This window comes from Myodes glareolus, chromosome 21, assembly GCF_982192425.1.
Source record: "Myodes glareolus chromosome 21, mMyoGla1.1, whole genome shotgun sequence".
Taxonomy (NCBI): Eukaryota; Metazoa; Chordata; class Mammalia; order Rodentia; family Cricetidae; genus Myodes; species Myodes glareolus.
The window spans coordinates 52310869-52599226 of record NC_142046.1 but is presented as its reverse complement, the minus strand read 5'-3'; the positions used below and the strand labels follow the sequence as shown (position 1 = coordinate 52599226).

Here is a 288358-nt window from a genome sequence, read left to right as displayed (position 1 = left end):
ACAAGTCTTTCTAGTTTTACATACCACCCACCGGGACTATCACAGACAATACTTAAGTATATACACGGACCAGCTACATACTACTGTGCAGGTACATACTACATACCACCACTCAGTCACAGAGACTTAGGGGTTTAATTCATTGCATAATTAATTGCTTGCTCAATTGCTCTATGGAGGGTTGTGTTTTTCAAAGAAAGGCATCTTTTCCAATTTTTTCAAGGGCATGATAATGCTAGCCAGCCAACCATGTCACTGTAGTCAAAGACAACACAGGGCCTACACAAAGGAACGCCCCCCATCACAAAGGTGCCAGGTCACCTAGGAAGTAGCGGTCATGAGGCCAGTTCCCTCAAAAGGCCCATTTTACGCTGCTGAGCCAGGCGCGGCAGGGGCTGGATCACATTCCTCTCCTCCTTGGCTGGAGGCAGGAGCTGGTGTGTCGGTAGCCACACGGTATATAGAGGCCTACCCCACATGTTTTCCCTTCACTCACAAAGCTGCTTCCTTGGCAGCTCCAGGGAGGAAACCCCTGAGTAAACAGAGAGCGTAATGTTGGCCCCGAAGTCTCTCTTGGCTGCACCCCAGGGACGCGCTCCCGGATCAGGCCTACTTCCGGTCCTACCTAGTCCAGCCTCCAGTCAACCATGTTGTCTCCCCGAAGTATTTCTCTGCCCTTGAAGGAAAAGCCTGTCTCCGAACGGCAGAGCAGAGGAACTCTCTGAGGCAGATGTCTGCTGAAGGTCAGAGCGCCCTGCGCTCCCTGTCAGAGGCCCTCCCCAACCCAGAACAATGGCCGCAAGTCACTCAGAGCACGCCACAGACTTCCAGGTTGGCCCCCTTTCAGCATCTGCGCTATTCAGAAGCTCCATCTTGTGTGATGGGTGTGGAGGAAGCCAGAAGTAGCTGGCAGGAGAGGCCCCCGGGACAGAAATGCTATTACTCTCTTTTTATAGATGGGGAAGCAGAGGTTTGGAGGTCACATAGCTAAGAACTGGTGTTTAGCCATCACTCTCTGTTTCGGGTAAGTGAGGGCTGGGTCACAAACTGGGTCTCCCCCCTGGAAAGCAAAGTCTCCATCTGTTGCCAAGTTCAAGGACTTGTTTAAGAAATACCTGACTTCTCTTTAGGCGGGGATCAAAGAAAGTAGGTTTTGGCAATAGCAGACGCCATATCCTTTGACACTGCGGTCGCTGCCGTTTTTAGTCCACATACCTAAGACTTAGTAGGTGGTCTCTCCCACTTACAAGTTCAGTTTTAGGCAATTTATTCCATCTCTCACATGCCTCAATTTTCTCATCTGTGAGATGGAAAGATATGAGCCCCTCCATCTCAGGGCAGTCAGGATTAACTGAGTTAAAACATGTGAACGCCTATGCGGTGGTGAACACTATATATTATTATTACTGATTATTGATGGATTCACTCTCCGCATCCTTAGCTCTTACTCATGGCTTTATAAACTTTAGGGACACCTTTATTACAATGCTTTTGGCTTTGCCTCTGAGATGGGTAGGAACTGTGGCTCCGTATGGCTGTGTCTTTTAAAAAGACTTGCTTTTAAAAATTATTTCATGTGTACAAGTGTTTGCTTGCTTGCATACGTGTAAGTTCACCACACGCATTCAGTGACCACAGAGGCCAAAGAGGCTGCCAGACCCCTTGGAACTGGGGTTATAGACAGTTGTGAGCCATCGCGTGGGTCCTGGGAACCGAACCCAGGCCCTCTGCAAGATCAGCAAGCACTCTTTACTACTGAGTCATGGTTCCAACCCTTCATTGCTGAGTCTCCAGGGCTCTTGTCTAGGAGCACAGTGGATGAACAATCAATACATAATAAATGTGTATAAATGATGCTTAATTATAAGAATAGGGCTTTCATGTTCATCACAAAGGTTATCTGGTTTTTATAAGATTTAAGAATATATATCCCCTCCTGCTTGTGCATTCTTGGTCGCGATCAATGAGCATAATGATGCATGCCGATAGAGCTAGAAGGGCTGTGAGGTGCTAGACGCATGGCGATTCCCAAGAGGTAAACTCATGAATGTGACCCCAAACCGACGGTTCTCAACCTGAGGGTCACGACGCTCAGAAAACATGTATTTCCAACAGTCTTAGGAACTGAGACACTGCCCAACAGCAAAATTACAGCTATGAAGTAGCAACAGAAACAAATGTATGGTCAGGGGTTCCCGAGACCATCAGAAAGATGTGTTTTCCAGTGGTCGCGACCCACGGGTTGAGAACTGCTGCCCGAAAGGAAACCAGTGTCCGGGAATCCCCATTGTGTGGAATGCTGAAAATGGACATTTCGAAGACACGCCTTCAAAATCAGCAGAGCATACACGGCGTGCCAGGTACTCGGCCTGCAAGTAGGAGCCTAGACACACTGCCTATCTCGGAGAGCACTGTTCTCTCAGAATGGCAGAGATGGTTAATACATATACAATGTATAGAGAGGTCCTCAGAGGTCGAGCCTAGACACACTGCCTATCTCGGAGAACACTGTTCTCTCAGAATGGCAGAGATGGCTAATACGTATACAATGTATAGAGAGGTCCTCAGAGGTCAAGCCTAGACAATTCACGCTGCAGAAGAGGAGCCCCATTTGCAAGTACAAAGATTTGAAGATGATCAAGGAGACTGACCTGGATGCATTTTTAAGTTCTTTCTCGGGCAGCCATGTTTATGGGTGCCAACGATGACTACGCGTTTGGCTGAACAGTCTGAGGAGCCCTATTGGGTGGGCACTGCCACTTCTGGGGGATGGGCGGGGCACACTCTCCAGTGTCAGTCGGTAGTCTTCTGCTTAGACAAAGCCAGTGCTGTTCCTGAGCGCCACAGGCTCCCCAGCAGCCCACAAGCCCTCCCCACTGGCTCTATAAATAATAACTGGACGTCTTTAGTTCACCTTGAACGTGCTCAGCACCCCGGGGGAGGAGCGTTATTCTGGTGTGTTTGATGATTTCCTTCCTTCCACCCAGACCTGGACGCTCTCTGCTCAGCATAGATCTGCTTCTGGCTATGACAGATGAACTACTGTGTGCTTAGGTCACTGCTGAAACATAAAGAAGGTGCAGTGGCAAGTGGAACTATGGGTAATAATTTGTCTAGTGGAGATGAATAAGGGAACCTGGGTGTTAGACCGAGGCCTCTCTCTCATCTCTAAGGATAAGATTCTTCAGCTCTGGCACCTGCGGGTATACGTGGCTTTTCTGCGGGTATACGTGGCTTCTGTGATGTGTGCCTCCCGCCCAGGGTAAGCCGTGCAGCCTCTGCCATGAACTCCCCGGACAGGGCTAAGACTGGCCATTCTGCATCAGGTTCCTGTGTTCTCTTTCCCAGGCAGCTCTTTCCTTCTGCTTTGGAGGCCTGAGGGACTGTGCAGAGCGATCCGTTGTCCCCCTTCCCCTAGGTTCCCAGTACTGAGGGTCCTAGGAAGGACCTACAGGAAGAGGCTGGGCTTGAGAGAAGAGCAAGCCTTGGCAAACCCGAGGCTTAGAAAGCTAAATACAGAGCAAAGGCTGCTTTTGGAAACCGAACAACATCCAGAGGAAACTCCAACGACCTTGAGGCACTCAGGCCGCTGAAGCCAGCGAGGCAGAGGAAGGAAATACCAGGAGGCTGTAGATGATAAAAGTTTGCCTTGTGGAAGAGTCCCCCGTGTGTACAATAAAAGCAGTGAACACTTTTAGAATAATTATAATAATAGATGTGGTCTACAGCTCAGAACACTTCGCCAGCAAAAGCAGGAAGTGAGTTTCTGTAAATGGTAGAGAGGTGTCAGTGTCTTTCTCATTTTAACATATGCTAACTGCGAAGTTTTTCGAAAGTACAGTGAAAAAAGTCAGAATTGCCGATCATCTGGTTCATGCGAGAATAGACACACTTGACATTTTGGTCACCACCTCGTCCTGATCCCCCCGCCCCCGACTTCCTTTCTGCCTAGCACCTAAGGCCGATAGTCTCATTATGTGGCCCAGGCTAGCCCTGAACTGGAAGTCTTTCTGCTTCGACTTTCCAAGTTGATAAGTGCTCACTGCATCAACACGTCCGACTTTACCTAAGACTATTTAAAACCAACATTGCATGATATTGTTGACTATAATCACTCACGTGACTCACTTATCTCGCAAATATTCACGGGTGGCCTGCTATGTGTCGCGTACACAGCAAGGAACAAATCATACACATTCTCTGTCCTCGTCACAGGGCCGCGCTCCTCAAGGGGAGATAGGTGGCAAAGTTATGTGACAAGCCACAGTGACTTCTCCAGATGAAAAGAGGCCTTATAGGGGGAGCTGAAGCGTGACTGGGCTGTGGATGGGGCACAGGGCCCATTCCTTGGATGTGGCACCGCTGGAGATGGTTTGGCTGATTTGGGGAGAGTAGACTCTGAAGGAAGGGGAGGTGTGTCCACGGTGTCCAGGAACAGTTACCGCAGCCAAAGAGACAAATACACAGCGCGGAGGGCGAGAACGTGGGACAGGTGGGAGAACATTCGGGAGTCCAGAGTGGCTAGGGAGGGAGAGGTGGAGTGGCAGGGTGTGGGGTCAGAGCTGAGACGGAGGGGCTGTGGGCCACACTATAGCCTTCCTTCTTTTCTTTACTGCCATGGGCATTTTCCTCATGCTATAGTTCAAATATGAAAGGTGTCCCCAAAGGCCCATGAGCGAAAGCTTGGTCCATCGCCTGTGGGCTGTTAAGGGGCCATGGAGCCTTTAAGAGGTGATACCGGGGAGAGAAGCTGACCATCAGGGTGCGCCTTTAGGGATAAGAACGAGACTTCAGCCTGTTTCTGTCTCTCGCTTTCCCTCCTGTGTGTCACAAGGATGAAGGCTCCACTATGCTCCCTCCATGTGCTGCCTCTACCATCGGCCAAAAGGCAACGCCAACAGACCCATGAGGTGAAAGGCTGTGACTCCAAATAAGGCTTTTCTCCTTTTAAGTGGATTTCAAAAATGTCATTTTTGCTGAGCCCGGTGACTCCCAGCCACCAGTCTGGTGCAGAGAGTCGGAGGGGACGGACGCAGATGGGTGGTGAATTGTAGGCCACCAGCCTGGGCTATATGGTGACACGGGCTATAGATCGAGACCAAGGCTAGCCTAGGCAAGTTAGTGAGATCCTGTCTCAAAACAAAGAGTGGGGGGGGCTGGAGAGATGGCTCAGAGGTTAAGAGCATTGCCTGCTCTTCTAAAGGTCCTGAGTTCAATTCCCAGCAACCACATGGTGGCTCACAACCATCTATAATGAGGTCTGGTGCCCTCTTCTGGCCTGCAGACATACACACAGACAGAATATTGTATACATAATAAATAAATATTAAAAAAAAAACCAAAGAGTGGATAAAGGGGTGGGAGTGTGGCTTAGTGTTAGGGTGCTTACCCTGGCTTCGATCCCCCGTACTTAGGGGTAAAAAATCCCAAGTTTATTGCTACTCTAATAAGACTGGACTGTTAAAATGAAAATATGTCACCACACAATTGAGAAAATGTAACATGAGGGCCGGCTTGTTGGGGTTTCTGTCCAGTCCGGTACCCCACAGCTGGCAAATCCCAAATAAAATCACACACAGGACTCCATAAGATTATAAACTGATTGGCCCATTAGGTCAGGTTTCTTGTTAACTCTTATAGCTTATATTAACCCATTATTCTCATCTATGTTAGCCATATGGCTTGGTACCTTTTTCAGCTGTCAGCTCACATGTTGCTTCTTTGGTGATCTGGGCAGGAATGGCAGAGGGAGCTTCCTGCTTCCCAGAATATTCCTGTTCTCATCGCCCCGCCTCTACTTCCTGTCTGGTTGACCCACCTATACTTCCTGCCTGGCCAATCAACGTTTTAATAAAATACATGATTGACAGAATACAGATAATTCTCCCGCACCAAGAAAACCAAGTTCTTGTCTTCCATAACAGGTCACAAATAAGCATGCCAGTCAGGGCATCCGTGTCCCTAAGTCAATCAGAGGCCCAGATGCCCTCTAGGCTGTTGCTTCACAATCTCCTGGGACATGGCACAGTGAACTAGCCTCTGTGCCCGCATGGCCAGCAGTGTACAGGAAGAAAGGAAACTGACAGGACACCGTCAGCCTTCAGGTTAGGTCTGGGGATGAACACACTGTCCTTAGCCTGCCCGCTGGAAAGTGCTCAGCCCTCCTGCCTGTCACTCACCTGCAAGAGGAATGAGAAAATAGCCGCTCATCTGCCAGGAAGAAGGAGAAGCCAAATTTGGTGAGAAACTACCAAGACCAGCCATGGTGGGCTCACCAGGAAATATGGGAAGCAAAAGCCCAGCAACTTAAAAAGTAATGTGTTGGCAGGTGTGTGTGTGGGGGAGGGGGGAGGTATAGCGCTTCAGAGTCTGAGGCAGACAGAATATGAGGAAGGCCTAACCAGCAAAACTCTGCCTTCTGTAGTCGGTGGCTAGGAGTGTAGCTTGGTGCCAGGGTGTCTGACTAGATGCACAAGGGCCTGGGTTCAATCCGCTAAAAAAGGGAAGGTGTGTCTAGTCACACACCACACAGCTTCCGGCGTCTCTCGTCAGCCCTTCGTGCTGCTGTTGCTGTGAAGAGATCCGGCTACAACATGTTTGATAGGGCAAGCTGTCTCTTCTTGGAAAGCAGGCCGAAGACTCGCTTACCCAGTCAGACTAACTGGAGCGCACCCTGCTCTTTGCATCTGAAGACGACACACTTTGGCGCTACACTGTCATCCTGGCCGCTGAGGTTTAGTGCACTGACCTGACCTTATTCTGGAGGAAATGCTTCCTTTTTATGTCCCCAGACCCAGCTGTCTGTAGTGAAGCCAGGGTAGACACCCACATCTGCCCCCCATTATACAAAGTCAGCATGTGGTATGAATGGCAAGGTGCCTGTGAATATCTAGTCTCCTTTCCTAACTTGTTTACCCCAAATAGAAAAGGCTCTTGCTTCACAGCCCAGACTGATCTGGAACCTGTTTTCCTGTGCTTCATTTTTAATAATTTATTATTTTGTACGAATGGGTAGTTTGCCTGCATGCATGCATGCATGTCTGTGGACTTGTCGCAGTCCCCCTGCCTCTATCTCCTGAGTGCAGTTACTACAGACTGGCCCCACCAAAACCAGCTAGTCTCCTTCGTTAGAATAACATGGTGGCTCCCGTGGCTGCTCACGATAAAGACCGTGCATTTCCCATTGCCTCTTCCAGGTGGATGTGGCCGCATGTCTAGGCTCTGGCTAAGGAGCATCATCTAAGAAATATGGACCACTGATGCACACATGATGTCCTTTAGCAGGAAACCGTGTCCTTGCCTTGATCCCTCATCCACTCTTTCCATCTAGAACATGACTGGAGTAAGAACTACCTGGGAGGGGGCCCTAGGTCTCTGGTACTAAGAGCTAGGTCACATATGGGTTTGGACTTTAGGAGAAAGGAAATGCCCTTCTGCTTTGTGGGAACCAGGCCTTTTTAACAGCAGCTAAGCTCAGATCTGAATCTCTTAGGTCTCGCGAATTCTTTCTGGTCTCATCAAGTGGCTCTCTGGCAACTTGTCTTGACTGCTGTGGTCACAGTTGGGCCTCAGCAACGGCCATCAGTTGGCAGAAGAGTTCACTCTTTTTTCCCTTCCAACAGGTGTTCAACTCACCTGCTGTTTGCTTGGCAGGGGTGGAAGGCGGTGGGGGGTGGGGGAGGTGGGGGGGTGGCCTCAGACTTTTGGGACCTAACAAGCAAGGCTTTTCTTGAACTTATTTATTTATTTTAGGGAAGTCTGTTCTGTCTCTAGAGGCGGAGAGGCAGGCAGGTCTCTGAGTTCGAAGCCAGCCCGGTCTACAGAGTGAGTTCTAGGACAGGCAGAGCTATAGAGAAAAACCTTGCCTTAAAAAAGTAAAGAAAAGGCAATCCCCATGACATCCAAACACCCACACAAAGAGCCCCCCCACAACTTTTCTGGAGCCATGTGCCCAACTGTGGGATCAGGGGAGGGAAGGGACCCGAGATGAGACAGTCCTTGACTGGCAGCCCTTCCCCAGTGTGATGTCTATGTGAAGTCAACTTCCAGGGGAAGGCAGTGTGCTGCCAGGGGTGTCTGTGTGTGCCCCCCTTTTCTGGAACTTCAGTGGGAAGCTGGTGACCCTATCTTACACCCCGACAAAGGGCAAAGTTCCTTGCCGTCCTGTCCTCAAACTCATGGGTGAGCAGGAGCTTTGCCCTATGACACCCCTGCCCCGAGAGCCCTGTGGGGAGTTGTGTGTCCCTCTGCTTGTCAGGCAGAAGCCAGAGCTAGGCTGAAAGTCTGTGAACCTCAGTCGCGGCTACCACTCAGGATGCAGGTCAGCCCTGCAGAGCTGGCTGTTTTGGAGAGGCTCCCGGTATGGCCATGTGTCCCCCTTCAGGAAGCCCCTGAAATAACAGCCATGATGCCCCAGCTCCAGCTCAGAAGGCATCTGAGCTGCCCAGTCAACAAAAGTGCCATCTGCTGCCCAGCACAGTAGAGAGAAGTCACCCAAGCCTGTCTCTGGCTGTGGGGAGCAGATAGTTCTTTGTAGCGCCTGCCCTACGGGACAGTACACAAGCTGGAACTAGGCTGGAGACTTAAAAACACACACTTACAGACAGACAGAGACAGGGCCACGGGTCATCCTTGATACAAGAACGCCAACTTTATTGTGCTCCAGGGAAGCTTATATAGGGATCCTTAACTGATAGCCACGACCCAGCTCTCGGGATCTACCAGCTGCAGGCCTCACCAGAACCCACACCCCTGCCATCAGGGTCTCGTGCTCAGAGCAGCTGCAGGCACAGGAAAACACGCTGTTTTGCTCAATTCACTCCAGCAGGCAAAGAAAGTCAAGGGGCCAGGGGTCTGCAGCCCCCAGCAGTACTTTGCCCTGGTTTTACCAGAACTATGATCCCAATAGCCTCAGCAGCCAGGCCCGGCCCTCTGCCTCTCCTGTCACACGGCCTCTTCTCTTGTAAGTCCTCTGTTTAGAGAGTCATGGTGCAGGTTCTTTTTTACCACACAGCGTTTGGCCCCCAGCTCCATTTCATCTAAATCACAAATGGCTGTGGAAGATAGAGAGGCCAAGACCCCGGCATGAGGTTCTAGGGCTGTCCGTTCCCCCAGCAGCCATCTCTTGTCCTGGCAGACCCAATCCCTCCCACTCGGAACTGTGAGTTTGATGATCGCGAGAGCAGCGAGAGGCTCGGTACTCCTGGCCGTCCAGATGTGTTCTGGTGAGAGTCCTGCCAGCCCATCCGTGGTTAGCTAGCTCTGACTTTTCCTCTGTGTCCTGGAAGGCATTTTTTCCCCCATTGCTCTGATTTTTGAAATAGTAACGAACACTTTCCTTGTCGTCTCAGAAACGCGTGCTGTTGTCATGGCGGACAAACGCCAGGGTTAGCGACCCTTACGTAAAAGATGCTGCGCATGTGTGAAAGAATCAGTTTTAATTTCATCTCTGGGTTTATGGTGAGGATTCATTACTTAATCATGGGAAAGATCATGGGAGGAGTTATCAAATCGCTGGGAGAAAAACAACTTTGAGCGTATTGGTTTAGACAGGCACTGCTTGAGGAGACGGAGAGTGTGAGAGTCGGTGGGGATGAAGGACACCAAGGAAACAAAGCCTCTTAAATCAACCGGATCGGATCGATGCACAAATGGACTCGCGGGGACCATGGCAGCATGCACGGGACCCGCATGCACGGGACCAGCATGGGTCTCAGCCAGATGGGTTCCCAGCATAGGGAGGAGAAGCGAACACAAGCCCTCCCTCCCCCCCTTCCTAACCCGGAAGCTCTCTCTAAATGGCAATTGCTCAAAAACTAAAACTGTTTTCTCCAACAGGGTCTCACTAAGCATACAAATCACTCTTAAAGGCAGGTCCCATGCCCGGCAGTCGATTGTCAACACAAACTCAGTGTCATTTTTGGAGGGTTTTTTATTTTTTTTAATCTTACAGGTCTTTTGTGTGTGTGTGCGTGTGTGTATGTATGTGTGTGTATAATTATGGTTTCCTGTTTTGTGTTTTTGAGATTTCTGTGTGAATGTGTGTATATCGCTTTGTCTATATATGTTTCTTGTGCTTTTTCTTTGACTTTCATCTGTTTGTTCTGTTCTATTACAACTTGTTTTTATTTTATTATTATTCTTTTAGATGCCTGTTTGGTTTTTTTAAAGTTGTTTTTGTTTGTTTGTTTTTGTTTTTCAAGACAGGGTTTCTCTGTAGCTTTGGAGCCTGTCCTGGAACTCACTCTGTAGACCAGGCTGGCCTCGAACTCAACAGAGATTAACCTGTCTCTGCCTCCCAAGTGCTGGGATTAAAGGCGCGCACCGCCACCGCCTGGCACCTGTTTGTTTTCTAATGAGAGAGAGGAAGAAAGGATTCAGGTCAGAGGGGAAGGACCTAAGAGGAGTTGGGAAAGGGAAACTATAATCAGAACATATTGTATGAAAAAAATATATTTTCAATAAAAGGAAAATAAAGGGGAAACTGCTCTTCCGGTGGTTGTCCTGTCTCTCGGCTCTCCCAGAGCAGAATGTCAGACAGGAGCTGGAGAGCAGAGGGAGATCAATGAACAAGAAACAATTCAGGGTCCTGCTTCTCTTCTTGTCATTGACCCTGACTTGCTGACCTGCACAGAGCCGCCCAGGGCAGCAGGCAGGGAAGAAGCAGCAATGGGACTCGCAGCAGGCAGCCCCTCACGCTCGTTCTTCAGGTCCTCAACCGCATGTTCAGGGGTTGCTGGCCCCTTCTGTGTGATGCCACACAGGGCCACTGCTTCCTCCCGTGCATTCTCCCCATCGTAGAACAACCCTGTGAAACGATAGGGCATTTCCACCATCCGGAGCTGGAAAGGTGGCGTGGACCCCGGTGGTCAGATTCTGTGCCTTCTATAGCCCAAAGCTGATGAATCTAAAACCTCTTGGTGCCTCTCTGTGGTCGTGAAGAACTGGAGCAGGAGGGCGCATCTGTTTTTATCTATTTTTATGTTATTTTATGTGCATTGGTGTTTCACCTGCATGTATGTCTGTGGGAGGGGTCGGGTCAGCTGGAACTGGAGTGACAGACAGTTGTGAGCTGCCATGCAGGTATTGCGAATTGAACCCGGGTCCTCTGGAAGAGCAGCCAGTGCTCTTAACTGCCGAGTCATCTCTCCAGCCCAGGAGTATCTTTTAAATGCCAAATGAAATTCTTTGCTCCGTTCCACAGTGTAAGTCTGGCATCATGGAAATCAATAGCCCTGCTATCCTTCCAGATGTGTGAACTACTAGAGGATCCGACAATAAGGAGACTGTAAGCACAGCCTCTCTGTTCCTGAGCCTTTACCTATCTAAAGTGGCTTTTAAACCTGGACTGCATCCTCAGGCTGAAATCATTGTTTAGACGATGGTGCTTTTGGCAGCCTCTTAGCAAAGCTAGCCAATTACACGAACCCGAAATGCCAAGCCTATCTGGCTTGCAAAGGCCACTTGGAGACTTAAGTGCACCGAGTTGGGTCGTTTTTCCAGGGAATCCTTAAAAGGGAAGCTGGGCATGAGGATTCTTATCTGTTCTTGCCTGGCTCCCTCTGCTAATGTATCAGTCAGTGAACTGATTGACAGGCAGTTGACGTCTGCGTGAGGCACCAGAGAAGTGAGGACGCCAAGGCTGCCACAAACTAAAATTATTCATCTCCGTATCTGGTTGTCACTTGTGTTCTTTCCCTAGATTCAGTTTCTTCTTCTTTTCCCTCTTCTCTTCCTCTTCCCCTTCCTCCTGTCTCTCCTCCTCCTCCTCTTTGAGACAGAGTCTCACTATGTAGCCCTGGCTGTCCTAGAACTCACTTTGTAGACCACGCTGGCCTCAAACTCACAGACATCTGCCTGCCTCTGTCTCCTAAGTGCTGGGATTCCATTCTTCTAAAGCGAGCCGTGTAAGTCATCATAAGTAGACACAGGGGCCGCTTGCTTGGGTTCACAATTGCCCATGGGAAAGCCTACAGCTCCGGAGGCCAGCATCAGAGCTTTGCAAGCCGGTGATGTGCCTGAGGACCTTGTTAATGCTGCAGATTCTGATTCTCAAGACCCTTCTAGTAACTTCCAGTAACTTCTGGTGACTGCCAAGATCTATTGACATGCTCTGCGTGTCACCTAGCTTTTACACCTCACTTAAAAAGCAGGAAGAAGTGACTAGTTGCCAGGTGATGCACAAAACCGACCTGTCCAGGATGCAAAACAGTGGTGTCTTTGTAATGTAACTGTGAGGGCCTGGCTATGGGTAGACCCCAATTCACAGAAGTGTCTGTGTCAGTGTATGGGTATCTGGATGTGAGTGCAGGAGCCAACGGAAGCAGGAGGCCACAGATCCCCTACAACTGCAGTTACAGGGGATTGTGTTCTGCCTGTTACAGATGCTTGGAATTGAACTTGGGTCCTCTGACTGAGCGATGCATACGCCTAATCAATGAGCTATCTCTCAAGCCCCTTCTAAGAGTCCTTTTGTGACATTAGGCAAGCTATTTTTACACCTTTGAATGTTCATCCATCACACGGAGGTTATAAATGTCATTGTCATGCCCCATAGACATTATTAAACCCTGAGGGAGGCATGGAGATCTGGTACCTTCTCTGAAGACTTGCTACTGTCGGTGTCAACAGTCACCACCACCATCACTGCCTGGCTCGACTCCCCAAAATCTGTGAGCCCGGGAAAGTCCGGTGGCTACCTCATAGGTTTGCTATGAGAATTTACTGAGCTACCACATGGTGACGTCTCAGCAAATGTTAGTCTTCCTCTCTTTGGAGCCCGTGGTAAATCTTCCTCAACGAAGACAAGCTTGGTTATGAACTTGTCTCTGATTGAGGCAACGTCTGTGTGTGTCCTTCAGGGATCCATGTGTTATACTTCTGTCTCTGTGGTGAGGAATGAGGAGGAAGGGGGCTGGGGAGCAACTCAGCCGTGGAGCACTTGCCTAGCGTGGGTGAGGCCCTGGGTTTGAGCCCCAGGAGAAGATGGTAACAGTCTGCAGTATTTAGAGATGAGGGCCTCTGGGACGCGGTTAGGAGTAAAGGGAGTAGAGGAGATGTCTCCACGATTGAATCCTGGCAACTTTACACGGAGAGTGAAAGATGGTGGCCCACGCCTTTAATCCCAGAGGCAGGTGGATCTCATAGTTCGAGGATAGCCTGGTCTACAGAGTAAGTTCTAGGACAGCCAAGGCTACACAGAGAAACCCTGTCTCAAAAAACCAATCCAAACCAAAGAGAAGAGTGAAAAGGGCAAGAAAGTAGTTGTATATTCTCTGTGTCTCTCCTCTCTCTTCTCTCTTCTCTCTTCTCTCTCTCTCTCTCTCTCTCTCTCTCTCTCTCTCTCTCTCTCTCTCTCCTTCCCATCTCTTCAGACATAATGCCCCATACCACCGTCAGTACCCTTCAACAAGCAGGTCTTCACCATATGGAGGCTGTCCGCCTTGAACTTCCATAACAGGAGTGCAAACAAACCTCTTATTGTTAGAACTTACTCTGCCTGTGGTACCATGCCATTAGCAGCCAAGGGCTGATGAATACACTCGCGCCGGGAATCTATTTTAATTCACGTTATTAAATGAAACCTCCTCTCGTGACTTTTGCAGACTGGATGACAGATCAGCCTTGTGTGCATGAGGCTTGGAAAGATGCTGGCTTTGCCAGGCCATGCAGGCAGCGTGCCCTGAGCGCAGGATGTGTACCGCGGGCACACTTCCAACCCAGCAGCCGGCTGCCAGGAACGGCAACTCAACACATATGAAAGCGGACAAGAAGCTCTGTCTCCCAAAACCAGGATTCAAAAATGATGATCCTGTCTCATCCTAGGCCTGTGTTGGCTAGACTCCCCGACCATTAAAAGTGCTCCATTCCAGCTGCTTCAAGAGAAAGGAGTGGTGGTTTATTTTGCAGCCTGCCGTGCCAGCACAGCATGGAGCAAGCATTCAAATGCTGGGTTTCCTCTTTCCACAAAAGACTCCGGGCAAAACAAAGCCGGGATGAGCTGGGTCACGGGCCTCTGGGCCCTCTCGGTCACTTACGTGCAACAAAGGCAAACCAGACCCTGGCTGACCACAGTTCTGTGGACCTGGGGGGTGGGGGGTGGGAGTACGTTGCCATGGTGATGGTTCAGCACCAGTCCAGGAGCTGGTGCAAGAGAGACCCCAGGTGCAAGGTGCGCTTCCGGAGGGGAAAGTGGGAAACTTAGAGGGAATTCACGCCGGTTCGTAGGATTTCCATGTTTTGTCTAAAGGAGATATTTCTAGCTCATCTTATGTTGGAAAATTGTGTTCAGGGCTCTGAACTCTGAACACAGTAGGTTTTACCACATCCTGAATGTCAGAGACCATTTAAAACCAGAGAAGGAAGGAAGAGGAGTTGAGACTCGCGCTGTTGTCCAATCGGAGTCCGATAGAAAGCATTCGATAATGGTCTATTTTTAGAGACATACGGGATGCTCATTAGAAGAGGTCAGGGATCAGCCCCGGCTCTGTGACAGGCTTTGTAGAAGACACTCACAGTGCAGAGAAATCATTTGATCTCTTGGTGTTTCAGATTAGATCACCAATTAACATGAGTAAGAACCGTGGAATTTTAGGTTGGGGAGAAAAGCAGCAGGAAGGGCTAGTTAGTTCATGCATTCATTTGCAATCCTGAATATTTAAATCTCATTTTATTTTTATTTATTTGGCTTCTGAGGCAGAGTCTCTCTACAGAGAACCCTGGCTGTCCTAAAACTCACTCTGTAGACCAGGCTGGACTTGAATTCACAGAGATCCACCTGCCTCTGCCTCCCAAGTGCCAGGATTAAATAAAAGTGTATGCCACCACAGCAGGCATCAAATCTTATTTTAAAAACAGACCACATTCAGGGACAATGGAGCAATGTGCTTACTTATATTTAATTCACTAGGAGTTCTTATTTCTGAACCAACACTGTGCTTGAATGGAAACGCAGGTTTTGCCAAAAGAAAGCTCATATCAGACAGCTCTCTGTCCTTAAGCCCAGACTCATCTCTGTGCTCTGTGAGCCACGTGCCTCCCTCTCCCCACAGAAACAGCAGAAGTCATTAATTAGCAAAGTAGGAAAGGCCTAGCATAACATCAGGCTGGGCCTGCAAGCCAGCCCCAAACAGTCCCTTGGATACTAAAGACTGTGGGGAGAGGGAGGGTCGGAGAGCTCCATCAGGGAGCATGCTCACTCCTCTCGAAGGGTTTCTGGGTTTATAGAACCACAGCATACAATTTCAGGAGTTAAAGGACACAGGTTTGTGCCCTATGATGGTCACTATCCACTGTCAACTTGATAGGCTCTGGTGTCACCTAGAAGACACACTTCCGGGTGTGTCTGTGAGGCTTCTAGACCGGGCGAAGTGGGAAGACCTACCCTAAATGTGGGTGGCACCCATTCCACCCTGGTGGAGGGTCCTGGACTGCATCAAAAGGAGGAGGGGGAGATAAACACCAGCACCCACCATTGCTTCCCAACTGCAAGAAGGATGTGACCGGCTGCCCCTTGCTCCTATTGCCATGCCTCGCCTGTTCGGGCGGTTCCTCTGAACCACGAGCCAAATAAATCCTCCCTTCCTTTGGTTGTCTTAGTCAGGCATTCTGCTAAGCCATGTGAAAAGCAACTAACCCGGATCAGCAAGCTGGGCTGTCTGGGCACAGCTCCTGTCTAGATTACCTATTGAGATCGGTGCTCCAAACCACTTTGAGAAGCTGATAGTACAGAAACATGACCATAGAGAACAAACTGTAGCCAAGGCAGCTTGACCGAGGAGAGAATACAGCCTGTGAGATTTTGTGGTCACCAAGCAGTAAAGCCCAAGCCTAGGTCCACCACTTGGTAACCCCGTCCCTTCAAACCTCGGCACATGACCAGTCCACCATGACCTTCCCTCTAAAACTTTCTATTCAAATATTAAGAGCACAATTATAGCCACAATAACCTTATAAAGAAACCTTTTCCTCTGATATTTTGCTCAGGCATTAGTTACCCAATAGCATTATAAAATTTAGACATGAAAACATTCTGAATATATAGTTCTTGGTTTATAAAAATAGGAAACTGAGATACAGAGAGGTTAGGTAACGTGCCTGGGGATCACACAGCTTAAACTGCTTGTTGTGTTAGTTAGCATCAATTCAGTCAGCTAAACCTGGTGGTACAGGCCAACAATTCCAGATATTTGTGGGGTTGAGGCAGGAGGATCACAAGGCCCTTCTTCTAAGCTACCAAAGTGAGTTCAGGTCCAGCCTGATGACTTAGTGAGGTCTCACATCAAAGTAAAAATTAAAAAGAGGGCTGGAGACCCACCTGAAGGGTAGATCATGTGTCTAGCATGTGTAACATCCTAGGTTCAATTCCCAGGCCTGGGAGGAAAAGGGAGTCAGTTCAGTCATTCCACACTTTACAAAAAACAATGAGAAAACACCCTATCTACAGGATGTGACTCTAAGCAAATCTAATCTTTAAGGAGCCAATTAATTGACTTTAATTTGATTCTCCTGGTTCCCAGGTTACTCAAAGTTAAAACTCACAGCATATATTCCAAGATGCAAGAAATGATGAAAGTGGCCTGTCACCTGAGCTGTCACCAAAGGCACTTTGATCAAATGAAACATTAATGATGGCCAAGGTGTCTTTTCTTCTCTGAGAAGCCCATAAGCAGAGCAGCTCTGTTGGGAGACATTCGATCACACTGTGAACCCTGAGTTAGCATTTGCGTTCATTAAATAAAGTTGACCTTGGGTCAGAGACTGAGTTAGCCACTAGTTGATAGAAAGTAATCAAAGAGCATCCGAAGGCATCCGGGAGAGATAGAGAGAGAACCGGAAGTAGTAGGGAGGGATTTTGAATGGCACAGTTTTTTGTTTGTTTGTTTGTTTGTTTGTTTGTTTGTTTGTTTTATTTTGGCAGAGGGAAGGACTGGATTTTGGAGTGGACGCTAGCAAGGACAGAAGGTGAGCTAGTTGCTACTCAACCTCTCTGAGCTAGCAGGTTTTCACCCCAGCCTTTGAGTCTTGAGCTTTATTTATAAATAGAATGATAAAAATTTAGTTAATGCTACCCTTAGTGGCAGTGACAGAGGTGGTGCCTGTGGGAACAGAATTCCTGCCAGGCTGTGACGGAGCGGCCAAGCCACTGCCAGAGAAGCTGACTGGTAATTGCGGAGCCGCAATCACTGCCTGGAATAGCAGTAGATTAGGGTGCAGCCTCTGTACCGAAGTTAAAACAACATAGCTCCACATTAGAGAGTTTGGGAGTCCTCGGTGTCAACTGGAGCTCGACAACCAGAAAACAGGGAGGGCAGAGTGAGCCACTCTGGTGGGCTGACTCCCTCCTAAGCTCTTCTACTGAGGCCCTGCACTATTGACCAGTGCCTGCTCCCACCCATGGTCACAACAGACCTTCCCTCATTTGCTAGCCTCCATGCCAATCATCTCTGGAGCACCCTGACAGACACACTCACAGCTGCGGTTTGCCAATGTCTTAGGCATTTCTCAACCCAGACAAGTTGACAGTTGCATCTGATGGCTGATAAACCTTCAGAGTCGCCGTCGCCATTCGGGCTTTCTAATGACGTTGAGCAGGAAGTGGCAGAGCACTTGGCGCGGGAGGATCAGTATTCAAGAAACTTTGGTTCTAGAATTTTTTTTTATAAGTAGTGTGTGTGTGTGTGTGTGTGTGTGTGTGTGTGTGTGTACCGTGTTGCGATGTTTCCTATCAAGGGTGACAATGGAATTAAAAACCCGCAATAACAAAGCTTTTCCCTGCTCAGTCTGGATCCTTGGTGTCTGGCATAGAAGATCCTTGGGAAATGTCAGATGAACGACATTTTTTTGGTTTTGGTTTTGTTGTTGTTGTTTGTTTGTTTGTTTGTTTGTTTTTTAATTGAGGTTTGTGCTATATCTCACAGTTGCCTCTAGCAAAGATTCACATGCCAAACTCTTGGACAAACTTCAGACTATTTGGGCAAGGGCTATTTCTCCACAGCCAAAATGAGCATGCCTGCTTTTGGCTAGGGATTGTCAGGGCATACCGTGTGCTCATTTCTTCTACTCTTCCAAGCAAGTGTCAAAGTCAGCACTGTGCCTCCCATTGCCAGCTGAAACAATGATAGTTAAGAAAAAAAGAAAGAGAGAAAGAAAAAAAAAGAAAAAAAAAAGTAGTTTGTTGGAGTCCTAGAAGTTCAAGGGACACAGGTTTGGGAACAAAACTGATCCAACCCCACACCCTTGGGCCTTCCTCTCCAATGACAGTGAAGCGCTGGCTGCTATCACAGCCCTCTGGAGAGGAAGATGAAGGCACAGCAAGGGTTCCACTCATTTACGGGTGAGAACTCTTTACTTTTAATTAATACAAATATTTGTACACATTTATGGGGCATATTATGCTAATTTGATACATGTATGCCACGCATCTGATCAAATCAGGGTAATTGGCATCTCCACCTCATCACACATCAATCATTCCTATGTGCTGGGAAGCTTCGGGTGTTTCCGGTTCTCTTGAGATATATAATAAATGGAGGTGCGCCCAGCGATTGCCTGCACATGGACACCCTGGCCTCTACCAGATCCAGAGACACGGTGGCCCATCTCTTCCACAACAGTTGCCTTCCAATCCCAGCAGATCCAGTCTGCGGCTCTGGTGGCCCCAGACAGGAGACTCCGCGCACTGGGCTCACACAGAGCACCCTGCAGCCTAGGGTCTCCCTCAGGGGTACACAGGTACAGTCACTCAAGACTGTGACTTCCAACAGCCTCACTGGCTTCTCTGCTTTAGGCTTCACAAGCACGACCTGAGGGGTAAGAACTTGGCTTCAGTTGGTAGTCACCGAAGCCTCACGAGTTGCCAGACCCCTGTCCACCACATCCTTAGGAGCCAGGGGAAGTTCCTGGCCTTCTGGCCCAGGGTAATGAGTTCCTGAGATGCAGAAATTATTCTATTAAACTGGTTTTGCATTGCGTGCTCTTACAGGAGAGAGAGAAATTGAACTCTGAGTCTGTTATCCTGCTACAAATGACCCCCTCTTTCTCAGGTGGGAGGGGACAGTGATACCTGAGTAACTGCCGGGTTTGTCAAATGAACTCTGTGTATCTACACCCCGGGGACCTTGTCCCCTCCTTCCCTTATGGTCAACTCTTCAGTGATTTGTTCTTCTATTTCTTTAGTATGTCTGAAAGGGAAAGACACTGGAAGAGGCTGGCTTGGATTCTCAGTTCTGTCTTTTACCATTTGTTTTTCAGTGCTCAGCTGAAAGGACACTACATTCTATTTAGAAAAAGGGAAGAGGACCCAAGTGTGTTGGTGCTTGCCTGTAATCCCAGCATTTAGGAGGCCAAGGCAGAAGGATCATCAGAAGTTCTGAGTCAGTCTGGGCTACACAGCAAGGCCCAAGCTAGGACCTGTCCCCTCCCTCACGCTTCTTTTTTTCTTAGTATTTTCTTTAGAGAATTTGTTTGTTCATGACAGAGCCTTGCTATATAGCCATTGCTGGCCTGGAATGCTGTGTAACCCAGGATGGTCATGAACTCATGACAATTCTCCTGCCTCAGCCCTTTGAGCTCTAGGGTTGGTTACAGGCATGTACCACCATGTCCCCTCTCCTACACCCCTAAAAGTCCAATTTAAATAGAAAGACTGTGCCTGACTCCAGAGAAGCAGGCGCTGCTTAAATCCCTGTGTGACTTATGTAGCTGGACATCAGTACATACTCTGGACCGGTACTGAGAAACTCATCTCTCCTGGGATTTCCCTATGCCAATGACATTCATCCTTTAAATGCAGCCTGGGCTTGTGGAACTCTCCTGGTAGATTCACACAGAGCAAGGGGTACCAAAAGGAGGCTGACCACCCTGTCACCCCAAAATATGGGTGGTATTGAAAATCCACCCACATCAAATCGTCACCAGCATCCTGTGCCTTTACTGAACTCGCCTCCCCAATGCACACCACCACAAGGGCCTTTTAAATACTTTCTCTCATGTCCATGTTATCTGGGGTGCACACCCAAGCACCCTGGTTCCTGTCTGGTGAACCACAGAGAGACCAAAGGAATAACAGCTAATGTAATGGGTGGAAGTCAATTCCAGAAACACACTGTTGGGGACACATCCGAAGGTATCAGCCTTCTAAACAGGAAATCATAATACTCAAACCAATGCAGCACCCAAATTACTTTAGGGGAAATGATAGTTACCAAATCAGATTACAGACACACCAAGTCCCCTGTCAGTTACTGAAACAGGCTTCCTTTTTCATTACACATCATTTCGGTCAATTCCCTGCTTATTCTAGGATGCATCTTCACTATTCACAATCTCTATAATCTGTTCACAAACAGCCCCACCATACTTAAACCTCCACTGAAATACAGCCTGACCCACGGTGGGGGACAAAGGGAGCTATACATTTTGCTAGCAGGATCCACACAGACCCAAGTGAAACATGTAAGGGCTTCCAAGATCACAACAAATCTAAATTGGGGCCAGAGGAAGGAAATGCCTAGGCCTCCGAGGTTGATGGGAAATCAGTTTTGCAGTGTTGGATTCAAGCACCCAGGGGCCCAATGTTTATATACAGGAAGAGCCTTAAAAGTGGACAGTCCGAGGCCATTAACAAGCAACAAGATATGGAATCTTTATGCTTTTGCAAAAAGTGACATGTCAGCTATCTAGAAAATGCAGACGAGAGGGAGGGAAAGGAAGGAAACAGGGCAGGAAGGACGATGAAATAGGATGACCTTCCCTGGGCTCCGCCACTGGTCGGGAGCCCAGGTTGCTCAGTCCCTTCAGGGAGTTGATGGGGAGCAGGGGGCTTATTCTGGAAAGTCCTCCAATGCTCCCCAGAACTCAGCACTCCCAATATAATGTCGTTCACTTCTTGGTGGTGTTGCGCTTTGCTTGCTTTCTTTCCTGCCTCCTGGCTTGCCTTGCTTGTGATTAGGAAGCACGTACATTATCATCGACCACTGACCAGGCAACAGCACATCTTCTGTCCCTGGGCATTCCCTGCTCACCCATCAATCACTTTCTAGTGACCTTGAACTAAGATCCCTGAATTCAAAAACAGCAATGTAAGAATCGTATAGGCCAGCTAATGGCATAGCGGTTTATAGAGAGCTGAGTTTTCAATAGGAAGCTTGAAGGGCAGGGTCCCTGCCACTGAAGGAGCTCCAGATTGTAGGCTTTTACCTACAATTACTGAGCCTCTGGTATTATGTGTGGCGCTTGCCATGACTTCTGTCAACTCTAAGTTGCTGTCAGTTGTAACCCGTTCATTATTTTATTTGTCATAAAAACAAACATATTACTAGCCAATTAAAAGTGCCCACCACAGTACATTGCCTATAAAACTGAGAGAGCTTCAAGGTGCTTTGGTTGCATGGGCCATTCTGGGGTTCCAGGAGGGGCCCCTCCAGTGAAGTCACATGACTATCTGTTTGCGCAACTTGCAGAAACTATTTTAGCTCTCTCTACTGGATCGCTGTCTATTCCCACTCTGACTTCCCCTCTGGTGTACTTCTGCTTGTGTTCGATGGCACTGGACAGACCATGGGCAAAACTGGGGATCCTATTAAGGGGAAGTTGACTGGGGAACACATTTAGTCTATCTTGCGGATACGTTCATGTGGTCACGGTCATGTCTGCATTGAAACCACTTCTTGTCATTCTGGTCTAAAAATGGATTCTTGTTTTTCTACTCCCTCCATCACACGGACTCCCCTGCAGCCAGACCCTCAAGTGTGGGGCTGGAAGTGGCGTCCAAGAATAGAAATGTGTCCCATTGAGCTCACGGGAAGAAGAGGACAGGAGTAAGGGAAAAGGAACAAGGCTTGAGTCAGAACGTCTGTGGGAAAATCCTCCAAACCTCACAGCTCACGGACAAAAGAAACTTCATAAAGATCTCTCCAAACTTAGCAACCGTCCTAGCAATATCCATGACACTGCCAAAAATAAGGGATGAAGTTGGAAACCACTTTTGTGAATTATCAATAGGGAAATACGACTTTCCATCAACCATAGAGACAGCTGGGTGGTCTAATTATTCTCTTGATAGAAAAACGATGTAATAAATTTATTGTTGTAGAGACAGTTTTGACCAAAACAAATCAGTACAGAACATTACAGCAGTGGGTCACGTGGTTAATTTTTAAACTATCATGAGGTACTTAGGAGGGGGAGTATCTATGTTGTGATTTCTGTGTCCCTTTAAAAAGTGGCAAGTGGCAACTTGGTTGATTCTTCATCTAAATAATTACATTGTCACCTAATGTTTTCTTTTGTTTTGTTTTGGGGGCGGGAGTTCGAGACAGGGCTTCTCTGTAGCTTTGGAGCCTATCCTGAAACTCACTCTGTAGACCAGGCTGACCTCAGATTCACAGAGATCTGCCTGTCTCTGCTTCCTCAGTGCTGAGATTAAAGACATGTGCCACCACCACCCGGCTGTTGCCTAATTTTTAATACATAGCTTATACTCTCGTTTTAATTTGGGGGGTAAAAATTTCATACATGTGAGTGCTGTATTTATATTATTCCTACTTTTTTTTTAACCAAATAATATAAACTTTAGGCCCCATAACCGAGATGCAGCCCGGGTTGCAACCCCAAATTTCAGAGAACATTTTAGCATATGGGGAGGCAGTGTGTGTGTTGGATTGAAAAAATATATAGTACATGTTATTTCATTTAATTCCACAACACAGCACAACACTGTGAAGTCAGAATGATCATTTCACAGATGAAGAAAACTGGACTCAAGAAGTTGAGAAGGTTCCCCAGACTCAGGCTCCCAGGACTAATACTATCATGGTTGCATTGACAGTGGGCAGATATTGATGCCATAGAGGCGCTTGAACGGGCTTGCTCTTTGGGGAGCTCTGGGTTCTTCTGACCTTGCTGGTAATAAAACGCAGAGCCGGGACTGGAAGCAGAGCTGCCCGCCTCAGCCCTGGAGTCTCACAGTAACTTCCAGAAGAGAACCTGTCGCCTGCCAGCACCTTCCGGCTAACCCTTCCAGAAACTATCCCATTTTCACCCTCAAGTGAAATATTGAGATTTCACATCTGTGTTCCATTCCACAGGCTCAAGAGTTTAAGGATCTGCCCCCTAGCTCTGCTGCTGGCTCCTGCCCCACCACTCCCCCTGTCCAAGAGGACTTTGCCACTGGATGTTATTTGAGGTTAAGTATCTTTAAGTCCTCTTTCTCTCCTCTTTCTCTACCTGGAAGGGGAAACTCAGTAAGAATGCTCCCTTGGGTCATTAAGAACCAATGGAGGAGAATGTGTCATTGAAAAGTGCTAATACCAAAGGCCTTCTGGGAGGAAGACAAAGTGTTGGTCCTGGCAGAATTTGTTTTGCTTTGGAGGCAGGGCACAAAAGCAGAGGATTTTGGGTGTTAAGTTGGGAGAGTAGACCTCGTTAGTATAATGGTGAGTATCCCCACCTGTCACATGGGAGACAGGGGTTTGATTCCGCAACAGGGAGCCAAGATGTTAGGAATAATTCCTAACACAAGCTCTCTGCCCATGCAAAATCCCAATCAAGCCAAATCAAATGCATTCCTCTTTTGGGAGTTCACTTAAATATTCTGTGGAAGTGGTCCTGACTCCTCCCCCACACACACACACACATAGGGAGGGGTCAGGACCTGGCCTGCTGGGATTTGGAGTCCAGACCAGTAAGTACAACTCTCAGGCCTGGGAGCTGGGATAGATGTGAGGGGCTGGGTCTACACTCCCAATTTAACACTGGTATCTAGAGGGTATTGGTACTGTGATTATTTTCAATTCTATTCTACCCGGTATATTGTAGTTATCAAAAACCAGCTGACTGGGGCCAGGGAGATAGCTCATCAGTAGTAAATGTACCTCCGCCAAACTTCATGATCTGAGTTCAATCCCAGAGAGCCGTAAGATGGAAAGAACAAACCAAATCCCACAAATTTTCCTCTGATCCCCCACACACACATTTCTGCCCCCAGTGTCTTAGTCACTTAGTTCTAGTGTTGTGAAGAGACACCATGACCGCAGCAACTCTGAAAAAAGAAAGCATTTAACAGGGCTTGCTTACAGTTTCAGAAGTGTGATCCATCATCATCACGGCAGGGAGCATGGCAGCGTGCCAACAAACATGGTGATGGAGAAGGAGCTGGGAGTTCTACCTTCAGATTGGCAGGAAGCAGGAAGAGAGCCACTGGACCTGACTTGGGCTTTTGAAACCTCAAAGCCTGCCACCAGTGATACACCTCCTCCAACAAGGCCACACCTCCTAATTCTTTTCAAGTAGTTCCTCTCCTTGATGACTAAGCATTCAACTATATAAGCCTGTGGGGCCATTTTTTAAAAAATAATTTATTTATTCTCATTTTATGTATATTGGTGTTTTGCCTGCATGTATGCTGTGTGAGGATGTCAGATCTTGGAATTACAGTTATTAGCTACCATGTGGGTGCTGGGAATTGAACCTGGGTCCTCTGGAAGAACAGTCAGTGCTCTTAACCACTGAGCCATGTCTAGCCCCACCATTCTTATTCGAACCACCATAATGAATAAATAAATTCTAACTGATTAATTATTGATGCAAAATTCCTCTTGACTTTGAAGCCTGCCCAAGCAAATCCATACATCTGGGGACCGGGTACAAACAGGCCGCGTCCTCTGCCATAGTTGAGACTGTCCATCAGAGGGAACATTACCACCAGCCATCAGCCTGAGCGTCTTGTCTTCACTCGCTATGATTTATAGGGAGAGCGCCAGGACTTAAGGCAAGAGTCCTTGAATCTCCTTAGAACTGCACACTGATTTTGTTGCGAAGGTAAGACTGGGCGCAAACCCAGAGACAGACAGAGCAATGGGAGCTGTGAGCTCCAGAGTTAAGAGCCACTGTTACAGAATAGAAACTGAAACAAAATATCTCAGAGAGATCTTGTTACCAACTCAGCCAGAGATCAGTCGCTGCGCTATCTGCATGTATAGGATTGGAAGGCTCTGCACATTTTACTGGCGCGCATGGTGATTTTAACTCTCTAGATAAACAGGAAATTGTGACCTGCCAGTGTGGTGGTGCACTCCTTTAGTCCCAGTTCTCGGGAGGCCGAGGCAGGCGAAGCTCTATGAGTTTGAGGCCAGCCTAGTCTACAGAGTGAGTTGCAGGACAGCCCTATCCCTAAAGCAAAACAAAAAAATTACTATGGAGCAAAAGTCCTATTTGGGGCTCAAAAGTCTGACTACTAAATGGAGAATGGGGAGCTGCACAGAAACCACCCTACCCTACTTTCATGTTGAGCTTCTATTCCACAGCCATTTTTAAGATAAATATTACTCGTTCACTCTATGTTTAGAAGTGCATTATTTATTACTTGAACTAAAACAGCAATTGGTTTCTGTTAATACCAGTAAGCTTTGCCAAAACAACTGGCTTCCTGAATCAACAATGACAGAAAGAAAAAGGGGGGGGGGAATCACAGTATCATTAGGAGTTACTTAAAAAAAAAACCAAATAAAAATAAAAGCAGCTTCTCTGACCTTCATCTTGATTCATTTCTGACATACCACAACACTTGCCTCTCTGGTTTCTGTCCCTTTAAGTCCTTCCAGGCCTTGGCCCATCACCACACAAGCAGACATAAACTTAACGCTGGAGTCACACCTTTCTAGCTTGTGATTTTGCACGAAAGATGCCCGCTTAGCTGGAGAGAGCTGGAGTCTAGACCTGCACAGCCTTCGAGGATGCTTGCCCAGCCTTGGCTGTGTGTACATTCGAACTCACTCCTGAACCCCCGTCAGCTGCCCCTTAAATCATTAGCTCTTCTTATTGGGGGAGGCAACAATTTTGTCATCGTCTTTAGAGTTTGGTTATGGGTTATTTGTCAGGGATCAGCCTTGACAAAAACACTCCTTGCCAGGATAGGGGCATGGGGATTTAGAAATATTAGTAAAGAATAAGAAGACGTGTGTGAAAATAATAAAACCAAAAGGCATAGGATAGTCCAAGAGGGGGTTCCAGTGAGTACCGAAATCTCCCACATTTCATTTCCAATTGCTTAAAATACTTCAACCCCAAGAGGTAGGAGTAAGATTTAAAAAAAAAAAAAGGCATTAACATGATACAAGGAAATGAACAGACCAGTTGAAGGTCGCAGGCTTTGTCCGTAGTTAAACATTCTGTTGCTAGAACAAAACAAATCATGCTCACACCCTAGACCAAAACATTTTGTAGGCAAACCACTCCCTGGGTGGAACCCAAAGTTATCTCCCTAAAGGAACTGGGACCTTAGCCGGATCCTTAGACTTTTGTTTGAGGTAGAAACAGATCTACTTCTCTATTCCTGAAACACAAAGTCTGGATATTAACCACACCTGTTGCCAATAACCTTGCGAGAGCAAACTCTGCTCTGAATCTAGGTGGAAGCTTTGTTTAAGGTAGAAACACAATAACCTTGAAGGCACAGAGGTAAAAGTTCCAGCTGACCTTTAGTCAAGGTAGAAATAGACTCACATTTTGGGGCCTCCACAGTTGTTTTTTTTTTTTTTTTTTGCTTTTGTTCTGTTTTATTGTTGTTTTTGTTCATTTTTGTCAAGATAATGGTTAAACCTCCCTTCTCTCTAACACTGCTGGCCACAGGAGAGCTGGTGTGAAAGTGGCTGCACCCCAAGGCCCTGACATCCTATGCTTGGGGAGCTGCACACCTCAGAGGTGCTTCCTTCTTCGTGGTAGGAGCCGAGCAAGCTGGAAACCAGCCTTTTCCTGCTCCTCTGGCAGCCAGATCTTACGGTTAGGGCCCAGTCTGCTGGTCAATGCTCCAACACATGGCTTCATTAGGCAGAGAGATCAGATTCCTATAAAATGGTCTTGGCAACTCTCAGGAGCATGTGCATGTGAACTGATCCATGGGGTCCGCATCTGGAGGCAGTGACAGGACATTTGCACAATTCGCAACTTTAAAAAAACTTATCTGGATTAATCTCGTGTGTGATAATACACATAAATAATTTCATGTCTGGGCATATATAATATAGCAATACATCATATAATCTATAAATACATAATAATAATGGGTAGGGCAGCTCAATTTTGCTCCTGTATGAATGTGCAGTGGCTAAAGTTTGGAGACAAGGGCTCTAGGTGACAACTCTACAAGCAGGACTCTGGCATACCCCCCACCCCCCCTACCCCCCCACCCCCCATCCCCCCCCACCCCCAATCCCCCCCCTACCCCCCCCACCCCCCGGCAGATACCCAAGAGGTATGTGTTTGACTGAAATGTCCTCCCCACAGCAACACAGCCAGCTGTGAGAGAAAGGTTCAGGTATCTGCCTAGAAGCTCAGGAGCCGGCTTCTTTGTTGCCCCTCAAATTGTAAATCTGAGACAAGATCTTCTCATCCATTCTGGAGATGGTCTGTTCCCAAGGGAATGTTTAGTTGAGCACTTGGGGGAGGGGAAGCCCTGGGCGCAACCTGTAAGGTCACTCCTCCCCGCCAAGAACAATGATGATCCAACCCAGGGCCTCCCACAGTCTAAGAGAGCCCTTAACCACTGAGCGGCAACCCCGGCCCCTGGTATAAGTCGCCTGGATTTTATTGTCACAGCTCTCTGTGGGAGTAGTGGCCATCAAGAATCTGCAAAGTCACTTAGGAAAATTCTGTCCACTGGGGCCTGCCTTTCTTTCTCTCTCTCTCTCTCTCTCTCTCTCTCTCTCTCTCTCTCTCTCTCTCTCTCTCTCTCTCTCCCCTCCCACACAATCTAACTCCAGCTCCTCTTTTCCCAGCGTTAAAAAGACCTCTGAAGGCTTTGAGGTGGGGGCGGGGCAGGTTTGAGCGGGAGAGAAAGGGAAGCTCACAGCAGGATGCTTAGCCAAAAGTGAAAGGGGCTGACCGAGCTGGTGGCCTTCCCGACTTCTCTGGCAACAAGGTGAAGGGGAGCCTCCTCCGGCTTTTGTGACTTTAAAACAGTCCCCCGCCATGTAGATGTGGATTCACCTGTCGGGTCTGAATGTGTCTTTGGGGACACAGCTCTTACCCCATAACTGCTTGCTTGTTTCTTTCTTTCCTTTGTTTTTCTGTCGTTTTTAGAATTCTGCATCAACCAAACTGCAAACTGCCTTTTTTTTCTTTCTTTCTTTTTAAAAACCTGAGAATTGTAAGGTTGGGTGGGTGTAGGGTCAGCACAAAAGAGCCTGTGAAAACACCAGAATCAACCACCAAAGAACACCCGGAGCTGCTAGCATTCCCGGGGTGGGGAGGCTACAACTGCTGTATTTGAATCACAGGTGTGACCTTTGGCAGGACTGGCCCACGGGGTCAGCCAGACCTGAGAGTGGGTCTGAGGTTAACTGTGACCTACAGAACAGGTTCCTACAGTCAGACTGGCCACCTCCTCTGTGGGGATCTGACCAATAAGACAGAAGCAGCAGCAGCCCATGTCTGTGCACTGGGGAGCATGTATAGAGACTGACAGCACCCCTTCACACGCACGCACGCGCGTACACGCACGCACCCACGAGAGGTGCTGCTGGCAGAAGGCTATTCCTGCCCAGGACTCTCTTGCTCCCGGAAAACAAGAGAATTACGGCTTCCAAGTCTCCACAAGGAGACAGAACTGAGGACCTCCTCCACTGGACAACCTGCCAGGCTCCTGGGAAATGCGGTTTTTTCTTTCATCTTGCTTTATTTCATTTTATTTTTAAATGAACATTTAAAGTTAACATTCCAAAGTAATGGGTTTCACTATGACATTTTCATTCGTACATGTGTCCTTATTCTTGGTTCCATGTTCCTTCCTGATTAAAGATGTGCGATATCATGGACACCTTCAACACACTGTTTTGTACGCTGTTTAATTCACAGAAACTGTACGTATTTGTCAAGCACGATGACATAAGTTCGTATTTTGAAGTACTTAGCATTTTCTTTGTGTGTGTTGGTAGGAACATTTAGAATTTGCTGTCTTGGTAGTTGTGCACATGTGAGGGCAGTATATGTGTTAGAGCGCGTGAGCATGTGTGCGCATGCGTTGGGGGCGGGGCTAGGCCAAGGCAGGGTTCTCCTCAATCACTTGCTACCCCCCTCATCCCCACCCCCACCCCCCACCCCGCCCCAGACACATCAGTTAACGGAGCTCAGGATTCAGCAAGACTGGTTAGCCAGAAAAGTCCAGGGATCCCCGTTTCTGCCTCATAAGCGTTCAAGGAGGTCTTTTCTTGACTTCTGGAATGTCATGAAGATCCTGGCAACCCCAGCCTACCCTGGTAGGCCCTCGGGTGCCTCTGACTTACCCCGCAGCCTCTTCTAATGACTTGTTCCACCAAAAGATAGAACTTTTCAAAAAAAAACGGGAGTTTCTGGAAAAACACTGGAGCCCCTCGACTCCTTTGGTCCCCTTGATTTTGCGCTTCTTTTCCCTGTAGTTTTGCACCATCTGTCCTGACATACAGGGACCGGCTCAGTAGCCCACCTGTAGCTGGTGTAGAGACGATACGAGGGAGGGGTTGATTCACACCTATTTTAATCCTGCCTACCGTTTATTGAACTCTCCAGTCTCTCTTTTCTTTTTAAAAACCAATTTTATTTTTTTTATTGGTTTTTGAATTGTCATACAAAATAATGGATTTCATTGCGGCATTTACAAATGTATGGATATCATTGCTCTGTCTCCTCATTAAGGCAATTGCACCCCAAAAGTTCCCAGCATGCTTCTTGGAGGCTTTTTTCATTTAAGGGAAGAAAACACTTAAAGAAGGCAAATCAGAATTCCAAACCTCAAGTTCCAACAAGGAGTGGCCAGTCTGACCACTGTTGCCCATGTACGAACTTGTCTAATTTTTTTCACTCCTGAGACATAATTTGGGTGACTAATATCCCCTGGGATAGGCCAAACACTTGATCCCTCCCTACCACACCCATATCCTCCCTTGAGTCTCAAAAACATGGTTGATTGTTGTGCTGTGCCTGAACCTTCAAAGCAAGATGCTGCCCTCTTCCTCCTCTGGCTGGTGCTGACAGAGGCCTTGGGGAGATGCTTGGTAGAGGCAGCCAGGGTTCATGCCGAAAGACAAAAGCACAACCCCGCTGGCAGCTACCTCGGCCATGGACAGAGAGCTGCCAGGCTTTTGAGAGGAATCAGAAGAAAAACAGAGAAAGAGAGTGTGAATAATTGAGAAGAGATGATAAGAGAACTCGTTGGGAAGACATTCTATATGGCCATCTGGATTTACACAAGGGGAAACATGGAGGACAACCTGGAGGTCCCTCCCATCTGTGGCGCCCCTATTCCTGAACTCATCCCCACCCCCTGACTGGCAGCAGCCGGCCTTTCTCGTTGAGGTCTGCAAAGTGCGGAGTATGGAAAGCCTGGGGCAGGCTTGGGAAGGGGGGAGGGACTTTGGCTATTATTGGTCTTCGGATTTCTCGGCTTAAACAATGCCTGGTGTCACCCAGGGACCAGCGAGGTGACATCACCCTTCCTGCACTCAGGGCTTCTTCTTCTTTCCCTGCCCCACAGGAAGACTCAAGATCTTAATTACGGAGAAGGCGAAGAATTTTGCATCTCTCTGGAAAACCAGTCAGGCTTTTTTCCCCCTTGCTCCTTTTAAATCCTGGGATTTTCCATCATTAACCATCAAATGAATTCTTAAATAGTTTCCTGCTAATGCCTGTCTAGGTGATTACACACACATACACACAGTCAGGCTGAAGCAAGCAATGGGCTGAGCCGTATTGATGACAGCAATCCTGAATTATTTGTTCAAAGAGAAGGCATGTCCTGGGGGTTTGCAGGCAACAAGCAGATCAGAAGTCCAGGGAAGCAGCTCTTGGTGGAGTCTCGCTGCCCATCCCTAAGCTGCCCTGTGGGTGTGGCTTCACCAGTCCCTCTTGCTTGAGACTGGCTCACTCAAGTGGGTTGGAGCTCTGGGGCTTTATTGCTCAGGAGGGCTGCTAGGACGGTGGGTGTCATAAGAAGACAGATCATCATTGTCACAAACTTTAGAGACTCCATTTTCTGATCAAAAAGTCATTCTGCTTGTTAGTTTTCAAAATACTATTGTCAGGGACTTATGTAGCAATTCATTTAGCATGCTAAACTGTGTATGGAAAGAACCCGAGAGTGAGATTGTTGCAGTTTTTAAAAATTCCTTGCAGGAGGCTCCCTTCGTCCTAGGTTTGCGGCTCATTTCGTGAATTTTTACTGGGATCACTCATAGATTAAATGTTATCCCACCATAAAATGCAGTGATGCTCGATCCAGCCAATGTCACAGATGAATCTCAGAGGTTTTGGTGCTAGGGCATTCAAGATGCCTCAGTGGGTAAAGGGTCCAATGCACAAGCCTGACAACCCAAGTTCAACCCCCAGAATTGACCTTATATAAAGGTGAAAGGAGAGAACAGACTGCACAGAGCTGTCCTCTGACACACACACACACACACACACACACACACACACACACAAGCATGTACGCGTACCCCAAATGCACATTAATTAATATATTTTTATTTTATAAAAGTTCGTGCTAAGTGAAAGAAGTCACAAAAGGCCACACGTTGGGAGATTTCATGAAACATCCAAATTGGCAGATCTGTAGAGACAGCAGCAGATTCTTCGTGAATAAGAAACTCAGTAGAGAATGAGTGACGGCCAATGGGGACACTTTGCAATTAAATAGTAGTGATAGTTGGACATCATCGAGAATAGGTTAAACACCCCCAAATGACAGACGGTATATTATATGAAATTTTTAAATGCTAGACTTTAAGTAGGGGGTTGTCTTAACCTTCATCGTCAGCAGAAGGCTTCATTCCCGAGTTCAGCCTCAAATTACAAAATTGGAACTTGTTAAAAGCTTCCCAGAGTTAATCAACCGCCAATTTTCCCCAATCAACCCAATAAAGGAAACATCTGATTAGCTGGGCCAGCGGCAGCGGCTCCCTGTATATTGACCTTGGTCGGTGGTAATCACTGAAAGTCTTCTGCAAGCCCAAGGAGGCTTCTGACGGGGCCAAGACAGCAGCAGGGCAGAGATGAATGAGTCCAGTGCAGGGAACAGAAAGACTCTGACGCCTCGGAGTTTGCCCTTGCGGAACCACAGAGGACAAAGTGCCTTTCGGGGAGCCTCTCCTTTGCTAGAGTTTTCGGGGTTATTTTTTGTTTTTAATGTTTTTCAGGACAGAAACACAAAACGTATTCTTAGTGTCTCTTAGGTAAAGGGAAATGAGCAAAGGAACTTGGATATTTTCTACTTTAAAAAACAAACAAGCAAAAAACTCGCTGGGTGGTCACAGCCAGTGCCTTTGATCCCAGCACTTGGGAGTTAGAGGCGGGTGGATCTCTGTAAGTTCGAGACCAACCTGGTCTACAGAGTGAGTTCCAGGACAGCCAGGGCTACACAGAGAAATGTTGTCTTGAAAAGCAAAACAAAACAAAATTTAGGGGCTGGAGGGGTGGCTCAGTGTTTAAGAGTACTGGCAGTTCTACTAGAGGACCCAGCACACACGCAGTAGCTCAGAACCTGTCACTCCAGTTCAGAAAACCACCGCTACATACAAAATAAAAACATTTTAATTAAAGAAACATTAATTTTCTAATTCTTTAATCTTTTGTTTGTTTGTTGTTGCTTGCAAGACAGGGTCTCTGTCCTGGAACTCACTGTGTAGACCCGGCTGACATCACAGTGATCCACCTGTCTCTGCCTTCCAAGTACCGGGATTAAAGGCACACACCACTACACCTGGCTCTGATCAGGTAATTTTAAGGTTTTTATGACGCATAAGATATACTGCTATATGTATGCTTGCATACCCTTGTAGATAATACATACATTTGAAGAGTCCCAGTAGGCCACTTGAATCGCTTAACTGGGTTATAGAACCATCAGTAGAGTTCACACTGAAGTATCTCTCACTCGGACACTTCAGAAATATCAGTGGGAAAAAAAAAAACCTATGAAAGGATTGCTCCAGATTTTGGGAAGCTAAGCAGGCCTAAGAAAAGCCCCAGCCCCAGTGTGTGAAACTTGGCTGGAGGCTGGATCTGAAATGAGTGTTTAATGAAGCTGTATCATTAAGCTAAGGGGTGGTAGTGATGTCTTGTAATTATTCCAGTGCTCAGAAGGCTGAGGCAGGATGGTCATGAGCTCAAAGCCCTCTGAGGCGTCATTATGAGATACTATCTCATAATAAATGAAGGAATAGCCAGGAATGGTGATTGATGTCTTTCACCCCTGAACTCGGAAGTTCTGAGGCTAGCCTTGTTTACATAGCGACGTCTAGGCCAGGCGAAGGTAGGTAAAGAGACCTTGTCTCTAGCAAATAAACTAATGGAATTACTAGGAGGATTGAGAAATTGCAATATAGACTATTGGAAACTAGTATTGTATCTGTGAAAGATGTTAAAACTCCCAGATGTGCCGGGCAGTGGTGGTGCATGCCTTTAATCCTAGCACTCGGGAGGCAGAGGCAGGCAGATCTCTGAGTTCGAGGTCAACCTGGTCTACATAGTAAGTTCTAGGGCAGTCAAGGCTACACAAAAAGAAGCCCTGTCTCAAAAAATTCAAAATAGATAAATAAGCAAAACAAAATCCTCCCAGATGTGATCTTTGTAAGACAGGACTGGAGAATGACCGTTTTTAAGAGACATAGATCGAAGAGGCAGAATCTTAACAGGTCTACAGTTAATTTCCCTGCATGCATGTACATGTATGTGGATCAGGAGGCAACACACGTGTAGGCTTTTCATTTGTTCCCTCTTAACTGTCCATAGAAAGACAAGCAGAGAGAGAGAGGTCTGGCCTTTGCTGTTTACAGATCCGGCATGCACTTTATCGCTGCAGTAATAGAAGAAATACTTGGGTAGAACTTTGTTTCTGAGTCACTAAACATGTTCTTGTAGCTTCCTTCATCCTTAATTTAATTATAAAACCCACATTCCCAACTGACTGGGAGTGCAATTTCCAGAGCTCTCCCGGCTGCCAGCACTGTCTGTTTGCCCAAGGGAACTGCCAGCTGCCTCTTCACTCTGCCAGCTGATCTGGGCCCAGGCAAAAGCATCTGACCTGGAGAGATCGCTTTTTCCAACCCAGTCACATTTTGTGAGCCTTACCCGATCCCCGTCCTCCCACCCTGAGCACTCTTTGTCGTTTTCCACATGCACACTCTTGGTCTACACATAACCTCTGATGATCCAGGGCTTTTTGAGTAGCGATAAATCCTGACCCCTGCATTAGTTAGTCTCATTATAACACACTTCTCTGGTCTGTGGGACAACCTGCCAGAAACTTGGGTTCTTAAATAGGCAAATGGACTTTGGATCTCAGGTTCTTGACTTTTGTGTTGAATTCTATTGACCAATAACTTAAACTGTGTATGTGTGAATGTGTGCATGCATATGTATGTGTGTGTGTGTTTGCCTGCGCGTGTGTGCGTGCCTGCACACATACCCATGTATTTGTGCATGTGGTGGCCAATATTAGTGCCTTGTTGTTTTGAGACAGGCTATTTCACTGAACCCAGGACTCGATGATTAGGCTAGAATTGCTGTCCAATGAGCTCCAAGAATCTTCCAGTCTCCGGATCCTCAGAACCAGAGTTATAAAGGTGTCTCCACACCCATTGGTCCTGGGGATCCAAACTGGGGTCCTCACCATTGAGTAGCGGGTGCTCACTCAGCCATCTCCCCAGCCCCCCGCTTAACCTCTTTAAGTCTCAGTACCTTCACTGCCATAACGGGGTGACATACGCACCCCACAGAGCTATGTGAGAGTTAATTAATAAGACTGTGCATCTGCAGTGCCCATCACACAGCACACCACAACCCACCAATTGCAGAAAGGCTCTTTAAACATTGTGCTCTCAGAGATTCTGACTGTAGATTATAAAAATCAAACATTATTTCTAGACGTCACCTTAATGGTAGAAAACGGATTATTTAATGAAGAATTTAACTTTTCCTGAACAAGTCTCTGTGAGGAAAAAAAAATCATTGAAAAATGATACCTTTAAAGGGCAAACTTGTTCCACAGTGACACTTCCAAGGTTTATTATTCCCAGTATTTAACTACTTATCTTTTCAATTTTCACACAAAGCTAATCATTAATATTATCGTATTCTAGAAGTAATTATTTTAAAAGCTTTTGCTGTAATAACTGAAGCCTCTCTGGCTATTTCTGGTATCGAAGAAGGGGAAAGTGTTTGTTTTTTTAGGACTGACATAAAAGAGATTGATTTTTTTGATGCCAAGAAATCACTTAGCATTCATGTGACTTCAACTTCATGGCATCTTGGAATATGTTTATCCTTCATCAAAATTCTTCTCGAGGCAAAATGCCAGCTCTCTTTTCTCCTACCTTCCCTCGGCAGGCGGAGAGAGGCTGGAGACAAGGTCATGATCTTAAGCTTTTCAGCCACGAGGTTGACATTCAAGGTGTCAGCTGCTTGTCAGCTGCTGTCCACCCACGATGAGTGACCCCTTCCCACCCAATTCTACTTAACACCTGCTGTCTAAAGGATAAGAAGAGAGATAAGATAGCTTTCTGGGAGAGAAACTGAGGCATAGAAGGGAAATGAAAATTTCCAGACTTGGGTCCCAGAGTCCACCCCTCATCACGTGACATGTAGCCAGTAACAGATACACATGGTTTCTAAATAGCCTCTTTCCCATTTCTGACTTCAGGAGAGATCACCTCCACGTTCAGCAGAAATGAAGACGAAGAGCTTTTGAACACATACATAATCAACCTGAATCTGGTAGAGAACAAATCTTCCTATGAATTACTGCGGAAGGCTGAGCGTGTAACTTAGTAGGGGAGAATTCGCCCAGCATTCATGAGGCCCTGCGATGGATCTCCAGTCCAGAAGAAAAAAAAGTCATTGTCGGTTTAACCGTGTGACGTGACAGACACCATTTTAAACATGAAGATGTGAATACACTTTTATAAGAATCTTATATTATCGTGCCCATTTACAGATGGGGGAATAAGGCAGAGAAGGTTAAGAAGCTTGCCAGGAGTGGTGGGCGTGGACAAACACATTTCACTCACGGTCATAGACACCTGGAGTCAGAGAGGCCAGGAGGCTTTCTAAGTTTGCTCTTTTTACTTAACATTTAATATTTTCTCATGAAAATATTTCAGGAATAGTTTTTCACTTTAGAAAACTCAGAGAACCCAGTTCTAACCAACCAACCAACCAACCACACATATGAGCTCACTTTTCCTTGAAAGGCCTTAGAACTCTTTTTGTGAATGCTATCCCATAACCACCAGGAAATACTCAAGCAATCTTTCATTGCCCACCCACCAGACATCAGCTTGGGCTGTTGTATATGGCATTCCATTGGATATTTACAAAATCACCACGAGGCAGAAACTAAAATTTGAATTTCAATTTTACACATGTTTTGGGGGCAGTATGTAGGTCATAGAATGGAATAATTCTGTGGTACAGTAGCACTGTCCTCTTATATGTCTGTTGATCTCCTTTTCTTAAGAATATGGTGAAGTTGGATTCTCAAGTGGTTGTTATTGGACCAGTACTCTCAGGGATCATTAGCCCCAGTTTGTCCGGACAGATGTGTAATATAAAAGTTCTCAGTGATGTACAGTCTATTGCATAGCAGTTTTCTCTGGGTTGGAAATTCTACAGAGACAGAGGAGGAGGCTCCCAAGACTCATGAGGCCCCTTTCTGAGCTTATATAAGCAATATGAAATTGTCAGGGGAGAGAGGTGGTACAGCTGCTTGCAAGTTGCATAGGGGATTGCAATGATACAGCTGTCACCCATGCTGGGGTGGGCTTTACGGGGATATACCTGCACAAGTCACCCTTGCTCCTCTAAGTGACCCTAATAAACTCATTGGTTCACTAAACAGGACTTGCATGGGGTCATTTTTTGGTCCATCATTGTAGATGTTTACAATAAAGTAGTCCCACACTAGCTCAGAATGGAGTATAATAAAGGGGTCTTTATTTAGGGATAGACTCACAGATCAGCAATCATCTGCATGAGCAGGAAACAGAAACTGAATCCAGCAGGCAAGAGAAGACACACAAGCTTTATGTCTGCATTTATAGTACAAGAGACCATCCTGCAGCTGTTCAACCCTAAAGAAACACACAGAGGTGATGTGGGATTCCCCACTGAATGCTATGAAATATTTTGTTGCCACTGGTTAATAAAGAAACTGCTTTTGGCCAATGGCTTAACAGTGTAAAGCCAGGCAGAAAATCTGAGCAGAGATGTAGAGAGAGAGTAGGCAGAGTCGGGGAGTCACCATGCAGCCACAGCAGGAGACGGCCACTCCAGGAACCTTTGGTATGGGAGAATTATCTGTATTCTGTCAATCATGTATTTTAATAAAACGCTGATTGGCCAGGAAGGAAGTATAGGCGGGAAACCCAGACAGGAAGTGGAGGTGATGCAATGAGAACAGGAGAATTCTGGGAAGCAGGAAGCTCTCTCTGCCATTCCTGCCCAGATCACCGAAGAAGCAACATGTGAGCTGACAGCTGAAAAAGGTACCAAGCCATATGGCTAACATAGATCAGAATAATGGGTTAATATAAAGTACAAGAGTTAACAAGAAGCCTGAGCTAACGGGCCAATCAGTTTTATAATCTTATGGAGTCCTCTGTATGATTTTCTTTGGGATATGCCAGTTGTGGGGTACTGGATGGGACAGATACCCCAATAAACAGGCCCTACATGTCACAAACCTTGCTAATAAACCACGAACTTTGTGGTAAAATATAAAATAATAGAAATGGATTAATTTAAGATGTAAGAGCTAACTAGAAATATGCTTAAACTGTTGGCCAAACGATATTGTAATTAATATAGTTTCTGTATGATTATTTCAGGTCTGGGTGGCCAGGAAATGAACAAGCAGCCTCCACCTACATTAATTATAAACTGGTTGGCCTATTAGCTCATGCTTCTTATTAACTAACTCTTATTAACCAATTCTTATATCTTAAATCAATCCATAATTCTTATCTGCATTAGCCACGTGGCTTTTTTCAACGAGGCATTATCATCTTGCTTCCTCTGTGTCTGGGTGAGGACTGCAGACTGAGCCTTTCCTCTTCCCAGAATTCTCCTATCCTGGTTTCCCCACCTATACTTCCTACTGGCCAATCAGTGTTTTATTAAACCAATACAAGTGACAAATCTTTACAGGGTACAAGGCCATTGTCCAATATTACATCATTGCCTTTTCTGTTTGGGAAATAGATGCACCAGGAAAAATTGTACAAGCCAGAGTTGAAGTCCAACACTGTGGTGTTTAAGATGCCAAGTAGGAATCATTTCAGATGCTTACTCCCAAATAACAGACGGTGGTGTGAGGAATCTGGGAAAGACCCTGATCCCCTGGGTTCAGAGGCAGAGTGCTGGGAATAGGGATCATAGGTCTGTGTCTGTCTTGGGTACCGGGAGTTGGAGTTTGAAGTATTGGACAAAAAGGAGCAGTCAGTGTGCTGTGTACTAACCCATGCCAGCCCAGCTCCTTCATTTTACAGATGAAGAAACTGAGGTCACAAAGCTTATGGATCTTACCATAGTAACAAAACAAAACCAGCAAGGAGCCAAGGCCAAGTTCTCACCTCTTAGTCAAGTTGTTGACACAGCTGAGCGACTTCCACCTTGACTTCTGATGCTCAGGAGGATGGAAGGGTAGTTAAGCAAACTGTGCTTGCACCAAAGTCTCCATGTGACTGAATCCATTGCCCCCCCACGTTGGAGCAAAGAAGGACCTGAAACAGGTGTCACCCACAGTGGCCAAGGGGGCACCATGATTCCCTACTTACCATAACCCCCCTGTAGCTGCCAGTAAGGGTGTCCTTAAGAGGCTCAGAGAAGGCATCACAGGGCTGGGTCAGGAACTCTAGCCACAGCTGCAGCGCACTGCTAAGCCCCGGGAGAGGCTGTCCAAGAATGCACTGGTCATGAGCTGGCTGTTGTCCTTCATATGCCCCCAGGTACATCTTTCTGGCATCACATCACTGCCTGTTTTACAAGCCTGCAGAGGTGACTCACATGTCCTCGTGTGTGTGTGTGTATGTGTGTGTGTGTGTGTGTGTGCATGTGCGTGCACGCATGTGTGTGATTCACAGATCTGTCATAAGGCTCCGTGAGTCATTCACTTCCTGACCAGCCTCAGGATGCACAAAAGCACAGGAAAAGAGGGCCTGGGTGAGCTTTGTGTTTTCAGGAAACAGGTTGTTTTTAATATAACCACATAGACACAGCATCTGAGCTAAAAGTCACAAACTTAGTGTCTCCTCATTGAGACAATGCTCTGTTCCTAATGACTTCTACTTTTAATAATGGCGGAAAAAACACATAGCATCAGAGTTAGCATTTTAACCATATTTAGGTGTGCAGCTCAGTGGCGTTAAGAATGTGACACTCTTGTGTAAATGTCACCACAGTCTGTCTCCAGGACTCTTGCATCTCCCCAAATTGAAACACTGGTCCAGCACCACACTACGTCGCTCCCGCCCCAACATCTTTCCTTCCCTTCTTCACCAACTCCTGTCCTGCCCTCTCTCCTCACTGGCAACCTCTTCCCTTGGTCTCTGTGAAGCTGTTGTTGTTGTACTTCACTAACCGTTTAGGTTTTCACAGGGTTTCTTTAAACACACATGCACCACACACACACACAGAGTTTGAATTCCTGTTTATTTCTTTCAGAGTTCCCAATATAAATGGAAATGACTGTGCTTTCTCCTCCTATCTAGTAGATGGAGAAACAGAGGTGCCTAAGGATTGTTCCAACTGAGTAACTTTGCTTAAGAAAGCTAAATCTAATACTAAAAAAAGTCACCCATGTGCTCCAATCCAGGGCTCCCCACATGCAGGGGGATGCCTTGAAAGCAAGACACAGTAGCTCTGAGTCTCCCAGTCAAAGACTTCTGGAGCCAAAGGAAGAAGAGCAGGGTGAGCCAGGACACCTATGTCTCCCTGCTCCACACCATGCACAGACCAGCTCCAGCTCTCGGGATGTGGGAGGTTATTTGTCCAATCACTGTTCCCCGAGGAAAACCTCACAGACATACTCTCTATGCCTAGCTACCCACCCCGAGGCCAGCATGGAAGATCCTACCCCCCACCTGTGTGCCCAGTACACACCCAGCAAACTTAAGAAGAGGTTCACTACTAAGAAGTCCTGTTGGGAGTTAGACTAAGCTAATGCTCTCACCCTTTGGTCCACGAAAGTCCTATCCCATTGCCACTGCGACTGTCAAACATCATTAATATCAAGATTCCTAAATACTTTAAAGGAGAAGTTTTCTTGGTACTGTGAGCACCATGATAGTTCTCATATTTTGAGGTCTGACTGGGAAACAACCATGACAAACATTGAAAAGAACAGAGAAACATATACAGCTATTAACACCTTCCCATTCTTCCCCACCTGCTATTATTATTATTTTTCTTAAAAAAATCCTGTTTCTAGGATCTAAAAACCCATGGAAATCACAGGAAAACAAAATCCAGGGAGGGACAGTTTGGGACAGTGACATGTTTGTGGACTGCAGTAAAACACTGCAATCATGCAATCAGGAAGCACAGTGGCCACTTCGAAGTGTGTGACCGAGCCCCATGCACACCTTCCCTAAGCACTTCCCCCCCCCAACACACACACCATGAGCCTTGAATGGCTGATGCCTCATCCTTCTTAGGACAAAGGCCAGATTCTGACAAAGCTTGCCAGTCTGCCCATCCCTGGTGCTGCCCCAGGATAGCTGTGAATCCTCTGTACTGGCTGACAGTAGCATGGTTTCATTCAGCTCTGTGGTTACAACTCTCTCCTTCTATTGGTAGGAGCTTTGCAGTTTCTGACCCTTATCCATAGGACACAGCTCCTGCTCAGCCCTTCACCCAAGTCAACCCCTGGAATTCTTCAACTTTGCTGTATCCCTATCATCCCTTCCATTTTCCTCATATAACAAGTAAGACAAACACCTCTCCTCTGTGAACCTCAGAGAACTTTTCAGAACAGATATCTTGTCCAGCTTTCCGATGTATACCCTGTATTGCAAAGGTTAGAAAGTTAAAAACCTCCAATTCCTAGACTCCCTTGCAGCTATGTTTTCAGAAGGTGTAGGGATTCCACCAGTCATGTGTCTGCTTGCAAGTGCTATGTAGAAAGCTGAGAAGGGAGAGGACCAGGTAGGAGATACATATTCTATGTGTGCAGTCATAGTCCTATGGGCCTGGGGTCAGCAGTACTGATAACTGTCTTAAAGCTAACCCTTCTGGCTGTAGCTTCCCGACTATGACGGAGGTGGACAATGTCTCAGCAAGCCATCTTGGGGGATACAGTTGTGGAAGTCATCCTGGGATTCACCCTGTTGTCTGTCCCTCTAGCCTTTGCAGCTGTAAGTATCTACTCCCTATGTTAATTCCTTTTCTGCCTGAACTTCTCAGTTTATCAGCACTGAACTCTGTCTGATAGATATGAGAAATTGCTTCTTGAACTCTAAACTGCTGTAGAAATGTGGCTTATACTCATTAATGCTCCTGAATTACCTCCTTATTTAATCCGACAATTCAGAGTCAGTGAAACATGCGTGTTTCTGAGTGTCAGTTTGCAATTCAGTTCCCTTTTGGTACCCTTGCTCCCCTCTCCCTACCCAAAGGGAACAGCCTGGGGTTTACCATGTGTGGCACTGGCAGAGGATTTGCTGAAGCTGAAACTCTTAACTGATCTCCCGGAAGGGAAGAGACATTCCTTTGTAGGTGGAAATCTCAAGTCAGTCTAAGTGATCAAGCACGCCTCTCTCGCTTTGACAAATGCATCCTGTGTGCTCGATGCTGGCTCATTCTTTAGTCATTCCTAACTCTGTAGGGACAGGAAGAAAGGAAGCAGGCATCACACTTCTCATGGCCCAGGGCCGCCCGTTCCTGCCCTGGGGACGATGGCCCCAGCTGAGGCTACTGGGGCGAGCCCCACAGGATGACAGCATGGAGGTCTTGCTTCTTCAGCACATTTTTCCCCAGTAGTCTAAAGAATCTGGCTCAGCTACAGAGGGCTCAGCTGCAATGACCTGGGTGTGGCATTCCTGGGCTTGAATGGAAAGCCTAAAGCTCAGAGGGAGTGTGGGTGAGACCAAACTAACAGCACCTACAGCAGCCGCCTCGGATTGTTTCCCAGCCCACTTGACCACTCCTTAGATGCTTGTTGCCGGCCAAGATGAAAGAGTCTGTACAAAAGGAAGTATGGGAAGGAAGGGTGAGCAACGCTAACCACACAGAGCCCGGAGTGAAGTGCCAAGAATAAAGAAAGATGAAAGCAAACTGAAGCCAAGCCTAGGGAGCATAGTCTTGCAACCTCAGGGACTGGGGAAGCAGAAGCAAGACTGTGAGTTCTGTGCCTGCCTGGGCTACAGAGTGAGTTCCAGGCTAGCCTGGGCTAGAAAGAGAATTCCAGGCTAGACTGGACAACCCAACATGATCCTGTCTTGAACATTTTTAAAGGAAGAGAATGGTTAAAGGTTCAGCTCAGTGGCAGAGTACTTGCCCGGTGTATGTGTGTGTGTGTGTGTGTGTGTGTGTGTGTATGTGGGGGGGGGGGGTGCTGAGGAGTAGGGGTGGAGTCTTAGGATCCCTGTACTATAAGGAAGAAAAGAATCCACAGCCAGGTTAAGCTGGGTCCTATGTTGGCCGATGTAAGACTGAACTTGTATCTTTCCTGCATGGGACGTGTCCCTTTTTCTCCATATACATGATGTGATGGCTTTGGACCAGGGCATCCCTCCACAGACAGAGATCAGCCCTGCTGACTTAGGAATCATGGATGAATGCAGGAGCCAGCACACCCCATTTTAAACAAAGCCACCCCAGCCAAACTGTCTACCGCAAATGATCTTATTTGATGAAAGTTATACACTGAGCTTTAAAGATGAAACCAGGGTCGGGTGGTGGTGGTCTGTTCCTTTAATCCCAGCACTCCAGAGTCAGGGGCAGGCAGATTTCTGAGTTGGAGGCCAACCTGATCTACAAGAGAGAGTTCCAGGACAGCCAGGGTTTCCCAGAAAAACCCTGTCTCTCAGGGGAAATGGGTCTGGAGAAATTGCTAAGTGGTAAAAAGCACCTGCTGTTCTTACACAGGACCCAGGTTCTGGTCCCAGCACCTACAAAATGGCTCACAACCATCTGTAACTCCAGTTCTAGGGGATTTGATGCCCTCTTCTGGCCTCTGTGGGCATGGACCATGTACTTGATGCTTTTACATACAAGCTGTTGCAAAGGTTTCTGTCCCGCCAGGTCCCACAGCCATTTAGTCCCAAAGAAACACACAGAAGTCTACATTAATTATAAACTGATCGGTCTAGTAGCTCAGGCTTCTTATTAACTCTTATAACTTACATTAACTCATAATTCTTGTCTGTGTTAGCCACGAGGCTTGGTACCTTTTATCAGTGCGGCATTCTCATCTTGCTTCCTCCATGTCTGGGTGATGAATGCAGACTGAGCCTTTCCTCTTCCCAGAATTCTCCAATTCTGGTTGCCCTGCCTCTACTTCCTGCCTGGCTATTGGCCAATCAGCGTTTTATTAAATCAGTACAAGGGACAAATCTTTACAGAGTACAAGACCATTGTCTCACAGCAACAAGCAGGTAAAACATTCATATGCATAAAATAGATATAAATAAATGTTTTCTTTTAAAAAAATTAAACAAAAACAAAACAAACAAACAAAAAACCCTGGAAAATCACTGAAGGCTTCAGTCTTTCCGAGTCCCAGTCTGCTGTTTCTTCACCCACTGACTATGTGGGATCACAGTGAGGTTTCTATGGGGCAAGGGTAAAAAACTTGTACCTGGGTCTGCTGCAGAGTATTAGGACTTAGAAGTCTCCTAGAAAAAAACCTCCCTCCACCCCCATATACACTCAGGAGAAAGAGTCAGGGAAGAAGAACTTGGGCCCTTGATGGCATCCTGAAACAAAGTGCACTCTCTGGGACTTAGCAATGCCTTCTAGGTAGAAGGGGGAAGGCAAATAATAGGGGAAGAGCAATTGAGCCTGAAATGCTGTGAGCCAATGGAGCAGAACCTCTCTGCCTTAAACCCATGAGACAGAGAAAGGCCTAGAGGTGAAAACCAGCAGCTCCTGAGCTCAATACAAAGCCTGCTGTATTTAGGAGGTCAGCTCCTAAAAACTCCAGAGCTAGAGTCAAGAGACCGTATCCAGATCACACACAGGCCACCTTGAGGAGTCTTCAAACAGTGAAGGCGACCTCATGGGAACAAAAGGATCTGCCTCAGCAAGTGAGGCCAGAGTCCGAGAGATAGACACCAGTGGCTCACTTCCCACGAGAAGCCCCCCCAAGGACTGTGTCCTGGCAAACACAGGCTGCAAACACAAACCACGGACAATGTTCGAACTATGGGGCTACTGCTTTGGTGGCTTGCATAGAGGCAGGAGACGGACTCTTTCCACTGGGGTGACTGGGGTGGGGGGCATCCCCAAGACATCGTTTCTGCCTGGGCCTTGTAGGGTGAGTAGAACCAGAAAGGTTCCAGGCAGAGAAAATGGTGCAAGCTGGAAGCAGAGGCAGAAAAGCGGAAAGTGAATTAGAAGCCTGGCCAGCAAGATAAGGCTGCATAGCAGAGAGGACGGTCCTAGGCAATTGCTTCTCCAAAGCACTCTCAGTCACACATCACAGTGCATAGCCCGGGTCACCTTAACCTCTCCTCTTCCATTCCTTGTAAAACAAAATGAAAAGGTGACAGTGTCCACTTGCTTCTGACCTCCCTTTTTTATGTTCGTGGGAACAGAAAATGCCCTTGAAGCAGAAGTGTAAGAAGCCGGTTTTCTAGAGCAACACTAGTTGTTTGGGATCAGTGGGGTCACAGAAGGACCCTTCCGACACCGCAGACGGCTGCATCTTTTCAGGTATCCCTGGAGCACTGAAGCTCACCGTGGTCACCTAAGGTTCATGACACTCAAGCATCAACACTCCTGTCTTCGGGAAGCTAGAAACCCTTTACAGTCAGGACCCATTGCAAATGACAGCGTCCTGGACGGACTAGTCAAAAGGGATCTCAGCTCTCTGTATCCTCACACAATGGAGTCAGGAGGCTGAGAAGAACTCAGCGAGATGTCAAGCCAGCCGAGGGTCAAGTGCCAAGTGCCCTCAGTCTGTGCTCTGGGCTGCCATCCTCACGGTGCGTGGGGGAAGCCTTGTCCCTCTTCCGTGCTCACCTGTACCAACAAATGTCTTCATGAAACCAAGTCTTAGTTGGACATATAATACAGTCTCGGTAAACTGAGCAGAAGCAAACTGGACACAATCTGTTCACATAAGGGGGATGGCATCTCTAGGTATGCTACATGGTTTGGGATGCAAACCTGTGAACTTGGCACTATCTCCCACTGGTGCACACTAAGCCTTTCTGGGTGATAAGTGGACGGACACCCTTTCTCTGTGTCTTTCTTCTGTGTCTGGCTAATTACTTCTGTTTTGAAATTTATTTTTAAGTTTGTGTGCGCACACATGTGTGTCTCTGTGTGTGTGTGTGTGTGTGTGTGTCTGTGTGTGTCTGTGTGTAGGTCAAATCCCCAGGAACTGGAACTACAGGCAGATGTGCGGCACCAGACATCGGTGCTGGGAACTGAACTCATGTCCTCTGCAAGAATATCGAGTATGGTTAATATGGCTCTTAACCACTGAGCCGTCTCTCCAGACTCCCTAATTCATTCTTATGAGAGCCACAGCCCCATACCAATGATCTCATGTCACCTCTTCAAAGACCTAGTTTTTAAATACAGTCATATTCTGAAGAACCTCATGTTAGGACTTCAATATATTCAAGGGCACACAATTCAGTCCACAAAACCGCAAGCAGGAGTCTAACCAACAACGACACCATCACAGACTGGGATATCAGATCACTGATAAAAGTAAAGCAGAAATATAAATCCTATTCTAGAAACGCTGGGAGAATCTCCAAAATAAGTACGTTATGATAATGAAGAATTCTACATTAAACAATGAAATATTGAGGTAAGGATGGAATAATACCATTTCATTTGGCTTACCTGGGCACTAGTCAGTATATGGACCAACCTGGGTTTTCCATGGGGTAGGGCAAGAAAGGTCGTCTCAGGAAAAAAGTGATCGAAAGATACTAGGGCCTAGAAGCGGGAAAGTAGATGAATTTCCACTATAATTGCTCATACTACATCATAGATATTTGATCTTTATTGTGGAATATTAAAAATTAAATGGAAGGTTTAAAAAGGTACATGAGAGCTTTCAGGTTTGTTGTGTGGAGCAGGTCAATAAAGAGTTGGCTTTGTTCTCCAGCATCGCCCCCACCGCCTAGCTGCTTCTTCACAAATACCTCTTTACAGAGACTGTCTCCATGGCAGCTGGCCCGTGCTGCCAGACGCCTTTGTAACTCCCATTCAGGCTCTCTCTCTCTCTCTCTCTCTCTCTCTCTCTCTCTCTCTCTCTCACACACACACACACACACACACACACACACACACACACACACACACAGAATCTGATACAACTGAAGAAGTGGAATTTTCCAGACTCTTCGGGAACTTTGAGGAGCTGTGCCTTGAGTTCCTCCTCAAGGCACTGTGTCAGGTTATTCCCCACTGCCAAGATGAAGGCAGAGGGGAGTCGGAGGAAAAGAGAATCCATCACTCCAAACGGAATGGAAATGAAGGCGCTGCAAAGCAAATAGCCGAAAATCTCACGAGTGTCATTCACGGTTCGAAAAGACTGTTTTTAGACAACATAATAATCCACTACAACATTTATTCTGTCTGCAAGATTATTACAGCGCAATTTTACCTTTCCATCTTCGGTGGCATGGAGCGATTTCTTCAGTAGTCAGCCTTTGTCTTGCCCAAGTTTGGGGTTACGATTAATCTAAACGCTGATGTGGGGGAAGGAGGGGGATGAGGCCCTAGCAGACAACAGAAGTGAGAAAGGCCTCGTGTCTTTGGTTCTCCCTCTCTCTCTCTCTCTCTCTCTCTCTCTCTCTCTCTCTCTCTCTCTCTCTCTCTCTCTCTCTCTCGGTGTTGCTCCCAGCATGCACCTGTGCAGCTGATTATACCCAGCTCCAGACCTTGCCCACTGCCCCTTCTCTGTCCCCTTATATTAGTGGTCTTCAACCTTCTTAATGCTGTGACCCTTTCATACAGTTCCTCATGTTGTGGTGAACCCCAACCATTAAATGGCTTTCATTGCTACTTCATAACTGTAATTCTTCTCCTGTTATGAGTTGTAATGTAAATATCTGTGTTTTCCCATGGTCTTTTGAGTCCCCTGTGAAAGGAGGAGTCAAGACCGACAAGTTGAGACTCTCTGTCTTAGGGTCCGTTGTTTGCATAAAGCTCCCTTTGACCACAGAAGCAGCACTGTCCCCTCACGAGGTAAACGTCCCTTTGTCTTTTTCACTGGCTACCAGCTAAACTTACTGTGGTATTTGGAGGTCAAATTTCCGAGGAATGGCAGGTGAAATGTTTTAGACCGGCTATGAGTCTTTGGCCACCAGTTTTTGGGAGACCCTTTTCGGCCAACTATGAGTGCACTTGGTGTCTTTATGCAAACTAGAAAAGGGAGCACCCTTTGGACATTTGGCTTGGAGAGCTACCTCCGAGCAAACCGGAGGAAAGTGCCGTGTGCTGAGACGCGGAGCCCAATAAACAGAGCTGGGTTGTGTGAACAGCCGCTGCCTCAGCCTGGGCCCGGTGCAGATGAACTGATCAGTCTTCTCGTGCAGTTCCTGTCTTCGTCCACCCAGGGCTACACAGCTGGATTCCAAACCTACTCTAAGGAAGCCTCACTTCACATCTCGGCTTCCTAGGGATGCGTCCGTTTTTTGAAAGCAGCTGGGTTTTCGCATATTTTTTTTGCACTAGATTTTGATCTGGCAAGCCTTCCTTATGATCCAAACCTTTTCCCTTAAGAGCCGAGAAACAAAAGCATCAGACCTGTCCCCAGACACTTATGCAATGCCAGGTCCCCGTCCCGAGTCAGAGTGCAGAAAAGCCTCTGAATCCTCTGTCTGAAGCAGAAGTTCCAGGAGGCCACAGCTTCACGTCACCTCTCCACTGTGCCCACATCTCCACATCACTTACTGTCACACAGCCTCTCCCGGTCACAGGCTGTGCTGTCCACATGCCCTCCCAGCCCAGCTTCACACAGCTTCCTTCTTGCCTTTGTTCTGTGATCTTTGGAGCCTTTGAAAAATTGATTTGTATCATTTTTTTTTTTTAGCATCATTGAAGAACCGACTACCTTTGATATCTGAGTCATCTAGCCCAAAGGTTAGATTCATCCTTCCTGCCAGCCGTGTGTGTGTGTGTGTGTGTGTGTGTGCATGTGTATGTGTGAGTGAGTGTGTGCGTGTTCACCATTCTGCCTAAGTCCATGCAAACTCTCCACCACCCAAAAATCATGGTGAAAGAGTTACAGGTTTCATCTTGCCGTCAATAGCAAACACTTGGTGCAAATGAGGCCCTCAAATACCCGGAGTGGATCAGAATGAAAGAGAGGAAGCGCAGGGGAACTTTAAAGAAGGTAAAATACTGAAGCAAGTTGGTAAGCTTTGAAATTAGACGAAGGAAAAAAAGAAAAGATTTTTCCTTAGTAGCGTTTAAAATAGCATACGAGACCTTCGGCCCCAGTTAATTTTATCATATTGTCATCCTTACATCCGGCACATGAGAAGACGCTCACCTTCCTTGTTATCAAGCTTGCTTTCGGTTTTTTCTGGATTCCCACATTATCTTCATTTGTTTGAATCACTGGCACGGGTTCATTGATTTAGTCATCGGTCCTGGCTAATCTCCTGCCATTTCAAAGCCTCTGATCTGAGCTGATTTCTAGTCAGGAGCCCGGGAGGAACCAGTACTGTTACATAACTCTGAACGGTGGAGAAGGCCACTGACTTCCCCCCACATTCCTGCGGTCACAGCACTTCCTTCGCGGTCTCTGTCTCACGTGAAGCACGAAGTCCGGTGCACACAGCGAGAAGGTGGATCATTTGCACGAGGGGCGCCCTGGTTGCTGACAGTATAGGCTGCCAGAGAGGAGAGGAGAGGCCCAGGCTGCAGAAGAGCAAGGGAGAGCTGTGTAGAGGATGGGGTGTAGGCACACCTAGAGGAAGGTACTGGAGGGGCAGGGAGAAAGGAGAAAGAATCCCTGCTCTCTCTGGTACTTTTTACCTTCCTTTCAGCCCACCTCCCCTCAGAAGTGCCTTTTTCCTTCTCGTTAGGATATCTTTTTTTTATTTATTTATTGTGTATACAATATTCTGTCTGCCTGCAGGCCAGAAGAGGGCACCACACCTCATTACAGATGGTTGTGAGCCACCACGTGGTTGCCGGGAATCGAACTCAGGACCTTTGGAAGAGCAGGCAATGCTCTTAACCACTGAGCCATCTCTCCAGCCCGGATATCTTTATTTCTATTACTTAATGAAAAAATAAATAAAATGAGATAAGAGAGAAACAGCAGGATTTGGCTAAATGGAAATCAACAACAAGGAATGTGAAGTTTAAATCTTGGGTTCCTCTGTGTGTAGTCCTGGCCACCATGGAACTCAATTTGTAGACTAAGCTGGCCTTGAACTCACAGAGATCCACCTGCCTCTGCCTCCCAAGTGCACGCAGGGTGTGTGTGTGTTGGGGGGGATTAAAGGCATGCCCCACCACCACCCAACACTTAAATCTTGAATCTTAAGTGTAGCATTTTTTGCTCCTCTCATGTGATGAACCTGTCACCTGAGTTCTGAGCAAAGACTGTGAACGGAAGAAGAGTTTTCCCAAAGAAGCGTGACGGTGAAACCCTTCCTTCCCTCATGGGCTGTTCTGCTCTCTCCCTTCTCACCTTCTCATCCTCCTGATGAATGAAACACACTCTGAGGCTGAAGAGTTTTGGGGCCATTTTTCATGGCAATTGACTTTCCTTGAGACGAAAACAATATCTATACTTTTTAAAAAAATATGATTATTTTTATTTTTCAAGACAAGGTTTCTCTGTGTAACAGTTCTGGCTGTCCTGGAATTTGCTTGTAAACTAGGCTGGCCTCCAACTCAGAGATCCACCTGCCTTTGCCTCCCAAGTTCTGGGGTTAAAGGCATGTGCTACCACCGCCCAGCTCTATACCATGTTTTAAACAATGTGTATGTATAGCTGTGCTCCACGTGCCTGCCTGGTGAGGCTAGATCATCGGATCCCTTGGTTATGAGCCACCATGAGGGTGCTGGGAGTTCTGGACCCTCTGGAAGAGCAGGCTGTACTCCAAACTACTGAGTCATCTCTCTAGCCCCTAGATGTGGGACTCAAACTTCATAATTGTAGTTTTGCTTCTGTTATAAATTATAATGGAAATATCTGTGTTTTTCTGATGGTCTTAGGTGACTCAGTGAAAGGGTCATTCATCCCCCAAAGGGGTCGTGGCCCACAGTTTGAGAAAGGCTTAGCTAGACTCTATATCAGACCCCAAACATTTTCATTCCTGTGGCTTTATGTTCTGAGATGAAGTCATGCAAACCTTCCAATTTTATTCTCCTACTCAATATTGTCTAGATTATTCTAAATTCTCTGGGTGCCAATATCAATTTTAGAACCAACTTGTCAGTTTCTACTAAAACTTTGTCTTGAGGAGAAATATCACCTTTAAATTTTTTTGTATTTTATTTTATATGTATGACTATATATATATATATATATATATATATATATATATCAGGTACACACACACACACACACACACACACACACACACCACTTACATGTCTGGTGTTCCCAAAGTTCAGGGGAGAAAGGTGTTAGACCCCTGGAACTGAAGTGACAGATGTGAGTTGCGTACCATGTGGGGCATCTGCAATATCATCAAGTGCTCTTAATTACTGGCCCTTCTATCTCTGAGAAACATTGTCTTAATGAAATCAAGCTTCTCCAGCCCGTGAGCACAGAGTGCATTTAAGTCCTAAAGTTTACCTCAACAGCATTTTGTAGTTTTCAATGTTTGGGTCAAACATGTAATTTACTAAATTTAACTCTATATATCTATCTTAGGGTTTTTATTGCTCTGAAGAAACACCAAGGCAACTTTTTTTTTAAGATTTATTTATTATGTATATAGTTTTCTGCCTGTATGTATGCCTGCAGGCCATAAGAGGGCACCAGATCTCATTAAAGATGGCTGTGAGCCACCATGTTGTTGCTGGGAATTGAACTGAGGACCTCTGGAAGGACAGTCAGTGCTCTCAATCTCTGTGTGGTATCTCCAGTCAGACAATGGCAACATTTATAAGGAAAACATTTAACTGGGGTGGCTTGTTTATAGTTTCAGAGATTCGGTCCATTGTCGTCATGGCTGGGGGCATGGCGGCATGCAGGCAGATGTGGTGCTGGAGTAGTAGCTGAGCGTCCTATATCTTACAGGGAACAGGAAGCTGACTGAGACACAGGACGGTATCCTGAGCTTAGGAAACCTCAATAACCGCCTCTACTAGACACTCTTCCTCCAGGAAGGCCACACCCACTCCAACAAATCCACTTCCTAATAGTGCCACTCTCTATGAGATTATGGGGGCCAATTACTTTCAAACTAACCACAGTAGCTCATATGTTTTTATATAAAAATGGTGTTTTTAAGAATTCTATTTGTGCTGGGCAGTGGTGGTACACACCTTTAACCCCAGTACTCAGGAGGCAGAGACAGGCAGATCTTGGTGAGTTTGAGGCCAGCCTGATTTACAAGAGGACAGTCAGGGCTGTTACATAGAGAAACCCTGTCTCAAAAAATAAAAAAATTCTATTAGTATATATTAGCTATATGTCACACATATATATTTTGATCATATTCACCCCCTCTCATTACCTTCTCCTTTTACCCTTGATTCCTGTTAATTCCTGACACTTCCCAATTAGTCATTCTGCTAGGTGAATGTATGTACATATATGTGTACATGTATATGTATGTGTGTGTGCTTGTGTGTGTGTACGTGTGTGTGTATGATCCCAGTGCATTTAATTAGGGTTGCTTACATGGTTGTGGTGAAGAAGGTATTTGCTGGCACACAAGCAACTTACCAATGCCTACGACACTAAAGAAAATGTCTCCCCCTCCTCCAGCAAGTAAGCACTGGTGTTGTTTTGGGTGTGTAGACTGGAGGCTATTAGTTCATTCCTGGATGCTCAGCCCTGAAATATTCACACAGAAACCATATTATTTGCAATACTATTTTGCCAATAGCTTAAACATATCTCTGGCTAATTCTTATATCTTAAATTAACCCATTTCTATTCACCTGTGTATTGCCATGTAGTTGTGGCTTACTGGCAAAGTTCCAGCGCATCTGTCTCTGGCGGAACATGGCTTCTCCCTGACTCCTCCTTCTTTCTCCCAGCACTCAGTTTAGTTTTCCCTGCCTAGCTCTATTGTGCCCTATCTCAGGCCAAAGCAGCTATTTATTCATTAATCAATAAAAGTAACACATAGAGAGAAGGACTTCCCACATCATGGGGGAGGGAGGTATGCTTGGGGATTTGTTTGTTTGCTTGTTTGTTTGTTTGAGACAGGGTTTCCCTGTGTAGCCCTGGCTGTCTTGGAACTTGCTTTGTAGATAAGGCTGACCTTGAACTCAGAGATTCTCCTGACTTTGCCTCCCTAGTGCTGATATTAAAGGTGTGTGCTACCACCACCAGGCACAAACAGTGTTTTAAAGTTATACTTCTGAAGACCATCATATAGAAATAGAATTGATTAATTGATTATTACATGTTGACCTTGATTCCTACAGCCCTGCTAAGCAGGATGCAAAATATCAGTCCCTTTGAGAATACTGTAGCAGTTTCTAATGAGCTAAACTCACAGCTACCCTATGGCTCAGCGGGTTCACTTTTAAGAAATAGAAACACGTCCCCATAAAGACTGGTATGCAGATGTTCATACTGATTGTACCAGTCAGAACTGGAAACAACCCAAAGATGAATCAACAGATAAATAGATAAACAAATTGAAATGTATCCATGCAATCACCACTTAGCCACTGTGGCATTTTGAATGAGAATGGCCTCCATAGGCACATATATTTGAATGCTTGGTCTCCAATTGTTAGAAATGTTTGGGAAGGAGTAGGCAGCGTGGTTTTGTTGGAGGAGGTGGGTCGCTGGGGATGGGCTTTGAGATTTCTAAAGCTCATACCATTCCCAGTTGACTTTACCCCTCCTGTGGGTAAAGATATGAACTTCAGCTACTTCTCCAGTACCACGCCTGCCTGCTGTCATGCTCCCCACCACGATGGTCATAGACTCTAACCCTCTGGAACGGGGAGCCCCCAAATTAAATGCTTTCTTTTACCAGTTGCCTTGGTCATGGTGCTAGAAAAATAACTAAGCCATCCATAAGAGAACTGCCTACCCATAGAATGCAATGACAAGGACCTATCTCAGAGACATGATTCTGAGGATGAGAGTCAGACCTGAGACATGAGAGGATGCTATAGGATTCTGTTCATACAGAGTTCTAGGGGTGTCAGTTTTAATATATCACAGCAGAAAGCTGGTCATTGCTCGCCTGGAGCGACAGAGAAGGAGGCCAGAGTAAAGGTCACAGAGAAGATGAATACCCTGTGTCTTGCTGACCGTGACGATGGTCACAGAGCGATTCACCTAGGCCAAAACCCACTGACCTATGCACCAAAATGAGTAAATTCATTGTGTGTATACTTTACCCCAATAAACCTGAAGCCTTCTCAGGCTACCTTTTAGGAACTCAGAGGTATGTATGCCTAAGAAGCTACTGAACTTCAAGAGAGAGAAAGGAAGAAATTGTCCATGTCTTCACTATATCTTAGTCTGTAGACACAACACTAGATAAAGAACTTGTTCCTAACAATATAGTGGCTAAGGGGGAAGGGGGGGTGATATTTGGCATTTTGTTTGTTTTGTTTTGCTTTGTTTGAGACAGGGTTTTTTCATGTGACTCTGGCTGTCCCGGAACTCACTTTGTAGACCAGGCTGGCCTGGAGCTCACAGAGATCCATCTGCCTGCCTCTGCCTCTTGAGTGCTGAGACTCCATGCCCAGTGCTACTCAGTATTTTAAATGTTTTAAAAATATATATTTATTTTATTTAAAATTGTCTATGTGCAGTGAGAGTTTGTGTCCCAGGGGCTGGAGTTAGACACAGTTGTAAACCAGCTAATATGAGTGCTGGGAACAGAACTTGGGTCCTGTTTATCCCTGGGCCATCACTCCGGTCCCTCCTCTTATCTTAGTTAAACTTAAATTACTCCATGTGATCAGGCAAACTGCACTGAACAGTACAGTAAGGGTGGGATAAATACAGCCCCACGTTTTCATGGGCCTATTACCTAATCTTAGGCCTGATAGAAAGGGGCAAAAATAAAACGCAAATAACCCACAATGGTGTCGCTGTACTACTAAGTAGTGTAAGGAAGACAACATGACATGGGATGTGAGCCAGCAAACTCAAGAGCCAAGTCCCCACTGGGTCACTTGGCTCCTCTTCCGTTAGGATGTGGCCTGAATGTATTCCCGGCAGGCTTCATGCTGTTGTGATGGGGCTTGCACGGGAGAGTTCAGGGGAGAATCCCAATCTGTATTTGCAAAGCATTGTGCGTACCGGAGGTGCCGTAATAAACTGGGCTAGGGATAGGACTCGCATATCTCAGTTCCATTTTGGCTTTGACGTGCTAATCCTACAATCCTCGCGGGAGTGTGAGCCACCTGCGCCTCATAAACCTTTTGATTTACATACACACATGTGACCTTTCCCATCCTGGGGCCACTTTAGCTGTATTGACCCGCTGACTTTCAAGGAAGGGCGCTTAGCAACTGCATAGGAAATGATGCTCGCCCCTGCGATGTTGGTGGCCTGCGAGGATAAAAGCGGCCGAGGGGAATGAAAGCAGATCCGCCGTGAACAACCGAAATGGATCCAGAAACAGGACCCGGAGTCCTCACTTGCACCCTGCCTGGTTCCCAAGTAGCTCCGCTCTCTCCAGTCACCTCTCGCTCCTCCCTCCGCTGCCGTCTTTTGTCTTTGAAAGCCGGGGGAGACCGACAATAGATTATTAACTGTGCATGCAGGTGTTATTGAAGAGACCAATTTGTGAACAATGGCCCTTCCCACGTTGTCCAAACAGAAAGATTGTTCCGCAGCTGTTATTTGCAGAACCTGTCAGCGTTCTGATCGCTGCTACGGCGGCGCCAGCTGTCCTAGAGTGCGGCTCTCCCTGCGCCGCCCACTCCTGACAGCGCTGCAGGGCTCTCGGCGCGGCGCGCAGCTGCCCACCGCTGGCCGCACTCCATGTGTGAGTGCCTTGCGCCCACCACCGGACCCGGCTCCCCGCCTTCCTCGCAACAGCTCCAACACTCTCCTGGGAGCATCCTTCTGGTTCCCATAGCTCTGAGACGACGACGTGAAAATAGAACCCAGAGAGAGGCTTGGGAAGCCAGTGCCTTGCGAGTTTGATGGACAGACATTCGTGCAGACAGACGTTGTATAAGATGTGTGGCCCGGATGCCAGGTTCGGATCTTCTCTGTGGGATCTTACTACAGTCATCTTGAACTCACGGATTCTGCAATCTAGGGATGTTCCTGATTTTCGCCTGCGAATGCTCACATAGCCTAAGGCAGAATGCAACCCTTTCAAAGCATCTCTAAATGAAGCATCTGCTAGAGCGTCACTGCCACAAAGTTTTACACAGGAAGAGGACACTTTTCATCTACTTCCAACACCTATGTATGAGCTTGTTTCATCTGAGAGAACTCTGACTTCTTCAAGTGTGTCTCACCCCTTCACACACACACACACACACACACACACACACACACACACACACACCATTATACCATCAGCAGCTCTCTCTACTCTCTAGTCCGCAGGCCCTTCCCCGCCCCCCAAGCTTTCCTACCCAGGTCTTACCAACCGCTTCCAAGAGGCAGGACTCCCTCTCCTTCAAGCAAGAGGCGCTGTTTTATTCCTGGTACAAAGACCTTCAGTTCCAGGGGTGTCCTGCCGGCGCCAGAATGTCTGCTGCCTGCCAATTTCTCAAAAAATCCACTGGCCTTGGGCACTTGCCTTTTCTCATTTTGGGATGACTCCCCTACGGAGGCTGTGAGTTTCCCAAGGAGCAGAAAAAAGTTCTGCCCTGAGTTTCCAACAATGGCCCGAAAACCATCAGCAGTTGGCGCTTGCCCCACGCAGCAGCTGAACCCGGTCTTAGTTGCTTTTCCTAAATAAATGTCATACAAACAGCCATAAGCTTTCCCCAATTCCCCCAAACAGGTAACCACGGTCTTTCTCCAGCCTGTCTTTGGATTTGTGTGCCAAGTTCAATTCTACAGGTATGAGCAGACAGCATTTTGTAGACTACAGTATGGTCCACCTTTTACTAGAGTCTCAGTTAAGAGCGTAAATTTTTTCACACACGAATTTCTAAGACTTCTGCCTCACTCAGGTATGGAGATAAAAGGTAAACTCTCAAGACCTCGTCACACACACACACACACACACACACACACACAGGGTTTCTCTGGGTAACAGCTCTGGCTGTCCTGGAACTAGTCTGTAGACCAGGCTAACCTTGGACTCAGAGATCTGACTGCCTCTGCCTCCAGAATGCTGGGATTAAATATGTGCCCCACCACTGTCTGGCTCAAGAATTCTGCAGGCAATGGTGGCACATTCTAAAATGATAATCAGAGCCTTTCTGAGGTAACCTCGGCTCTCATTCCCTAATTTGCAATGAAAGAAAATGTGTATATTAAAAGCGCTCTACAATTCCTTGTCTCTACCTTTTAACTAAGAAAAGAAATGATAACCATTCTAATTCTAAACAAAAATTAACCCTCGACTTAGCAACCCCCAGTTGATTTTGATTTGGGAAGATTTATTAACAGTCTGAAGGAAAAGCAGATAGTGTGAGCAAAGTTCTCAACTTCCTAGAGAGTACTCTGAGAATTCTAGAGGTTTTAGTTTCTCAGGATTCTTGAGAATGTGTCCACCACCCCCGCATCCCCGCAAAGCCAGGACAACGATATAGATCCACACAGGACCGCACTTCCTGAACACAAGCATTATTTCATCAGATGCAAGTTGATTGACTCCAGTGTTCGGTCGCTCAAATGTGGCAAGCCCATGCATGCATTAAGTTGGGTAAGTGGCTGCCGGCCCTGCCCAGGCACCATCTCTAGCAGAGCTAGATGCCATAGGCAGCAGGCATGAGAGTGTCCCTGAATGTTAACGAGCTGGGTGGAGCGGGCAAGGCACTTACCTCCGTGCCACATTAGGCTGGGGAACAAACTCAACACCGCACAAATATTTACCTTCGGGGACCTTACAGACCTCTGGGAGAAGGAAAATAAATCTGTACACGTGTTTACTCATAATGATTCCCAACAGTCCCATCCAAATACAAGCCTAGCATTTCATTAAACAGACATCTTCAATGACTGCTGAGCTGTGTAAATACATTATAAATAAAGCCACAGATCCGCTGTGCTGGCAGACTGGAGGTGTAGGGTTTGGATACATGATCCCTGTCTCCCAAAGGGATCCCTTCTCTGAAGGCACAGAAAGCAAGGAGTCTGCCAAAGGAAGGATTGTATTTCTCCTCCTAATGAATTTAGAGAGAAACCTCTAATCTGAAAGCACATACGCTCACTTGTACAGTTTGGAGAAGGTGAAAGATGTGAGAATGATTTGGTTTAGCGCTTTCCACACTGATTTACCCAAGAAAAGCACTGGGATTAGTAAACCCAAGGACAGCCATGAGCTGAATGGAAAATGACTCGCAAAAGATCTGTTTCCTCATCAGACTGCAGCAGCAAAACCACTGTGGGTCTTCTTATCGAAAAAGAAGAAGAAGAAAAAGAAGAAGAAGAAGAAGAAGAAGAAGAAGAAGAAGAAGAAGAAGAAGAAGAAGAAGAAGAAGAAGAAGAAGAAGAAGAAGAAGAAGACGAGGAGGAGGAGGAGGAGGAGGAAGAAGAAGAAGAAGAAGAAGAAGAAGAAGAAGAAGAAGAAGAGGAGGAGGAGGAGGAGGAAGAGGAGGAGGAAGAGGAGGAGGAAGAGGAGGAGGAAGAGAAGGAGGAAGAAGAGGAGGAGGAGGAAGAGGAGGAGGAGGAGGAGGAAGAGGAGGAGGAGGAAGAAGAAGAAGTGTGTGACCTCACATGGACCTCAGAACATCCTTGGTGCCCTGCACGGTCCCAGGCAATGCTAATGCCGTAATGCCGAGACCAGGCTTGCCTCAGAAAAGTCTCCAGTTGCACAAATACTCCTTCCACACAATGCTTTGGCACAAGGAAATGGCTCTCCGGACTAGAGATTCTGTGTCATTAGTCTCCCTTCCCTTCTCCTCCCAACTCACCAAAGGCAGCTGGGCAGGGCAATGACTCAGGAGGGCAGGCAGCAGGGAGAGGTCAGCCATGCCTTAAAAAGTACAAATATCCTTTTAAGTATATTGAACTCTTAAACTTACAAGTAACCAAGGGATAGAAGCAAGTCAAAAAGGGTTGCAGACATGAACTTGGTGCAAGATGGGAGAAGAGAGGCCCAAACGCTAGTGAATGGGGAAAGAAAAATTTCTAATTCCCCCGAAATGGCTTAGTTAACTGGGAGGGAAGCCAGTCTGATCAGGCCTGCACACTGCTCTGGAGCCTTCTACCCCTGCCTCCATAAAGCCCAAGTCCCACAAGCATCTGCTGGAGGAGGGCAGGGGCATCATACAGTCTAACAAGATCCCTACCACAGTGGAAGCAGTAAGGAACTCAGATCTGAGCTGAGAACCAGGACCGGGATACACAAGGGGCTGGCAGAGGGAGGGCAGTGGCAAAACCCAATGTCTCCCAGGCTGGGGGAATTCCTTCTGTGCAAGGTTGGGTCCTTTGTGTACGGTACCTAATTTAGCCATATTGAGAGAAGACAATGTCCCATGGGAAACACCACCTAGTACTGCCGGGGAGACCTGAGCCTGCAGATGGCAGTGGTGACTGTCCTGTGTTTAAGGCCCTTCTCCTTCCACCATTTTGAGAGTCCAGGACAATGGCTTCTTTACTGATAGCCCTCAGAAAGCAAAGAGCTCACAGTGGTTCTCATTCTCACCCCCACCTGTCCCTCCTTGTCACTGCTGCTGCTCACACCCAGCCATGTTGGTGTGATTGTCCCAGGACGGCTGTGAAAACAGACCAGGAGGAAGGGGAAAAAGCCATTGAGAGTCTCACCATTCAATCCTACAGTACACCCCAGCCTGAAGGTCCCCAGCAACAGCACTCCCAATAGCACGATTTACAGCTAGCTTATTAACCGAACCCCACCGCTTCTGGCTTGGATCTGGGCCCCGATACAAAGGAATGAGTAAAAGCTTTTTTTCCCCACAGCGGTATCTGGCCTCGTTGGCAGGTGGCAGAGGGTGATGTATAGGAGAGCTGGCATCTCCTCCTCCTCCTCCTCCCTAGGAAGGAATTCAGCACACAACATCCCTGTCAGCCAACCCACCAGCCATCTGACTCTGGGGGCAGTGGCAAGGCTGACTCCAGCTACCTAAAAGAGGAATAAGCCCCATGTGGCTGAGGACTCTGACCCAGCTCTGCCCTCTCCTGGGGTTCCAGTTCCCACCTAAGGCAGCCTCTGCGGCTATGCTCCAAGCCCTCAAGTTGTCCTTCCTCCTTCATCCTTATGTGCAATCAATTACTGTAAAATGCTATTGGAATGGTCTCCTACTGTCTTCTCTAAAACCCATCAGTTCCATTAAAGCTGCCCTACCATCCACCCCTCCTTCCTTATTGTGATCCATACATCAGCATATTCTGCTGGATGCAGAGCCATCACTAGGCTAATAGAGCCCTTCTTTTTTTTTCCCTAAATGATGAGACTTCTACAACAGTTTGTACATTTCTTGTTTCTTCTATGTGCGTCCTCACAGAAGCAGAATCCGAGGGTGTCTCCAGGGAGAGGTTGGTGACACCAGGCCCCTCCAGCACTTTTCATCATCTGGCCCACGGATGGTCCCTAATATTATGAAGCAGAGGTCTGGCCCTGCAACCTGATCAGGAGGACAGAGACCTGTCTGGAGCTGGTTCTGCAGAACAAGCACCCTGCCCTTTCTGAGATGCGCTGTTCATCATGCAGGGGTTTCAAGAAGGAGTGTATGGAACTAGAGGACCAAGGTCTCATCCTACTAGAGTTGGAGCCACTGGTCAGGGTGCTAAGAAAGCCAGGAGCCATCTAGAATGAACCTCAAGGGCCAACCAGCCTGCTCTCTAATGTCAAAAAGGAAGCGTTCCACACTCCCATTTGCTTTAGCTGAAGGCAAGAGGGAAAGGACACACGCAGTCATGGGGGTAGCACGGAGTAAACAATACTGGTCTGCTGATAGGCAGACAGTAAGCAATATCCTTAATACGGTGTTGCGCCAAATAAACGTGCTCTCTAAAAGCCTCGAATAGCTTCTCTCATTGCCTTCACACAACCCTGAGAAGTGTCACTGATAACCCCATTTTAAAGACAAAGAAACAGAGTCCCCTTTCTGTGGTCCCATAACCAGTAAGTGCTGACTACAAGCTTTGAAGCCAGGTCTCTCTGACTGTAAAGTCTCCCTGGCCACAATTAGCATCCTATGAGCATCCTGGCACTTGCAACCTACTTCTAACTCAGGTCACCAAAGCCCCGTGGAACAAGGGCTGTCAGACTGAGCCAAAACAAAACAACACCCCCAACAAAATCTGAATTTCAGATAAATTGTGAACAACTTTTGAAATGCGTCTCATGCAATATCTACAAACAATTATGCTAAAGTATTATCTGTTTATATGGAATTTGGACTTAACCAAAGTCTCCTGTTTTACCTGGGACCATTGTTGCGCCATTCCCTTAAAAACCAGGCAGTCTCATAGAGGTTAAATAGTACCACAGGAATGATGATTGGATTTTCTCAAGCCATCTGGTTTCTGAGTTAAGACCCAGAGGATCTGTGCTGGTTGGTTCTTGTTGTTGTTGTTTTTATCGACTGGACACAACATTTAGGAAAAGGGAACCTCAACTGAGAAAACATCTCATCAGCATGCCCGAAAAGCAAGTCTGTGGGTTGTTTTTTTTTTAATGTGGGAGGGCCCAGTTCACTGTGGGTGGTGCCACCCCCGTGCAGGTGGTCCTGAATTGTATTTTAAAAAGCAGGTTGAACAAGCCACGGGGAACTAGCCAGTTAGCAGCGCCACTCCATGGCTTCTGCTTCTGTTCCTGCCTCCAGGTTCTTGCCTTGGTTTCCCTCCAAAGGACCTGTGACTCCGGATATGTAAACCAAATAAACCCGTTCCTCCCATGCTGCTTCTGGTCATAATCGTTTTTACAGCAACAGAAAGCAAACTAAGACAGGATCTTCCGTGGGAAATTGTAGGCAGGCTGGAGCTGAACAGCCACACCCCTAGAAATGCCCTAAAAACAGCTGCTGCGTCCCTGTCACGCCGATCTGATCTCGGTGGCCACAGATATAATAGCTCTTCCCTCGGCTCCCTTCACAGTGCGTCCCCCGATGTCACGTCCTCCTCTGCCAGAGGCAGGAAACTCCTTCCTGCTCCCACCCTGCCGTCTACTTTAAACAAAGGAACCAAGAATCGCCCTCCTCTGGGAGAGCAGAAGGCGAAAATGGCAGTTAGGTAGCCCGCCACCCCTCCCCGCAAATTATACTGGATGCCAGAACAAGTTCACACTGGCAAACGCTGGCCCTGGCCGATGCGTTCATTTTTCAAGTGTGAGCACGTTCTGAAACCTAGACGCCATTTCAAAACGAGAACGTGAGAGAGCAGTAGCTGGGCTTATCTGACACTAAGTTCGCTCCCTTCCTGCTCCGCAGAGAAGCCAGTGTCACAGCTTCTTACCTTTCCTGAGAGTCAGTTTCACTGCTCAGAGTAATGCAGTAACCCTAGCCAGAAAGTTCCTCGGGCAATTCTGAGACCACACTCTATGACCTCTCCTACCTGGCTCCTATCTCTAAGTTATCCATGTAACATAACACCTGCATGCCCGCTCGCATAGCAAAACCGGCTTTCCTAAGACCCTAGCAGTCTGCCCCCAGTTTACCCTGGACCAGCCAAAAGACCCAGGCTACCCCACACACGTAAGGCCGCCCCCCTCTTCCAGTTTCATAACCGCCTGGTTTGGCCAGTCTGAGTTCTAGGGATCAGAGACCAGTTTGGAGCCTTGGCTAACCCTCGGGGCAGTTACTGCAGAGCTTGTCCACACCCAGAACTGGTGACTCTCATGGAGAAAGCCTGTCTTCCCCCCGCCCCCCCCTCCCAAAAAACCAGCCAAATACAGAATGTCCAGGAAGACTTTTCAAGTATATTTAATAGTATGCTAATTTATGTTTTCATATTTGAATAACAGAAACAATAGGCACTAAATGCCTATTGTTTTTCCATTACAGAAGAGGAGCTCCATTCTTGGACACCACAGGAGCCGGTCTTCCCATTTCATGCTCACGGTAATAGCTAATGATTAAGAGCCACTTGATACTAGGCACTGTGCTAACCTGCTTACATAAAGTGTTCTGTTCACTCCTCGGGCATCCCACAGGTCAGACTGGGAGACAGAGGAATGCCAGCTAGAGAGTAGGTCTAGAGCCCAGCAGTGGTGGTACAGGCCTTTAAACTCAGCACTCAGGAGGCAGAGGCAGAGGCCTCCTGTGAGTTGGAGGCCAACCTGGTCTACAAAGGGAGTTCTAGGCCAGCCAATGCCATACAGTGAAACAAAACAAAACAAAAAAACAAGAAGAGTTGCTGACTCCAAGATCAAACCCGAAATCACATTTGTCTATGCACTGGCACACCCATGGTCTAGGTTTCACATCACTTTAGATTACTGCTGGTTTTCTGTCCTCCCACAGAAAGCTGAGACCATGTTGATAATCAGAAAAAGAAGGATCAAGTCAAAGCTATTACCTTGCCATCCCCAGCAGTCTGTAGATGGTATGGCTGTGCACATGCTGAAAGGCCATCACAAATAAAATTACATCTTGCTATGTCCCCTTCTTATTATGTCCTCTGCCAATGGAGGGAACATTCCATTGAAGTCCAGGGAAAACCGTGTTTGACAAAATAACAAGAAAACTGGCAGACACTGGAAGAACCAGCGTGTGACACACTAAATGAGTGCTTGGACAAACTGTGAGCCAGGCAAAGGCCATTCTGCTAGGGGGAGGAGCGTGTGAAGAATTTTTACCCCTCCCTAGCATCCCCCACAATTCTCTGGACTGACCGTGTTCTCAAGACGTCATGTGTTGAAATGTAATTCCCACCATGCAGGGTAAAATTTACAGGTAGAATCCTGATCCAACAATGGTGGCTAGGGGTCTTTGGAAGGTATTTAGGATTAATAAGGTCACTGAAGACGAACTTCCAGGAGAGAACCCTGGCAATTTCATCAGAAGTGCGACCAGAAAAGTCACATAAATACGACAGACTCTGTGTGATACCATCCGCTGACTTAGGAGGGATCTGCCAGCAATGTGGCCATCACTAGGTTCAATCCCTTGATCTTGGACCTTAGAACCAGGAACCAAAAGTACGCTTCCTCTTTCTCTGCTGTATCCAGTGTGTGGGGTTGTGTGACCGACAACAGAAAAATGGGGTGATTCCGCAGGTGAAAGTCAATAGATCTTTGAGTTACTAGACAGATTTAACTGAGTAATTCTACAAAAAGACCCCTCTTCCCAGCATGGTGTTAGACCCCAAGATGAGGTAGTGTCAGCTAGATCATTAGAACAATACAGACTATTGGAAAATTCTGCATTCCATACCTTTCTTCATCCTCTCTACCTCTTTCTCTCTCTCTCTTCCTTCCTTTCTTCTTTTCATGTGTATACATGTGTGATGTGTATGTTTATGATTTACACGTGTGCTCATGTGTATGTGTGTGTGTGTGTGCTCATGGGTGCACAGGCATCTGTGTGTGCATCAGGCTGGAGATTGATGTCAGGGGTCTTCCTTGCTCTCTTTCCACCTCTCTGTTTCTGAGGCAGGGTCTCTCAATCAAACCCAGAGCTCGCCAATACAACTAGTCTTCCTAGCTGGCCTGTCCCGAGGATCCCTTGTCTCTGCCTTCTGAAGCTGGAATTGCAGGAGAGTTGTCATGCCTGTGCGACATTTACATGAGTTCTAAGGGTCCAACCTCCAGTCCTCTGCTTGGTTGCACGGCAAGCATTTTACCTGCTGAGTCATCTCCCCAGCCCCCAAGACAGTACTTTGAAAAGACAATCACCTGGGTATCAGTTTTCTTGCTGCATTGTAAGCCTATCCATTCACGGTTCTGAAGTCTAGGCACACAGCTGGCCTTTCCCGCTTGATTCCTTGGTCTTTGGTACAGTTCCCTTCCTTGCATCTGTGGGAACTAAGGTCTCCAACCCTCTGTCTATCAACTGGCACTACCTAGAAACCATTCGCATCCCTCGTGTCATGCCTCCACCTTCAAGCCACAAATGGCACGGCAGATCCTCCTTTTGTTTCAAACCTCTGCCTTTAGAACCAGCCATGGGAGATTCTGCTTTGAGAGGGCTCACCTGATTAGCTCAAGACATCAAGATTCTCCCTGTACCCTATCACTGGGGGTCATTTTAGAACGCTGCCTGCCATTGTAGGCCATGGCCCCAGGGACCGCTGAACTCTAAAGGAAAACAAGGACATGGAAGTATGGTCCCAGAAATCATCTTCTACTGAGAAAACAATAAAACTAAAGAACTGTGACCTGGAGCTGGGGAGGTGACTTCATGGGTAAAGGGTTCACCGTGCATGAGGACCGGAGTTCACAGAGAAGCCAGGTTCGGTAGTGCGCATCTGCGCATCTATAACTCCAGTACTGGGTTGGGGGGTAAGGGGGACAGGAATGAGACAACAGCCGATTTCAGTTGCTCACTAACCAGCCAGTCTAGCCAAAATAATGAGTTCAGGTTCAATAAGAGGTCCTTTGAAAGTAAGATAGAAAAACGACTGAAGAAGACAATGCTTCTCTGGTCTCTGAGATGTCTCTGAAGACACATCAACCTCTGATCTCTGTGTGCATCTGTATGGGCAAGCTTACACACCCACACCTGTGCACATAGGCACACTATACACACGAGAGAGAGAGAGAGAGAGAGAGAGAGAGAGAGAGAGAGAGAAATATTGGAGGATAAAGAGGTTTGAGTGTGTAAGATCAGACCAAGAGAGGCTTGGCCACAAAAGCTAGGAAAGAGGTTTGGGAAAGTAACAATACTATTATAGCAGGTAACTTCTTTCTTTAAAGTCCTTTGGTTTTTTGAGAGACGACTCAGCAGTTAAGAGCACTAATTGATGTTCTAATGGACCCAGGTAATTGGGCAGCTCACAACCATCTGTAACTCCAGCCCTAACCTTCCTGCTGGCCTCCAAGAACACTCCATACATGTGGTGCACACACACGCACTCAGGCACACACATGTACACATAAAGTGAGTAGATCTCTTTTTAAAGGGCCCTTACTGTAGGCAGAGAAGACTTGAATGGAGAAGAAATAACAAAGACAAGACTAAAGACACGGAGAAAGGCTGGGCAGGGATCAAAGGAGCAGAGAAAATGGTTAACTATGGGGGAGAAGATGGGACTGCTGATTCTCAGTTATGAATGGGAAGCAGTGATGAGAAAGAATCCAGATGTGGAGGCGGGAAGAGAACAGTTGGGCTTGGTGGCCCTCAAACAAGGAAGGCTGAAGAAATGAGATCTTACACACTTAGTGCCAGTAATTCTTCTCATGGTAGCTTTCCCCTGCAGGAACAGAAAGCCCCCGGAAATAAGAGCAGAGTTGAAGGAAGGAGCAGAAGAGGAAGAATGAAGGTTTGCTGAGCCATTCTCATCAGAAGCGGGCCAGTCACAAATGGCAACGGCACAGAAGTGCTTCTACGGGCACAGGAAAGATGTGCAAGACAGACAACAGAACCTGGGTCCTGAAAGGGGCGCCCCACCAGAACCTGAGGGCACACTCATCCTGTTCACCTAATTTGTCTTCTTATTTGCTGTCACCAGCCAGACGTTGACAGGCAGGGAGTCAAGTCATTGGCCCTGTAGTTACCACTATGTTAGCTCAAGAAAATGCAACCTTTTCCACAAATATTTTGAAAAAAAATTACTGATTTACTTATTTAGGTTTTACGAGACAGGGTTTCTCTGTGTAGCTCTGACTGCCTTGGAGCTCACTCTGGAGACCAGGCTGGTCTCAAACTCACAGAGATCCACCTGCCTCTGCCTCCCTAGTGCTGGGATTAAAGGTGCGTGCTACCACTGCCTGGCTAAATCTTAACATTTTTATTTATTTGTTTTAATTTTATTGATTTTTATTGAGCTACGTTTTTCTCTGCTCCCCTCCCTGCCTCTCCCCTCCCTTCAACCATTTCCCAAGGTCCCCATGCTCCCAATTTACTCAGGAGATTTTTGTCTTTTTCTACTACCCACATAGATTAGATCTATGTATGTCTCTCTTAGACTCCTCATTGTTGTCTAGGTTCTCTGGGATTGTGATTTGCAGGCTGTTTTTGGTTTTTTTGTTTGTTTTTTGTTTTATGTTTAAAGACCACTTATGAGTGAGTACATGTGATAATTGTCTTTATGGGTTAAATCTTAACATTTTTAAAGATATTCTTTTTTTTGTTTGATGAGTATGACTATTTTATCTATATGTGCACTTTGCGCTTGCCTGGCGTCCATAGAAAATAAAAGAGGTCACTGGATCTTCTGGAGCTGGAGTTATAGGGGGTTGTGAGCTGCCATGTTGGTGCCAAGAACTGTACCCCAGTCCTTTGCAAGAGCAGCAAATGCTTTTAACTGCTAAACCATCTCTCCAGTCTCCAGTGTGTGTGTAATATATACTATATGTTTATATATAATAATGTAATTTTGAAAAGAAACTTAGAACTTACAAAAGAAAGATTTCCTGTTGTTGTTTTTCTGTGTACCAGAGACATCTGAAGAGTGCCTAGAGAAATTTTAGCTAATAAACTTGGCTTTCCTCAAGTGGACAGCTCTTACAGAAGAACAAATGTTTGACCCAGTTCTGGTCCATAATGATGACTATTTTACAAGTGTGTGTGTGTAGTATTATTTGAGACTATATAACCCTGGGTTGTCTCACATTCAGAGATCCACTTGCCTCTTTCTCTGGAGACCTGGATTTAAAGGTGTGCACCATCATGTCTGGTATTTTCCAGTGCTATAAGGGGAATATACACCATTACCATATTTAACATAATCTTTGACCTTGAATCTTCTGTTCTATCCGACAAGCTAGATTTTATTACAACTTGGGAACGCAACTCGGATTGCTAAGGGTTTTGTTGCTGTTGTTTTTATAGATTAGAGGCACTTTTGTTTAATTGATATGAGTCAGCTATGTACCATCATTTAGTGGAAATTGATAGGTAAAGATGATATTTATACAAATCCATGGAGAATTGTGTAATGTGCCAGTTTAAGAAAGTTATTATAGCTAGGTGATGGTGGCATGCCTTTAATTGCAGGTGGATCTCTCTGAGTTCAAGGCCAGCCTGATCTACAAAATGAGTTCCAGGGCAACCGGGACGGTTACACAGAGAAACCCATTCACACACATACAAAAAAAATAACAACAGAAAAGAAGAAAGCTACTATAAATGTTATAATGTTTCACTGAAGATATTCTAATAAAGCAATAGGACTTGATATATTATGTGTATGTATTTTGGATAAAGTTTGTTATATCAGTTAAACCATATAAAAAGATGATTCATTCAGAGACAGGCAGATCTCTGTGAGTTTGAGGTCACCCTGGTCTATAGAGCAAGCTCCAGGACAGGCTCCAAAGCTACAGAGAGAAACCCTGTCTCAATAAAAAAAAAAAAAAAGATGATTCATAATTTAAAACAAGTGCCAAGACTTAGCAAATGGACCAGATCAAACATTAATAGATTATTTTGATTGATTCTATTTTCTAAAGTTATATTAAGTAAAATCCAGGCCAACACTGGATGAAATCCTTTCCAAAGTAAGGCACAATGAAAGCCTGGTTGGCAAGCCTCCAACATACCCTAGAGAAATATATTTTGAGCCAGGAATATTGAGGAAATGGATTGTTCACCAATAGCTGTAGATCTTCCATAGATTAGAGAACTGAGCGTGTTCAAGGTCATGAGGGCACTCAGAACAAAATCAAGACATAAGTCCTTGTCCTTTTGGGCTTACAGTTATTCTTGCCTTTCTGAGCAAAAGACAAATGGATACAAAGAAGAAAAACCAATCGTTCTTATTTACACAGTTGCTTTGGAGCAAATACTGCTCCATCTCACCTCCCCAAGTCCGGCTAGGTCATTATGAAGAAAATGGCAGTGCTTTGGCTCAGAAAGAGTCAGGGTGGAGGGGCACACGACGACATTGTCGTCAGTGTAGGGACAGGATCACCACCCATCCCACTTGCTCAAGACTGAGGGATTTCCTGGGACAGGAAATTTTGAGCACAAAAGCTGTGAGCTATTAGTAAGTTCTTTGAGCCTCAGGTTTCTTATCTACTAAATGGGTTGTCAATGACGCTACCTTCTATATGATACAAGGCCCATGAATCACTAGCTAGTAACTTCAAAAGCATTAATTAGCTACTGTGTTACTATTCGTCTTTGCCACATCCAATATTGTTTTCTGACTCAGTATATCAACTTTAAATCTAACAACATGAACATTTTGAGGCTTATGATATAATTCCAGACTTCTCTATGTGCATCAGAGTGTACACTCTGAGGGCCGTGCAAGCCCCAAAGCACCTAATAATAAATAGTATCTTTATCCAGTCAAGTGGGTACAGTGGTGGTGCAGACCTTTAATCCCAGCACTCGGGAGGCAGAGACAGGTGGATCCCTGTGAGTTCGAGGTCAGCCTGGTCTGTAGAGCGAGTTCCAGGAATTCCAATGCTATTTAGAGAAACCCTGTCTCAAAAAACAAACAAACCAAAAATGTGCCTTTGACCATTTCCCCAAAATCTTTAGCTGCATTCACCGTTTCTCGCCTTAAACATGCCTTACATTTTAAAATTGCCTTAAATATTGTAGTTTTGCTACATAAACGCACAGGATTATCTGTCATATTTGAAAATTAAACATGTTTTCCCAAACATTGTATCTATTAAAAAGGCCAGATGTGGTGGTGCTGGGCATCCCAGCACTGAGGAAACAAGCCTGGCATATCCAGTTCCAGGCTGTATAGGACTATATAGTGAGACTCTGTCTCATTTTAAAAAATAATAAATAAATAAAAGGTGTCATTTATTTGTAATTTGTATGCTAGCTGCCTGTTTCCTTCCAAAAGACAACTGTAGAGTAAAAATAGCACAAGACAGTTAAAAATAATCAAGAAAAAAATTGTATGTTTTTTGTTTTGTTAGGGTTTTTATTGCTGTGAAGAGACACCAACTCTTATAAAGGAAAACGGTTAATTGAGAGAACTTGCTTACAGGTTCAGAGGGTCAGTCCTTTATCATCATGGCAGGGAGCATGGTGGCAGGGAGGCCGATATGATATGGTAGCTGAGGGTCCTACATCTCACAGGCAACAGGAAGTTTATTGAAAGCCATACTGAAGGAAGCTTGAGCAAAAGAGACCTCAAAGCCTGCCGCCCCCACACACACACACTTCCTCCAACAAGGCCACGCCTCCTAATAGTGCCACTCCCTTTGGGGGTCATTTTCTTTCAAAACACCACAGTGGGTTTGCTGGTTTCTTGAGACAGGATCTCTCTATATAATCCCGACTGTCCTGGCCAATATGTAGACCAGGCAGACCTCAAACTCAAAGAGATCTACCTGCTCTCTGTCTCCCAAGTGACTTGGGAGCACTGTCTCCCAAGTGCTGGGATTAAAGGCAAGCACCATCACACCTTAAAAGAAAAAAATTCTTATTATTTGAGGGGAACAATGTGAGATGACCATTCGTGTCGGCTCTGAACTTCCTAACAACCATAGTAAAAATCAGAAACAGACTTTCTCACTCTAAAATAAAAGGAAAGCAAGAAGTGTATCTAGAAATCCATGTCTTCCTGTTACTGCGTTCTGAGACTATCGCATAGGGCCTCGTGTCAAAGGCAGAAAGTTTACGTTACAGTGTCCTGCAGCCTGAACTTCTGGGAGATGACACCATTTAATGTAACCCTTTCTACAGACCCTTGAGGAAAAGCAAGGACAGAGGAGCAGGTCCTGTTTCAGTAAGAAACAGAATTTTAGGTTTAGTTTTCTTCTCCCCAACTCTCCTGCTCCCCCACCCCTGCTTCCTGGGCTTGCATTCATTCATGAAGTCCTACCTCTGTTCACTCAGTACTGGCACCGCATCCAGCAAAAACGATCTTTTGATTCTAACAAAAGCCAGACCTGTTGGGGTCTGACGACCTTAACTTTGGTATTCCTCCACTGTGAGTTCAGTTACACTGGCCATCTTGGTGGAATTCACTGGATCTTTCTGGGTTTCATTTCCAGACACTCGGTAAGATTTGCACCCTCTATCAGATGTGGTGTGCATGTCCGCCATCCCAGGGCTCCAAAGACTGAAATAAGGGGCTCTTGAATGTGAGGCCAGGCTGAAAGACAGTGATACCCTATCCTCAAAATAAGAAAAAAGAAAGAATAAATATTTGAAAACGTGTGACATTCTATGATCAATGAAATGTTAACATTAGCAATATTGGTGAAATACAAAGTTATCCAGAGAATATGTAAGTTTGGACATCTTTCGCTCTAACACTGTGTGGTTACCAAGCATGTTTGGCATATTGCTTACTTCTGACACATAATTATATGCAGCCAAATTAAAAATAGGTAAAATTGTCTTTGAAAAGGTTTTTTGAAAAAGCCTTTGGTGCATCAAAGGGCATTCCTGGACGGAGCTGCTCACTCAGCTGCTACACTGCACTCGCCCAGGTATTAGGACCTGAATTTAATTACCAGAACCCACTTTTTAAACAAAAAAAGGACTGGAGAGATGACTCAGCAGTTAAAAGCATTTGGCTGCCCTTCCAGAGCCTGAGTTCAATTCCCAGCATCCATATGGTGGCTCACAACCATCTATAGTGGGATCTGAACCCCTCTTCTGCTGTGCGGGAAGACAGAGCAATCATATACATTAAACATATGAAGAAATGTTTTTAAAAATTAAAAAGCAAAACAAAACAGAACAAAAACCACTAGGCAGGCTGTTGAGATGGCTCAGCAGTTAAAAGAACTGGGTTCAGTTTTCATAGGATGGCTCAAAACCGTATGTAATTCTAGTTCCCCAGGGATCTGATGCCCTCTTCTGGCTTCCATAGACACCAGACATTCAAGCAGGGCACCGACATACATGTGGGCAAAATACTCACTTGCATAAAATAATAAATACATAAACATACATGTGTTTATATTATGTACTTACGTATATCATGCACACACATAAGTAAATCTTTAAAAATTAAGGAGACCAGGCATAGCCATAGTTGCAGTCCCAGGATTGGGGAGGCAGAGACAGGCTAATCTCGAGAACATCATGTTAGCCAGGCAATCTACCTTTCTTGGTAAGTTCCAGGCCAACGAGAAATCCTATCTTATAAAACAGCATCATGCCAGCTGTGGTAGCATTTAATCCCACTGGGGAGCACTCAGGAGGCAGAGGCAGGCGGATCTCTGTTTGAGGCCAGCCTGGTCTACCACAGAGACCTTGTCTCAAAACAAAAACAAAAACAAAAACAAACAAACACAAAAGAAAGAAAACCGAGGTGGGCAGCATTTGAAAAATAATAGCTGAGGTTCACGTCTGGCCTCTATATACACCGCAACACACACACACACACACACACACACACACACACACACACATGACATTACCATCAAAATAAAAAGGCAAGCCACAGAATGGGAGAAATATTTTTAGTCACATATATGAAAGGGCTCTCCTGACCAAAATGCGTAAGTTGCTACAGCCAATCAGAAGAGGACACATAACATAATTTAAAAATAAGTAAGAGGCCTAGAGGCACAGCCCAGCGTTAGGGCCACGCCAGGCACCCCACAGCTTGGATCTAACTCCCAATGCTGTGGGTCTTTGGGAACAATGGACCTTCTCTTAACCCAGATTGTATGACTCAGGCTTTTAGGGTGCTGGACATTCAACAGACACCAAAAGCCAGCCGGAGACTGTGGCTCTGAGTTCATTGTCTCGCAGTGATGATTCAGCACATAGAAATGTATGGGCATAAGCAAAACAGAGCAAGCTTTACTAAGTAGAATTTGGGGTGGGGGAAGGTGAGAGAAACTACTCATTGTGGGGAGGGCACCAATGAAACGCTGTTCCATTAGGGCCTTCTTAGACCCGTGGTAGAAATCGAACAAAGACGAGGTAATTTCTGTGGAGACTGATTCATTGTCTGAATGAATCTGGGGCTGAGCCAATTAGCCGGTGGCATGCTCTGAGCATGGTCTCCTGGCCCACTGGAAAACAACCTCGCTGCTCATCCAATCGGCAGTGCTGAAAGCTCCCGACTGTCCATCTCTTAGCTCTCTTTCTTAGCTGCTGACCTTGAAGGGCTGCTAGCTGTTAGCCCCTGCCTGCAGGTGTTGCTGATCTCCAACCTTGTCTGGCTGTTAGCTTGTTGGCTGTCAACCCAACCATGCTTTCTGGTCTCTTTAAGCTCCAGCTGGTAGATTTCACTATGGGCCCTTTCTGTTACTACCCACAGAAAGCCAACATCTGCCTCACCAATGTCCCGAAAGAAAGAAAGAAGGAAGGAAGGAAGGAAGGAAGGAAGGAAGGAAGGAAGGAAGGAAGGAAGACAAATAAGAATTTAAATGAGTATTTCTCCAAAGAAGAGACAGAGACAATAAACACATGGAAAGATGCCCACGTCCTCAGCCGGCAGAGAAGGGCAATTCTAACCTGCACCACACCTACTGAGTCAGCGACAATAAAAAAAGACAGGCAGATGGCACTAGGGGATTAAAGGGACTAAAGGAATCGGAACCCTTCACTGCTGGTAGGAATGTGAAATGGCCCCGCCACACAGAAGACACTTTGCCAATTCTCAAAAAATGTTAAACACAGAGTTATCTTGCAACTTAGCAACTTTATTCATAACTACATGCTCCAGAAAATTAAAAACTCAGATCCATGAGTGTTTATGAGTTGCATTATTTACAATACCCCCAAAGTGGAAACAACTCAAATGTCTATCCATGAACACATAGATGAATACAAGGCAATATGTTGGTACAACGGAATGTGACGCAGCAACAAAGAGAAAAGGAGTTCTTCTATATACTATATCATGAATGAGTCTTTAAAATATTGTGGGGTTAGTGAAGATCTTTTCCCATACTCAAGCATATTCATATTCATAAGCATATTCAAAACCACAAAAAAGACAAGTTATCAACATTAAATTGACAAGGGAGATGATGCTGTTTCCTAACATCGTACCATGCTTGAGCAGACTCTGACAGCTGTGACATAGTCTCTCCTCTCCCGCTTGCAAATAGTATCTCGTCCCTGGCACTTCAACTGCATCTCATAAATCTATGACCAAGACATCTTGCTCCATGTTAACACAGAGCAAACCCCTGAACTGCAGGCAGAGAAACACGTCATAAAGGTTATCCAAAAGATATTTATAATGGGTTTTCTTCCCCTGACAAAATAAGGCAGTTCGTATTTTATTCTCTAGCAAAATTTCATGTCTCTCAATACCTTACAGATTTCCTTTGCCCTAGATGTACACCAGGCCATATCCAACATCCACAACATCCACAAGCAATGAAAGGACACATTACTACTGAGTCTAGTTTGATGAATTACAGAATTTAGGAGGAAGAGTGACTCAAAGGCCCAGCGTGCATGGGAACTGAGGAACGCTGCACCTCTCCCTGCCCAACCTGCAGGCGCCTCCACGGAAGAGGATCTCCTCCTATGATTTACATAACCTTGGAGAGAGGCCTTCCAAACCTTAAAAGAGTTTCTTGAGCCTTCTAAGCTTCCATAGTTTCCTGAGGAGTGGCCCCTTCCAGGAGGGAATGCCTCAACGAGAAGAAAGAGCTCCAACGCTAAGAACGCATTTGCTGACCCACCAGGTTCTGGGTGTCCCAGTAGGAGAAACATTGCTACAGTTTGTACCACCTGCATCCAACTCAGGAAGGCGGGCTTGTTAAAACACAAAGTTCTGGGGCCCCCACTTCAGAGTTTTTAATTCAGTAGGTTCAAGATAAGGCAAGAATTTGCCTTTGTAGTAATTCCCTAGCTTCTACAGACTTCCGCTGCTACAGTGGGGACCACTGCTTGAGAGTCACTGCCCTCTAGCTTTCAAATGTGCACTCTCTCTCCTCTCTCTCTTCCTCTCTCTCTCTCTCTCTCTCCCTTTTCTCTCCTTTCTCTCTCCCCCCTCCTCCCTCTCTCTCTCTTTCTCTCTCTCTCTCCCCTCTCTCTCCTTTCTCTCTCCCCCCTCCTCCCTCTCTCTCTCTTTCCTCTCTCTCCCCTCTCTCTCCTTTCTCTCTCCCCCTCCTCTCTCTCTCTCTCTCTCTCTCTCTCTCTCTCTCTCTCTCTCTCTCTCTCTCTCCTCTCCCTCCCATGTACAAACTCTAATGCGCCTTTCTTAGATTCTTATGCAGAGCGTGCCCAGAGGTGGTGGTACGGGGAAATTCTCATTAATAAACCTCCCTGGTCCATTCACCTCTAGTCAAAGGTTTCTATAGCAACCCACGTTCCAGCACAAGGCTCGGGCCACATTTTCACCGACTGCAGCTAGATGAGTGGAAAATAAGTAACCCCTTGTGATCAACCAAGAAAATGAGAACTAATCAAAGACCAGCAGCAGGCCTGACTAGAATTAATTCCCTGCGATTTAGGTCCACGGAACACCAGGCCCCCAACCAGAGATGGCTTGAGGTTCAAAGCAACATTTTCATGACACCGTTTTCATGGTCGCTGCTCCATGCAGGAGGGTATTTTTCCTTCCTTCTTTTTAATTGCCTCATACTCTTTCTGAGGCCACATAGGGTGTGGCAAGACTATGACCTCTGAGACCATATTTTGAATAGTAATTCTGTCACTTGCTAGTTGCCATGGCCTTGGGTAGTGATTTAATCTACGGAGACGTCGATCTTCTCATTGGTTTGCTAAAAACAGCAGCTCCAGCCTGAATCCTGAAAGCTAACCAATCCGCAGAAACGACTTTTAAGTGTTTGCCATAGAAAGACCAGGAACTGTTCCCACAAACAGAGAACTGAAGTAGAAGCCCTTGCCACCCTTCTGGTGGAGGACAAAGGCAAGTGACCAGGGTCACCTGAAGACCCTGGGTCTCTGTAGTCCAGTGTGGTAGATACTCTGCAAAGAACCTCCTGGAAGAGGGTGTGATCTCTGATTTCCCCACCACCTGTCCACACACGCCCCACACTCATACATACACACACACACACACACATACACACATACATATTTATATACACACATATACATACACACATACATATACATGTAGATACAGATACATGAACACACATATATATACATACATACACATGTCCACATATACATGCATACACATGAACATGCATTCACACACACATATGTGCACACCCCTCCAACTGGACCAATTTCTTCCACTGTACCCCCTTGAGTCAGGCCCTATGGATTGGCTCCCCTGTGCACAGCTTAGGGACGACATACATCTGAGGATGAGAACCCCAGAGCTGCTAGGACACGCTACCATGAGAGTTCTGGTCTGTCGCAGAAGGTATATTTTATACTGATGCTCCCTCGCCTTTCCCTCAGAGCCCTCGACAGCTCATTCCTCACCGCCTCTCTCTCTGTCCTCCCCTCTCGTCTTGCTGTTCTTTCCTCCCATTTCCTCGCCCACACTCAGCAGCAGACAGCAAGTTGGCTGGCCTCCCAATCAACAAGACAAGGCGCTCCATGAAATCCTGGGGAAGGGGTTGTACCATTGCGCTGCCAGATCCAGGAATGCCTCCTTTACCCTACAGCCGAGTGCCTGTCTCCACACGCTGGGTCACACAGGAAGGGCCAAGTCAGTGTGGCACTGACCCAACAATTCAACAGGATGTACCGGCTCCTAATACCACACTCTCCCTGTGTCCTGACCCATTAGTTGGCCTGGTTAGAGCTATGTAGTTTCTCCCAGAGTCCCTCCTTCCAGCACTCGGGGACGAGGGAAAGGATAGAAGGTGACTTTGGAGTCCTGTCCCTCCATGGTCATCCTGTGGCACCTGTACTGTTTGCATTGGCCCAAGGCTAGTTCCTGGACACCTCTGCCCACCTGTGTTTCATTCAGCCACAGCAAACAGCTCAAAATTCTGACAACCTGGTCCAAAATGATTTTCTGCTCACTACTGAGAACTTTCAGGAGCAAAAGACCCCACGTTTTATCATTAAAAGTAGTTCAGGGAATATTGTCTAACTCAATCCTGCTTACAAATAAGTTATTTGTAAATTCAAACAAACCAGAATTGCATAAGGACAATAAGGGCAGAAAAATTATTTTATCACACACGGTCTGTGTGAAATATTGTACCAATTTGTACTGCAGGGCATATAAAAGAATCTTTTCTGTCAGGATGTCTTTAACAAATGGAACCCAGATGTGAACTTGAGTCCATGCCTGGTCGGCATAAGCTGGTCTTATGCAGCCGCACTAACACACAGTTGGCTAAATACTCTATTGATTGCTTTAGCATTTCAGGTTTGATGTAACCAGGGCAGAGCTTTAGATGGGATGTGTGTGTGTGTGTGTGTGTGTGTGTGTGTGTGTGTGTGTGTATCTGTGTATGTATGTGTATGTGTGTGTGTGTATATATATATATATCTGTATGTATGTGTGTATGTATCTGTGTGTATGTATGTATGTTTGTATGTGTATGTGTATGTGTGTGAATGTGTGTGTATATCTGTGTGTGTACGTGTATGTATATCTGTGTGTATGTGTATATCTCTGTATGTATGTGTGTATATGTGTGTATCTGTGTATGTGTATGTGTGTGTAGCTGCGTGTGTGTGTGTGTGTGTGTGTGTGTGTGTGTAGGCCACAGGACAGTCTTGAGTGTCATTTATTCCTCAGTACAGACACTTTTTTTTTTAAGATAAGGTCTCTGGTCCTGAACTTGCCAAGTAGGCTGGATTGCCAGGCAGTTACAGGGACCCGTGTGCCTCTACTTCCCCGGCCCTGGGATTACAAGCCTGCATGCTTGCTGGCAAGGACTCTACCAGCTGGGTCATCTCGACAACCTCAGTGTTAGACCCTCTCTCCAGCCTTGCTCTGACAGTGCTCATCTCTGTGTGGCTCAGCATCTCCGGGAAACTGGCTGGAAATGCATGTTCTCAGGTTCGGTTCCACACTCCGCACTGAAGTGGAGGCCGAGGGAGAGAGAGCTGAACCATGTGGGACTAACAAGACTTTCACATGTTTCTGCTGCATCCCACACCTTGTGACCCACAGCCTGTGATGTCAACCTGAGTACACCCTTCCTTCTGTGTTTTAACAAGCCCTGCGGGTGATTATAGTGTGTGTGTGTAGTGTGAGAGTCACCGGGCTGTGGAGAGCCACTCTGATTCACACGAACTAGATTAGTAGCTCTTCCCACCCTAAAGGTCTGAATTTTGGGTTTAGATCTCAGACCTCCTCACCATCTGGAATCTTCCAGCCTCGGGTACCCATTTATTAAGTACTCTCCGTTCCGGAAGGCTTTCGCCTTTTGGTGAGGATGATTTACAATAAGGACGACAATGGGAATTGCAACACAGCTAGCATCGTCCTTCCGGAACGTACCGGTTCCCCTCTACCAAACTGTCATTTTCCATTTGAGGGAAAGGAAGGTTATGTACCTGTTCCAAGCACGCCACCCTCTGCTAGTAAATGTGTCTTTTCTGTAATTGCCTGAGCGTGTACAAACGCCCTTCTGTGCCCACTAAGAAATAGCAGGGCCCGACATGGGAATGAAACCCTATTTCCTTGTTCCTTTTTTTTTTCTACCCTATAAAAGCCCTTCATCCCTTCCAAGAAGAGAGGAGTCTTGGCAAAGAGGGAGGTTTTTTCCTCCAGGGTGACAAAAAGCACTTTCTCTCCTCTCTTTTGTTGTACTGTTAGATTTGAAACCCTTTGCCCTGAGAACAATACACTGCAGTTACTTTATTCTCCAGCTCTCCCCTGGACTTTCTCCCACCCTTCGGATAATGGGCCGCCATTTTAACACCAGAGAACAGGTAGCCCCGGTGACTGTGAGTCAGCCAGGCCCATAAGCGCCAGGCTCTTAGCCGGCCGCTCTGAGAGGCTCAATTTAAAGGAAGCCGTGTGGCACTCCAGTTAAGGCCCGGCGAGCAGGAAATGGACTCCCACATCAATAGAATGCTAACCACCCTAGCGGGCATGCAACCCTGTAGGTAATTTGGAAAATTTAGGAAGTCGGTGAAGATGAATAAATAAGAGGCCAGCCAATTTCCTTTTCTCGTTTTTATGAAGACGGTGACTGCAGGCCACAATCTTCCTCCCGTCGCTAATGATGAAACCAGGGGTGAGGGGCTTTTAAATTTGTGGGAGTGCTAAATAATCCATAACTGAATGCACGTGGGGGCGTGAGGAACGAACATCCTCCCGTGGGACGGAATGAGGGCAGGCAGATTGCGCATAGCGTCCTCTCCAAATAGTCAGAAGTCTTAATGGGGGGGGGGGAGGCTCCCCTCACTCTAACCAGAGACATTGTATATCTTTAAACATTGCTTCCTGCGACCTAAAGCCAGCCATAACTCCCTAACCTCAAGTGAAATGAAGGTTTGCTAGCTATCCTGATAGTTGGATTGTTCTAGACAGCCAATCTGGGCAAATCATGTCCCAAAGTTAATGTTTCCCCCTCTAAATATCTGATGTCTGTCTACATGCAGCCTTTGGATTAACCAAGTAACTGTCCAATCAGCAACTTGATGAACAGAGCCGCTGCACCTTGGGGTGGGGGTGGGGCTCTCCCCTCCCGGCTCCGTCTGTTACTGCTTAACTCCCCACCTCTCTGTCAGGACTACGAAGAAGCAGAAGATAGACCTCTGAGCCCCTGGCTTAGGAAATCTCTTTGGGATGTTGCAAGCTTGGCTTTCTTTTTCACCGACTCTCATCTTGAGTGACTTCACACACCCCACCCGAAACCCCCACCTTTAAGAGGATACAAGTAGGGTAATAACTAAACTCTGTTGTTTCCAACGGGCCAGGTTTGATCCTCTGTTCTACACCACTGCCACCCGGCCACTGGAAGTCACACAACTGTCCTCAAGTGATTTGCCCAAGTCATAGTCAAAGATTACCTAGAACTGACGTCGCCTGCGTCCCGTGCTCTGAGCCTAAGCTGAACTATTTTACAAGAATCAAATAATTGGCCTAGTGTGGCGGCCATGTCTATAAAGCCAGTACTTGGGAGGCTGAAGCAAGGGAACCGTTGCATTATATACTGAGTGTTGAGATGGAAGCCCCACCCCAGCCACCAGCATCCTCAGATCCAAAGAATCTGGAATGTTCAGGTGGAAATTTCATCTCAAGCCCCCTCCCTTGGAGTTGCCTCAGTCTAGACTCTGCCCCTGAGAAAGCCCACCAACTGAGGACTCCTCCCCAGAGATGCTCAAGACCACTCCCACAGGGGATTTACACTGCCCCCCCAAAGAACAAACCTGTGATTTTCCGGTCTTCCTTTCCTGTCTCCTCTCTGGGGGCTAGAAAGTCATCCGGGAGTGTTTGTATTCATTAAACCTGGGCTTTTTCTAATTCGATTTGATTTGGTCTGATTTGGATTATTGCATCGGCAGAAAGGCTTATGGAGATGAAGAAACTTTTCGAGTTCTAGGCCAGGATGAGACCCTGTCTAAGCAAAGAAACAAAAAGAATGGAATGCCAAAGAAAAGAACCCAGAAATTCCTCTGTAGCAAGATAAGGAAAGAGACTGGTGTCTAGGGTAGGCAGCTGTCTTTTTAAGCTTAATGTCTCTAGTTATTCCATAGCTAGACATGGTGGCGGAATCTTAGCAGTTGGGAAGCAGAGCCAGGAATGGCCTGAGTTTTAAATGGATTGCATAGCAAGACTTTCTTTAGAAAAACCCCAAGGGTTAGTGGTACAGCTCAAAAATTGGGGCACTTGCCTAGCATGTGGCAAGTCTTTGAGGTTCAATCCCCAAGACCAAAATACAATAAATAAACTCCCTAAGAAAGACATTCACTCTGCCCTCCTGTCTCCTGTCATCCATGACAGAATGAGCCTTTCTGTCTTCCCCAGATGACGGGAAAGGATGACGGCGTCTGCAGAACTTCGCAGAGTCCAAGACGATGCTTACCCCTCTGAACGTGTGGGACCAGACCTGGGGAAACACTTCTTGCTGAAACAAAGGAAAGCAGGATCCTTCAGGGCAACAGGAAGGTGAGGGGTGTAAGAGGAGCCATAGGAAGTGGTAAGCAGGCCCCGCCCTCCTTCCATAGTTAGACTTGAGAATTGGAAGTAATGGCTACTCCGGGATTCTGGGATTCTAACAGGTCATTGAGAATGGATTTAGTTTCAGGAAACAGAGGCCGGACTGAGGGAGGTGGTTATGGGGGTAGGGAAGGGCGGAACTCTGATAAAGGAAGTTAGCGGTTTGATTTAGCAAGGCGAGTGTGCACTCAGGAGTCTGCGACTCTGAGACCATGATTGGATCTCCAAAGGCCCTTGGAAGAAAATGTCCAAGACTTATGGTCTCACCTAAGAAAACTCAAAATGCCATTTTAGCAACAGTTGTAAAGTCACTCAAACAACATAGGTTGTTTCCTTTCAATTTGTTTTTTCAAGACAGGTTTTCTCTGCATAGCCCTGGCTATCCTGGGACTCACTCCATAGATCAGGCTGACCTTGAACTCAGAGATCTACCTTCCTCTGCCTCCTGAGTGCCGGGATTAAAGGCTGTGTTACCAGGTCCCTACTAAATCCCATTTCTTGATTGAGAGGGCAACAGACGTGTACGGGAAAGGCAGAACCTGTGGAGCACATGAAATGACCAAGTCCTACAAAGGTCCAGCTCACTCCCACTGCCGTGTGCTCCCACAGCCAAATTCTTGGTCTCTGAGACTCCGCAGAGCTTTCTGTTCCTGCCTCATCCATCACTCTTTGTGACCGCTTATTGCATAAATCAACCTCTGTGGTTTTATTTAGAGCATTTTATATTCTGTGAAGGCTCTTCCCAGCTTTCCTGTGGAGCCTGGCCCAAATCCTTGCTGGTTTCAAGCTCCTCCACAGATCTTCCATTCCAGCTGGGCCTTTCTCATGGTGTTCATCTCACTGGGTCCCTAATGTACCATCCAAGAGCGTGGTGCTAGGAAAAAGAACAAAGAGGGCCAAGCCTTTGCTCCTTCTGTAATGGTCTGCTCTGTCCCTTTAAGAGACAAGCCACGCCCACTCCCTCCCTTGTCTGCTGAAGCAAACTGATTTTCAGTTACTAACCTGAGTCCCTTCTTTCTTCCATCTCCCTCTCAAAGAGGCAGCTTCTGTCTCTCTCTTCTCCCCACTTCTCCCCTTCCCACCTTTCTCTCTCTCTCTCTCTCTCTCTCTCTCTCTCTCTCTCTCTCTCTCTTTCTCTCTCTCTCCTCTTCTCCCCTTTCCCCTCCATGGCCCACTAAATAAATATCCAACCTCACTCTGCAAGGCGTCCCTATCCATCTGTCTCCTACTGACCCTGGCTGTGGCTTCTCGTGGAACTTGCTGCTCTTGGTCTCTCACCTGCCACTTGGCTCCCTGCCCAGGACTGGCTACCTTTGTGGCCTGCCATGGTCTCCAGACATGCTGCCCACTTCTGCCCCTCAGGGACCTGCAACGTTTCTACCACTGAGCCCCTCGGGAAACCACAGCATTTTATTTGTACCATTACAGGACACCTTGGCACACCTTGCCAACAGGACAAAACATCTGGCCAGTGTCCCATGTTCCCCATCCTCCATGAGCATCTTTGGGAAGAGGGTCAGCGGTAGCCTCTTCCTTCTTTTGGCTGTTTAACAATCTTATTATTTTTCCTTTGAAAGTTGCCATCCCAGAAGACAAAATCTGTTCCCTCCTTAATTCTGCTTTCACAATGTGAGTTTCATAAATGGATTGCCCTGCTCTCTCAACCTTGGCTCTGAGCATTGGCCCTCGAGTCAAAAATCAAACATTCGCCCATAGAACCATCATCTGCACGGAGTTTGGCTTTGACTTTCAGATGTGAATGCATGCCTAGTGAGGATCAGGCTGTTTTCCTTACCACGGCGTGGAGAAATAGACAGCTGACCTCTCCCCTGACTGGAGATGTACCCCTCCTTCTGTGATGGTCAACCTTTCTCACTTGACTGAAATTCAGAAATGGACCTGGGTGTGTGGATTCTGGAGACACACTTCTGGCATGTTTGTAAGGGAGTTCTTGAGAGGTTGAGATGAGGGGACACCCACCCTGGATGAGAGCTGCAACATCTTCTCCAGTCTGAGCAACGAGGGAAAAGGTGGTGGTGGGTGGGGCACCAGCTTTCATCTCTCTGCTCCCTGACTATAGACACATTGTGACCAGTCACCTCCCTCCTGCTATACCCCTTTCCTGCCATTATGGACCTCTCTCTCTCTGTCCTTCCCTCATCTTCTCCCTCTCTCTTCCCTCCCTATCTCTGCCTTTCCTCTCTCTCTCTTTCTCTCTCCTCCCTCCCTCCCTCTCTCTCTTCTCCCTCTCTCTCTGTCTCTCCTGTAGTGAGGGGCTGCGGGCAGGCCTGCTTTTCATCCCGCACGGCTAGCTTAGCCCCGGAAATAACAACACACAAATTGTATTCATTTAAACACTGCCTGGCCCATTATCTCTAGAGAGTTAGTTACTGGCTAACTCTCACATCTTGATTAACCCATTTCTAATAATCTTTGTAGCACCACGAGGTGGTGGCTTACCAGAAAGGATTCAGCATGTCTGACCTGGTGGCTGGCTCTATGGCGTCTGCCTCATAGCCCTCTTCCCAGCATTCTGTTCTGTTTACTCCGCCTACCTAATTTTCTGTCCTATCAAGGGGCCAAGGCAGTCTCTTTATTGACCAATGAAAATAACACAATAGACAGATAACCCTCCTCCATCACTTTCCTCTCTCTCTCCTCCCTCCCCCTTTCTCTCCTCTCTCCTCTCTCTCTCTCTATCTCTTTCTCTCCCTCCCTCTTGGCTTTTTGAGATTGGGTTTCGCTGTGTAGCCCTGGCTGTCCTGGAACTAGCTATGTAAACCAGGCTGGCCTCGAACTCACAGAGATCTGCCAGTCTCTGCCTCCCAAATGCTGGGATTAAAGGCATGCGCTGCCACCTCCAGCTATACTCTACTCTCAAACCATAAACCAGAACACACCTTTCTCCGTTACATTGCTTTTATCAAGATGATTGTCACACCAGAAAAGTAATTCACAAACTGTCTAACACAAAGCCTTCCTGGAGAGCCAAGGATCAGTGGCCAAACCCTTCATGAGCGTCACTAAGGAAAATACTATAGCTCATCTGTGTTACTTTTCCCATGTTCCCGGTGAAGACAACAGATGGTAGCTCCTCCCACTCCCTGCAGATCATGGCAAGGCAGAGTACATGGAGACAGTGTCCTCAATGTCTGTGTGAGTTGCCCTGAGAAAGAAAATAGATTGCAAAGTAGGGTCATCCTTTAAGGGGGTCCTTTAAAGGGTCCATGTGGCTATATCTCGAGGCCATTCCGAGTGTGAGTACTGTAAAAGATACCTCCCACTCGTCCGTGAATTTACCCCCATAGAAGTCACTGGAAGCAGCAATATACTGAGGTAAATCCTGTAGAACTCCAGTTGGGAAGCAGACGAAGGATGGAAGTAGATACGGACATCAGGCTGTGTCCGATCCTTCCACAAAGGTCCGATGGGAGATGAGGAGGAGGTAGAAACACTTGTCTGAGAAAAGACACTGGCGCTCACTCACTCCCGGGGCATGTTTCTAAGGTCACACATGCCCCCTCATCCATCAGCCTCCACGCCCTAACGCACTGTTTACACACTGGGAAGCTCAAGGGGACGGATAGTGTGATGACCCAAGCAGCTGCCGGCAGAGTGCATGGCTATTAAGCGGCTGTCTGGACTTCTCCCCCCTTGAGTTACTATGAAGCAGATGGCGAGAGCTCATGAAACCACCCACCAACAGGGTCTTCTCAGCCTTTTTTTTTTTTTTTCCAAAACCACTATACATGCCAAATGGGTGTGTTGATTGGCAAGTGATTTCCAGGCTATTATATAACAACTGGCTGACTCTTGAACCCAGTTTAAACAGACCCCCTTGGAAATCGTTAGAAAAAGACTTCCAAGAAGTGAAGGCAGGAGTGAACCTTCCAGAAATAGCACCAGCCAGGCGCAGGGAACTCGGTGATTTCCTTCCTGACAGTGAGGAACTTCCTTCCCCTGAGCAATCTCTTAGGCATCATCAGAAGCCAGAGTGAAGGAGAGGTTGGCAACAAGCTAGAGATGAAAGCTCCAAGGAAGTGGGAGTTAGCTGCAGGGTTGGCCAGGCTTCCACACCCACTCCCCAATTTATGCCGGTTCTGGGCACCAGAACTCCAATCCTCACACTTGGGTGGCAAAAGCTTTAACCCCTGAGCCATGCCCCTGGACCCTCTCCTTTTTGATGCCCCCCATTACCCGAAACATATAAACAGATGTGATGGTAAAGCGTCAGTCTGTGTAACTGAGCACACGATCAGAAGAATCGTAGCTCGCAGGTAATTACATTTTCCCAATTTTGATAACTATCATTATTCTATCATTATAGAATACTTAAGTAGAATTCTGTGCTAAGCACTTCTCAGAATGCTTTCTGTGTAAATAAATGCAACCAGCTGTGACTACCGTGTGAAGGTGACATCATTCCTAAGCCTATTTTATGGAGAAGACATAGGCAAGAAAGTGAATACCCCGGCCAAGGTCAGAGCATCACACTGACAGCCAAGGACAAGGGAAACACAAAGACTTTTCTTGGAAGAAACATGGCTACTGCACAAGAGAAGGCAGGGGCTTGGTCCCTATGAGGACCAGCACTAAGCACTCAGCTAGAGCTGCAGAGAGAAGTCTAAAGCAACCAAGCCTGGGGAGCAGAACTTGAGCTGGAAAGAGAGACCTTTAGTGTATTGCAGGAGACTCGAAGCCTCCAGGTTCATTTAAAGCGCAAATGTCTGGGTGGAAGAGATGGCTTGGTGGTTAGTGAAAAGGCTATTCTTACCAAGGACCCAAGTTTGATTGCCAACTCCTGTGATAGTTCATAACCATTCACGTCTCCAGTTTCGGGGAGTTGGGGGTAGGGGAAGAGAAGTCTGGAGGTTAGAGAGAAAGCTCAGTGGTTAAGAGTACTGATTGTTTTTCCAGAGGACCCAGGTTCTGTTCCCAGCTCTCTCATGGCAGCTCACAGCCTCTATACCCAGGTCCAGAGATCTGATGCCCTCTTCTGGCCATTGCAGGCACTGCATGCTTGTGGTGTCTATACTCAGACAAAATTTGTACACAGTAATTAAAAATAAATAAAACGTATTTTTTTTTGGTTTGGTTGGTGTTTGAGGCTGGGTTTCTCTGTGTAGCCCTGGCTGTCCTGAAACTCACTCTATAGACCAGGCTGGTCTTGAACTCAGAGGTCCGTCTGGGATTAAAGCAGCATGCCACTACTACCTGGCTAAGAGATGATGTTTATTGGTTTTAAATACTTCCTTTGGGAGTGTGTGGGATCTGGCTCCAAGTATTCATTGTGACCAGTGGACATTTATGTTAAGCTAATTAATCAATTTTCTAATTTACTTTTGGCACAGCTATTGATCCATTTCAGTCTTTGAAATAAAGAACATCTTCCAGACTGCTGGCCCACTGGATGCACCCATAAATAAGACGGGGTCCTGGTCACTGCCCCTGTCTTTTCCTGGCCAGGAGGACAGATCTAAAGTGAGCCATCATCATTCCGCTGCTGGTTTTGGGAGCAGGCTGTTTTATGACCTTGAACCAGAGGCCTTTCCTCTGCAGGGAACACCAGCTGCTCTCATTTGCATGCTGAGCGCCTCCCCAAAGGCTCCCCATGCTAAAGGCTTGACCACCGGGGTGGTGCTATTGGCGGGTGTGAAGTATTTGGGAGGTGAGGCCTAGTGGGAATTCCTTAGGTCACTGGAGCAAGCTCTTAAAGGAGATCTTAGAATCCTTGTCCCCCACCACCACTTCATTTGAGGGCACATGAATGCTCTCTCTCTCCCCTCTCTCCTTTCTCTCTCCTCTGTCTTTCCTCTCTCCTCTCTCTCCCCCTCTCCTTTCTCTCTCTCTCCTCTCTCTCTCCCCTCTCTCATCTCTCTCCTCTCTTTCCTTTCTCTCTCCTCTCTCTCACCTCTCTCTCTCCCTTTCTCTCTCTCTCTCTCTCTCTCTCTCTCTCTCTCTCACAGTCATCCACGAGGTAGACAGTTCTCTACCACACATTCTTCCACAATATGTTGCTTCCTAAAGCAACAGGACAAACTGATCTTGGACCACAACTTCCAAAACCGTGAGCCCAAGCCATTTCCTGCTTATAACTTGCTAAGCTCGCGTATTTGGTTACAGTCCCAGAAGGCTCGCATACCAGCCAACCTGGGAACTAAGTTCATCAGCTTCAATGTGTAGATATAAGAAAACCAGCGCCGTGGCAGCAGGTTCGTTCGTTTGTCCTTCATTCCAAAACTACCTGTGAGCCGAGCATTCATCAAGAGCCATGCTGAGCGCCTATTGCCCAAGGAAAAGTGGGGCTCCTAGCTTTAGGGAGCCTGTGGTGATTTAACTGTTTTTAGGACAATGCCGCAGGCCAAACCAGAGTCAAAATCTGAAGGACAGTATCAAGCATTTGTGTTTTATTGGTTTTATTTGTTCTATTTGCAGCATGTTTTATTGCTCCCCTGATTCTATCATGTCCTAGGAAAACACTTCTCTGAGAAAATGATATTTTTCATAAAAGCAATATAATATCACAAACCTGAAAGCAGATCATAGGGGAAAAAAAATCAGTAAACCAAGCCTCTAAACTGACTGAATTTTAGCATCAAGATTAACTTACTATTGTCAGCGACGATACTAGAGTAATGAAAACTATAGGTAGCAGGGTTTCATTTGAGGGAACGCAATCCGTTTTCCATGACCCAAAAATTGACCGTCACATTTTGGAATCAGTGGAGAAATGACAGTGGGAAATTAGGAGGGAAGGCGAAGTCACTCTTGTTAAAGAGCGACACCTACTGGTAGGATAGCGCACTGCAGCTCAGTTCTACTAGACATTTACGAACCCAGAAATCACAACGTACAAGCATGGCTGGAAGGAGTTTTGTTCCTTAGTCTCCTAAACCCTCTTCCAACGTGAGTGACCCGCTCCCAAATAAGAGATTCCAGCTTCTAACACAAAAACAAAAGCTGACAAGCTCTCCACTCCCTAAACAATGAGTTCAACCCATTAAACAGGACCGCCAATGATTCTGAATCTCAAGAGACTGGGAGCGTGGAGAGGTACAACCATGGCAGGACCTGGCAATGGTGTCCCGGCTAAGCCGCAAGAGTCCTGATCTGATTTTTTCTACTATATCCCCCTTCCCGCCTCCTTCTATGCCACTCCCCCACATACACACTTCCTGCTTCTAGCGTATGCCCCTCCAGGAGTGCTGCAAATTCTTCCAACTACCCACAATTCTTCCAATAAACGACTTCTCCATTTAAGGTAACAGAGTAAATTTCTGTTGGGTAGAACCAGCAACTCTAGCTGGAACACAGTCAAACATTTGTGTAGCTGGCTGGCATTGGGTTACACCACCACCCGTGCCGGCTGGTCCTCCCCCAGCAATACTTCACGTGGTGAAAACTTGCCTGAAGGAAGAAGAAGAAGAAGAAAAAAAAAAAAACCTAACCTGTCCGAGTCACACAACTCGCTTGGCAGAGGCAGGCTACAAACTCTGCCAGTCTGGTGCTGTAATTGAGTCTACTAAAAAATTCACTGTTCATAAAGTTTGTTTTTAAAGCTGGGACATGTGAACGCTTGAGGAGCCCACAGTCTCTGGGCACGCACTGCTGGTGCCAGCAGAGAGAACGGGCCAGCAATGGTGGAAGGACACGGAGGGCAGAAGGACACTGCAGTGCCCAGGCGACACTGGAGGCCGTTTTACAGGGAGGCTAGAGAAACTTGCGTGGTTTTCACCAGCAAGGGTCTGTTCTCGGAGTCCTAAACTGCGTTTTGTGTGTGAACGTAGAATTGGGTTGGGATCATCCCCTGCGGGGAGAAAGTCGGGATCCACCCCTGGATGAAGCCGGGCGTGGATCAGATTAGAGACTCAAGATGCAGGTTTGAAGCTCAAGCAGACGCAGGCCTACAGAACGTGGGCTTGATTTAGTCGCTTGGTTGCTTGTTTGTTCATTTAGTTATTTGGGATTTTAAGACTGACCTCTGCTTATTTTATGTGTGTGGGTGTTTTGCCTGCACATATGTCTGCACACCACATGCCCTGGATCCTCTAGAACTGGAGTCAGACAGTTGTGAGCTGCCATGCCGGTTCTAGAAATGAAACTCTAGTGTTCTGCAAGAGTAGCCAGGGCTCTCAGTCCCCCCCTTTCCCCCTCCCCCGGCCCTTATTTGTCTTTTGATACAAGGTCTTGGGTTGCTTTCGTCATTAGCCGGTCTTCTCATCTTTAGGAGAATATCAGGTATACTTACATGAGCTAAGATGGCTACCTCATTAGAGGCTCTGACCCTATAGGGCCACCATCTCATGTGTGGTCTATGCAGGCTGTGACTGTGTTTCCAACACAAGATGCATCAGCCATTTTTGTCTTTGTGTCTTCTTTGAGGGTGAGGAGGGGCCGGGCCTGGACAGATTTTCTTTTCTTTTCTCTTCTATTATTAATTTTATGTATTAATGGGGTTTCAATAGAGGAATGGGATATGTATTGATCAAATCAAGGTAACTAATGTTTCCTCTCCTTATCCTTACTTTGCATATGGTGCCTTCAAGCTGCTCTCCCTCTGTTGTTTATAAAATAATAGATAATCCTGTAGAACTCTAAGAGCACGCACGGAATCGTGAGGACTGGCGCCCGAGGGAAGTGGGGCATGGGAGACTAATGGGCGCCCAAACACAGTTAAATTAATCATTGCGTTCCAAAGTTTCCGGTAAAATGAATGGAACCAGAGGACATTAATAAGACTAAATCAGACGCAGAGAAGAAGGGTTTTCCAACTGAGATGAGCAAGGTTGAGAGCCAACAAGCCCCTCCCCCTGGCTGCACATTCCAGTCGCCTGGGGGCACTTAAGGAAAACATTAATGTTAAGGTGCCACCTCAGAATGCCTGACTCAGGGGTCTGCAGTGGTCCTCAGGCAGGACTTTTAGAGTTTTAGTGAGATAGAGTTTGCACACCATAGAATTCACCGTTGTAAGGTGAGTAGTGAGGACACACGGTTGTGCCACCGGCTTGACAATCCAGACAAGCGTTACTCCTCTCTCCATAATCAACAAGGACCAAGGTACAGTTTTCTCCTTTTTTAAAAGAATTATTTTAAAACATTTTAATTGTGGGACAGGGGTGTGTACACATGAGTGCAGGTGCCCGAAGAGGCAGAGGCGTCTGAAGTCCAGGAAGCTGAGCTGTGCACTGGAATCGAATGCTTGTCCTTTGCAAAAGCACTCATTGTCTTAATCTCCGAGCCACTGCTTCAGGCCCATCCTTTTCCCGTTTCGACTCCGAGCCCCACACAGCCCGGCGGTCCACTTCTAAGCGCTGCAGATTCCACGTGCCGGTGTTTTCTAGAAAGACGCCCTGGGAGAAAGATTCTGGTTGTGCAGACGTGGCTAGGAATGACCATGGACACCAGACCTGGGCTTCTAAATCTTTGCCTCACAAAATTTGGTCATTTTCTGTGAGACTGTTTCCCGGTAGAACCACCTCTAATTTTATATCAAACATTCTTGGGGAAATACAATGAGTTTTATGGCAAATAGCCTGGAGCCAACGTTACTGAACCATAAAATGAAAGATACCTATACACACATCCACATCCCTCGTAAATTTGATGTGTACATTTCTCCACAGGCTTCAGGAACACAGGGCTCTTTTGTTCTGTGGTAAAAATTAAAAGCCTGAGGTGCGACCTTCAAAGTCAATTTCATTGCCTTAAAAAAATTAACAAAAGAACATTTACCTCAAATCGAAAAGCGTGACGATTACAGAACTATTGTCTTTAAGTGTTCGAAATCCCCTGAGGGGGCGGTTCTGAGAAGCACAGAGTATTTTATTAGTGTGTCACATGAACATGAGAACACACCGGCACAGAAAAACAATCACTTACAAGGGACCACGGAGAACTGGTATTCTTTTGCCGCCTGGGGCACGCAGGGCAAGCAAGTACTTGTGAAAAGGCGAGCCCAGGGAACAGGAATGGACTTGAAAGATTCACAGAAACATCAGCCCCAGAGGTCTACAGACATGCGGGCCAACCACAGCCAGAGGCTGCCAGTGACTCAGAGATTTCTCAACACGACCATCCTCCTGCCGCCTCCATTGGCCAGGGCGCCAGCCGCAGACAGCAGCTGCCATCCGCACAGCCCAGGACTTGGGAAATGTTATGGGGTGCAGTGAGAACGTGACCCCACCCAGACCGCTCCCTAAAATTGCAAAGCTGTAAAACAGTGCCCGCAGCCAAGGAGGTGCCATCCAGAGTTAAGTCACAGAAATTCTCCGGCAACAAGGCTGTCAGCACTCAGGACACATGGTTCGGAGGCAAAGTAGCCTTTGACTGTGGACTGGGAGTGGGGAGCTTGGATTTTAATCAAGTCCAAATCTACACCCTGAGTTGGAATCCTCAGCATTTAATGTTAAGGGTGAGCATTAAGCTATCCGCCCCCCCCCCCCCAACACACCACCTCTAATTATCAACTGGCAGTTTTTCGAAATTCTTCATCCACAGGAAAACTTCAAATGAGTTTGAGGGGAAAAATAATCATCTAAGAAGATTGGATACATGCCACGGCCTGCCTTTCTCTCTCCTCCAAATCATGGGAGAAGGGAGGATTGAGAGAATCTCCGAGAAATGAGAAACAACAATATTCTAGAGCAGAGAGAATACTTTCAGCCCTAGAAATGACAGGAAATGTTAGGTAAATAACTTAGAATGGTGAAGACAGAGAAAGGCAACCTCCAGAGACAACGACCCACTCCTGAAGGGCACAGAATGGATATAATCAGATCAAAGAACCCAAGATGGACAGGAGAGACCAAGTGATGGCGAGATGACTCCAAGGAGGATAGGGGTACCTGTACAGAGTAGAAGGTTCTAGGCCACCTGCCATCAGAGATGGTTGAGACAAGAGTATAACACACAGGAAAGTGCTCCTACACCCATACACCACACACACACACACACACACGCACATGCACGTGCACACACACACACATACACATACATGCACGCATACACACACGCATGCACACACACACCTTAGGAACATAAAAGCAGTTCAGACAACAATCCCCAGAGATATCCACACCCTGAATTGGGTTCAAAGAAACAAGACAACTTCCGCTGCTTGGCCACACCCAGAAGAAATGGAGGCACCTTGTCCAGAAGAGAGGTCCTGGCTCCCATTGCCCAGTCCCATGCCTTCCCCCACATCGGCACTAGAGAGAACTCACTCTCAGCCATACTCTCTGGGCCTCTCAGACCAGAAGAGAACACACGACCACAGACCACCAAACATTTAGAGAGAACAACAAGACAGAGACCCCAAATCCTACGAAGACAAGAGCGACCCTCAAAAGTCCTGAGGCACTCGTTTGGCAGGTTTGCTTGCAGAATGGACATAACAGAAGAAAGACTCGAAGGTGACAGAGAAAGATTCTTCCGGAGAGAAGAGCAGAAAAGAGAGATTAAATGCAAGACAAGGACATACATTGACAAGGAAGAATCTGAAAGAATTCCTAAAAGAAATAGAAAATTTTGCTTTGATTTTTTAGGGGGGTGGGGTGGGGCAGGGTCTCGCGTAGCCCAGGCTAGCCTTGATTTCTCCAAGTCACTGTATGGGCGAGGACAACCTTGGACTCCAGATCCTCCTGACTTTGCCCGCCAAGTTCTACAACTACAGGCAAGCACAACCATGGCTAGCTTTAGGTCAAATATTTTAAAGGAGTGGGAAAAAAAATCTATGGTGTGTTAAGAACTAAAGAGAATGTATTCAAATGCTGCCTCACCAAATGATGCTGATCAGTGCAGACAGGGGAAGTATAAAGCATCAAATCCAAGCCTGGAGACAACGATGCTCCGGCTACAGTGGGAAACTCAGAGCTGGAGCTCAACACTCAAATGAGCGCAGGCCGAAGAATTGGCCAAGAGCCGGAGAGATGGCTCCTCGGCTAAGAATGGGAACTGATTCTGAGCTGGGCAGTAGTAGCGCATGCCTTTAATCCTAGCACTTGAGAGGCAGAGGCAGGCAGGTCTCTGTGAGTTCAAGACCAGCCTGGTCTACAGAACGAGTTCCAGGACAGGCTCCAAAGATACACAAAGAAATTTTGCCTTGAAAAACTAAAGAGAAAGAGAGAAAGGGAGAGAGAGCGCACAGATAATAAGGCAGTCAACAAACTGACCTTACCTTCAGCTAATTAAATGTTTTGTTTCATTTTTTGAGACAGGGTTGTACTATGTAGCTCTGACTTGCCTGTAACTCACTATGTAGCCCAGGCTGGCCTAGAACTTGTGTTCTGCTTGCCTCGGCATCCCAAACCCTGGGACCACAGATGTGTGCCACCATGCCCATCTGAGTGCCCTTCGTGCCACTGTACAACACGTTCAAAATGGCTAAACCAGTGAACTTTCTGATATTTATATTTTACTGCAACGTAAAACTGTTCATTTTGACTGACGCTGAAGTTTGGAGGTAGAGCACTTGCCTAGCCTGTGGGAGTCCCCGGGTGTAGTTCTCAGGATTGTGGGGAGCTGGGAGAGAGAGAGGAAAGAGAGAGAGGACGGCCTGATCCCCCACTAATAATTCTGACTTTTAGGCTTTATACCAAGAAAACAGAAAAAGAAGACCCCAGATTTAGTCATCAGCATAAAACTTATCTACCCAAGGTGGAAAGTCCAAAGTAAGCAAGGAGCTTCCCATAGACTAAATACTAGACAACATCCAAATGCTTATAAGAACTCTTATTCATGTGTAATATGCTCCTGGTGTCAACCTGAGCTAGGAAAACAAAAATCAAGATACAAACTAATATTAAAATAAAGGAGGTATAGAAATAAATTATTTCCAATAGGAAATGTCCCCAAATGTGTAAAGCCTTTTAAAATTGTGGCTTCTCTTTTCTTTAAAAATTCTGTTTTTCTGATTTTCCCTAATGAGTACGCATTTTATTCAAAGGGGAAATTTGGAACTGCTTGCAACATCTGAAAAGACAAAATGAAGGGGGAAAGCCCCATACCTCACAATGGGCTTCAGAAAGGACGTAAAGAAAAGAAAGTCATTCATGCCTTTCCTGAGGAAGAGGGCTAGTATGTCCTAAAATTAGTCACCAGGTGGGTATTATAGAAGAAATCCAGATCATTCCCAGCCAAGAAATAGAAAGAGATTTGACAGGGCCTTCTAGATGCTAAAAACAATACTGAGTGTTGAGATCATGAAAACCACACAAGGAGGCTAAGGTATCTCCTGAAGACCATAACAAAGGACAGCTTTCGAGGCATCGTTCAGCAAGCAGAAGAGAGTGATGCTGCAGCCAGGGACCCCAAGGAATCGATGCCTGTCTACTGAGAGCCTCATGAGTGGTGCGGAGAACTACTGCAAAGCGAGTCTTCCTCGAGGGCACTGCCTTGCGCTCCTCCTTCCCAGGCTGCGCTCAGCAACCACCCAGGGAGGTAGTGAGTGCCACTCTCCGGGTAAATTGCAAGTTGTCCCTTTGTTGAAGAAAGAGGCTCAGGAGGGTTTCTAGCGTCTAAATTATATCCTGGTAAGATGAGGATTGGACCCACCCCTGGCGTGGCAAGATGCTATTTCCTGGGTCTGTTTAAAGGCCTCGTTCTTCTTTTCCCTCTGACTTTAGAGTTTACGAGACATCTTAGATGTCCATGGACCCATCCCTACGCAGCAATCACTCCTACCATCTGCGGCTTTTAAGGAGCACGTCAGGGAGGGAAAGTTCTTGTTTTAAAATGTAAACAGTTTTACAATGTTAAAGTCACCAACTGAGGGTGTTTCTATGCCCCCTAGTCCCAGCACCAATGTGGTGGAGGCAGGAAAATCAGGAGATCAAGGTCGTTCTCTACTGCACAATAAATTCAAGGATAGCCTGGGCTCCATGAGACTTTATGTCCTAATAATAATAATAACAACAGCAGCAACTTTTCTTACATTTAAAAACATCATCAGAATCCAAAAGCCAACGAATGGAATAAACTTGGTGATCTAAAAATGATGCTAGCGACTTAAAACTGTGAACTTAAATCCAAGTCCCACAGGTGACACCAAACAACACGGTTTCATTGTCCCCACAAACATGGGGCAGCTGTGTGCTTCGAGCCAAGCATAGTCCCAATTGCTAAGAAAGGGCAGCTTCTCAGACTTGCTTAAGAGAAGCAGAGCTATCCAGTGAGGAAGAGGCAATCCTTGTCGCCAGCACTTCCAAGCATAGCCAGGAGTTCTGTAAACCACATGGGGCAGCCGGTACACTCCAAGCATGACCAGGCGCATGGCCAGGCGCTGCGCTCTGTAAGCCACACTGGGCAGCCAGTATACTCGTCAGAGGTGAAAGGCTCCTTTCCACCGGATGCCCAGAGATTCCGTCCCCGTGGCTGCATGAAAGCAGGGCGTAGAAAGACAGGATTTCTGTAGGCAGCTATAAAAGACCAGCAATGAAAGCAGAGACAGAAATAGAAGTCAAAGCAAGAGAAATGAGACTCCTTCCAGATTAAATTGCATTGCCTGGGTCATCTGTACTCTAGACTAGTCTAGCCTGGCGTCAAGGGCAGTTCTAAAGGAAGCCTTTCCTGTGGCTTAGAAGACGACGGTGCAGGCAAGGGATGAGGGAGGACCACTCAGAAGCAGAGGTGGAGGAAAGAATTGAGGCTGGGACTGGAGAGATGGCTCAGCGGTTGAGAGCACTGGTCATTCTTTCAGAGGTCCTGAGTTCAACAACCAGTAGCCACATGGTGACTCACAACCATCTCTGGTGGGATCTGATGCCCTCTTCTGGCATGAAGCTGTCCATGCAGATAGAGCACTCATATACATAAAATAAATAAAGTTAAAAAAAAAAAAAAGAACTGAGCCTGACTCCTCAGCTTCTTTGTTTTGGCCACATCCTAGCTAGGTTGTCACTACTATAATTCAGTCTGCCTGTTTGAACAGTCTTGAGACTAGGTGACAGGAAAGAGACAGACATTTAGGACGAATGACTCTAAGGTGGGCATTTTCAAACTAAACATACATGAAATACCCATTCTCTGATTGCAGCGGTCAAGACATCCACGGTTGTCACAAGCAAATGAAGGACAACGGGGAGCGTGCCTGGGGGGCCTGGGGACGGAAGCTGCCAGTCATCCTGGGAGGCTAGTGTGGCTTCCCCGTGTAGCTACAGCTAGTAGGGAGGCTAGCCCAGCCTCAGAATGTTCTCAGCCATTTGCCAAACCCCCGACAATGAGCCACCTCCACGGTTAACCACAGTAAGGACCGTGGGGAAGTGATGGGACCAGATTCTGGCTCTGACTCAGCCTTGAGGGAATTTCTCTCCCTCTAGGAAATCCCTAATGACACAGTGGCTCCTGCGAGTCCTCCACCGACGGTCAGTGCTTGGCGCTCCTCCCAGCCACTGGTCTCTGGCCACGCCAGGAGGCGTGTGCCGAAGAAAGGACAAGAGGAATAGCACCTTGGGAAAAGACACAAGATCCTCTAAAAATGGGCTCCAGTAAATTTGTTCACACCCATTTAACAGATCAGTGTGCAGGATGAAGCTGCACGGCCGAGGGAAGCCCTTCGATATGGTACCAGTGGGAAAAAAGCAAATTACAGAACAGATAACATGATCTTACAAGCCTAAAGAAAATATACATGCCTGCTTGCGAATCCACAGACATTTCTGGAGTGTGATAAAAGAAGATATCCATTTCTGAAGATAGGAGGGATAGAGGGGATTTTATTTTTACCCCATTCCCTTCAAATTCTTCTACCTTACATGATGCTCGAGGCCAATGAAAACAATGATATAGAATCTCTATGCTAAGCAAATGAGTTAGCCAGCCCCAAGCTCAATCTCTATAGGCTAACACATTTCCTCATTAATGAATAAAGTCCTGCTATGGTACTGCTTTTTAAAAAAAAACAAAAACATTATTTCTTTTTTATGCTTATGTCTCTATGTAGGTGTGTACAGGTGCCCGTAGAGGCCAAAGGTGGAATTCTCCTGGAGCTGGAATCACAGGCTCTTGTGAGCTTTCTGACATGGTGCTGGGACCGAACCAGGATCCTCTTTTTTGTTTAGTTTTGGTTTTTTGTTTGTTTTTTGAGGCAGGGTTTCTCTGTATAGCCCTGTCTGTCCTGGAACTCACTCTGTAGACTAGGTCTTGAACTCATGAAGATCTTCCTGCCTCTGCCTCCCAAGTGCTGGCATTAAAGGCGTTTGCCACTACCGCCCTGCAAACTAGGATCCTCTTAGCAGCTGTCTCTCCAGACCCATCTGTGGTGTTCCTTTTCTGTTCCATGGAGCTCAGACTTTATAGTGAAGAAAAAAAAAAAGTCAAAATCCCACACAGCGGTGTGTGTGTCAAAATCCCACACAGCGGTGACTCAAGCCTGTAGTCCCGGCACTTAAGGGGTGGAGGCAGGAGGGATCAGATACTCAAGTTTAGCCTTGGCTGCATATAAATTGGAAGCCAATCTGGGAACATGAGACAATGTCTCAAAAACAAAAGCAAAACAAAATTAATGGTGAACATATGTGCAAATCCGATTTATGGAGTGAGACGTAATCATGGCTAAATGCTAAACTGAAGAAGCACAGCTGGCCTTAATTCACAGAGATCCTTCCTGCCTCTGCCTCCCGAGTGCCGAGATTAAAGGCGTCGCCACCATCGCCGGTCTTATTCAAACCACCACAGAAGATTTTCAGAGTGGGATTCCATCTCCAGTCAGAGGCTTCTCGGTGAAGCTCCTGAGCTCGCAAGGGAGGGGAGCCTGGGAAGTCTCCCAGAGCTGCGGCCCTTCTCAGAGCTGCACCTGTGCTCCGCCAGGGGTCGCTGCTGATCCACACGCTTGATGAGGCCTGCGAGACCTTCGAGCTGTAACGTTTCCGCATCGTCATGGCTAGATGTTTTGAGAGAGGGTTCCAATTTGGTTCGTGTAAATCCTCCACAGCAATCCCATCCAAGCTGGCTTATTTTCTGTCAGGAGTCTCCAGTTTGTGCTCTTCGCTGTCCGTCCACTCAGACTGGGACAAGAACCCAGTTGGAGACAGAAGCCAGACCCCACCCAACACTTTCAAAAGCATCCCATTCTCCCAGCCCCGAGTGTCAGCTGAGGGGTAAGCAATGACCTAGGTTCTACCAACCAGAACCTTCCCTAAGATTTGGCATCGAAGCCCTGAGAGGAAAGCAGTTTCCTTCTCTAGGCTTTTGATCTGCGTAGACAGTGACAGGGACACAGACAGGCAGAGGTGAACAGGGTTGGCACATGGGTGGGGGGATTGAGGATGGGGTATGGAGGATGGGGACAGAATTGAGAACCTTGTCAGAGTTCCTGGACTCCACCAAGCTTAAAACCAAAAGCACCTTCATGACCATTCCCGTTTGTGTGATCAATAAATCCAATGACCTAGTACACTTCATGACACTATAACAGTCTCCGAGGCTGAGTATTTTATGAAGAGAAAAAGGTTTATTCATCTCACAGTTTTGCAAGTTAATGATTTTGAAAGTCCATGATTGACAGTCTCATCTGGCCAGCCTCTGGTGAGGGTCTTCTAGCCCTGGGCAGATGGCATCACAGGGCCAGAGAAAGATCACAGCCAGAGAGAAATCACATGGCAAGAGAAGAAGCAAGAGGGGCCAGGCTCACCCTCTGGTCGTGATAGCTCTTGTATGAACCAACTCACTCCTTAAGACCAGCATTGATGGTGGCCGGGACCTCATCTTTCACCACTGACCAAACCTCAGACGGCTGCCACTGCCTCTCAGTGGTATAATGTTGGGGACCAAACGTCAGCATGATGACATTTTAATACGATATAATGATAATGTTTATGCAGAGACAAACCGCATCCAGCCACGAACAGCTGGGCTTTTTTGATGTGTCTGTCCCTTGTAACTTTAGAGCTCTTAGCTAATTATTGTCACCATTGTCTCATCGAAGGCTTAACCCCCACTCCGGGATGAGGAATTTCAGGCACATTTAATATCCAAGTAAAGTTTTATATTCTTATTCTGACTGTCACTGCTAAATAGGAAGTCCTATTCATTCTTCAGGAAAAGGAGGTTCAAGGAATTCATTATATGGGAATACAATTCATCTGCAGCCAAGTCTAGAGGAAAATAATTTCCTAGACCTCTTCTGTCAAAAAATATTTATTTTTTTCTACATCAAAGGCAAGCAGGGTTATCTGCAAATCTGCAAAGTGGAGGGAAGAGAGAGATGAGCTCTGTCCCAATGGTGCCTTCACGCCAGGGGCCAGCCCAATTCTTCACATTGCTGACTAGCTGGCTTCAACATACTACCTCTGCTTATTTTTAACCCAAAAATATTATTAACAACTGATTTTTTTTTTGGTTTTTTGAGACATGATTTCTCTGTAGCTTTGGAGCCTGTCCTGGAAGTAGCTCTTGTAGACCAGGCTGGCCTGGAACTCACAGAGATCCTCCTGCCTCTGCCTCCCAATTAAAGGTGCTGGGATTAAAGGTGTGCCCCATCGCCATCTGACCTAGGTTGTAGAATCTGACAATAAAATCAAATATCCACAACTAGAGACTGAAGTTGTCCTTTCAATCAGTGACGGACTTGGGAGGACACGGGAAGAGCAGGTCAAAGGTTCCAAAGTACAAAGCATCTCCAGGAATGAGCTGCTTCTGCCGCACAGAAAAAGCCATTGTGAGGTGGCAATCGTGATGGTCATCTGCAGTAACCATAGTAACCATCTTACTATCTATCCTACAACTTCAAGTTGTAAGCCTCAAATATAGGCAATAAAACTTACTCAAGTTTAAAAGGGAAATTTTTAAAAATCAATTATATATACAGTGTTCTGCCTGCACGCATGCCTGCAGGATAGAAGAAGGCACCAGATCTCATTACAGATGGTTGTGAGCCACCATGTGGTTGCTGGGAATTGAACTCAGGACCTCTGAAAGAGCAACCAGTGCTCTTAACCTCTGAGCCATGTCTCCAGCCCTTCAAAGGAAATTTTAATAAAATTTATTTCAAATGAAAATGTAGAGTCTTTTGAGAAATTCTAAAGAGTCTAGTTGTGGGATGAATGTGTAGTCCCAGCTTCCAGGGGGAGAGAGAGAGAGAGAGAGAGAGAGAGAGAGAGAACACAGGGGTGGGGATGAGGAGTTTAACACAGAAGCTCGACTCTCTTAGTGAGGTATGAGTGTGGAGGGGCGGAGCCCAGGGTAAATGGCTTCAACTCCTAGAACAGGGAAATGAAGGCAAGGGATAAACTGCGGAAGCCTCCAGAACAACTGATAGAGGGAGAGAGGGAAGCTGTGCTGAGCTGTGAGCAGGGCATTCCTCTGCAGCCAGGCCAGAATCCTACAAATGTAGGCACAGCTAGCAAAGGCCCTCAGTGGTGGTAGGGGTGCGGTGCTAGAGAAAGAATTGCAACTCGGATAAGGAACACCACCAAAACCCCAAGATGAGCCCTGGACCACGTCACGCAGACGGGCATCTTAGAGTCTGGAAGGCCCTAAGACCTCAGGGCCTCGGGTCCTCACTTGTCTGTGAGGGATTGCATAGACAGCCTTTTGGGGTCCTTTTGGACACAAGGACTGTAGTTTATATTAGTTTCTCACTCAGAGACTCAGGTTCTATGGATGAGGAGGAGAAAGAGGTGTGGGATTCAGTTTCAGTCTGATGGGAAGTACTAAAATACAGAAGCTAGAACCACTTCTTCCTTCATGTGTGATGGGGTGGGAGAGAGTTCCGAAGTCAAGATGGGGCGGAGCCTGCACCAAGGTGCGCGGACTTAGTCAGCCTGCAAACGTGTAAAGTAAATAAACCTCTTTTCTTTATAAGAGTAGCCTGCCTTCATTATACTAATGGGAAATGAATTAACACAGAGTTATTGGAAACCCCTCAAAGGCCAAAAGTCCCCCAGAAACAAGCAAAGGACATCAACCATCAAATTCAAAACTCCTCAATGAGGATTTTAAAAGATGCAAATATAAACATGAGAGCCATAATTTTAGTCTATGCCTTGGCCAATATTTAAAAGCTTAGTGAAACCTAACATTAGTATTCTAGGATGGGGCGGGAAGTAGTCTGGAGGGTAGTTGGGAAAGACCTACAGCGTTTTAAATGCATGTATTCTTTAAGGCAACAATGAAACCTCGAGGAATGTCTCCTATAGCGGCAGATGCACACAGTCACAGACACACGCAGATGTTCACAGTGGAATTGTTCATAATAGCAAAAGACCGGGGGCAGACTCAATATCCTTCAATCAGGGATTGATTGAATAATTATAGGTTCCTGGTATAAAAGAACACCAGGCAGCCACTCCTAAAGGATGCTGTGTCTCCACACGTGCATGCGAAGCCATCTCCAAGATCCCTGATGGGGTGAGAGAGCGGTGAGGATGATGCAGTTTGGTAGTGTGAAAGGCGGCTGAAAGAAGGCTACAAGCTTTTGTTCTGGAAGAAATCCAGGGGAGGTCTGGTTAAGCGGGGAAGCAAGCCGCTCGTTTTTCTGCCTCATGCACTCAATTTTCCATTTTATTTTTTGTCATTCTAGTGTATGCCTGCGCGGGGTGGGGGTGGGGGAGCATGGGGGGCGGGTGTGGGTGCGTTCCCACGGAGGTCAGAGGTCAGAGGATAACTCTGGAACGGCTCTCTCCTTTCACTATATGGGTCCAGGGGATCAGCTAACGCTGTCAAGGCTGGTGGCACTGTGTCCTTACCCACAGTGCCAGCAGCCAGTCTTCAATTTGTCATTTTAAAAACCAGCTAAGTGGATTGGAGAGTTTTCTTAGTCATTCAATGAACACTTGCTGTTTTTACAGAGAACATAGTTTCGTGTCCCAGGATCTAAAAGATGGCTCACAACCAACTTCAACACCAGTTCTACAGGATCCAGGGTCCTCTTCTGCCTCCAGGGGCATCACGCACACCCATGGTGCAGACAGGCAGGCAGGCAAAACACTCATAAGATGAAAGAGAAAAAAAAAACTATCAAATCTTTAAAACAAAATTTTTAATAAACATTAATTAGGATTGCAGAAGTCTGTGGTACTTTTAGATCCCACACCCCAATCAAGCAATGAGCACGCGTGGGAAATCACGTGATGGGGACTCTCCAGGAAGGAAATGTATTTAACAGAATAAAATTGACCCTGTAGGGATCAAGAGCCGGACAGAACAACGGCCTGGAGCCGCACTCGTGCCCACTCTGGAGGCCAGCCTGTCCCAGCACCGTGTGTTTCCTGAGCCCACACAGAATCCTCGGGTTCGGCTCCCTGCGGAACCACCTGTGACCACGAGGTCTCCCAGACAGTGAAGCGAGTGAGCTCTGCGCACCGGTCCGTGCAGCGGCTGGGACTTTGCTGGAGCGGCCCCGCTCTCCATCCAGCTCGGGTCAGGCTCTTTCCCGTGGCCACAGTGCGACCCAGCGGGCCGCGGGGAAACTGCGACCGCCACCGGGGACACCCAGAGCCAGCCCGTGGAGAGCCCCTGTGTTTGCCAAATTAACGTTGCCAGACCTGATTAATTTTCTTGCTCTCTCCTGTCTGATGATGTGGGTGAAAACGAAAGTTCTGGAACGGTCTGGTGACTTAGAGGGTTCGAATTTACAGCTCCACACTTTGGAAAGTTTGTGAGCCCAAGGAAGGAACTGTGCCTTTTCGCTCAAGGCAAATCTATTTATAATCATGGAAGCAGACTCAGCCTAAAGCTGCCTGCTTCTGTATTTCAGAATACAGACAAAAGCGTCCCCGGGTTGGGGAAACAGAAAACAGAAGTCACGGGTCAACCTCAACACTCACTCTCAGATCTAACATCATTTGATTGTTGACTGAGGACCGAATGGCTAATGCTGTGTCTGATGCTCTGCCCTTGTCCAATGCGCCGGTGCTGCGCAATGGATTCCCCCACCTCGGCTTAGTTTCGCGCCCACTAAGAATCTATAACCTGATCGCAGAGTGAGAACACGTTTGACACGGAAAACGCCCTCAGAAGTAAGATCCAGGTTTTAGGTGTTGGTGGCCAACTTGGAAAATATCAGCAGCGCATTAAATAAATATGTAGGGGAGAAACGTCCGTGCCTACTGTTAAACCCGTTTGGTTATAGGTAACGTTTAAGCGTGTGAAATGAGGTGATCATTTGAAATACTACTGCTTTTCTTCGCTTGCTTTTGTGTAAGCCCATGCTGGTCTTGAACTTGTGGTATAACCCAGACTGGCCTGAAACTCACACCTTCTGAGTGCTAGAAGTACGTGTGCCACCATGCCGGTATTTTTCCCCCTCTTTCACTGTTTAAGGATTTATTTATTCGGATGTGTATGTGTCTGCAGGAATTTGTGTCTACCATACACATTCAGGAGTCTGCAGAAGAAAGTCTCAGAACTAACTCTGTAGACCAGGGTGACCTTGTACTGAGAGATACATCTGCCCATCTGCCTCTGCTCTCGAGTGCTGGAATTAAAGGTGTGCCACAACCATATGGCTCCCTTATTTTTTTAATTATGTATGTGCCTATGTAAATCATGTGCACTGAATGTTTGTGCCCTTGGAGGTTAGCAGGCATCTGATTACACGCCCTGAACTGCTGAGCCAGCTCTCTAGTCCCTCTGAGAAGCATTTCTTATGGCTTACCACTTTTGTTTCCATAGTTTTTTCTAATCTATGAATAATGCTATAATTTAATCCTAACCATAATTACATAAATTTAAAGTTTAAAAAATTTACTTCTTTAATTGCCCCATAGTTCAAATCTGACAGTCACTAGTTGTATTGACCAGCTCCGGCTGTTCTGACTAATTCATTTACGGCAACTAGCCTTGCCTGCGCTTCACGGCTGCATCCTGCTTCAACCAGTGGGGGCCTGGCTCCAGAGAGCACAGTGGTCCTGGTTTCTGGCTAGAAACTTAGGCCAGGGCACCCTAGAACTTCCAGGGTCGCTGACCTGGGCAGTGATTGTCCAGACACGTACTTTAGACTGAGCTTTCCGATGCAATCTCAAGGCCTCAGCACAAGACTGGCCCAAGGATGACATGGTCCCAGCCAAATCTGCCTCCTCCACATGTCCCGTCACATGTGAAACAGCGCCATCTCTGTGGCAGCCAGGAGGCTGCTGGCAGAGCCAGGATACTGTGGCCTCATGTCGTCTCTGCCCCTGTCAGCCAAAGTAAATGCCCTTTTTTCAGAGGCAGAGGATATGCACATGTGTCTGAGTGTTAAAAATCTCATGTGTAGTCAATGGTCCAGAAGACAGTGTTTTAGCATTCCATCCTCTACAAAATAAGTCTCAAAGATTTAGGGTAGATGGTGATCTATCCTGTCGCTCACACTCCCAGGAATAATTGCTAATCTTTGTGTTAGCTTTATCCCTTTCTTTTTAACTAGGTCTATCGGGTAAGCTCTAGAAGCAACCAAAAGTAGCTTCCATGGAAGGGGTTCTTATACAGTGTTCAAACGTAAGCAATTGAGAAAACGCCCTGAAATATGAAATCTTTGAAGTCTTGAGTAAAAGGAGGTACATCTTTTAATTTTATTTTATTATTTCCTTTTTTGAGGCAGAGCGTCACAGCATAGCCCAGGCTGGCCTTCACCTCACCAAGTAGCTCAGGTTGACCTCCAGCTTGAGATCTCCCATCCCCACCAGCTGAGTGCTGCACCCAGACTCTCTTCCTGAAGGGTAACCCACAATAGTGGTTCTCAACCTGTGAATTGTGACCCCATTAGGGTCAAAAGACCCTTTCACGGGGTCATCTAAGGCCATCAGAAAACACAGATGTTTGCTTTACAATTCATAATAGTAGCAAAGCTACACTTGGGGTCACCACCACATGAGGAACTGTATTTAAGGGTCACAGCATTATGAAGGTTGAGAATCACTGAGCGAGAGTTTATCTCAGTGTTTGGACATCATGTGATTGCTCTGTGGGTAGTTTCTGTTGCTGAAGGAGTGTTGGGGCTGAGGAGATAACTTATAGAGGAAACTGCTTGCCTTGCAAGTACAAAGGCCTGAATTCAATGCCCCAAACCCATCAAAACCAAGTACCTGCAGTGTACGCTTCTAATCCCAGCACTGGGGAGACAGACAAGCGGATAATTGGGGTTCCCTGGCAAGAGAGTTTTGTGGGCATGTGCATGTTTCCTATGGCTACCATGTCAAGGTGCCACAAACTGGGTGGCTTAAGGCCACATACATGTATTCCTCCATGTTCTAGATGCTCTGGGGAGAGCCCCCCTGATACCCAGTTCCTGGTTGTGACCAGTATTCCTTGGCTTCCTCGGGCTGGAGCCAGGCACTGTGATCTCCACTCCACCCCTCATATTGTCTGTCACTTCTGCCTTGGCTTCTCTATTCTACAGACACTCGTCATGAGATATGGTCCCCACCAATCCAAGGTGATCTCATCTCAAATCCCTATTCACGGTTGCTGGGTCTGTTTTCAAATAAGGTCACATTGGAAGGGTCCAGAATCATGCTGCTATATACAACTGCTATGCTGAACCCATCTTCCAACCCACAACAGCAAGTGGAGGAAATGCTGAGCTAGATAAACTAGTTTCTTTGCTGTGGGATTTGAGACTTTTGATCTATAGGCTATGTCTTATAGATCTCTAAGCATGAGCTGTCCTGTACAGCAATTCTCAAATCCATCCAGCTACAGATTCCCCCTTACGGGAGTGATGTTCTGCAAAACACATTTTCTGAAATTGCCTTGTTTATGCCTTGCTTTTAGACCCAGCCTCCAGAATTTTGAGCTAATCAATTTCTATCATTTTTAAACTAACCACCCAGCTTGCAATGTTTTGTTGTAGCAGCCATAGGCAACTAATATAATGTCCCTCAAAGACACTCACTTTAAAAAATGCTTGGGGGCTGTGTCTTGTAGAAGGCTCACCTGTGGTTCCAAGTGTAAGGGATCTGATGCCCTCTTATGGCCTTAAAGGCACCTGCACTCATGTATGCTTCCCCACCAACACATATACACAAATTCAAAAATGAAATATTTTGAATCTTCAGTGACCCCAATTAAACTCGCTGAGTGTCCTGTGATAGATGGCGAGGACTGAGTCCCACAGGTTGTCCTCTGGTGTCCACATGTGATTTATGGCACACACACACACACACACACACACACACACACACACACACACTAATGCACACCGCCATCCACATGTGATTTATGGCACACACACACAAATTCATACTGCCATCCACATGTGATTTATCACACATACATACACACACACACTAATGCACACCGCCATCCACATGTGATTTATCACACACACATACACACACACACACAAATGCACACCGCCATCCACATGTGATTTATGGCACATACACACTAATCCACACCGCCAAATCACCCTTTCACAATTACACACATGCACAAAAAATAAATGTCATAAAAAATTTAAAAATATAAATTCAGTAGGTCATTTTAGAAAACATTAAATAGGAGGGGGCAAAAAATGTTTAAAGACCAGTCAGGAAATGTCAGAAAGTTACAGGGTCCAGCTATCCAAACCCGGAACAATGGGAGAGAAGTATATTAGTTACAATGTAATAATGATAGCAATGGGTTATAGCACTATAATTGTAGGTAAAACAGAACAGAACGTCTCCATGATAACACTCAAAGAGAAGTAAATAAACTTCTTTTTGACAAAGCCTGACCATGCGACCCAGGCTGACCTGAAACCCAGGCTGGCCTCTAACTCTTGGCCTTCCTTCCCCAGCCTTTCAAGTGCTGAGATTATAGGCATTGCCACTGTAACCAGCAAAGAGCCACTTGTAGATACTGACTAGTGAATACAGGGGGATGTGCTAGAGAAATGGCTCAGGAGCTATGGGCATCTGTTGTTCCTGCAAGGTTCCCAAGTTTGAATCACAGCATATACTGGTCTACTTCCTATAACTCCAGCCCCAGGGAATCCATCTCCCTTTTCTGTCTTCTCCAGTCTACACACAGCTACACACATACATGCACACACAATTCAAATTTTAAGACTTTTATGAGAAAATTCTGTAGAGTTTGTAAACCAGAATTATTGCTGTGTTGGGCACAACCATACTACTGTGATTCTACAGAATGAGGTCGTTCATTTTTCTTAAGAAATGCTGGCAGCCTGGTGGTGGTTGCACACAACTTTAATCCCAGAATTTGGGAGGCAGAGGCAGGTGAGTCTCTGAGTTCAAGGCCAGCCATCCAGGTCTACAGAGGGAGTTCCAGGACAGCTGGGGCTACACAGAGAAACCCTCGATAAAGAGCCACAGCCTCGATAAATAACTGCAGTTTCCAATATTAACACTGGTAAGCTGGGCAAAGGACGCTACTGTGATTTGGATCTTAACTGCACCCCCAAAATCTAAACACTGCTGGAGGGTGAAGGAGCCTTTAGGAAGCTGGGCCTTCGCAGGAAGTCTTCAGAATGCTGTTGGTGTGCCCTTGGAGGGAAAGTGGGACCCTCGTCCTTCCTCTTCCTTTGCTTTCTGAGTCCCGAGTACTGAGTAAGTAAGAGCTTTGTCTCCTCCACGGTCTCCCACCACAACATGCTGTCCCTACCGCAGGCCCAGAAGCAGCAGAATCGATCAACCATGACTGAAAACCTCCCACACTGTGAGCCCAGGGATTTGTGGCAGCTATGAAAAGTTCCCTAACACAGAGCTCGATTATTTCATCCAAGGCAAGCTTCAGACTTTTCAACTACAACATTAATAGGTGAAGACTTGACTCTGGCTCAACACTCCTCCACACATGCTCCTGGATGGCAAGCATCCCCCTGCTTTTCAGGTCAGCTTTCTCTCCCACGTGTCTTCACCGTGGCCCTATTGAAACCCTTGAACTTGCTCCTACATCTGTTCTCATCTTCACTACCCAAAGTGGACAGGACTGCAGTTCTCCCTGTGGCCACTGCTGGGAGCATTTTCTGCTGTGATGTGACGCCCACGTAGTTGTCATCATGCCATGAATGTGTGCAGCCAGAGAGATCTGATGCAGTTCTTTTGTAACCTAAAGATGGGTCAATCTCCCACTCTCTAGAGGAAAAGATGGTGCACCGTGACTGGTGACTTGATATGCCAAAAGATGATGGTGACCAGCTTCCTCTGCTAGTATTTCCAGTGGGTTGGGCTGTGGCTTTGGAACTCTATTGCTGATGGCAGGCAAGGTATGCTGGGAAAATCAAGCATAGTTGTGCATGCCTGCGATCCCAGTACATCAAGGCACCAGTAAATCCATTTTGGAAAAATTAAGACTAGGAAATTGGGGTTCCTTTTAGGGAGTCACTCCACCACCTCAGGGCTTCATTCTCCTCATTTGTTAAAGGAAACGATTGGAGGTTTTTGTTTGTTTGAAGTTTGCTTTATGCGATAATCATTTTCATTTGAGCCTCAGTTGCCCTGGACATGTCAAAGTAGCCAAAAGTAAGAGGAAGCCCTTCCCAGTCCCCGGATTCTCAGACGCCTGAACAGTGAGGTAGACCCCTCAGCTCTTCCTCCCACAGCAAAGCAGAGCAGCCCACCATCACATCTGGCCCAGGCTCACCTTCCTTCTGGGAGAAAAAAAAATGTGTTTGTTGGTAATTTGGAAGCAAAATTAACTCCATGTGTCCTTGGCAGGCTGCGCAAAGACGGCATCAAAGCAGGATGCTGTGTGGAATTTGCTAACCCACTTCCTGCGTCCTCTCGAGCAGCTCCGTTGACTGCAGGACCCCTTGGGAGATTCTGGCAGGGCAAAAAGGAAGGGGCAGACGTGGTGGAGGAAATCAACACATCTATCCAGGGTGTGGCCAGGATGGAAAAGAAGATAAAAGGGTATAAGAGGTGCCGAGCAAATGGAGAAGAAAGAGCAAGCTGAGAGATAATGGTCCCAGGGCCGGGGTGGAGCCCAGGGAAGGAGTGTGTGCCTAGAACATAGCACACTAGAGACGGATGCATTTCTGAGGTTCAGCCCCCTTAGCTGTCAACATCTTCTGTCCTGTTCACTTCTATAATGCATAACAGTGCAAAAATATTTAAATTGCATCCTTTCCTGGTCAGGCAGCGAAGCAATGCAGAGCTATACATAACTGTGAGGAGGGACGCAGGCCAAAGCAACCCCACCCACCTTGCCTACCTTTTCACAACCCGTGCACGCACACTTCAAACAAGGGGAAGGGTAAAGCTACAAAACGCCAACTTAAAGAAAAGAACCTGTCACCCAGGCAATTTCAGCCTTCACAATGGAGACCTAAGGTGAGACCTAAGGGCCCTGTTTGCACATTTAGAAGTAAACCAGGGTGATACTCATGGCTTATCCCACGCATTGATTGCAGTTAGTATGTTAGCAGAAAAGGCGGGTGGTGTGATACACGTCTTTATTTTCCACCACTGCCGCTCCAGATCTTAGCGTTGTGGGGTACTCACCAGAGAAAACGGCTCGGACATGGGTTTAAGCCGATAGGAAGTCTTCATTAGCTGTCCAGTGACTACATGGGACATTCAGGATCCCAGTGGAGCCTTTTTCAGGACGAGCTTTTTCACCAAAGCCATGCCCTGGGTTGACGTGCTTCAGCTAACAAGAGCAGTTAGCCAGGAGCAGAACTACAGAAGCCAAAAAGCAAGAGCAGTACATTGACAGTCTTTCCCAGAACTAGGGACGTGGGTGGATTAGGGCTTTTCGTTTTGGGAGGTGGTGCTGGCTACGTGCTGGGTTTTACAGCCTGAATGTGCTTCCACCATGGAGTCAGATGTGCTGAAGTCTGGGGGCCTACTAAGTCTGGAGCCCTGTTACATTAGCTTATAGTGCACATACAGTAGGTGCTTAGGAAAGGAAGATAGCTGATTTTTTAAAAGACACAGATTGGCTATTCATTCATTCATTCATTCATTCATTCACGTCTTTCGTTAAAATTCTCAGCATATATGGTAAGTCTTGCTATGTAACCCTGGTTGGTCTGCTACTGACTCCATAGCCTAGGCTGGCCTCAAACTCAAGTCACAGCTTCCCAAATGCTGGGATTTCAGAAATATACTACCATGCCCAGCTCCAGGGTATCTTATAAACTCTCTCTCTCTCTCTCTCTCTCTCTCTCTCTCCATATGTGTGTATGTATATGAGTACACACACACACACACACACAAATATATATATATATATATATATATATATATATGTACACTTTTATGTATTAAACACCCTACGACTGGCTGTGGGAAAGCTTTTGATTTGAATGCATCTATTTTGCCTGTAGCAAACACACTACCTTCTTTTTATCCTCAATAACTAGAGTTCCATTTATTGGATTTTCTTAGTAAGCTCAGCCTAAGATAGTGTCATCTGAAAATAATAAAATTTTGTCTTCCCCGTCCCAGTGTTCCAAGTCATATTCTTTTCATCCTTAGCGGTGCTGAGACGACATCAAATGTTATGCTGTGGTGGGCGTTCCACCTCTTCACGGTCCTGAAGAGAAGGCCTCCAGTGCTTCCTCATCCTGATTCTCCAAACCAGAGCCCAGCAGGCCCTCGTGGGCTCATTTTCCTTCAGTTTGCTTTTATTACAGACCACTTAAAATAATCTTAATATAATAATGAGAGTCTTAATAGCATTGGGGTGGTTAACTCTCAATGGAGTTTCCTTTCTGTCCCTAAACCACAATGTGGGATCACTCCGCCACCGCTGCTAAGCGCGCGCGCACACACACACACACACACACACACACTGGGTAGGGGACAGGCACTGCCTTCAGCCGTGAAAGCAAAGGCACCCTGGGCACATTCTCACTGGCAAGTCTCATCAGTGCTGGATGGGTAAATGCTTACTAACTGTGTTTGTCCTAACCTGCATAAGAAGTGGACAGGGTGTGGGAATTAATAGGAATTAATAGGAGTTGTTGATGGCTATCCGTGCGCTAGAGACTGGGCAATTGGGGCCCTTCTCCTTAGCCTACTCATTCAGCTCCACCTGAGCAAAATTTCCTCCGCTCAAAGCAAGCCGTCTGCCTTCTCACAGCCTGCGGCCAACCCTCCTTCCTCAGCTTCAAACAATCCACACTTTCAGAACCAAGCTCTCCCACTGGCTGCCTCCACACTAAAGATACAAACACGGAGGACAGCGTCACACATCAAACATCGGGACACCGGGCTCTGATGTGCCGCTGAGCAACAGAGATCTGCTCTAGACAGTCACATTCTCCTTAACTCTTCCCCAACCCCGGCTAGGCTTGGCTGCTGTGAGAGAAGCCAGAGAAGAGGAAATGACGGCTCTCAATTTCTGGGATTCAAGGCATATGTCACCGTGCCTGGCCTTGTTTTATTCTTTAAGTAGCACAGCCACTCTATAGAGGGAGAAGAACAAGAAATTAGCATGAATTACTTAGCAGAATAAGACAATCGTTGTGTTAGATACGGCGGCACATGCTTTTAATCCCAGCACTCAGGAGGCAGAGGCAGGCAGAGTTCTGGGAGTTCGAGGCCAGCCTGGTCTACATATGCATAATGAGTTTCAGGGCAGCCAGAGCTATGTTGTGAGACCCTATTCCAAAAAGAAAGACAGTAGTCATGCATTGCACTTATTGAGATGTAACTGCATTTCACTGAGATCATTACTAACAATGCTAGACAGATAAACATAACTTACCCTGGCTCCCTGGCCTTCGAGGGGCCACTAGGTCAAGATTCCTGTGTCACACAACTCAGCTCCAACTAGTTACAGGGCTCTGGACACCTAGTGTCTTGCTTATTTTTCTATTGCTATGAAGAGACACCAAGGCCAAGGCAACTTAGAAAAAAACAGTCTATTAGGGCTCACAATTTCAGAGGGTTAGAGTTGATGACCATCATGGCAGTGGGGAGGGAGGCAGACATGGCACTGGAACAATAGCTAAGTGCTTCTTACATCCGGATCCACAAGCATGATGCAGTGATGGGGGAGGAGGAGGTAGGGGTGGTGGTGGCTGAGCCTGGCGTGAGCTTTCGAAACCTCAAAGTTCACCCCCAATGACACACCTCCTCCAACAAGGCCACACTTCCTGGTCCTCTCCAAATCATTCAACCAGCCAGGGACCAAGCATTCAAACACATGAGTCTATGGGAACCATTCCCATTTAAATCACCACACTAGGCTGTTCTCTTTCTCTTGGTTCCTAGTCAGTCCACCAGGCCTAAGACACACGTATGTTGAAGAAAACAAACATTAATACTGAAGAATCTCCAGTAAGAAACATTGAGAAATCCACACTCATGTCCCCTGCAGTAAGTAACTCTGATTCAAGGACAGAACTTCAGGGTCTTAAATTCATATGTGGTGTGGGGGAAAGAACCTTCCCTAATTATTTACTAACAGTGTCTCCAAAGAGAAGCAAAACTGGCCTACAAATAAGGAAAGTGGCTGGGGAGAGGGCTCAGCAGGCAAGACCGTTTGCTGCACAAACACAAAGACCCGAAATCAAATCCCAGAACCCACATAAAAAGCTGGGCATATCTGGACAGGCCTGTCGCCCAGCCCTGGGGTCCGGGGAAGTAGAATCAGGAGGACTGCTGGGCGTTGCTGACAGCCACCCCAGTTCTAAGTTTAGTGAGGGACTCAGTTTCAAGGGAACAAGACAGGACACCCTACATCTTCCCGTGGCACGCGTACATGAACGCACAAACACCCCAAACACATGCACACATAAAACATGAATTTCCAAAAGGAAAATGAAAGATGCCGTAAGAGTCACTTCACATCTGCGTCGTTAAGATCTTACTTTCCAGCAGCCAGTGCACAGAAGAAGCGGGAAAAGGGATTACATAAGAAGTGTGGTCTAGAAAAGAGAATCTAACTTGGGGCCATGGAATTCTTTGTGGGCTTCAGGGTGTCCACGCACTGGCTCATTCAAGCTTTGTGTGGCTGTAAATTTCTTTTAAGAAAGAAGATTCCAGGGAGTGGGAGGGAAATGGGAGGAGGGGAGGAGGTGGAAATTTTTAATAAGTAAATAAATTTAAAAGAAAAAGAAAGAAGATTCCATACCTATTAATGAAATACTTCCTCAAAAGGAAAATAGAAAAACATTAGAACTCAAAAAGTTTTGGGTGAAATAAATGCCTGTGATCTATCAGTAGTTCCCCAAGCCAAACTGTCCTTCCATTCTGAAGACATTCTCTGCACTCACTTCCCAGAGGAGCTGGGACAGCAAGTGGTACTTGGTAGCAGCTCACCTGCCTCCCTTCCTGTGCACAGCCAGCATTGCTGGCACTTTCTAAAGTCGAGGACGGTCCAGTATGATCCCATCGCACCCTAATAAAACCAAACCAAAACACTCAATAAGCTGAAAGGGGTAGCACACGAAGAATAAACACCCAGTGCACAGGCCAGCCCCAGCATCCTGGGAAACGTTGCTGTGCAGGCTGGAATCAATCGGGGTGGGAGGTGGGCAGAGGGGTTTCCAAAGATTAGGGAGGAAGAGACCATTGCATGGGCAGGACGTGTGAGTGTAACAAGCACAGATCAGAGGCAGAGCAACAGATTAAAGGGACAGAGATGCTGGGAAGGAACAGATGGACCGATCGGTCCAGGGTCAGGGAGGAAAGGAAAGGCAAAATGAAGGCCGTATCTTTGAGCATCACTGGGAGATGAGGCTTGAACTTTTGTGTAAGAGATATCAGAGGATCGAGCAGATTCCAAAGGGAAAGAGGCCGTGTGACTATGCTCTAAAGAGCACAAGGAAAAATGAAATGAATAGGAAAGAGAAGAAAAGATGAGACTACAGAAAAGAGAAACCAGCCAGCATTCGTTTGAAAGATGCACAGCTGGTGAATGGACCAATCAGTAAGGGATGTGGGAGACTAGACGCAGGTGTAGGTAAACTTGGGAGACTTGGGTCCAAGAAAACAGAGATCCTCTCTACTCTACAGCTATGGCCTGTGTCTTCCTTAGGGGCTCTCCTGCTGTGATAAAGCACCATGACCAACAGCAATTTGGGGAGAAAAGGGTTTATTTCTCTTATATTTCCTAGCATTGCACATCATCAAAGGAAGTCAGGGAAGGAACTCAAACAGGGCAGGAAGCTGGAGGCAGGAGCTGATGCAGAGGCCATGGCGAAGTGCTGCTTACCAAGCTGCTGGCTTGTTCCTTACGGCTTGCTCAGTTTGCTTTCTTATAGAACCCAGGACCACCAGCTCAGGCACACCTTTAATTCCAGCACTCAGGAGGCAGAGAGGTGGATCTCTGTGAGTTCAAGGCCCTCCTGGTCTACAGAGTGAGTTCCAGGATAGCCAGGGCTACAAGGAGAAACTGTCTCAGAAAAATTAAAAAAAAAAATACATGTAAGTATATGTTGAATAACTGTGCTCAATACCTTGTCTGTGTCTCAGACTCTACATGTTCGTTCAACTTAGTGTGAAAGCATGGGCAGGCAATGGAAGCTGATGAATTTCCGTGTGTTAATTCAAGACTCCAATCCTTTGAACAATGTGTTTTGCTTTGTTTTATCTTGTTTTGTCCTGTTTTGACATGGGGTCTCCTGTATTCCAAACTGGTCTCCAATTCCCTGTGTAGCTGAAGATGACCTTGAACTCCTGACGCTCTGGCCTCCACACTCTGAGTGCTGGGATTACAGGCCCGTAGCGCTGTGCTTGCTCTGGATAACCGTTCTCACCGGGCTCCACGGCAGTGACTTTTGAACTCTGAAGGTCCCCACGGATGCTCTCAGAATGCAGGGAATGGCACTGCGGTGCAGCTAATTTCATTCTCCCCCATTTTGCCAAGCCTTCTCCCAATTAAGCCAGTATTTCCAGGCCATAAAGAGCAATTTGAAGGGACGGCTACAGCCTCAGCATACTAGCGAGCCCGGGCTCCGGGAGCCTAGTCTAAAAGTTCCTTGAAGCAAATTTCAATATGCAAATTTATGCTTTAAAATTAAGCTTCATTAGAATGCACTTACCGGTTTAAGTGGAGGCTGATTTCGTAACCACATTTGGAATTTAGATTCTTACGACTTTCAAACAAATGCTATGTAAACATGAAAATTAAGTAATCAGATGATTCTTTGCCCTCCTACCACACTCTTCCCTTAGAACAATCAACAGACTTCAAAATACAAACCCTAAAGTCACCACAAGAGGAAAAGGAGCCCCTCACGTTTTTTTTATAGAAAGTAACCTTGGCCCTCTAGAAGTTCAAGGTCCACGCAAATCTCAGAGGCCCGCGAACCTGCTTCTCTGAACTCTGGAAGGAGCACAAAGAACCTTGGCAGCTGCCCCCCCCCATCCCAGGTACTTGTCCTGTATCCCCCCCCCTCCCCTACGCCCCACTCCCAGGGCCTCCTCTCTTTCTACTCCCTCAGGCCTAGTTTCAAATGGGCCTAGGGTCTTCTCAACACCCACCTCTACGGCTAGAAGTCCATGACAGAGAGACGGAAAGAGAACAGGAGCCCTACTAGAAATTTCTACTGTGCGAGCCTAGGCCGGAAAAGGTCCCTACAAATGACAGAAAGCTCTGGTGATCAGAATGTACCTGGATGGATGGGAACCACAGAACTGCCTCAGGGAATACTCTGCCCGGAACCATGTATTTTTGAACTGCCCGCATTTCCGTGTGTAGAATTAATGATGGGAAATTTAGCGCATGTCAATCACCTTCAGTAAATTCACTCTTTCAGTGAGCTTGATAAATTTATCTTTCTATTCTGGTGTAATGTGCTCCAATTTTAGAAAGCGGTCTAGTAGTATCCAAGGGTAGAATTCAGAAGCAGGAACACTTACTCTCACCCAGTAACATAGGCGCTTACCCCTCCCAAACCTGAGCAAAGTGGGTGTGGGGGTGGAGTGGTGGAGTCATGTGATAAAGCCTCTGCTGGACAGTTTTCAGCAAGAAAGAATTTCCTGTAGAGGAAGACATCAAACCAAAGAACTTGTAAACTGCCTTGTAGCAAGTTTTCTCATCGGGACTTCCGGCCCAAAAATAATTACATAAAAACATATTATTAATTATGAAACTTGGCCTTTAGCTTAGCTTGTTTTCAACTAGCTCTTCTAACTGAATTAACCCTTCTGTTTTGTTTTGTTTTGTTTTGTTTTGTTTTGTTTTGTTATGTTTTTCGAGACAGGGTTTCTCTGTAGTTTTGGAGCCTGTCCTGGAACTAGCTCTTGTAGACCAGAGCTGACCTCAAACTCAGAGCTATCCTCCTGCCTCTGCCTCCCGAGTGCTAGGATTAAAGGAATGTGCCACATATTTTTAAATCTAGGTTCTGCCGTGTGGCTCGGTTCCCTCTCCTCAGAACAGCTTGTCCGACTTGAGTCGGCTGTCCTAATCTGAGAGCCTAGATTCCTCCTCCTCTTCCTCTCTCTTTTCCCGGAAATCCCGCCCATCCTCTCCTACTTAGCTATTGGTCATTTAGCTCTTTATTACACCAATCACAGCAATACATCCTCAGACAGTATACAAATAACCCACAACACTTGAACTCTATCCCTCTCAATTATTCAGTTAGGGCTTTTGGGTCAAGGTCCTTGTTGATCTCGGTCCATCACTTTAAGATTGTATGACCTCGGAAGGATCATAACCTTTCTGGCTTTATTGTCTTTCTGTTGTTGTTGTTATGTTTGTTTTGTATCCTATATATTTATGTGTTGTTTTTTCATCCTAACCACACTTTCCCCTCCCTCCTCTCCTCCCAGTTCCTCCCCCGTCACTTTCCCTTCCCCACCCACACTGTTCCTCCTCTTCTATTTCTCTTCAGACAAGGGCAGGCCTCCCATGGATATCAACCAGCCCTGGCATATCAAGTGGCAGCGAGGCTAGGCACTATCTCTCCTATTAAGACTGGATGAGGTAACCTGGTAGGAAGAATGGGTCCCAAAAGTGGGCAACAGAGTCAGAGACACCCCGGCTCCCTCTGTTAGGAATCCCACAAGAAGAAAAAGCCACACAACTGTAACATGTGTGCAGAGGGCCTAGGTCAGTCCCATGCAGGCTCTCTGGCTGAAGGTTTAATTTCTGGGGGCCCCCAAGAACCCAGGTTAGTTGTTTCTGTGGGCTTTGTGGTGGTGTCCTTGGCCCCTCTGGCACCTACAATCCTTTCTCACCCTCTTCCACAGGATTCCCCGAAATCCTCCTATTGTCTGGCTGTGGGTCTCTGCATCTGTTTCCATGAGTTGCTGGGTGAAGCACCTCTGATGACAATTAGGCTAGACATGGATCTAGGAGTACAGCAGATTACCATTAGGACTCATTTCATATTTGATTTCTCTCCTAGGTCTCTGGGCTGTCCTGCCTCTGGATCCTGGCCCTCCAGCGACAGGGGTGGGGTCCCTCTCATGGCGTGGGTCTCAAGATGGACCCATCATTGGTTGGCAACTCCCACAATTTCGGTGCCACCTTCAATCCAGCACATCTTGTAAGCAGGAAAAATTGTAAGTCAAAGGTTATGTGGCTGAGTTGGATCCCAATCCCGCCACTGGAGTCTGTGTACAGGAGATGACTGCTTCAGGCTCCCAATGCATGGAGTCTTAGCCTAGGGTCTGCTCACAGATCCCTGGGAGTTTCCACCGCACTTGGTTTCTCTCTTCCGGGAGATGCTCCTGATTCCAATTGTCTCGCCCAGCACTTTCTTCCTCCATCCTCCCCCAACCTGATCCCTCCTGTGGTCATTGCTGCCCCCCACCCCCTACCCCTATCCACCAGCTAGCGACATCTGTTCTATTTACCCTGGCTTGATTATCTTAATTAGCTCACTGAATGAGTGATTTTGCTAACACTTCCTCCTGTAAATGTCTAAGCTATTGCCCATCTTCTCAACCTACCTGTCTTAGATTCACCTGTGAGTGTAGGTTTCATGCAAATTTTTCCTTCTCTCTCTCCTCTGAGTGTGATTATATGTGAGTTTAAATTTATTATTATTATTTTTTTTTACTTATTAGTATGGGAGAGACTTGTACGTGTGTACGTGGAGATCAGAGGCCAACTTTGTGGAGTCAGTTTTCTCCTTCCATCTTTAAGTGAATTCCTGGGATCAAACTCAGGTCAGACTTGCAAGGCAAGTGCCTTTTACCCGCCAAGCCATCTCACTACCCCCCACTATTTAAATGTTTTAATAACAGTCTTAGAGATCCTAATGCAGAGCCAACCTGTGGCAAACAGCAATCGAGGGCTTTTATCCGTTACAATTAAAGAGCTCCCTAGACCTGTTAGCACATTTGTGTCTTTCAAAAGAAACTGCCTCTAACAGCCTGAGTTTTTTTTTTTCCCCTTGAAACAGATCCCGCTGCACACCCATGTTCGAGCTGGTGACTTTCAAATGTCTCTGCTGATAACTGCAACAAAACACACTTAATTAGCAACCAAGAACAAGCATGTGTTTATATGTCTGTACATACATTTTTTTGTTTATAAAATAAGGTCTTCCACCCAGCAATACCACTTTTGGGAATATATCCAAAGGATGTTCAACCATGCCACAAGAACATGTGCTCAACTATGTTCATAGCAGCTTTGTTTGTCATAGCCAGAACCTGGAAACAACCTAAATGCCCCTCGACCAAAGAATATATAAGGAAAATGTGGTACATTTACACAGTGGAGTACTACACAGCAGAAAAAAAAATGACAGCTTGAATTTTGCAGGCAAATGGATGGAGCTAGAAAACATCATTTTGAGTGAGGTAACCCAGATTGTTAAGACAATTGTTATCTGTATTCACTCATAAGTGGTTTTTAAACATAAAACAAAGAAAGCCAGCCTACAAATCACAATCCCACAGAACCTAGAAAACAATAAGGACCCTAAGAGAGACATATATGGATCTAATCTACATGAGAAAAAGACAAAATCTCCTGAGTAAATTGGGAGCATGGGGACCTTGGGAGAGGGTTGAAGGGGAGGGGAGGGGCAGGGAGGAGAGCAGAGAAAAATGTAGAGTTTTTCAATTTAAAAAAATCAATTTAAAAAAACAATAAAGTACATATTTTTAAACTATTCTAGTAATCATAAATTTAATAATTATTAGTCCTGGCAGTATATTTCTTTGGGAAAAATGAAATTAAACTATATGAATGATTAAAAAAATAAGGTCTTTCTTGTGCACATTGCTATTTTCATTCCTTTAAATTTTTTATTTTTTTTTTAAAACCATTTACTTAGTTTGGATTGAGCAATGGTGGCCATAACCTTAATCCCAGCATTTAGGGGCAGAGGCAGGTGGAGTTCAAGACCAGTTTGATCTACATAGTGAGTTCCAGGACTGTCAGAACTACACAGAGAAACCCTGTCTCAAAAAAACAAGTAATAAAAATGTTCACTTCTTTAATATTATGCGTATGAGTGTTTTGCCTGAGTCTATATCTGTGTACCACTTGCATACCTGGTGCCCTCAGAGGCCAGAAGAGAGTTCTCTAGAACTGGGGTTATAGATGGTTGTGAGCCACCATGTGGGTGCAGGGGAATTAAACCCTGGTTAAGTTCTGCAAGTGCATCTAGTACTCTCAACCACTGAACCATCTCTCCAATCTCTTCATTTCCTTTTTGTTTTTATGGTGAGCATATCCTTTGACTTAATTTCACAGCCCAATAATTATTTTATATAAATAAGATAATAAGTTGTAATCAATAACAATAAACATTAAGATGACCCAGATGTTAGATTAGCAGACAAGAGTTTTAAAGCAAATACTGTAACTCTGTCCAAAGATGTTTGCGTATCATTGTGGCCATCATAAATAAACCGAAAAATCTAAACAAAGACACATGGTATGGTAATTCATATCTGCAATCCCAGAACTTGGGATGTAAGAGAAGGAAAATCAGGAGTTCAAGGCCAGGCTTGACTACAGAGTGAGTTAGAGATTAGCCCTAGTAACATAAGGACCTGTTGAAAAAAAAAAAAAATCCTTCAACAGTAAAAATTCAAGCGATCTAAGTTGAATATGAGCAAAAGACATAAAGAGATATTTCACCAAAATAAAATAAAATAATAAGCAGAGAGGTCAAAAGGCCTAAGCAGAGAGATGCATACATGAGGAGACTCAGTCAGGACAGCACTACTCCTGTGGAAAGCACACATTAGGGCCACAGCGACTTTTCACCTCCTAGCCATCAGAACGGCTTAAAAAAAAAAAAAATCAGTGAGACCACTGCATTCAGAGAAGCCAAGCAGGGAATACCCTGCCAGTGAGAATACAAAATAGTGCAGAACACTAGGAAGGAGCCCGGAAATGCACCAGCATGCTGGGGCCGCCACAACCAGCTTCCACTGAGTAAGTTGCAAAATAACCTGAAGTCCTGGAGCCTAGAAGTCTCAGATCCAGGGGAGCAGGGAGCAGGGCTGGCTTCTTCCTGGGCCTCTGGTTGATGGAGAACTGTCACCTCCCTCTGGTCTTTCATCTCTGAGTGTTACAGTCCTAATTTCTGGTTTCCAAAGACAGTCATGTTTTTTGAGGAAAGAGTGGTTAGGGTTTTGACGTATCAAACTGAGAGGAGGGACACAATCAAAGTCTTCAACAGGATTTACTTTAAGAATAAAATACAAATAACCAGGTACAGTGGTGTGCGTTTTTTATTAACAACATAATTTCTATTGGATCTTTGTGTATTTCATATCATGCACCCAGTCCGACTCACTTCCCAGTCCTTCCATGTGGCCTCCCCCACAAAAGTAAATAAAAAATAATAAAAATAAGATAAAAATAAATAAATAAAAATTAGAAAAGAAAAGTGAACGGGAAAAAAAAAATGACCATTCCAGGCCTCCATCTTTCCCGATCTCCTTTACATACTCGTGGTCGTGGCACTGGAAGCTGTAGTGTGTCCCACAGTGACACTTTTTCTCAGACTGCTTTACTTGGGAATAGGCATTGCCTTGAGTCATTAGGCTAGTTCACATATTCTGACTTCTGCTGCAACATCAATACCGGACCCTCATAGAGACTCTCGATATCCTGCTGTTGTCCCGAAGATCCGGCAGCTGTGTACCCACAGGCCCCGCCCCTTCACATTCTCTAGAAGCTCCTAGAAGGGGAAGATGTTGGGGTTGGCCAACGCAAAGCCCTGCAGCTGGGCCTGGGTGGTAGTTGAGTTGGACAGCTTGCAAGCTTTCCGCACGCAGGACACCAGAGCCAGATCTTGTAGGCACAGCAGAACTGGCCCAGGATGAGCCACGGAGCCTGTGGCAGCCCAGGGCCTGCACAGGCCTAAGCCAGATGGGGACCCAGTGCTGAGAGGGGAAATAGACACAGTCTCCATCCCTCGCCTGGGAACTATCTCAGCTGATCACCACTTGCAAAGGAGTAATTAGTCTTCAACAGTCTCTCGCTGGGCAGATAAACCATACTTAGAGGCAGGCTTCCAGCCCAGGAGTAGAGGGGCAGCTCAAAACAAACTCTAGATATTTTTGGACATTTTTTTTTTCTGTCTCATCATGCTTTGTCTGGGTTGCTTTTGTTTTGTTTTTGATTTTGTTTTTCTTAGTTTTCTGTGTGTGCAGATATGTGTGTCTCAGCACCTGTGGATGCTTCTTGGGCTTTTTCTTTGGCTCTGATTTCCCATTTGTTTTTATTTCATTTTTAGACACCTATTTATTTTCTAATGAGACAGAAAAAGAGGATATGGATTCAGGGAGGTGGTGAGGTGGGGAGGATCTGGGATGTGTTGAGGGAGAGGAAACTGTAATCAAAATATATTACATGAAAAAATATCTATTTTCAAAAAAGAAACAAAAAACAAAACACACATACCATAGACTTACTGAGCAATAAAAACTATCAACTATTCATACACACAACAACTTGGCTGAACTTCCAGAGACTTAAGCTAAGTATAAAAAGGAAATCTCCTAGCTGGGTATGGTGGCACAGACCTTTAATCCCAGCAATCCCAGCACTTGAGAGACAGAGGCAGTCTCTGTGAATTCAAGGCCAGTCTGGTCTACTGGCCAGTTCCAGGACTGCCAGGGCTGTTACACAGAGAAACCTTGTCTCAAGAAACAGACAAAACAAGCAAACAAACAAACAAACAAAAGGAAATCCCTAAAGGTTTCACATCCTGCAATTTTTTCTATACCTTTATCAAAGAGATAAATTATGGCAGTAGAGAAGAGATGAATGGCTGCCAGGGGTTAAGGAGAAGGTGAAGGCGGGATTCATGGAGTCGGCCTTGGAGAGACAGACATACTGCACAGACAGACATACTGCACAGAGATGATCTATGTCGTTCTCAGGGTCTTGATCGTTGATGCTGTCATTTCACATGTATCCTGGACACCTTGTACCCCACAAAGGGCACAAAAGTTCGCCCTTTACCAACTCTGATATCTGACTAGAAGCCTACTGTTATGTCGAAATAAAAGGTCCAGCTACAAATCCCGCCCCCCCAGGAGCTGGAGAGAGAGCTCAGCAGTTCCTAGCATCCAAAAGGCAGCGCACAGCCACCTGTTCTCCCGTTCCAGGAACTGCAATCCACTCCTTTGTCCTCTTTGGGTACCGCACACACGTGATACACACACATACATGCAGGCAAAACACCCGCACACATGAAATAAAAATAAATAAATTCTTAAAAAGTTTTTCTCCTTTAAAGAGCTAGTTAAGAACAGGCCTAAGCTAAGGCCAAGCTTTCATACTTAATAATAAGTCTCCGTTTTTATTTAGGAACTGGCGGTCCGGAGATAGGCTGACTACAAACACCTCCTCTCGTCGCCTGCCCAGTTAATTCGCATATGGGCTCTCAGTCTCTTAGATGCTGTTTTCCCTTTGATCCCTCACTCCGTGAGGTTATCGTATACACGATGAGTGCCATCCGAATCAACAGAATCTAGGCAGTTTGGAGTCCAGGTCATGTTCATCTCCATCTTGCTATCCCAAGACTTTAGCAAAAAACACAAACAAGGGCTGGAGAGATGGCTCAGAGGTTAAGAGCACTGACTGCTCTTCCAGAGGTCCTGAGTTCAAGTTTCAGCAACCACATGGTGGCTCACAACCATCTATAATGAGATCTGGTGCCCTCTTCTGGCCTGCAGGCAGACATGGAGGCTGAACATTGTGTACATAATAAATAAATGTTTAAAAAAAATTGCAAAAGCTTTTTAAAAAAAGACACACAAACAAATCAAACAACAACAAAAAACCTTGTTTAAATGTATCAGAAGTCCCTGCAGCCTCTCTCTGGATTATAACTAAAATGACAAGAGTCTAGACCGTGTCCTCGTGGAGTGACGTGTGCAATGGAAGCCTCAGTAGAAGTCGGGGAGCAGCATAAAGCTGTTGAGGTGCAAGAATTGAGACAACAACATGCTCTAGTACACACCTGCAAGTCCCTGTTTCCCAACGGGGAGGAGGCAGGAAGGTCAGGAGCTCAAAGCCATCCTTGGCTACACATAAAGTTCAAGGCCAGCCTCCCTACATGAGACTCTGTCTGAAAAGTAAAACATCAGGATTGCCAAGCTAAACTGACAAACTGTGCTCAGTTCCAAATGGAAACAAACACATCTGTTCTGACCTTACACAGGTGACCACACAGGCAGGAGGCACACAGAGGGCTGGGAAAGCAAACAAGACTTGAAATGTCCCCGGACCCTCTCAGAACCCTGAGGTTTGTGTATTATCTGCCTCCCCTACACACACACACACACACACACACACATACACTTTTGCTTTGTTCTTTGAGACAGGGTCTCCTATGGGCCTAGGATTACCTTGAACTCCTAAAATTTTGGTCTCAATCTCCTAAATGCTGGGGTCACAGACATGTGCCAACAAGCCTAGCGATTCTCCTTTTTAGGGGCAAGTTTCTTGGGTTTTGTGATACCGAACATAGGACTCAGGACCTCACTCCTGCTAGGCACGCGCTCTGTTACTGACCTATGTCGCCAGTCCTCCTATTGTTTTTATCCTTTTTTATTTTTATTTATCCATTGTTTTAATGACATTTTAAAAAATTATGTGTATATGTGTGTGGGAGCTCTCATGTAGGTCAAAGGTCAATTTGTGGGATTGGTTCTGTCCTTCCACTATGTGGATTCTGGGGAACCCAACTCAGTTTGTTTGTTTGTTTGTTTGTTGTGAGAGTTTTTTGTTGTTTCGTTTGGTTTTTGTTTTTTTCATTTGTTTTTGGATTTTTGTTTGTTTGGTTGGTTGTTTGTGTGTGTGTGTGTGTGTTTGTAGGGTTTTTTGGGGAGGGTTAAGGCAGGATTTCTCTGTGTAACAGCCCTAACTGTCCTAAAACTAGCTCTTATAGACCAGGCTGGCCTCAAATTCAAAGAGATCTGCCTACCTCTGCCTCCTGAGTGCTAAATGCTGGGATTAAAAGCACATGTCACCACCGACCAGCCCAATCCAGGTTTCTTTTGTTTTTTTTTTTCAGCAAGTACCTTTACCTGCTGAACCATCTCGCACATGCCTCTTCTGTGTTCTGAGACCAGTTCCTGCCAAGTTGCACAGGCTGATCTTTAGAGATATGTGCATCTGTTTGATTTATGTGTACGTGTCTGTGCCTGTATGAGTTTATGTGCACCATATGCATGCAGGAGCCCATGGATACCAGAAGGAGGTGCTGGATCTCCTGGAACTAAAGGGAATAATGAACCCAAACCCAGGTTCTCTGTAAGAGCAGTAATTGCTCTTAGTGCTGAGCTTTCTCCTCAGCTCCCTCTTTAAAAAGATTTAGTGAGGCATAGTGATACAAACCTTTAACCTCAGCACTTGGGAAGCAGAGGCAGGCGGATCTCTGTGAGTTCGAGGCCAGCCTGATCTACAGAGCTAGTGACAGGACAGGCTCCAAAGCTACACAGAGAAATCCTGTCTCGAAAAACCAAAGCAAAACAAAACAAGACAAAAACTAATTAATTAAGAGTTATTTATTTGGAGCCCAGGCTGATTTTGAACCGGCTCTATAGCTAGAGAAGTCTTGACCTTGAGACTGTCCTGCGGCAACCTCTGAACTAGTAAGGATCACGGGTGTGCACCACGAAGCCCAGGCTCTGGTCTGCTTTGCTCTCTTGGAAGTCGTGGTGTCAGCACTTCTTGCTTTCCCAAGCCTTTGCCTTAGTACTGCCCAGTAGCCTAGGGACTGCAATCCAGAAAGACTATAGCAACTTATGGACTTGTCACACCCCAACAGCTCCCGAGCAGAATGTGCCCAAAGGAAGAACGACACTATCTGAGAGAGGAGGGCCCTGTGAGGCAGGGTGGCAAAGCCTCTACCCTCTGTTACCTTTAAAAGAAGTGCATATGACTTGGGTTCAGACCTGCCGGAACCCCACTAACGATCATTTTTGAGGATATTTTCAAACCTGGCAATAACCAGCTTGCTAGCCTCATTTCTCTCAGGGACAGATATTTCAAAGAAGCGAGAGGTTTGAATCCTGGGCCTGGCTCCTGGCTCTAACGCTGGCTGTCACAGATCCTACTCCCATGGTTTGCTGAAGAAGTTATTTCACCTTGACTGCAAGGTCATCGTCTTACAGAGACTGGGTGGTCAAGAGCTTTCTGCTTAGGTTAGGACTTGGACTTGGTTCCATCCTCATCACTGGGGTGTTGTGGGATATTTTGACCACACTCAGACACTCCCGAGACTTGCAATAAAGTTCACTTCAAATCAGAGAGAAGAGCTAGCTACTAGCTGACCAAAATTAGCCATAGAGGTTTTGGAGGACTGAGAACTTATAGAGAGACACAGGAAGTAGTAGGGTGGGGCTTAGAAAGATTCTTGGCCCTTCTGGACAGAGGAAGAAGAGTGAGAGGAGGTCGTTGGTCACTTCTCCTGATCGTTCAGGTTCTTACCCCATACCTAATAAGGTAAGGAATAGTTAGATAAATGCTTCACTAGGGAAAGATGTAATTCACAGTCTGTGGAGTGTGAGTTTTGATCAGACAAACTCCCATACAAGTACGTGTTTACACAAGAAAATTCTCCCAGATATTTCCACCAGGGCCAAGTCATCTGCAGAACTGAAGGAGAAAGAGAGTTGGAAAGAGACTCAACTCAGCCTGAGACAGTAGAGATTTCTTTGGAATCCAGCGGCATGCGTGGTTACGTGTGAATTCAGGGGAGACTAGGCAGGGGTGGCCAGCAGAACTCACACAATCAGAGGCAGCAGGTGGCCTGCTCTAGAGCTCACAGCACTTGTTCCCAGATTTCGTGTTTAGCGGATTAAACACCAAACTGAAGCACAGAGAAATAACATTAAGTTTCCTCAAGATCATATAGGTAACGAGTGTCTAAGTTAAGATCTGAGCCCAGAGCTCATGCTTAATAACCACTGTATATATTAACTCGAAAAGTATCAAAAGAAGAGAAAAAATAGTTTTCTTTCTCTTGGGGTACTAAAGGAGAAGGGAGGGCAGGAGAGACTTCACACAGAATTTCAAACTTCTGCCTCTCAGTGCTAAAGTTCTTTTTTTTTAAATATTTATTTATTATGTATACAATATTCTGTCTGTGTGTATGTCTGCAGGCCAGAAGAGGGCACCAAACCTCATTACAGATGGTTGTGAGCCACCATGTGGTTGCCGGGAATTGAACTCAGGACCTTTGGAAGAGCAGGCAATGATCTTAACCACTGAGCCATCTCTCCAGCCCCAGTGCTAAAGTTCTTGTGTTCAGCATTCACTAGTCCCAGTGTGAAAACAAAATAACAGACTTAAACTTTCCGAACCAGAGGTGAGAACAGTCGTAAAGGGTGAGGGGAGTCGGAGAGACAGTGAGGGGCTTGATGCCGAGCTGACCACCTGATCTAGACCCCTGGGACCCTCCCCGCCCCGTGGAGGAAGAAAATCTACTTCCTCATTTGCCCTCTGACCTCCACACCTGTGTGGGCAGCCCCCCTCTCGTGAAGACAAAATAAGTGGAAAGTTAAAGCGGGGAGGGAGCCAGAGAGATAGCTCGGCGATTAAGAGTACTTGCTCTTCTGGGGGACCCAGACTTAGCTCCCAGCACCCACACTACAGCTTCCAGCTACTCCCTGTCCTGGGTGGTTGTGTGTCAACTCAAGCTGGAGTCCTGACAGCAGAAGGAGCTGCAGCTGAGGAAACGCGACCATGAGATCCAGCTGTAAGACATCTTTCTAGTGATCGATGGGAGAGGAGAAAGCGCATGGTGGGTGGTGCTATTCCCAGACTGGTGGTCCAGCTCCAGGTTGAGCAAGCCATGGGAAGCAAGCCAGTCAGCAGCCTCTCTCCAGGGCCCCTGCCTCAGCTCCCGCCCCCAGGTTCCTGCCCTGTTTGAATGCCTGTCCTGACTTCCTTCAATAATAAACAGCAATATGGAAGTGTAAGTCAAATAAACCCTTTCCTCCCCAACTTGATTTTTGGTCATGGTGTTTCACCACAGCAATAGTGACCCTAACTAAGACAATCACCCTGTCTTTCTCAAATAATCTCAGCTAAGGCAAATGGGATTGCTTTGAACCCACAAGTTCCACACCAGTTGAGGCAACACAGTGAGTGTCTCCAAATGAAATAATTGAGCAGAGCTATGCAAAGTCAGTTGCCTGCACCCTTCTCCGTCTTCAAAGAGGGGGGCAGAAGCAGCTCAAGGGGGACATCTCCAGGCTTGGCACCTGAACTGACTGGCAAAAGTCCAGAGCTCCAGGCAGTCCTGCGCTCCTGCATCCCCAGAACTGACCACCAAACTGACCCCTAGAACATAACACTGAACCAAGTCCTGGGTTCCGGTCCACTACCTCTGCCCTCCCTTCTCTCATGTCTACCAGAAGGCCTCTTTATTCCTAGATGAGAAAAATAGGGCAAGGCCCTTGCTCCATGGCCACTGCAAAAGAAACCCCAAGGGGCCTAGACCCGAGAAGGTCTCAGAGGGTTTACAGGTAAAGCTGGCGGTGGACCGGGAACTTGCAGGGGTGTACTGCCGACAATCCCAGCAGTCAGGAACTGGGGCGCACCCACAAAGTCTCCTCGGTAGTGCAAGCCAATAAAGTCCCTTTTTCCAGATCCTATGGGTCAGCACCTCTCCTTGCATTAAAGTTCAGCAATGGAGTGGAATGGGTAAAAGATGAGATTGCAGAGACAGAAATCCGGGGACCCAATGATGCTCGCTCCTACCAAGTTTCTTCTAAGTTCTCCCAGCTGGCTGGTGCCGTTACTGCTGCTGCTGTTGGTGTGTGTGTGTGTGTGTGTGTGTGTGTGTGTGTGTGTGTGTTAGAGAAACCAAAATGAGAAGGTCAGGATTGGAAGGTTCTCAGAAGACAAATCCCTGCCCTTTTCCCCCACAACCTTGAGTTCTAAGACAAAACTCAAAAGAATTAGAAATTGAAGGTCTCTAGAGCTACTTCTGTTGGGATGGTAATACACCACACACACACACACACACACACACATGCACACGCACCTATGCATGCACACATGCACCACACACACACACACATGCACACGCACCTATGCATGCACACATGCACCACACACACACCACACACACACATGCACACGCACATACGCATGTACACATGTAACACACACACACACCCTGCCCCAAAGCATCACCTCTGGAGCCAGCAGCACAGAAAGCTTCACCCTGAGTCCCTGACCAGAGAATGGGGAGTCAGGCTGGCCATGGACTGTGAAGATCAATCCGGAGGCACCTCTGGGGCCATTCTTTCCTTGATCGCACCTCTCTGCTCAGTGCAGGACACCCGGTACACACGCGGAGGCTGGAGGCGAAAGCCCTGGGTCAAGAGAAGTTGAGGGAATCTGGGCCAGCAGGGAGGCACGGACTGAGAGCCCTGAGTGAACCTGACCTCTCTGGCTTGGAGTCTCAGGAGAGCCTGCGTGTTTGAGGCTTACCCAAAATGCGGATTCGTGCTGTAGCGAAGGGGAAGACAGGCAGCTGCTGCGACAAAATACACAGTTTCCTTGGATCCAAGAGCCTCAGTGTTCACGGCTACAAATGGAATGGGTGGATCAAGCCAGTCGCCTACAGCTTTCGGAACAGGCTCCAAAATGAGATGTGTTGAAACACAGGACGTCTGAATTGAGACACCTACCTGCCCTCTACGAGGTCCAGGCATAATAGAAGAACTCTGAGACTAAGAGTAGCAACTGACCGGAAAGAGGGCTCACCATGGCAGAGGAGCAAACCAGCCTCATTCAGATAGCTCCAAATTCATCCTCCTAAGTCCTATGTCTACAGAGCTGAGCGCCTCTCCTCAGAACTGAGGACCAAAGTGTAAAACAGCAATGTCAATCGATACCTTAGGGTCCTTGACTTCAGATCAAAGTAGCAAAACCTACTAGGCATTTTGATAAAACAATTAGATACTTTGGGGAAACCTAGATTTGGGGGGTGGGGCTCGCACGTGCACATCCAACTCACAGCACTCAGAGGTGGAGACAGGGTGGTTATGAATTTGAAGTCAGGTTAGTCTACATAGCAAGTTTCAGGCTAGCCTGCACAACATCCTGAGATTTTTGTCTCAAGAAAACAAAACGAGTTAATGAAACAAGACCTAAATTTGTGTCTCCCTTATCAGGAAAGTTCAAGCCTGAGGGTTTTTATTTTTTTTCTAGAAATACAGCTCCTGGCTCAGCTTCCACACATTATGTCCACTCAGGCTCACTCATCTTGTTCCCGAGATAAAAGGGGGCTCCCATTTATTCCAGAACCTGACTTATTGGAGGGTGGAGAAGAAATAAAACGCAGAAAACGTGCCACCACCAGATAGCCTGCAGGACATCCTTGGGGTGGCAACAAGGGGCAGAGAAAGGACGACTACATTTTAATTTTTATTTTTCAATGAATTGTTTTCCTGTATTATGGCAACAGCAACTGTTGTGACAGAGGACTGGGATTTGAAATAAAGTCACTAAAAGGCAATCTGGATTAAAAACCATGAGGTACCATTGGCGCACACAAAAGCAACAGGGAGCAGTTTAAAGTCAATGCCAGTCGGTCTGGTGCAGGCGAACCCCACTGGGGAACTGGGAACTGAACGGAACGTTTCTAATAAACTCGTTTTCCCCCATCTCCAGGCCTTCCTTAACCAAGTGACTAAGAACTAAATCCAGGCAGACTGGAAGGCGCATTACCTGCCTTATTATTCCGCTGTGTGAATGCTGGAGTTTTAATTACACACTTGCTTTTTCTGGGGAAGACCAAAGATCGTATTTTTTAAAGTATCAACTTGTTTTCCATTAGGCCGCTGTTGTAACAAGTTCTTTCAGCGACATGTTATGTCTTTAGGAAGGGATGCTTCAGATGGCGCGCACTAGCACAATTTTGTGGCTTTTAATTACTATTTTGTTCTTTTGGGGGGTTTCAGAGGCTGGCGCCTGGGCGTGATTAGACTGTCTACCAGGCCTGTAGCAACCTCGTACACTGCCCACCAGGTGGCGCCACAAAGCAGGCGCTATCGCAAAATCTTCGGACTAGGGAGTCCACTAACGAGAGTGTTCATCACTTTCCCACTGAAAACCCCAATAACCAGAAAGAGAGAGAGAACAGAGACAGAGAGAGACACACAGAGAGAGTCAGACAAAGAGACGGAGAAAGACAGAGAGAGGGAGAGGGAGAGGGAGAAGGAAAGGTAGAGGCAGAGAAAGAGAGAGAGAGAGAGAGAGAGAGAGAGAGAGAGAGAGAGAGAGATCACTTTGACTTAATCAAAAACAAAACCAAATCCCCAGAGAAGAAAAAGAGGAGTAAGGCCCTAAAACACACAAAAAAAAAAAAAAAAAAATGTAAAATTGAGTTCGGCACACGAAATAAAACTTTTTATGTTTACTGTTTTTACATCAAAAAAGCATGCTAAGTGTGATAGTGAATCTTGATAAATCTCTAACATTGCTTCAGTATTTTTTTCATTCCGTTTTCGTAAAAGCACCGATTCAAATGACTTTGGAGGCTGTCTACTCTGGCCTACCTTTCTCAAAGAAGAAACCTCAGGCTCGCTCGCCCAGCCAGTTGCTCAGCCGCGCATCATTACTTGAGGCCTTTATGTGAACAAGGAAAAGTGATTTCAAATACATTATTAGTAATAATACCTTTGGGCTTATAGAGCTCTTCTCTCAAGCAACGAGGAAAAACATTAAATATTATCCAATTAATTGTCTAATATCTCTGTGGGTTGGTTGGGAAGCGTGTATTATTATACGCGGTTTATGGATAATTTAAATCAATTGACCGTCAGGTGCCGAGTGGCTGATGAGAATAAGTGCCAGACACTTCGAGGAAACGTGTCCAGAGGAATAGGAGACAAAGCTGGCTCGGCCCTCCGCCTGCCTTTATTTGATTAACGTGACCACGGACAAGACGTAAATCGTTAGACTTGGCTCTTGCAAGCAGAGTAGCGTGGGACCACACTTCTTCCTCTGTGACCAGACGCTTTCTGTCCTGCTGCGGGACTCTAGCTCTCTAGCCAGCTCTAGGTCCGGTGCTCACTTTCTAGAGTGGTCTTAGCATTCACCCACCGCCGCCGCCTTGCCCGCCACGTGACACGGGTCCCCTGGCTGCCGGGTCGCGGACTCCCGGCGCCCCGCGTCCCATTCCTTCTGATTGGCTGTTGCTAGGTGACGTCGCCTGTAGTCACGTGACAAGTGTTAAATGCCCACCCTGCAGGAGCCCGCCCGGCAGACAATCGTAAAGCTGCTCGGGGGTCGCTCACCTGCTCCCGCCTCTTGGAGCCCCTACCGGGCCTGACCACTCCTGCCCCCTCCATTGCCCGCCCCCTGCCCGTGCCGGGCCTGGAGCCGAGAGGTCCGAGAGGCCGGGGAAGGATGCGGCCAGCAGCTGCAGTCCCGAGCCACGCACGGTGATCGCCTCCTCCAGGGGAGGAGGCGCCTAGACCGTTGCCTCATTTCTTGTTTTCCTCTCCCTCCCCCCCCCCCGTAATTACGTTGGCTGCTGGAAGGGACCTGGAGAGACAGAGGAGGCGTCTCGCATCCCCCTCTCGCCCGCCACCCGTGCTCTTTCCTGTCCCGGGTCAGGATGACTGGAGTCTTTGACAGTCTGGTGGCTGATATGCACTCGACCCAGATCACCGCCTCCAGCACGTACCACCAGCACCAGCAGCCCCCGAGCGGTGCCGGCGCGGGCCCCGGCGGCAGCAGCAACAGCAGCAGCAGCAACGGCAGCCTGCACAAGCCCCAGGAGTCACCAACCCTCCCGGTGTCCACAGCTACCGACAGTAGCTACTACACCAACCAGCAGCACCCGGCGGGCGGCGGCGGCGGGGGGGCCTCGCCCTACGCGCACATGGGCTCCTACCAGTACCACGCCAGCGGCCTCAACAACGTCCCCTACTCCGCCAAAAGCAGCTACGACCTGGGCTACACCGCCGCGTACACCTCCTATGCACCCTACGGAACCAGTTCGTCCCCGGTCAACAACGAGCCTGGTACGCATAACGCTGGCATCTAGGGTGCCAAAGTCGGCCTGGCCACAGGGAGGGACCGGGTAAGCATGGAGGAGGACAGTCCGGAGATCTAGCCTTGCACCCTGTCCGCCACCTCCTCCTCCTCCTGGCCTTAATTCTACCCAAACTCGAACAGCCCGCGAGTCACTGTTTCTGTCCCTCGGCGCTCCGCAGGCCAGAGCCGGTGGGCTGTCGGGTTGAGTGGTGTTCGGTGCATGCTTCTGGGGCGGCGCGATTCCTTGTCGCCTGCCTCCGGTCCTCTCCCGCACAGGTCTCCCCGGTCTCTGTAAGGTTCCGTGGCCGGGCCAGTCTGCGCGCGCTGCAGTTGCAAAGGCCGCCTCCAGGCTCCCGCCAAGTTCGCACAGGCCTGGCTACGAACTTTAGGACCCCGGGGTTGGACGGTGGGTGCTCACGATCTCTTTTCGTTGCAGACAAGGAAGACCTTGAGCCTGAAATCCGGATAGTGAACGGGAAGCCAAAGAAAGTCCGGAAACCACGCACCATCTACTCCAGTTTCCAGCTGGCGGCCCTTCAGCGGCGCTTCCAGAAGACCCAGTATCTGGCACTGCCAGAGAGAGCCGAGCTGGCGGCATCTCTGGGCCTCACCCAGACTCAGGTGGGCGAGGTGGGCGAGGTGGGCGAGGTGGGCGCTGACCTGGTTTAGTTGGGAAGCAGGCGCGTTCGGGATGACTTTTCAAAAGTATATTTTCGTGTGTGCGTTCTAGCAACATAAACTTCTAGGCCCAAAGCTAAAAATAAAAATACAAAAACTCAAAAGGGGCCGCCTCGTGGGAGGAAAGAAAAGGACCCGGGTGGACGGAAATCCAATACTATGTCGTCTTTTCACTCGCCACTGACAACGCGGGTGACATAAATGACCCCCTGACACCGCAGTACGTAGATCTCTGGTCACGTAGAGCTCAGACATCAGCTTTTTGAGATTTCCTAAAGCAGCCTGGAGCAGCAGGGCCCAGAGGCCCGGCAAGTACCCAAGTTGCTCAATGGCCGCCCCTAACCGGCCGCCCGCCCCTAATCTGCCAAACCTCCCGCCCAGGTTCCTGCACTAAAACCTCAGGTGCTTTTCCTTTTTTCTACAAAGGTCAAAATCTGGTTCCAGAACCGCCGATCCAAGTTCAAGAAGATGTGGAAAAGCGGTGAGATCCCCACGGAGCAGCACCCAGGAGCCAGCGCTTCTCCACCTTGTGCCTCGCCACCGGTCACGGCGCCAGCCTCCTGGGACTTCGGCGCGCCGCAGAGAATGGGGGGCGGCGGCCCGGGCAGCGGTGGCAGTGGCCCGGGCAGCTCTGGCTCCAGCCCGAGCAGCGCCGCCTCAGCGTTTCTGGGCAACTACCCGTGGTATCACCAGGCTTCGGGCTCCGCTTCACACCTGCAGGCCACCGCGCCACTTCTGCATCCCTCGCAGACTCCGCAGGCGCATCACCATCACCACCACCATCACCACGCAGGCGGGGGTGCCCCGGTGAGCGCCGGGACGATTTTCTAACCCGGAGGAAACGGCGCCAGAGACTTGAGAACTGAGACAAACGGTGTTCTTCAGCACGCGCCCCATAGCTAGAGGCTCGATCCTACCAGTCCGCGACCGCCACCCAGCCTATACTGGAAGTGGCGGCGACTGCGGGTGGCCCGTCACGGGTCCACGTCTCGCAATGCCACGGAGCAGCCAGAAACAAGGAGGTCTTCGGGGATCCTCTAGTGTCAAGCTCGGCGGCCCTGGCCGCAATTCCGACATGAGCCCCGGCCGCTTTTAGGCCCACTTCGGGCTTGTCGCCCCTTCCCAGCCCTCATAGCGTGATCCTCAGGGTCCTTAGTCTCTCTGGGCCCTGAGATGGGTCAGGCACAGGGACGCCTAGCCCGCCCTCGAGGCTTCCCGGCTCTCTGAGGTTCCTTTCTCCTCGCCTGCCCCAGGGCTCAGCTCCAGTCAGCTTCGGTTATTGACCTCCCAGGTCCTGCCCTCCCCCCCCCCCCACGTACCCAATGACCCCCAGAATACCACCGGTTTTATTTTCTCTCTCTCTCCCTTGCTGGGGGCGGCAGAGGGTGGTTCTCAGCCCTCACAACCCAGATCCCTTCCCGTTTTCCCCAGTAACACTCCCACAGCTCCCCATCCATCACCAGTGGACTTTTTTTATTTTTATTTTTTTAAAAGTTTAGGTGCCTTTGCGGATGACCTCATTTTGAAGTTTAAAAAAAACTGATTTTTTTAATATGTGGACACTGCAAAAAATGTGTTTAAATTATCTTTTTTAAGATGAATTAAGGACTATTAGCCTAGACTTGGACACAGAGTTTGTAAATAAGGTGTCTGTGCAGAATTTCCCACATTTATTTGTATAAAATTCCTCATCTTTTCGGACTTTTTTGTAAACCCCCCAGTTGTGAAAACTGCAACTTAGCAGCGACCTCAGCAACCCCTTCGTTTTATTTTTTTCCCTTTGAAAATTTTTCTCAGTTAAATTAAGCTACTGATTTGAATTTGTTTTTATCTTGTCCTAAAGTCTTTGTTCTTGAAATGCAAGGTATTTGGGGGTTATTTATTACAAAGCAACATACTCTTAATGTTGATTTTACAATATGAAGAGATTATTTAAATAAATTATTGTTTTCATTGGAGTGTGTGCTTTTTCCTTGGTGCCAGGGTTCCCTCGGCTCGGACCTTAAACGATTACCCGGCCCAGAGTCGGATGAACAGAACTTCACGTTTGCGTCTTTCCAAGGCTTCGTTGGCCATGAGATGCGCACAAGTCCGAGACCGGCGTTTGGGCCTTGGTGAAGGGTTCAGCTCCTCCCCCGCCCGAGTCCGCGCGCGGTTCTCCAGCCTACGGCGGCGCCGTGACTCACTCAGCGCCGGGCCGCTCTTGCCTCCGCCCGCCTGGTCCCTCTGGCGCCGGCGCCACCGCCCAGCGCCTGGGCGGTCTGCGCCGCCACCGCGTCCTCGGTGCTGGCCAGGCGGTGCACCCGAGCCGCCGCGGGCGACCGTCTGTTCGGGACCTAAGCTCTGCAACAGTCTGGAATCAGACTCCTGCAATGGTCCCTCCCTCCATTTGCCCCCGAGGCCCTTTGGGAGCTGGCTGATCCCAGAACTCAGTGAGTCACCCTCGTGAAGCACGGTTGGCTGCTTTGGAATGCTGGGCAACCCCTGCGTGCAGTGCTGCGCTGGTACACACATACTCGTGCCTCAAACACACGCAGGCACTCGCTCTTGTTACACGTGCTGACACAAATTCACAAACACGCAAAAGCATCCGCAGCGGCAGAGCGGGTGCACACTGTTGTGGAGTGGCAGTCTTGCACCTCACACTCTTGAAGAGCAAAGTTCCGCCCAACACTCAACTCGGTCGCCCAGGACCAGCTCCAAGCTTCGGAAACGACCCTGCTTTCTGGCACTCCCTGCCAGACTCGAGGGTAGATGTGTAATGCGGGTCTAAGCTAAAAGCCTGTTTCCCTGAAAGCGCTGGAATCTGCAGTTCTCCCTTGGCGTCAACCACTGACTATGTGACCTTGGGCAACCCTCTTGGCCTCTCTGTGTTGCAGTTTGCAGATTTCTAAGATAAGAGAAATAATAACAGCTACGGCTCAGAATAGTGAGCAACTTAATGAACCCTTAATGAGGCAATGATGTAACAACGCCTGGCATGTGATAAGCACTAGATAAATTTTTGGGTATTTTGTAGTTAGTATTACTGTTTTTCTTTTTATCACAATGCTTCAAATCGGAGGGGCTTTATTTAGGAAGTTCGGTATTACTAAAGAGACCTTTTCTATTTCGTCTTGAGCGGAAGCCTTGAGCCTCTGATCCCTTTCTACAGGGAGCTTGAACTTCTGCCATTCCCTGCAAGGGATCAGCTTCTACAGGGAGGAAGTAGGGCACAGACCAGAGAATCCTGTTTGCAATATTCAGGCCTCCTCTCCTCCAGTTTATGTGGGTCATCCACGTATCTTCAACTCATCTTTAGTGGAGGAGGAGGGGAGGCGGTCGTGAAATGGAGGTGACTTCCCGGACTCAGTGGCACCATCCTGAAACGAATATTGTCAAATTGGTTTGGGGCCTGCTCAGAGTGACCCGGGATGGGCACTGGAAATGAGGGGGCTCAACAATTAAGAACGGTCTAGGGTTTTGAGCTTTCCTATCTAACTACTGCCTATCAAAACCCCATTTCTTAACCACCCCGTTTTCCCCCACTTCCAAATTCTACTTTGTGGGGTGTGTGTGTGTGTCCCCATCCATACGCGCGCCAATAACTGGTACCAGTCTTTCTTTTGGGGTTATGCCCTCCCCTCCTTGGCGCGCACTCCCCTCCCTGGCTCCTGAAACTAGCCGGGAAAGACGGGGCAGTAAATTGGCTGGTGTCGAGGATCTGCAGCAGACAAGATGATTAAGAGGCCTACGCCGGAGCGCCCCGGGCAGGGAATGTCAGCCCAAGTTGGAATCACGCAACAGGCCTTGGCATGAGCCGAGCCTGGGAGCCGGGAGGGCGGGCGGCCCCTCTCCGGGGTGGGCCGAGGCCCCACAGACTCGCCGGAGTCACCGAACCTGGCATTCGGCGGCGGCGGGGTCGTACAGGGCCAAGAAGTGCCTTTCGACCGGCGGCAGGCAAAGGAGGGTGCAGGGACCACGGGGAAGGGGGCGTTCCCGCGAACAAGAAGGGCCAAAGAGGTCGCAAGGATGCACCCGCGTTCTAGAAGTGAGGGGGCGGGGAGGCGGAGGGGTGAGCTGGGCGGGGGGGGGGGGGGGGGAGAACAAAGCCCGGCTCCAGGAGGTGGGGGCCGGCTCCAGCCCCGCCGGGGGCGACGCGCTGGCAAGCCTTTCTCACAATCTCGGGGCCCGACTGGAGACGCCAAGCCCTGTGATCAGCCCGCCGAAGCGGCAGACACCCCCCCCCCCCCGGTACGGCGCGCTCGCGCTTACTTGCGCTCCCCCAAAGCCGGAATGAAAAATGGAAATGGGAAGCAGCGATTTCGGCTCTCTGCACTGGGAAACCAGCCGCGCTTGGAACACACATAAATCTTAATTGTAATCCCCTTCCATTTACTCGCGTAAAATATCAGACCAGACACAGGATATGACAAGAGATGGGAAGCCGGGTCGGGGTGGGACCTAAAGGGTGCCGGCTCTTTCCCGCGCCACACTCCCGAGGGGCTCCCCTCATTCCCATACTAGGGCAACAGTGACGGCAATGAATTCTACTGAACCAGTTGCGGGCGACCAGGAGATCACCAGCACTTCTGCTCCACTTTTAGGCCCTCGCTCCTTGAGCGTCCTGCTGTTGGGCCGGGGCCGGTCAAATAGTTTTTGCATAGAAACCCTCTAGTTTGGCTTGAATTCCCAGCTCCGAGGTTGGGGAATGGCCGGAAGGAGAGCGTAAGCATCCCAGGCCTCATCAGCCAGGTTGCAATGTGGGACCGTTTAGAAGGCTTCCCCGTCGGCCTGCTTTCAGGATCACTTGTGAAAATTGTGAATATCCGTGCCTAGTAAGGATTTCCGAGACTGGTGAGGCAAGTTTGGGGGAAGTATCAGGTTTACTGGGGGCGGAGAGAGCGGGAGAAGGTTGAAGGTTTGTTTACAAACAGTTCTCAGGCCCAAGAGGCAGAAAGAAAGGGAGTATAGAAAACGAAGAGCTAAAGCGAAGCAGCGTTTGCTCTTCCTGCCTGAGAACCTTCTTCCCAGCTCCTAGGACCGCAAAGAAACCGCCTTTCCTTTTCTAAAAGCAGGACAGCACGTACACAACCCCAGAGCAACTGCTCAGCTCCCGACCCACCGGCTCTTGCTCAAGTCTCCAGCCCGCCCCTTTGCCTCCGGGGAAACAGCGACCGCCAGTGGCTTTAGCCTATTTAGGGTCAGATTTTTGAGAATCAAACTACCGATCTTTTCCTGAGATGAACACCGACACTCCCTTTTTATTCCACGTTGGAGTCGGAGTCTCCGAAGCAGTTGAGTGTGGCTCTCGACTCGGGACCATCTACAGTAAGACCCTAGCTATGGGACTAGACTCTCCCCAGACTAGCAGTCTCTCGGTGCAGCGACACCCAAATCAGCCCTAAGAAGACCTCCTCACGGCAAGTCTTCCGTCCCCTCCTGGGATCTGCCTGGAGAGCAATCTCCAGCCTACATCACACAAACACACCCCAGTGCAGACGGATTGTAGAGGCCCACACCCCTCCGAAGCCCCCTCCTCCGCCCCCCGCGCTCCAGGAGTTCCCCTAGCGGGGACGGGTTTGGCAGTGATTGCCACATTACAAGACGTTACATTCCGCCCTGGGGCCTCCGGTTAAGAGACAATGTGTTTCAGAAGATTGGGGCGGGAGGAAGCAGCCAGGTCTTAGGAGCAGCCACTTGGCGCCTCCACGTGAGAATGGAGAGTCTCCAGACAGATTCTTCTCTGGGGTCGCTCTAGCCTACGACTTCTCACTCGTCCTCCCTGGCCAAAGCACAAACACTGCAGTGTTATAGCATTTCTAGTACCCTCCAGAGTCTTGGGGTCCCGATGTCACTGGTTAGGTCATGTCTTAAATCGGGCCCTCGCTCTAAGAAACAAGAAAGGTGCAGGGAATGTCCCCAAGTGGGACCAGAGCTGTGGCAGAAGGCTTACAACTTCACGCAAGGAGAGGCGAGAGGTGGAAGGGGCTCGAAGGGTGAACCTAAGCGATCTACTTGGGCCAGCACAGACCAAGCCGCCGGTCTTTTCACACTCCACCCTCCTCCGGATTTAGACCCCACAGTCTCGGACACCGTAAAGGTGAAACCATTGCTCCCCCAAACATTGGGGGGGGGATGCAGCCTGCTCAGAACCCCAGCAAAGCTAAAGTTGGCTACTTTTGCCGGGCGTCTAGTTGTTCCACCTCCTGGGGGACACTCCCCCGCCCAGCCTCCTCCCTCTGCAGGCCTGGCCTCGGCTTCTTAAAGTCGCAGGGTGTCTCAGTGCCCTAGAGAAGCACCGCCCAAGTGGGGAGTAAGTGTCTTGGGGGGTTGAGGGGGAGTGCTGCAGGGTGCAATCTCGGGGCCGTGAAGACAAAACAAAAGCCCAGGTGGTCGAAGGGCGGACTTGGAGGACCCCTAGCGCACACCTTTCTTGCCCCTCCCTCTGTAAAGCTCCCCAAACCGCAGCTCTGGGGACGTAGGCACTGGGAGGTCACCGGCCTGTTTCAGAAGGCGACCTCTCCGGGCGCTACTCCCTAAGTAAGCGCGTACACATCCCCCACCCCGTGCCCCCCGGGCGCAGGCCGTCCCACCCCAGAGCCAGCCGAGCTGCTCTGTGGAGGAGGTGAAAGAATCCGGAAAAGGGGCCCATTGGAAAAGGGAAGGGGGGGGGAGAAGAAAGAAGAAGTGAAATGGAAGTGTTGGCCCCAGGGGTGGGGTGGGGTATTGGTCCAGTGACTTTCACAGTGGCTGCGGGGGGGAGGGGGGGGGGAATCGGCCTGAGACCTCCCGGGAGTCCCTGCTGCAGAGAACACGCTACGAGGAAAAGGATTCGCTTCTCCACACATTCTCAGGGGGTAGAACAGTGAAAATTTGTCTTGGGTGGTCAATTTCCTCATTTGCCCCTATTAAAACAAAAAGCCCAAGAAATTCAATTAAAGCCACCCTGGCCAAGGCGCTATTTGAGGCTTGAATGTCTCCCCTAAAGCTGCAGCAATCATGTGGCATTAGACACTTCCGGAATCCTATAGCCAACCTGAAAAATCCCAGACCCCCTTTTCCCCTAATTTTTGCTCTGATCTGTAATTTTATCCACATTTGCACTAGTTTGAGCATTCTGGCTCTCCCATCTGAAAGCCTGCAATTACTATATAATTCTTCGCAATTTCAGATGTCCTAATATGGACTGTAATTTTTGCGCAAGACAATTTCCTGCTATTTCAAGCATCAACATTGTCAAAGTTGTATGTACATAATAAATGGGAATATCAATGCATAGTTTTTAGCATAACATCTTGACTCCTCGATAATTATATCCGTTCGGAGCCTACGCAGAATTAGCCTGAATTGCATGGTAACTGCCGCTGCTTTAAAATTTTTAAAAATTACTCATAATTTTCCCAAAGATTACCAAGATCTCGAGTGCACAATGTCATCAGCGTAATGAAGAGTAAACATTTATGCTAATAATCTGCAATTTTTTTCATCAGCTATAAAGACAGAGGCTATATAGCCGAAATTTTCAGTTCTATTCTGCAAGCTCAGAGATGCAAAAAGCCTGCGGCGCTCGGAGGAGCCTGGTCCTGGGGACCTCTTTCCCCCACTCATACTCTCGGGATAGGAAGATGGGACTGGGGAATTCTTTTTGGTTTTCTGGATTTGTTTTACTCTGGTTTTGGTCGGTTTTTGCATTTTCCTATTTTTCCTAGTTTTTTCCTTTTTTTTTTTTTTTGTTTTTTGCCTTTTCTTTCCTGTCATTCTCTCAGCCAAAAGCCGCCTTCGACCCTTTTGATTTGATGTAGCAAAGAGTGTGTGTCCAGATTATCTGAAATTGACACTGAAGAAGGTAAGGGTGGAAACCGGTTTCAGAGGGATGGAAGGCTTCGCGGTGCTGCCGCGGGGCTCCCGCTCCGGGAGTAGGAGGGTGGGGGGAGTGATTATGTATGCACCAGCTAATTCTTCCATCAAAACTTCTTGTCAGCGATGTCAGGAGTATTTTTTCCCCCTTTTTATAAAAACACTTGATGTTTCAGGAAGTGTTAATCCCTGAAGATGGGGTGGGAGTGAGGGAGGGGGTAGGGAAACGATGGGTGGGGGTGCTAATGTTTCTTGAGCCTAGAGAAGCACCCTCTGGAGCCTTTTGCTTTTCCACTTTGGAATTGGGGTTTGCTGTGAAGTTGGGGGCGGGAGGAAGGTTTCTATGGGCAGGAGAGAAAGAGGTCGACGCTGTACTGCATTAGATGGAGGCTCAGATGGCCATGGGAGCTAGGTACCAGAAAAGTTTGCTTTAGTCTTTGATTTTAAGGGTCTTTAACCCAGGTGAGAGGACGGCACAGCAGATAGCTCTGCAAACGGACTGTCAGAAGATGTAGGGAGAAGGAGGTGAATACTAGGTTGCAGATTTATGGGGGTAGGGTCACTGACTGTTACTTTCTGACCAATTTTTCTTGATCTAATAATATCCAGTACTCAGACCTTTCTCCTTTCTCGGAGAAAGAAGATGACAATTCCTTCAAGGGGAGAGGTTCAGTTAGTTTCTTCATCTACAAACAAATTCACATGTTGGGGTATAGAAGTGGAAGGGATTCTGAGGACTTTTTTTTTTTTTTCTTTTTCTGGTGCTTATATGTAGTATAGAATCAGAACCATCTAACCTGAACCAGGTGCAGATCCCTGGAAAAAAAAGAAATAAAAACACAGCCTAGTGATCAGTGAGAGCAAGCTATGGACTATAAAATGTTTTCCAGTTTTGTCTTTTTAAAAATATTGCCGAAATGGAGGCTCTGGGTTCTGCCACCAATAGACTCACCACTCATTGGGCCACTCAGACCACTCCAAACTATTGAACCACGGCCAGTGAGAGGGTTGGGACTGTGCTTCTGCCCCACCCCCACTCCTACCCCCTTTTAGAGCTAGTATGTGTGAGAGAAGATATTAAAGAGGTATCTGTTGTTTAGCAATTTTGCTAAGTCTGTCTTCATTACTTTGCCGCTGTGCATTTGCTAATTTGGAGGCCTGGCCATTGACAAGCTTGCTCCATACACCTGCAAGCAATTTGCCGGCTCCGGTACCGGAGAATTGCAGAGATGGCAGCTCGCACCTATTTGATTTTTTTTTTTCCTTTTCTCAATGCACAGCAAATTTGGCTTTCAGTGCGTTATCTCTTTTGTTAATGCAAAAAGATTCCCTGGGCGAAAAAATTGCTCATAATTACCAGAGAGATGGGGAAACTGCATTAGAATAAATAAACCTGAAATTACTGTAATTATGTTGTGTTTGATGGGCCCGGCTTGTAATCAAGAAGAGAATACAGTGAAATGATGCTGACCCTCTTGGGTTTGCAGCTGTACGCGCACTTTGGGGTCTTTTTTTGCAGAAAAGAGTCATTTTGATAATCATTAAGCTGTGTGTAACCTATTTCAGAAGTGTTTTAAAATGAGGTTCACATTTTTTGAACAAGGGAAAAAAAATCCCAAAATTGCATTTTGCCATTACAGACTCATGCATAAGGAAAGGTTGTGTTTTCTATGTGACAATTGTTAAGACATAATATTCGAAATCAGTGTTTAATCATTATAATGAGGTATTGTTTAAATATAACCACCTTTAGATTATTCATAGTTTAATTAATATACTCATTATGAAAATCTTTGAATCAGATATTTGATGAACTACTTGTCAGTAACAAGGCAGCATTAATTAGGCCTATATTGAGATTAACATTTTTAAAAAGTACAACCGCTTATAATTATAATAGAGCCCTAACTAAACACCGCCTTCCTTGAGCTAAAACTAATAATTTCTCTATTTGAACTGTTAGCAAGAGATTATTAAATTAGTATAAGCTAATATCTCAAAGTATTAAAATCGGCTTGACCAAACAGATTTTGTCTGTGGCTTGAGCATTTGGGCTGTCCTCTGGTGGACTGAGATGAGTGGGAAGAATCTCACACCTAGAGAAGCCACCTTTCCCGGGGAAACTGAATCCAGGCCTGGCTAGCTCAAGCTTCAGCACGCACTCCTAGCCTTGCCTGAGAAGTTGTTTCCCTCAGTTTCAATCCGGTTCTATCTAGTACCGTCTTGATCTGATCCCACTCCTGAGCGCCACTTGGTTCGACACCGCAGGGGGGGGGGGGAAGTCCCAATTTTAGTTCCCGAGTGGGCATCGAAGTCCCCAGCTTCACCCAGCCCAACCTCCTGGTCCTCTCCCATTAGACGCTCCCCCCCTCCAGCCCCGCCACTTCCTCCTCCCCTTCCCAAAGGGCGTCGGAAGAGCTCCGCGCATCTGATCTTTCACCAGCACCAATTGAAAAATGGGTGCTTGTCACAACACAGATCATTGCCTTCCAGGCTCTGCTCCCCACCGCGCGCCGGAAAGGGCCCCCCAAAGGCGGAGGGCCAGCCCCCTCGGGTAGCAGGCTGGTGCTAGGGAAGCAGGAATCGCGCAGAACCAGCCATCCGGGCCTACTGGGGCTGGGGCTGGGCTGGGGCTGGGCTGGGGCTCAGGCCCTCAGACAAGCAAGGGTTTTAGTCTGGTTCTACCCTCTGGGAGTCACTGCTCTTTTGAAGCAAACTTAACCCTAGCGCTCCACCATAGGGAGCTGTTCTCAGAACGGACCCAGGCTGAGGTGGGAACGATGTGAGCGACTATGGTCAGCTCTTGGTCTCAAAAATCACCTAAACCCACTGTGCTCTGGCATTTCCAGTTCCTGAGTACGGAGAGAGAAGTCCCCAGGCATTAAACAAGAATGGGTCTTTTTTTGCCCTGGAAGGTTTTGGGTGACTCCCTGAGACTATGTCCTGTCCCCAGGGACCTCAGTGATTGATTGGGGCGGTGGCTTGGAAGACAAACGCTTCCTGCCCCTGCCAAGACGCTATCCTGTGCCTGCAGTCAAGCGAAATCTGGCAGGTCAGTTCCCGGAGGAGGCTGGGGCAAAGCAGGGTGCCTCTTTCCAGGGTTCTTGAGAAGTGACCGCTCACCAGGAGAGGACTCCTGTCTCCTAAGTCTGCTGCACGTGGGTTCTGTTTTTTTTTCTCTCTTGGCAGTCTTTCGGTTCCTGAGCCCACCTCTGGGGCTCAGTCCTAAAACACCTGCTCCTGAGCCGAATTCACCAACCCTCTCTAGGCATGTCATTTCTTCTACCTAGGCAAGGATCCCAGGTGGTTCTGCTAGGGGAGAGGTAAGGGACTAGGCCTTTGAGCACCCCTTATAGACCTTAGGATGATATTTTGATGGCATAGTAAGGGTCCCCAATTTGTCCCTAGTAAGTAGATACACCTATGGCAATGTACTAAAGACGAGAAGGTGGGGGGCACCTTCTTTCCCTCCACACAGCACAGGACACAATGACTCTTTCATGAAATCATAATTTTACTGTCTCAAAGAAACTTTATAACTTATTTACAAAGTTCCCCACCCCCCAAGATACAAAGCAATAAGTTAACATTCTCAATATAAAACTAAACTTTGACATAGAGAACACAAAACACGGTTGGGTTCCATTGGTCACATTTTCCAAATTTCACAAGTAAAATGTCAAGATTCTCATTTCACAAAGCATCGGGTTTACAGCCACACACATCAGAACGGAAAGAAGCTAAGCTTGTGCAACATGTTTACAGAACAACAATAATAATTAATAATAATAACAATAATAATAATAATATGTACAGCAATTAGCTCCTGCACCAGAGACTGTGCATTCAGGGTGATGACTTGGGTTCTGTGGTCGAGCCACTGGGGGTTGTTGGTTAAAGTTGCTCCTGTCTTACTTCAAAGAAACCTGGAATTGGGGGTGCTTTTGCAAGACTGATTTTTCTCCAAGGACCATTGGTCCTCTCTTTTGCTGCCCAGAGTATGGTTTGCTTCCTGGCCGGGTGTTCTGGTCCGAGGGAGCCTGACAAAATCCTGATGGTTTCACTTATCTTTCTTTTGTTACTTCGTTCTTTCTTTTGTTACTTCGTTCTTTCTTTTGTTACTTCCTTCTTTCTTTTGTTGTTTATTTTAATAATTTGGGGCATGTAAAATGTAAATCATTCTGCTTCCATCACTCCATTCCAGCAAAGTACAAACGTTCCTGTGCACCCCAGAAACCACTATCCCCCTCCTTGCCCCCCTTTCCGGTGTATTTAAGGTAAATAGTGTTGGGACAGCGCCCACTCCATGCTCCAGAGAACCTGGAGTTGGCCAACACTCAGTGTCAGATAAAGTTTGTTTTTCAATAAATTAACCCCCCTCCCTCTGATTTTCCCCCATTTCCCAAACAAGCTACACAGGTGTTCAAGCAGGGCCCGGAAGAAGACCTAAAAGGAAAAAGCGGTTCAGGATTCGATGATAGGCTGCCGGCAGACCGGTGTGGCTCAGACCTGGTGACTTTTTGGAGAGGCCGCAGAATGAGGACAGCAGACACACGAGGACCTTGACTCAGCGCACAGACAGTGCAAAAAGGAGACAAAGACAGACAGAACCGAAAAAAGAGCATTTCCCCCACCACCACCACCACTCCTACATATATATATATATTTTTTTTTTCCTGATAGTCTCACAAAGCTGAGAGTCTGGTCGGGTCCAGCGTGTTGTCTTGTTGCTCCTTCTCCAGTGGCCATGCCTGCTTTGAGGCCACTCCGCTGTCACCGCGTGGCCCAAACCAGGTTCGGGCCAAGAGTTGGAAATTCACTGGGCCAGACCTTTAGGGGCTCCGAGAAGGCGACAAACCCTCTGCCTTCGCAGTTCCTTTTTCTTTCCTTTTTTCCCTTCCTCACCTCGGGGTCCTTCTCCTCCTGGCCCAGGGCACGCGAAAGAGTGGAGGGACCTGGAGGCGGGAGGGGCCGGGCCAAGGGAGATGGGAAGGAGGCGGGTGTGTGCGAACTGATAATCTCACATGAGTTGAGGCTGCTGCATAGCTTCTTGGTGCGCTGAAGGATACCATGATGTGTAGCTGGGGACGTAGGAGCCTGCGCTGCTGCCGGAGCCCTTCCCAGAGGAGGAGTTCGGATTCCAGCCGGGTGGCACGGGTGGGGAGCCGGCAGACAAGGCCCTGCCATTCGCCAGCGCGCTGCCCTCCAGAGCTGCCCCGCCTTGCTTCATCAGCTTCTTGAACTTGGAGCGTTTGTTCTGGAACCATATCTTGACCTGCAAATTGGGCAACAACGTGACTGGTCTGTGACCACTGAGCCTATCCAGGCCTGGGGACGAGGGAAGTGACTGGTCAAGAGAATAGCCGCCCTCCTGGCTCTGCCGAGGCTGGCAGCTCCAGGCTAGAGGGGCAGAGACCACCGCCAGTCCCCGAAATCCCCCTGAGAGCCAGTCTCAATCCTGCCGCCGAGGTTGCCGATAGTCCCCGCCGCTGCTGAAAGCCCTTAGAGCAGCTCTCAAATACCGGGGTGGGGGTGGGCTAAGACGGCAGGGGAGTCCCAGGCCTTAGCTTGCTAGTCAGTGACAACGGGGCTGCTGTTTATGGAAGACCTCTTGCATGCAAAACAATGCAATATCAATAAAGAAAATTAAAGCCTAGGTAGGAATGGAGGACATCTATTTACAATTAGACCAACCTTTCTTTTGCACAGAACTTCCTGCCTTTGAATAAGTTTAAGAACTGGTGGAGGAAGCCACAGCCAGTTTGTTCAACTTTTCTTTAGACTCGGTCCAACTTTTTTTCCCTTTTAAGCGTATTTGCTTTCCCCAACTCCAATCCAAATCTAGAGACAGACTTTGGAAACCGTGTCCACTCCGACTTGAATGCTTAGGAACCTGCCCCACAGTCTTAGAGTAAAGCAGGAAGAAAAAAAAATCTCAAATGCATATATATTTTTTTCTCTCTCCGCAGGATCTAGGACTTGGGAAAGGGCAGGGGAAAGGATCCTCCTCTGCCCTGTGAGAAGGAGGAGGTGCAGGGAGATTTAGGCTTAGGCCCAGGATCCAAGTGATTAGCCACACACTTTAAAGGCAAAGGAGGATTAAATCCCCCTTCTATTGTTCCAGTTGTTCCGGCACGTGTGACCTCAGAATCTCCAAACAAAACCAGTGGAGAAATCTTTTCTGCTCCCTGATCAGAAGTCCAGAGACCGAAGAGCAGGCGGCCTGCAGGTCAGAGTAGGGTCCGAGCTAGGGCAGACAACATGTGGAAGGAAGGGGAGCCGCTGAAAGTCAGAGGTGGACACACCATACACACACACACACACACACACACACACACACACACACACACACACACACACTCACTCATGCACGTACAGTGACACCTCCAACCAGAGGCCCAGGGAACAAGAAATTCGAAGCCTGCGGCTCAAACCAGCGCGGGAAGCGTGTTTGGCGGAGAGGCAGCGGCCAGGTACCTGAGTCTGTGTGAGTCCCAAGGAGGCCGCGAGCTCCGCCCTCTCAGGGAGAGCTAGGTACTGAGTTTGTTGGAACCTCCGGTTCAAAGCCTGCAACTGCAAACTGGAATAAATTGTCCTGGGTTTACGGATCTTTTTCCCTTTGCCATTAAAGCGCACTTCACCGCCTTCCACTACGGTGCTCTTCTCGGAGTCCGCCCCTGGAGGGACAACAGAAGCAGATACCCTTGTTAATTCTGAACTGCTTTTAATTCGGAGGGACGAGAGTGAGTGTCTATGGACGGGTTGGTAGAGGCAGGGTCCGGAAAAGAACAGAAACCCTGAAAGACTGCAAAGGGTTCCTCAAGGTCCGAGTGCAGGTTCCTGGCTGCTGCAGACAAAATTGGGCCGTTCCCAAGAGCGCAGCTATTGCCTTTGCAGGGAAAGTTTGCTATTTTTGCAGGCGGTAGTTGAGGTTTAATTACCCTTAATTGCATACATTGTTTATAGCGCTACGCAATAAATAATTACCGAGACTAATACGTGCACATGTGGGTTTCTGTTTTCCAGCAGGGCATTGTGTGCTCGGCGCGTCGAGCGGCCCAGAGGGCCAGCCAGTGCCAGGAGAAGCGCTCGGATTTATCCTTTGCTGGACAGTTGTAAATTGAATTGACTTATAATTTTTTTTTCTTTTCAGTGACAAGGATCCATAGATTGATATCCGAAACCTCTACTACTTCCGCGCCTTCCCCACCCCCACCCACCTCTCTCTACCCCACTCTCCTCTCTTGTCTTCTCTCTTTCCTCCTCTTCTTTCCCTCTCTCCTAGTCTTCCCTTCTCTCCTCTCCTTGTCCCTGGCAAGCGCACGTACCTGGGTCCTCCAGGCGGCTCTGGGCGAGGCTGGCGCTGCCGGGGTAGGACTGCACGGAACTGATGTAGGGGCTGGACGCGTGGCTGCTGACCGAGTTGACGTAGGGGTAGCCCAGCGGTCGGGAGAAGGACGAGGCCGAACTGTAGGCACTGTCGGGTTGCGAATGGCCCGCCGAGTGTAAACAGTGCATGGAGTAGTGCCCGTGGGACATGGGAGAAGGAGACATTTGCTGGTTGGGCGGCCCAAACTCCATAAACACCGCCTTGCCCGACACGGGGCTGTTGAGACTTTCTGGCATGGTGGTCATGGTCATCTCTTCTCGCGGGGTCTGGGTGTGGGTCTTTCTCTCCTCTGCTTCCCTTTTGGGGGTCTCTATGTTTCTCAGGACAGGAAGGAACCCAATTTAAGCGGAACAGGGGTTTTCACTTTCCATTCATAAGAAAATGGAGTTTGTCTCTTTGAAAAGTCTAAGCATGATGCTGCCGAGCTCCCCAAACTCGGTTCAAAGCTTTGACTCAACCAAGGTCATAAATATTCATGAGCTGGTGGAGCTGATTGGTCGGCTCTCTTGCATAATCACCGGGGATTGGTCCGAAAAGCTCGGGCTCGGCTGGACTAGAGCGGGCGACGCGGCCCGGCCTGGGGAGAGTCTGGTCCACACGTCCCGGCCGGGGCTCGTCTGCAACAGAGCGCGCGGAGCGTGAAGCACAATGGGCTGCGGCGCCCGCGCTGGGACCTTGGAGGCCCGCGACTCCAGCCTCCCGCCTCCCTCGCGCGTTTCCCGCCCCAGAAACCAACCAGCGGCTCCCTGCCGTCGCCCTCCCCCTTGCTGTCCCCACCCTTCTCCCGCCCCCAATTCCTGGGACCCCGGACCACTTCTTCTCGCGGTCACCCAGTCCGGTGCCGAGCGCTGCTCCCGTCTGGCCGCGGTCTCTCTGGTTCGCGAGGTTGTGCACTAGGAGACAATCCAGGCAGCCAGCAGCCAGCGGTTCTCCCGAGCGTCCTGTGCCTAGCTCAACGCGCTCCAGGCCGCGCCTCCTAGGCCGGGGTCCTCTCGGCCACATCCCGGGGATCGGGGTTTGGGGGCCCTCCGGCCCAACTCACTCACTCGGCCGCCGCCCCGCCGCTGCCACCGCTCCCAGGGGCTTGCTCGCATCTCTCCAGGCCCGACTGGCCACTCCGGTTCCAGGTTGCACCGGTCTGATCAAAGAAAGCAGTGCGCGTGGAGAGCCAGGAACCCGCGCTTCTCCTCCCAGGAAAGGCGGCCGCACCGCCTCTCCCTCCCCCCGTTTCCCTCCCAACCTTCCTGTCTCCCCCCCCTCCCCTCTCCACTCCCCCTGAGCCGTGCGCCCGGGGCTCACTCGCCCCAAGGGCGCGGCGCAGCGTGAAGTCTGGGGACCTGTGGGCGCCTGGCGGCTGGAGCGTCGAACGCCCGCCAGGTGGTCATTTTCCAACCTCCTGGGGTCTGGCCCAGGACTACTTGGGGTTTGGGAGTCCTAGGGGGACGCCGAAACCCTCAGCAAATCCAGATCTGTGGTAGGCTCGAATATTTATGTATAGACATACCCCTCTTTATCGCCCAGTCTCTCTCCCTCACCTCCAGTGGCCAAAGCTGGCGCCTCCAGACCGGGGGTGCGTCGAGGGGCGCTGGTGCAGGCAAAAGCTGCCAAGGCGCTGTCTACCTCCGTATTGAAAAGTGCACAAAAGACCCTCTCGCCCCCACCCACCACTACTACCACACAGTCACCCCGCACGGCGCTGTGTGGCGCAAACTACGCTGGTTGCTAGGGACTGTTGGTTCCCAATCCCGCCAGTCCCACGATGAATCCCAAATTACTTTGTTAGGTAATTAGAAAGTGTTGATAATTATTTCTTTCATAATTTAGCGGTGTGACGGGGGACGGGGAAACGATCTTGTGAAAGTTCACACGTGCACACGTATTAGTTACTGATTCATTTGATTAAATGGTAGTCTCAAGTGCTCAGATCCGCAGCTGAAGGCGCCCCATTAGCATAACACTGATGTTTAATTTTCATACGCATAATTAGCCATATATTTAACACTAATAGCAACATGCAGCCTTTCAGCGTTAAACAGCCCGGGATTTGATCTGGCCTGAGCTGAACCTTCGCCACAGCACCTTCCCCTATCTGGAGTGCGCAGTGATCACAGGACAGACCTCTGTAATCAAGCACATTTTGGCAGAGGGGAACACCAATAAAAATGAACATTCAAAACAAATTACATCGGTGATGTTACAGATATGAGTACAGGGGGTTCTCTCTCTCTCTCTCTCCCCCTCTCCCTCCCTCCCTCCCTCTCTTACTCTATCTCGCTAACTTCTTCAGCAGCGGTCCTGTCTTCGGGAATTCCTCTTTGGTTTAAGGGTATGAAGCTGAGGGCAGAAATATTTCTTGCAGCATGGTGGTTAAAGCAAGAGAAAAACACGAGAGAGAGAGACAGAGAGACAGAGAGACAGAGAGAGAGAGAGAGAGAGAGAGAGAGAGAGAGAGAGAGAGAATGTTAACCGTCCAAATTCTGTAAACCAATAAAGGGTTCATCAACGCCTAAAAGATTTTTTTTCCTTAATTACCGAACCCACGGTGAGGCTTTATAGCAACAACCAACTAATGACTCCACCACAGCTCCCGAGCCACTCGGCTCGCCCTGATTTTCCTGTCGTATTCGTGATTTTAATTGCTCCTTCTTAGCGCCTGTTTTGGGGTGTGAACTGCGGTCCTGGGCGCCTAATGCAGCCGCTTGGATGCCGTCTGAACCCGAGGTCTCTTCGCCTTGCGGGCCTTGCCCACGTAAGTGATCGCTGCGGTGTGTGCCGGGGTTGAGGTTGGGACTGGGGAAAACTGGACTACTGTCTCTTGGAATTTAGTGCAGGGATCCGACGGGCTGCCTAGGGCCAGTTTATCCCAGAGACTCGCTGGGTTGGGGAACCGGCGAGGACCGCAGGACTACTCCAAGATGCTCTGTATTTCTACTTAGCGGAGCAGGAGACCAGGGTGGCTTCTGGGGACCGACTAGGTTTCAGAGACTGGTATCATTTAGAGCTGAATTGTGAGGACGCACACTCCAGAATTACTTCCTAATCCGAGGAAGCAAGCAAGTCTAGGGAGAAGCTGAGCCAGGCCTCCGGAAGAGTGCACCCGCCTCACCTAGCTTCACCAAGGGAGATCCTATCTCTACTTTGTGAGCCCAGAATGCATTCCTCCAACTATCCCAACTCTAAGGCAACACCTGTTCTAAAAGGCCTTTTCCTGCTCAAGCATGAAAGGAAGTTAGAACCTCACATAGGGTCTGAAGGTTCCAGACAGGAAGCAGAACTCAATGGAATCACCTAGGGACCCAGTAGCCACTTTACTCCTGGCTGGAATCCCTGTGGTTTAGGGTTAGGTGCCGGGTCAGTTCAGCTGGCTAACTAATGTGGAAGTGGACAAGATGCCGCTCTTTTTTTTTTTAAACCCACCTCCTAATCTTAACTTCAAAGCCTGTTTACGCAAAATTCCTTTAACTCAAGTTTGTCTCCTACAGAGCTGCAGAGTTTAGCCGGGTAGGCTAGATTACCAAATCAGTTTATATACCGTCCCCATAAATACCTTCACCTGCAATAATTGCCCCAGTAGTTGGTAAAATCCTGTGGTCCTAATAAAACTATCCTTAGGGGGACCCGGGAGTAAACTGATCTGCAGATAAAGACACTAGATGCTAATCTGATTGCTCTAGGGAAGGAGTGAAGTCATTCTCTGGCAAATAGCTCCTAAGGCCAGCTGGGCCCTGGTCTTCTCTAGGGAACGTGAATTGTCCATGGCCACAGCTCCAGTCTCTGCCTGGCTAATTCCAGAACACCTCAAAAGTTTGTCAGTTGATCTTACAAATCCTCATTCCTTCATACTCTCACACAGATTAGATTTAGAATCCCCCCCCCCCCAAAACAACTGTAATCTCAAACAACTGATCTGGAGGGTTGGGGATCATGGAGAGACTCCCAAATTTGGAGAGGAGCTGGGATTTACCACTTTTCCAAGGGCTGGTCCTCAGTATCCCATCTCCTTGTCCATGGCTCTGGGTGTCTGAAAGACAAGCTAACTCCCTATGGATGCCTCTGATGCCATCTATCCTGGCAAACATAAGACTTGTCCGTGGCTCTCTGCCACCCATAGGAACACACACTAGAGTTTGCAGGGTCGCTGATGGTCTGGGCCTCTCTAACATGCCCGGAGGGGACTGGCTTCCTGTAAAGCTCAGCCTGACCCACCCTGGAGCGAGGTGTGAACAGATCCCAGGACAAAAAGGGAAAGCAGAGTGCTCTGGGCAGGAATGGACTTCCGCTCCGGAAGCAGCAGGTAGGTGCTGCAGGCACATAGATTCATAGTTAACGCTGATAGCTCCAGATCAGGCCAGCTAGGACCTTGTCTGAAATGTGTCTGGTGTCTCCACTCTCAGGGAGGCCTCAGGGATACCAGATTTGTATAGCCCAGGGAGCAGGGGAGTGCCTGTCCCAGGCCGGCAGCTGGGGGTGTGGGGGGAGGACAGTTTAAGGACTAGTTGGGCTCAAAACTCAAGAAGGGTATGGGGTTGCAGCTCAACTTTTTAGCAAAACAAATGATCTAGTGTGGGGGTGGTCTCAGGCTGGGAGGGGATCAAGCATGGCTGGTTGCTGATGAAGAGGCATCTGCAAGGCCTTGTCTGGACTCCTAACATCTTCAGAAAGGCTACACTATGGTCCACAGCCTAGAAAACATTTGCAGGCAATGCTTCCTGGCTTCTCTAGGCCAAACCTTGGTGAAGAGGAAACTGGGCAGGGGTGGAAGCAGGTGCTGCCTCCGGAAGTGCCCCCAGGCCTAGCCAATTTAAGAGCCACAAGGGGAAAAGCAGACTAAGACATTTTTTCAGATAACAGGTTGGTTTTTTTTGTTGTTGCTGTTTGTTTGTTTGTTTTTTTCTGTGTGCGTGTTAAAAGTTTGGCGATTCCAAAACTAACCACCTGCCCCTCCCCTTTGTAACTGTCCCTTGTAGAGAGTGAACACGATGGGGTTAAGAGGTTTTTTTGTTTTTTAAAACTTGGATAGAATGGGCGAAATCAGAATTAGAATCAGGGACAGGGCAAGCCACCTGCCCGGGAAGGTGGTTCTCCAGAGGCCTTTGCAGGCAGCAGACCTAGCCTCAAAGTCCTGTCCACACTGTACTTTTCTCTGAGACACTGCAGACTCCTATGTGGCCTGTGGCTGGCTCCTCAAGAAGACAGGCACCGGGCCTCAGTGGCCTTGCTGGTAGAGTCTTAGGCTTCCTGGGGTAGTTTGGTCAGGATCTCCACGCCTCTTGCTGTGATGAGGACTGTGTGCTCGAACTGCGCGGACCTGAAACACAGGGGGCGGCAGTCAGGATACAGTGTGCACTAGCAGCTCTGGGTGCCGCTGAGCAACCTCCCTAGCCCAGCAGTTCAAACGTAATGGGGCAAACACCTTTGGTTGTCTAGTGAGACCACGGTCCACTCATCCTCCATGACTTTAAATTCTGGGGACCCCTCAGTGATGATTGGCTCTGTAAAAGAGAAAACATTTAGCATAGTAGATATTGTTTCCGGTCTGTGATGAGAGAGAGAGAGAAAGAGAGAGAGAGAGAGAGAGAGAGAGAGAGAGAGAGAGAGGGAGGGAGGATAAGGATGCTCTCCCTCCCCGAGTGTTTCACCCATAGCCCTTGTTGTCATCTTGCTAGGGCTGATAATTGAGCTGCTTACATAGAATACTACAAACTAAACAGTAGGAAGAGGAAACGCAACAGCATTTTTTTTAAAAAAAAAAATGTATGAAGTTGCCTGGTTCATAGTTTTTTTAGAGAAAGAAGGGCATTTTAATCAAGCCTTAATTAGGACCCTGTGGATAATAACCACCCAAACACCAGTCCCTCTTATAAATACCAGTCAGATTTTTTAAAAATATTTGAATTTTAAAAACACGCTCAAAATGTTCATTAATCAGCAAATAACAATTTTCTTATTTCACCCTAATTGCTTCTCCATTAAGTCCTACAGTCAGAGCTAGGAGGCCTTGGTGGCCCTAGGTGATTGGAATTTGGTGGTGACACCAATCACGCCATCAGCCAGGAATGGGCCGCCACAGAGCACATGCCACTTGCTGACAGAGAGCAAGGGACTTAATTGTCTCTAGTTACTGGGTGTTAATGAAAAAACAAAACAAAACAAAAAAACAAACAGCACATTATGCCGGTAACAGAATTAGAGGTTGGATGGCTGCAGTCTCCTAAATGTGTCGGTAAGTATCTGATTTAGGAAGACGGGGCTAGAGGATATTATTTAATCACATTTACTATGCATCCAAATTATTTCATTATGCTGATTAGCTTCATTAGTCCTTAGCAGGACTTCAAGTCTAGGCAAAGGCCAGTTTTCTGTCAAGGGGCCCCAGCTCTCCGAAGAGGAGACCAGCATTTACCTATGGTGAAAGCCATGCCCTCCTCCATGGGCAGGTCATTGTCATTTGCTGCAAAACAAACACAGGGAGGTATGAGATAAGGAACCAAGGAGAGAAAGAGACATGGAGGGGGTTTGCTTTTGGAAAGGGTAGAGGGTTCTAGATCCCTGGTTGAGCCCACGGGGTTAAACACAGGGCTTGCAGGAGGTGGGGGAGTCTCACTCTGTGTTCTCAGACTCCGCCCACTCTTCAGCAGTTTGGCAAGGCCTGGTGCGGGCAGCTAGGGTGTTCAGATACCAGTACAATTCCTTCTCTACTTCACTCACGTCTGTTGTTCCCCACACCACCTGATGCTATGTCCCCTGGTCTCCCCAAGGTCAAAATAAGTCTTGGGGGAAAGACGCCAAAGGCCAACACCTGGCACGTAGGATGGAGCAGGAGGAGAGGGCTCCATCCTCAAACATCTGCGTGCATTGGCATGGGTGGGTAATGGGAAGACAGGTTTTTTCCACGTTGATGGGGATCTCTTCTGAGCTGCCTCAAGTGGGGCTCTTTGGCTCAGAGGGGCACTATTCTGCTGGATCTCCATGAATCCTAGGGTGGTTTCCAGTTATTTCTCCCAGGGACTTGTCCTATCTCAAGTACACAAGGCCATGCTCAGGACTAACTTTCTCTTAGCCCTTGTTCAAATGTGCACCCCCTCGGGGACTCTCCTCCAGACAGCTGATTAACCCAAGTCGTCCCCCCCACCCTCCCTTGACTGCTGCCTTCTCTCTGTAGGGTGCACACCCAGATGGGGAAAAACTGGATTCTGAGGAAGGAAACACCGGGGTGGGCATAATCCAGAAAACACGAAGGAGTACATGCTGCTAAATGCATCAGCTGTCAACGCTGTGTAGGATGTAACGAAGTTTAACCACAACAGTCAGCGGTTAGGGAAGTGGGGGGGGGGGGAGAAGAAAAACAGAAAACAGTCACGTGAGCATGCTGCTGGGATGCAGTGCAGTGGGGTTTTGTTTGCAGTAACTTTTTCTAGACAAACATCCCTCAGGCCTGCCAGTCATGCATCCTTCAGGAGAGGGCCAAAGCCAAAATGAACTTCATTTGGGAAATGTGCTGACCTGTGACCCTCCAGCACACTAACTTCCTGGTTAAAATGAAGTAGATAACCTCACACTCCCAAGACGGTGGCGGGGGTAGGGGGTAGTGACAATGTGGATTCAAAGCAAAAAGAACTTGGAATAAAACTGATGCCACTCAATAAATAGCTTCCAAAATAACTCTTACCATGATGCCAAATTTCTGGATGTCCATGAAAGTATGATCCTATCCCATGTCCCACAAAATGTGGACAGACTTGCAGCCCATGCTGATGAGTTATGCGGCTTTAAAATAACCCAAAGACATCTGATTCAGTCAAATGTTTTAATGCATATTAAGATGAAAAATAAAATCACTTAAAATAGTCTCTGAGAAAGAAAAAAAATCAGTTCTGTAGATGGCGGGGGGAGAGGGGAAGCAGGGAAGAGGAACAGGAGGAGAGGAGGGAGGGGGAACTGCAGTCGGGGATGTAAAATACATGAGAAAATTTAATTGATAAAAAATCAGTTCTATTTCTAGTCTGATGATAGCATGAATGTCTCCTTTATTCTGGAATAATTTTAGTGTCAACAGCTCCTTTTGGACATAGAAAGAAGGTATACATATGAGAAAGAAGGCATACATATGAGAAAGAAGGTATACATATGAGAAAGAAGGCATACATATGAGAAAGAAGGTATACATATGAGAAAGAAGGCATACATATGAGAAAGAAGGTATACATATGAGAAAGAAGGCATACATATGAGAAAGAAGGTATACATATGAGAAAGAAGGCATACATATGAGAGCCGTTTGAGTTATCCACATCAGTACTTTTAATAAAGGTTATTTTTAGGCAAGAAGTAAACATGCATGCAGACAAATGTAGCCTGATCACACACATAAGGAAGGTACACACCCATACCCACATAAGGAAGGTGTACACACACACACATAAGGAAGGTACACACACACACATAAGGAAGTTATACACACACACATAAGGAAGGTGTACACACACACATAAGGAAGGTATACACACACACATAAGGAAGGTATACACACACACATAAGGAAGGTGTATACACACACACACATAAGGAAGGTACACACACACCCACATAAGGAAGGTGTACACACACACACACACATAAGGAAGGTGTACACACACCCACATAAGGAAGGTATACACACACACACATAAGGAAGATATACATACACACACACAAGGAAGGTATACACACACATAAGGAAGGTATATACACACACACATAAGGAAGGTACACACACATAGGGAAAGTACACACACACACACATAAGGAAGGTATACACACACACATACACACACGTCTGTAACAAGGTCACAAAAAACTTACCTGGCTTTGATGGCTTTATGAAAAGTTACACTAATTCAAGCATTAAACAAAGAAAAGTATAATCTCCAAGTATAACTTTTTACTCTTATGATTTCCTGTACTCTCATCTAATTAAAGTGCTAACCACTTTGTAAACAGGCACAAAAGATTGTCTGTTTTGCTCATTTTCTTTCAAAATTGGTGACCATTTTCGGGTTCCACATAAGATACACATCATTTGCAAAGTTCATAAATTTTTTTTTAAAATCACAATGATATTTAGGAGGAGTTAATATTGGCCCTAATAGCAAACGCAGACATTCTGGGCTCTATCTATCCCTTATCAATGGAACCTAGCTTCATACAGAATCCAAACTTGAAATCTTTACCTGCAAGGATGGAGAGGTCTGATATTCAGGTCAGGTGGGTGTGGTTATTTTGGGGAGTGCCAGACTGATAAAAAAAATGTACACCACCAACGATACATATTTTCATGTGGGCAAAGGGGTACAATGCCTCCAACCTTACCTGCGATGGGCAGGTATTTAAGGAACCACGACTACAGTCCCTAACAAAGCCAAACATTTTAGCTCCCAAACTCATTTCTTGTCTTTCTTGGGGGGGGGGCAGGGGATGCGAGGGGTTGTTTTTTTGAGACAGGGTTTCTCTGTATAACAAAGTCCTGGCTGTCTTGGAACTCTATCTGTAGACCAGGCTGGCCTCAAACTCACAGAGATCTGTCCGTCTCTGCTTCCGGAGTGTGGGGATTAAGGGTATTTGCTACCACTCCCAGCTTCAAACTCATTTCTCGCAGGTTCTAGTTAAGTTTCACACACACCCTTTTGGCTAATGTCTTTATAAACCATCACATCAACGCACACTTTTGGAAAGTGTTTTTTCCTTTCTTTTTTGAACAAGGTCTCGGTTTCTGCGCTGGGATGACTTTGAACTCACCATCCTCCTGCCTATGTATCCAAGTGCTGGGACTAGAGGCATGAGCCAACACACCCAGTTTAAACCAGCAGGGCAGAAATAGGCGAACAAGTGCCAAGGGGCGGGCTAAGCCAAAGGCCTCTTCTCCAAAGCTGCACTTTAGAGTCCAGGCTGTCCTGAAGTTCCTTGTGCTTGGCCAGGAGGCATAACATCTTTCCCAGGGGATTTCTTCCTGCTTCCACACAACTTCTGATTAAAACTGAGGATGGGGCAGAAACAGAGCCTGGGAGAGAGGTGACTAGATGATCCACTATAGCCTAGGTTGTTTGTTTGTTTACCTAAAAACAAGTTTTCCCAACACCTGTATGTTAGGTCAGTTCAGTCCCAACCATCCTCAATAATTCGAAAAGCATTCAATATTCTAGTATTTTCTTGAAAAAAAATTTCTTTCCTTCAGTGATCCAAGTGACGGGCAGGTTCGCAGCTCCATCTTACATGTGTGTTACAATGGTAATCTTCATTTTAATTTCCAATGAGGGGAGAAGAAAGGCCACTCTGAAAGCCCCTCGGGGTCCCCCTCATACCTCTCATTCCTCTTCATAAAAGAGGCTGCTGTACAACTAAGAAGTAACTAAAGATATTTGAGTGCCTTCTCCTGCCACAGTGTGCTCTCTGGGTCCGGATGGAACTTTTGGCTATAGTATTCTAGAATCTGCGTCATGTATGCAGGGATTAGAGGATGGGGGAGGGGGAAAGAACTGGACAAATCTCCCTCTGGCTCCCAGGAGCTAAAGATGCACTTCTGTTCAGAGTATTTCCCTTTTGAATGTGCAGTTTTCAACGCACACTTAGGCACGATAAAATTCCATTAATGTTCTCCATTGCAGCTGGAAAACACGCACTTCCAACTATTTTGGAATACACAGGGAGCAGAGACTTTTCTCCTGGCTGTGGAACTCAAATCTGATTTTGTAAAGACAATCCAAATGACTTAGCAAATCAGATTCCACTCCTTCACTGGGAAAGCAGATGCCGGTCACCCCGAGGCGGCATTGGAAGGTGGGGTGTGCATCTACCTCTTTACAGCAATGTTGGGGGGTGGGATCTGGAGGGGCAGGCGGACGCTGAGGAGTGAGGGTATTGCTCTCCGACACCAGTTCACCGCAGAACCACAGCTGTCTCCCAGCACAAGGGTTTTCTTGCCCTGAACATTTCCCAGATGAAACCTTTTTTCTTGTTTAAATCTACTGAAAACAACTCTCCTGGTATTAGGTCTTCTGCTCTGACTTTCTCTAGCTAAAAATCCTTTAAGCCAGGACAACGCCTGTCTCAAGACCCTCACAGTTATAACTGGATTTCAGAGGGGATACTGGAGAGACTGCATGAAGGCAGCTTCCAAACTCACTGTCCGACCACACTGCATCACGACTGTCCATGGCTCAGCTACAGTTCACAGGTGGAAGGGAACTTGCATTTAAGGGGCTTCTCGGGGACCTCTTTCTTCAGTTTAATTCCTTCCCATGAAGCAGTTAGACTTTGCTTACGTCTTGTCTAAATAAATAGAATTTCTTAAGCACATTTCAAAGTAATTTATGTGACTAAAACGGCATTCCCCAAGAGGGCAGAGGAGTACCGTGTTTAAGTACATAAGGAAGCACGCACGCACATGGGAATGCTGGATCACCCCTTTCACCCTGAGCTCCAAAGGGCCACGTCCCTGAATAGAGGAGGACCTCGAAAGGCCACTGATTTGAGAGATTATGGAATTTTACTTTAATCTTTCTAGGTTTTCAGTCCCGACAGTAGTCTCTGAATGGAGGAATGCACAGAGCCGGGGATTCCCTCTAATGACAAGAATGTTTAAGTACAATTAGTCATATTTTTGAAAGCCAACAACTGTTTTCCAATAGAGTGGGACACTTTATTTTTTGTTTCAAGCTGGATCCCAAATTACTGTATTTTTCTTACAATAGAGCTGAACTTTTATTTGAGGTTCTCTATTTCTGAAAAGCAGACATGATGGATTGAAATAAAAGATAATTTATTGCAATGCTTACTTTCCTGTGCAGAGAGACGCGGTGTAATTGTAATTTACTGTAGCTGTCAAAGAAAATCCATCACAGATGACATTAAAATGACTTATTTTGCCTGAGCCACTTATTGTTTAAATGTGCATAATCTAATAGAAAGAGATTATTTTTTTTAAAAAAAGTCTGCTTCGTATTGTTCTAAATTAATATTAAAACATATACTTATGAATTAAACATTCGAAAACCATTTATTGAGAGTTTCATCATGACATCTACCATCGTAAGTTTAAATTATTTTTGAGTGAACTGTCATAGATTAGTGATGCAAGTGGCTGCATCTTCGTGCTCTCCTCACACGTATGGATCATCCAGAGATTACTGCAGAGCAAGCGCGGCCAGAGAGCGGGTGTAATAGCACCATGGCCTAGAGGTCACTGGGCGTCGCTCATGAAGCCACAGGGCACAGAGAAAACCGTCTTTGTGGAATCATTCTAACTGTCATTTCTTCAGAGACACCCTCCTATTCTTTTGGTTTCTGAGCAGGATTTCAAGGTCTCTGGTAGTGACCTCAAGGTTTGGGGGAGCATACAAGAATTTCAAGCTGCCTGGGTGTCCAGAGTGTATCAGAAGAGGGAGGACAGGGCAGATGGTGACAGGCTGTCTTCAAGAAAGGAGACCAAGTCTAAAAATGTTTGTAAGCCTTTGGTCCGTAAAGATTTCAAGTACTTTTTGGCTCAAAGGTGGATCTCGTTTGTTTATTTACTCCCTAAATATTTTTCCTGAATAAAATAGGCAAAACAATAGATGCTCAGAAATACTGCTTTAATGCACCAGGACAAAACATTTGTCAGACTTGGGGCCGGTTTCCTCGCCAATGGCAGACAGAAACTCTTTAAATAATGAAATGCATTAGGGTAAGAGTAAAAAAGTTCATTGTCTGTCATTTTTCACGTCGTTTTCTGTGTGCGGCTGTTGGGGCTGATCCGGTTTTCAAAGGAGCCTGTTCATGCAAATTCCCACTCTGCCCAAACTGACCTACGCATCCAGACAGCTACACTGCAATGTCACTTCGGATCCCACTCTTCTGCTGGTTTTTTTTTTTTTTTATGTAGCTGGAATTAATGTAGTGAATATGTAATGAAATGCATTATCCTGCATGGAGATTTATCAGATTTTCCGACTGAACGCTGGGCTTTGCAAGTACTAGCTGGAGTTCACCTGCATGTTGGTGTGGCGTGTGGCTCTTTTTTGTAAAGAGTTAAGTCGTATACAAAAAGAGGGAACAAAGGTCAGCGCCCAGCCACCACTTGAATGTGAGATTTTTCTTTTTATTCCCCTTGATGTATACTAGGCTCTGTGTTATTAGTCTTAATGATGGAAAATTGTAGTGTTGATACAAATCTTTTTTTCAAAGTAGTAGGCGGGAGCTCCATTTGTTAGTAAGTTTTTTTGCGACTAAAAGCCACGGACAGTACATTTATGTAGCAGTAAAAGGCCTGGATGCTCTTTCCATAGCAGAGCTAATTATTCCTACTGTGACCTTACTGATCTAGCCTGTTCCTAGTACATCTCATCTGCACGCCTGTTCCTCTGTGTAGATGGTGTCAGAGAATATGAAAAACCCTATAATGAAACCATTTTCATGATGGAGGAAGGCTACTGGAGTTGCACTTGCTACAAAGAGGCTCAATTATATGAGTAATTGTGATAATTTTCTACATTCATAGCCTTCAATGGGGAAAAAAGAATGAGAGCCACAAAGGAAAATTACTTTAACAAGAAAGTACAGAGAGTAAAAATGGAAGAAGAGACAAAAAAGGGGAAAAAATAACCAGAAAAAAAAGTTTAAAAAATAGATCTGGAGGGAGGAATAGCGAGACAAGGAGAACAACAGAGTGCTCAAAAGCCCGCGTGCAGCTGTGTTGCACAATTAAATTGAATTTTTTTTCTGCAGTTGATGAATGTGACTACCGCAAATGTGCCTCTGTAGTTAGCTATCATTTGTTGTTCCCTGACAGGAAAAGGATAATTACCTCTCAGAGAGAATCAAAGGCTGACATGCCCTTTAGACACAGCCATGAATGCAGAGCTCCACAGAATGCCTGAATAAGAATCCAGTGTTCTCTGCCCCCTTCTACTGAAGAATAAATTTTGTTAAAATGCAAGAGCGCCACCAGTAAATTTGTTGAACCCTAGGTGTTCAAAAATATGAGGTGCATCTATCGACTCATCCCATTTGCAAAAATAAAACTGCATTTTGAATTCATTTCTATTATATTCATGGACAGTAAGATAGTGAGATATGCATTAAATTTCTTTTCCCAGTAGGGGTCTGATTCAACATTTCCTATGAAAGAACGGAGAGACACTATCCTTTTTTCCCAGGCTAGTTAGCCTATAATTTAAAACTGTCAAAAACACAATTTTGTTCAAAGTCTTCAATAAAAGCTTCTCAGATATAACCCAAAGAGATTTTACTAAAGTTTGATTCAGACACTGTTACAATATTTTTAAAGCCATAAATACATTTAACTGATATTTTACTGCCTTTTTTCTTAAAGTATTTGAAGGCGTGCTCAGAGGAAAAGGCAGCATCTTTTCAAGGTGACTGAGCTTTCTGTCCTCCGGGCAAACGGGAGCGCTCAGAGGCCCAGGCTCACATTAATGAGAACAGCACTCTAAAGGGGACTGGCCGATCATCTTTAACAAAATGTGTTACTTTTCAATGAAAACACATATTCTGCATGTCTACTCCAAAACATTTAGGGGAAGAAAAAAAAGCTCTGAAAGTGGGAAACAGATCACAAAGAAAAGCCTCGAGTTCAGAAAATACGCTTACACTCAAAAAAGCAGGCCTAGGAAAAACTCTGGGGAAAGTAAACAATGTTTTATAGGGAAAACGGCCCAGAGAAAAAGGGACACAGAACGGCCTTTCAGGCTGCTGCGAGCTCACACTTCTGATCCTGGCAGCACTGGAATGCTTCCCCTCATTTCCTTATAAAATGGAGTTTTCTCCTTTCTCACCCTCTAAGGGCTGGGGCGATCAGCTCCTTTCTTAGGTCCCTTCTTCCCCACTTGATAAAGGAACATCACAGACCAGCATGTCAAGCTAAAACAAAAGCAGCCATGTAAATACTGCTCACTGCTCCACTAAGTTTCCTTGCTGATCCTGCTCAAATTCACTTTTTTAAACCATTTTTTTTTTTTTTTTTTTTTTTTTTTAGCCCAGGGAACAATATTGCAGCCTGGCAGTTCACATACTGATATCAGACCGAAATGATGGCTGTGAATCATAAAACATGTCATCAACTTTCTACGAAGCCACCAATAACCTTTGTGCCGTTCGCCAACCCTCCTTTTACCTGTCAGTGCAAGGCTTACCTGATTGTGTTTCCAATTACAGAGAAGGGGGCCCCAGCTCTGCAAGCTGCAATTGCTTCATCTCTACACCTCCTGGCCACCTCTACTAACTTTTTACCACATTCATCCACATTGCCCACCAGAAAGGTCTCAGAGGTGTCTCCATGGTAGCCATTGTAATAGACCTAAACACAGGCACAGATTTTAAGGTACGTCCTTGTCTGGAATCCTGTTCGCCTACAGTATATACACTGTTTATGTATTTAGTAAATTCATTATCTTCTCAGAGTTAATTTCAAGCTCACGTATTAAAGAAAAAAAGGATATACTAAAACCATTGTGAGATTTAAAAACTAAAACCATGTGATGATCCTGCAAAACCTAAAAACGAACAAATGGGCAGCTCAGTTACTTCAGCTTGGTGATTAATAGTACTATCGGGGCATTGTGATCCCTCATTTTAGTTCTGAGAAACTATGAATTTAGTTCTGAGAAGCTATGCTTGGAAAATTTAGTTACCAGATACATTGCCCTGCAATTACCACAGTAGGTTTAGAAAATTAAGTATTTAGCATAGTAAAACATGTCCTCAGTGTCATGAGGATTTACATGCTCTTTATTTACAAGCTCTATACTCAGAAACGATACATAACGACAGGAAGAAATAAGACAGACACGTCAGCCACTGTAACGGCCGGCAGTAGAATCTCACGCTAAGAATTGAAGTGGCTCAGTACAGTAATGAAATATGGTGGGAAAATTCGACGTCTAGAAATGAAATTTGAACCAAACATTCCAGACAGCACAATGAGAACACTCCATGTGGATTTTTAAAGAATTAGAACGTATCAAAGCCAGCTTAGAAGTAAAATCACAGAGAGCTAATTCTATCAGTCTTCAATGACTCAGGAGCTCCATGTGATCTTGAACAATATCAGGTTCATCATGAAAAATCAATAGTTAGCAAACACTAGAATACATGCAGAAGGCAGGAGACTAGTTGACCATTGATCCTTGGATGTAGCATGGCATTTACTATTTCGCATGAATTTATCCTAATTATCTTCCTAGTTCTCCTTTCCCTAAGGTAGAGTGCACAGACTCTTCGAGAGAGGCTGTTTGTTTATGACTTCCGTTTGAATTAACGCCACGCCCATACACTGACGCACACTGAAGAAGCTCTTTTAGATGGCGAGGAGATGAGAAGCCGTCACAGAGATCTCTGGCTTTCAAGGCAGGAAACCGAGGCACAAATGACTTGTTAAGGTTACTGGCAGAGTATCCCCCAACCAATCTGACAGACTGATGGCTTCTAATAGCAGACCCTTCTAAGGCTATAACAGTAGTGTTTTCTAATTTATTCCCACTTATATTCCTTTACAGAAGAATATAAGCATTTTTCATATGTAAGAATATAGAATTTGCTAATATAATTGTAATTATTCAAGAAAATTTGTAACTGTGTTTTTAAGTAAAATGTACCGTTTAAATTCATTTAACTTGCTGTTTTATAATACTTTAACATGAAGATATATTAAAATTATTTATTTTGTGTATACATATGTCTATGTGCGTACGTGTGCACACATGCCGTGGCACGTGTGTGGAGACCAGAAGACAATGCAGGAGTCGTTTCTCTCCTTCCACCACGTGGGTCCCCGGGATTGAACTCGGGTTGTCAATTCTGGCAACAGTGCTTTTACTTGCTGATCCATTTTATCAGCCCTATTACTTTTTAATAACTCTTAAAATAACTATTTCAAGGACTCACTACACATGGAACACAATGCTTGTGTGTGTTCCTGGGGACTGAACCCAAGGCTTTGCACAGGCATGGCAGGAAGAAGATGCTCTCGAAAGACGGGCAGTCAACTGTAGCTACAGTTTGTCCCCACAAACTATCCTAAGGCTCCATCTAACAAGTATTAACTGAGCAACTACTATGAACACCACATTGTCATAAAAAATTAACTTTCAAGAGAAAAAGCAACTCATTTTCTTGTGGTACATAGTAGACATAAGACAAAATGGGTATTCCAGACAAAAGCATGGGAGCTGGAAATGCAGTTCTTCAGTTAATAAAATATTTCATAAGAAATACAATTTTTTGATACTGACAAATATGTCTCTTAGGCCCCTTTACATTTCTAGACACTAGAAAGTGTTTCAAGTGAGCTTAAGAATTGTTGGAATAGTTTAAGCTTCAGAAATGAAATTCTATCTTTATTAAAAGCCTTTAGAAAACCCAGAAATAATGCGCTCTCTCTGGGCATGTTGGAAACACCATGGGAGATGTCCCACCTCACTCGAGCAGCAATATTTTATTAGTGGGTGATTAGGTGAGGTAATAAACGTGAAACCCTAAAATCAGGTCCAATCCAAGATAAAATGGCTCACAAGAGAGACTTGACGTCGGGTGCACTTCACCAAGCCACCTCCCACCCAATTCTGAGTGGGAGAGACCCTACCAGGAGGTGTGGAATGACGCTCAAGCATCCTGAGACACAATGGCACGGGAAGTAATATGAGCCAGAATTGTCTGGCTGTCCCTGTGCAGAGAGGGAAGAAACAAGGCTGGATTAACTTAAACAGCTGAAAATCTAACACAATCTACGGATGCCTGTTTCCATCGCATTCCCACTGCCACTCGGCTTTCCGTCTGGAAATGAAATAACTATTATTACAAGTATTTACTCTCTAATAGAGAATGTGTTTTGTGAATAGCACCCGTCCCCAAGAGTCGCTGCTAGATGCTCACATTTTATTTATCTAAAAGTTATTAATTAGTTAGAGACGTGCAGATTTTATTTGTCCTTTTTACAATTCAAAAGGCACCACTACAAACAATCTGAAATGAAATGAGCACAAATAATCCCCAAGTCTGAGGATGGCGAGAGGCTAAGGAAATCGGAAATGGTTCCCCTTGGACAATTTTCAGCCCCTAAGTTAAATCACTTCGGCTTGTTATTTAAAAAAAAAAGGCCATCAACCAGTTGGTGAAAACTTAAATTCAGACAGAAAAACCATTCTGCTTGTGTCCTCTGAGCTCAGGCCTCTCTATGCCAGAGATGGAACACAACGTTACCTTCAGGGATTTTAATAAATCTAGGGAACAGGGCTAGCAAAAGAGTTGCTGTCCAAATAGACTGACACGCAGGCCAATGTAGCCCCTAATGACAGAGTAAGATAATGACAGGCCCCACTCAAAATCAGCAGGAAGAGGAAGATCAATCTTGGCAGAGTGAAGGAAAAATGCTGGCTTTCTTCGCGTTAGCTCATCTCATACATATCTAGCCTCAGCAGCTGCCTAGTGCGGTGGTGTTCTGCATTAACTACACAGTGGATCAATAACAATTACACCTTCTCAAAAACATGACACATAGCAGGATTGGGCTGACATTTCACTTAGCCAACATTGATCTCAGTGCATCTGATTCCAGCCCGAAATTCAAGGCAGGCCTGGCTTTGCTTGGAATAAACACGGAGTTAAAGACAAAAAGGGAAACCAGCTGCTGTGTCCGGGGCTGGAAGTAAACAGCGCTCCCCGAGCAGGCACAGTTCACATTTTCACGTCGCTCTCCTTCCTGTTGCTACTAGTAATTCTGAAGTTGATCACAGATGATTTTTTTTAATATGATTTACTCACCGTGACATCAATGTTGATAATATCCCCATCCTGAAGAGGTCGGCTGAAACAGAAACAGAGCACAAATGGTGATCGACAGATCTCAATAAAGAGAAATGTGAAAATGAGCGCCCACCGACCACTACTGCAAACCCAGTGTGCTGCGGTGACAAACCGCATGGAGCAGGGGCGGCTGGAGTAGCCAGATCTGACCTTTGTCTGTCGTTAATCACGCCACACTTTATGAGAAATACAGGAAGCAAGCATTGCTGCCTTAAGATTTCATGATTCTTTAAAGAGATAGACTTCCTAATTACCGTAAGTTTGCAAACAGCCAAAACAATAGCTGTCAATAAAATCTGCCTCCATTACCGTGTGGTAAAAATTGAGTAAGTTGAAAGAAATAGGCAATGTACAAACTGCTGCTTTAAGAAACATCAAATGGTGATGTTAAATCCACGTAGAAGTAAAACACCTCAACGTTTTTATTTTATCGCAATCAGTTTCAGAAGCGTGAATGCAGGTAGGTTTCAACTGAACCACAGGATTTTTCAATATGTGCTACGGATCTTAGTTTCCAGAGGAACAATACATTATTGAAAAATGAGCACCTGTCAGGAATGCCATGGCAGAGCACGTTGTTCACAGAGGTGCAAACAGATTTTGGAAAGCATCCATAGCCCAGAGGTGAGGGATAGGCATCGTGACTGATGATTTCCCGATGAACTAGAGCATCAATCTCTTCTGTTGTCATGTCAACCTGAAATAGTAAATAAAGTGTGCAGTGACAGTTGGAGACATTTCCTGTATGTATTGCCTGTGTCTACAACAACAGCACTGCCAAGGTGAGACTGTATAAATTCGCCATGATGAATTCAGGGTGTAGCAGTAATGGTTCATGACTCCCGCCACCTCCCTCAACTGTGCTCTCTAGATCATTTGGGTACATGGTGGTGTCATAAACCATCAGGGAATACAGCGAGTCACTAAATGATGGCTCCTATTAGCCTGATGATTTCAACAGTACGTCTTCCGTCAATCCCTTCCTCTTCCTCTGGCTAAAGGAAGCACACAAATAAGTGTACAAACAGAATGCTGGCTTAGAGGAGCTTCACCTACACCTTTTTATCATGTTGAAACACCGCATGGGCGAGCTTTGCAGCAACGACAGGGAGGTGATGGACCGTTACTTTAAAAACTCAGTCTCTAACGCCTTTCATAGAGATTTTATTCTCTATAAGCTTGATTTCTTTCATGCCTAGAAAAGTATGTTTTAATGTTTCCCATACTAGAGAATATCCAACTATTTTCCAATGAAGAGAACTGAAATTGAAGGGTCTTGCTTTGTTCTGTTTTGCATTGCTGGGGATTGAACCTGGGCCTCAATTATGCTAGGCAAGTGTTCTGCGGTTTAGCTATACCCCAACTCCAGAAACTGAGTTTCACAAGCACATGAAGACTATCTCTTCAACAAAGTAAAATTACTCAGGAGATGTTAACTACTTCCTCAGTAATTTTCTGTCTTGGTTGATATCCACATTATCCTTGGTTATGTCTAATAGTCAGTTACCCAGGTGACATAGTAAGCAAATTCATCACTGAGTCCCACTTTGAAACTACGTTTATATTTTCTTATGAACTATAGATAGTAAGATGTTTGGGTGATTCTGAAAGGCCTGACGCTTGTAGCAGTTTCTGTATGTATGTATGTATGTATGTATGTATTATGTACGTATGCATGCATGCATGTATGTATATCACCATGTTACTGTGGTTTTCGTATTGGGCCTACCCTTTCTTTGTAAAGAACATTCAAGAAAAGAAGAGGCAGACTACAAGGTAGGCCAACACTTTCAATACATGGTGGTGATGTGGGAAGTGAGCAGAGCATAGGCAGAGGAAAGGCGGCAAAGCCAAAGTCCTCTGTCACAGCACCTTGGAGAGGCTGAGTAAGAACTCTGCCAGTCACAACTGAATTTAGAAGTTTACATTATTTCTTGGGCAAACACATAAAATAGTAAAATCCCCCTTTACCGTCTTAAAGCTTTACTTTAAAAAACCAAATTGCAAAGGGGGAGTTAAGGAGAAAGGGAGAGAGAGCCCGTATGTAAGTTACGCTGGCTTGGTACCACCTTCAAGCTCTTCCCAGCCAGGAGGAGGATGTGCCGGGCCAGCTGACAAGCCTCGCGGAGCCCTCGGATCTGATCTTCAGTCTTAAGTTCTATGCTGTCGCCCCAGTCGGGCACAACGCCTGTCGTCACATAGTCTGGCTTCTTTATGTGCTTCGGGAAAAAGGATTGAACACAAAGATCAGAACCCAGCACACGACAATGGCATCATTTTTTTCAGACACAGCCTCCTGCTTCATGGAGTTCTGCCCTTCCTGCCGATGCACCGACCTCCATAGCCAGTGCAACAGACCTCCGGGCTACCCCCAGTTCCTTCCCTTGCCCTTTTGAACTTAACATCGCTTAGTAATGCTTCTCTGGATGGGCTGTTAACCTCACAGGCTCTGAGTCCGGTTCTGCTGAAGTAGACTTCTGGTCAAAACAAACAGCAGTTTTCTGTTCTTTACTCCACCCGAGCCCCTGAGATGCAAGGCCCCTGGAGGAAAAAGCGCCAAGTCTCCAACCCGCACAATGCTTAATTAAACACTCTCATCTTCTTCAAGCAATGCTAAAATGTAGGCAAAGGACAGCTCTCAACACCCTCCCCAACGAGTCCATGTAAAAGGGTATTAAGTTCATGGGGCCTGCCACATACACAGTCTTACACTGGGTAACATGACAACCGAGCACTAGACAAAACAGCTTCTTTCCTTCATGTCTTTTCCAGGGACAATAAAATTACCTAGAATGTTTCCACCGTTTATCAAGAAGAACGAATAGCCTGCACCTAACCCAAAGTCAAACACCCAAGCCTGATGCCTCCTGTGGCTGGTTCTCCAGCACTGAAACTCACTAGTGGCTTTGGGAGGTACCAGTATCTTATGCACAGCTTCTGTCTGCCCCAGGGTCTGCAGGGCCCTTCCTGAGCTATTTATAGCAATAGTACATAAGACTGCTGACCACCACACAGTAAGGCCATGCAGAAGTTTGGACCAGGAGTCATACTTAAGGCTCTGCAAGGCCGAGAGGTTGGGGCTCTTGTGTTTGTGAAGAGCGCCAGGTCAGACCTCTTATTCCACTGTTCAAGAAGGGCTTTTTTTTCCCCCTTATCTGTCTGCACTTGAAACAGGGTCTCTCACTGAACCTGGAGCTCACAGGTAGCCAAAAGCTCCAGGGTTTCATTTGTGTCCACACCCCCACCCGCCTCAGCACTAGAATTACAAGCACACACCAGCAGCAGCTGGGATTTATGTGAGCGCGGGGGATCTGAGCTCAAGTTCTTACACTCGTGTAGCAAACACGTAGGCAATAAGCCATTTCTCCAGCTGGAAGGGCTTTTGTTATTCAGGTAATAGAATGGCCTGGTTTGTCAAGCTGAGCCCTGAAGAAGCATCTCCTCTCCTATAGTCACCCCCACCAACTCTCTCAGAATTCCAGGTCTCTCCCCAACAAACCTATGTTCTTATTTCTGCTCTGTGAGCTGTCTTGGTTATAGCTATAGGCAGGGGGCTGCTGGGTTGTCTCTGAAACTGGCTAAAATGCATAATACAACACATTTCTTTTTAACTAAAGGTGTGTGTGCGTGTGTGTGTGTGTGTGTGTGCGTGTGTGTGTGCATGTGTGGATACAACTATGCATTCATATGGATACAAATATGCCTAAGTGCAGAGGTGTGGAGACCACAGGATATCTGATGTCTTCCTTAATTGCTCTCTACCCAAATTTTTGAGACAGAGTCTCTCACTATATCTGGAGCTTGCTGACTTGACTAGACCGACTGGCCAGTGAACCCTAGGGTTCTACCTGTCTCTGCCTCCCCTCCCCAGATCTCGGATTACAGACATATGCTGCAGTCCTGGTTTTATGTGTGTGCAGACCCTCATGTTTACAGAACAAACGCTCTAATGAATGAGCCACCTCCCTGGCCTTAGAGATTTCTTTTTGTTTTTACTGAAGCAAAACAATGTCAATTTTATGATTCGTACCAAATGCTGGTTTGGTTCTCTCTACAATGGCCAAATCTAAGCCAAGCTAGGACTTTTAGCTCCTCTGTCTCTCAACCCTTACTATAAAAACGGACTACTCGCCTTCAGGAGCTATGTTCAGTGTGATTCACAATAAAGAAAAAGAGTGTACAAGGAAGAGAGAGGTGATGTTCAGGACAAGTCTGTATTTCTTGTAGCTATTTTCCTTCTTCCTAAATGACACCTTACAACGTCTTTGCATTTTCAAAGACAGATTGTCTTTCCACAATACTGAAACCTTTGGTGGGAGAATCAAGAATGCTTTGGTTTTTATTTAATTTACTCTAAAAAATTTTATTCAAAGACAGTAGGATTAGTAACGTAGAAAGTTGAAGGGATTAAAAACATCCAGTATGCTAATTTCCATGAATTTCTCTTGAATCATTCCAATTTTACAGTAATTTTCCCTAAAAAAGTCACAAACTATATACACAGTTTTAGTCACATATTGAAATTTAATAAAAATTTTCATAATTAAAAGTTGAAATTCAAGATAAGCTAAGCAGTTGTTTGCCCAGACCTTTATTTTTGTTTTAACAGACAGCCTCGAACTGCAGGATGTTAAAATGTCTTCTGTCACAATTTGAAATCACAAACTGAGTTTTAAGTTCACCCTTGCCCACCAGAAAGAGAAGCAGCCTGCATCAGTATGGTACCTTGGGGACAGGATGTGCGGGAGAAACTGCAGCCGGCAAAACTATATTGTGGGAGAGATCCCTTTGTCTCCAGAAAAAGAAATTTCTTCTTTGTTGATTGCCTGACTGCTTGTATAAGCAGAGATGATTGAGTGGAGAAGACAAAATTCTCTGACAACCTATGAGAAGAAATAGATGGCGTTCAGGTTAAGAAGACAGACAGAAAGAAAAGACATTAACGGTGTTGCCCCTAAAGGTGCTATACCTATTAAATCATTAGTCTCATTCTTTATTGACTCAAAAGAGAAAGCCCCAGAGAGAAAGGGGCCAGCAATATTCTGGTACAACAGTAGCACATATTGACTAACTGGCACTGTTTACATAAATTCCTGACAGTGGAGAGCTTTACTCTAATAGGAAATAAACATATGGGAAGATCTGCCCCGCAGCAGGTATGGAAAAGAACAATTTCTGCTTCAGTACCTTGTGTGACGATGTCCAGATAACCCTAGAGTTCAGGGCACTACTTTGGCGGCTCTATACTCTTTAAAACCATTTTCCCTTCAAAAGCCACAGACAAATTGCCGGCTGCACTTTTGGCCTCTATAGGATCGCGACTGTGTGTTAAGTTCTTGTGCATGAAGGCATTATACCTAAATTCACTGCGATAAAGGCTCGAGTTGGACCAAATAGCAAAAATGTCGGTGAAACCAAAGAAAACAAGTGTAGGTATTTAGAGACATTTATTAAAATAATAAAAGCACATCTTTTGAGTCAGCAATTTATCTCCTTAGAATTTTTTGGGTTTTTTTTTTCTTGGTTTTTTGAGACAGGGTTTGCCTGTGTAACAGTCCTGGAACTTGCTTTGTAGATAGACCAGGCTGGCCTCAAACTCACAGAGATCCTGCTGCCTCTGCCTCCCAAGTGCTGGGATTACGGGCATGCACCACCATCGTCTGGCTATCTCTTCAGACTATAGCCCACAGATAATATGTAATCGTGGATGTATGGAGCCACACCTTTACTTAGGGATTGTTTGGGTAGAAAACTGTGAAGTAGCCTGATTTCAAATGAGAAGTATCAACAGAGGATGGGCCACATATATAATACAGTCCATTGACACAACAGAAAATTCTGAAACCATTAAGAAGAACGAAGCTAACTATGGCAGTGTACATTCACTTGGGACACAGAGACGGGAGGCTCGGTTCACAGTCATCTTCAGATGCACAGTGAGTGTGACATCATCCTGAGCTACACAGGACTCCTCAGGAGAGTGAAAGGCGCTAAGTGGTCTCTGTGCACTGATAGGCAGAGACTGCAAGGTACTGTTCTGGGAAAGCACACACTGAGTAACAGGCATGAGAAACCTGTTAGGCGGGGGTGGGGGTGGGCATGGTCAAAATACTTTTGTGTACATGTAAGAAATTCATAAGGAATAAATTAAAAAATCATGTCCAAAAAAGAAACCCATTAAGCTTACACATTTAAGGCTTGTATACGTCTATACATTGCCAAGATTAATATTCATCAACAGTGGGAATTTCTAGAGTGTGTAATTAGGGCAGGAGGAGGGAAGACTTTGGTTCATTTTATTTTCTTCTATACTGTTAGCTTTTAAAAACCATCTATGTCTCAAAAAGAATCTACTTCCATTACTATAACAATAAAAGTAATCATTTAGAACAACCCCCCATGGGTCACAACTATAAGACAGGCTGGCAAACTCCAGCCTAAGGGCCAGATCTGGCCTGCTGCCTATCTTTATACAGCCTAACACCAAAAAAATGGGTTTTTACATTTATAAGTGGTTGGGGAAAAATTCAGAAGCAACAGTATCTTGTAAGGCGAAATTCAGATTTTGGTGCCCATACCTAGCCTGAGCTATTTACAACTGGTCAGGACTGTGTCTCAGCTAAGGCAGAGTTGATTAGCTGCGACAGAGCCTGAACCATTACCCCTCAGGCCTGCCCAGCCGCTGCTGATGTCACCACTGCTGATGTCACCGCTGAGTCTCACTCTGAGTCGCCCAGGCCAGGAGAATCAGCCATGAGGGAAAAGAGAGATTCTCAGTGGACCCTCCTCCACGGGATGAGGGGAGCGGGCTTTCAGGAGCTCAGTAACCCCCAAGCACTTGGGAACTGCTGGCCCTAGAGTCACATCTCAGCTGTGAGAACTGGAGGAGGATTGAGCCCCGAGGTCAGCGTTGCTCGGGAATTGGACAAGGCATGAGATTCAACGTTCAAAGTTTCATTCAGTTATGTTTTTCTCTCAGCTTGAACTCGGTACTGTTAACTCAGACACACAGAGGGGTTTGGGGTAATACGTGTACCACTGCATCACATAAATAATGCTGAATAGCGCATATTAATATATGTTTGCTATGTTTTTCCTTTTCTACACTACTAGGATAGAGCCCTGTAGACAGACAGGTTCACACCCTCACAGAGCTAAAATCCCTAGCCACACTGGGCCCTAATATTATTTTAGACAATTCCAAATAGCAGACAAGAGGCCAGAAAACCATTTATTTTCTTTTTTTTTTTTAATGGTTTGCTGTTTTTATTTTATTTTTGAAATGGGGCCTGGTCTGTTGACCAGGACAGTCCTGAACTTCAGGGCTCAATGTATTTTCCAATCTCTGCCTTCTGAGAGGTCAAGAGTGTATTCAAAAGTCACCACATTCAGCTCTAAAAGGACTTAAACAAATGGGTACATGTTTCCTGTTTTTTAAGGTATTAATTTTTTCTCATGAGGAGATGGGAGATATCCTAGTAGGTAAACATGAAAACCTGAGTTTGACCCCCCCCCCCCAAACCAACATAAAAAGTCATGTGAAGCCGGGCGGTGGTGGTTCACACCTTTAATTCTAGCACTTGGGAGGCAGAGGCAAGTGAAGGGTTTCGATGAGAAAAGACACATGAACACAACAACAACTTTTTAAAATTTAACTATTTTAATTGATTCGTTGGGAGTTTCATATCATGTACCCCAATTCCACTCACCTCCCAGTCCCCCAATATCCTCCCCTCATCCCTGTGGCACCCTCCAAAGGAAATAAAGCACAGTAAGCAAGCAAGTAAACAAACAAAAACAAGAACAAAACTAACAAAACAAAAACAATAAAAACCCTTCTTCTTTTCTGCCTCTCCAACACCTCTTTGTTCGTCCTGGTGGCATTGGGGGCCTCGGTGTGTCACACAGTAGACCCTTCCATTCTATCAGTTTTATTAATGAATGATCATTGTCACGAGTCATTGGTCTGGCTCAAGGCCTCTGTTTCTGGTCCACCATCATCACTGGATCCTCACCAGAACTGCTATGGGATGTCTCGTGGCTGCCCCAAGTCTTGGAGATCCTGCTGGTATTGTTCCACAGGATCAGCCCCTTCGTGAGCTCCAGCAGGCCTTAGATGGGTAGATGCTAGGGTAGCCAACCCAAGGCCTGGCCAGCTGTGGGCCTGAGTGGAGGCTGAGCTGGTCAGTCAAGACCACTGGGGTCACCCAGCTCAGGAGAGGGGGGTGGAGTCAACTCACCTAGTCAATGCCCTCAGAGTCAGTTCACCATCACCTGTGGTGGGGTAGGGCTGTCTCTCTGGAGTGGAGAGGTCAGCTCTCTTGCTGTAGTGTTCAGTGAGACGCAAGGCCAGCTTTCCCAGGGCCAGCAAAGGGACCATGGCAACTCTTATAAAGGAAAACATTGTTGGGAAGTGGTGGCGCACACCTTTAATCCCAGCGCTTGGGAAGGCAGAGGCAGGTGGATCTCTGTGAGTTCAAGGTCAGTCTGGTCTACGGATCAAGTTTCAGGACTACATTCATAGAGAGACCCTGTCTCAAAAACAACAAACAAACAAGCAAACAGAATGTAGTGATTCAGATGTAACAACTGCTTTTTGATGACCCTCACTGCTAGATGCTCATTTTATCCCTACTGGTCCTTACTGACTGTTAGGTAGGCAACAGTTGTTCATGCCGCTGTTTAAAGATGAGGAAATACACACTCAGAATCAACAACCAGGCCCCCGCCAGCTCTCCATTCCCAAGCCTAGGGCTGCGACCACCACACCGCCACTAACAGCATGGCGGGGCTCTGAAGTCCAAATATGCCTGGCCGAAAACTGCAACGTTCATGATTTGGATTTTGAAGGAAGTTTTTGCTTGTTTGTTTAATCTTGAAAAATATGTCTTGTGCTCAGTTAACATTTAGAACGAAGACATCTTTTTCATGGAAATTCTTAGAGGAACTGGGAGGCATATGCTAACAAAGTCAGATAGATCTGTGTTGCCAAAACTTCTGCAAGGGTGCTCTTCCTCCCATGAGGCGAGGAGGTAGGTAAGACAAGAGTGTGGGAATGATTGCCAAAGAGCAGCTGCTCCGCACATGACCGCTCTCCCCCCCCTCCACTCTTTAGTATTTATCTGTGTGACACCCAGCTTTATCATTTGCTCAACACTGCGTTTACTGTTTCCACTCTCGTGTTTCCACATCCTAGATCCAGGAAACACAGTGGCCCCAGCTTTCAAGGGAAGTACATTCCTGTAGGGGAGGCAAACATTAAGTCAACAGAATGGAAGGAGGGATGAAAGCCAGGCTGGAGAGACGGCAGTGGGCGGTACTGTGGAGTCCACTCTTGGTCCTCAGGGAGTGGTGTGACAGTTGTCTAGCAAGGGCAGTGACAGTGAACTCTGACCCACGGAGCGCTTCCTTGTGCCAACACCTTGTTGAGTGGCTCCCAGGTGTTTCTGAGATAGAAGGCTCAGCACTGGCCTGCGTTGAGCAACACTTAACTGCCCTGCTACAGCCAGACAGCGGGTGATAGAGACTCAGATCAATTTTATCACACAGGATTATTTTCAGTGTGGCTGATTACATGAAAGAGAGGCCATCTTTATCAGTACTATCAAGTTCAAGTACATAGGCATTACAGGGGAATCCTTTTTATGTACTTAAACTTGAATTATGAAACCGTCAGGTCTCCACTGGGATGCCTGGGTAAGGCTTGTGAGGTATTCACTTTCTGGGTGAACAGTGTGGCTAATGTATCTGTCCTGCCAAATGGCGGTCTCACTGCCAGAAAGATACAGGCATCCCCCACCCCAGCAACTGTATGGGCAAACACCAAACACTGGAAGCTCAGCCAGACAGTTAATCTGTTGACAGCGGTGGTTCTAATCAAATCCTCTTAACCTTTACATTTGAAGTATTTTCTTTCAGTTTAATACAAGTTACCCTATACATGCTATCATAAAGTAACATGATTTCCACATACTATTACATATTTTTCTACCAACTATTCACTACTGACCAGGAAAAAAAATAAGTGTTTTCACAGATGACATGAACAGATGGGTTTCAGTCTTGGTATCTTGGAAGACACTGATTGGTCTTCTGATCACCCTGTAAATGGTAGCCAGGGATAATTTTCTCTCTCTCTCTCTCTCTCTCTCTCTCTCTCTCTCTCTCTCTCTCTCCCTCTCCCTCTCCCTCTCTCTCTCTCTCTCTCTTTGATGTGGAGGTCTGGGGAGGACTCTAGGGGCCATGCTCTAACTCATCTCCTTTATTCCGTTGAAACAAGATCTCTTACTAAATCTGGACTAGACTGGCAATCCCCAGCAACCCTGATAGCTCTGATCTTCCTCTCCCAGTTTTGGGACCTGTAAGCAGGACCATGACCAGTTTTTAAACATGGGTGGTCAAATTTTGAAGCCAGGTCCCCAAAGTTGCCCAGGAAACATTCTAACTCAAAAAGCCACCTCCCCAGCTCTACCATATTTAAATCAATCAGTAATAGTCAAAATTCCAAATTCAAAAAGCGAAGCATGTGGTGGTGCACGCCTTTAATCCCAGCACTCGGGAGGCAGAGGCAGGCAGATCTCCAAGTTCCAGGACAGTCAAGACTACAGGGCAAGTTCCAGGATAGCCAGGGCGACACAGAGGAACCCCGTCTCAAAAAAAAATTAATAACTAAACAAATCCAAAACAGACTTGGCAAAATTAAAATCCCAATCTTTATCAATATAATCAGGATTCTAGGAACATACTCAACCACAGTATCTGATAAGAAGTCTGTTTTCTATATAGTTCTGTCCTATGATACCTATAACTATATCTAACTTCCAATTTGCTATTAATGTGGCGCTCAGTGACCATCTTCAGAGACGAAAACACTGCCTGGTCCTCTTGGCAGTGCAGTTCATCAGACACACAGCATGTGCTCCTTTGGTGAAGCTGCTAGGGGAGGAAGGTGCAGGAGTATGCTAATTACTGCAGGGACAAATGGATGCACCGGTGGAAACCATCAAGAACAGGGAGCCCAGAGCAGCAAAGAGTCCCTTCCTGTTGTCTTCATCAGAGTATCGTTACTGCTGACCCCTAGCAGAAAAGCTAGAGGGTGTCCACAGGCAGCAAATCCACATGTTGTGGGAGCAGAATATTTACTGTTATCAAAGGCAATGGCACAAATTACATTCAGTGTCACAAAACTCCTATCAGAGCCTGAAGCTGAACTCTGAAATTGACAGACACCCATTTCTTCCCCTCCGTGAAGTAGCATGCTGCGTGGGCTCAATGTCTCCTGAAATTGCTCTGTCCTCTGCTGCATGGGCTTTGTATTTGAAATTTATACATGGGATATAATAAGTCTAGTGTATGGGCTTAAATATTTTTATATTTGGTAATAACATCAATTTCTAACTCTGCCTGAGAGGTAGGGCTGTGGAACCCTGCCTGTCGGAGGGAGGGCTGTGTCTTCCATGACTAATGTCACTGCACACAGCCTGCCCCGTATCTATTGGCCTTTTAACTCAGGGTCCATTTTAATTGTTATCCGCTTGTGCATTCTATACCACTTAATGAAATGCTTCCATTTCGCCCACCGTGCCCTGGGTTTTTATGCGTACCTTTACTAATGACCCTTTATTAAGCCAATTTTACCTTTGAAAATGTGAGTTTTCTTTTGGTCAACAAGTATTCTTAGGGGTGAGGTCTGAACAAACTTTCACAGGGGCCTATAAAGTGTTCATTATTTTAAGCAGTTGTAAAACTGAACAAGTGCGCTTACACTCTAGCGTGGCTACCAGCACCTCATCTTCCATTACAGACTTCCGCTCGGCAGCAGGCCACCCATACTCACTTAGCTACGTTCAGGATGATCAAACATCTGGGTAGAGAACACCACCATAAAGCAGCCTGGCATGACCTTACGCTCGCTAACAATGTCAACCAGAGATAATACGGGATTGAAAAGACACCCTGTAAAATGTCTTGCTGAATATATTTCTTCATAATGATCAGCAAATGCCAAAGTCTAGTAACAAAACTATTATTTATAGCATATTAACATCTAATTGATTTTACAAATGGAGGCAATTATTTTGGATGAAGGGAGGACTGTCTGCCAGATTTAAATGATTTATGATTACCAAGAGAGAAAACAACAATGTTTTACTAATTCATTTTCAACTGTGGCTCTTGCAGTCATTGATAATTTTAATTTTAACCAAATGATTTGCTTAAATAAGACATTAACTTCAACTTTAAAAAAAAAAAAGGCAACTTACTTTGTGTCAGCAATCTGACAGGGTTTGGTTTTGTTTTACTGCTCAAAAAATGCTGCTTCCTCCAGCAGGCTTAGGAAATACCCTCCCCGAGGAACACGTTTTTGAAGCGCAGATTGAGGAGCACAGAAAGATGAGACTCCCACCGACTCCAACCACTCACTCCGAGCAGACGCCACAGCTCTCGGAGCGTCACGTGCCTGGAGTCCAAGAGAAGGCTGCGAGAGCATCTCCCCCCATCTCTTGACCTGAAGCGCTGACGGTCCTCCGGGTAAAAGGTTTCTTAACTCCATAAAGGTTGCGGAAGAGAAATGAAAAAGTCTGAGTCACTCCCTAAGAAGCTCTGCCGTCTAGGACGAGGACGTACATGTTTGAAAAAGAAGGGAGGACATGGTGGGTCCTTCCCATTTCCAGGCAGCTATAAAGCAGAAGAGAAGCTCAGGTTTCACAAGAAATAACCTGTGCGTTTGCTGAAGGAGAAACACATACACACATGGAGGGATTGCCCCAGGCTGAAGCAAAACTGATTGGGCAAAGCTGGTGGACAAGGGCTCTTGAAACTAAACAACAGCAAATTCATCCTGCTGACAGATGCTGCTTACATCAAAGCAACGAGGAACTCCCCCGACTCCCAGTTTCTTAAAAACAATTAGTACCTTTCCACAATCCACACATTGAGGACAGGGTTAAGTTTTTTAATCAGTCATAATAAACATTATTAAATCTGTTCCCAGAGAGCTCCAGCTCAGTCAGAGACGATTCTGGTGTGTTTTTAGCTGTGGGCCTTGCCAAACACTGGTTTATTCATTCCCATGGACATGTCTGGGAAGGCAGGCTGGGCATGCCATCAGCCCCTTCCTTCCAGGGGTTAACTGCTCTGGCTGCCAAATAAAATACAGAGCGAGCCATGTAATTATGGAGACAGTCAAAGGGCAGGCTCTATTTTGAAATCTATTTGCACAGACAAGGTCTTCCAATTGAACTTACAGGAAACAAGCTGGTAGAGAGCCCCTTTCCCCCAGATGCCGTCCACACTTTCCCTCCATCTCAGGAAGTCATGGATATGGACACCATCCACCACGGCTTCCTGGATTTCAAGCTAAGATGCCCTTGCAGAGAGAAGACTGGATCTGTTTCACAAACCTAGAAGCATCACTGGGGGTGGGAGGGGGGTGCACTAATTAGCAGCATTTGGAAATAGCCTCTAAACGGTAAAGATAGAGCGTTTGTTAAATACTTCTGAAGAGGGCACAGGCCCAGTTGGTATGCAGCTGTTGGGAAACAGTTTACTCCTTCAATGTCCGAAAGAAAGCATGTAGTGGGTATAACGGGCTGCTACAAGTACTTGTGTGAAGTAAAGATTCTAGCTGACGTCCAGCAGGGCTGTCCCTGCAGTTATTTATAGCTAAAACCATGTTTACAGTCATGAAGATCACACAGGACGAAGAGGAAATACACCACATACTAAGAGACAAATGTGGAAACTCGCTTTTAAAAAAAAAAAGTTTATTTTTATGTGTCGGGGGTTTTGTCTGCATGTATGTCCTTGCACCACATGCATATCACGTATTCATGGAAGACGGAAGAGAACACCAGACCCCCTGGAACTGATGATACACACAGCGGGAAGCTGTCATGTGGGTGCTGGGAACTGGACTCTGGTCCTCTGGTAGAGCAGCCAGTGCCTTAGGTGGCTGAGCCCTCTCTCCAGCCCAGAAACTCCCATTTATCATGAAAGGAGTGTCCATCCCGGTTGCATACACTCTTCTGTGAGAAGGCATTGTTTGAGCAGTGTAATGGGATTGGCTAATAAACTAAGTGGCTGATGAAGGTGAGGCAGACACTCGTCTGTGGATGTCAGAGCCATCCCTCAGAGTCTGGGGGTCCTGGTTCTGGAGAACACAAGCTAGACTCAGTCACACAGAGCGCACTTCTGAGGAAAGTGGGGGGGGGGTGGCAGCTTGGGGCGCCCTAGTTCAACATTAACAGTCAAGAATGGTTCGAAGCAAAGCAGGACCTTCTGCAGGGCTCCCTCAGGAAGTTAGTTCTATGTGACATCCTGCTTCCTTTTTTTTTTTTTTAAATGTATTAACGGCAATAACACCACTGACAGAAATTATTTAGGAAAAGACTTCAATTTGTTTCTTTAGAAAAAGCAAGTTTGAGAATGGAGAGACGTTGAGAGCACTGGCTGCTCTTCCTGAGGACCCGGGTTCAATTCCCAGTGCTACATGGTGGTTCACAACCATCTGTGGCTCCAGTCCCAGGCTACCCGACACCTTCTTCTGGCCTCTGTGGGCATCAGGTACTTACATGGTGCACAGACATACGCGCAAACCAAACACCGTAAGTATAAAGAAATCAATTTGATAATGGGATTTACTAGTAGCAACCACCAGAACCTAAGGATCTCAACAAGAAGCTCTGACTCCCCCCAACCTATATTATAAATACAAATCAATAAACGCTCACATTTAATTAATGGGGACCCATGCTGGTGCCTGTGTATGTGTGTGTGTGGGGGGGTTCTTTTAGGTTAGCTTAACCCCAGCTGAGGGAAGGTTGCCAAAGATTTTGGAAAATTCAAAAGTCCATCATTTGACAGACCAGGGGAAGTTACATAGAAATGATTCATTTCTTCAGCGAAATACAGCTACCATAAGGAATGTCTTCACTTCAGATAAAAAATATTTACTTCAAGTGGAAATCTAAGTTCATCTTCTACAGACCACAGATCAGAAAACACTGAGTCACAGGGAGGCAACACTCGCTGAGCAAAGCCATTGTCTCTCGGCTGAAGTTTGGAGAAAAGAAGCTTTCTCAAAGTTCGACAATACATACACTCAGGCAACTTGATGGACAAAGAAATACTGTGCCCTTCGAGGGAGGAATAAAGGAGCTGTTTATTAGAGCCTTGTTAAAATGTAATAATTCATTCCAGTTGAGCCCTGTGAAAAATGTCATCAAAATATCATTTTCTTTGCCAGATTTTCGGGATGCCGTAGTATCATTTAAATACAGATTAAAAAAAAAAAAAAGATCTCTGACCAGAGCAGAAGCATAAGAGAAAAAGAAACCAAAGCAAGAAGCTGTCAAAACAGCAGGAAGGAATTTCACCCAGTCCTGGGACCCCGGGAGCACATGCTTCTGGGCTAGTGAGACCATCTGGCAACTTTCAGCTTTCCGAAGTCCAGAGGAACATTCCGGTTACCTCATACACCTCAACTACACAAGGCAGAGACAGAACAACTTTCTACTGGAGCACACACAAATAGGAACCAGAAAGGGCGATCTCACAGAAATCACACATGGAATTCAATTTTAGAGAATGATCGGACAAAAATATCAGGGTTTTTTTTTTAATGAGATAGTAAGAAAGTCCTTTAATTTAGAAAAAAAAGACTTCATAAATACAATTGTCATGTAAAATAAAAGTGCTAGTCATTTTGAATTAAAATACCTAATAACAGAAGATGTGGAGACACAATCTATGATCAAAAGCATAGCTCTGATAAGAATATTTTTAAATTGTATTAAAGCATTTGAAGAGCATAATTTTAGTTTTCATTTTATAACAACGTAAATTCTATTCTACCTTTGGATCCCTTTCTCTCTCTCTCTCTCTCTCTCTCTCTCTCTCTCTCTCCTCTCTCTCTTCCTCCCTCCCTCCCCCCTCCCTTCCTCTCTCTCTCTTTTTCTTTCTTCTTTCCTTCTTGATACATTATGTAAAGTTATTGTTGCACAATCAAATAATTGTTCTAAAACAGCTTGGATCTTTGATTAAAACTATAGCAACAATATCAACATACATACAAAAATTTCCACCAAAGTCTCCATCTTAATTCATGCTTGATGATGTCTTCACTGTACAATGCCACATGAAAGAAAACACAGAAATGGGAATCTTTGACTATTTTGGGAATTGTCTCTGCAGCATCCCACGGCAGTAGAGATGGAGAGAAGCAATGTCAATAATCCCAAAATGGACAAGCCAAAGCCTGAGGAAAAAGACACATCTCCAGGCTTCCATGGCTGAGATTAGAGACTCAAGACAATAGAAGCCAAGATCACCCACCAAGGAGACTTTTTGTTTGTTTGTTTTGTTTTCTGAGACAGTTTCTCCATGTAACTTTGGAACCCGGAACTATAGACCAGGCTAGCCTTGAACTCACAGAGCCACCTGCCTCTGCCTCCCAAGTGCTGGGATTAAAGGTGTGCACTACTAGGGTCTGGCTCAAGGAGCTATTTTCAACAAGAAAAATAAAGAGAGACTACATAGAAGTCTTTTTTAGTACAAAAAAATTATGCAATTTTTTGAAAATAGCTTTGGATTTGGTAGAACTATGTTGCCACACATGAAAGTTTGAATGTAACTGGTCCCCATAAACTCATAGGGAGTGGCACTATTAGGAGGTGTGGCCTTATTGAAGTAGGTGTGGTCTTGTTGGAGGAAGTGGTCACTATGGGACTGGGCTTTGAGGTCTATACTCAAGCTATGCCTAGTTCAGTTCACTTCCTGCTGCCTACAGAAGTATTAACTCCAGCACCATATTTGCTAGTTGCTGCAATGTCCCACCATGATGATAATAATGGACTAAACCTTTGAAACTGTAAGGCACCCAATTAAATGTTATCCTTTATAAAAGCTGTTGTGGTCATGGTATCTCTTCACAGCAATTGAAACCCTAATTAAGATACCACAGATAAATTTTAATCTTTAATTTAATTGGGTAGACTCAGTTATAAATAAAGAAGCACTGGACAGTTTTAAGCATTAACATCAAAAATTCAATGTAGTCGCTTCCAACCTAGTGCTGTTGCTGCTGCTTCTTCTTCTTCCTTCCCTCCTCCTCCTCTTCCCAAGATAGGGTTTCTCTGTGTAGCCCTGGCTATACTGGAATCTGCTCTGTAGGCAGGTTGGCCTAAACTCACAGAGATCCACCTGCCTCTGCCTCCCGTGGGCTGGGATTAAAGGTGTGCGCCACCACCACTCAGCCCTTCTTTCTATTTTAAAAGATGCTTAACAAAGTTTTTTTTTTTTTTTAAGGAATAAAAGTTAAAACCGCCAACAATATCGCTACCAATAAAATGTGTCCTCCTTATCTGTATATGGCTGGCTGCCTCTCACATCTGAAAACATGTCACGTGATAACCTCAGCTGGAAATACTGGAGATACTGCTCACATTAGTGGAATGATAAGTTCATCATGCCTTTTTTCTTAATTAATGGAGTATCTGATGTATAAAATATCTGAAAACTATTTACTGTCTGTTACGTATACTAAACACTTTTTGAGGTTTAATTCTGCCAGAATGTCACAAAAGGAATGCCAATTCCCAAACACCCAGTATAAGTTGTGATTTGTGACTCAAAAGAGGGAAATAATATAGAAATTAAGATATTTTATGTTTTATTGTATGGTCTTCTAAAAGAAGTGTCTTTCTAATTATATAATTAGTTCTTTCTCTCTTTTTATGGAACACTGCACAAAATTTTGTGCTACCTTTGTGCAGTGGCTGTACTAACCTCTGTTCAGCCCAGTTTTACTGTTTGTCGCTGAAGTGAGCACTGTTTGGATTCTTGTTTAAAACCAACTCCTTCCCCCTGAGGACTCATTGGTTTACTGAAACAGGCTAAATTCCCTAACCCCTTAGTTTCCTGCTTTAATCGGAAGGAAGGAATCTTCCTTAGCAGGTTGCTATGGTAACTCTGTGATGACAGATAGAGAGAAGCGTAGGATAAACCCTCAATTTGGAAACGTGTTCTAGGAAGAGCCAGTGATTCACAAAGGACTCTGAGATCCTACATGGGGCCCCAGAGCTGCTGGGGCTTAAAGCAAGAGCCTAAAGCACCCAGCCTCTCCCAACATCACCACTTTGATCACCAAACCTGACTGCAGATGTACCAAGCCCCTCAGACAGCATGACTGGACTGTACCCAAAGAAGACTTGAACTCACAAGGATGAGGCTTGCAATTTACCGCTGATGTCTTTCTGGTGGATCCTTGCTAGCTTGGTGGTTAATGGCAAGGTCTACAAAAGCTCTCTTCATCCATGCAGAGGTGGAACTCCCAGGTCCTTCCAAACACAGTACGCAGAACTGCTCTTGCACTATGCACAGGGCGGGAGAAGAGAGTGTCTGCTACAGAATCTCCCACCTGCGGGAACAGTCCCTGGAAAGGTCGCCATCACAGTCCCAGCACTTTTGCCAGGGTGCTATTCAAAGTTGTATTTGTTTAATTACATTTTTTTCTTTCTTATGCTGAGGATTGAACCTAGAGCCTTGTGCACTGCAGGTGAGGCACGAGCTCCACCCTGCCCAACACCCTTGTCTAGAACACTGCTATTTTTAACCCATTACTAAACTGTATCCAGTCAAGGCAGTGCTTAGCCATAAGCCTTTACGTTGTCCTTGGTAACCTAGTTTGTTACAGTTCAAATATATTTGTATTGGTGTACACTCTGCTGAGCAAATACATCTAGATGTCTCCGACCCTATTGTTTAAAATGTACCAAGAAGTCTTCTTTTGCATAAAAATTCCTGTTTATTAAACGGTGATACAGGAAGAACTTATTTACATTTCAAGGACTAGCAACATACATCATTTATGACAAAAAAGGCAAGCACTCCATAAGAAACGCTCAATCACTGTCAATCACGAACACTAAAATATACATAAACCAAAGCACGCTGTGTGAACTATATTAAATTCAGTTAAACACAGAATTACCAACAGAACAAACAAAACAACAAATAATTATCAGTGACTCACAGACCCATTTACACTACACACAAAATAACTTGGAAAAGCGCAACCATGGAAACCTACGAGCCTAAGTTTGGTGCCTTTAGATTTTGCCTTGACTTCAAACACTGTGCAAAGGATGCCCTTACAAAATGTAAATGTTTCAAGGGCTGTCAGCGCGGATCTCTGTTATCAGATCATTCATCAAAATAGTTTCCGCAGTAAATTAGTTGTCTTGAAAATTATTCAAATACCAGTTTAATAAAACTAGGATAAAAATGTCAGCCAACTTTTTTTTCAAAAATTTCAGAAGTGTTATTTCCATAATCACTGATTAGCAATTGAAAACCCTCAACTATTTGCAATAAATCCCATAATAGTCAAGTAATATTAAAACACGCTTTGACAGACTTTTCTTAGACGCACACTGTTGCGTGCAGCCACCTCTCTCTTCTTCGTCTTATGAATGACTAGAGGAGGGATGCTATTAGTCTTGGTTAGGAATTGCTATTCGCTAACTATTACCATTTGAATAACAGCATTTGATGCTATAATCATTCCTAATGTCTTGTATTTTTGTTTCATAATCTAATGACTAAAGCCTTACTTCGTAGTTCGCTAGCTCCCACACTGAAGATGCCATGTTCGGGGTGTATGTCATTATGCAGATGAGCAATGGGTGTTGTTTGACATGATTTAAATGGGTCAACAATAGTATCCTGGTCACATTCATCATCCAGACAGCTAGAAGGCGGTGGGGGAACCGCGGAGATGAAAACTAGAGAATCTAGTCACACAAATGACACCCACTGTTGGCGGGTTATCTAGGATGTGGTTAGGGAGAAGGAAGAGTTACAGACTTTGAACACATGTTGTATTATTTATTCAGAAACCCTAGCTCTATTTCCAGAACTCAAGTGAACACCCACAGAGACAGATTGTTGAGACACTGTATTGCAACTTTTTAAAAAAAGCGTTTGATGAAAATCTATGTAAACTTTTTCCATTCAAGAACAATTATATTGTAAGATGCCAAGTTCCAAGTGAGACTGAGTTCTGGGGGTGGGGCGGGGCCCCCAGATGGAGACACACAGCAGGCACAGAGCCCTCACCATGGATGATAATCCCATCTTCACCTGCTGTGGGGTCCTGGGAAGTGAAGAAGGGACAGGGCAAGGGAGAAATGAAGGTGTCCTGGGATCATCTTGCCCAGCCCTGAGTCAAAAGGAAGTATTCGAGGAGGGCCAAGGAAAGGCTGAGGTATGAATTTTCACATAGCAACACTATTATCTTCTCCTTCCACTTTATGGCTGACCTTGGTATTGGCTGATGAAGAGTGGGTTTGGCTCGCAAAGCTAGTAACTGTGCCAGAACACTCTAGAAGACAATCATACCACCGCCTTGTTCCATAGGAAGATGGTACTTTGTAACGGCAAGTATGTCCCACAGTCCTTTTGCCCAACAGAGTCTTTTCGGAGGGCTGTGACATCTTTGAAGAAAACAGTATCTACTGACCATTTCATTCTTTGTGTTTGTTTTTCTTTTCTTTCTTTTTAGTTATTTATTTTATTTTCTGAGCATTTTGGTTGTGTCTGTGAGAGGGTGTTGGATCCCCTGGAACTGGAGGTACAGACAGCTGTGAGCTGCCATGTAGGTGCTGAGAATTGAACCTGGGTCCTCTGGAAGAGCAGCCAGTGGTCTTAACTGCTGAGTCATCTATCCAGTCTCTGTTTCTCTTTCCTGTGTAGTAGTCCAAGTTGGGTTTAAATTTTCCATCCTACTCCTCTCATATTTTACATGCTTATAATTTTATTAAGCAGCTATTTTTAAAGTAGTGTATCTTAGGGCTTCCTTTCTCTCTTTTTTTTTTCTTAAAGACAGGGTCTTACAGTGTAGCTCTGTCTATCCTAAAACTCACTCTATAGACCAGACTGGCCTCAAACTCACAGAGATTTACCTGCCTCTGCCTCCTTGAGCTGGGATTAAAGTGTGTGCCACCACACCCAGCTTAGTTTCTTAATCAAACCCATGTAGATAAGACCTTACATACTTCTTGTTTTGCTTTGTTTTGTTTTGTTTTTTAGTTTTTCGAGATGGGGTTTCTCTGTAGCTCTGGAGCCTGTCCTAGAACTAACTTGGTAGACCATGCTGGCCCTGAACTCACAGAGATTCACCTGCCTCTGCCTCCCGAGTGCTGGGATTAAAGGCATGCGCCACCACGCCTGGCGATCTTACATATTTATCACTATGCTTTAACCCTGTAAAAATGAAAGAAAATGTTTAGTTTCTAGACCAATGTGAAAAATTATAATTTCTGTACAATGTCAACTCAACATGGTAAACTATGTTACTTTTCCCCCCAAGTGAAAGCACAGAAAAGTTTGCAAAAATTCAAGTTATAGTACTAGCAAGATGGTTCAGTGGCAAAGGCACTTGCTTGCTGCCAAGCCTGAGGACTGGAGGGGGTCTCTAGAACTGATCTGTAGGAGAGAACTGACTTCCTAAGGCTGTCCTCTAATTTCCATACACCTATATAGCACCTATCTGTCTGTCCATCTGTCTATTTATCATTTATCTATCATCTGTCTGTCTATCATCTATCTATCTATCTATCTATCTATCTATCTATCTATCTATCTATCTATCATCTATCTATCTATAACATATGTATAGTATACACACACCACACAGATCATACACACACAGTAAATGTTAAACTAAAACTTCAGGTTCCATCTATATCTATAACTATGTATGTCTATCAGCCATCTATATCTATAACTATGTATGTCTATCAGCCATCTATATCTATAACTATGTATGTCTATCAGCCATCTATATCTATAACTATGTATGTCTATCATCCATCTATATCTATAACTATGTATGTCTATCATATCATCTATATCTATAACTATGTATGTCTATCATATCATTTATATCTATAACTATGTATGTCTATCAGCCATCTATATCTATAACTATGTATGTCTATCAGCCATCTATATCTATAACTATGTGTGTCTATCAGCCATGGCGACAGGTCACACAGCAACCGCTCGTCCAGGTTCTGCTGTCATCTGGACAAAATCGCAAGATGTCCAGTATGGTCCATTTTTAAAAAGTGAAAATAATTGGACATGGTGATGCTTGCTTTAATCCTAGCACTCAGGAGGCAGAGGCAGGCAGATCTCTGTTAGTTCAAGGCCAGCCTGGTCTACACTGGGAGTTCCAGTCCAGCCAGGGCTAAGTTCTGTTTCTATTGCGCTACCTGGCAGCATCTGAAAAGACACCATTCTAGACTGAATGGGAAAGCGCGGTCATTAGCTATCAGAAGCAGGCACAAGATGGTTTACAATCTCAGCAGGTGTGATACAGTACTGCCTTACAGACAGGATCCTTTGGGAAATGTTTTATACGTAAAATACCCCCTCCCTGGCAAAGGCATGCATGTGTGTAATCCCTGCCTGGAAGGCGGACAGAGAGGATGCCTGGAGAAAACTGGCTCACTAGCTGAATTAGCCAAACTGGCACGCTCCAGCCCCAGTGAAAGAGCAGGTATGTGTGGAAGCCAAAGGCTGGCACTAGTTGTCTTCCTTGGCTATTCTCCATTTTATTTTACTGTGCCGCCACGCACACTCAAACATACAAACACCAGATGCACCCCCACCCGCGATATTTCTACAGTAAACTGGGCATGGTGTTGCACATCTGTAATCCTCAGAAAATGGAGGCAAAGAGGACCAGAGGTTCAAGTTTCAACCTCATCTGCACAGCGAGTTTGGGGTTAGCCTGCCTCACACAACATGGACACACCACGGACAATAGCATGGAAGGGTTTGGCATCCCTTTTTCTCAGCTCTTACCAATATTTAAAATTTTCAATAATATGAAGTTTAAAAGACTTGCCCAGTATGCCTTCAGCCCAAATCTCTCTCCCCAAAGACTTCTAGAAAGGGAAGGAAACACGAAAGTTATTGTCAACCTGGGATGCGTTGTTTATATGTGGGAAGGTAATGCATTTAAAGTTGGGCATTAGTCTGCAGAGGCTCCTGGTGGTCGGAGCAGCCCCAGAACTCTTCTTGATGGAGAAAACTGCACAGGAGTCCACACTTCCTCACCTGCACTTCACAGCCATAAGGTTTCTTGGGAACAGTTAAGAGGCTCAGGTTTGTAGCTGTTTATTGCATTAGTCGATTTCCTTTGTCTTTTTCTTAAATGAAGAGTCTCACTACATAGCCCAGGGTGACTTTGACCTCTATCCTCCTCTCTCTACTTCCTGAGTGCTGGGATTACAGGCTCATAGTATTATGTCCAGTTCAAACTTCCCAAGTATAGTAGAACCTAAAGAGAGCTCTAGACACTTGAGCTTCTGAACGCAGTGTGCTCTAAGGTGCTGGCTGGAATCGTAAGGTGTTTGGGGCCTGGCCACTGTGATTGCAGAAAGTCTCCATTCCAAGTAAGACTAGACAGGGCCAGAGAAACCTTGGAGAGTAATTGGCGTGATTTCCACTTCTGTGCTATAAACCAACCCTACTGGGCAACTGCAGAGGGCTCAGCAAGACGGTTTCTAAAGAGAAACGCATTCCATCTTGTTGGCCAACAATAGAATGGGAGATACCGAATCTGCTGCTTCTACTTCCCATGTCTACCTCTTCCTCCCAAACTCAGGTGGAAAAGAGAGAGTGGTTGAATGTCCCTACAAACTCTAAAGAGAAGGCCAAGTCTTGCCTCTTCCTATATTTCTGGAACAGATCTCAGAACCAGGAATCGAATGTTGCTTTTGTGCTTGTCAAACAGGGTCTCACTCTGCAGACTTGACTAACCTGGCGGCCAGCCGACCTGGCACACTGCGCTTGTGATAAGAGGCATGGCACACCATGGATTCCCAGATGCCAAGACACTGAACTCTGGAGCAGCCCGAGTAGCCGGTGGCCGGCCTGCAGAGCAGCTGCACTCTGCATATCTCCTTAGATGTGCTCCCTCCACAGAGAGACTCTGGTGTCATGAGCGCTCACCGCCCAATCTGAGGAAAAAACTCTGACCGATCACAGTAGACCGGCTTCCACTATGAAGTAGCTGCTCACATGCCAAGAGGCAGATGCTGTTTCCAAAACCGTCTCTGGAGTGGTTCATCTCCGTGCCCTTATGGGGAAGGGGGGTCGGTAACAATGGCCTGGAACTCACTATCCAGGCTGGTCTCAAACCCACACAATCCCCAGCCTCTGCTTCTCAAGTCCTGAGATTAAAGGGCTGCACCACCACACCTGGCCAAAGCTGCCTCTTTGATTTTCCTCCAGCTTCTACACAGCGAGCGAGAAGAAGCAAGTTCAGGCAGCCCCATTCACCTAACTCTTCCCACCACAAAGGACATGGCAAGCCCCGGTGCAGTCACCTCAGAAGAAACATGGTGTCTCTGATGACTGAGTCCCTGACATGGCTGCAGCTAGAGATGTTAAGTGTGGATAACTGACTGGAGTAGTGGGACCGGGTTGTCTGTAGAAGTCAAAGCCTTACTTGCTAAAAAAAAAAAAAAAAAAAAAAAAAAAAAAAAAAAAAAAAAAAAATAGCCTTACTTTAAAAGAAAAAAAAAGTTTTCCTCATTACATGCTCACTTGCAGAGACCTGGTGGCAGAGGAGTCAATGAACTGAGTTAGCATACATTATAGGTTGAATACCACAATGAATAGAAACTCGCAGTGCCCAGAAGAGTTCAGAAGTGTCTCTGCAGTGCTTCTAAACTAACCCATACTCACCCACCCACCCACCCACCCACACATGCACACGCAAACTCCTCAAATAAAGCACAGGCTTTCAAATTATAGGTGTAAGGAGCAGACAGCAGTAACCTATTTATCTGTGTCACTTTCCCAATAATATTTTAAAAGACAGCGTTAGAAGTCGAATAATGCCAAATATAGGAAGGTTGTGCGGGCAAGCAGAATGTAAATCGGGGCTGGCCAGTGGTTCAGCAGGGGCGGGCACTTGCTGCCATGCATGACACCTGAGTTTGAGCCTCAGTTCTTAACTGACTCAGCCATTAAGAGCCCTTGCTTTCCTTGTTTGACCTGAGCTCAGTTCCCCGCGCCCACATGATGGCTTACAGCCATCTACAGACACGCACATGGTGCACATACATCCATGCAGGCAAAACACTCACACACACACACACACACACACACACAAATCTAAAACTTAAAAAAACAATTAAAGTGACGGCTGGAGAGATGGCTCAGGGGTTAAGAGCATTGGCTGCTCTCCTAGAAGTCTTGGGTTCGGTTCCTGCCCCTATGTGGCAGCTCACAACAGTCTGAAACTCCAGTTCCGGGAACCTAACGCCCTCTTCTGGCCTCCGAGGGCGCTGCAAATGTGGCACACAGAGCATGCAGGCAAAACACCCATACACAAAAAAAGAAAAATAGATGAATCTTTGCCAGGCTGTGGTGGTACACGCTTTTAATCCCAGCATGCTGGAGGCAATAGCAGACAGATCACTGTGAGCTCGAGGCCAGCCTGGTTTACAAACTGAGTTCCAGGACAGCCAAGGCTGTTATGCAGAGAAACCCCGACTCAAAAAACAAAAAATAAACAAAAACAAACAAACAGACAAAAAATTAAAGCATCATGGATTGTGAAGATCCCAGTTCAAAGACTAAATCAAATTAAATGCCTTGCTCTTCACCAAAACCAAAACAACCTTCTGCATCCTTGAGTACTAAATAATAATACAGGTGGCATATTTGTAGTTATTAACGAAGAAATCTTATACGTAGCCTTTACTTGGTCTAACAATTGGTACAAGGAAAACTGAGACGTACCTATTTTATAGGGGGAAAAAATCCCCCCCAAACCCAAAACCCAAACAAAAACACCAAACCCAAAGGGGAAGCCACAGAATTTAAGGAATCTAACAAAGTCACGTTACAAGTGGCAAACATAACTGAGCCTTCTTTTCCTTCCCTCCGTCCCTCCCTCTGCCCCCCCTTCTCTCTCTCTCTCTCTCTCTCTCTCTCTCTCTCTCTCTCTTTCTGTCTCACTGTAGCCCTGTCTGGCTTGTAACTCAATATGTTGTCCAGACAGGCCTCAAACTTTTGGCATTCTCTCTTACCCAAGCCTCTTAAATGTAGGGATTACAGATGTGAGACACCACACAAAGCCCTTGGCCTATTTTGCAAACACTTTCTATTACAGAAATTTCACACACACACACACACACACACAGACACACACAGGAGCAGGCATATTAGTGCAACAAACACTATGTAGCCAACATAAAGTTTCAGTAAACGACTCTGACCAATTTTAAGTAAAAATTATGTAGTTATTTTAAAGATAATCTCAAATACAATATGAATTCACTCATCAGTATTCATTTTAGAATGCATATCTAAGTGGCAAAGGTTATTCTTAATGGTTTATACATATATAGTTATGTATATAACACATAACACTAACATACTAAAATTTAATAATGATTCCTTAGTTTAGTTAAATAATTTGGTTGATCATTAGATATTGTCCATTTGTTTCTTTTTAAAAAATTTATAATGAATTTATTTTTATTTTATGTGCATTGGTCTTTTGCCTGCACATCTGTGTGAGGGTATTGGATTCCCTGGAACTGGAGTTACAGACAGTTGTGAGCTGCCATGTGGGTGCTGGGAATTGAACCCAGGTCCTCTGGAAGGACAGCCAGTGCTCTTAGCCTCTGAGTCATCTCTTCAGACCCATCCATTTGTTTCTTTAAAAATTCAACAAAAAAAAACTTACAGTAAAATAAGATCTAAATAAAGTCTGCTGCATTTGCTTGACTTGTTTCACACGCTCTTTTAAGCAAATTCTTCTTTTTTCCCCCTTCCTAGTAGTTTATTTGTTTAGGAAATTTATCAATTTGTCCCTCATATTTCCTCCATTCCAGAATTCTCTAAAGTTTTAACTTCTGACATTTTGGTTGTGAGTCTTAGCCTGTAAGAGCTGAGTTCTCTCTTAGCCCTGTAGCTTTAACTTTTATTTTCACGTAAGAACATTAATTACCCAGATTTAATAAATCGCTTGTCTTTTCCATTCTTTTATTCTTACACTTTCATTCTGGGGGCAGGATGGGGCTGGGCGATTAGAGGTAACAAGACAAGATTGCAATTTAAAGGGGGTGGAAAACCCAACTCCAAATGCATTTGTCTTAAAGAATGAAACCCAAACCCAAAGAAAACAGGTGAAATTAGCCATTGAAATTATGGCCCTGTGAATCAACCCTTGCCCCCTACATCTGGCAGCACTTAGCTTCCCCGGGGCATGCCTGGTGCCCTAGGGCACGGCTACACATGTCTGACCAGCCCGGGAACAACAAAGCACACGGAGGCTACAAAAAGAGACAGCAGGTAACCATCAGGCCTGCGAAAGGCACAGGCTGTCTGACAACACACACACAGGAACCAACTGGCTATTCCCATGGCTGAGTACTTCTCGGCGGGGGCCTTATTGCAGCACCCACAGTCTGCAGCGCGCCTGTTCAAGTCACTGGGTAACTTCCTGGTTTTTATCAGGTCCACACATCCTCCTTTTTCTTTCAGATTCTCAGTGAAAAGCGCCAGAGAGGAGCTACATAAAGCTCCCTTGTATTCTTGCCAAAAACCCCTCCAGAAACTCAACCATACGGCTGCCTGGACCCCCAGACTGTGGGAGACACAAACGTAGCAGATTATACTGCAAACACTATAAATTTTAGATTTATATTTTTTAAAAAAAGAAAATAGCACACAGGAATGGCATCTTCTACTTACAATCATTTTACAGCTTAAACGAATATAGTGCTACAGCTTTAAATACGGCTCTCGCCTAAGTGAGCATGTCATAATTAGAACTCTAAACAGACCCGGTCTGCCTTTCCAAAGCCTAAAGTCTTTTTTTTTTAAATTTAGAATATTCATATTGTATTTTAAAAGCATATTCTAGCAAGTATACTTTTTAATTTTATGTATTTTTTTTATTTTTCCATTCAATTATTTACACTTCCTTCCCTCCTCCCAATCCCCTCCTGCTCCCCCATACCCTCTCCTACCTCTCCCACCCTGCTTGAGAGAGGGCAGGGAACCCTGCCCTGTGAGAAGTCCAAGGCCCTCCCCCCTACATCCAGGTCTAGGGAGCTGTGCATCCATACAGACTAGGGTCCCAAAAAGCCAGAACACACAGTAAAAACAAGTCCCAGTGCCTTTATCAATGGCTACTCAGTTAGCCCCCTTGCCAGCCACAATCAGAGAGTCCGGTTTGATCACATGCTCATTCAGACCCGGTCCAGCTGGATTTGGAGAGCTCCCATTAGAACAGGCACACTGCCTCAGTTGGTGGACCAACCCCTCACGGTCCTGACTTCCTTGCTCGTCTTCTCCTTCCTTCTGCCTTTCAACTGGGCCTTGGGAGCTCAGTCCTTTGCTCTGATGAGGGTCTCTGTCTCTAAAGCTTTCTTTTAGAACGTCATGCAGGCAATGGCTCCTGTTCTCCACCAAGACAGCCGCCACCACATCCAACCCACTCCTTCTAGCGCACCCTTTGCTGCACAGGCGTGATTATAACACACTAAAGCTTTCTGGGGCAGTGCTTCACCCAGAGGAGAGCTGGGCTCACGCAGGCTGGAGGGGAGCTTGTGGATCTTCTCAATTATTTTAACTCATCATCACGTCAACTGTTAGCAAACCTAACTTTATACACAGGACGCTGGGGGGTGATTATGGAGAACCCTAGTCTTCCCCTTTGGCGGAATACTTGTGAATTATGAAGCTTTGAAAATGATGACTTAAGGCAAAGCTTTCCTAAGTTGTCCTTCAATCCTGACTCTTTAGCACAATTTCTTACACTATACAATAGAAATGTGTTTTCAATATTCAATGCACACACATACATGCATGCATGCAGGTGAGTGTGTTTAATTGAGAATGAAGACATTCTTTAGCAAATGGAGCACATAACAGTTAAATATTTGGAAAAGCTAAACACATTTTCGTTTTTAAGTATAAAAGAAAATGGAATGAGAACTTGCTTAAGGAATAGAATTGCCTCCTCTTAATTGATGTTGCTCTCTTGCATCTAAATTAAGATCAAAGGCAGAAAGGTAATTGCTGACTTCATTACTATGGCTCACGACTTTATTACAAAACCCAAAGCAGAGCCAGGATCTGAATTCGACAGACACCTCCAGGCTGAGGAGAGGGCTCAGTGGGTAAAGGGCTTGCTACTCAAACAATGGGTGCCTGAATCCAGATTCCCAGCTCCCTTGGAGAAGCCAAGAGCAGCTGCCCACATCTGTACCCCAAGTGCTGGGGAAGGGAGGGTGGAGACAGGCAGATCCTAGCGGCCACTGGCCAGCCAGGTTCAGCGAGAGTCAGCTCCCTGTCTCAAAGAATAACCTGGAAAGCAATGGAGGGAGACACTCAACATCAGCTTCTGGCCTCCGCCTCCACATACCAGTGTGTACATGAGAGCACACACACACAGAAAAATATTTTCAGTTAATGTAGCCTGAAGCTAGGGATTATAGGTTAAGGATACAACTAGGGGGTTGGGGAAGACTATCCTTCTGTGACATGGTAACAATATTTTGTTCACATCCTTGGGCCATCTTATTTATATCAGCATTGGTTCATTTCCACTCTTCAACTAAAAAAAAAGAAAAGACAGGTGTGGTGGCGCGCGCCTTTGATCCCAGCACGCAGGAGGCAGAAGCAGGTGGAGCTCCAGGAGTTCAGACTAGTCTATCTACATAGTGAGTTTCAGGTCAAACAAGGCTACGTTGTGAGACCCTGTCTCAAAAAAACGAATAATAAAAAAATAAACAAGCAGGTTTCACTGCGATACAGTCAGTTTCTCCTAGTTTACCTTCTGCCTAGGTTTTATAAATAAATAAGCAAGAATGAAAAGACACTAGAGGTTTATAGTTCAAGTTTTTGTAGGTATGTATTTCCCCCAAACATAAACATATTTTAAAAGAAATGGGGTAGCTATTTATAATTCTTAGCAGTTGTAAAGTGTGAGTCTGGCAAGCATTCCTAGCCTAGTAAGGGCTGGACACACTTGGCCTGTTGTCTTTCTATTTTCAACTTTGTTGAAATTCAGACTATGTTGAATCTAGACGACAAGTTGTCTGTAAAGTTATTTCAATAATAAACATGATTAAAGTCACATACTGATTATGATTAAATTAGAAAATTAAATATTTTTTTTCAGTACTGGGGAATTGAAGCAGTGCTTCACCATTAAGTTACACCCTCTCTCTGTCCCCATCTCCCTTACCGTGTGTGTGTGTGTGTGTGTGTGTGTGTGTGTGTGTGTGTGTGGTAGTTGTAGTAAGAAGGAGCTGCTTGTTCATCCTGGCCACCCAGAACCAAAATAACCACACAGAAACTATATTAATTAAAACACTGCTTGGCCCATTAGCTCTAGATTCTTATTGGATTACTCATATTAATTTAAGCAATTTCTATTAATCTGTATATCACCACGAGGTAGTGGCCTACCAGCAAAGTTTCAGCATCTATTTCTGGTGGCAGCCCCATAGTGTCTCCCTGACTTTGCCCTTCTTTCTCCCAGCATTCAGTCCAGCTTTCCCTGCCTACCTAAGTTCTGCCTGCTACAGGTCCAAAGCAGTTTCTTTATTCATTAATGGTAATCACAGCACACAGAGGGGACTCCCACATCAGGTGGTGGTGTTTCAAACAGGGTTTCTCTACGTAGCCTTAGCTGTAGGTGTCCTGAAACTTGTTCTGTAAACCAGGCTGACTTTGAACTCAGAGATCCACTTGCTTCTGCCTCCTCAGTGCTGAGATTAAGGGCTTTCATCACCACACCTGACTCAATGTGTGTGTGTGTGTGTGTGTGTGTGTGTGTGTGTGTGTGTGTGTGTGTTTCTATACAAGGTTGCTCTGTGTAACAGCCTTGACTGTCCTACAACTTGCTTTATAAACCAGGCTGGCCTTGAACTCAGAGATCTGCCTGCCTCTGTTTCCCAAGTGCTGAAATTAAAGGAATTCGCCTCCACCTCCTGCCCTTCAAAATATATTTTTAGTGCACTTAAACTTTTGTTTTTGAGACAATGTCTTGAGCTGGAGAGATGGCTCAGTCATTAAAGGCTAGGTGAACAACCAAAAATATTAGAGACAAGGTCTCATTTTGTAACACATGCTTGCCTAGAATTCATTATGTAGACCAGGCTGACCTCAAATATAATATTCCTCCTGCTTCCATTTCCCAAGCACTAAGATTATAGACATGAGCCACCATACCCAGCAATATTTTAAAGTTATTGAACTGAATTCATGTTTACAATGAGATTTAAAAGCAGGTAGTCCTTTTAATTTCTCGTCATAACTTTTAATGTTTATATATCCATCTGTCCAGCAGTTCGCAGCAAAATAAACTCATTTTTCTCTATAAATCTTCCTTTCAGAGACACCCAAGATATTAATGACAAAACAAGGACCAGACTGCAGATCACAGACAGGATGGGGTCATCTCACACACACACACACACACACACACACACGCGCGCGCGCGCACACACACGTACGCACACACACAGTGCGGAGCGGGGAGGGCTGGAGCTTGCCTATCTGTAGGGTAAAGTCTGCTTGAGGATAATCACGGAGGTTCCTGCTCAGAGCTCTATAATCACGGAGGTTCCTGCTCAGAGCTCTAAGCGTTTGCCCCCAGCTTCTTGACCAGAGCTCCAGATTTTCACAATGGCCCACAAGGGCTGCAAAGTCTGGCCCCACCTCTGCCGCCTGCAAAGGCTCCATTCTGCAGTCTCTCTCTGCCCTCCAGCTATGGGGCCCCCTTTCTGATCCTCAGACACACTAAGCCCCTCTGTCTCCGTGTCTGCCCTTTCACCAGCTCCTCACATCCCTGGCTCACTCGCATCTTTCAGGCCTCGGCTCAAATGTCACGTCATCAGGGAGGCCTTCTGGATCACTCTCTAAAGTGGTCTTCCCAGTTATTCTTACCCCCTTCACTCTATCTCCCTCGAAGCCTTTCACCCATTTTGCAGTTATGTTTATTTGCCCAAGTGTGTCTCACTGGCGCCCCAACAGCATGCTGGCCCCGCTGGGCACTTACCCAGCCTTGGGGGTGCAGCTTCTGGGATCTGACCCTCTCTTTCTTTACGACTCTCTAGTCACGTAAAATCCTTAAAACTGTGTACCTGGATTTTCTTCTTTCAGAGTCTTACTTTAAAATTTTGTGCTTTACTTTCTTGTTAAAAAGAACTATCCACAAGCCCAGAGACAACGGTAGGTTTGGTTTTGTTCAGTTGAGACAGGATCTCACTGTATATTTCCTGGCTGGTCTAGAACTCAGTATGTAGACCAGTGGGGACTTAAACTCGTAGAGACCCACCTGCCTCTTATAATAGTAAGGAGGAGAATGATTGAGGAAGACTTCTGTCATTGATCTCTAGCTTTTACATGCCTGTGCACGCACATGCACAGGCACACACCCACATGGACATGTACAGACACTATACACACATATACATACAACACCATAGATACACAAATGAAACTATGATATGAAAGCAAAAGCATTTCTACTTTCTGTAGCCCAAAGTAGATCTAAGGAGGCAGCTAAGGCGCCAGAGAAATAACTGTAAATGTTTTAAAAAGCTTAATAAAAAAAAAAATCTGTGATAGAGGGAGAGGTCCATGAACTACCAGGAGGACCCACCTCCCCATGCCAAAAAAAAAAGGAAGGAAAAAAGGAAGGAAGGAAGGAAGGAAGGGAGGAAGGAGGGAAGGAGGGAAGGAGGGAAGGAAGGAAGGAAGGAAGGAAGGAAGAAAGAAAGAAAGAAAGAAAGAAAGAAAGAAAGAAAGAAAGAAAGAAAGAAAAACTTGCTTATAACTTTTAACTGGGCATTGGTGGTGCACACCTTCAATGCCAGCACTCAGGAGGCAGAGGAAGGAGGATCTCTGTGAGTTCCAGGTCAGCCTAATCTACAGAGTGAGTTCCAGGACAGCCAAGGCTACACAATGAAACCCTGTTTTGAAAAACAAAAACAAACCAACAAGTAAACAGACAAAAAACCCTTTTTCCAGTCACAGTGGTTGACTCACCTATAATCTCAGCTCAAGACAACTGCTGCAAGGTTGAAGCCAAGCTAAGCAACATGGAGTTCCAGACTAGCTAGACTACAGCGCCTCCCTACCACAGAACAAACAAAATAGGAAATAGAGCGGATTCGGCAGTGACCATCAGATCATCTTATCAACATGATAAGAGGAGGATCAAACAAGTGCCCTGAAGAGATACACAGGAGAGCCACGTGGTGTGTTCTGAACAGAAACCCGAGCTTCAGCTGACAAAATTTAGGGAAGCAGTGATATCACTATGAGCTCGTGGGACACAGGAGTGAGAAAGGAGGTGATAGAGTGGGAAAAAAGTCAGCAAAACCGATATCTGGTCTCTTCAATAAACAAATCACAAAAAAAATAAAGAGGATGGAAAAAGAACCTAAAGACCAAGGACTAAAGATAGAGCCAATCAAATTCAATGTATGGCTGTGTTGGCCTCGATTCGAGCAGCTATTCTATGAAAAAAGACACAAGGAAGTCTAGACAGTGACATCATGGACACTAACTATATATATACATTTGTTGTTGTTTTTCGAGACAGGGTTTCTCTATGTAGCGCTTTTGTTGTCCCAGAACTCACTCTGTAAACCAGGTTGGCCTTGAAGTCAGAGATCCACCCGCCTCTTGCTTCCTGGGTGCTGAGATTAAAGGCGCGTATACCCCCATGCCCAGTTACAGAATATATTTTAAAGTACTTATACTCTAATATATTAGCAGTATCTACTAAAATATTTACAGATATGACACACCTAACACTGAATGCACACATTTATGAAGAAGGAATACATGATCGTTAGTTTTCAAAAATTTGCTTCAAATTCCACCAGAACCAAACTTACCCTTTGAATGCTTCAAGACTAACACACACACACACACACACACACACACACACACACACACACACACACACACACAAGTGTTTGTGGGTCCAGCGTATCTTAAAACAAGTTGTATTGGAGTGTAAGAGATAGCTTGGCATTCTGATAAAAGTGGAAGTGTTTATGGTCAAATCTCTGGGGCTGGCTGAAAACTGAGAGTCATTTTTCATTTGATAGGACCTTAGCATAGGAATATAGAAGGGAGTCACCTGCTCGCCGTTGGCGAACATTGGTATCAGAAGCCACCACCTTTTGCCACGGTGAGGGTTTGGAGGACAACTTTTCTCTGACCAGAGAGGTTACTGGCTGGGCTTTGCGGCTTAGGTTTCTCAGAATTCCTCTTATTTGTAAGACGTCCTTGGCATCCACCACTGGTAATGGTCTCAGCAGGTAGCCAGAGAATGTAGGAGGTGGGTGTCTTTTCTTGCTATATTCATATGCCTTCCCTTTTTTTTTGGTATTAACCCAAGTGTTCGTAATTGAATTAAGGGTGATTAAAGCTGAGATACACAGATCCTTAGTGAGCACAGCCAAGGGCTGTGGATGGCACGGGAGGCTTTATGTGTGCCAGGCAGGTGCTCTGCCAGAGCTTCAGCCCCAACATTTTAGTACAGAAAATGTCAGCCATCCGCAGACTAGGGGAATTTTACAGTGAGCACCCACATTTACTTCCTGGGCTCTATTATATTTCACTGTACTTGACCTTTTGGGCATTTCTAAACACCCCAGCATCTACCCATCTTTTCAGTTGCTCTGTTTTTGAACTCCTGGCCCTCCAGCTTCCCAAGAGCTAGGATTACAGGTGTAATCGCAACCACACCCAGCTCTTCTTTCCCTTTTCTTTCAGAGTGCATTCCAAAGTAACAGGAAGGCTCCCGAGCAGCTTGCCACATCTCAGCACCAACACCCTTGACCTGTCTGTAAGACTTCACTGTGCACTTACAGATCAGGGCTGGGCGGTGGGAGGAACAGTCTTTACAGCACATGTGTGTACAAACCCTTGGTGCACCATCTGGGGACGTCGGACATGTCCAAACGCCTAAAGAGATACAAGCTACTCCCAGGGTCGCAGGTGCTCTGTCTGCTGCATCCCAGCAAATCCCACCTCACACAGTACCCGTGGAAGTGGTGATCGGATGCTTCCGCATCCATGGGCGCGGGCAGGGCCTAGAACGATGGTAACATTTTCCCCAGTGGGATAACTCAGGGCGGAGAGAGGTTTGCGCTCTTTCTCAGATCACATCTACACAACACGGAAACAAAATCTCCAGGCCCTGAGCTTTGCTCTAATGCTTTGCCTTCTTGACTGGGTACCAAGTTTTCATTTCAAAACTTCTGAGTTAAACTGAAATGACTTCTGACTGGTTCCAAGCAAGTAGACATTTTTCCCCCATAACCTTTTATCAAGGCGAAACCTACAAGAATAGTTAGTATAGAGGAAAATAATCATGAATGCATTTAAAAGAGGCTAAAAATAATTCACATAGGAAATGCAATTATGTTTAATTACATTGGCTGGTAATATTCACCCTGCAATCTTAAAAAAAAAAAGTGTTTGAAATATACTCTCTGCAAGGAAAAGCCCCAGTCAGTTACACAGCTAAAAACCATATATTTGCTTAATATCTGAATTTTCATGACTTCAAATGTAACACAATCCAGGTTTCAAAAATTAATGACTATTATTTCTTAGGCATGCAAGCAAAGCAGGAAGATTATCCGGGATATTCTTGGGCTATCTGAAAACTACCAGTGAACGCCATCTTTTCTCTTATTTGTTTAATATCTGCTGTCACTCTTTCCATAAGCAGCAATCAGAAGATGTCAAACAAATTCTGCCTTTGCTGTGCGCACTGATAGATGCCTCTGCTTGTTTTTATTAAAAACAAAACAAAACAAAAATGTTCCCTCCCGTAATTACCAACCCTGGCGAAGTGGGGGCACTGCTGGGATGTTCAGCAGCCTCTGGGCAGGCAGAGAAGCCGGGAAAAAACCACAGAGCAAATGTGAATGCCGGAACACATTTTTCTTTGGCTCCCTTGGGGACCCTGTGACTCCGAGTCTTGGATTCCCTTAAAGGGAAAAGCAGGAGTGTGCATGGGGGCAGGGTGGGATCGTGTTTATCAGTCACAACAGTTCAGCTGGGCCGGGGTCCAGGGAGTCTGCGTGTCTAAATTTGATGAAACATAGGCGCCACCAGGTAACAGTAGTGGTCACGGAGCTTGCCAGGAACCTGTAACTCAAAACTAAAAAATGAAATTAAAGGACGACTCAGGCAGGCAATTTCTTTCTTCGGGATGCAATAATTGCAAGCTACAAAGTGGGAAGAACAGACAATGCTTTGTGTGTTCTTAAGGCTTCTTCGTAACGTAGCACAACATCTGGGCCAGAAAAATAGACACAAATATTTTCCCACTTGGGTTTCAATATGGAACTGGGATGTGTCAGCGGGCCTGCCCTCCCTTCCTCCCTTCCTCCGGACACCTTGGACACTAGGGCCTGTGGCGGGAGCTGAGGCCAGGGAGGTCTTGGGTGTATCCGGAGGGCAGGTACATGGGGCAATGGTGCGGGAGACACAGCCTGACCCTGTCCTGTCAATAAACCTTAACCCCTACCCTCGGGCCCCCGAGCTGCTTCTTCCTTGTCTAGCTGCTTCTATAATTGCTCTAAAAATGACTCTTCATTTAAAAGTACCTTTGTGTAAACACCCCACGGGAACCGACAGTCATCGGAATTAGCACTCAGTTCTAGTTTTTTTAAGAAGTACAAGCAAAGTCTTTCATTCTGGTGGGACTCTGAAAAACTGGTTTCATCCGCTGTGCGAAACAATACCCATGGCTCTCTGGCTTGCTCTGCGGGGGACATCAATTTTGACTTTTAAGATTGTTTACAATGAAACATTAAATCTTTTGATTAAGTTATTTGAGAGTAAAGACGGAGAAGTTAAGATGATCCCCCCACCCCCGAACCAAACTTCTTTTCTTTAAGCACCCCACAGTTTCACGCCTCATTCCAATAGGGCCCACTACCAATTCTGCGGGGATTCGTGTCCTTCTTACCTACACATGAACACAAAAATGAGCAAAAAAGTTCAGAAGGGGAGTGGAGGTGAGTTCTGGAGTAAAAGTTTATGTTGTTGAGGCTTGAGGCAGAGTCTCACAGAACCCCGGCTAAACTTCAGATTTCCGTGCAGCTGCGGATGACCTTGAGTTTCTCATTCGCTGGCCTCCACCTCCCAAATACCTGCATTACCGGCAGGTACCGCCGCAGCTGGTTTGTGTGATGTTGGGGGGTTGCACCCAGAGTTTTGTGCAAGGCTAGGCAAACATTCTACTAGCCAAGTTACATCTCCAGGTCCCTGTTATTGTTAATTTATAAAATTTCTATATGGTATTATTTGTGTATATACGTATGTATGATACATGTGTGTGGATGTGGGCAGGCATGCACCACCGTACATTTGTGGAGGTCAGAGGACAACTTCCAAGGATCAGCTCCCTCCTCCCACCAAGGGCTGTGGGGATTGAACTCATGTTATCAGGCCTGCGAGGCAAGCACTCTTACCCACTGAGCTACCCTGCCTGCCCTGTTGTTTTTAAGCAACAGATCAATTCAGTCTTGAATTGATCAGACAAGATCAGACAAGTCTTGAATTGAATTCAGACAAAAACAAAATATATTTTCGTAGTTTGTGGCTTCGTGTGTGTGTGTGTGTGTGTGTGTGTACACATTTATATCAACATAATTTTTGACTCCCTGGAAGCAATTCTCAGAGCCACTAGATTATTACCTTCCTACTGACAAAACGGAAAAGCCATTTGTTGTCAATTTTACAAAAGGCAACCAGACCTCAATTTTGCAAATCTCAAGTTCTCTTCTGATTGAGTATAGGCTAATTTCTGCCATTTAAAATGATTTACTTAAACAGCTCAAATGAAATAATTCTCTCTGGCAGTTTGTGTTGTTATTGCCGAGACACTGGGGACTGTGTACGCTGCAGGCTCTCAGGCCCTGGTCAGTCTCGGTGCTTTTATTTTACGTTTTTTTTTTTTTTTTTTTTTTTTTTTTTTTTTTTTTTTTTTTTTTTTTTTTTTTTGTCTTAGACTTACACTGTAGCCCAGGCAGGACTTGAACTTGTGATCCTCCCATTTTAGCCTTCCAAGAAACTGGGATTATAGTCCTCTACCAAAAGTCTGGTGTGCTGGCTAGTTTTATGTCAACTCGACACAAGTTAGAGACATATCTGAGAAGACAGAATCTTAACTGAGAAAATGTCTCTAAGATTGGCCTGTAGGCAAGTCTGTGGTAGATTTTCTTGCCGGTAATTGATGTGGGTCGGCCCCGCCCATTGTGGTGCCACACCTGTGCAGGTAGTTTTGGGTGCTATAAGCAAGCAGGCTGAGCCAGGCAGGTGTGGTGCATGCCTTTAATCCCAGCACGCAGGAGGCAGAGGTAGATAGATCTCTGTGAGTTCAAGGCCAGCCTGGTCTACAAAGTGTTCCAGGACATCCGGGGCTACGGAGTGAAACCCTGTCTCAGAGGAGGGGGAAGAAAGAAAGCAGGCCGCACAAGCTATGAGGAGTAAGCCAGGAAGCAGCACCCACCCATGCACGGTCCCTGTCAGTTTCTGACTCTGTGTCCCTGCCCTGACTCTCTCGGATGACACTGTGAGCTGTAAAATGAAATAAACCCCTTCCTCCTCAAGTCGCTTTTGGTCACAGCAATAAGAAAGTACCTAAGACACCTAGCTCTCTAGTGACGCCTTACTAAATACTGATGAAAGAATGAAAGCCTCCTCCGCTAGTCTACTTTCTCCATAGTACACTGTGTTTTGGAAATGTCCCTCGTATGCCCATGTGTTGAAGGAATGGTTATCAGCCTGTGCTACTGGGAAGTAGTAGAATCTATAAGAAGTGGAAAGATGTTTGGTTATACTGAAGTTGTGTGCTTAAACGGGATGTTGGGACCTGCAGTATTCTGAATTAGAATGGCCCCCAAAGGCTATTGATATAATTGAATGTTTGGTCTGCAGTTCATGGAACTGTTTGGGAAGGATTAGGAGATATGGTCTTATAGGAGGTTTGTCTTGGAATGAGCTCTGAGGTTTTAAAAGTCCATGTCCTGCCCAGCCAGCACTCCCTTTCTGCCTCCCTCCCTCCCTCCCTCCTCTCTCTGCCTTGTGGTTGTTGTCTCAACCCATAAGCTCTCAGCTTCTGCCCTAGCACCATGCCTGCCTGTGTGCCACCGCCAAGCTTGCTGCCATGACAGTCACGAACTAACCCTGAAGACCTCTTGGGCTTCCTCACATAAGACCTGACCTTTGCCCCAGGGCCTTTGGTATACACATTCTCACCACTTTAGGATTTTGACATATTATTCCTCTAACTTCAATAACCTTGTTCTTCAACCTTTAGGTCTTCTAAATTGTCACCTCCTCTTATCCTTTAAGATCTCAGTAGGTGGCCTCTCTCTGGGACCCACATTCACTGTGAGGGTCTGACCAAAGAGCCCTTAACACATTGGCTGTCATTGCTGTCATCATTGCTGTCGAATTCCTACTCTGAACCTTTTGAACCATCCACTAGGTTGCAAGCTCCCTGGAAACAAGGAATGTGACAATTTTATCACTGCATATAATGTTTGAGAAGTTAGAAATCTCTTACAAATAAAACAACCATGTATGAAGTAGATTAAGGGAAAAAAATGAGTAAAGATGACCTAAGTATGGTCTACGGGTAACAGCTGTCAGGGACTAACGATGTTACTTTGCCCATGGTTTAACAGGTGAGAGAGTTGCAGGTGACTTGAGGACTTGCAGTTCCTACCTCAGAAGCAGTTACAGCCCTGAGAACTACTGGACATCTGTCACTGGGTACAGGAAAAAGACTGCAGATTAGATCAAGGTTACCCCACAAAAGGAATGGTGAAACCAGAGTAAAGTGAAGAAGACAGAAGATTCCTAAGAACATTTCTGCCCTGCCCAAGATGTAGCAAAACTCTTTTCAGAGGCCAAAAAAGATGGTGGCTCAAACACATATCTGCTTTCACTGCTAATTCATTTGCTTATTTACTTACTTACCTTCATGGTGCTGGGGAATGAACCCAGAGATAAACTAGGCAAGTGCTCTACCACCGAGCCACACCCCAGCCCTGCCTCCCTTACAGATTAAGGCAGGAGCCCCAAGATCAGAAGACAGGAGAGGAGACAAGGGGTTAAAGAAAAAAAAGATCAGGAGCTGAAGAGCTCATGGTGGCTGGGAAATGACTCAGTAAACCAAGGAAAAGGAGCGCTGTCTGTGTGGTACAGCGAGGTGTGGATTCTGAGAAGCCAACTGGTGTCACCAGAACTCCAGACATAGGACAAAGTGACATAAAAATGACAGGCAGACAGAAGAATTTAAAACACAGAGGTCCCAAGACCTCACTGGATACAAAGGGGGTGAGACATTACCCTCTGACCTTTAAAAAAAAAAAAGACAGGGTTTCTCTGTGTAGCCCTGACTATCCTGGAACTCACTCTGAGGACCAGGTTGGCCTCAAACTCAGAGATCTGCCTGCCTCTGCTTCCCAAGTGCTGGGATTAAAGGTGTGCACCACTGCCTAGACCCTTTGACTGTTCTAACCAAAGACTGGGAAATTAGCCTCAGGAGGTGAGACAGGAAGTCTGGCTAGAATGCCAAGACAGTTGGACACGGGGCCCAGGGAGGAAGAGGAAGAGAGTGGTATTTTTCCACACTTTCCAACCCCTCTCTGACAGTCTTTAAATACACATTTCTAGAGGTGGAATTAAAAACTGAGCTAGGCTGGGTTTGCAGCTTTAGAACGTGTATTTACTGCCTTCGAGGCTTACTTCCCCAGCGCTTCAAAAACAATACCTTTACTTTTTAAAAAAAAATTTACGCATTTGGGTATTTTGCCAGGATGTGTTTGTGCACCACATGTATGCAGAGCCCATGGAGGTCAGTAAAGGGCATCAGATCACCTGGAACTGGAGTTACAAACATCTGTGAGCCACTTTGTGGGTGCTGGGAATTGAGTATGGATCCTCTGGAAGAACAGCCAGTGCTCTTAACTGTTGAGCCAGGTCTCCAACCCCCAATACCCTAATTTTTAAAAGTAAACGGCAAGCACCAAGAGTCACCAAGGGCAATACTTGCCAGCTGCATAGTTGGGGCATGTCATGTTTAAAATATTCAACCTGGGACTGAGGATGTAGCTTGCTTGGGAGCGTGCTTGCTTGGCATACATGAGACCCTGGGTTCAATTTTCCCATCATACAAAACCAAACAGTGAACCTCCTCAGCAAACATGAATCCTTTGAGGCATCCTAAAATAATCTCAATGTAATATGACCTGTTATTTGTGGTTTGTCTGTATTTTTTATTTTAGTTGCGCTGCGGATTGACCCTATGGCATCATGTATACTAGATAAGCACTTTACTACTGAGATCCACTCTCATCCTTGTAAATACATTCGCTGCAAATACATTTACAAGTCAGGACATCCTGCTTCATGACTACGCCTCCCTCCCGCAGTCAGCCTCGAGGTGAGTGGCCGCTTCCCCCTTTCTCACACATGGCCTCTCTCACAGGCAAACATGTCTCTTCTGCTCCTCATATCCGAGAGGACTGGCCACATGCTAGCTCCTTCCCCTCTACACCCACTCCTTCCCCACTCCCATCCTGTCTCTCAGAATTCCTCCTCACCCTCCAGGTTTACCACGTTAATTCTTCGTCTCTGCCTAATGGGGCCCTCGCCTGCCTTCCTGCACTTTCTTCTCAGACTCTTGAGACACATCTCCTTTGCTTTCACATTCTCTACCTCCTGACCTAATTTGAACCGTTGCTTAGGAAATCTGTTAAGGTGGTCTGAGGAAACAATTGGGGCAGATGCATAAATGCAGGACATGCGGAGACCAGGTGGCCAACCCAGGGTTCCCAGGCCTCCGTGGCGGGAGGGGTGGGCCTGAACTAAGGGATGGGGCCAGGGAAGCCTCTGCCAGAAGCCCAGTCCTGCTGCTCAACAGCCGGAGTGCCCACACAGGGGTGGCCTGGACAGGCTCTCAGAGTTGCCAGTTGGACAGACTGACCTAGACAATAATTAGGTCACGTTCAAGGTCTGCTGCACAGAACAAGACAGTTTCAGAGAAGGCTGAATCTCACCCTTACAGATTTTACTCCTAAGTTTTCTGGATTCGCAGACACGGTAAGGACTGAGAGGCCAGTCTGACCAGGTACTGAAAGTTGTGACACACAGAACCTTCTAATGAATTCTTTTATGAGCTTTTGGACCCAGGTATTTGGCACGCACAGGGGAATCTAGTAGGTATGCTTGATGAGGATCTGCACTGGGAAGGAATTTAAGATCAAGGTCAGGAGTGATTAATATACACACAGGAAGTCATCAACATTGAAGCAATATGAATCTCATTAAATCTTCAATAGCTTCCTATTGCCTGAAGGAACAGAGTGGTATTCTAATGATTAAAGCAATAGCATTAAAGTGGAAAACAGCATTAGAAAATTAATCTGGCCCTTACAAAAGAAGCTACCATCAAGTACTAACCATGAGCCTTCCTCCTCCACGTCTCCTCCACGTCTCCTCAGATGCGACTCTTCCTTAGCACCCCGTCTCCTCCCTAGCGGGAAGGTTTGGCCAAACTAACTGGTGACAGAGGGACTTGAGGCCTTCTTCCTCTTCCTCTTCCTCTAGCCTACTTAACAGATACTCCCCCATGGTGCAGCCATCTCACTGCTGCTCACAGCTGTCTGCCCTGCCTCCCAGTGTTCGGTGGCCCACGAAGCTTTCTCCTGCTGTGGCCCTCACTGTTTTTGTGTTTGCGGTGCCCTGCATTGCCCTCTGTAATCCTCTGAACAGCTGCTAGGCACAGAGCATGAAGTGGGGGGAAAATGACCGAGGGTGACAGAGCTGTTTCTTGAGACGGCCATTCTTGGACGGGTCAGCCCTGCACAGTGTCAGCCGGACGGGTCAGCCCTGCACAGTGTCAGCCGGCTGGCAGCGCGTCTGCCCAGGTGTCCCTTCGCCCTCATTTAGTTCTGTTTCGTATTACAGGAAAATCATATTCTTACCTATGATACAGGTGGACACGTGAGGCCCCAAAGGCAGAGATCACAGACTGAACTGAGAATTGAACTTGTGACATAGACTCTACATGGGATTATTTTTTTTCTATTTTATTTTTCCATTCAATTATTTCCTTCCCTCCTCCCAACTCCCTCCCGCTTCCCCATACCCTCTCCTCCCTCTTCTACCCTGCTTGAGAGAGGGCAGGAAACCCTGCCCTGTGAGAAGTCCAAGCCCCCCCCCCCCACATCCAGGTCTAGGGAGCTGTGCATCCATATAGACTAGAGTCCCAAAAAGCCAGAACATGGCATAAAAATAAGTCCTAGTGCCTTTATCAATGACTTCTCAGTCAGCCCCCATTGTCAGCCACAATCAGAGAGTCCAGTTTGATCACATGCTCGTTCAGACCCAGTCCAGCTGGATTTGGTGAGCTCCCATTAGAACAGGCACATTGCCTCAGTTGGTGGACCCCATGGAGCTACAGTTGTAGACAGTTGTAAGCTGCCACATGAGTGCTGGGAATTGACCCTTAACCCTGGGGTCATCTATCCAGCCCTATTTTCCTTTTAAATACAGGGCCTCATGTAGCCCAGACTGACCTCCAACTTGGCTATGTAGCCAAGGAAGAACAGAGTGCTAAGACCTCACTACATCCAGCACCCAGTTTCCCTGATGCTGGGGGTGGAGGCCAGAGCTTCATGGTAGGTGAGTACTCTACTAACAGAGTCACATCCTAGCTAACCCAGGCATGATCTCTTTAAACAATTCCGGTATCCCAGTAAGGCAGGTGAGCTTTCGCCACCATTTTACAAAGAACTCACAGAGGTGACCTAATGCACCCCAATACATAACTAGCACAGGCAGGAAGCTTGATTTGAGAACCCACACTTTTAGCTATTGTTTAAAGCCTGCCTATTTCGTGTGTGTGTGTGTGTGTGTGTGTGTGTGTGTGTGTGTGTATGTGATATTAGGGATCAAATCCATAACCTCATACATATTAGGTAAGTGCTCTACCACTGACCTACACATATCCACAGTCTTCACACTTCTACAATCAGAAATTACAGTGTTTTCACCCCTAGAAAAAGAACCCCCCGACTCTCCCTTCACTGTCTCAGAGGCAGAGGCTCCCTCCCCAGTTCCTAGGACTCTCCTCAGCTCTCTCTCTCTTACCTCTTTCAGGGCTTCTCTTCCTAGGAGGCATCCTGATCCTGAGATCTCCAGTGACCCTGCCTCCTTACCATTTTCTTTCTTTCCCACTTCTATGCATGGTCATTCTCTGTTTCAACATCAAAGCGAGGGCTGGAGCCATGGCTCAGCAGTTAAGAGCACTGGCTGCTTACAGAGAACCCGGGTTCCATTCGAAGCACCTACATGGCAGCTCACAATTGTCTGTAAATCCAGTCCCAAATGACTTGATGCTCTCTTTTGGGATCCGTGGGCATTGAACACATGTGCTACACAGATATATAGGCCAGCAAAACATCCACACACATAATTAATTAATTAATTAATGCAAGGGCTGGAGAGACAGCTCGGTCCGTAAGTATTCACTGCACAAGTGTGAGAATCAGAGTTCGAATCTCCAGTGCCTCCATCAGAAGCTGGGCGTAGTGTTACATTTGCAATGCTAGTGCTGGACATGCAGAGTTGGGCAGATCCTTGGAGTGTATTAGCTGTTCTTCCTAGCCAAACTGGTCAGTGCCAAGTTCAGTGAGAGACCCCGTCTCAAAAACTAAAGTGAAGAACAGTTGGGGAAGACAGCCAAAATCTACCTCTGGCCTCCGTGAGCACGTGTACACAAGTGTATGTGGTCACACACACACAGGCACACACACAAACTCAAGTGAACACACACACACTCATAGAAAGAGAGAGAGAGAGAGAGAGAGAGAGAGAGAGAGAGAGAGAGCCAGTGCTGGTGGGGCATACCGGTAATCTAGCTCCCAGGAGACTGAGACAAGAGAATCACAAGTTCAAGACCAGCCTGGGCTCAACAGTGAGAGCCTGTCTTAAAAAACAAAACAAACTTATGCCCACAAAAATCACATGCATAAATTATATACACAAATATCCCAAGCATCATTATTCATCATTGCTAAAAAAGCAGAAACAACACAAATGTCCATCAGCAGTTAAAGGGATAAACACAACATAATCTCTCTATATATTCTAATAAACATATCCTATGTATAGAAATATATATAATTTAAAAAAAGTTCTGCCAAATGCCTGAAAACATCATGCTATGTGTAAGAGGCCAATCACACAAGACTACATATTACATAATTACATGTACACGACATGTCCAAAGACTAGGGATGTGCTCAGTTGGTAAACTGCTTTCCTAGCATACACAAAGCCCTGGACTTGAACCTTAGCATCACATAAAGCAGGCATGGTGACTCACACTTGGAATCCCAGCCTTTGGGAGGTAGGCACAGGAACATTAGAAGTTCTAGGTCATCTTTAGCTACATATTGAGCGAGTTTGGGATCAGCCAGGGCCACATACGAGGTTCTAAAACAGAACAGAAGGCTAGTGGTTTTGAGTGCTACAGGGGACAGGCAGGCTGAGGACCGACGGCTATGGTAAAAGATGCTTGGGATGACGAGAATACAACTGGTCCTGGTGATGGTTGGACAAATTGGTGAATATATTTAAAAACCACTGCATTATACTCCCTCAATATGTGAATGGTGATGGTTATCAATGACTTCTCTAGAAAATTCTATTTTTAACAAACGGAAGTCACCATTTTTTGACAAAGAACAACAAAAAACCCAAATGAACAAAACCCCCACAGTTCTCTACAATGACTATCAATCATAAGTCTCCTTTCTTTTTCTTTTCTTTTATTCTTTTTTTTTTTAGTTTCTTTTCTTTCTAAAAATTTGCACCACACCTTTGTCTACCTCTTCATGGGCAAATTCACTCATTTTCAGTAGTTACCCCGACTTCCTCCTGAGAAGCTCTTCTGGATTCGGCTCTCCACCATATCTGTCAACCTCTTCTTGGCTGCTCTGGTGGCCCCTCTCCTGGGCCTTTTCAGGAAGCCGCCAGACCCCGCTGCTCTCGGGACCCCTTTTGTACCCATCTCCCCAAAGACCCTGCAGCCCTTGGGGCTCCTTTTGTACCCATTTTCCGCGATTATGCACCACTCTTCCCTGATTCTGCACTGCTGTTGAGCGGACTACAAAGGCCTTACCCAGTATATTCAGAGTCCTTGAACAGTAGATTAAAATGGAGACACACTCTCATTTCCCTGTCTCCCTGCTCACTGCTGCCTAGCTGATGACACCTGAGTTGGCCATCAGAGTTTCCCATGACCAGATCCTGACCTGTCTTCATCGCCTATGAATCCATTACACAAATCCTCTGTCCTAAACACGTCCTGAGTGTTTCTGTATCCTGGAAGTGTGTTTCCACCATCCTGCCTTAATGCCTTTGGAATGCCCTTCTCCCTAAATTGCTGACTGCCCTAATCACCCATCAGGACCTAGTTCAATTCTCACGTCTGTGAAGTAACAACTCCAGCTCTCTACTCCCCTCCGTCCCCTCCCCTGCTCCAGGAGCACCGTCACATCATGCTGTACTGCCGTACACGCTATGAGGCTTGTTCCTCCGATCAAACTCACAAAACTGCTTGCACCGTCCAAAGACGCTCTCACGAAGACACTCGAGGCTTTCCCTTCTACCCAGTTTTCTCCTCATGCCCCTGCTCTCTAGCCTCACTAGGAAATCTCATCTTTGAACACTTTTTTTTTTTTATTTCTTCCAGCGAGGGTCTAGCTATGTAGCTCTGGTTGTTCTGGAACTTACTATATAGACGAGGCTGGCCTCGGGACCTGCAGCGTTTCTGTTGCCTGCCACCGCCGGGGATCCGCAGCATTTTTATTAATCCATTACAGAGATCCACCTGCCTCTGCCATTCAGGGCTGGTGTAAAAGGTGTGCACCACTATGCCTGCCTTAGATACTTTTGTTTCTTCTTCAAACTAACGGTTCCTTCTGCTTTCAGGTTATTCAATCTAATAACAAAAGACACAGCTTTACACATCGCAGAGTTTTTGTGCTTACACAGCAGCTGGCCTTGGCTAACTCTGTAATTCATCTTCCCCTTGCCAAACTCATGCCTCCTCTTTCCTGTTCTTTCTCCAACACCCACCTGGAAAATCCCCGTTCTATCCAGCCCCCTACCTCATCCCTGCCTGCCGTCCCACAGACACTTAGCCTGGCTGGCCTTGAACTCACAGAGGTCTGCGCCGTGTACAGCACCACACCCAGCCCTTCTCCCTCTGTACTCAGACGTAAAAGGTGATACACACAGGATCAACAGACGGGGCACTGAAGTCTCTGTCATTTCAGTGAGTCTCAGTTCTGTTAGGCAAGCCTCCTCACTGGTTGCCAGTTTCTTACAGTACTTCCCAATCCTCCACCCCATTTCACCTGTAAACTCTAAAACAATGAAATGTAAATCAATGAAGACAAAGGGGGGCCCTCAGTTTTCCGTGTTATCTATTCCATGTGTCATTTCCTGACTCCTCAGAGAACAGGAGTCTGCCTGTCTTCCCTATATCTCAAATGCATGCCTCAGCTCAGCTCGGCTCACCCTGGTGTCCCACCCAGGTGGTCCTCAACCCCCCACCCAACCTCGGCTTTGGCTGCGTCTGAGCGCTTCCTCAACCTGCCTGGCCTGTGAATCCAGCAGCAATTCTAGGGTTTTCGGCAAGAAGCTCTCAGTCTCTCCTCCTGCCCTGACAAAGCTTTCTTTGTACTGGCAACCTCAGCTCCAGTCTAGCCGGCACAGCGACGCTCTCTCTCCAGTCTCTACCGAATGGTCAGCTGTGCCGGTTAGGTGTCTACACATGAGTCTTCTCCGCTGCAGTAACTGACTGACATGTCTGAGTCCCTCAAGGACTGAGTTCTTGTGAGGACAAGAACCAGATATTTCACGTTCAGGACACCATTACTGGCATCTCCTACCTAGGCTCCTTTTGTGTTTCCACAACGTTTAGACCAAACCTTTCCCCTTTTCTCTTTAACCTGTGCAGTAATACTTTATGATCAGAGAATACAGCTTATAATTTTTGGTGTTGTTGCTTTTAGAACTATTAAGGCTTCTATTGGCATGAGTTATCAAGTTTTATTCTATTTCATAAGTACCTGGGATTTTTTTTTTGGTTGTTGCTTTACACATATTTATAAAAATAAAAATAAAGGTAATATTAAACCCAAAGCATCAAATTTAATTAAGTCAAAATTACTAATTATACATTCTGAACTTCAATAACCTTATTGTATCTACTTGTCAACTCTCAATCCCCAAAGTAACTGTGGTTTTCATCAATTTTTCCTTTTATTTCTAAAAGCTCCTGCCTCGTGTATCTCAACACATTATTTGATTCATTATTAATAACTTTACCGTAGCATAATTAACTAGTCACTTTCCATTCAGTCATTCAAGAAAATTCTTCACTGAATTTTGTATGTCAGACATTATCCGAGGCATGTGACGTACGTCGGGAGAACAAAGGAGACACGAATCCTCGCAGCTCTCCCACTCCGCTGGAGACAGTGCCAGGCGATCAGGCTGACAAGGTCCGCTGGAGACGGTGCCAGGCGATCAGGCTGACAAGGAACACGACGATGTACAGTGCAGTGCAGGGCCTTCTGAGGCCTTGCGAGGGTTCGACTTTTACTCTGAGGGTTTTCAGCAAAAGAATGACAAGATCTGATTTACATTTTCATAAGATCAGTCAGTCTGCTAATGTTCACAATAGAACATAGAGGGCAAGGAAGGATAGAGACACAGAGGCCAGTACAACTGCATTAGTCCAAGGAAGAGAGGATACCGGTTAAAATCAGGTCATAACAGTGGGAGTGAGATTTAAAAAAAAAAAAAAAAGGTTTGGTTTCTGGGTGTATCTTTTCATTTATTTATCATTTTTTTGTTTTTCACGTTATTGTTAAATAGACAGGGTTTCTCTGTGTAGCCCTGGCTGTCCTGAAACTCGCTTTGTAGACCAGGCTGGCCTTGAACTCAGAGATTCACCTGCCTCTGCCTTCCTTCTGAGTGCTGGAATTAGAGGCATGCACCACTACCACTGGGCCCAATGAGTTTATTAAATAGATTTCTTAAGAGACTAAACACTGAAGAAGGAAAAAAAAAAAAAGAAATGAGGGTGATTGAAGGTTGATAAGAAATCTGATAATATCACATTGGGGCTGGGGAGTTGGTTCAGCAGGTAAAGCTATCCAAACATGAGGATGTGAGCTTGATCCTACACCCATGTAAAAAAGCTGAGCTCCTGGGTATGTGCCTGTAATCTCAGGGCACTGGTAGAAGGTGGGAGGGGCAAACAGAAGCAGTGAGAGACCCCGTCTCAAAAAAGGAAGATGGAACCAGGTGTGGTGGCTAACACCTTCAGTTTTAGCACTTGGAAAGCAGCAGCAAACAACTCCCTGAGTTCTAGGCCAGCCTGGTCTATATAGAGAAGTCCAGACCAGCCAGATCTACACGTAGTGAGACCCTATCTTTTTTGCTTGTTTGTTTTACGACAGGGTTTCTCTGTGTAACTGTCCTAGCTGTCCTGGAACTAGCTCTTGTAGACCAGGCTGATCTCAAACTCACAGAGATCCACCTGCCTCTGCCTCCCACAGAGATCCACCTGCCTCTGCCTCCCAAGTGCTGGGTGGTGTGTGCCACCACCGCCCAGCAAGAGACCCTGTCTTAAAGAAAAAGGTGATTAGTAATAAAGGAAGGATTCCCATTGTGAACCTCTGGCCTCCACAGGCTCACACACAGGTAAGCACACCCCACACATATTTATGTACATATAAATCATACATAAACACAAAATTTGTAAAAAGCTACATGGTATACTTTATATTGGTGAATTGTATGTCAAATACGCTGCTTTTTTTTAAATTGCCATCAGTTAGGCTGAGCATGGCGGCACATGGTATAACCTCAGCACTCAGGAGGCCTGCATGGGCTACAAAGCAAGACCCCACTTGAGAAACAAAATAATACAAACAAAACTTATTAACAACTAAGGTGAGAATGGGGGGAAAAGTACTTACTACAAATCCGGTCTCGGGGAAGTAAACATGTTGACTTTTAAAAAGAGAATATATATATTAAATATATATTTAAAATATATATATTTAAAAAGAGAATATTATATATAATATGTAATAATTTATATATATTTTAACATGTTGATTTTGAGATGTATATTAAGTGAAAATGTTCAGTAGGCAGTAGAAGCCACCCCTTACTGGTATCAGTAACCCCTGGAATCCTACAGCTTGATGGATGTTGTTTAGAGTCACGATCTTAATGACATTATTAAGGGACTGGTGAGTCTAGACACAGTCTGCAAACTACTTATAATCTGCTCAGTGTTAAAATTTCTGCCTTGCTTTTCACAGTGGATTCTTCTCTGTGAGCAAGTTTTGCCTTCTAGCTCAGTTCTGGAAACCTGGTAAAGGTGGGATGTCAGCTGTGACGCCAGGCAACACGATTTGTGATAGAAGCGACCGTGGTAGCTAGTTTTATGTCAACTTGACACATGCTGCCTCATCTGAGAGGCAGGGCCTCAGTTGAGAAAATGTCCCCATAAGATCAAGCTACAGGCAAAACTGTAGGGCATCTTCTTAATTAGTGATTAAGCCTGGGCCATTGCGGGTGGGGACACCCTAGGGCTGGTGGTCCTAGGTTCTATAAAAAAGCAGGCTGAGCAAGTCATGAGGAGCAAGCAATTAAGCAATACCCCTCTATGGCCTCTCATTTAGCTCCGGCCTCCAGGTTTCTGCCCTGTTTGAATTCCTGTCCTGACTTCCTTTAAAGACAAACAGAGCTAGGGAAGTGTAGGCCAAATAAACTATAGTGAGTTCTCCGTTAGTCTAGAATACATGAGATCCTGTCTAAAACCAAAACAAACCTTCTTCTATTTATGGCAGCATCACCGCTGTAAGAATTCCTCTGTATTAAGCAACCAGGCAAACGTGGACCAACCAGTTGTTGGCACTACACAGTGAAGTTGTGCAGAGGACATGAGTCTTAAAAGAAAACAAATTAATCACCCCCCATATTTCTGCTCTGCAAAACCTTCCCAAAGGTGGCACTGGGAAGTGAAGCCAGGAACCATCTGAGACTTGGCTAAGTCAGAGAGCAGAGGTTTTGATTCAAAAGCAGCTGGAAAAGAAGCACAGCACTCCACAAGTTTATTAAGACTAAGCTGCCGCTGACTGAGAGCTGAACCAATTCCAGAGTTTGCAGTTCTGGTAGATGTAGGAGCCCCAGGTTAGGTCCCAGAGCCAACACACTTCCCTGAGGAAACCTCACAAAGCCTCCCCAACCCCAACAGCATTCAGCTGAGACCCCAGAAAGTCTCTGGCTTAGGAGTTAAGAATCTCTCCTGCTAACAGAGTAAGACTGGGCCAATTCTATCTAACTGGGTGCCTGTCTTTGTAAATAAAGTTTTATTAGAACATAGCTATGCTCACTTGCACCTGGAAGAGTTGAGAAGTTGTAACTGATAGCTCATAAACGCCTAAGATACTACCTGGCCTTTACTGAACTCTACTTTGGAGTAAGGCTCCTTGTATTTTCCTGAAGAATAAGGGCAAACCCCAAAAAGATTTGTTCTAACAAAGAATACACCTGGCAGAATCAAACTACTGCCTAACACTCAACATATTGTAAAGAAAATCTTATGATCTCTAAAAGATATCCATTGTGTCTGGGCATGGTAGCACACACCTTTAATTCCAGCACTCAGGAAACAGAGGCAGTCAGATCGATGTGAGTTCGAGGCCAGCCTGATCTACATAGTGAGTTCCAGGATAGCTAGGGCTGTTATACAGAGAAATCCTGTCTCAAAAAAACAAGAAGAAAAAAAGATATCTATTGTGAGACATAAACAATTAAATATTACATGAGGGAGATGGCGAGATGACTCAGTGGTTAAGAGCACTGACTGCTCATCTGATTTCAGTTCCCAGAACCCACGTGGTGGCTCACAACTGTCTGTAACTCCAGTTCCAGGTGACCGACACCCATGGCAAAATACCAATGCATATAAAATAAAAATAAACAAAGTTTTAAAATATTACATGAAATATGACGCAGGAAAATGTAAATAATAATAACAAGAAGAAAAAGCTAATAAAACAGACTATGAGTAACCCAGATTTCAGGTGTTTAAAATAGCTGTTATGGGCTGGAAAGATGGCTCAGTAGTTAAGAACATTTACTGCTCTTGCAGATATTGCCAGTTGGATTGCCATAATGCCTAGCTTGGGACTCACAATTCTAACTCCAGTTTCAGGGGATCTGACTCCCTCTGGCCTCATCAGGTACCTGCATATATGTGGTGCACGTAAATTCATGCAGGAACACACACATGCACATAAATAAATAAAAACTAAATCTTTTTTTAAAGTTGTTATGTTTACTGGGTGGGGTAGCACATGCTTGTAATCTCAATTTTTTGGAGAAGGCAGAAGGACCAAAAATTCAAGACCATCCTACAGAAGACACTTGTTAGGACAGTTGTTAGAAACTTCTACTAATGAGTGAATGGCTGGGAAATTTGAACAAGGAAACAGTGGGGCGGGGAAATGCCCAGTACTGTGGTCCACACCTCTAATCTCAGCACACAGGAGGTAGAGGCAAGAGGATCAGAGTTCAAGGACACCTTGGACTATAAGAGACTCTGTCTTAAACGAATAGCTAAATGGCAATTCTAGAAATAAGTACAATATATATGAGGTGGAGTGGGATTTTCTGTCTTTTTTGTCTTTTATTTCCTTTTGTGGGGCTGGGGTTGAAACCCCAAACCTGGGCCTCAAGGGTGTTAACCACTGAGCTACACTCCCAATCCTTCAGCTTATTCTTCAGAGATACACAGTGAAAAGAATCTACAAATGAAGAGATATATACCTAGGACATAGTTTGAAATAATACAGTTGGGGGAAGGTAATGTGGCTGGGGAGGAGGAGGAATAAGTGTCTCTAAACATATGGTTTGCAGGTAGATGATACATACGCAGAGTTTGCTGCTTTGTTCTCTGTCTTCTCTGCGTTTGAAACTTCTCACATTAAAAACATTTCAAAGGCTAAAAAAAAAAAGAAAATCTATTCTTCACAATAACAAGTTGTTTTAAGTGTAAAAGATTATTCAAGTGATGCTGTGTGCATATAATGATTGACTCACTCTTGCCCAAATCTCTAAAATTTGTTACACACTGCATATTTTCTCAATTTTTGAATGCTTTGGAGAAGATAGGCATTTCATAAAAGCTGAGTGTTTTATTTCACGAAACTGAAGGTATGCCATTCCTTGTATGTATTATAAACTTACATACACATATACACACAAATACAGGTATCTGACTTCACAAGAAGGGGTTAGTTTAAGCTAAACTGGACAGGTGAGATGACTCACTGGTAAAGGCACTTACCACCAAACCTGATGACCTGAGTTCAACCTCTGAAACCCAGAACGACGGAAAGAGAACTCCCTGAGGTTCTCCAATGACCTTTATATGTGCACATTGGCACCTGATTGAGCACACACTTATCCAATAAACAGACAAATACATGCAATTTTAAACATAAATGAATTGTCCTACAACTTGGTTTTTCCAAACAATATATTTTGAGGATACTGTTCCATGTCAAAGTCAACATTTTTATGCTTCCTTAGATACACATATACACACAAAGATGTCGGTATATCTGATTTCACACAAGACTGTATTAAGTTAACCTGAGCTGGTGAGGTGGCTCGGAAGGCATATAATAAGTGCTGGGTGTCACTATGAAAATATTTACCTCCTAAAACCGTTCCTATCGGCCTGGCACTTAAGTAGTCCCTTAAGTCGTTGGTGCTGTTTTCCTCGTCCTTGAACCAGTTTCTGAGTTCTTTCCAGAAAAGAATCTGAACCTATACTAACTCAACAATGATTCACCGCAATCGCATCTGTTTGGAATGACTTGGGTATCATAAGTTCTCTTAAGTCATCATGAGAGTAATCACATTTTACAAGTTCCTCAAAGAGAAGACATGCCAATACAAAAGCGCATTTCACAGGCGTCGCCGGTATATATGTCTGTAACACTAATCACACAAGTAAAATGGGGTAAGAAAACTTTAGGCGACGACCCGCAAATCTCAAGGACTCAGCGACATGGTCCAGGAAAGGAGTGGACAAACGTGTGTCTGTGTTTCTGCAGCGTGCCAGTGTGTATCGTGGGGGGGGTCTGACTGAAAGCACGCACGTGCGTGCCGCGTCCACACGCGGTTTTATCTCTGGGCGCGGAGCCCTGGAGCGGTCGTACGCCGATCGCTTACCTCCACGGACGAACAGGTGGACGCCGATGGGCGCCGCCATGTTGGCACCGGTCACGTGGCCAGGAGAGCACCTCGCAGCTCCGCCCACTGGAGTAGCCGCGCTACCCAAGCCCACAGGCGCTGGTGCAGCCGAGGGGGAGTGCGCGTGCGCGTGAGGCGGACTGCGGGAACCCGAGCTCGCTAGTGGCTCTGGTGGCCCCGCCAGCAGCTCCGCCTGCGGCCAGCACGCTCCCGGCACGAGAGGCTGGCTCCGGCCACTGCTCTTGCTCGGCGTGGCGCCTTTTGGGATGGAAGAAAACTGACAGGTAAGTGTGGCCTCCAGTATTTACAGCATCAACGTTTTGGTGCATGGAAACAATGAAGTTGGGCGGGAAATAGAACACAGTTTAGTGTGCAACGTAGCACTTTGCATCGTCTTCCACTCTGTTACAAATTATTTCCCGGCAGTTAGTTGAAAGGTAGCATTTGGTTCCAACTGATCAGCTGCCCTTTGCTGTGTTAGAACCCAAATTACTCAGCAGAGACTCCAGAAAAGAATAGCCAGGACACCTGTGTGCCCCAGTGGGTATCTTCAGGGGTTTCCTCTTTCCCCAATTACACTTCCTGCTTGGCAGTATTAACTGGTGTTCCTTTAGACACTTAAAGGATGACCCTGTCAGTATGCATAGCCCACAGATGAACCCCATAAAAAGCCAAGTATGAGTCAAGCGAGGCAGCTGGTGTATCCTCAATGATACTGTTGCCCTTTTTTTTTTTTTTTTTTAAACCATCTTCTGCCCTTGTTCTGGTGCGGATTCCAGCCGGTCATGGACCATGTGGTACCCATCTTGGTAGCCTCCAGTGCTCAGCAGAGAACATGATATCCCCAGGTGTGTACGGGGGAAGGAGCCCAAACTGCGGGTGCAGCAGTTGCTGGACTTTGAATGCAGTCAAGATCAGTAAGGATTCTCTGTGAAAGTGTGGGCGTCTTCTAATTGATTTTAAAGATGCCATGCTGAGGGGAGCATGGTGGTGCATACCTTTAATCCCAGAACTCTGGAGGCAGAGTCCGGGAGGATCTCTGTGAGTTCAAAGGCAGCCTGTCTTGACCCTGCCCCAAGACAAAACAACAAACAAACAAAAACAAAAAACAGAAAAGGATTCACAGACTCAATGAAAAGTTAGACCATTCAGCTATGATTTAAAGGGAAAGCACAAGGCCTTTCTCACCTCAGCAAGCACACCACAGTCCCTCAGTCCAGACCTCGACCTTACCTTTAAGTGAAGTCACATGCTCATAAGTTTTACCCTTTCTACTCCTCCTGAAGCTCAAATTCGAGAACACTTAATCCAAGCTCGTTCTTTTTGAGAATGCAATAACATGTTCTGATCAAATCCACTCCCGGGCCCTCCCACGAGCCCATCCCTGTCCTACTCTACCCCATCTCTCCCACCACTTTCCCCTCCCAAGTTCATGTGGTTTTTTGTTTTTAACACATGAGTTTGAGTCCACTTAATCCTGCTGGCATGCACGTGTATGTAAGGGTCATCAGTTGGAGCACAGATATCTGATCAGGGCCAGAAATCCTCAAGAAAACTGACCATCCCTTCCCCAGTAGCCATCAATTGCCAACCCTCAGCTAGGGCTAGCTAGGTCTTGTGCATGTAGTCATAGCCACTATGAATTCATGTGTGCATTGGCCCTGTTGAGTCAAGAAAACCCTGTTTTATAGCAATTAATCCATTACCTCTGGCTCTCAGAATCTTTCCATAACTTCCTTTCTTATGAGACAATTCCCTGAGCCTTGGAATAAGAGAATCTAATATATATGCCCCATTTAGGGGTGAGCACAGTCTTGCATGTTGACTAGTTGTAAGTCTTTATAGTAATCTCCAGCTACTGCAAAAAAGAAACTTCTCCCACGAAGGTTAAGAAATGCACTAATGGGGGCTGGAGAGATGGCTCAGTGGTTAAGAGCACTGGCTGCTCTTCCAGAGGTTCTAAGTTCAATTCCCAGAAAACACATGGTGGCTCACAACCATCTGTAATGAGATCTGGTGCCCTCTTCTGGCATGCGGGCGTACATGGAGGCAGAATGTTGTATACATAAGAAATAAATAAATAAATCTTTAAAAAAAATAAAAATAAAAAAATTTTAAAAAATGAACTAATGTGCAGGTATGGAGATAATTTAAGAGCTGGGCATTGGTGGTGCACACCGTTAATCCCAGCACTCGGGAGGCAGAGGCGGGCGGATCTCTGAGTTTGAGGCCAGCCTGGTCTATAGCGTGAGTTCCAGGACAGCCAGGGCTACACAGAGGAAAAATAAGAACTTAGGGTGCAGTTTAATACCATGTCTATTGAGCAGAGTATACTCTCCCCTAGAGTCTATGACCTACACAGCTGTGGATGCTTGGCCTAGTTAACAGTACCATACAAGAGTTCTGTGGAGGAGGCCTTGAATCCAACGAGAAAGTGATTGGTTGCTCCCATAACATTCACGGCGCTATTGCACCAGCCGTCCGTCTCATCAGCCATGCCAGTCGCTATGGTACTTATAGAATTCACAGCTGAGTATGACTGCTGGTTCCTCCCCCCCCCCCCCGCCTCCCCCCACTCCGGCACTCTAAGGGAAATAGATTCTCATAGCTTTCCTTCAGGCTCCTTTACTTACAAACTCTGATCACTTCTGCGGGGAGGATTTCTGAATACCTGTCCTCTGTGTAACTAAAACCCCAAAGGGAGCAAAGGAGCCTGACAGTTGAGTACTGAACTAGGAAGTGTGCAGAAGAAACTTAGGATCCCCAGTGAAACATCAGAAGGCGTGAAGCCCAGTTCCGAACATCTGAAACGGAAGATGCGTTCATGCAGCGTAGCTTAGCGAGCCCTTGGAAAACAAATGTGTGATCTGTAGTATAATCCGATGGAGGAAGTCCACAACAAGTTCCGTATGGAGGGGTTAGAGGTTAGCTCAGCCCACACGGAGCTCGTCTAGTCCAGAATTCAGTCCCCCAGTACACCACACTAAAAGGCCATAGTGGTACATGGCACGGTCCCAACACTCAGGAGGAAGAGACAGGAAAGTCAGAAGTCCCTGGTCAGGGAGCTGGGGTGCATATGATCAGGATACAGTGTGTGGATGAATGATGAAATTGTCAGAGTAACCTTTAAAGTTCAAGATCATCCTTAGCTACTTGGCAAGTTCAAGGCCAGATGCATGAGATCTTCTCTCAAAAAAAAGTAGGTCGGGGCAATGGGTATCTAGAGATGAAATACAAGGGAATTTGTCTGGGTGAACTTGTTGCAGTTTGCACCCCATCTAGCAAAGTGATGGGCTCCAGGTTGGATAAGAGACCCTGGAAAATGACATAAAAGGATATATGACAATCTCTGGCATGTACACACATATGCATGTGCATGAATGCATATATACACCACACACACAAAAGACTGACACACCTTTATTCCCAGTACTTGGAAGGCAGAGGCAGACAGATCTCTGAGCTTAAGGCCATATGATCTACAATAGCTAGTTATAGGCTATCCAGGGCTACAAAGGAAGGCCCTGTCTAAAACAGAACAAAACACGTTGACTTGTCAGTGATTACTTATCTAAAAAATAATGCAGAAATTCCTCTGTGCATGCTTTTGAAAAGCTAAGCCTTCTACCCTTTTCCTTTACTTAATATTAAAGGTTGATGCATGCTCCCTTTGGCCTCATATGTATATCAAAATTAGAATGACATAAAGATTAGCATGGTCCCTGTGCACATGATATGCAAATTCATGAAGTATTCCATATTTTTAATTGGGAAAAGAAGAGAACATGTGTACAATATATTGTATGAAAACAATTTTAAATAAAAAAGAAAAATCAGCGATAAATAAATAAATAACAAATAGAAAAATGTATCCCATACAAGGTTTTCTAAAGTTGTGTGTAATTTGTGATAATTTTAAACTATTCTGGTTTCCTTAATACTGTTTTCAATGTAGCAGGGATTGTGAGTAAACCTCTGAAGGCTGCAGTTTAGAGTTTTACATATTTTTCTAGGATTACCCATAATGAAGCTATTTTTTTAAAAACCTAGACTGTAAAAAGGACCTGTATTGGTAATGTTTATGTTGCTCTTATAGAAACCTCACAACCAAGGCAACTTACAAAAAGGAGGAGTATATTTGGGTTTATAGTTCCAGAGAGATTAGAGTCTGTCATGGTGGGGAAGTGTGTCAGCAAGCAAGCAAGCAGGCCTGGTGTCTAGAGCAGGAAGGTGAGCGCTCACATCTTCCATCTAGGATGGAGTGGACAGAGTGAACTGGAAGTGGGGGAGGCTTTATAATCTCAGAGCCCTAGTACTTCCTCCAGCAAAGCTGTGTCACCTAAACCTCCTCAACAGTGCCACCAACTGGGAACCAGGTGTTCAAATATTCAAGTAAATGGGGGACATTTCTCATTCAGACCACCACAGGGGCAAAGGTATTTGTCCTATTTGGTTTTTTGTTAACTAGACTCACGCTAGAGTTGCCTAGGAAGAGGCATCTCAGTTGAGAAAATGCCACCTCAAATTATCTGTAGGCAAGTCTGCGGGAAGATTTTCTTGATTAGCTATTGCTGTGGGACGGCCCATCTCATGGTGGGTGGTTGCTACCCCTGGGCTGGTGGTCCTGGGTGCTTTAAAGAAGCAGACTGGGCAAGCCATGGGGAGCAAGCCAGTAGGCAGCATTTCTCCATGACCCCTGCTTCAATTACTGCCTCCAGATCCTTGCCCCTGAGTTCCTTCCCTGACTTCCCCTTGTGATGGACTACAGCTGTATGCTGAAACACACCCTTTCCAACCTAAGTTGCTTTTGGTCATGATGCTTATCACAGGAATAGAAAGTGAGCTACTACGCCTTTAATCCCAGCACTCGGGAGGCAGAGGCAGGCGGATCTCTGTGAGTTCGAGGCCAGCCTGGTCTACAAGAGTTAGTTCCAGGACAGGCACCAAAAACTACAGAGAAACCCTGTCTCAAAAAAAAATCAAAAAAAAAAAAAAAACATTTGTCACATATGGACACATTGTAAAGCTAACTGGACCTGATGCATTTGACACATATGGACACATTGTAAAGCTAACTGGACCTGATGCAGTGTGAACAAAGTTGGTTCCCTGGTCCACTGCAGGGAACTGGTGGCTAGGGACCCGCACAGCTTCCTGGGACTTGTCTAGATTTAGCCACCTTCATTCTCTCTTCCCGACCCTGCTTCTCTGTTTTGCCCTCTGAATTTCCCCCTGGAAACTTAGCTTTTTGATTTGATTTCAGGTTAATTTCTTAACCTTTTACTCTGTGGCTTGAGAAGAACATTTCCAATCCTGTCCTTTAATTTGCCCAGTTTTAGGATGAAGAAATGCTTTATTTATTTATGCGTTTTAAGCCAAATGAGCGTTTCTTTCCATGAACCAGGACTGTGTATAAACATACTCTTTGTGAATTGCAGAGACCCGTCTCAGTGCTGACTGGACCCCTTGTTCAGCATTGAACAATTATATGTTTGGGCAGGTGGTCTCTGGGGTACTCTTTTAACAAGCTTGATGGCAGAATGTGATGTGTCTCCCACCAGCTATTTGAGATGATCATGTATATGTTACTGAACCATCTAGGAGTTCTTTTAGAGAAAATAGATAAATTCTCCACGTTGCATAAGGAAAGCAATGCCACGTGTGGGGGCACGAGGAGGTTGTGAAGTGGGTTTTTCTTTGTTACTGGGTGCCAGGCAAGAGAGGGAAGGAGCTGTAGTGACACAACCACCCTCCTCTTCTTTCCTAATATTGTCTCAGTCTTAGAATTCCTATGCAAATGAAGCCCCAGGTGCCTATTCTACTCAAGAATTCGGAGAGTTTTAGAATCTAGACATTTATAGACAAGGGACCAGCAGATATCTTGATGTCTTCTCTCTCTTTTTATATATATATTTTTTTGGTTTTTCAAGACAGGGTTTTTCTGTAGCTTTGGGGCCTGTCCTGGAATTAGCTCTTGTAGACCAGGTTGGCCTAGAACTCACAGAGATCTACCTGTCTCTGCCTCCCAAGTGCTGGGATTAAAGGCATGTGCCATCACCACCCGGCTTGATGTCTTCTCTTGAGCATCCTTTTTTCTTTTCCTTTTATTTATTTATTTATTTATTTTGGTTTTTTGAGTCAGGGTTTCTCTATTATAGCCCTGGCTGTCCCAGCTCTGTAGACCAGGCCGGCCTCAGAGATTTGCCTGCCTCTGCCTCCTGTGTGCTGGGATTAAAGGTGTGTTTCACCATTGCCGAGAGCTTTCTGAGCATTCTTTAGAGAAAAGGGATCAGATTGGAACTAAACTAAACTAAAACATTGTCCTGAAGGAGCTGGTGCCAGGCACTCCAAGAGCAGCATTCTTTTCATGCTGATTTAAAGCTTCAGTTTGAGCCAGGCAGTGGTGCACACCTTTAATCCCAGCACCTGGGAGGCAGAGACAGGTGGATCTCTGTGAGTTTGAGGCCAGCCTAGTCTACAGAGCAAGCTCCAAGATAGCTACAAAGCTACCCTGTCTCGGAAAAACAAAAACAAACAAAAAAAGCAAAACAAAACAAACCTTCAGCACAAGGCTTTCCTAGCCTCCTCAGCTCTAGAGCCTGTTTAGATTTAAGCAGAGCTGTACATTTGCTCAAGCTGGGGGTGGAGTGCTTGCCTAGGTGCATAAAAAATGGTCCAGGTCTATAATCCCAACATGACAGAAGGGTGTGAAAGTCAAGGCCATTCTCTGCAACGTAGCAAGTTCAAGGCCAACCCGGGGTTACTGCTGCTTCTTGGGGTGGCTGGAGAGATGGTTTGGTGGTTATGAGTATCAACTGCTTTTCCAGAGGTCCTGGATTCAATTTCTAGCACCTACATGGTGACTCTCAACCTATAACTCCAATTCTAAGGAATCTGACACCCTCTTCTGGCCTCTATAGGCATTGTACTTAGTAGACATATTTGCATACATGCAGGCAAAACACTCATGCACATGAAATCAGAGTAAATAAAATCTTTAAAACAAGTTTGGGAGTCAAATATTAGGGAATAAACCTGATAGATTCATGGAGTGATGGAGAAATGATCACCTGACCCTCTTCTCCAACTTATCAGGCCAAAAAGACCATGCATCTTTTAAACCCCTCCTTATTCCTCTCTGTGTTCCTCTGTCTTCCTCTGAGTTGTCCAGAAAACTCAGTGGTGATCTCAGAGCAACAACACAAATAAATCTTCTACAACATTTCCCCCTTTTTGTCTAAATAAAAAGGGAAGGCTTTAACTTTAGCATAGTAAAATTATATACAATAAGAACAATGATCAGTTATTGTTTAGCTAAAAAGGAAAGGTATTGACATTACAATAAAATGAAACTGTATAAAATAAAAACAATTATCAAGTAAGAATTGCATTTACAAGGCCCAGTCCATTTGTATTTGGCAAATTCCAAGAAAATACACCATTATCTATCCTCTTTTGGTGAGTCCAAAGGTTTATACCTAATTTACTTTCTATCATAACTAAGGAATACTATAACTATCTAGTCTTCAACCCCATCAGAGACCTGAGTAAACAGGAAGTGAAGAGAAAACAACTTCTAAAACTATAGGAATGTCAGACATCTGGCTGTCTGGACAGTCCCTTCAAGTTTCCTTTGTAACATTGGGGCATCCATCATTGGGCTACAGGCCTAGAATATCTGAAAGAGATTTGTGAAGCAGAAACTTTTGAAGGAATATCCAACCTCGGCTTGGCAAAGTTTGGCAGTCACCTTTGATGTCCTGTTCGTCCAGTATGGACAGCATACTGCACCAGTCAAGGCAAAGGCAGTTTCTTGCTCAAATGGCTAGATTTGACACATTAAAAGCAAACTCTATTTGAAGGTTCTTCAATGCCCATCATCCTTTTTTTTTTTTTTTAAAGTAAATTGATGCTCTCAGGAGCAGACAAGTCTCTTTGTCATGAAAGATTTATGTTATTAAAACATTTTAAATGCCATAGTTTGTAGGTTTCTGAAATGTTTGAAGACCATCTATTTAAAATATATTTACTTGACTTTTAAAACTTACCTAACATGACTATAAATTTGATTGTTATAGATAATTAACTATTAACCTGCCTTTTTTATTAACCTAAATAGCTTTTGAGTAATAAAACTTATATTACATTTTTAAATGAGCTGTGAAGATACAATACCTTAAACAAGAGTAGAGGGGGCTGAAGAGATGGCTCAGAGGTTAAGAGCATTGCCTGCTCTTCCAAATGTCCTGAGTTCAATTCCCAGCAACCACATAGGTGCTCACAACCATCTGTAATGGGGTCTGGTGCCCTCTTCTGGCCTGCAGACACACACACACACACACACACACAGACAGACAGAATATTGTATGCATAATAGATAAATAAATATTTTTTTAAAAAAAACAAAAAACAAAAAAAACAAGAGTAGAAACACACAGACAGTGTAACAAAAATAACCTTAAATCTCTATCAATATACAAAAGTATCTTAAATAAGAGTAGAGATGTATATACAGTGTAACAAAAATAACCTTAAATTTCTATCAATATACAAAAATATCTTAAATAAGAGTAGAGATGTATATACAGTGTAACAAAAATAACCTTAAATTTGTATTAATTTACAAAAATTCATCCCAGTGTAGACTATTTGAGACTAGTAGTTGTTCTTTTAGTTTGAAAGTAGATTTAATAATCTACCCTTCTGTCATTTCTATACCCCCTTTTTCTTTTCAAAACAATATCTTTGAATCCAATCTTCTTTTCTTAGTTTTCTCCCTGATCATAACCAATTACAACATGTAACCAAACCCCTTAAATGATTACAAATACCCACCAAATGACCAGAACCACTCACCCCAACTCTTGATAATATGGGTGTGTACCATTAAGCAAATTTAATCTTTTTCTTGGGACATTTTTTTCCTGAATGATTTGTCCTTCTTTTGATGTTTTATTTGTCCAGTGGTCTTTAGATTTTTTAGTTGGTCTTTAGATTTTTTTTTTTTAGTTAAATGTTTTAATTTTTCTGGAAAGACAAAAACAAAACCCTATCCTAACCCTAACTTTGAGGAGTTTCCCTCTTTGGCAGATTATGTCTGATCAAATGAAAGACATTTGTTAGTCTTATAAGTTAGTTTGGGTCAAATGATCAAGCTATTTGATGAGCTGTTGTCTCTCCTAATCAAGAGATCTCTTTTGTTTGAATCTAATCATTATTAATCTTGATGTTATCCATAGCTTTTTTTCTCCCTGTAGAAACAAAAGCAAAACCTCTTCTCCAGTGTAACACATATTCTGATTTCCATTCTGAGGCTAACACACCTTTGAAGTATACAGGCTAATTTAATTCAGCATTTTTTTCATTATCCAGTGTCTCTCCACAGGAGTCATTCCTCTCTCATTAGCATTCAAAAAATTTACAGTTAATAGAGGATTGTCTAATGTATCTCTGGGGGTCATTGTTACCCCTTTCTGTTTTTTAAGCATATCTTTTAAAGTATGACTAGATCTTTCTATAACTGTCTGTAATAAGAACTCTGCCTGCCAGTTCCCAAATAACCACTCTGAGGCTTAATATTAATTACAAACTATTTGGCCGATGGCTCAGGCTTCTTACTGGCTAGCTTTACATATAAATTAAACCATTTCTAAATATCTGTGTATTGCCATGTGTCCCATGACTTACCGGTTATGCTCTGACATCTTACTCCTCCAACGGCTCCTGGTGTTTCTCCCACACTACCTCTTCTTTTCCCTTCTCTCTGCTTGGATTTTTCTACCTAGCTATATTGTCCTGCCATGGGACAAAGAAGTTTTTTTATTAACCAATGGTAATAAAACATATTCACAGCATACAGAAAGGCATCCCATATCAACTGCCTGTTCTATAGGATTGTGTGATATACCTATAATATGCTTTATATTATAATATGTAAAAAAATCTTTTCTTTTACTAAAGGCATATGCTGGAGCATTGTCTGTCTTGATTTTTATAGGTATACCCATGAAGGATATAACCTCTAATAAATGTCAGCCTTTTCAGAACTCGAAGCATTTGCCCATTTAAATCCTGAATATGTATCTGTGGTATAGTGCACATACTTTAATTTTCAAACTCATAAAATTAAACACATCCATTTGTAAAATTTCATTTTTCGTGTACCTTTTAGGTTATTTCCTGCAGGTAGTAGAGTTTGGTTATCCAAAGACCAAGTAGGACAGTTTCTTATAATTTTCTTGGCTTTTTGCCAAGTAATAAAAACATCTTTTTTAAAACCTTTGTTATTAACATGATGTTTCTTATGAAATTCTGAGGCTTCTTGCACATTTCCTACCAATAGCTAATCAGTTTCATTATTACCTTATTCTAGAGGGCCTGGTAGGCCTGTATGGGTTCTGATATGTGTTATATATAAAAGGGATAATTTTTATTTTTGATTATTTCTTGTAATTGGATAAATAACAAAGTTAATTCAGAATCATCTGGAATAAGTTCAGCAGTTTCAATATGTAAAACAACTTTTTTTGTATATCAATAGTCAGTAACTATATTAAGAGCTTCTAAAAATATAATAATATCATGAGAATAGTATATAATTTTGACATATGAACAGAAGCATAAGGACTTTGAACCACTTATTTTTTCTAACTTATAATCAGCCTCTCCTGATTTATTTGCATTAGTATAAAATGTAGAGACTCCGGAAATTGGTGTTCCTCGTACCATGTGAGGAAGGATCCAATTAGTTCCTTTTGTAAAGTGAAGTCTCTTACTTTTGGGATATTTGTTACTAATCTCTTCAAAAAAAATTACTGCAAACTCTTTGCCAATGTTAAGTTTCTCCTCATAATGAGGAAATTTCAGCATTAGTAAAAGGTACCACTATTTCTGTTGGGTCTGTTCTTGCTAATTGATGAAGTCTCAACTTTCTTTACAGAATCAGTTTAGAAACTTTTTCTATATAGATCTTTAATTTTTTTTACTCTGTCTTTGTGGCAAAAATATCCATTTAAAATATTATTTCCTCTGCATAAGAATTTCTGTGGGAGAACACACAGAAGGCATAATAATCAGAATACAATTAAACCCTGGATCAAATGATCCATATGTGTATCCTATAATTACTTTTCTACCAAAGACAATTCTCTCTGGGCCTCAGCTGATAATTTCCTTGGACTATTTAAGTCTGTATCACCTGGTAAGATTTGAAATAAATTACTTAGTTTTCAAATTGTTAATCTAATTGTGGGCCATAGCCAGTTAATATCACCCAGCAATTTTTGAAAAATAATTATGCATTCATAATTGATCTCTCCCAATTAGTATTTTCTGTGATTGAATTTTTTGTAAACCTATCTAATATCCTAGGTAAATAATCGAATCTCCTCTGGTCAAGGTGCGATCATCAAATGCAGACTGTCTCAGCATACTTCTTACTGAGATGCTGATCTTGGGAAATTTTAATACCTCTAGCCCCATTTTGTTGTTCTATGACTCTACTTTCCTCTCTCCTCCATTGTAACTGAGGACCAGCTTCCAATATTGCTATAGCTAAATCTTTCCAGTCTTGTGGAATAATTCTGTTCCAAGTTACCCATGAATTTAACATCTATTTCACAAAAGGTGGATGCATAACATATGAAACTACTGCTTCCTTAAATCTCTTCAAATATAACATTTCTAAAGGATCCCAGTTAACTTCTGGGACCTTGGGGTTACCAATCATCTGTTGATCATTCTTGTATGGTAACTGGTAAATCAAGATTGGTTTTCTAATAACCTTGGGCAACTCCTCTTCAGTTTCATAATGCAATGGTGTGAAAGGTTCTGCTCTAAATTCCTCTGTCTATGTGTGAATATTTTTCTTAGGTTTCATCAGCAGGTCTTTCTAAGGATTGTATCTTATCAGGCAATTTTTCATAGTTGGCACCAATATCAAACCACTTTTAAAAGGATAAAACATGAATCATCAAACTGATAATGATTATAATCAACATTATGTGAATCCCAGCTAAGTTGGTTATCCCTTTATTTAATTTTTCCATTTTTAAACCAATTGTCTTAGAACCATACAGAGACCTAATTCCCTGCATCATAATATGGGAATATATATATATATTTGCTTGTTAAACCTAATTTTCCCTTTAAAAATTCCCAGTGTCTCACCAGATCTGCTCACACTGACAGTGGAAGCAAAGCTGTGTGAGGGTGGCCAGCTGTGGTGGCATTGGTGAACTGTGGGAAGGTGGCCAGGCAGCCAGACTAGCTTCATTTAGCCTGGGCACTTGTGCCAGGGCACTCAAAATGAGTTTGTGAGGGTAGTGGCATGTGTTTCAGGAAGCTGGTCCAAGTGCTTGTGTGGACCATGCTGGGAGTAGGAGGGAGAGGTCTGAGAAGCAGACCATGGAAAAATGGGCAGGAGAAGCCTATGGCTCGGACACAGCATGGGAGAGCCAGACTACCTGAATTACAGTAGGGATGAGTGGTTGACTGGGAAGGGGAGTATATGCCCCCCCTCTTTTTTAAAAAAACAAGAGCTCTGAATCTGATATCCTTTGTTTAGTTTGTTTTGTTTTTGTCCAAACCATTATCTATAACAGCTTGTAACCAACACTCTAAACAAAGATAAATATCCATAATCTATTTTTTGGGAATGTGGGAATAGTTTTTCAGGCTGCTTCCTGCTGATTGGGGGTGCTGATAATATTATGGGGACCTAAAGAAATTTAGAATTATTATCAAGTCCTGACTGGAGTATCCTGTGAGGTTTAATCATCTCAGCCAGCAGCCTTGAAACTGTTCTGGATGTAGAACTTAGACATCTGGGTCATCCGCTCCTATTGAAGATTTCTCAGGGAGTCTTCCGTGATCAAACCTGATTTTTCTTAACCCATAATAAATCCACAGCCTCTCATTTCCTGTGGAAACAAAAGCAAAACCTCTTCTCCAAAGTAACATATCTTTAGACTTCAATTTTGAAGTCAAGGTATTTTCAAAATACCTATCTTGGATTAATTCTGCAGCATTTATAACTATCTATTAGCAGCTGTTACTCCTTCCTCAGCCATCAAACAATTCAAAGACAACACAATAGTATACAGTATCCAGACTCTGTGTATTTTCCATCTTTACATGGCTTTATTTTAAACTCTATTTTTTTCTTTTTCATTTTTGGCTTTTTGAGACTAGGTTTCTCTGTTATCTTTGGCTGTCCTGGCATTCACTCTGTAGACCAGGTTGTCCTTAAACTCACAGAAATCTACCTGTCTCTGCCTCCCAAGTGCTGGGATTAAAGGTGTGTGCCACCATACCCAACTACTCTCTTTCTTTCATTTTTATTTTAAGGACTTTATTCTTTTTTTTTTTCTCTCTCTCTCCCAAGCCTACATATGTTTTCAAACACACTGTAAAACATTTAGAGGTTTTCTTCATCTGAATCTATCTTTACTGTATATATCTCTTTTTATGACCACATGAGTCTTTAATTTGCTAAGCAATATGGCTATGATTAAAGCCATGGCTTTGATGGCTGGATCCACCCCATTTCTTAACTTTCTGAGAGTCTAAACTCATGGCAGAGGTACTGGCCAGAACCATGTTTATTGCTACAACTCTAGGAGTTTCAAGGTCCCTGCCATCACCAAAAAGCACATAGAGCATGTAGTTGGCTATTCATCAACACCATTTAAGTGTTTTGATAGTAGAGCCTCTTAAAAGAAAGCTGCAAGGTTTTTGCAGCTAAAGCTGAATCAGGAAGCCTCTCTTAAATGAGACATGCTTGTCTCTAGCAAACAGAGCGCACCTGAGAAAATGCTGCTACCAAGAAGCTCTGCGTAACTCTGTTCTTTTGTGTCTAAAATTACTTCCCAAGCTCTCTCAGGTTTTATGTGGATATAGTTTTCCATGTTGACACCATTTTGCTGACCGAGATTTCTGTCCTGCCCAGTCCTGCAGTCGTTCAGTCCCAAAGAAACACACAAGAGGCCTATATTAATTATAAACTGGTTGGCCTATTAGCTCAGGCTTCTTATTAACTAAATCTTACATCTTACATTAGCCCATTATTCTTGTCTGTGTTAGCCAAGTGTGAATCATTAGAATTTGCTGTATTCCCCAACTGATAACTCCTGGGATATATATATATATATAAATAATATATAAATAATATATATTATATATTAATTATATATAAATAATATATAAGCACTTGCTTATATATTTTTGGAGAAAGAAAATTTCCATTTATAGTAGGGGGAGAGCTTCCAGGAAGATTTAGTTATTGATCACTGAACACACAAGTGCCCACTCTAGGTCCCAAAGAGGTATAATATTCTCCTTCCTGACATCACTGGAAAGCTGAGACTCAGGTGGTCCCTAGACCATCCCCTGAGCAGTGTCAAATATAAGAATGTTGCAAATTGTAGCCATCCCTGGCAGACAAGAGCTGAGAAAAAATTTGGAACTTAAAGGCACAGATTGCAGAAAATTGTACCTGCTGGATCTCCTTCACCGCCTGCAGAGATAAAGGGGAAAGAAGGGCAGGAAGGACACGAATGCTTCCTTTAGTGTCCCTAAGGCATACATGCAAAATAATAGAGTGGATGTGTTCTCTTGATCACCTTGTTGGAAGTTTATAAAAGGTCATTTGTGTTTTTCTTCTCTGCTCACATGTATAATATTTGCTCTTAAAAACATTGCAAATTTGCAGGAATATACAATAGTAATAATAATAATAATACACCTCCCAACTTGTTTGCTAGGCAATGACAGTTAATGAGTTGTTGTTTATCCACCAAGACGTTTTCTATGCATATCGCACGTGTATTTTTCCATCATGGCTTAATTTCTTGTTTATGTATGGTTGTATTTGTTGTTAAACATTTCTGGGCCTCATTTGAAACATATGGTCCTGTAGGACAGTGTGAGGCAATCCATTAGGCCATTAGTATCAGAGGTTGAATATTTGTGTGTGTGATTTGCTTTTCTTCCTTCTTTCTTTCCTTTTTTCTTTCCTTCTTTTCCTTTTTTTGTTTTGTTTTTCAAGACAGGGTTTCTTTGTATACCCTGGGCTGTCCTGTAACCTGCTCGGTAGATCAGGCTGGCCTCAAACTCATAGAGATCCATCTGCCTCTGCTCAGCAGTGCTGGGATAAAATGTGTGTCCACCCCCCACCCCCCACCCCCCACCCCCGGCTGTGTGTGGTTTTCGATATTTCCTTCTTAAAAGCACAAAACACTGTAGTCATTGATCGGTTAATCAAAAACTTCAGTAAGCAGCACTTGATCTACTGAGGCAGGAGGATTAGCAGTTCAAGGCCAGCCTGGGCTATACAACAGACCCTGTCTCAGAAAAGGAAAGGGCCTGGGAGCTGCACCATGCAAATTTCAAAATAAGGATTTGATAATAGAAAACTAAGCCACCCCACCACCACCCCTCCCCCCACCCACTCCAGCCACACATACATATTAGCTGCAAATCTAAGTGGTGTGGTGCCTTAAAACCCCCCACCCCCCATCTCCCAATCCCCGGCTTTAAGACCTGCTCCCTCCCTTGGCCAATTCTATTCAAGACGGGAGACTGTGGCTGCAAAGTAGAAGGCAGACCCTGCAAGCACGCTCCCAGCCGAGGAAGTACCCTGCCTGGAGTTTCTTCTCCGCATCTGATGCACAAGCACTCACACTTGCTTTCGCTTGATAAAGAATAAAGAAAGACAAGTGGCAGCTGCCGCAGGAGCAGACCGAAAACAAGCCTCGCTGGGCACCCCAGCCTTCACAAAGGCCGATTCAGAGGCTCGCAGACAAACGGAGCAGCTGAAGACTTCAGCACGGTCACCTGCCCCAGTGTTAATTGCACATTTAAAGGACCGGCTAGGTGACCAGAGCGTATTTCCAACTGGCCTTTCATTAAGATGGACAACAGAATGCAGATGAAGAACTGGAGATGGGGTGAGGTTGGACGGTGGTGGCGCACAGCTTGAAGCCCAGCAAAGGCAGGCAGGTCTCTCAGTTCAAGGCCAGCCTGGTCTGCAGAGCTAGTTCCTGTACAGCCAGAACTACATAAAGAAACCCGGTGTTAAAAAACAAAAGAACTGGAGATTGCTGCAGCCCTCGTCCCACCTCATTCCAAAGAGACCACAAGGGCCAGGAAAATGGAGAGAAGAGGCAGCCCTTTTCCAAGCTGTGTACATTGTTCGATAACTGGGAGGTGTTTTCCTTTTAAAAATATTAATACTCTTTTGTTTGGTTTTCTCTGTGTAGCCTTGGTTGTCCTGGAACTCGCTCTGTAGACTAGGCTGTCATATGTGTACTGTTAAATCTAGGTTCCACATATGAGAATATGTATTTGTCTTTTTCCCACTTGTTAACCTTTCTTGTTCCTTAAGACTGTTCCTATCACATGCAAATATATCGATTTATATAAGTATGTATAAAATCTAGATTCTAAATATGGGAGAAAACATGCAATGTTTGTTTTTATGGTTTTTGTTCATCATGACAGGGTTTCTCTTTGTGTAGCCCTGATTGTACTGGAACTCACTCTGTAGACCAGGCCGGCCTTGAACTCACAGAGATCCACCTGTCTCTGCCTCCTGGGTGTTGGGGTTTATGCTGTGTGTCGCTGCATCCAGTTCTGAACTCAACTTATTTCACCTAACATGATGCTCTTCAGTTCTATCCTTTTTTTTTTTTTTTTGCAAATGAACCAATTTCATTTTTATGGCTGACTAAAACTCCATCATGTGTATCTAAAAAGGGGCATCCAGGCTGGTTCTGTGTCTTGGCTATAGTAAATGCTGTGTCAATAAACAGAACTGAATTTTGAAAAATAGTGTAGCTGTATCTATAAGGCGCTCCTGTAGTCATACAGTAATCTGTCAGACAAGATTTAGTTTCATTCCGGTTGATGTCCATTTCACCATGTTCATGAAAAGCCATCAAACTGTTAACTTTTAGAGATTTAGCTGCACTGCCAGTGTCCTCTATTCATAGTACCAGAGTGTCAAGGATGGAAACAGTGTTTCTTCTAACTTTTCAATTACATTTTGGCTTATTTTTCCATTTTTAGGTGTATGGGTGTTTTGCTTGCATGTCTGTGCACCATGTGTGTACCTGGTGCCTGAGGAGGCCAGAAGAAGGCATCAGATCCCTGGAATTAGCATTACAGATAGTTGTGAGCACCTTGTGATTGTTGGAATTGAACTTGGGTCCTCCAGAAGAGCAGCCAGTGCTCTTAACTACTGAGCTGTCTCTCCGACATTTTGTGTGTGTATGTGTGTATGTGTGTGTGTGTGTGGTCAGTTCTCTCCTTTCATCGTGTCCCTGATATTGAGTTCAGGTCATCTTACTTTGTGCCAAGCAGCATTACCCACTGATCGACCTCCTAAGTAGAAAATTTTTTTTCCCATTAAAATGTTTACCAACAAAGTATGTTGTAGGAAACCACTTGTTTTCCTGGCCACCCAGACTCCCAAAATAATTACACAGAAACTATATTATTTAAATCACTGCTTGGCCAATCACTTAAGTGTATTGCTACCTAGCTCTTACATCTAGTATTAACCCATTTCCAGTATTTTATATTTTACCACAAGGCTTGTGACCTACCAGCCTGTCTGGCAGCTCCATTGTTTCTCCCTGACTCCACCTCTTTTCCCCCAGCACTCAGCTCTATTCTACCCTATCACAGGCTCAAGACAGTTTCTTTATTAACCAATGGCATTCACAGCATACAGAGGGGAATCCCACATCAAAAGTACATGATAAACTGATTCATTTGAGAATCAAAGAAAATCATCATTATTAGTGTTGTTTCTGTTACTGTTTTGTTTTTGTTTTTGTTTTTACTATGTATTCCTGCCTTGCCTGGAACTAACTGTGAAGACCAAGCTGCCTGTGGACTCAGACATTCTCTGCTCTGACTCTGAATGCTAGACATAAAGGAAGGCATGTGCCATCACATCCAGCAGTAGTAAGTTTCTTCACTATCTCTTGGTGAATTCAGCTTTGTTTGTAAAGTCTGAAGAAATATTAACTGTTGTACATCTTCACATAAAGGCTCTGCTCATTTACTTCAGATAAACTTTAGAATTTTTCTGAGGCTTGTAATATTTTCTTTGACAATCATATAGAGATCAGTTACTGAAGAATATAATAATACTTAAACCAAATTTTCTGTGTGGTGGTATACACCTTTAATAAGCACTCAAGCAGAGGCAGGCTGAATTCTGTGAGTTCCGGGAAGTTTGATCTATATAACAAGTTCAAAGACAGCCAGGGGTACCTAATGAGACCTGTCTCAAAAGCAAAGAAAGGAAAAGTATTATTACTATCAAAGGAACATGGATATAGTATGTATTTATATTTTAAATGGACCTATCATCTTCCAAGGCTTACGATGAAAAGCAATGGTTTCCTGTGCTTCCCCAGTCTGACTCGTCCCAACCACTTAGAACCATTTCTTTTCAATTATAGCCCAAAACCATGCAGCTAGTTTATGGCATTTGCACTTTGGCTTTCTGGTACTCTTCTGCCGAGTTCTAATTTCCTATTCCAGTTTGGACCAGTTTTATTCTCAGACATGCTATCCACTTGCCATGCAGAGGTTTCTTTTTATTGGAATCAGATTAATTTTGCTTTTTATTCTTTAAACTTCAGTTTTAAAGCTACTTTTGGCACCGGGGGTTGAAGCCAGAGCTAGATTATTATTAGTAAACAATTTCACTAGGTAAATAATCTTCCTCTGTGCTAGATCCTACTCCAGCTCTTTGCTTTACCTTCATGTCGCTCCAATAAATCTCCAAATAACATCATCACGAAATAAGTTTTCTAGTCTCAGATTTCTATGAACCTTTTTTGGGGGACTCTCAGACTTGACGGGTAATTTAGATGTAGCTTAGTTTGGAAGATTTTTGTCCTGCTGTCTTTCTAACATGCAGTATGGTTGATATGGCTACTGCACTAAGCTTTTTCATCGGACTTTCTTGGACTACCAGCTTGCAAATAATGACATGGAGATTTAGTATGAATGCTTGGCCTTAGCTTAGGCTTTTTCCCAACTAGCTTTTGTAACTCCGATTAGCCTGCTTCTATTAATCTACATTCTGCCACATAGCATGTCCAACTTGTTCCCAGTCTGGTGGCGAAATACTCGCCTAGATTCCTCCTCTTCCTCTCTCTCCCCGTGAAAGGCCCACCTATTCTCTGTCTAGCTACTGACCATTCAACTTTTTACTAAATCAAAGCATACGTCTTCAGTGTACAAAAAGATTATCCCACAACTGGCTAGTGTTTTAATGACAGGGAAAAGACAAAACTTTAAAAATATATGGTGTTTTTTACTTTAGATATTTATCTGTGGGTGTGTGCACAGAGGCCAAAGGAAGGTGCCAGGTGCCTTCTGGAATGCTAAAACTATTTGACGCAGCACTATGCTTTATTGGCTAGGCTGGAAGCCAGCAAACTCCAGCAGCCCTCCTGTTTCCACTCTCCCAGAGCTGGGTTACAGGACTCTGCTGGATAACCAGTTTCTTACCTGGGTGCTGGCGTCCTAATTCCAGTCATGGCTGCACAGTGAGCACTCTTAATCTTTGAGCCTTCTCTCCAGCTTATTTTTAGGTTTTGTTTGAGACAGGGTCTCACATAGTAACCTAGGCTGCCCTTGAACTCAAGGAAATCCTCTTGCTTCTGCCTTAAATGCTGGATTCCAAGTGTCCACCACCAAACACAACTGAAGTGTAAGGTTTTAGTAAGACTGAAGATATTTATCTTAATCCTTAAAGCACTACATCATAACTCATATTAAGGTATATGGTATATTACCACAACCAATCATTTACTATACTATTAAAGAAGAGAGCACTGGTGTTTCACCAGCCATCTTTTATTAATGCAATATATGTTCATAAACTCTAGACAGTATTTTAAAATATACAATCTCTCAAACGGAATATTTCACTAAGGAGAACAATAGATAACTTTATGGTCATCAGAGGTTTCACAGCACAATGCACAGAAATCTGCAGGTGTTGTGGGGAGCAGGGGCTTCACTCTTGAGCGAGCCGCTCGATGACACGCCGGTAGTCCTCCACCAGCTCCTGAAAGCGCTCCTCCAGCTGCTCGTGCTGCACGCTTATCTCTATCTGGTTCATCTGGTTGGTCAGCTCTTCCGGTCTCAGGCATTTCTTCATCTTGGCAAGATCTCTCTGCTTTTTCTAAGAAAAACAATTACTTTTTTTTAGACAAAGAAAGCATTTGCTTATATAGCTACAATTTTAAGCCTTACATATTAAAAATAATAGTAGCTGGGCTAGAGATAGCTCAGCAGTTAAAAGTACTGACCGCTCAGAGAGGGCCTGGGTTCAATTTCCAGTACCCACATGGCAGCTCACAACCACCTATAACTCCGGTTCCAGGAGATCCATACACTTTTCTGAAACTCTGCAGGCTTCTGCATAAACCCAGGCACACACACATAAAATAAATAAATTAAAAAAAAATAATGGCAATGTACTTAGTTTTGTCCTATGCAGGTTCTTCATTAAGGAAACACAGGAATTGCAAACCTTCCAAAGAGTTAGCAAGACCTAGTACTCGTGTCAAATGGTGGCAAACACATACATGTGGCTAGTAACCAGCTCTGACCTAGGACTGATGGTGCACACTTACAATCCCAGCACTAAGATGTAGTCAGGTACTGAATGCTATCCTGAGCTACATGAGACCCTATTTCAAAAAAGTCATTAGAAACAAAAACTATAAACAATAACAAGTTGCCAGGGTGAGCATTAACTCAGCATTAGAGTGTCTTACTCAATGGAGACACGCAAACATTTCTTAAATAAAATACATTAATTGAAGATAACGGACATGATGTACAGCTATTCTTACTTTACTGCAAAATGACTACTTTTTATTTCTGAATATTCAATAATGAAAGTTTAAAGTAATATATCACGATCAAGTAGAATTTATTCCAGGAACCATTAATATAATGGATGGAATTCTACCCCATTAAAGAATAGATCTTGCTATAAAGCCAAGGTTAGCCTGGAACCTGCAATCCTCTTGCATCAACAGCCCAAGTGCCAGCTAAGTTATTAAATTAGGCAGTTATAGATACATGCCACATACCTGCCAATAATCCTTTTTTAAATTAAAAAACAAAAATCACACACATATACAGTTTTTTGTTATTTAATTTTGTTAACTAGTGTGGTACCCAGGGAGACCAGAAAAGGTGTCAGATCCCCTGGAGCTAGAGTTTTAGACTCCATAGTTATAAGCTGCCATGTGGGTGCTGGGAATCCAAGTAGGGTCATCTAGAAAAACAGCCAGTGCTCTTAGGCACAACTCCCCCCGCCCAGGTACATGTATACACTGCATGTGAGGCACTCACTCCACCTTCTAGTTAGTCTCCTCCGTCTTAGAGGGTCTTACTTGTATTTTCATGTTATATATACACATTTGTAAAACCACTAATTTTAAGAGTTTTGTTGTTGCTTTGTGATGCTGGGGATCAAACCCAGTTTTACACACACTAGGCAAGTGTTCTATTGCTAAGCTGCAGCTTCAACGCTAATTATATTAGTTTTCAGTTCCAAAATGACAGTTTCCTGCCACTGTGCTCATTTCTAGGTCCTCTAACTAAATATATTTATACTCTTCTACTTATACAACATATTAACTGTATTTGCTACTGCGTCTACTAGCTCATGACAGACATTGTATTAAGTCTTCCTCATTTTGTAAAAATTGAAATCACTATGCTGAGGAGTTTGCAAGAAGTAGCTGGTAACAATTTTATGTAAGACACCAGTGTCAGGCTAACCCTGGCAGTGCTGTTCAGGATGGCAACACCAGGACTAAGTTAGTAGCTACTGCAGTAGGTAGAGCATGAGACTCTTAATCTCAGGGTCATGGGTTCAAGCCCCTGTTGGGCACCAAATGTAGCATGATTAATAAAAACCCAGAGACAGATATTGGGGTTCAAGCTGAAGATCAGAAAAACTTAACAGCCAAGCCACTAGAGAAGTCTTACCTCTACCAAGGCTAGGAAACTGCAGACTGAGCCCTGAGACTGTCTTCTCCTATTTTATATTCCCCTTTAGTACAGGGATTAAAAGCATGTGACTCCCTAGTACTGGGATTAAAGATACGAGCAAACACCACCTGGATCTGTTTCTCCATTGATTTTGTGTAGCCCAGGGTGGCCTTGAACTCACAGAGATCCATCTGCCTCTGTCTCTCAAACCCTGGGAGCAAAGGTGTGTGATACCACTACCTGGCCTCTAGTGGCTTAGTTTTATCCTCTGATCTTCAGGCAAGCTTTATTTATTAAAACATAAATATCCCTATACGAGATGGTGCAAGGTCAAACAAGACAGAGATCCCTCCGTCAGAAGTGGAGGGAGAAGGCAGATGCAAAGGAAGCACTAGATAATGGGGAAAGAATGAGAAGTACTGCTGGTATGCCTACTTACTCCCAGAACATGAGCGTCTCATGTTTTGGACAAGGTGTTCTGAATTATCAAATCAGTTGTTTCACTACAGCAGGCGCTAAAGAGTTGGTGCTCATCTAACATGAATGAAGTCCTTGGTGGGGTAAACTCCTAAATTCCAGCACCCGTGATGTTGAGACAGGAGGATCACAAGGCTGAGGTCATGCTGTTACACAGTTAGTTCAAAGCCAGCCTGGGCTTTAAAAAACAAACAAAACTGACTTCATACATACCACAAGTTATATATAATTTTATAACCCCAACAACTCTGAGAAAAATATTAGATGGAGGGAAAGTGATGAAGGATCTAAACAACTTGGCCAAGTTCAGAGACAGTGAGCCAAGAAGTTAGGATTTTGTTGGAATTCTGATTCTAAGTCTGTTTAGTATTTCAAAAGGCAATAAAAACAACTCAAACCACATTAAGCCCATTCTACAGCTGATAAATGTCTCTTAAAGTGAACCTATTTGTAACTGTGGAATACCAGGCAAATATGCCATGCTCATTACTTTTAAACAAATCTGTATGAATATAAGACAATACAATAAATCACTAGAGATCAGTATGCATGTACCCACCTACCTACCTGAGATAGATTCTGTTTGGCTGAACTTAGAACTACTACCTGCCTTTACTTCCTAACAGCTGGGATCAAAGGCATGAATCACCATGCTCTCTCAGAGATAAGCCTTTAATCTCACACCACACATAAAAAAATACAATTTGATGCTTTAAACTGCATTTTAATACTTTTAAATGTACTAAAATTATTGTAAACAGCATTTTTAATATTCCTTAAATTACATATTCTAATAGGCAGTGGTGGCGCACACTGTTACTTCCTGCGCTTGGGAGGCAGAAGCAGGCGAACCTCTGAGTGCCAGAACCACACAGAGAAACACTGCCTTGAAAACAAAACCAAAATCCAAAAGAATAAGCAAACAGAAACCAGACATATTCTACTCTGTATGTGTATATAAATGTGTCGCGAATTAAGGTTTAAAATATGATCTCAGCCCAGGCTAACCTCAAATTTACTATGTAGCTGAGGATTAGCTCGAATTTCTGGTCCTGTCTCTGAGTGCTTAGATTACAAGTGTGTACCACTGCTCATAATTTATGTGATGCTAGTAATCAAACCTAGGGCTGCATGCTAGAGATGCAGTTTATCAACTGAGCTACACCTGAATCAGACTCTGAACTCTTGGCCCATCCTGCTTCCACTTCTTAAGTGCTGATATCACAGGTATGTGCCACTACACCCAGCTTACAAATCTTGTTTTGTTCTATTATAGCATGTTCTATGTGCGCATTTGTATGTGAGTATGACCAAGAAAACATGGGATACTCCTCAGAAATGCTATCTACTTCCTTTTGAGATAAAAGTTTCTCGCTGTCCTAGAGCTCACCAGTTACACTAGAATGGCCAACCAGAAAGCCCCAGGGATCCTCTTGTCTCCAGTTCCCCCAAAATCTTATTAATAAGCAGAGAACACCACACTAGCATTTTTAGTGGGTTCTGGTTCTCATGCTTATAAGGATTTATGGACAGAGCCATTTCCTATCCTGAACACATCAAGGTTTTAAAGAATGTGCAAAAAAACAACTTCTAAAGAGATTTTCATGCAAATTATCTTACAAATTGAACAAGAAATGTGAAAAAAACAAGTAAAATAATGGGATGAGTCTGGGCATTCAGGTTTTTAAAGGGTGTATGTGTGTAAAACAACCCCCTAACGTCAGTTTTTAAGTGGTATAAAACATTTTTAGATCAAGTCCATAACTAATGGAAGAATATTTTCTTCTTCAATACAGCAGAATGATTTGGACTTTCCCATATCTGTCACAGTCCAGGTCTCCTTAAACAAGGAGAAGAATATAACGGTTGAAGAGCTGGAGAGATGGCTCAGTGGTTAAGGGCACGTGTTGCTCTTCCAAAGGACCCAGATTCAGTTCTCAGCAGCCACATGACAGCTCACAACTGCCCGTCACTCCAGTTCTGGGGATGCCTTACTATTGTCTTTGCTGGCACCAGGCATACATGCAGTGCACACACACATATGCTGCCACTCATACATACACATTAAATAAAAAATCTTAAAAATCTCTTTCTCCGATGCTTAAGAGACTCGAAATTCCTACCTTATAAGGGCTAATCAGTCTCCTTTTAATGTCCAATCTGTAGTTTCTGTACTGCTCAGCATCACTCATGTCAGTTACCAGCAGCCGAAGAATTTCATAAACTCGTCTAGCATGTTGCTAAACAAATGAAACAAAAAAAACGTAACATTTTCATATTAATGTGACATTTTTTCTAAAAGAGCACAGAACATAGTTAACATCTGCAATGGACAAAGAATTATAATGACTGGTAGAGGAAAAATAAAAGATAGTCTTTGCTCTCAAGAGATTAGTAGTTTTGCAAGTAACAAATGACTGAAGTGTTATAGGACATGATGGTAGCACAGCCTGGGAGTGTGGGAAATGACTGAGGATTCTTGTGAAAATGAAAAATAAAACCCGAGTGTTCTTGCTCAGTCTTTCTCCCTCGTTCCTGTGAGTGCGTATGTGTCTGGGCATCTGACCCAAAGACTCACAAACACTTGACAAGTGCTCTATCAATGAGCTAATATCCACAGCCTCTACGCTGAATCTGAAAAAGAAAGCATTGTCCTAGAATGGGAGCGCACTGTATGTAAATTTATGTACATGCATATACACGTAGAACAGAGCAGCTTGTTATTGCTGGGGAAAAAAGCAACAGGAAGACACCAGGGAAGAGAACTGACACACAGGGTTAAAAAAACTGACTCCAACCTAGTCACTATCAAGTTTTATTGGGAAGAAAAGTAATGTACCCAAATTTCTATTTAAAGTAAATAACTTTCACTTCTTTTTTTTTCTTCTTCTTTTTTCAAGACAGGATTTCTCTGTGTAACAGTCTTAGCTATCCTGAAACTAGCTTTGTAGACCAGGTTGGCCTCGTACTCACGGAGATCTGCCTACCTCTGCCTCCCTAGTGCTGGGATTAAAGGTGTGCACCACCACCCCGCTTAAGTAATTTTTAAGCTGAATACAAGTGATGCAAAAATAAGGGTAGAGAGATCAGTTAAACTACTAAGGGCTGTACCTTAGTGGTGGAACACTAGCCCAGCATAGGACCTTTCTTCTAGGTCCTAGAAGAAAGAAGAGAGGGGTGGAGGCAGAGACGGAGGGGAGAAGAAGTGGGGGAAAAAGCTAAACTACGAGAACGGGAAAATAGAAGACCTGGGATCATTGGGCAGTGGTGGCACAAACCTTTAATTCCTGCACTTGGGAGGCAGAGGCAGGTGGATCTCTTTGAGCTCAAGGCTAGCCTGGTCTACAGAGCTAGTTCCAGGACTGGCTCCTTAGCTACTGAGAAACCCTGTCTTGAATCAGTCTGCCCCCGCCCCCCAAAAGACTTGGGATCAATTCTCAGCACCTACATGAAGGCTAAAAACCACCTATAACTCTAGTTCCAGGAAATCTGATGGCTTCTTACATCCTCTACAGGCTCCAGCACACATGAGAGATACATGTGATAAGACACAGAAAAAGAAAATATTTTTTAAAAGCTAAGTTATTAAATTAGGCAATCTCCTCTTTCTCTTAAAAAAAATCAATGAACACAATGAAAATATGAAAACAGCGTAAGAATACTGAGATAAGGCCTCTAGAGATGTATAAGAAATAAGTGGGGAAACTAAGAAATGATTGGATTTTTACAGAGCAGAGAATAGACAGACAGGTGACCGTCTAACTCAGGTCTAAAAGTTAAGGATTTCAACAGTTCAGCATATATGTAAGAGGTCTGACTGTGCCCAGGAACAGTTAAAAAGACAGACTAAAGGGCTGAGGACAAAGCTAAGTGGTAACACACATACCTAGCATTTGGGTTCAATCCCCAGATAGCAGTGGAAAATGGGGCGAGGGGAGATCAGCAAGCTTTCGTATACTGAAGCCAATGGAGCAGTACCTTTTCTGTTTGTTACTTCAATTGTGAATTTATTTTGGTGGGGAAGTAGGCTGTAGGAAGTCTGTGGGAGGACTATTTCAACTTCCTAGAAGAGTTTATGAGTTCAGTGTGAAAAACCAAGGACTATCTGGCCAGGCAAACAAAAGACATGTTCCTGATAAAGGAGTAGTAAGATTTGGCATTCGTGAGAAATTTTAAGAAACTCAGCAAAGCCAAGAACATGCACAAAGTTGGAAGGAAGCTGAAACTATCAAGGTGCAGATCAGACACAATGAGCTCAGCGTGCCCTACTTAGCAGTCCCCCCCTTTTTGTTAAACCATCATTTGTTATACACTTTAGAAGCTGAGTTATTAATTACTCAATAAATATAGGTTTGATATAGTAAATAGATATAAATTATTTCTAAATATATAGTCTTTATTTTAAATAGAAAGCTATTAAAGGGCAGAAGATGGGGAGTTTTAGTTCACATTGTATTGTAAAAACTAATCAGCGGGTTTTTGGCTATAGTTCTGAAGCTCAAGGAGAAAAATCTAGATTTGACAGTTTAGATAAAATCTCCCAAGCGGAATGAGAAAAAAAAATAAGTTTAAAGAAGTCTGAAGAAGAGTTACATTTAAGAAGCATCTGAAAGAATACAAACTAGTGGAAGTGTTGCAATTAGGGTGAAAATGGTGCACGGAAAGCCAGGAACCATGAAACTTTCAAAGCCAAGGTGGCCAATGGTATCAACTGGCTTGTTTTTATCAGGAACACTCTGAAGCTCACAAATTTCATAATCCAATCCCTACCCACTCTTCAGAGATTTTACTAAAGGTTATCCTGTCAAGACAGATTAGGGAAAGAAGTTCAAGAGTTGAATGCTTCAAGAAGAAAATTTCAATGGACAGTGGTGGTCTTTAATCCCAGCACTTGGAAGGCAGAGGCAAGCGAATCTCTGTGAAATTCAGCCTGGTCTACAAAGCAAATTCAGGACAGCCAGGACTACACATAGAAACCCTGTCTTGAAGCACTACCCCAAAAGGAAATTTTATTAACTTTATTAGTTACAATGTGAATTTTCACACTAAAATTCATCTAAATGTAAAAAAGCACTGCCCTTCTCATGAAGTGCTTGACTCTCCTTCATGAATATGTACTAGCATCTAGAACTTCTTTGACATCCCATGCTTTTCCTACTCCTATATTTACTACTTTAAAATTTAAACAAATATACAAAGCACATAAAAATGATGGCTCAGTGGGTAAAGATATGTGTAGTCAAGCCTGATTACCTGAGTTTAATCCCTGGAGCCCGTGCTGTAGAAGGAATAAACCAACCCTAGGGAGTTGTCCTCTGGCCTTCACACTTGCACAGGGGAATGTATATGCATGCCCCAGACCCAAACAAAAACAAATAAAAATTAAAGTATAGAAACTGAAAATTACACATTATCTTAGTACCTTTCTACTCATATATCTCCAGGGGTAGAGCCACTTCATGGCTTAAGTGTTTTAGGGCTAAAGAGACAGCTTATAAGTTAAGAGTACTGGGTTCCTACATGGCGGCTCACAACTGTTAGTTCCAGGGGATCAGATACCTTCCAATCTCCTCAGTACCAGGCACATAGTACAGGCATACATGCAGTCAAAAACATCCATACACATATAATACCAAAAAGCTTAATTTTAAAAAGACTTTACTGCATTTTTATACAGGGGTGGTGGTTCCACAACACTTGTACCAAGGAGCATGTCAGAGGTCAGAACAACTCTCTGGAGCTGGCTTTCTCCTTCCACCATGTGGGGCTTGGGGGCTGAAGTCAGGTCATTAGGATTGGCAGCAAACTCCTTTACCCCAATAAGATATTCTGCCAGCACAGTTTATCTTTTTATTCATCTTTGATCTATTTATTATACTTAGTACAATATAAAATGTATTCTCTTCTTATTCTACCAAAAAGGAAAATGAATAGCTAGTATAGTGTAATATGTATTCATTCTGTCAATAAGGAAACTGAAGTACAAAACCATAAACTAAACTGCTCTAGATGACAGAGTCAAGTTCTAGATATAGGCTTGAACCTGGTAGTATGACTTTAAAACCTACAATGTAACCACTGTTGCTTCCCACACATCTTAATGTCCTTATAATAGTTAAGTACTTTAAAAAAATAGATGTTTTCCTTCTACAAAATAAAAATTTAAAAATACCTTATTTATTTTGAACTTCTGTTGTGCTTGTATGGCCATATCTTCATGGAATCCTTGCATTAATCTTTCCCGGGAGAAACAGGGCAAATCTTGACAAAGCTTTACAAGCACAAAGTCTCTTAGTTTCACATAGCTTTTGGATGGATCTTCCGCTAAAAAAAAAACAAAATAACACCGCCTTTACCCAACACAATTCCACCATCATCTGTGATCTCAGTGACGAGGTAATTTTCTGAAAAGAAAATTATATACCTAAAGATCATTCCTGATTTATGTTTTTATGGAAGACATCTATGCTTATGAAATGAGAGCTGCTGACTTTGCTATCGGTTGTTTGACTAGAATGCTACCACATGCATATTCATTTTAACTGCAAAGTAGTAACAGAAATGAAATACTCAGTGTGGACAAATTTAAATGTATTCATTTTGGTAGTTAAAAATTCTAAAGTCAACTCTCACTTTCTTTTAAAAGACTTTTATTTATTGCTTGAGAATTTCACAGCATATAATGTGTTTGACCAAGCCTCCTTTTTATTCTCCCCTCCAAATTCTCCAAATGCAGTGACATCTTTAATCCAACAACTTTTATGACCCTCCAGTAACAACTCTTGAAGAACACATTTAAGTAAGGACATGATTTTGATCCTTCCTCCATCATTTCTGAATATCACATAGCTTTTATGTTTTCCTATGGTACACCTACATTAGATTAAGTAGCAGTCCAGTCAACATTGCAGCAAGATGGGTAGAAATAATACTCAACAGAGTTGTGTCATTCACAGATGTAGGACCATGGGAAGTTATCCCCCTTCTGTGTCTCCAATTCCTCATGAGTTGAAAAGTTAAAAGAGTGAATGCCAGGCTGAGGAGATGGTAAAGGCACTTTCTGCACAAGGCTGGCAATCTAAGTTCAATTTCCAGAATCCATTCAAAGGTGGAAACAACCAACTCCACAAAGTTATCCTCTGACCTCAACACATGTTCATGCCCACATACACACAAATGGTAAATAAGAGTATGTATATGTTTATGTCTCCATGCTTGTCTGTGTACCATGTGCACCTGTGACCAAAGAGGCCAGAAGACAGCACAAGATCCCTGGAGCCAGAGTTATAGACAATTGTGAGCCACCTTGTGGTGCCATTAGAGACTCTACACCTCAAGGAAAAGAAAGAGACCCCACAAAGGTGGGTAGTACAGAAGCGCCAAGGAGACCAGTGCACCACTCCAGTTGATAAACAGGCCACAGATGGTTGAACTGGGCTGCGGGAGACCTGTCCCTCTGTAGAAGAACTCTAGCTCCAGACAAGGTAAGAATATGGACAACTGACAGCAAAAGCACAAAGGTGTGAAAGATTCATCAACATTGGCAGCTACCACATGACACAACCAGAAGAGCCACTCATCTGGATCACACAGGGACCACTGCAGCACTCCTTCATGCTGGCATGCTCATTCAGGGGAAGGTAAAAGCTGATGGCAGTATGTAGACTATTTCACACACATAACAAAATTGAATTTCTATTTTTGTTGTAGAATTATGAACCTTTGAGTTTATAGTGATGCCTAGGTGAGAAGAAACTTTCTATGCAGTAGGCTGCACATTAGTGTGACTGTGCTAAGGATAAGCTCCCATCTGTGTTGACTGGGTACTCAGCTCAGACTCAGTCTTTCCATCTCTGCCCTCCTCAGAGTATTCCTGTTAATCTGGCCATAGCCAGTGCTCATTTAGCAAACTCATCAATAAACTTGTTTACTTTCTGCAGCACCCAGGCAAAAGACATGCTTCACAAATTCAACTTTAATATCATAGACTAAACTTTACATTACCATTAGAAATAATAGAAAGCTATAACAATCTAATCAAGATGATATGGTACTAGCATTAGGACAGACATGGAGACCATTACAGTATTTAATAAGCTGTCATACTCATGGTCAGTCAATTTTCAGAAAGGCACACAGCAATTCAAAAGGGAGAAATACTTCTCAACAAACAGTACTAGAACAACTGAGCAGGTAAAACAATGAACTTAATCAGAGTGTGTAGCATACATCAGCCACCCCAGGACTTGGGAAGCAGAGGCAAGAGGTCCATCTCAAGTTTGAGGCCATCTTGGTTTATGTAATTTCTAGGCCAGCTAGGGCTTCACAGTGAGATTCTACTCTTAAAAAGAAAACAAAACAACAAAAAAAGGGCAAACATTTAACCTTTGCCTCCAGTTGGGAGAGTACTGTTATGGTATACAAAAGCATTAGTCCCAAACATATCTAAGACTTCAGTGGAGACTAGGTGTGGGGGAGACAAGAGACATGCGAATCTTTACAGACACAGGGCCGTGGTGATGGCTGCAGACTTGCTAGCCATCTTTGAGCTGTACTCTTTATGCCTGTGAATTTATAGAAATTGTACCTTAATAAAGTTGTTTTAATTAAAACTTTTAACCATCTCAAGTATATTATTGTGTGTGGAGAGGATTACGGAACACAAGCACCATGCATCTTAGGCAAGAGAGGTAGTATTGAGCTATAGCTCCAGTTTTTAAAGTATTTCTTTAGGGGCTGGAGAGATGGTTCAATGGTTAAGAGCACTGGCTGCTCTTCCAAATGACCCAGGTTCAGTTCCCAGCACCCGCAGGGCAGCTCACAACTGTCTGTAACTCCAGTTCCAGGGGACCCAACACCCCCATACAGACATACATGTAGGCAAAATACATGCAATAAAAAAATACATTAAAAAAACTTTTTATGTGGATGGGTGTTTTGCCTGCATGTGTGTCTTTGTGTGCTGCCATGTGGGTGCTGGGAATTGAACCTGGGTCCTCTAGAAAGCAGTCAGTGCTCTTAACCACTGACTGATCTCTCCAGCTCTTCTAAAGTATTTAACAACAACAAAGCTGGATATGGTAATGAAAGTCTATAATCCCAGCACAAAAAGCAAAGGTGGGAAGACTAAGTTTGAGGCCTGTCTAAGCTATGCAGTAAGTTCCAGGCCATCTAGGACAGAGGTAGGTTCTGATTCTAAAAAATGAAGACATCCTACTAAACAGGTTTATTCAATGTTAGTTTTCTCAAGACTGTCTAAACAACAACAACAAAATCCTAAACTGCATTCTGAATATTGGTTTAAAATAAACTTAGTATGAATAAAAATTTAAGTAACATATATCTTCAGGAAAGTTTAGGAAAAAATATCAAAGCAAAATTGAGAAAAATCGAACTCAACCTACATTTTTATCTAAAAATTTCACACAAATAAAAAAAAAATTATGCCCAAAATTTCCAATTAGTTTTAAACAAACAACTACAAACTGGTATGGTAATGGTAATGGTTTTTTGTTTTTGTTTTTGTTTTGCAGTAGTTCAGTAACAGGGGTCATACCACCACTCAACCTTTATTTAAGCTCTTTAACTACAAGGATCAGCTTGAAAAGTTCCTAAAATGATGATATCCAATAATTTGTGGCATCCGTCAACCCCTTGGTTTTAATTATACAAAGAAGCAATACAATGGACTGGAGATGTAGCTCAGTTGGCAGAATACTTTCCTAGAATATAGAAGGTCCTAGTTCAATATGCAGCACTGCTTTAAAAACCCAGTGTGGTAGTACATGTCTGTAATCCCACCACTTGTGAGGAAGAAACAAGGGATTCCAAGGTTATCTTGGGCTACATTACAAGTTCAAGGCCTTGTCTCAAAACAGGGGTAAGGGACTTGGAGAGTGTCTCAATGGAAAAGAACTTGCTGCGTGAAAATCTGAGTTTAGACCACATCACTCATTTAAAAACCCAGTGTTGGCCATGTGCTCCTATAACTCCAATGCTTTGGAATGGAAAGCAAAGGCTTGCTAATTGCCCATTTAGCTCCAGAGGTTCAGTAAGAAACTGTCTCAAGGGAATAAGGTAGAGAATGATGAAACAGGGCATTCAACACCCTCCTCTAGCCTCTGAATGCATATGTACCTAGCATACATACATGTGTATACACCATACATACACTGACCACATTCACATAAAAGTAATATACCTGAAGATAAAATCTGCTGAAGTATAAATCTATATTCAAGGGTCTAAATATATAGGGTCTAAAAACTAGAGTTTGTTCCAAATTAACTATACCAGCTTGCTGGACAGTGGTGGCAGTGCCTTTAATTCCAGCACTATAGAGGCAGAAGCTGGGGATCTCTGAGTTTGAGGCCAGCCTGGTCTACAAAGTGAGTTCTAGGACATCCAGGACTGTTATATAGAGAAACCCTGTCTTGCAAAAACAAACAAACAAACAAACCCCATCTTATAGCATTAGGTATTCTACCATGTTTAAAAACCTCTCTGTATTAATATGGTACATTATTAAAAAATATTTTAATGAAATAACACAAATCACATAAGTATGTAAAAAGTACACATTAACATTTTAAAAATTTGTGTAACACATCTCAGAACAAGGGGCTTTAAATTAAAGGGCAAATATATTAGTTGTTAATATACTATTGGTAGTTTAAATAATGCTAATATATACACTCTAGCCAGAATCAGTTTCTACTGTCCAATGAAACAAACTGTTGATTCTATCTATATTCTGAGAAGTATTCAAATGCTATCCATTAGAAACTGACAGCCTCAAAATGAAGACAGTGTATATAATAAGGAACTGTCTGCCAGTAAAAACTGAAGCTAAAAGAAATAAAGTGGAAAAAACTGCACCCCAAACACATATCTAGCGAGAACAGAACCTAAGCTATCAATGATTAAATATTAATTATAATTATTTCTGCCAAAATGTCAAGGAAGCAAAGGCCACCTCAATACTAACAGCCTGAATTTCAAAGGGAGACCCAAAGCCCGCAGAAGATCCATTAAGTTAAAAACAAAAAATAATGGAAAAATAGACAACTAAATGACTGGAGTACAAGATTCAGTAAGGTTTTTTTTTTTAAATGCTTTTTAAGGACACAGTATGAAAGCTAAGAGAAATAAATTAATGAGAGCAGATAACAAAGCATTTTTAGCATTTTGTAAGCCAAGAAACGTGAATGCTGATAATAAAGGTCGATACTCAGTTGTCAAATTCAGACGTCCTTTTAGCATGTTTAGCCTTTCTCTTAAAGACTTCAGTTTTTAATGAATCATAGCAATGAATAAAGGGTACTATTATTAATGACTCTTCACTGAGATTTAAGAAAGAGAATTCTTTATCTGCTAATTGGTGCTAAGTATCAAGGACTTTATTGGCTAGAATAGACAGAAAAAAGTAGTTAAGAGGCTTCAGAGAAACAACCCCTGCTGGCACATTACCCACTAGAGTAGACAAAGACTACTTATGTGAACTCCAGATTAAAATCACCAAAAATGTCCCCTGATGTAGCATCAAGCCCAATCTGTCAGTGAGCAGAAGCCAGCAACTTTGGCTCAGCTCAAAGCAGTGAGAGCTGGCTTGTACTGTCTTGATAATATTACAGGTCACAAAAAGTAGTGACGGTGTCTTTCCATCTGTAACTTCTGATATAAAGTAAGCTGAGTAATTACTTTCTTATCGTTGAAGTTTCAACTCCTTTTATCAGCAGTGAGTCAGAGGAAAAGATAATGCAATACTATAAATGTGAAACTCCCTTTTAAAAATACTGAACTGTGTTATAGCTCAGTGGTAAATGTTTCCTAGGATGTACAAGGCCCTAGGTTTGATTCTCACCACAGCAAAAACAAATAAAAAACCTAACATGTTTCCCTCTAGTTTATTGTTTAAAGTATTTAAAGAATACCCATGTATTAATTTTCATGTAAAGTGGAATTCTCTAGACCATACTTAGGGGAAAAGGTTACGTATTTGTTAAAAGAAGACAATTCATATTCTAGCAGCTCTATTTTTTTCTTCTTGGGCAAGCAAAATCAGCATACTATATGGAAAAAAAAAAGCCTGCCCATTACCTTATTTTGTAAGGTTTCCAGTCCCATAGTCAACTGTTTATTTCTTTAAACAATTTGACAAAATTTTGGAAAATCATTTTAAAACAAGTTACCATTTTAGTGCACATTAAAATATGAATTTTAGAAACAATCTTAGTGTTAAGTCAGTTGTGATGGTATAGGTCTTATCTCAGCAGTTGAGGCTGAGGTAGGAGGTTCTCGAGCTCAAGGCTTGCCTAACTTACATGATGGAAGCAAATCTGGGTAACAGCAATCAATTCAAATAATCCAAAATATATATTCTTATTTAGTTACTTATTTTGAGGCATCAGGGGTTGAACCCCCTAGGCTTCATGCATCTTAGGTGAGCATTTTACCACTGAGTTCTTTTACACTCCAGCTCCATATTCAAGCCTTTATAAAATAAACATTAAATATTTACCTTGGATATGAATCTTATATAGGATGAGTAACTTTAACTGAAATAGGTGAGACCAAAAGTGTTTCAGATTTTTGAGATTTCTGGTGTTGTTTTGGAGTATTTTTATAGTTTACCAGTTGGAATTCTTGATTTGAAAATCTCAATCTTTTTAGAAATAAGAAATTTGAGTTTCACATTGGCACTCAAAAAAATCTTGAATTTTGAAATTAAAAACAAAACAAAAAGCTTGGTGTGTGTAGAGAGGAAGGATGCTGGAGAAATGGCTCAATGGCTAGGGGAGTGTTCTGTTTTAAACTGAGTTCAGCCGCAGTGCCCACATCAAATGGCTCACAGCTGCTTCTAACCCCAGCTCCAGGGGTCCAATGCCCTTTTTTGGCCACACACACTAAAATAGTCCTAAGTTTTGGACTTCAGATTTTCAGATTGAAGATACACAACCCTATTAGACACTACACATGAAGGGAAAAAAAGGGACTCCCAGGTTTTTTTTGTTTTTTGTTTTTTGTTTTTTAAATTTGAGTTTCATTTTGAGACAGTCTCCCTATGTAGTTCAGGCTGACCTCAATCCTCCTGCCGCAGCCTCTTTAGTGCTGAGATTACAGGTATATGTGCCACAACACCTGGCAGTGACTCTCAGTTTAATCAGCAACTTAATGAACAACAAATCTGAACATTATTCAGGGTAAGAAAAGGACATCTGCTGTGTGGTAGGACTGCACGCCTTTAACTCCAGCACTTGGATGGCAGAAGCAGGCGGATCTCTGTAATGTTGAGGCCAGCCTGGTCTACAAAGTGAGTTCCAGGACAGCCAGGGCTACACAGTAAAACCCTGTCTCAAAAAAAGAAAAAAAAAAAGTCTTCTATTTAGGAAGACACCACACTATGGTTTAAAATTAATGCACAGGTATCTTCTAAATGATAAAAATGTTTGCCAAATAAACTGAACGATTAAGTTATACCATACTTGTGATGCACATATGTCTGACCAGGAATTCACCAAATAATATATAGTTAGTTCATTATTTTTAATTTGTTCACTTCAGTTAGGGATGCAGTTCAATTTCCATAAAAGCTTAAATGTAACCTAAAAGCAACCTTTAGTTCCATAAAGACCCCAGGAGAATGCTAACACATAGGATAGAAATAAAACTACTAAGGTATGTTTGAGAAGGGCTTTTAGTAATATAAAATGTTACATACCTGTAATATCAAGAACTGAAGGAGATGCAATGTAGTATCTATGAACTGTTTCAAGAAGTTGAGCACCATGGCCCTGACCTTGAAATGGAGTCAGTATCAGCATCTGACTATAGTAAAGAAATTATTCTAAATTAAAACATCACAACATGACCAGTTGAAAAAATCAAATTATGATAGTATGAATGTTGGTCCTTTTTAAAAATTAAACATCATGAAACCAAAAAATTACTAACATACTCAAAATTCATTTTGAATTTGAAATTTGAATTGAAAATTTGAAACTGACTGCCAGTTTTAAAGAAAACAATAAACCAGTACATAACCAATGAATGGTGATTAAAAAAAAAAACAACAACAAAAAACAAATCAACACTACCTTAACAAGTATTGGAAACGTCAGCAGTTCCTTCTGAAATAAAAGACAAGGCACGTGTTATACTGCCAATTACCTTACACGTGGCCGGGTTTTGTCTGGGTACACATAGTAATTATAGACTGTCATGTAGCCTACAGTCGCAAAGAGCGTAGCTCCATCCTTATTATACTTCTCAAATCTGCAGATAAAACAGAAAGCCAAGCAGGTCAATTACAGTCGCGCTCCCATGCAGTGTCCATTTTCTTTTCCATTCTCTGACTGAATTTTCAGTGTCAGCAAGCTACTCTGTGAGGGCCCAATGGGTACACCTGCTATGTTCTGAATGTACAATTCACTTAATTGGTGTGCAGCAACTTGGACAAATCAGACCTCTTTACATCACTTCAGTGCACTTGCCTATTATAAAGATGAATAGGTGGCAAGTAAAAGAAAACACAGGCAAAGCTCATTTTACTGTTTAAGCCTACATTCAGGGCCCTAACAGACAACAGCATTTAATTCAGCTCTATTCTCAAGTCCCCCAAAGCATAATGAAGGCAAACTCAAGCCCCATAAACAATAGTTTTTCTTTCCTGGGAAAAATATCATTATACTGTCCCCAATAATTGGGCTGCCACAATTAAAATGCTGCTTTGTGGAGGTAATAAGGTCCACTGTTGCTTTAGAACTGTACTTACACTAGAAAGTAGTGCCATCTTTCATCATCCACGTCAATAAAGCTAGCAGTTTCAATAAACCACATCAAAAAGGTCTGAAGCCTTTCATGATATTCTCGAAAGCCTCTACATGTCATGTCAGCCTAGGGAAAAAGCCAGGAAAAGTCAGGTGAAACTCATCACTGAGGTAAGTGAAAGCCTGCAGAACACAAAACTATCCTGTGGGAAACGTTTACAAGTCTCAGATTAAATATGTATACAAACACACAGTCAAAACAGAGCTGGTGTTAGTGCCAATAAAAAACATTTTTCCTCATGCTAGAAATACTGAATATACAATCCTATATAGGTTCCAGGCGAAGGGAAATACTTCTTTTTACCTTGTATATCTGAAAAGTAAAGTTTTCTCCTCCTGTTGGACAAGGAACTGAGTATGTATGGAGTAGGGTTCCAAATGGCTTGAAATCAGCTTCTTTTTCCAGCAAAGAAAGAAAATCATTTGTGTTTGTGCAAAACCCAGGCGGAATGATTTGTCTGATTTTCCCTTCAACATCATCTGCCTGAGGAATAGAGGATAAGGAACAAAAATTAACAAATGTAGTTTTTAGCTGAAAATGTTTAATTTCTCTAAAAGGGTTTAGAGGTAGTGATTAATCCCAGCAATCAGGAAGCAGAGGCAGGTGGATCTCTGAGTTTGAGGCCAGCCTGTTCTATATAACAAGTTCTAGGTCAGCCAGGGAGAGATCCCATATTTCAAAACAAACAAACAAAAAATTTCCTAATCAACAACTATCACAGCACTTCACAATTAAGCTAAAGAAGTAAGCAATGCAGTAAAATAAAAAAGGGTAAGTTTTATATAAACAAACTACTCTCACACAAGTTTAAGATGAGCATTAACCTAAAAACAAATTAGAGAAGGCAGGTAGCCTAATATCTAGTGCAAGAGTAAAATGATTATTACCTACCACCCTTCAGGACAACCTTAACAAGTCAAAACAAAAGGCTGATTATTATTATACACATGTCAAAGAAACCATATTATCCCAGACATGAAAAGATCACCAGCAGTAAGTGGTAAGGCTAGATAGTCTAACCAAATGAATAGCAAAGTAGACAGATAAGATCCTCATATGCTAAACTAAGATAATAAATTCTAAAGTATCTCCATTCAGGAAATACAAAAATCATATGAATGGTTATATTATCCACTCATCTCCACAATGTGACAACTTTCATAGACTTGGATTTGTGATCGTATAAAAGAGAAAAAGACTGAACAACAAAATTAAACTCAGAGATTAAAATTACCCTTGTTAAACAACCTCAATGAATGAAAACTATCAGCTGAGCAGACTTCATAATCCTTTTCAAAACCCCAAAGACCACTTGATTGAATACATTTACTACTTCTCTTTAACCATGAATATTTGATGAAGTCTTACAATAAAGTATTACTGCTTCTCACCAGGCAATAAAACTTAATGAATTGGTCTCAACTTAACAAAACCTTATCCTTCAATACAGTCCCTAAAAGCCTGACATTACATTCAACAAAATGAGCTTGCATTCTATTCAAACTTTTTCCTCAACAATGAGGCCAGGTTTTTACTTAATGGAGTTTGCCGTGAGTTCAGCTGTAATGTTTGTATTGTATCTATTTCCACAAGGACTGACACAAGAACACTTTGTGTTAACTTACTAAGCAGCTCTTTCATACCGTTTACATGCATGATGGGTATTAGTTCTAAACCAAGACCCTTGCTACTTAGCATTCAAAACAGGGAAATTAAGATGCTTAGGACAAAATACACTACAAAAGGCTAATACAACATGCTACTAATTCCTGTCCTTTCAACCATCTTTTAACTAAGTAGGAGCAATGCACCTGCAGATGAATAGTACTTTATTATCAAGATACATTTTAGAATGAGATACAAGGATGGAGCTTATCACAAATAAGTTTTATTTTCAATGCTTTGGTATCAACATATATATATATATATATATATGATTTATCTATGGTCATAAAAATAATTTATTACTTAAAATATGGCTTTTAAGCATTCTGCTGACACTTTATTGCTAATGTATACATCAGGACTTGCAAGTGATCCTCAATTGCAAATAAATTAAATTTGATAAAATCTACTTTATTTTAAAAATACATACTATTTTATAAATATTTTCCCTGAAACTGTGAATGTAAAGAGACACCCAATTTTCAATAATTGCATGAGAAAGTATTTTACAAGAGGAATAATTGCAATAATTTGTTACATGGTAATATTTAAAAAAATAGTGATGGGTAAAATAGCACAGTATAATTGTAGTTCTGGTTTTTAAATGTCAGAAAAAAATACAATTAAAAAAATCACTACAGGGTAATCTCAATATTGTGATTTAACCTTTAGCTTTCCTTATGTCCTATCTCCTAAGCAAGACAGACTACAGAAGCATGATGAGTCACTTTACCTGTCTTGCATTTAGAAACCAACTTCTGGTAGATTTCAAGTCATACTTCTGCTGAAAGGCAAACTACCCTCAAATCTGACCTTAAACAAGTTGAAAGACTATTTAACTTTCAGTATTCAAAGATATTTACTCAATAAACACCTTCATATAAAATCTTATATCTGTGCACCATGTGTGCACCCAGTGCCTGTGGAGGCCAGAAGAAGGAGGTCTGATGCCCTGGAACAGATGCCCTGGAACTAGCTACTGGTGGTTTTGAGTTGCTATGTTGATGCTGGGAATAGAACTTGAGTCCTCTACACAAGATCAGCCAGCACTCTTGAGCACTGAATCATCTATCCACCGCCTTGAAATATCTTAAAGGACATACTTTCTCACCATGGCCATTTAGAGTCCCAATGTTCTGTGCTTTGTTACATGAGAAAATGTTCCTATGGAACAATTTTTGTTTTTCTTCAACACTGCACAAAGCAATGTGCCTGACAAAACCTAGTAATACAGTACAACTATTTAATTAGTTGTATGTATTTGGAATATCAAGAACCTTTCTAGTACCTTAAGCAGTACTGTTTGTCTAAGTTTGTCCCTGGTGAGTTATTTTTGAGGTTGCAATTAATGGCATGTTAAATTAAGAAAAGTGTCTCAAGATTTAGCATTACTCTAATTCTAAGAATATCTAAGATATGCTACAAAAAGTAAAAGAGGCTGTTTCTTCTTGATTTGCTCTCTCCCGTTTCTCTCTGTTTTGAGACAAAGTTTCTCTGTGTAGTCCTGGCTGTCCTGGAACTCAGAGATCTGCCTGCCTCTGCCTCTCAAGAGCTGGGAATAAAGGTGCACGCCACCACAACCAGCAGCAATGCCCTTTTTTTCCCTACTTATTTCTCTCCCTCAAGCATCACATCTATTTAAACCACAAACATACTGGTTCTGTCAATAAATAATATTCTGAATCTGACAACTAATACTGCAATGTCTGCCTTCTGGTCCCACTACAGCAGGTCCTCTGCACACCAGTTTTGTTTTATTTTGAGACAAAGTCTCAAACAGTCCAGGCAAGCCCCAAACTTGCCACACAGCTAAATCTGGTTTTTAACTCTAGGTCTTTCTATATTTCCCCCACTTCCAGGATACTGAGATTACAAAGCATGCACACATACCAGCCTACCTTTTTAAAATGTGAATTGTATGTATATAACTCACCACATGCTTAAAACCTATAAAGGCTACTAACTATTCTTGCCTCTTAGCAGTACCTTATCCTGGCACAAAAAAATCCCAAGGCTCTGCATAATCTGGATTTGCTGCTTTCTTCAAATATCCCAGCAAAATATTTTTAACATTCTCCTCTGTGTTATGATTTGTTATGGTAAATTATTCAAGAGCAGAGAATGTTTTATTTACTATATTCCTGGTATCAAGAGAAAAAAAGGCTAGTTTAGAGAGATGGCTCAGAAATTAAAAGCAGAAGACCCAAGTTTGGTTCCCATCACCCACACTGTGTGATTCACAACTGCTTGTAACTCCAGGTCAAAGGGATCCAAAGCCCTCTTCTGGCCTCTCTGGGTATCCACATTCACATGCCATACCCACAAATAGACATACTACATAATACACATAATTAACGGAGAGGGAAAGGGACACAGGAAACCACGGGGAGAGCATTAGTGTTACAAACTGAAACAGAAGAAGCCAGTTCACTATGCCCGTTATCAACTACCATTCTTTAAAAAGGGGGAATCTTTCTTTAACACTAAACAAATGATCTTTGACCATGAAGCAAATAAGTAACCCTACAAAAACAGTATACAAAATTGATTGATTTCTTATACTTCACATAGTACTCCTAAATAGAAACCCTGGTTTTCAGAAATGGAACAATTAGAAGTTAGTGCAAATAGATAGCTATTTTCACTACACACAGTATATGAAAGATTTATCAATAACTAAGTCAATAGTTCCTTTGGAAGATATCAATTTAGCACTATCAGCTGCAATATTATATCAAACACATACACACACACCTCAAATGACAGTGAATTTTGTACTGCACAAAGGAAAACATTAGCTGTATTTGAAATCAGAATACTTCGTATGAAATACTTGGATTCTGAAGAAATTTAACCATATCTAATAGGAAAAATCTCATTACTGAAAACCTCTATTTTAATAACTTATTCAGTGCTGGTTTAGATGGAATTTAGTTGCAAACATTCACTTACCACAACTACAGCATTATTCATAATCATCTTTCTATCAGTAAAATTAAGAGAAAATTTCAAGATATACAAACTACTAGAAAAAACAAATACTAAGTACAATTACATATTATTTATCTGTAAAGCTTGGTAATTTTAAACACGATTGAGAAGTATAAGATAACGAACAAGTAGTGCTCAAAATATTTCTAATACTAATATTGAATCTTATGACCTTTCCTTTTAAAGATAATTATTTTATTATTGTTCTGTATATGGGTGTTCTGTCTGCATGTATGTGTGTGTATGTGTATATGTATGTATGTATACAGTGTGTGCCTGCTCTCAAGAGATCAGAAAATGGTGTCAGATCTCTTCAAACTATAGTTACAGATCATCCTGAGCTGCCTTGAGGGTGATAGGAATGCAACCCCAGTCTTCTGAAATAGCAGCCAGTGCTCTTAACCTCTAAGTCATACGCCCAGCCTTTGACTATTTCTTGATAAGTATTTGAGGTGATATATCAGTTATTCTGCACTGACCATTACACATTGTTTGTAATACTATGTTCACATGTTTGAAATACTATGCTGTACCCCATAAATATATAAAACAAGTATGTGTCAATCAAAAATTTTCTAAAAATTAACTATTTCAGGTTTCTTTCATGCTGTATAGAGATTACACATCATTTCATTAAACACAACAATATACTATTTTTATGCAGTTGTTAATGATACTTAATTGACAGTTAAAGAGCAAAGAACATGGGAGAAAGAGAAAAACATAATCAACAGGATAAAAACCAAAGTTAAGCTGGGTGGTGGTAGTCCATGCCTTTAATCCCAGCACTCAGGAGGTAGAGACAGGTGGATAGCTGTGAGTTTGAGACCAGCCTCATTTACAGATCAAGTTCCAGGATTGCCAACGTTATACAAAAATAAATAAATGAATAAATAAATAAAATAACCAAAAGTTAAAATAAGTTAAAAGGCTTTCAGAAAGTTGTTAACTTTCACATTTGCAATCAAAACAAAAGCCAGTAAAGAAAGCTCTGCTCATCAAAGTAAAGGTTTTCTTAGAGAAGGTTCACCCAGGAGATGAGCGGACTCAGGGGTATGGCCACAAGGTTAGAGAAGAGACCAGCAAACACCTCCTGTACCTGAAAGACTGATTCTGAAGCGATGGCATTGCAGTTTCTCCTCTTTAGAGCCTTAACACTTAAGACCACTCTTATACTCAAGTGGAAAAGTTAAAATATATGTATTTCTCTTCTTACCTCCACACAGTCAAAGTTCTCATCAACTTTAGATGCATATTCAACACGGAACATTGTTGACAGGCTACCAGCAATATAGTACAGCAGGATCTTCAGACCCTTGTAACCAAAAGCAGTTTCACTGAGATGAAAAGCAAAAACAAAACCAGCAAAAATGAATTTTTGCCAAATCACCAAAATGTATTACCTATACACATATAAACAAATTTAAAATCTTAAAATTGTCTGTGAAGTTAAACTATATTTGCTTGTTTAAAAAAACTAAAGGAAATGAACATTCACAATGATACTGTACTCAGCTTCATGTAAAAGAAGAGAATCAAGGTGCTAACTCAGGAAAGCTGTTGGGTTCAATGAGCCTGTTAAGTAACTGGCACACTGTGAGGACTGTCAGACATTACTCCCACTGTTACTATGCCTGCTATGGCTGCTGTTATTAACTAGAAGGCATTTCAGAAGAGATAGGTAACATTAAACTAAGACCTAGCTAGGCAAACAGGTAGCCGTGGGCAGGTCCTTTCAGCTTACCACTTGCTTCATCACTAGTGTCCACAGTTGTTCAAAGCAGTGATAATACCCACCCCTTCTGTGAATTCTAACTCTGATCTCTACTATCTAAAGCACTGATGATACTCCCTTTGAAGAATCTTAGGGAAGGAAAACTGAATTCTAAATATCTGAATCAGATGCATCTATAGACAGAGGGTAGTTACTTTCTGTCTGGGACTGCAGAGACTCAAAGTGGAAAGGGGTTTTTGGTGAGAGTAATAAAAACATCTAAAATTGATGATATGGATGCAATTGATCTCAGTAAAGCTGGCTTTTATTTCTATGTTTTAAATGAATTCTTTTATTTTTTTAGGTTGACTTATTTTTTTATTTGTGTGTACCTATGTGTACATACATGGCTGTGAGTATAGTACCCCAAAAGGCCAGGAGAAGACATTGGGTGCCTTGAAGCTGGAGTTAGAGGCTGCCAACATTAAGTGTTGGAAAGTGAACTTAGACTGGGTCCTTTGAAAGAGCAGTAAAATCACTCTCAATTGCTGAGCCATCATGTCAGCCCCTAAAAAACAAATTCTTTAAAAAAAAGAGAGTACTTGTAAGAAACAATCCTAGCCAGAATTCAGCCTAGGCTACCAAAGTATGTTCATTGCAGCGATTTTCCGAGGCAGTGAGTCTAGACGAGGGCTGCGCCATGCTTGGGTCGTAAGGACAGGATCATCACCATCATGACTGTTACCTGTCCAACTTAGAATAACACTATGTGAGCACACTACTTGCAGTGACACTACACAAATCAAACGGACGGATGGGAAAGCCATTAAGAAGCAATATTTAAAAACTAGGCTTCAGGGGCTGGAGAAATGGCTCAGTGGTTAAGAGCACTGACTGCTCTTCCAGAGGATGTGGGTTCAATTCCCAGCACCCACATGGCAGCTCACAACTGTCTAAAGATCCAGTTGCAGGGGATCTGACACCTTCACACCAATGCACATAAGATAAAGTTAAATAAAACATAAAAAAAAATATTTAAAAAAAAAAAAACACTAGGCTTCATCCACTGAGCTATAACTGAAGAGAGTTTGTTTTCTGGACAGGAATCAGTCTATTACTGAACTATACTCTCAGCCCTAGAAGAGATTATTTTTTTAATAGAAGAAAGGTAAATGTAAAATAGATAGCTCGCTTTAAAAAATCCAAAGGAAAATATTTTTATAATAAAAAACCTGTTAAAAATAAGAAACATTGATATTTTAGTCTATATATAATAAGATTTAGTTGCTTTTTAAAAGTTCATAAAATGCCTAATCTGATACATTAATTAAAAATATACTAAAATTTGCTCCATGAAGAGATGTTTTCCAATTTAAAAATACATTTAATTAAGAATTAAGAGCCTGGCGATGGCACATGCCTTTAATTCCAGCACTGGGGAGGCAGACAGGTGGATCTCTGCGTTCAAGGCTAGCGTGGTCTATAGAGCTGGTTCCAGAACAGCCAGGGCTATATCAGAAACCGTCTCAAAAAACAAAACAACAAAAAGAATTAACTAAAATGAATGCATCAAATAAATACAATGATATATAGAGGAAATGCCATGAACAAAAATATTTTAAATATTAACTGTATTCAAATATTCTTCCTGACTCGAACAAAATAGTTCCTTGGGGAACAATGAGTTCAAGGCTGGCCGCTATTACGGAGCAAGTTTGGGGACAACATGGGCTACATGAGATTCTACCTTAAAACAAAAAACAAGACAAAAACTAGTTAAGAGCTGAATCCAAATGAAGAAATTGTGTTCATTAAATTATTTATTTCAACTTTCTAAAGAAGGAAAAAAATAATAACTGACTACATTAACAACATATATAAGATTTAGGGAATTAAAGAATGTGCTGAATATCCTAAGACAAATCTTTTTTTTTTCTTTTTTCCTCTTTTGTTTTTTCTTTGGGGGGGGGGTTCAAGATGGAATTTGTCTGTATATCCCTGGCCATTCTGGAATTCAATTTGTAGACCAGGCTGGCCTCAAACTCACAGAGACCCACCTGTCTCTGCCTCCAGAGTGCTGGCATTAAAGGTGTGTGCCACCACTGTCTAGTCCCAGGACATATCTTTAATCATCATCTGATTAATAATCATCATTTAATCATCATCTGAGATGATGGCTTAATGGGAAAGAGCACTTGCTGCATAAGCTTAATGAGCTACGCTTAAATCACAGCACCCACATAAAAAGCCAGGTCTCCGTGCATGTGCCTGTAACTCCAGTGTTGTGGGGAGGAGACAAATGAGATCAGCCGGCACTTGCTGCCACTGGCCTAGCTCCAGGCTTCATTAGAGATCCTGTCTCAAAGGAATGAGGTCGAGAGTGACTTCTGTGCACTCCTAAGTGCATGCACACACATACACACATAAATTTCTTGAATTCAAGTAAGCTTACTTAATCACTGAGTAATACCTGGAACTTTGTAAATTTGGGGTTATGCTATACTGGAAGTAGTATCACAAGAGGTAAAACTAAAAAATAGTAATGATAAATATGAGTCCTGGATTATCTGAACCAGAACTAAAGCACTTTTATGTCTTTAAGCAACTGTTCAATCTCACCAAAACACAAAGTAGCAAATACAATACAGTGAGAATTAAAAATACAAGTTTATAGTAGTAAACAGTAGGTATTACATACATAGTGCTCAATGCATAAACTATTGTTCTAATATATATTTTAAGATAAACTACATGAAAAATGAGAGTAAAAAAAAAATCTAACTTTAAAAGACAAAACAGTTTCTTGCTTTTTGACACATTAATTTGGCAAATATGTTACTTACTCATCCCCAAAGAGCTGATGAGTATATTCAGGAAAGAAAGTTCTAATATCATTCTCAAGGTCTTCAGGAAAACGAACTGTTCAAAAGAATAAAATATATAGAGATTAGAGGTGACAAACATTTCTATTTCAAGAATTGTACTATAGTTAGGACACTACTAATATTGTTCTTACTTAAAATATTTCTTCTCTTTACATGATTACACTAGATTCTCAAGAGACTGGTGAACCCTGAAAGCTTGATGATACTAAAACGTCAGCATCAAAACCCTATTTATTCTGAAATTGAGAGACACGGTACAATAAAAACATATGATTTAGATTTTACTTTTCTATATTTTATACACAGTGAAAAATGCAAGAGGAAAACAAACCCAAAAGGATACTCGGAGATAAAACTATAGCACATCGGCAATGAAAACAATACTGTACAAAACAGTCTAACAAGAATAACCTAAGTTTGATATGTCCCTAACAGCCATCATTAGAGAATGCTATCACTGTGCATGTATGTAGCAGTCAGAGACCACTACACAGGTGGTTATCTCCTTTCACTTTATTAGACTTGTGAGGCTTGAACTCAGATCATCAGTCTTCTCCAGTTTATGCCATTTCATCAGCCACCATCATTATTTTTTGACTGCGAAATGACATTTATTTTTTATTGTTTCTTTCCCCTCTTAAAAATAATACTGCTTGGAGGCTGGAAAGAAGTCTTATCATTTAAGACTTGCTGCCTTTCTAGAGAACTTGGGTTCAGTTCCTAGCAACAAGAGAGTAGATTACAACTGTCTGCTAACTCCAACTACAGGGAATTCTATGCCTTCTTTAAGAACCAAGTACACATGTGGTACATATATTGTGGTACATATATAATATATATATATACACACACACGAAGGTAATACAATCATACAAATAAAAATAAATCTTTTTAAATTAAATTAAAAATTATGCTGCATGAGCTTAGGGACACAGCTCAGTGCCTAGTATGACCAAGAGATCCTGAGTACAATCCCTACACTGCAAAACAAGCAAGCAAATAAAATAATGTTGGAATGATACTCATATACATCTCTAGTACTTTTATGAATATGTAGGAGGGAAAATATTTGGTAGAAGAGTAACAGCACTGCTGTTTCTTTATTTGTTTCTTCTTCTTTTTTTTCCTTAGAGGGTTTCTCTGTGTATGTAGCCCCAGCTGTTCTGGAACTCGCTCTCTACCAGGATGTCCTGGAACTCACTCTGTAGACCAGACTGACCCCCAAACTCAGAGCTCCACCTGCCTCTGATTATGACGTAGGCAGTCTTCATGGGCAAAGTCATTCACTGCATGCAAACTGTCACCTAGAAGATCACCACTTTACAGAAGAGGGAACTTTAACTCTGATAGCTGCCTTTTCAAGGGATTAAACTATTAAACTTAACATCACTCACTATGGGAAAGACCAACAGCACTGATGACTCATGAAGCTTTCTTACCTTTTCCTAAACCTACTCAATTTAAAAATTTGTTTGTTTGTTTGTTTTTTTGAGACAGGGTTTCTCTATGTAAGAGTCCTGGCTGTCCTGGAACTTACTCTGTAGACCAGGATGACCTCAAACTCAAGAGAGATCTACCTGCCTCTGCCTCCCAAATACCGGGTATGCACCACTACTGCCCGGCTTCAATTTTTTAAAGCTTATTATTTATTTTTCTAAGATTTATTTATTTATTGTATTATGTATACAACATTCTGCCTCCATGTATGCCCGCACGCCAAAAGAGGGCACCAGATCTCATTACAGATGGTTGTGAGCCACCATGTGGTTGCTGGGAATTGAACTCAGGACCTCTGGAAGAGCAGCCAGTGCTCTTAACCACTGAGCCATCTCTCCAGTCCTCCACCCCCCACTTCAATTTTTAAAATTTATAACTTAAAGAAAATACAGGACAGAGAAGTTTCAAGAAAACACAGGTAAGACAAATTCAGAATGTAGATTTATCTAGTAAATCTATACACTGACTTTATTCTCCCAAATAAACTAATGACCCAGATAAATAAACTAATGACCTTGCACATAGGAAAGATTGACAGTTCTAAGTAAAAGGAGATTAAAACACAAATTACAACCCAATGCAGAGCAGGAGACTAAGAGTGCAGCTCAGGGCTGAAGTGTTGTCTATTGAGAGCAAGGTCTTAATTCAGTTCCCAGCATCACACAAAGAAAAATAAATGCACATAAGTTAAGTACCCTTGACTAGATCCTGCCTTAAAAAACTTTTTTGATGTTCTGGTTGTGAGCCCAGTTTTTAACTACTAAGCCACCTCTGCAGTCCATTTTTTTTTATTAATAAAGGAACTTGAGGATAGCCAGAGAAACCTAGAAATTATATATTAGCTCTGATAATGGCATGATTATATGAACATATGAAGACATGTTTGTAGGAGACATACTATAACAAGTATGTGCAAAAAGCTAATTTCAAATAATTCACCCTAAATACACACTAAAGCACATACAGTCAAATGTTGAAATCAGAAAAGGGCTGGGGATGTAGCTTAATCAGTAAGAAGTTTAAGGTTGGTTCATAAAAGCCCAACAACGCATGTCTCAGGGCCAGTCAGCTGGGAGAGTTCAGGAAAGGTCCTGACTAAAGTCTACTTGGGCAGTCAGTATTTAATATCTTAATAAAGTTTGCTTCAATTTGGCTCAGAAAAAAAAAGAACCAAACAAGTTTAAGGTTGAGTATGACATGAATGAACACACATGTACAAACTCTAGGATAACAAAAACATTAATATTTTTAAGTCTTTAAATGCAGTTATGGCAGCACAGCAAGTAATCAAGCCCAAATAAGCTGTCCATGACACTACACTCAATTTATAAAAGAGGAAGAATAAATGTAAGTGATGCATGATAAAAATACCCAAATTATAATACAAAAGGAGTCATTTAGTGATGAACTATGGGTAACTTTTATTTTTACTCTTTGTTTTGCCCTTTCCAAAATTTCAGCAGAATATATTACTCCAACAGGCAGAAAGTCATTAAGATGTTGAAATAAGCCTGGTGTGGAAAGTTTCCCAGCACAGTGGAGACTGAGACACAAGTAGTACAAGTACATGGACAGGCTGGGCCACATAGTGAGTTCTAGCTCAGCCTTGGCTTCTGTCTCAAAGCAAAGCAAAACAAAACAATACTAACCCCTCACCTGTAATTTTCAGAAAAGATATACTTTATCTTCTTATTAGCCACAGAAAAATTAGGCTGGGAATTGTGGCACATCCCCTTATAATCCCAACACTTGGGAGATGGAAGCAAGAAGATTAGAAATTATAAATGCTAGATGTGGCTACATATTGATGTCCAGGCCAGTCTACATGTACCCCTATTTCAAAAGACCAAAATTAAGGAATTATTAAAACATGAACTTACTTAACTTTTAAATTTTAATGACTACGGTGGCGTGAGTAAGAATCATACACTTGAATGCTTGGCCCCTAGTTGGTGGGGCTGTTTGAGGAAGGACTAGGAGGTGTGGCCTTGTTGGAGGTATAAATAACTGAGGTTGGGTTCTGAGGTTGCAGAAGCCCATACCAGCCGGTTTCTCTCTGCCTCTACCTTTTAGATAAGGTATAAGCTCTCAGCTACTGTTCCAACGCCATGCTTGCCTACCTGCCACCATGCTTCCCACCACGATGACCATGGACTAACTCTGAAACTGTAAGCAAGCCTCCAATTAACTGTGTTCTTTTTTAAGTTGCCTGGGTTGATAGTTTCCTGCTGAAAGACTACATTTTTCAGCTTCCTTGTAGACTACATACATTAGTTATTTCTGCCCCTGTGAGGGGCCACATCACATCTTCCTCTGTAAGCGTTTTTTGTCATCCATACACACTGAGTGACAAAGTGTCCCTCACAGTGAACAAACAAGGTCCCTCACAGTGAAAAGACAAGGTCCAGGCCTAAGGTCAAACCAAACCTCTCTTTACAGCTGCCTTTTAATAATCTAACATATGGTGTCAAAGACCTGGAATAGTAAATCTGTGCCTACTAGTGGCTCAAGTCCACTCATGGACAAACCTTCTGGCTCTCTCATACACTTCCATGCTGGGAGCAGGCCAGGTAGGACCACCCTTTTCTCTCCCACAACCCGCCCTTTTCACTGCATCTCTGCCCTGTCATCTTGACAGTCTGACTCAGGTGGTAGGCCACACTGCATTCGAGCAGAATACACAACCTAAAATGCTGGGACAAGGTAATAGTGGACCTCATTCAGAGGTACCTTACTTAGGTTCTGGGATCACTGGAGCTTTCTTAAAGTCTGCTCTGTAGAAGGCACCAGAGAGTTTCTACCAGCTGGAAAAGTTTAACTGAGAATTCTGAATTTTTCACTGGCCTACTACTCAATCAACCAAAAGCTGATAACCTTTCACTAGCTCTGCAGCTCCTTAACCTTGGAGTTGTATAGGCTGGGTACACTCCCTTACTTTCCAGGTGCATTTGGTCATTTCCAGACTTAGAGGATGCTATGAACAACCGGGCATTGGACCCTGTCTATTCCTTGGTACTGAGCACAGGCACAGGTTCTAAATTTTCTGTACCAAAAGAAACTCCGTTGGCCTGTTTGATGGTAAATTTAAAGGAGCTCCAAATAGAACTAAAACCATTCAATATAAATCTGGCTTCAATATACACTGGATAAATGGCCACTGCTGGCCCCAAATCAGAACATTCAATTACCTAAACTGATTTAGATAACCCTGTTAAGACAGAATGGTTGCCTGGTCCAAGACCCCTCCTCCATATTAAGTCACAGTTCACTTTATCCTTTTTCAAGGCTCTGGTTTAAAGCCATACCTAGAGCCAAAATGCCTGCTGCTGTTATGGGCGACGAAAACAGGAGAATTCTGGGAAGAGGAAAGACTGAGTCTGCAGTTGTCACCCAGATCAAGAGGAAGCACTGCCGCACTGATAAAAGGTACCAAGCCACATGGCTAACACAGACAAGAATTATGGACTAATGTCAGATGTAAGAATTAGTTAATAAGAAGCCTGAGCTAATAGACCAATCAGTTTGTAATTAATGTAGACCTCTGTTTGTTTCTTTGGGACTGAATGGCTGCAGGGCAGGGTAGGACAGAAATCTCTGTCAACAACTCTTTGAGTTCTTCCCCCTTTTCTTGGTTTTGTTCATTATCTTTAAAGCTTTTGTTAGAATTAAGTTCACTGAGTGAAACTTTAAAAGGATGTATGGATAACTTAATTAGCTATAAAATAGCATGTATGTAACTTAGATTCAACACTTGTTTAAGAAGAGGGCCTAATGGCCTCACCTTGGAGTACCATGTGGCTGATGACCTAGGTCCACCTTGAAGTAACAACCATGTAGCTTATTGCCATCTTGGTATCCATGTAACTCAACCACCCCTTCTCTTAGGTTAAAAAAAAAAAAAAGGGCATGCTATGTGACTTCACCACCATCTTGGTTAAAATGACCACAAGCTATATATAAATCAACTAGAGCAATATCCATAAAACAACTAGATCCACTGAGTCCTCTGTTTATCCTTGTATCTCCCTTTTATTAGCCTAAGGAAGCAACACTAGGCTTCCAAGATGGTTAGTTTTGAAGCTGCCATTAAAAAACTAGCATTTAGTACAAGCACTTATAAAAGAATCAGAAAAATGAAGTTCCCAGGCTCTCTGTGAACAGTATTTATGTTATGGTTTTAAGTTTATTTTGATACTAAAGGATCTTTAATTCAAGAATTTTTATTTTGTGTTTGTTTTCAGTTTTTCAAGACAGGGTTTCTCTGTGTAACAGCCTACTTGTTCTGGAACTCACTCTGTAGACCAGGCTGGCCTAGAACTCAGAGATCTGCCTGCCTCTACCTCCCAAGTCCTGGGATTAAAGATGTGTGCAACCACCAATTGGCTAATTCAAAATATTTTTAAGGCTCAAGCTTAATAAGAATATAAACTGTAAAATCCTAATTTTATAAAATGCACCAACTTGGCCAAAGGTGGTGACACATGTCTTTAAACCTAGCACTTGGAAGGCAGAGGCAGACGAATCTCTGTGAGTTTGAGGTCAGCCTGGTCTACAGAGCGAGTTCCAGGACAGCCAGAGTTACACAGAAAGACACTGTCTTGAAACACCCCCCCACACCAAAAAAGAAGGAACAACTTGTTATAAACTGTTAAAGATAATCAAGACATGCAAGTTAATGGCCAGTCACTATATAAATGATCGAATTATTTAATGTGCTCAGAACTGTTTGCAGTTATGCTACATATAAATATAATTTATTTACAGGGACAAGCTTGGAATGAGAGACCAATTTTTTATTTTCCATCATATAGTCTTCTGTTGCCTCCTGTCATACAACATTCTGTATATGTTGTCAAAATTAAGCCTGACATAAGTAAGTCAAAACAAGTTTAAATTTAAAAATTTAATGTAAAATAATGTTCAAAATCATGTAAAATTTTAAAAATTGGTTATAAAAGATTGAATACTTGAGTAAAATGAGTTAAATTTACAATATACTTGTGTTAAGTTTCAAGCCCAGGGTACTAGAGAGATTGCTAAGCAGTTAAGACCACTGGCTGCCCTTCCAGAGGACCTGGGTTCAACTCCCAACACTCACACAGCAGCTCACACCTGTCAGTAACTCAGTTCCAGGGAATCTGACACCCTCGCACCAATGCACATAAAATTTAAATAAATTATTACTTAAAAAAAGTTTCAAACCCAGGACAGATGGCTGAGGTGCCTATTTAACATATTAAAGCAGACCTGGCCTCCAGGTTTTCCCATACCCCTCAGTGCTACCTATTATAGGCTATGGCTGACATAGCCTGCCCTCTGCCCCTGAACTCTCCAACATAGAGGATATGTTGCCCTTCCCCAGAGGCTCTTCCCTATACTATCCAGACATTTTGGTTACCCGCCCCTTTTGTACCTTTGGACTCCTGGTTGCTACACCTGGTTCCCCTCTCTCCCTTCTCCCCTCATGGCCTATTTCAGTCTGGTCATGTCTACTCTGGACTTTCTCAGATGTCCCTGTCTCTGCCTCTGGCTATGCTCTCGCCCTTTTATCTATAATAAACTTTCTTCTTCACCATACCTAGGAGCAGTCATGTCCTTTCTTTTCCTTGTTATTTTTTCTTTTCATTCAACTTGCATGGCAAGAAATTCCCCAGGCTCAAACAGTTCCCTTGGATAGAGGACTAGTTTCTCTGGATGGAGCAGCATTCCACTAGAGTTAGGTTGCAGGTTAGCCTCCTTACATGATGCAAAGGAAATAAGACCTGCCTGAAGTCTAGGGCTTCTGCCTCTGGCTGCCTGACCAGCTCCAATTGCAAGGCCTGACCATCCCTGGCTTTAAAGGCCAAACAAACAAGCAAAACAAACATGCTTCTCATGTAAAGATAAACTTCTCCTGTGTCTCATATGAGAAAAGGGATGGATTCTCTTGCCTAATAGAGGATCTCAGAGTCTACACCCATATCCTAAATATCTCAGAGAGGCAAAAAGCAACTATTCCACCATCAATGTCTTCTGAACTGACATATGAGAATGCTGTGACCAGGGGAACCTTGTATATAAGCCTAATACCTGACTGATATAAGACCTGCATACTAGTTCAGTCATGCACTTTATCCTGTCATTCAATTCTTCCTCTTAGCAAAAGCTAATTCCAGGGCCTATATCCTAACCATCCATGTTCCCTCATTAAAGGAAGATGCCAGATACTCTATCATTACACTTACAGCTTTGGAAAGTTGTTCAGAATATCCAAGCAGTGTCTTTTACAGTTGGTTTTGTATCTGTAGTGTCAACAAAAGATGCTATTGATATCCCAAGCTTTCGTGTTCTTCAGAAGATGACTTAGATGGAGATTCTCTCCAACCTGAGCTCACCTGTGGTGATCAAAACTATAATCTACTTTTTACCCAGACAGCGCTCCAGGACCAATGCCTGAACTCTTACCTTAAAGCCAACAAGAAGTACACAGCCTTTAGTAGTGATGTCTGTGGATGTTTTCTAAGACATTCCAAAATCCAATATTTATTAAAGCTCGTTTAATTTGGTTATCTTGCTTTATAAATTATGACTCTAAACAATCGATTTTTAAGAATGATATTAAGAAATATGCTTACTGCTGATGGTATGTGTTGATCGATTTGTCCATTTGCAGGAGTAAAGAGTTGGCTTTAGCCTTCTTTGTTAATTCAATCTATGATGTATACTACTTACTACAAATTTGACATGAAAGCCTGGTGGTGGTAGCACACACCTTTAATCCCAGCACTCAGAAGGCAAAAGCAGGCGGATCTCTAAGTTCGAGGTCAGTACCATCTACAGAGTGAGTTCCAGGACAGTCAGAGTCACAAAGCAAAACCCTGTCTCAGGAAAACAAAAACAAATTTAACATGACTGCTTCTATCTTTCAACTGCTGGTTGAGTGCTTAGAATGAAAATGTAGAGATTTTTAAAAGGTTCTTTTAAATAGGGTTAATTTTAGAAAATTTTGTAAAGTGAATCATTTATTCTTGATAAAGCAGACACTATCTCTAGAAGTATAGTTTTTAAACTGAAAATTAAAAATCATTTCTTTTTTGGGAAGTACAACTACAATTACATTATCTCATGGAATATAACAATTTGATGTTAACAAAAAATGTATTGTCATGTTTTTAAATAGTAGATATGGTCATTTAGAGTAATAATTCCAATTTTAAAAATTTTAACCTTATCAAATTGTTTCTAACCAAAAAATTTTGTTTTACTTAAGATGCTTTTGTTTAGTAAATAGTACTGTTTATAAATAGTAATAGTTTTTGTTTAGTAAATAGTAATGTTTAAGACAAATATACAAAGTTTATCATATGTAAAGAATATCATTTAGATACTTTCTGTTCAGGTTCATTCTTAGAATGCTGCTAGGTTTAATTGACATCTTTTACAAACGCTTCCAGGTGCTTGTTACTTAGGCAGAAGTCTGACGTAAACAAACAGCTAATTAGCTACCCTACTACCTACAGAATTCTCGTGCATGGTCCAGCCAGTTCTTTTTCTTTTTTCTTTCTTTCTTTCTTCTTTTTTTTTTTTTTTTTTTTTGTTTTGGAGACAGGGTTGGTCTGTCCTGGAACTAGCTCTTGTAGACCACCACATTGGCCTCGGATTAAACGCATGCACCACAGCCACCTGGCCTGGCCAGTTCTACTAACTGCACTTAACTCACGCTAATCTTGACGGAAAAGTTTTCCTCGTGTAACTTTGTGTCTCCACAAAATTGTACAGTTATTACCGCCTGACTTATGCTCTGGATCTTTGCCAACTGTTAACTTTCATCATGGCCCTTGATGGGCCCTCTTCTGAAGCACTCTTAACTGCTGCTCCCATCACTCCTCTGTCAGCCTTGAAGCAGTTATTGAAATGCTCCCAAACCCTTAAAAGCAATTTGGGTGACCTCTAAAAGATGACTAATGGGCCATGGGCTATACAACTCATCCCTTTTCTTGCCACTCTGGACACTGTTTGGGGGACTCAGAACTAAAACAGCTGGATGGAAGCCTTCTTTGCATCAATTACTCCCCTCACCAGCTCAGATCAGCTTAACATCTTTCAGGACCAGCTCAACTCCTTGACTGCTGCAGTACTCCACAATTAAAAATGACCAGATATAACTCCTGGGATGGGATTTGTGCTATCCTCCATGAACATGCTTCTTTCAAACCAACACATCCTAACTGGTTTGAAATGGGGCCTACAGACAGGGACCAGATTTCAATCACAAGCCTCCTATGTATGGGCTCTGGTTCTCTCCCATTTTGGTTCATCCTCTTGCTCACTCCTTTCTCCTTATTATCCTCATACTTACATTTTTACTGTCTTTTAAATGTTTTACTTACTGAACTACATCCTCCACCTGTTGTAGAGTATTATTTTAAGATGTATTACATTTGTTTATGCTCCAGAACATTTGTTTAATAATGTAAAAATGTGCTGCTTTTGTTTATGCTACATTTGTTTAACTCTATAAAGCTGTGATTCTTTGCCTGTCTGAAACACCTGATGGGCTAATAAAGAGCTGAGCAGCCAATAGCAAGGCAGGAGAAAGGATAGACGGGGCTGATTGGCAGAGAGTATAAGTAGGAGAACTCTGGAAAAAAGGAGGAGCAAGAAAGCAAGAAAGCAAGAAAAGAGGATGTCAGGGGCCAGCCACCTACCAAGTAAGAAAAGGAAAAGCCCAGAGCCAAAAGGTAGGTGGGATAATTTAAGATAAGAAAAACTGGCTAGAAACAAGTCGAACAGGCCAGACTGTGGTGGTGCACGCCTTTAATCCCAGCACGTGGGAGGCAGAGGCAGGCAGATCTCTGAGTTTGAGGTCAACCTAGTCTACAGAGCTAGTTCCAGGACAACTAGGGCTGTTATGTAGTGAAACCCTATATTGAAAAACGGAGGGGAGAAGGATGGTGGGGGGACACGGGTGGATGGGACAAGTCAAGCTAAGGCCGGCCATTTCTAAGTAATAATAAGACTTTGTGTGTATTTATTTGGGAGCCGGGTGGTTTAAAAAAAAAAAAAACTATCCAAACAAAATGTTTCACCCAAGTTTTCCCAACAGCTTGCACCCCTCAACAGTTCCATGTGTTTTTAATACACCAGCAAAAAGATCTTGTAGATGGTATAGGGAAACTCTAGCTAAAAGGGTCCTTCATCCCTTTCACTCCAGGCCAGATGCAATTCTTTGATTAGTTCTCTATTTTCTCCTGTTCCCTTCCTTTAACGCTCTGTAGCTCCCTACTACTTCCACTAGCTCATCTGGCAATAGGACCAGCCACTGTCATCCTGAGTCAACTCTGCCTACTTTCTTCCACCTGTTCCTCCCCATTCCTCAACCTTCCTGGCAAATCTCATTTATACGCTGTAACCAAATCATCCACTTATAGTTCTCTAATAATAACTTTCCAAATCTCTTCACAGACACATGAGGACACACTGCATCCAATCAAGTTAACCCCCGGTACATTACCAGAGGATCCCTTCTTCAATGGACTCAGATCTATTCCCCCCACTGACAAAGATCCTTCTCAGCAAAAATCAGCTACAACACCACAGCCCGACATTCTCTATAGCTTCTGAGTTAGAAATGATAGTTTCCTGCTGAAAGACTACATTACCCAGTTTCCCTTGCAGACTATAGAAATCATTTCTGTTCTGCCCATCCCATCTTCCTCTGTTGGTATCTTGGCCACCCATACACATGTGTGACAGTATTTCCTCACTGTGAATAAACATGGTCCCACTAAGGTCAGACTAAGTCTCTTAAAAGATCCAGTATCTCCACAGCTGCCTAACATTGGTCATGATGTCTCTTAGCAAAAGAAAAGAAACTAGAACAGAAGTTGATACCAGGGCCTGGGATATTCCTGTGACAGGCCTGACCATGCTGCTTGTTGGAACAATGCAGACTCTGGGACTTTGAACTAGGAAAGTTGTTGAATGCTTTAAGCAGCGCTAAATGGATCATCCTAATGGAAGAGTTGGAAGAAAGCAGTGCTGAGAGCAATGTAGACTATGGAGGCCCTGGCTCAAGAGGTTTCTGAGGGGACCAACATTAGCAACTTGGCTAGGGACTATTCTTGTAAAACATGGCTTCATTTTGCCATTGTCTTAAGACTGCTGGAGGCTAAATTGAAGAGTTTGATTAATGGCAGTGGCAGAGATTTCAAGACAGCTTAGTACTGGCTATGTCACATGGTTATTAGTGATGATTATGCAGATCTACAATGAGAAAGAGAAAATGGGACAAAAAATGTACAGTTTGAGGAGAAAAAAAACATGAAATTTTAATGTTGGAGTCAAATCCTGTGCACAAAGAGATATGAAATTTAAGGAAGGGTTTAAGGAGAAATGGAATAAAGAAGTGGTGCTCTGTGGTAGTCTGAATGTAATTGGCCTCCATAATCTCATAGGGAGTGGCACAATTAGGAGGTGTGGCTTTGCTGGAGTGGGTCTTGTTGGAGGAAGTGTGTCACTGTGGGGGTGGGCTTTGAGGTTTCCTATGCTCAGGATACCACCCAATGTCTCAGTCGACTTCCTGTTGCCTGCAAGCCAAGATGGAGTGAGCACCACGTCTGCCCCATATACTGCCATACCCCCCACCATGATGATAATGGACTAAAACTTTTGAAACTGTAAGCAAGTCACCCCAATTAAATGCTTTCTTTATAAGAGTTGTCGTGGTCATTATGTTTCTTCACAGGAATAGAAACCCTAGCTAAAACACGCCCCCAGGACAAGACCCCACCCAGCTAAACTTCCAACATGGTATTCAACAAAGGAAAGCACCCATGGTGGTGTCCTTGCCTTTAATCCCAGCAGTTGGGAGGCAGAGGCAGGCAGATCTCTGTGAGGGCCAGCCTGGTCTAGTTCTGGGACAGGCACCAAAGCTATAGAGAAACCTTGTCTCAAAAAACAAACAAACAAAAAACAAAGAAAAGCACCAAGTCAAAGCTTATACAAATATAATTCGGGGGGGGGGGGAAGCAAGTTCCAGCCTGGAAGCAGAACTTAGCAGCTTTAGTGAAGTATTCTGGCTTCCTCAAAAAAATATAGAAGTCGTGGAAAGGAACATCCTTCAAAGTTGAAGAATACTGCTGAGACCCAGAAAGGTCATTTATGAAAGTTATAAAAGTGAAACTTGGATTATGTTGGGGACCCCAAGATATTGAAGATGCAAGAGCCATGAGATATCTGCTAAGGAGAGTTGCACAGAAGATGTTGAGCCAGCCCAAAAGACAGAAATTTGTTGCAGTCAACAAAGCTAAGAAGAGTGGGAGATCTCAAGAACCATGTGACATCAAACACATTAGGATTTGGAGTTTGCCCTGCTAGATTTCAGCTTTTCTTTGGTCCAGTATTTCCTCACTATACCTTCCCAACCCTCCCTTTTGTAAAGTATATTCTGTGCCACTGTATGTTGAAAATATATAATTTATGTATTTTGATTTTACAGGGAACTATAATTAAGATACTGCCTTGAGTCTAAAAAGACACTTAGAACTTTGGGACTCTTTAGTGTTGAGGCTGTAAAGGATGATGGGCACTCTTGCAGTGAGACTATAACACATTTTGCATTATGCTATGGCTACAAGCCTATAGGGGCCAGGGAGTGGAATTTGATTATCTGAATGAGAATGGCCTCCACGGGCACATATATTTGAATGTTTGGTTCCTAGTTTAGGGACTGTTTAGGAAGGAATCAGGGTGACTTTGTTGGAGGAGGTATGTCAGTGGAGGTAGGTTCTGGAGTTTCAAAAGTCCATGCCAGGCCCAGTCTGTCTCTGACCCTTGCTTGTGGATCAGATATAAGCTCTCTGCTACTGTTCCAGCATCATACTTTCCTGCCTGCTGGCATGATCCCCAGCATGATGATCATGAACTGTAAGCAAGCCACCAATTAAATGTTTTCTCTTACAAATTGAATTGGTCATGGTGCTTCTTTCCAGCAATAAGAGTGTAATAACTAAGACACTACCTAAGGCAGACTAATCGACTGACAAATGGAGTACTTCCCCTTATATGCGCAAAGACATCAAATCTTTAAGCACCCCTGTTTCTCCCAGTAATTTTCCCTTGTCTGATATTCTTGGTATCAACATATGAACATACCATTATCCTTTCCTCCCCACTTTTAAATCTTGTCCCACTAGAGAGATGCGCCAGTTAAGCGCTTATTGCTCTTGAGCAGTTTGGTCCCAGCACACCACATCAGGCTGCTTAAAACTGCCTGTAAATCCAGTTCCAGAGAATCATATACCCTTCTTTGGCCTCCATGTGCTCAGATGTGTAGATACATGTAAATAAAAATCTTTAAAAAAATTATCTTACAGGGAGAGAGCAGTAGTGGCAAACGTCTTTAATCCCAGTACTGCAGAGGCAGATGGATCTCTTTGAGTTCAGGGCAGCCTGATATACAGGACAAGTTTCAGGACGGCCAGGGCTACAAAGAAAAACCCGTCTCAAAAAAATAAAAAATTATCTTCTGATAAGATTAGTATCTGATAAAGTAGATGTCAATATAAAGCAAGATGAGATAAGAGGGGAAAATAAAGATGAGATGTCCTTATGACTAGAGATGAGAGGAGAAATATTTTCTAACAGTTATAAACTCATGGATAGCGATGCAGCTCAGCTGGTAGACTGCCTACCATGTGCAAAGCTCTGGCTCTGATTCCTAGTACCACATACCTATAATCCCAACAATACACAAGTGTCAACCTCAGGATTATTAGAGCACTGGTTCTCAACCTTCCTAGTGCTGCAATCCTTTAATATAGTTAAAATAGTACAGTTGATACCAAAAAATTATTTTTTAAATAATCTTTTTTAAAATTTATTTAATTTTATGTGCATTGATGTGAGTGTGAGATCCCCTGGAACTAGAGTTACAGACAGTTGTGAGCTGCCTTGTGGGTGCTGGAAATTGAACTTGGGGCCTCTGAAATAGCAGTCAGTGCTCTTAACCACTGAGCCATCTCTCCAGCCCCATAAAATCATTTTTGTTGCTATTTCATAAATATAATTTTGCTACTATTATGAATCACAATTTAAATATCTGATATGCAGGGTATCTGATATTTGACCTCGTGAAAGGGTCATTCAACCTCCCCAAAGGGGCTGTTATCTACAGGTTGAGAATCGCTGGATTAGAAGATGTAGTTCAGCAATAGGAATACAAATTATCAAGAGATTAACATGTGGCTGGAGAGGTGGCTCAGCAACTAAGACAATGTGTTGCTCTTGCAGAGGACCTAGGTAGCTTCCCAGCATCCACTTGGTAGCTCACAACCATCGATTTCAGGAAATTGAACCCTCTCTTCCATTCTCCAAGGACACCAGGCACATATGTAATGAATACTAGGGCTCTTTGGAGAAATGTTAATTCAGGACTATGAAGACCTGAACTTGGATGATAGAACCCTCAAAACAAGCCGTGTGGTCTCACATGTACCTGTGACCTCAGTGTTGTGGAGAAATTCTATGCCTACTGTCCCTACATTTAGCCTGGGGAAATGATTCTCTACTGTTGGTCTTTATGGATGTCTTTTCTAAACCTTTCATACAAATGGAATCATACACTCTGGTGACTTTTCCTGGCTTCTTTTACTTAGCATGTTCCAAGGCTTCTCCACATTGTAGCAGGAATCAGGACGTCACTCCTTTTTACTGTCAGATAGTATTACATTGACTAGCTACAGCACACTTTATCTTACTGACTGTCTGATCTGAGCTGTTCACACCATTTGGCTATTGTGAATATACACCTACTGAGCACTCATGTGCTTTTAGATGAACAACATCTTCGCTTCTCTTGAACAGCCACTTAAGAGAACTGCTGGCTCATATATGTAATTTTTGCTTATTTGTTTTTTTAAAGATCTACCAAACTAAAGTTATTATCTTATACTGACCACTGATGCATGATTTTTTTTCACATCCCCACCAACACCTTCTTTGCTTCTTTGGTTTTTTGAGACCAGGTTTCTCTGTGTAGTTTTGGTGTTTATCATTTTCGAAAGCAAGCATTTTTAAGAAGCTAAGACTACATATACCTGTGGCTTTGCCATAGTATCTTTCCCATGTGCTAAACTGCCGTCTTCTGCCTACCCCATACCACAGTGTAACTCGAGACTGCTGAAAATCTCAATTTCACAAACGCGGGCAATTCCAGTTAAATCACTATTCTTAACATAAAATTTTATTTCAAAGTTAAAAGGCTACATTATATACACACACTCAGCTGCACACATGAAGGCATTCTGAAATGACTTACGTACCCAACTTCAGTTCAATCGCTGTGTTGGTATTACATTTGTACTCGGCCAACTTCTTCTCCACCGCACTCTTATATTCTACCAGAAATTTCTCCATGGCACCAAATCCTAAGAGGTGTTGAAAGGGTGGTTGAAAGGGACTTAAAGCAAGATTTTTATTTGAAGTGGTCTAAGGATAAGCTGGAACACAGGTTGCAACAGTACAGATCACTCTCCCTGAACCTTTCAACAAATATACTGCATATGAATACCTCATAAAACGGAAAGAAAACAAGACCACCTTTACCGCAGGCCTGTAATTCCATCTTGCAGGAGGCAAAGACAGGACTGAGCAGGAGGCCAGCGTAACCTGCATAATGATTACAAAACCTATTTCAAGTAATCGCTGCTGTAGAAATTACGTGTAAGTAAGTACTGTATCCGCTCCATTTCTCATTTAATAACTCTGGCTAAGGAAGAGGTTTAATTGATGGGCACCAAACTAGGAAGTGGTGGGGCTCAAATTTGAATTTTGACGTAATTCTCATTATACAGCAACTCTTCTTTGGTTCCAGGGTACCCAAATACCCTAATGGACAACTTCATCTGGTAGAACAATCCTGTGCAAATTTCAAACTACACAGTTTACTAATACTGCCTAACTATAAAAGAGGAGTGCTTAACAATGGAGTGAGACAATGTGAAGGCACTTGGGAAAACGACAAGAATCTACCCATCGCTTCGAAAGATAGGTAACTGTAAAAGGGAAACTCCATCAAAACACTTCAATGGCAACTTAAACTTTTGTTTGTTTTTTAAAGACAAGGGTTTCACTGTGTAACCCTGGCTGTCCTGGAACTCACTCTGTGGACTAGGCTGGCCTCAAACTCACAGAGATCCTCCTGCCTCTGCCTCCCGGGTGCTGGGATCAAAGGCGTGCGCCACCGAGGTCTGGCAACTTAAACATTCTTAAACCCTAAAGACTGGAAGACTCAAGTGAATGAACCAGAAGAAAATACTACTACATACAGTACAAAAGTTCCACTCGCAAAGAGAAGTTTGGCAGTGCAGACACGTCTTTCTCACAGGATATCCAGAAATGTCCTCAGGGATCCTAAAGGGTGAGAGACCCTGAGTGTGCCCAGCACCAGGTCACTGCACCACTGCACTCGCCCAGAAGCTGACCGTGGCGGAGGTGGGCAGGGCCCTGGGAGGATCAGCTGGCGGGAACTGGACAGCAGTGGGCAAAGTGGAACGGAGCAAAACAGGCCCCGAGGCGGCCCACGCTCCGCCCCCGGGTTCGCCGACCCTCGGGCAGGGCCCAGCGGGCCACGGAAGGCGCGGAGCGCAAGCACTGGGGGCGGCGGCGCCGAGCGCGGCCCACCGGGGGATCAGCCTCGGACGCTCGGTGCCCCGCGACACGGACAGGCCTTCTAGAACTCCGACGAAAGCTCGAAAGTTCTAGGCGGCCGCTGTCACAGTCGCCTAGACGTTCTTCTCCAGAACGGCCCGCCGCCTCCCCCGGCTAAACTTTTCCCGGGAACTTACCCGCCATTTCCGAGCTGTGAGTGCCCGCGGCTGAGGAAGGACAAATCAACCCGCGCGCTCCCGGGCCGGAAGTGACCGCAGGGACTGACGCATTCCCCCCGCCCAATCTCGGCGAGGCACGAGCCAATGAGGAGAGGAAACTCGGGGCGCGCGGCGGCGGAAGTGCCTCGGGGGGCGGGGCCGGGACCGTGAGAAGGCGCGAGCGGTTGCCTAGCCACCGCGAGTGCGCACATCCCCGCTCGTGTCTTCGGCGCCCAAGCGGGCACAGCTCCCTGGCGGCTGGTGACTGTCGTGGAAATGAACGTTAATTCTCGGACAGCTTAAGGCGGTTTTGCCCTCAACCTCACAGTGGTTGAAAAGTCTTCCCTTTGACCCGAACGCAAGTTCTTATGTGGAGGTTTCGTTCCGAAGTTTTATTAAACTTGTTGCTTGTTTCTACTTTTGCCATAATCCTATTTTAAATACACGTTTTCACTGTGTATTTTATTTGTATTTTGGAGCTGGGTATCTAACTCAGTCATGTTTATGCTGGGTAAAACACTTTGACACTGGCCTATTACAAACTCCCTTATGATTTCAATATGATAAGAGTGTCATATTAAAGAACTCAGAGCGGGCGGTGGCGGCGCACGCCTTTAATCCCGGCACTCAGGAGGATCTCAGTGAGTACAAGGGGAGTCTGGTCTAGAGTGAGTTCCAGTACAGTAAGGCCACACTGAGAAACTCTGTCTCGAAAAACCAAAAGAAGAAAGAAGAAAGAGAATCAGCTCAAGGAAGCAAAATTGCCAAATTCATCCTCAGTTTCTACAGTCTCTGAAGACCCCAATTCTCCAGATACTCAGACTTCGTATTAATGTTAGCTTTATAAAGATGCCCTTACTAAAGATAAAGATCAGAAAAGGTGGTGATAGCACCTATCCCTTTTCAGTCATAATGTTCAGATAGAAAACTGAAGTCGATGCTATTAGTGGTAAATCAGAACCCATGATAGAGACAGGACCCATGAAATCACTCAGCAGGTGAGGGTACCTGCTACCAAGTCTGACAACCTGAGTTTGATCCCCAAGCCCCACATAGTGGAAAGAGGGAACCTATGCCTGTAAGCTGTCCTCTGGCCTCTATGACACATAACACACAGAGAAATAAATAAATGTCATTAAAAGTTAAAAAATAAAAATCAATCTTTAAAATATTTTTTCAAAATGACAAGAGTTAACATTTTCCAGATCTTAAGACAAGGTAATATATTGATAGTTATTAATATTAATTTCATTAATTATTAATCTTGGTATATTCATAATGATGTGTATATTATCATATCCTAAAGAGGATTTGAGAATATGATTGAGCCAGACGGTAGTGGCACACGCCTTTAATTCCAGCACTTGGGAGACAGAAGCAGGTAGAATTTGAGGCCAGCCTGGTCTACAAGAGCTAGTTCCAGGACAGGCTACAAAGCTACAGAGAAACCCTGTCTCAAAAAAAAAAAAAAAAGAAAGAAAGAAAAAAACCGAGAATATGATTGACAAAACTGCAGAATGAAGTTTCTACAAAAGACCTGCGCTGTTGTGTTGTATGTGAGCAAGACCATGGAGCCAAGTAGAATATTCAGTGACCTAGGAGTCCAGTTCTCCTCCTATTTCCTGGTCGACCTTGTTTCCTTTACTATACAGAGATAATAACACCTTCCCAGCCATCAGACTGAGTTCCTTGGAAAATCAAATGGATATTTATAGAGGAGCCATGTAAATATGAACTGATAACATGATAGCATTGAGTATAGTAAAACAGTTGTCAAAGACATTTTTCTTTTTGTGTGTATGTGTGTAGAAGGAGGCCGCTTGTTTGTTCCCGGCCACCCAGAACCGAAATAATCACACAGAAACTGTAATAATTAAAACACTGCTTGACCCATTAGCTCTAACTTCTTATTGGCTAACTCTTACATTTTAATCTACCCTATCTCTAATAATCTGTACATCACCACAAGGTTGTGGCCTACCAGCAAAGTTTCAGCATGTCAATCTTTGGTGGTGGATCCATGGCGTCCCTCTCTGACTTTACCTTCTTCCTCCCAGCTTTCAGTCCAGTTGTCTCCGCCTACCTAAGCTCTGCCCTATCAACAGGTCAAGGCAGTTTCTTTATTCATTAATGGTAATTACAGCAAAGAGGGGACTCTCACATCACCTCCCTTTTTCTGTTTAAATAAAAAAGAAGTCTTTAACTTTAACATAGTAAAACTACATATAACAAAACAGTTATCAAGCAAGAATTACAGTTCTTAATTATACATTAGATTTTTTAAATGAACTACACAATCACAATACCTTAATCAAGAGCAGAAATATACACATAACAAGATTGACCTTAAAATTGTATCAATAAACCAAGATCTATACCAGTGCAAATCTCTATAGCATATCCCCCTTTAAATGTAAACAAACAATTATAAAAAAATATTTGGGAATATGAGCATAGTTATTTTTTTCCAAACTGCTTCCTACTGCTTATTGGGCAAAGTATTTTTTTGTGGGGGTGTTCACAGCAACCTTTCAGAGGGTCTCGGTACATCAAACCATATTATCCTGGAATGAATCCAAAGGCTCTCATCCTCTGTGGAGACAAAAGATGAACCTCTTTTCCAAAGCACCATATCCTTAGATTCAAATTCTGAAGTCAAGATACCTTTATAATATAATATACATGCTGGTTTAGCTTAGCAGCCCCGACAACGAAGTATCACTCTGTACTTAGCTCCTTCACGGTCAAAAAATTTTTAAAAAAACACAATAATATACATAATCTAGACTCTCTGTGTATAATCCATCTTTATACGTGGCTTATTTTTCTTTACTCCTTTTAATCTATGACTGTCTGTACTCTCTTTAAAAACTTTATTTAAACAATTTACTTCTTTTCCAACTCTCTATACTCTTTTTATTCTCTCTCCCAAGCCTGCATACATTTATCCAACACTATGACCCATTTAGAGGTCTTTTTTTTTAAATCTGGATTTGCCTTTATTTCACATCTGTAATTATTTTCTGAGAAGAAGTGCTTCTTAAGATGCTAAGTGCTTAAGAATCTAAGCTGTGGGGCTGGAGAGATGGCTCAGTGGTTAAGAGCACTGGCTGCTCTTCCAGAGGTCCTGAGTTCAATTCCCAGCAACCACATGGTAACTCACAACCATCTGTAATGAGATCTGGCACCCTCCTCTGGCATGCAGGCATACATGAAGGCAGAATGTTGTATACATAATAAATAAATAAATCTTTTTTTTTTTAAAAAAGAATCTAAGCTGTGACATTATTAGGTCAAATAAGGTACTTCCTGCTTGCCCTGCCCAGTCCAGCATGGGAGAGATGCTTGCGCCTCTGAGCCATGCACATCGCCCCACTTCCAGGCACGTAGCTGGTCTAAGTTGCCATCAAACAAGCTCCAGCACTCTGCTCACAAACCCCATCTAACTACTTGGTCTCCCGAAAG

General features: G+C 44.6%; 4 protein-coding genes, 3 long non-coding RNA genes and 1 other non-coding gene across 16 annotated transcripts; 5 read left to right on the top strand and 3 right to left on the bottom strand.

The window, feature by feature from the left end:
* The first annotated feature begins 640 nt into the window (after positions 1 to 640).
* LOC146890408 (uncharacterized) lies at positions 641 to 13875 on the top strand. The gene is made up of 2 exons (XR_014998740.2): positions 641 to 1024; positions 13605 to 13875. It is a non-coding gene; the product is annotated as an uncharacterized LOC146890408 (long non-coding RNA).
* Positions 13876 to 130705: 116830 nt separating this feature from the next.
* Positions 130706 to 134379, top strand: Dlx2 (distal-less homeobox 2). The gene is made up of 3 exons (XM_048426029.3): positions 130706 to 131730; positions 132180 to 132364; positions 132848 to 134379. The coding sequence occupies exons 1-3, from the start codon at positions 131322 to 131324 to the stop codon at positions 133250 to 133252; spliced, it is 999 nt and encodes a 332-aa protein (XP_048281986.1). The 5' UTR covers positions 130706 to 131321; the 3' UTR covers positions 133253 to 134379.
* Positions 134380 to 139946: 5567 nt separating this feature from the next.
* LOC148118728 (uncharacterized) lies at positions 139947 to 147256 on the top strand. Its single transcript, XR_015735869.1, has 2 exons — positions 139947 to 140249; positions 144672 to 147256. It is a non-coding gene; the product is annotated as an uncharacterized LOC148118728 (long non-coding RNA).
* Dlx1 (distal-less homeobox 1) lies at positions 143757 to 148900 on the bottom strand. Its single transcript, XM_048426195.3, has 3 exons — positions 147589 to 148900; positions 146738 to 146937; positions 143757 to 145535 (listed from the first exon to the last, which is right to left on the bottom strand). Exons 1-3 carry the CDS (start codon positions 147899 to 147901, stop codon positions 145281 to 145283), a joined length of 768 nt encoding a protein of 255 aa, XP_048282152.1. The 5' UTR covers positions 147902 to 148900; the 3' UTR covers positions 143757 to 145280.
* A 3735-nt stretch (positions 148901 to 152635) lies between these two features.
* Metap1d (methionyl aminopeptidase type 1D, mitochondrial) lies at positions 152636 to 221035 on the bottom strand. Of its 5 annotated transcripts, XM_048425947.3 has the most exons (10): positions 220926 to 221031; positions 171207 to 171364; positions 168551 to 168700; positions 167030 to 167178; positions 166440 to 166482; positions 162815 to 162978; positions 155320 to 155417; positions 154054 to 154101; positions 153064 to 153142; positions 152636 to 152958 (listed from the first exon to the last, which is right to left on the bottom strand). In XM_048425947.3, the coding sequence occupies exons 1-10, from the start codon at positions 220963 to 220965 to the stop codon at positions 152880 to 152882; spliced, it is 1008 nt and encodes a 335-aa protein (XP_048281904.3). In that variant the 5' UTR covers positions 220966 to 221031; the 3' UTR covers positions 152636 to 152879. The 5 variants fall into 5 exon arrangements, with proteins under 5 accessions (XP_048281904.3, XP_048281905.2, XP_085537088.2 ...); XM_048425948.3 differs by lacking the exon at positions 171207 to 171364 and having other exon boundaries at positions 220926 to 221035; XM_085680962.2 differs by lacking the exon at positions 168551 to 168700.
* A 36-nt stretch (positions 221036 to 221071) lies between these two features.
* Positions 221072 to 279742, top strand: LOC125394798 (uncharacterized). 4 transcript variants are annotated; one of them, XR_015735868.1, is made up of 6 exons: positions 221072 to 221230; positions 238829 to 238916; positions 250713 to 250948; positions 272331 to 272471; positions 273810 to 273918; positions 278490 to 279742. It is a non-coding gene; the product is annotated as an uncharacterized LOC125394798 (long non-coding RNA). The 4 variants fall into 4 exon arrangements; XR_015735867.1 differs by lacking the exon at positions 273810 to 273918 and having other exon boundaries at positions 221074 to 221230; XR_007230331.3 differs by lacking the exons at positions 250713 to 250948; positions 273810 to 273918 and having other exon boundaries at positions 221075 to 221230.
* LOC125395140 (U6 spliceosomal RNA) lies at positions 224606 to 224711 on the top strand. The gene has a single exon (XR_007230465.1). It is a non-coding gene; the product is annotated as a U6 spliceosomal RNA (small nuclear RNA).
* Positions 240810 to 284987, bottom strand: Hat1 (histone acetyltransferase 1). Of its 2 annotated transcripts, none has more exons than XM_048425898.3 (11): positions 284873 to 284987; positions 283349 to 283453; positions 267507 to 267582; positions 264166 to 264286; positions 258597 to 258776; positions 258238 to 258359; positions 257634 to 257738; positions 257185 to 257291; positions 249637 to 249788; positions 245588 to 245704; positions 240810 to 241158 (listed from the first exon to the last, which is right to left on the bottom strand). In XM_048425898.3, the coding sequence occupies exons 1-11, from the start codon at positions 284877 to 284879 to the stop codon at positions 240991 to 240993; spliced, it is 1260 nt and encodes a 419-aa protein (XP_048281855.1). In that variant the 5' UTR covers positions 284880 to 284987; the 3' UTR covers positions 240810 to 240990. The 2 variants fall into 2 exon arrangements, with proteins under 2 accessions (XP_048281855.1, XP_087756177.1); XM_087900051.1 differs by lacking the exon at positions 284873 to 284987 and adding an exon at positions 284354 to 284503.
* Positions 284988 to 288358: the final 3371 nt, after the last annotated feature.

Coding starts and splice junctions, on each gene's coding strand:
- Dlx2 (XM_048426029.3), top strand. CDS start 131,322: ATGACTGGAGTCTTTGACAGTCTGGTGGCTGATATGCACTCGACCCAG. Junction 131,731..132,179: donor CCCGGTCAACAACGAGCCTG/GTACGCATAACG, acceptor TTTTCGTTGCAG/ACAAGGAAGACCTTGAGCCT. Junction 132,365..132,847: donor TGGGCCTCACCCAGACTCAG/GTGGGCGAGGTG, acceptor TTTTCTACAAAG/GTCAAAATCTGGTTCCAGAA.
- Hat1 (XM_048425898.3), bottom strand. Junction 267,583..283,348: donor AGCGATTGAACTGAAGTTGG/GTACGTAAGTCA, acceptor TCTTTTGAACAG/TTCGTTTTCCTGAAGACCTT. Junction 264,287..267,506: donor CATCAGCTCTTTGGGGATGA/GTAAGTAACATA, acceptor TTTTCATCTCAG/TGAAACTGCTTTTGGTTACA.
- Metap1d (XM_048425947.3), bottom strand. CDS start 220,965: ATGGCGGCGCCCATCGGCGTCCACCTGTTCGTCCGTGGAG. Junction 167,179..168,550: donor TGGCTGGGAAGAGCTTGAAG/GTGGTACCAAGC, acceptor TTACTATTTCAG/GTTGACATGACAACAGAAGA. Junction 155,418..162,814: donor GTAATTGGAAACACAATCAG/GTAAGCCTTGCA, acceptor GTTATTTTAAAG/CCGCATAACTCATCAGCATG.
- Dlx1 (XM_048426195.3), bottom strand. CDS start 147,901: ATGACCATGACCACCATGCCAGAAAGTCTCAACAGCCCCGTGTCGGGC. Junction 146,938..147,588: donor GAGCCGCCTGGAGGACCCAG/GTACGTGCGCTT, acceptor TTGTCCCTCCAG/GGGCGGACTCCGAGAAGAGC. Junction 145,536..146,737: donor TGGGACTCACACAGACTCAG/GTACCTGGCCGC, acceptor CCCAATTTGCAG/GTCAAGATATGGTTCCAGAA.